This window comes from Mobula hypostoma, chromosome 9 (genome assembly GCF_963921235.1).
Source record: "Mobula hypostoma chromosome 9, sMobHyp1.1, whole genome shotgun sequence".
NCBI classification, from domain to species: Eukaryota; Metazoa; Chordata; class Chondrichthyes; order Myliobatiformes; family Myliobatidae; genus Mobula; species Mobula hypostoma.
The window spans coordinates 28,199,936-28,488,293 of record NC_086105.1 but is presented as its reverse complement, the minus strand read 5'-3'; the positions used below and the strand labels follow the sequence as shown (position 1 = coordinate 28,488,293).

Here is a 288,358-nt window from a genome sequence, read left to right as displayed (position 1 = left end):
ATTTATGGAATAATTATTATTATATTGAACAGCATGGTACAAAACACTATGAATTAAACATTCAGTAATTTCCAGAAAACACATTTGTATTGTCACTTATAGTGATATTCTGAATTAAATCATTATAATTCTGAAATTATTAACGTAAAAATGGGTCTGATTAGCAGATTGATGTCACCACCAAATGGAAACTAGCTAAACCAATCTAATAGTGCATATTCTTCCTCTTTTTGAATTTAAATCCTAATCCCTTTAATTGAATGTTTAATATCTGAGATTTCAATCCATCCAAAGGCAGACACAAATATCAAAACTATGTTGAAGAGCCTTTTGATAAGAGGACACCTTATCTTTGAAATTTATAGAACGTAACTTTCAAGTGTTATTGTCTTGGGGATAGAGGAATCTACATCATCATTGCCATGACTGATTGAGAGTCGGTTAATGATTTTTGTTACGCGGTAATATAGGAGACACTGACGTATTAATACTGCACGCATTTATTTATTCTAAAGGCTGATTTATACTTGTGCGTCAAATGTACGCCGTAGGTACCACGTACCCTATGCCATACCCTACGCCGTAGGGTGATGTGCACCTCCCCAAAAATGTAACTCACACGTCGCGGCGACGCAGACCACAACAACTGTGATTGATCCGCTTGGTAGCATCGCATTTCCGGTTGCTTTTCTCCACCAGGTCTGTACACTGATGCGAAATCAATGGTTGGAGACGATGAACCAAATCGTCAAATCTACCTGCCGACATCTGAAAATATTTGAAATGCATTTCCTCGTCCATGTCTCTCACAAAGAAACTCAACACAGTGGCATAGAAACCCCATCGCCAACTAGTGTTTTGGCGGTGAATTGCAGAGCGACGCAGACACAACTACGCCTGCTCACTATGGCGTAGGGCTACGCAAAAGTATAAATCAAGCCTATGGCGTAGGCTACAGTGTAGCCCCTACGCACAAGTATAAATCAGCCTTAACTTGAGTGACAACGTATACTAAGGTCTATAATCAAGAACGAAATGGCTGAGCCTTTAGAGAGTTTGTTGTAGTCAGACTGAGTTGAACAAGGTTTTATGAAAAGTAAATCATTTTTGACAGATTTGCTAGAGTTCTTTGAGGATGTACTGAGCAGAATTGACAGAGGGAATTTTCATGCAGTGTTTGACAAGGTGCCACATGAAATGCTGATGTACAAGATAAGAGCTGATTGCATGAAGAGAAGTGTGTTAGCATGGATTGAAGATTGTCGTGAATAGAAGACAGAGTTTCAGAATAAATGGGTCTCTTACAGCTGGAAGGAATTAACTAGTGGAGCGCGCTGAAGGTTAGTTCTTGGCCAACAATTATTTCCAATTTATATTCATAACTAGGAGGAGGGGGACAGGGTGTAAAGTATCCAAGTTTGATTAAAACATGAAAATAAGTAGAAAGGCATGTTGTGAAAAGTATATTAGGACTCTGCAACTGAATATAATTGACTGAGTGGGTGAAAATTTGGCAAATGGAGTTTAATGTGGGAAGTGTGATGTAATGCACCTGCAAAATGAATTGAAAGGGTGACAGTTATCTAAATGGAGAAATAATGCAAATAAGTGATGTACAGAGGGATCTAGTGTTCTTGTGTGTGAAGTGCAAGAAGTTAGTAGGCAGGTGTTGTCAGTGGCTAAGAAGACAAGTTACCTACTAAACTTGATTGCAAGAGGGTTGGAGGGAAGTATTTCTACAATTTTTAGGATACTGCTAAGGCCACACCTGGAGAAGAGGGCATATTTATCCTACCAAGGTACAACACTTCATATTTGGTCATGTTGATCTCCATCTGCCATTTCACTGCCCATATCTGCAAATGATCTACTCTATATTCCACAGTATTCTTTGCCAGTTATCTACCCTATCCACGAGTCCACCAATCTTTGTATCATTTGCAAACTTACTAACCCACCCACCCACATTTTCATCCAGTACATCACAAACAGCAGAGGTCCCGATATGGATCCCTGTGGAATAGCACTAATCACAGACTTCCAGTTGGAATAAATCCCTTCAACCATTGCTCTCTGTCTTCTATGGGCAAGCCAGTTCTGAATCCAAGCAGCCAATTCACCATTTATCCCATGCATCTTAATCTTACAGATGAGCCTCCCATGAGGGTCCTTGTGAACCCTACTAAAGTCCATGTAGACAACATCCACTGCTCTACCTTCATAATCACCCACATTACCTTGTCAAAAAATCTCAATCAAATTAGTACGACATGACTTGCCCCGCACAAAGCTATGCTGGCTATCCCTAATTAGGCCATGGTTTTCCAAATGCTCATAAATCCATTCCCTAAGAATTCTATCCAATAACTCCCCTACCACTGACATAAGATTCACCAGTCTATAGTTTCCAGGATTATCCCTGGCTCCCTTTTTGAACAATGGAAGAACATCAGCTAATTGCCAGTCCTCCAGGACCTCGACTGTGGTCAGAGAGGACACAAAGATCGTGGTCAAGGCCCCAGAAATCTCTTCACTTGCCTCCCTCAATATCCCGGTGAATATCCAATCAGGCCCTGGGGACTTATCCACTTCTATGCTCTTTAAGAGACCCAATACTACCTCCTCCTTTACTTCCAAATATCCTAGCATATTAACCTAGCATTTGATGTGGATAGGGTGGTGAAGAAAGCTTTTGGTATGCTGGCCTTTATAAATCAGAGCATTGAGTATAGGAGTTGGGATGTAACGTTGAAATTGTATAAGGCATTGGTAAGGCCAGATTTGGAGTACTGTGTACAGTTCTGGTCACTGAGTTATAGGAAGGATGTCAATAAAATTGAGAGAGTACAGAGGAGACTTACTAAAATGTTGCCTGGGTTTCATCTCCTAAGTTACAGAGAAAGGTTGAACAAGTTGGGTCTTTATTCTTTGGAGCGTAGAATGTTGAGGGGGGACTTGATAGAGGTATTTAAAATTATGAGGGGGATAGATAGAATTGACGTGGATAAGCTTTTTCCATTGAGAGTGGGGGGGATTCAAACAAGAGAACATGAGTTGAGAGTTAAAGGGCAAAAGTTTAGGGGTAACATGAGGGGGAACTTCTTTACTCAGAGAGTGGTGGCTGTGTGGAACGAGCTTCCAGCAGAAGTGGTTGAGGCAGGTTCGATGTTGTCATTTAAAGTTAAATTGGACAGCTATATGGACAGGAAAGGAATGGAGGGTTATGGGCTGAGTGCAGGTCGGTGGGACTAGGTGAGAGTAAGAGTTCAGCACGGACTAGAAGGGCCAAGATGGCCTGTTTCTGTGCTGTAATTGTTATATGGTTATTAATGCTCTCAGCACTGATCTCCCTATTCTCCAAATCCTTATCCTTGGTAAATCTCATTTAGGACCTCACCCACATCTTCTGCATTCCGGCAAATGTTCACCCCACCCCCCACCCTGCTTTACCCTCAAGTGGTCCTACCCTATCCCTAGTTATCCTGTTGTTCCTAATGTATGTATAGAATGCCTTGGGATTCTCTTCAATCCTTCTTGCCATGGATTTTCCATGGCCCCTCCTGGCTTTCCTAATTCCCTACTTGAGATGTTGCGGCCAACTCGGACTGATTGGGGTCTTTCCGTCAAGAAGTCCAAGATCCAGTTACAGAGACGGGTGTTGAGTCTTCAGTGAGGACAGGTTACCCACCAGCCTCTGGGGGATGATCATATTAAACGCCGACTTGAAGCCGATGAACAACATCCCAGCGTCAGAGGCACTGTTTTCTAGGTGGGACAGAACGGAGTGGAGGGACAAGACTACGGCATCATCATCGCACCGGTTTGAACGGTGGGTGAACTGTAAAGGGGCCGATGTAGCTGGAAGGTGAGATTTCATACAATCCATTACCACTCACTCAAAGCACTTCATGATTGCTGAGGTCAGTGCCACTGGGCGGTAATTGTTCAGGCCAGTTACTGTTGCTCTCCTGGGCACCAGAATGTTGGTGGCTGCCTTGAAGCCTGCAGGGGCAGTGGACTGTTGCAAAGATGTCCATCAAGACCTCTGTTAGTTGGGCGGCACATTCCCTCAGCACTCGGCCGGGTAGTTGTCTGGTTCCTTCATGTGGCTGTATCAACCTTCATTTCATCATGCTTTCAGTGACACGCCCAGAGAAGATGATGCTGCTTTACAGGCCATCTGCAGGCTAGGATATTTCCCGTACTATCAAAAGCCCTCAGAAATGTGGATAAATTCAAAAGTAAGTAAAATTATTAAGTGGATTCTCACATAGGGGTGTCCAAGGGATTTATTTCATTGCTCAGTTTCAGTGCACAGTTTTGTTAAGGTTGTGGGAATTAGTGATCTGTCTCTAGCGGGTGGCCAAGGCTGGTTGCAAGCAGCCTGCTTGCCGCAATAGGTCACCTCAAAAGCCCCCAGCTCATTTCTCAGCTCTCTGATTCGAGTGCATCTTTTCCTGCTGCAAAGCTGGGAATTATGGCCCTTAAGCAACAGTCTATGTCCAACAGCTTTTCTCCTGCCTCAGCTATTTACAAATTACCTGACAATGTAAATGGGCAATTTGCCAAGGCAATATGAATATACCTTAGAGGTCTTAATATCGCAATTGATTAAACTACAGAAATCTTCCTATGGTTGTGAACACATCATTGGTTATGAATATGAGGTGTTACCATCCCCTAGTGACAAAAATCATGATACTACAGAGAGGTGTAGCACTTTATTCTAGAGACGTGACACCCGCCTGGCCCACCCATAATACCAGCCGACAGCGTCCATTATTAAGGACCTCCAGCACCCAGGGTGTGCCCTTTTCTCACTGTTACCATCAGGGACGAGGTACAGAAGCCTGAAGGCACACACTCAGCGATTCAGGAACAGCTTCTTCCCCTCTGCCATCCGATTCCTAAATGGACATTGAATCTGTGAACACTACGTCACTTTTTAATATATATTATTTTTGTTTTTGCATGATTTTTAATCTATTCAATATACATATACAGTAATTGATTTACTTATTTATTTATTATTTTTCTTCTATATTATGTATTGCATTGAACTGCTGCTGCTGCTAAGTTAACAAATTTCACGAAACATGCTGGTGATTCTGATTCTGACCCACATATCTTTGGAATGTGGGAGGAAACTGGAGCACCTGGAGGGAATCCATGTGGTCATTAAAGATTAGATTAGATTACAAGGACGCACAGTCCTCTTTCATTGTCATTTAGTAATGCATGCATTAAGAAATGATACAATGTTCCTCCAGAATGATATCACAGAAACACAAGACAAACCAAGACTGAAAAACTGACAAAAACCACATAATTATAACGTACAGTTACAACAGTGCAAAGCAATACCGTAATTTGATAAAGAACAAACCATGAGCACGGTAAAAAAAAGTCTCAAATTCTCTCGAAAGTCCCATCGTCTCACGCAGACGGAGAAGGAAGAAAAACTCTCCCTGCCATGAGTTTCCAGCGCCACAAACTTGCCGATGCAGCACCCTGGAAGCACCCAACCACAGCCGACTCTTGAGTCCGTCTTGAGGATTATACTCCTTACAGACAGCAGCGGGAACTATAAATGTAACTATAGGCAGGAGATACCATAGCATCAGGCCAAGAACTGTTAGGGGGGGTAAAAGCTTCTTCGCCCACACTGTAGCACTACTGAACACCATCTTGGTCTCACCATGCATGAACCGCCAGTAGCGTTATACTGTTTATTTTTGTTGTAATACATCTTATTATTAGTTAGTTTACTAGTGGTAATACTACTTTATGTGTTATGTGTGTGAGGTATATGTAGTGTGTTGTGCACCTTGGTCCAGGAAACGTTGTTTCATTTGGCAGTGTACATGAAAATGAGCAGAACTTGAACTTGAAGAACCTGTGTGGTTCAATAAGGCCACTTGCCTTTCATAGCAATTAGGAATGGCCAGTACGGTTGGCTTGGCAGGTGACTTGCCCATCATGCAAACTGAAGAAATATTATACACACAAGAAATTTTGCAGATACTGACAATCTTGAGCATATATACTCAAAACGCTGGAGGAACTCAACGGGTCAGGCAGCATCTGTGGAGGAGAATAAACACTCACAATTTTGGGCTGAAGTCCTTCTTCAGGACTGGAAAGGAAGGGGGCTGAAGCCAGAGTAAGAAGTTGGGGGGAGAGGAAGAAGTACAAGCTGGCAGGTGATAGGTATGACCAGGTGAAGGGGAAAGTGGGTGGGTGGCAGAGGAGGGAAATGAAGGAAGAAGCTGGGAAGGGATAGGTGTAAGAGGTAAAGGGCTGAAGAAGAAGGAACCTAATAGCAGAGGGCAGTGGACCATGGAAAAGCAACTTCTCTCTTCCTTTCCCATCCTGATGAAGGGATTCAACCCAAAATGTCAGCTGTGTAGTCCCCTCCATTGATGCTGCCAGACTTGCCGAGTTCCTCAAGCATTCTGCGTGTGTTGCTCAAGAAAAGACATATCCCTGAGCAGGTCCTCGCCAGGTTATGGCAGGGTCCCATTCCTGTGAACTGTTCATATGCTTGGGCTGCACATAAGTCATAAATTCATGAATTGGGGAGGATCAGCACTGGTGCATGAGTGCAATGTTTTCCCTTCAGGATGAAATGTTGTCTTTGGTTCTTTCTCCCCAAGGAAGAATGGGGTCGAACTGTCCTGAGCAATTCAGTTGGTCTGGACTGAGAACATTAGGGCTGAATGGCAGGGATTTACACTCCATGATTGAACTTAGCCATAAAAGCAGCAGGAAAGAAGTCTTGAAGAAGTTGTATTTATATTCTTGCTACAAATACATATTCTCTATATTCAGCTCTCATTGCATGTCCATCAATGCATAACCTATCAATTAACAAAGCGACATTCACCATATTACATTACACTGAACTGCTGACAACATCATACATCTGGGAACTAACATTTCTCTTAACCACTGAAGGATAAAAATTGAATTAGTCAATGGATATGAAAAATATTTTTAAAAACATCAAATTCTGGAAATGCATATCAGATGGATTAGGATCTGAGGAGAGAAAATACATGAATTTTAATATTTGAGCCATCTGAGTTGTAACAGGAAGTATAAACATTTATTATGCCATATATTTCTTAGTTTTTATAATTAGAGGTGGCATATAAAGTTTAAAGAAGTCACACTGCCATCTGGTGGAAAATTTAAAATCAACCATTTGTATAAATCTGAAATTTTTCACACTCAGGATCTTTCCCTTCAGGAAGAAGTGTTATAGTACAGATGACCAGAATAAAGATATTCTAAAATGCACAGGAATCATCATCATCATCATCATCATCATTATGTGCTGCATCATATGACATCATCATTATGTGTCGTGTCATATGAAGTGGGCGATCGTGGTTTTTGCTCATGATTATTCTTGGCAAATTTTTCTACAGAAGTGGTTTGCCATCACCTTCTGGGCAGTGTCTTTACAAGACAGGTGACACCCCCTCCCCCAGCCATTATTCAGAGATTGTCAGCCTGGCATCAGTGGTCACGTAGCCAGGACTTGTGATGTGCACCAGCTGTTCCCATGGCTTCACATGACCCTGATCGGAGTGCCTAAGCAGGTGCCACACCTTGTCCAAGGATGACCTGTGAGCTAGCACCTCCTTTAGTAGAGGCGTATCTTCACCCTGCCACTCGTGCACATGAATAGAGTATTCAAATATCAGAGTGAGTACCCTTATGTTTGATTTAAGCCAGAATCAAGTGCAGACTCAAATGAGAAGTTAACTAAAGTGGCAAATGGCATGGTGGTAGACATTGTCTACTTTGATTTTAGCACAGCAATTAATGCAGGCTGGTCCATGTGACATGATAACAGACTTAGACTATAAGACTACAGGACATAGGACCAAAATTATGCCATTCAGCCCATCGAGTCTGCTCCGCCATTCCATCACGGCTGATCCAGATCCCACTCAACCCCATACACATGCCTTCTCGCCATGTCCTTTGATGCCCTGACTGGTCAGGAAATGATCAACTTCCGTCTTAAATATACCCATGGACTTGGCCTCCACCACAGTCTGTGGCAGAGCATTCCACAGATTAACTACTCTCTGTCTAAAAAAAAATTCCTCCATACTTCTGTTCTAAAAGGTCGCTACTCAATTTTGAGGTTGTACACTCTAGTTCCGGATACCCCCATCATAGGAAACATCCTCTCCACATCCACCCTATCGAGTTCTTTCAACTTTCGGTAGGTTTCAATAAGATCACCATACATTCTTCTAAATTGCAGTCAGTACAGGCCCAAAGCTGCCAAACACTCCTCATATGTTAACCCCTTCATTCCCTAATGACTTGGACAGGATTAGTAAATTTGTAGATGACATGAAAGTTGTCGATGTTACGTCTCGTGAGGATGATTGTCATAGGCTGCAGCAGTATGTAGATGAGGTGGAATGTTGGGCTGAGCATTTTCGACTGGAGTTTAAGTGCATGCCAACACCTTTTTGGAAGTCAAATAGGAGTAGGTTATATACCACAAATGGTATGGTATTCAGGAATGTTGATGAACAAGAGGGACATGTGATTCAAGTTCATCATTCTCTGAAAGAGATAACACAGGTGGTGAAGATGGTATATGTGCCTTCACAGACTGGGGGATTGAACTTAAAAGTTGAGATACACACATCAAAGTTGCTGGTGAACGCAGCAGGCCAGGCAGCATCTCTAGGAAGAGGTACAGTCAACATTTCAGGCCGAGACCCTTCGTCAGGACATGTAGTTGAGATGTTAAGATGCAACTTTACAAACTAGACTTAGGATATTGAGTACAGTTATGGCTGCCACATTATAGGAAGGATACAGAGCAATACACACAAAGTGCTGGAGGAACTCAGCAGGTCAGGCAGCATCTGTGGAAATGAATCTATGGAAGGATATGATTGTGTTAGGGAAAGTGCAGCAGAGTTTCACCAGGGCATGACCTAGATTAGAGAACCTTAGCTGAAGTAAAGATTGGATTAGCTGGTTTTGCTTTCCCTGCACTGAATGAGGCTAACAGATGATCTGATAGAATTGTATAAAATAATAAGAGCCACAGATAAGGTGTAGAGTCAGATTTTTTTTCCATGGTAGGGGCATCACATAAAAGAGGGACTATTTAACTGGAAAGAAGTTGTTTTAATGGGGTTTTGAGAGGAAAGTTTTTTTACACAGAGAGTGGCTGATGTCTGTTTGATATGGGTTGAAGAATCTACTTTTGTGCTGTATAATTCTATGACTCCATGATCATCAGATAAAGGTCAACGTAAATTTATTATTGAATTACATAAATGTCACCATGTAAAACCCTGAGATTCATTATCTTGTGGACAAACTCAATAAATCCAATAACCAGAACGGAATCAATGAAAGACCACACCAACAGGGCGGACAACCAGTGTGCAAAAGACAACAAATGGTACAAATATAAAAAGAAAGAAAAAATTGATAGATAGATACATAAAGTTTCAAAGGTTCAAAGTTCATTCGATCATTAAAGTATATATGCAGAATACAACTCTGAGATCTGTCTTCTCCAGATAGCCATAGAATACAGAAATCCATGGAAGTAGTTGACAGAAAGACATCGATCCCTACCACACAAAAGGAAAAAGAAACAAAAACTCACAGACCCCAAACACCCACAACCCCTCCCTTGCACAAAGACTAACAGATCACCCAAATGCCCAGCCTGCCAATCCACAACGAGAAAGAATGAGTGAGAACAAAAAAAGAAACGTAGAACTGAAAGAGGACAATATCCACTACAGTTAGTTTGAGCCACAGTCCAATCCATAAATCTCAGAATTTTGATAACATCTCCAAGAGCATTGGGACCCAACGGCAGCAACTCAAACCAGCAGCCCCTTCAACGGCAGTGATTTGAACCAGTGGCTCCTCCAAGGGCAGTGATTTGAACTAGCGGCCTCTCTGAGGGCAGTGACTCAAACCAGTGGCCTCTCTAAGAACCGCTCGCTCTCCTCCACATTTACCTCAATGTTTCAATGTACTTCAATGCTTTAATCAGTGAGAAATGTAGTCAATTATGGCCCATCATCTCGTCTCTGAGCTTCTGCTCGTGGTAGCTCATGCTCGCATTTCTCTCCTGGAGTTTTCTCGGGGAGAGCAGAACGTTAGCTCACTCAATCGAACTACAGACTAAATCACAGGCTCCAACAGTTTCAAAAACAAAATTAAGATAAAAGGAATAAGTAGAAGACATAGAAAAGCCGAAATGATTGAACATCTGGAAGATGCTGCCCGAGCAATCATTGTTTGCTGTCGCTATCTTGACCAGAAGATACATAGATAAGAAAGCAATAAATATCGAGAACATGAGATGAAGAGTCCTTGACAGTGGGTCCATAGGTTGTGGGAACAGTTCAGTGATGTGGAAAATGAAGCTGAGTAAGGTTAGCCCCTCTGATTCAGGAGCCTGATGGTTGAGAGGTACCTGGTGGTCTGGGTCCTGAGGGCAGCAGTGAGAAGACAGCAAGTCCTGGGTGGTGGGGGTCTCTGATGATGGATGCTCTTTTCCTGCAGCAGTATTTCAAGAAGATGTACTCAATGGTGGGGAGGGCTTTACCCATGACAGACCAGACCATATCTACTACTTCTTGTAGGGTTTTCTCTACCAGTCTGTGATGCATACAGTTAATATACTCCCCACTACACATCTATAGAAGCTTGTCAAAGTTTTCCATGATATACCAAATATTTGCCAAGTTCCAGGAAAATAGAGGCATTGCTGTGCTTTCTTCATAATTGCACTTACTTGCTGGGCCCAGGACAGATCCTCTGAAATGATAACACAGAGGAATTTAAAGTTGCTGACCCTCCCCACCTCTGTTCCCCAGTGAGGACTGGCTCATGGACGTCCAGTCTCCTCTTCCTGATGACATTGAGTTCGAGGTTGTTGTCGTGGCACCACTCAGCCAGATTTTCAATCTCCCTCCTACATGCTGATTCGTCACCACCTTCGATTCAGTCAATGACAGAGGTGTCGTCAGTGAACCTGGATATGGCATTGGAGCTGTGATTAGACACACAATCATAAGTGTAAAGCAAGTAGAGCGGGGGCTAAGCACACAGCCTTGTGGTGAACCTGTGCTGATGGAGATTGTGGAGGAGATGTTGTTGCCAATCCGAACTGACTGGAGTCTTCAAGTGAGGAAATTAAGGATTCAATTGCACAAGGAGGAATTTAGGCCAAGGTCTTGAAGCTTATGGATTAGTTTTAGTGGGATGATAGTATTAAATATTGAGCTGTAGTTGACAAAGAGCATCCTGATGTATGCATCTCTGCTGTCCAGATGTTCTAGGGTTGAGTGAAGAGCCATTGAGATGGTATCGGCTGTGAACCTGTTGTGCCAGTAGGCAAATTAGTGGATCAAGTCGCTGCTCAGGCAGAAGTTGATATATTTCATTGCCAACCTTTCAAAACACTTCATCGCTGCAGATGTTAAGTGCTACTGGTGATATTCATCGAGGCAGGTTACCATGTTCTTCTTCGGCACCAGTATGACTGAAACCTGCTTAAAGTGGGTAGGTACCTCAGACTGCCAAAGTAAGAGGTTAAAGGTCTCAATGAATACTTCAGCCCGTTGATCAGCAGAGTTCTTTAGTACTCGGAAAGGAACGTCATCTGGGTTAGTTGCATTCCTGCTGAAGAAAGCTCTCATGTTGGCCTCAGAGACTGAAATCACGGGATTATCGGGGGCTATGGCAGATTGTTATGATTCTTCCATGTATTGATGGTCAAAGCAAGCAAAGAAGGCATTAAGCTCATCTTGAAACGAAGCTCTGTCATCACCTAAATCACTTAATTTTACTTTGCAAGAGGTGACGGTATTCAAGCCCTGTCACAGCTGTCGAGCATCCTTCATTGATTCAATTTCAATCCAGAATTGCCGCTTCCGCTGTGAGATGCCTTTCTGGAGTTCATACCTGGACCTCTTGTGACTTTCTTGGTCACCAGACTTGAATGCCTCTGACCTGGCCCTCACCAGATTGTGGATCTCATGGTTCATCCAGGGCTTCTAGCTGGGGAAAACTCTGAATGATTTTGTGGGGATACACATGTCCACAACTGTGTTAATTAAGACCTTGAGAGCCATGGTGTATTCATTCAGATCCACAGATGAGTCCTTGATGACTGAGATAATGTAACCCACCTGAATCAGCTTCAACAAACACATCTAGTACTTTAACCAGTTTGACTAATTTGTTTGATTGTGGTTGAGCACTGCCTGAGCAATCAGTTCCATGGCAGGCCCCAATCCAATTGTTTACTGGTGTACCAAAGTTTTTGCCCTATCATTCCCAGGTGGTGATTTGCTTTACATAGTTTATGCTGCTTCTTCCTCTGATAACTCGTCCCATATATCTCTCAACTGGGCTTTGAGTTCCCAAGGTTGAGTGGAAAAGCAAAGTAATCGGGGCTCATCCAGCTGATTGTCCTCCAAATGTCTCCTGCCTATAGCTAATGGATATCATCGTAGGGTTGACATTGACTATAACAGCGCCACTATCTTGTCATCCGTTGAACTTTATTTCCGCATAAATTGCCTTCAGGAGAGTAGGAATAAAATGGAGAGAATGATAAAAGTCAACTGTGTTGAACTAAATTCAAGCAACACACATCAAAGTTGCTGGTGAACGCAGCAGGCCAGGCAGCATCTCTAGGAAGAGGTGCAGTCGACGTTTCAGGCCGAGACCCTTCGTCAGGACAAGGACAAGCTCCTCTCCCTTTTCTCTCCTCTCTTTTCCTACTCCTCTTCCCTCCCCCATACACCAAAAGGAAAAGCATTGCATGATTTAAAAGACCAAACTAAAAGGAACTTTTAATTTGTTCAATAAATATAACCGGTACAATCCCATACTGGCAATACAGTTTATACATTCACTTTAGTAGGAATTTATTGAATCTTTTGCTTCTTTCACTTCCTGTGAAGGCTGCCCCACTCTAAGTAAGAAAGCACAAGACAGATAATTTGTGACAGATGAGGCAAGTTACCAATCTAGTCAAACAAAAGGATATTCTTTTCATTGATGAATGAAGTTATTAAATTTCAATGACACTATAGGGGTACTGCACATTAGAAATGAGGATAGCTTGAGCGAACGATGAACCCAGGGATCAGATTTTGATTTAAAAGCTGTCATGGCTCGCAAAGCACTGCTCATTGCTTCCTGCCCTCCAACAATTTCTCTTCCTTTCTTACCACATCATTTCTAATATCATCTGCCGCATCATTTTTGTATTGCCAAATCAAAATCTTTTTGATACTTCTAAAAATCCCACGCACAATATTTCTTTCTTTATTTCACAGAAACTTACTGTGGCACTATAAATGTATGCTTCACTGAGATAGCTTATTTTGTCCTGTTCAGTAAAGGCCAGTGGGACATAACAATAGAAGTAATGCTAGTTGCTCTCTAACTTCCTCACCTACGCCCTTCTTGAACAGTGTACTTACATTACCATCCCTCCTGTCCACTGACATAATTTTCCTTTCCACAAAAGGCTGGAGCATCTAGTACTTTTTCCCAAGTTTCCTGCAGGACCCACTCACTCTCACTGTTACTATGGTTATTAAAAGCTTTGGTGGACTGACGATATTTTTACTCATTTTCTTTCACTCTTGCATTTCTAATGTCCTAATACTTTCCACTGTTGTAATTCCCCTAAGGGAAACCACAAATTTTAATAAGATGAAGTGAAAACAGAAGCAAAAGAAGCGGAAGTAGTCCATTCAGCCCTGAGCCCTTTCTCTTCCATTATTTAGATCAGAGGTTCCCAATCTTTTTTATGCCGTGGACCAATACCACTAAGCAAGGGGTCCTTGGACCCTCAGTAGGGAACACCTGATTTAGATTGTAGCTGATCTTTTAGTTCAGTGCCACTTTCTTGAGGGAAACCCACAAACTTTGATCCCCTTAATACTGAAATTTATAGAAACATGGAAACACAGAAAACCTACAGCACAATACAGGCCCTTCAGCCCACAAAGCTGTGCTGAACATGTCTCTACCTCAGAAATTACTAGGCTTACCCATAGCCCTCTATTTTTCTAAGCTCCATGTACCTATCCAAAAGTCTCTTAAAAGACCCTATCGTATCCGCCTCCACCACTGTTGCCGGCAGCCCATTCCACGCATTCACCACTCTCTGAGTAAAGAACTTACCCCTGACATCTTCTCTGCACCTACTCCCCAGCACCTTAAACCTGTGTCCTCTTGTGGCAACCATTTCAGCCCTGGGAAAAATTATATTAATTTCTGTCAATAATATACTCAGAACATCCACAGATCTCTTTGGTAGTGAAGTCCAAGGAGATGTCAGAGGTAAGTTTTTCACACAGAGAGTGGTGAATGCGTGGAATGGGCTGCCGGCAACGGTGGTGGAGGCAGATACGAAACATAGAGGACAATGGGTAACCCTGGGTAATTTCTAAAGTAAGTACATGTTCGGCACAGCATTGTAGAGTGCTCTATTGTGCTGTAGGTTTTTTATGTTTCTATGTTTCTATGATTCTTCTTCTGATGTTTCTATGATTCTTCTTCTCATGTTTCTTTGATTCACTACCCTCTGGAGGAAAGTATTTCTTCTCACCTCAGTCTTGAATAATCAATCACTTACTTTGATACTGTGACCCCCGGCTATAGACACCCCAGCGAGAGAAGTCTCAACCCTACATCTAAATCGAGAAGCCTTGTGGGTTCACCCTGGTGGTAGCAGAGTCTGGGAGAGTTGATGGGATATGAAGATGAATATTGAACGTGGGAAGTCTGTGCTTCTGTTCCAGGCAGAAACCACACCGCGAATCGTTCAGCAACACCCCAACCACCCTGATCAGAATACCACATGGCACTTACGTTTAGTAATCAAGGAAGAGAGAAACTGCTTACTGTCAGTAGCAGTTCCGCATTTCCCATTACAATGCCCCAGTTAGACCTCCCACTCCCTCTCTCTAATTACCCGTTGGACTACCACCTCTAAAGGAGCCATGTTTACCCTTTAGCTGCTTCACTCGGAGTTATTCTGCATTGAGCAAGCATTCCCTGTTCCCTGTGGATCTCTTCTCTTCACCACTCACCATCCACCCCCCCCCACCCACTCATACCCAGCGCACTTCCTATCTTCCACTCCAATTCTCTAATTGGGAGGGAATCTCTTCCTGGTCGCCGAAGGGCTTCAGTTCCTCCAGCTCTGTGACTTTGATCTAGACTGAATGCAGCTGGAGACACTTCCTGCTCGTGTGAGAGCTGTGCATGTTCAAACTGCGCTGAACTCCCACATCCCAAAATATGGACCACAGCCCTCTGTACTTCATCTGATACGCGTAATATCAGCTCTAAGTGTGCGCATTAATAAATAAAACACAAAGCTGTCTACCTAAGGGCCTAATTGACAGAAAAGCTGCAGTTTATGCACAAATAAATTCAAAGAAAGCTCAGTTCAAATTCCATATAATGAAGCCATTTATGCTGTGATTCTTGGAGGGTGAATGAAACCGGATAATTTTTAAAAAAAGAACTCCTGAACTTAGCTCTTATGTTTAAAAGATTATTAGTGAAAGGAAGAGAATCTCTAATAGACTGGAACAATGACCACAGCAAGATTAGATGAAACTAGGCTTTAAGAATATTCTATTAATCTACAAACAGATAAGGTAATTGTGCATGGTTCGTTCATTCCAAGGCAGCCATTAGTTAAGAGGCAACACTATGATCTGTGTATACATATTTTCAGATAGATTAGGTCATTGAAAAGAAATGTTTACATTGTTGAGCATAATTAAGATTTCATTTATGTCTGATGCTTGGCTAATTTAAAAATTATCACCTTTAATAAGGTAGGAGAATGGGTCTGAGAGGGATAATAAATCAGCCACGATGGAATGGTGGAGCAGACTCAATGAGCCAAGTAGCCTAATTCTGCTCCTACATCTTATGGCCTAAGCTTTCTAAATGGCTTTGAAGGCCAGCAAAACAAAAGAGACATGCTGATCAACACTTATGTGAACCTTCAGAATCATCGGGCTTTTGCGTAAGCTAAGGGGGAAAAGCAGGTGAGTAACCCAGACCAAGAACTGGTTTGACAGAGGCCAGGATCAGTGGTGCTAAATAGCGAGTCATGGTGTGTGAGGTGTTGGTAATTAAAATATCTGGGCTTCCTCTGAGGGCCTAAAGAGGGCAACATGCAGTAGACAGATGCAACATTTCCTGCGTTTGTCACGGAAAGACAGAGATTCATAATATCATCCATTACGCCGTAGGACGCAGGAGTAGAATTGGGCCTTTTGGCCCATTGAATCTGCTTCACCATTCCATCATCCTCAACACGGGTGCTCCCCAGGGCTGTGTGCTGAGTCCATTACTGTACACTCTGCTCACACATGACAGCACGGCCAAACACCCGAGCAAACACAGCGTCAAGTTCGTCGATGGCACGATGGTGGTGGGGCCCATCAGCACAACAATGAGATAGCCTACAAAGAGGAGATGGCAGAGCTCAAAGGCAGGCAAATAGCTTCTCCCTTAATAGCAACAAGACAAAGGAGATGATTATCGACTTCAGATGAACTCACACCACTCACACCCCGCTTTACACCAGCAGCACCACAGTGGAAACTGTGAGCGGTTTTGAACTCCTGGGAGTGCACATCTCACACAACATCTCATGGTCTCAGAACACACCCTGCACTGCCAAGGAAGCTCACCAATGCCTCTGCTTTCTGAGGAGGCTGAAGAGAGCTGGACTTTGCACGTCCCTATTGAGATCATTCTGCAGGTGCTCAGTAGGGAGTATCACTGCTTGGTACAGAAACTGCACTGCAGTGGACAGGAACGTTGTCAAAACTGCCCAGCACACGAGTGACACCAACCCACCTGCCATCAAGAACATAAATACAGACAGGTGCTGGAAAAGGGCCAGTAACAGCATGAAAGGTCCCACCCAACCACCCCCATCAGGAAGATGGTGATGTAGTATCCACACCAGGACCAGCAGACTCAAAAACAGTTACTTCCTCCAGTCAATAAGGCTGATCAACACCTCCACCCACGAACCCACCCTTCCACACCTCCAATCACCACTACTTTATCATTTCCTGTCAGTCACCGTATGCACAGACACTCCTGTGCCTGGTGTCACTTTATGGGCATACAATCAATCTATCTACATTAGCTATCATATGTATTTATATTTACTGTAATTTTTATTATTACTGTTGAGTTCTTTGTTTTTTGTGTGTTTTTTGGTGCTGGATCGGGTCCAGAGTAACAATTATTTCATTCTCCTTTACACTGGTGTGCAGGAAATGACATTAATCTTGAATCTTTATTTTCCCCCTCAACTCTATCTTCCAAACTTTTACTAATTATGTACCAGTCAACTTCTGCATTAAATATACTCGATGACTTGGCCTCAACAGCCATCTGTGCTGTGGCAAAGGATTCCACAGATGCACCATGCTCTGGCTAAAGAAATTCCTCCCCCCCCCCCGCCCCCGCTTTCTGTTTTATAGAGACATCCTGTTTTGAAGCTCCGGTCTTGGCCCCTACCCCTCATCTGCATCCCACACCTGCTCCAGACATCCCCGCTGGAACGGGCCAGATGATTCTTTTGCCCAATCCCATCCCTCTTTTTAAAAATAACACACACAAAAAGTTTGAGGAACTTAGCAGGCCAGGCAGCATCAAAGAAAAAGAGTTGCCGTTTCAGACCAAGACCCTTCATCAGGACTCTGGAGTACTGCTGAAGGATCTCAGGCCGAAACATAGATGCTGCCTGGCCTGCTGAGTTCCTCCAGTATGTTGTGTCTGTCACTTGGATTTCCAGCATTGGCAGATTTTCTCTTGTTTCTGATTACACTTTTAAAAATATTCATTCCTAGGCTCTGGACACTGCTGAAAAATTGAGAATTTGTTTCTCTCATCCATTTTGCCCATGTGACAGTAGTTGAAGGTTACCTTCTTTCACAAAGATGGTACGCCCACAGCTCTATGAAGGCAAAGGGGGCTACAGATGCTGGAAGGACTGCACAGGTCAAGCAAGAGATACTCATTGCCTGTAGAGGCAAAAGATCTTCATTGACAATTTGGGTTAAGATCTTTTATTAGAATTGAGAGGGAAGACACCAATATAAGAGGAGGTGAGTGCAGTTCTGGTCTTCTTACTTAAGGAAGAAGATATTGGCTTTGGAGGGACTGCAAAGTCAACAGGTTGATGTCAGAGATGAGAGGGTTAGACTATGAGAAGAGATTGAGTTGCCTGGGACTGTACTCACTGGAATTTGGAAGAATGAGAGGAGATCTTATAGAAAAATACAAAATTATGAAAGGGATAGATAAGATAGAGGCAGGAAAGTTGTTTCCACTGATAGGTGAGATTAGAACTAGGGAACATAGCCTCTAGATTCAGGGGAGTAGATTTAGGACGGAGATGAGGAGGAGCTGCTTTTCCTAGAGGGTGGTGAATCTGTGGAATTGTCTGCCCCGATGAAGCAGTGGAGGCTACCTCAGTAAATATATTTATGACAAGGTTGGATAGATTTTTGCATAGATGGGGAATAAAATGTTATGGGGAAAAGGCAGGTAGGTGGAGATGAATCCATCGCCAGATCCTTATGAAGGGTGGAACAGGCTCGACGGGCCAGATGGCCTACTCCTGCTCCTATTTCTTATGTTCTCATGAAGTGGCAGGTGAATCAATATTACCAATAAGGTGTTGGTGGTGCTTAAGTCCCTGAGGCCTGCCCGAATATATCATAGCATGGTGTAGGAAGCAAGGGAAGAAATTGATGCAGCTCTGGCAGAGATTTCTGTAACATCCTTATCTATTAGATGAGGTGGTCATAGTCATAGTCATAGTCATACTTTATTGATCCCGAGGGATCCCGAGGTACCAGAGCACAATGTGTTGTGCCTATTTTTAAGAAGGGCAATAGGTGAACATGCAATGAGTGGTGAGTGAGATGCTGGAGAAGATTCTGAAAGAGAATTTAGAAAGGCAAGGACTGATTAGAATACTCAGTGTGGCTTTGTGTGTGGGAAATCATATTTCACAAATTTGAGCTTTTTGAAAAGATGACCGAGAATTGGCCAGAACAGGGCAGCAGATGTTGTATACATGAACTTTAGAAAACTTCTGACATTCATCATAGTAGACAAATCCTTCTATCCCAGCAATCATCATGGGAAATGTGAGACCCAGAGGAAATATTGGAAGTGCAGTATTATATGCTTAACTGAGACCTGGCTACATGCGCATTTTCTGGACCTTTGTTCTACTATACACAACTTCAAGACCGTACAAGTGTACAGAGACGTTACACTGAGTGGTAAGAAGATGGAGGAGGGATTGCAGTGTTTGTGAATGAAAGGTGGTATAATCCCAGACACGTCACCGTAAAGGAACGTTTTTGTAGCCCGGACATCGAGCTCTTAGCTATTAGGATATGACCATGTTATTTGTCTCGGGAACTCTCAACTGCCATTTTAGTTGCTGTTTACATTCAACCATCGACTGACACGAACGTAGCATGAGATGCTATTCTTTTGACCCTTGCTAGGATACAAACTCAATATCCCAATGCTGTGGTAGCAGCTACCGGGGATTTTAATCATGTTTTCTTCAAGGCAACAATACCAACTTTTTTATCAATATGGCAGCTGCCCTACTCGGGGCAATAGAACACTAGACCTTCTGTATGCGAATGTAAAGGACACATACAGCGCTGCTGTCCTACACAAGACACCAAAACTCTGCACCTTCTATATGCGAATGTAAGGGACACATACAGAGCCGCTGCTCTTCCCCCACTTGGCAGATCTGATCACAGCCTGGTCCTGCTGACACCCAGGTGCGTGCTTCTTCTCCAGTGGCAGCCTGTGTCAACAAGGATTGTAAGGGGATGGACTCAGGATGTTAATGAGGCACTATAGGAATGCCTTAGAGGAAGGACTGGGATGTGATATGTGAGCCACACAGGGAGGACATTAACAAAATGACTGACTGTATCACAGACTATATCAAATTCTGTAAAAACACCATCTCACCAGCCAGGACTGTACGCTGCTTCCCCAACAACAAGCCCTGGATCACCAGTGACCTGAAAGAACTTTTGAATATGAAGAAGAAAGTCTTCAGGTCTGGAGATAGGCAAGTACTGAGGCGAGTACAGAGTGAACTGAGGGGAAAGCTGAGGGAGTGCAAAGACTCCTACAAAAGGAAGCTGGAGCACAAGCTCCAGCAGAATAGCATAAGGGATGTGTGGTCGGGCATGAAGCAAATCACTGGCTTCAAGGTTAAGGAAAGAAAGATCGAGGGCTGCCTGGATAGGGCCAACGAATTCAACGGGTTCAGCACGGACCTCCTGCTGTCCCCTCCCCCACTTGCCCAAACCGCACACCATCCCTGTCATTGAAGCCTTCTCCCTCCACCCCTCCCTCCTCTCTGGTAAGTCCTTGTGTTCTAAACACCCTCCCCCCCAACCTTGGGTTATCCTGCCTCCATGGGGATGACCACCCTCCCTCACCTGACAGTGACTGCTGGTCACGTTAGGAGACAACTGGAGAAACTACATGAAAGCAGGGCTGCTGGCCCGGACAGTATCAGCCTCAGGGTACTGAAGACCTGTACGAGCCAGCTGTCTGGTATTTTACAGCACCTTTATAATCTGAGCCTGAGTCAGGAAAAGATACCGGTGCTATGGAAGACATTCTGTTTGGTTCCTGTACCCAAGAAGGGGACTCCATCTGAACTTAATGACTACAGACCAGTTGCTCTCACGTTTCATGTGATGAAGGTGCTGGAGAGGCTGGTCCTAACTTACCTTGGACCATAGGTGAGGTCTTCAGTTTGCCTACCAGCCTCATGTGGGAGTGGATGATGCCATCATCTACCTGTTGCAGGCAGCTCACTCCCACCGGGATGATGCTGGTAGCGTTGTGAGATTCACAATATCGATTTCTCAAGTGCCTTCTATACAATCCAGCCACTTCTTCTGAGCGAGAAGCTGCAAAGGATGGGCGTAGACAAATCCACTATTTCCTGGATTACTGACTACCTGACAGATAGACCCCAGTCTGTGCGGTTGGGTAGTTCTCTGTCTGAGATGGTGGTGAGTGACACTGGAGCCCCGCAAGGGACTGTCCTCTCGCTGTTTCTGTTCACACTGTACACCTCAGACTGTCAGTACAGATCTGGGTCTTGTCACTTGCACAAGTTCTCTGATGACTTTGCGGTGGTTGGGTGTATCAGAGGTGGGCAGGAGTCAGAGTACAGAGGACTGGTGGACAAGTTTGTGGAGTGGTGCAGGAGGAATCACCTGCTCCTGAATGTAGCCAAAACCAGGGAGATGGTGATTGATTTTAGGAGGAAGGGGACTGTGACGAGTTCTGTATACATTCTGGGAGAAGAATTTGTGGTGGTGGAGGTGTACAAGTACCTGGGTGTTCACCTCGACAACAGACTTGACTAGAAAGCCAACACCAAGGCTGTTTACAGGAAGGGGATGAGCAGACTCTATTTTCTAATGAAGCTGAGATTCTTCAATGTGTGCAGCAGGGTGCTGCAGATCTTTTACCAGTCTGTTGTAGCGAGTGCAGTCTTCTTTGCTGATTTATGTTGGGGGAGCAGCATCGGTGCTGATAATGCAAAAAGACTAAATAAGTTCATCAAAAAGACCGGATCCATCCTTGGTTACAACCCAGACTCTTTTGAGTTAGTGGTAGAGAGGAGGTCAGTGAACAAACTGTTGTCCACACCCTCTTTATGACCTACTGAATAAGCACAAGAGCACCTTTTCGAACAAACTTATTCAGCTCCATCGTCACAAAGATCGTTACAGAAAATCTTTCTTATCAAATGTGTAACACGCTGTAAGGTTTCACTGCTAAGGTAATGGTTTCTCTGTAGCAGCAATGTTTGGGTTGTGACTAGAGATAACAGGCATGTTAGCCGATGAGCAGGATGTTGTTCTTTCTTGTGTGTCTGGGAGCGGGGAATTCGCAGTCTTTTGCCGGGGAGAGATGAGGAGAGATGAAGCGAATGGAGAGAGTTGGTAGACAGCCGGGCAGAATGGACTTGGAGCGAGGGTCCGAAGGTCAGCGATGATCGGAGGAGGTCGATGGTAGACGAATGGCTTATCAGCGAGCTCCAACTTTGCACATGAAACTGTTTCATGAGAATGGCCCTTTTCTTTTTTTTTTGTTTCTTTACTAACCATATAGTCAAATTAAGAATTATAAAGCTCAATCGTTTAATCGCATATTATGTACTGTTTGTCATTTTGTGTTACTGATTTGTAACAGGGGACACATCACACAGCATCCACCCAGACTAGATTTCTTAAGTTTGGCCTGGCTGGGGGCTATCATCCCCTAGATTAAACCACTAGCCGAACCAAGAGTGACAAATGCAATAAGCATACACAACAGTTCATCCCTGTGCAACAGGAGAACACACGTCATAGTACAATCATCCCGGCTTTATTATTTCATACATTGCACATTGGTACATTATTATTGTGTATATTATTATTCACACATTATTATTAGTTAAGTCTTAGTTAGTTTAGTTAGTTTAGTCACACTGCTAAGTGTGTTTTTAAATGTTGCTGCAGGAAGGAAAGAATTCCCCACTCAGGATCAATAAAGTTCTTCTTCTTTATTATTATTATTATTATTATTATCATCATTATCATCATCATTATTAATCAGGAAAGTGAGATTACATGGGATCCAGTGTGAGCAAGTCAAACGGTGACAAAGTTGGCTCAGTAGAAGGGGTCAGAATGTATTAGTGGAAGGTTGTTTTTCCAGATTGGAGACTGTTGATCAGTCTGTGCCACAGGGATTGGTACCAGTCCCTGTTTTATTTATCATATCTTTTAGAAATTTGGCTGAGAATGTAGGAGACATCGTTCAAAAATTTGTGATTGACACCAAGAATTAGAGCAGGTGGACAGTGAAGAAGTTTGCCCAAGGTTATAGCAGTTTCTATAACAACTGAGAAAATGAACAAAGGAATGGTGGATGAAAGTTAACTCACAAGTGCAGAGGAATTAATTTTGAGAAGTTGAACCAGAGCAGGACATACACAGGGAATCATGGGACCCTAGGAAGTGTTGTAGAACAGAGATACACGTACTGTACATGGTGTACTATTCCCTTCACATTAACAGTGTACAAATGACATGAATGAAGTTCTTCCATTACTTTCTCATCGTTTTCTACCTATAATTATTTTTTCTGATTTCAGCCCTGAGTTGTGGACAACTTCTTAGTGAAAACACTTCATGTTCTCATCTAAACAAGTATGCGCACTTAAAAATTTCCATATGCTTCACTGTCAGGCTTGTTGTCTCTCAGTTTGTTAATCTATCATTGTGTGATCGATAGAATTAAAATCTCATTTTAATTATATTAAAGTATATTTGTTGAATCTTTGTTGATTTTAAGCAGACGAATCCACTTCCCTCCTCTCTATTTACTAACTTATCAATGTTATTTACTCCGCTATTAAATTTCTTCGATGTCCCAGGGAGAGCAACCCTGAGCTCTTTGGCCTGTCTTGTAATTTGAAACCCGCCATCCTGGAGGAATTCTGGGAAATTCTCCCTGCACTCTTTCCAATCTTAAACTGTGACTAGATTTGGATGGAATCGCTAGTCACGTTTTATGAAGGTTAAACATATTCTCTTTGCTGTGTTTATGAAGTTTAAGATTCTTATACATTACTAGTGGCTTTCTCAGCATGTGGTGCCACTTCAGAAATTTATCCACCTAAGGGATATCTTTTCATCTGTCCTGGAGATGATTTCCAGTGCATGTGGTACTGTTTGAGTGTACAGATTATAGTGTGCCTGCAGTGAAAGCTGCATAAAGTTGACAGATTCTTTAGAGATGCCAACAGCAAAGAACCAATTGTTTACAGCATATTTTATAGATGCCAGCTTTTTTGAATCAGGCATGTTTAACCTGGTGTTACTTGATTCGGTGAGATCAATGAGATCAAAGAGAAGGACTGTTAGAACATCAGAAGATAAGAAAATAGGAGCAGGAGTGGGCCACCTGGCTTCTCAAGAATGCCCCACCGCTCAATATTATCATGGCTGATCTGCAAAAGTCTTCATCTCCTCTTCTGTGCACTTATTCACCTCCTCTTCAAAAACCCCAATGATCCAGCCTCCACAATACCCCAGGGTAGAAAATCCCAGAAATTCACGACACTTTTGGTCACCTCGCTAAAGAATGAGCTTTTTGAAGAGGCGACCAAGAAGACTGACGGCAGATGTTGGCCGCGTAGACTTTTGCAAGGCTTTTGACAGGTCTTTCATGGTAGGCTGGTCCAGAAGGGAGATCACATGGGATCGAGGCTGAGCTCGCCAGCTGGGTAGAAAACTGGCTTGGTGGAGGGAGTCAGAGGGAGGGAGTGAAGAGTTGTTTTTCAGGTGGGAAGCATATGACTAGCGGTGTGCCACAGCATTTGGTGCTATTTATCATATATATTAACAATTTCAATGAGAATATAGGTGGCATGATTATTAAGTAGGCAGAGGGGGTGACATACCTCTCTGGTAAAAAATGAAATTAGATCGTCAGAAAGAGGTGACATTGGGTCGAAAGGTATTGAATCGTTGTGGGTAGAGCTGAGGAACTGCAAGGATAAAAAGACCCTGATGGCAGTTATATACAGACTCCCAAACAGTGGTAAGGATGTGGTCTACAAATTTCAATGGGAGATGGAAAATGTATGCCAAAAGAGCAATGTTACAGTAGTCATGCAGGATTTCAATATGCAGGTAGACTGGGAAAATTAGGTTAGTCCTGGATCCCAGGAGTGGGAGTTTCTAGAATGCCTACAAGATGGCTTTTTAGAGCAGCTCATGGTTGAGCCCACTAAGGGACCAGCTATTCTGGATTGGGTGTTGCTCAATGAACCAGAATTGATTAGAGAGCTTAAGGGGAAAAAATGCTTAGAGGAAAATAATCATAGTATGATCAAATTCATAGGTTAATTTTGGGAAGGTGAAGCACGAGTCCAACGTATCAGTACTACAGTGGAGTAAAGGGACTTACAGAGGTATGAGAGAGGAGTTGGCCAGAATTGATTGGAAAAGAACACTGGCAAGGATGACGCAGAGTAGCAATGTTGAAATTTCTGGAAGCAATTTGAAAGGCACAAATATATGCATCCCAAAAAGAAGAAGTATTATAAAGGCAATATGACACAACCATATCTAACAAGAGAAATCAAAGCCAAATAGAGCAAAATTAGTGGGAAGTTAGAGGATTGGGAAGCTTTTAAGTACCAACAGAAGGCAACTAAAAAAGTCATTATGAGGGAAAAGATTGAATATGAAAGTAAGCTAGCCAATCATATTAAAGCAAATACTAGAAGTTTTCTTGGATACATAAAGCATAAAAGAGAGGCAAGAGTGGATATCGGACCACTGGCAGATAATGCTGGAGAGGTAGTAACAGGGGATATGGAAATAATGGGTGAACTGAGTAAGTATTTGGCAACAGTCTTCACTGTGGAAGACACTAGCAATATGGTGGAAGTTCCAGAGTATCAGGCGTCAGAAGTGTGTGAAGCTGCCATTACTAGGGAGAAAGTTCTTGGGAATCTGAAAGGTCTGAAGGTAGATAAATCACCTGGACCAAATGGTCTACACCCCAGGATCCTGAAAGAGGTAGCTGAAGAGATTGTGGAGGCATTAGTAATGCTCTTTCAAGAATCACTAGATTCTGGAATGGTTCTGGAAAATTGCAAATGTCACTCCATTCTTCAAGAAGGGAGAAAAGCAGAAGAAAGGAAATTATAGGCCAGTTAGTCGGACCTCAGTGGTTGGGAAGACTTTTGAATCGATTGCTAAGGATGTGGTTTTGGGGTGCTCAGAGGCACATGATAAAAATAGGCCATAGTCAGCATAGCTTCTTCAAGGGAAAATCTTGCCTGACAAATCTGTTGGAATTCTTTGAAGAAATAGCAATCAGTATAGACAAAGGAGAATCAGTTGATGTTGTGTCCCTAATTTTTCAGAAAGCCGTTGCACAATGTGCTATGCATGAGACTGCTTAACAAGTTAAGAACCCATGATATTACAGGAAAGATACTAGCATGGATAAAGCAGTGGCTGATTGGCAGTAGGTAGAAAATGGTTGATTGCCAGTGACTAGTGGTGTTCCACAGTGGTGTGTGTTGGGACCACTTCTTTTTTATGTTATATGTCAATGATTTGGATGATGGAAATGATACAAAGATAGGTGGAATGGCAGTTAGTTCTGATGAAGTAGAGAGCCTACAGAAAGACTTAGATAGATTAGGAGAATGGATAAAGAAGTGGCAGATGGAATACAGTGTTAGGAAGTATATGGTCATGCACTTTGGTAGAAGGAATAAAAAGGTAGACTATTTTCTAAATGAAGAGAAAATTCAACAATCTGAGGTGCAAGGGGAATTGGGAGACCTTGTGAAGGATTTCTTAAAGGTTAATTTGCAAGTTGTGTCTGTGGTGAGGAAGGCAAATGCAATGTTAGCATTCATTTCAAGAGGACCGGAATATAAAAGCAAGGATGTAATGTTGAGGCTTTATAAAGCACTGGAGAGGCCCCACTTGGAGTATTGTGAGCAGTTTTGGGCCCCTTATCTAAGAAAGGATGTTCTGACACTGGAGAGGGTTCAAAGGAAATTCATAAAAATGATTCCAGGATTGAATGGCTTGTCATAAGAATAGCATTTGATGGCTCTGGGGTTGTATTCACTAGAAATTGAGAAGAATGAGGGGTGACCCAATTGAAACCTATTGAATAGTGAAAGGCCTTGATACAGCGGATATGGAGAGGATGTTTCCTATGGTGGGAGAATTTAGCACCAGAGGACACAGCCACAGAATAGAGGGGCATCCTTTTAGAATGGAGGTGAGGAGCAATTTCTTCAGACAAAGAGTGATGAATCTGTAGTATTCATTGCCAGTGGCAGCTGTCTTTATGAATATTTAAGGCAGACGTTGATAGATTCATGATTGGTCAAGGCATGAAGGGATACAGGGAGAAGGCAGGAGATTGGGGCTGAGAGGAAAATTGAATCAGCCATGATGAAATGGCAGAGCAGACTCGATGGGCCAAATGCCTAACTCTGCTCCTGTATCTTATGGTCTAAGTGTGAAGTGGTGCACTCTGGGAATTTAAACCAGGTCACAGTAATCAGCAGGACCCTGCTGAGTGTTGTAGAATAGAGACAGCCTGGGGTCTGGGACACAATTAGATTGTTCTCTGAAAGTAGTAACACAGATAGACAAAGTGGCGAAGAAGGTGTGTGACATACACAAAATGCTGGAGGAGCTCAGCAGGCCAGGCAGCATTTATGGAAGAAAGTACAGTGGACGTTTCGGGCCGAAACCCTTCGGCAGGACTGAAGGTGTGTGGCATGCTTGCCTTCACTGGATGGCTCATTCTGTACAAGAGTTTGGACATCATGTTACAGCTGTACAAAACACTGGTGAAACTGCAACTAGAATAATGCATGCAATTATACTAGCCTCCGTAGTATCCAGGACATCTTCAAGCAGCGATGCCTCAGAAAGGCGGCGTCCATCTTTAGGGGCCCCCATCACCCAGGACATGCCCTCTTCACGTTGCTACCATCAGGAAGGAGGTACAGAAGCCTGAAGGCACACACTCAAAGATTCAGCAATAGCTTCTTGCTTTCTGCAATCCAATTCCTGAATGGACATTGAACTCGTGAACAATACCTCAGTACTGTAATTCACAGTTTTTTTTTCTGATGTTATGTATTGCATTGTAGTGCTGCTGCAAAATTAACAGATTTCATGACATATGCCGGTTATCTCATTCTGATTCTGAGCTCTGGTCACCATACTATAGGAAGGATGCGATTAAACTAGAGAGAACATAGAACCGTACAGCACAGGAACAGGCACTTGGGCCCACGATAGCTGTGAAAGCATGATGCTAATTCAACCTCATCCCATCTGCTTGTACAAGGTCTGCAGTCCTCCATTGTTCCTGCTTAAATGCCTCTTAAACATTGTATTTGCTTCCAGCTCTTTTTCTGGCAGCACATATCAGCCCTCCACAACTCTCTGTGTAAAAGAAAGCTTGTTATGTAAATCTCCTTTAAACGTTCTCCCTTTCACCTTAAATCTCTGCCCTTTCGTATTTGGCTATGAATATCTACCCTACCTATGGCATTCATAATTTCATATCACTCCTAACATGTTGTTCCCTCAGCTCTCAGGAGTCCTAAGGAAACAATGCAAGTTAGTCAGAGAACTGAGCAGTTGTCCCTCAAGCAGCACACATCAAATCTCTTACTAATTCTTCCCTCAGTTAGACCTGACGAAGGGTCTCAGCCTGAAACGTCTTCCTAGAGCTGCTGCCTGGCCTGCTGCGTTCCCCAGCAACTTTGATGTGTGTTGCTTGAATTTCCAGCATCTGCAGAATTCCCGTTGTTTGCGTTTTTAAAAGTTGTACCCCTCTCTAATTCTCTCTAATCCTGGTGAACCTCTTCTGCCCATTCTCCAAAACCTCCACATCCTTCCTGTAATGCAGTGATCAGAACTGCACATAATACATCGAAAATGTCGTAGCCAAAGTTTTTTATATGACTTCTCGGCTTTCACAGTTAGTACCCTAACTGATGAAGTCAGTTACATTGTATTGCTTCCTTAGCACACTTTATACTTTTGATTATGATTATGATTATGATTATGAGGACACGCAGTCCCCTTTTATTGTCATTTAGTAATGCATGCATTAAGAAATGATAAAAATATTTTTCCAGAACGATATCACGAAAACACATGACATATCGACTTAAAAACTAACAAAAACCACATAATTATAACATATAGTTACAACAGTGCAAAACAATACCGTAATTTTATAAGAACAGACCATGGCACAGTAAAAGTCTCAAAGTCTCTCGAAAGTCCCATCATCTCACGCAGACGGTAAACCCCCAGCACCGCCAACTTGCCGATGCAGCATCCCAGAAGCATCCGACCACAGCCCGACTCCGAGTCCGTCCGAAAAACTCCAAGCCTCCGACCACCTATTTGACACCGAGCACCATCTCTGCCGAGTGTTTCGACCCCAGCCCCAGCAACAGGCGATACGCAAAGCCGAGGATTTGGGGCCTTCGTCTCCTGAGATTCTTGATCACACAGTAGCAGTGGCAGTGAAGCAGGCATTTCAGAAGTTAAAGATGTTGCCACCTTTTGGGGGGGCTATGGGCCGGCACCCCAAATTCCCTCTGTACCTCAATGTTCTCTATGCCGTCCTATTTACTGCATACTGAATTGCTGCATTTGACCTCCCAAAGTGCCATACCTCACACTTGTCTGGATTAATCTCAGTGCCTTTTCTTTGCACACATTTCCAACTGCTCTGTATCCTATGGAATCAGCCCAACTACAAACCTGTCTAAATTATTTCTACATATCACACGCCGCAGAGGTCCCAGCACTGATACTTGTAGAACACCACTGGGACAGACCATCGTTTGGATTAACACCTATCCACCACAACCCTTTATCTTCTATTGTTTCAGTTTTACATCTAAACCACCAATCTCCATTGATCATACATGCTTTAAGCTTCTCAACCAGCCTACCTTGAGCGATCATGTCAAATGCTTTACTAAAGACAAGGTATCCACTGTCCTAACCTCATTAATCATCTTCATCACCTCCTCAAGTTTGTAAGACATGGCCTCCCATGCTGACTTTCCCTAATAAGTCTATGTTTTTCCTGTGGCTAAGAACCTTCCCCAATAATTTCCCTGCTATTGATTTTAAAGCACACAGGGTACAGAAAAGGTTCACAATGAAGTTGACAGGGCTGGAGGGCATGAGCTCTGAAAAAAGACTGGTTATGTTGGGCTTGTTTTCCCTGAAGTGACGAAGGCTGAGGAATGGACTTATAGAGGTCTATGAAGTCATGAGGGGAATGGACAAGGTGAGAAGGGAAAGATCTAAATGGACCTGAGAGGCTAGTTTAGCTGGTGGGTATATGAAAGGAACTGCAGAGAAGTGGTAGAGACAGGTAAAATAAAAACCTCTAAAAGACGTTTCAACAGATACACAGATAAGGAAAGGTTTAGGGCAGGGTTTGCCAACCTATTTCATGCCATGGACCAATACCATTAAGCAAAGGATCAGTTGACCGAAGGTTGAGAACCCCTGATTTAGAGGGATATGGGCCAAATGCAGGTAAATGGGACTAACTCAAGGGCTTATCTTTGACCTGTATAACTCTATGGTTCTATGATTGAGCAAGAGGGTAGTGAATCTCTGAAAATCTGAAGACAGAACACCTCAGGTTTAAATGGCTGATACTTGTAGCCATGTATCTCGTTCAAGATTCTCCCACTAATGGAAACATCTTGACATTTATTCTGCTCCACAACCTAAGGATTTTATACACCTTAATAAGATCACCCCTCATTCTCTTAAAATCCAAAGGATATAGACATAATTTCTGGAGCCCAGGAAACCTATTTTTTTGGCTGCTTCCCATGCCAGTACTGTATATCCTTTCTTAAGTAAGGAGAGAAGAATTGTGCACATTACTCCAGGTGTGGCCTTAACAACATCCCACCCAATTGCAATAATATGCCCTGTTTCTAAACTCCAACTATCCTGCAGTAAAGGCCAGTCAGCTCCCTGCCTTCCTAACCACTTGCTGCACTGTCTGCTAACTTGGTGTGACTTGAGCATTCACATCCAACTGTACATTGCACATCTGCAATCGTTCTCCATTTAGGTAATCATCTGCCTGGCATGACATAAAAGCAGCTCTCTCTCTTTCAGCACAATTCGCAAATTTGTTTAGAGCTATAGAACATAATTAATTAACTGTGAACATTAAGGGTTTTAACGACAAACCCTTGTGTATTCCATTCAATATGTTAAGGATGTTCAAAATAGCTCATCACCCTTTTACCACTGCCCCTTATTCTTCGGCTAATTTTATTTACCTTTTCTGTGTTTAGCCTAAATGAACAACATCTTAAGCTTAATTAACAGTAAAACCCACGATCAGGTTATTCAACCGTGAAAGGCATCTCAGAGACATATAAATTATACAACCTTGAGATTCGTCCCCTTACAGGCAGCCACAAAACAAGAAACCCAGTAGAATCCATTGAAGAAGAGACTAACAGACACACAATGTGTGGAGAGAGAGAAAAAACAGAAACAATAAAAGCAAGGAACAACATTGTATTATCACTGGACATCCACACAAGCACACCTTTCAACAAGATCACCGATCCACGGAAGCTGATTTGTGTCTTCATAGTACAAGTGCTCTGAAGTCAATTCCAATGCTCCCTTGCCTCCTGAGATCTCTCAGGTCATGACTAATAGGCACATTTTTTACTGCTTTGGTAACGTGCCAGGAGAAATATGGCAGACGCAATGTGTAGGTTGTTGCAATAAATCATGTTTATATCAATGAAAGTGACATTCTGTCACATTTTTTCACGTGCGTTGTTTATCCAACAAATATGACCTTTAGTTCAATGATGCTGTAATTATCCTGTGGATATCCATGCAAATTGAGCAATTGATTTGAGTCTTGACCGCATTAATCATAACTAACTTGAAGCAGCAGTTCATTCATTATTTTTTATATTTGTTTATTCTCTCGATGCTCCTAAAAAGGGAAAGATGGTTTTGTATTTATAAGAACAATAAGAAAGTGCCTCACTTTGCAAAAATTCCCAGAACATGACCACTCTTAACTTGAGTTTGTGCTTACATCTGACTGATTAAGAATGATATGTCTTTTCAGAGTTGCAAAATGTGGAAAGTACTCAGATTCCCTGGGCTATCCAGTTGGCATTTAACCTCATGGCAGCTGGAACAGCTCCCCATCTGGCATCCTACAAGGTCGGCGTCAATCATCATTGCCAGATAATCTAGACAAGTGCTGCAAATGTGGCCATTTAAGGTCCGCTAATTGGAGCTGAGCCTTATTTTAGTCAGTAAAGCACAGCAGGCTGTGATTTGAAGTTCTGGTTTAGTTTCACCTTTCCACCACTTTTATAATACTGGTCGTGCTGCCATCGCTCGACGACAACTAGATCATTTCCATAACGTAGCGAGAATCTAATCAACTTGCGTTTACTGTATGCTGGGCTTTCAAATAAGAAAGAGAGTCCAAGTATGCTTTATGTGAGGGAGGAGCTGCTCAAATGAGAGGGTGCCATCAGCGGGTAAGTTTTGTCGAAAGTAATTGAGAGGAGAAGCAATCATATTCAGGGAGGGGATTCCAATTACCAATGAAAGAGTAAGGAAAAGAACAGAATGGTGGTGGTTTACAAAAGCTTGGACCCCAAGGTGCAAGGGGTTATGGGTAATTTCAACTCTAAGGATTACATAGGAAGCGTGGTTGTATCTTGAAGTCTTTAATAAACAAGAACAGAAGTTTCTATATGCATGTTTCAACGAAGACAAACAGTCCCCCTTATCATCCCCTTTGCTGCTGCTCTTCATCTTGAAGCTCTGCTTTGATGGAGAAGTTTTCAGAGCCAGCCTTAGGAGTTCAGCTGTGGTGCTGGGACCAGTTCTTGCAGAAGTTTCTATTCATACATCAGTCTTTGTTGTTGATGGTCCTCTCTGTGGCAGGATCATTTTTTAGGTTCATAGGCATGGTTTTGGAGACAGTGTGGGGAGTTACGGGTCAGGTAAGGGTTTAGAGACAAGGATGAGGCAGAATAAAGAGCCTGTGTTTGGACGGCAGGTTGCAGGTTAGCTACAACTTCCGAGGTCAAAGGTTAGCTACCCTGGAGATTAGATCAATGGGCGCAGAAAGGACCAGCGATCTCCAGGTTGGCAAATCCCAAGTTGGGGTCTGGACAGGCAGGAGTCATGAAGGCAGGTCAGCAGGTCAGCAGATCAGAGGTCTGTGAGAGTCTAGAAACCGAGACCGAAAAACACTCTACAGTTAAATGTCAATGATTGCTGAAGTCAGGGGGGTTGAGGCCTGAAAGACAAACTCATGATTGGCAAGTCCTGGGGTTGAGGCTTGTAGATCAGACGCTTGATCAGCAAGTCCTGGGTATGATTTTCAGAGGTCAACAAAGGCTAAAGCTGAGGATCTAAGTACAGAGGACAGTGAATCAGGAGGTAGAAATCACAAAAGGTCAAAGAGTGAAGTTGGCGAGTCCTAAGGTAGAGGCCTGAAGGTTGAGTCTGCAAGTCCAGGCCAGATACTGGAGAATGGAGGCCTGGTATCTGTGAGTCTCAGAGTCCAGGGCCAAGCACTGGAAGCCTAGCGGTGGCCATCTTGGGATTGGAGACGTGTGTGTGAGTAAGAGTTGGGCTTGTTTTGCTGTTGTCTTTCTTGTTATTGTTGTTACTGTTGCTGCTGCTTACAGTGTTCTGCTGAACCTCGTGGGCATGCTGCATTAGCGCTAGAATATGCAGCCGCGCTTGTGGACCCGGTACATGCTCCTGTGTGTAGGCTGTCAACGCAAGTACGTTTTGAACTTACACCTGAATCAGAATCACACCTGCATGTAATCCTGTTCTTATATTCACCTCTGGGTGTTGCCTATAGGGGCCTTTAGATGGTAATCAGGAGGAAGAAGCATTGCTGGGCTTTCCCCTTCTAACCCAGGGATAAGGAAAACAACTGCATATCGTTTGTTAATTTAGCACAAACGGAGATTGAAATACTGGTTCTCTCAATCAATCTTGAGTAAGGCAATTGAAAAAGAGGCAAAATCGAGTCCTTCATATTGAATAAAGCTGAAGGAATATTATAATATTTATAGTATCATAAAAAGAAACAAAATAACTAGGCATGTGATCCTAAATCAAAGTTGCTGGTGAACACAGCAGGCCAGGCAGCATCTGTAGGAAGAGGTGCAGTCGACGTTTCAGGCCAAGACCCTTCGTCAGGACTAACGAAAGGTCTCGGCCTGAAACGTCGACTGCACCTCTTCCTACAGATGCTGCCTGGCCTGCTGCGTTCACAAGCAACGTTGATGTGTGTTGCTTGAATTTCCAGCATCTGCAGAATTCCTGTTGTTTATGTGATCCTAAATATTTGTTTTTAAAGTGTTCGGAAGTCACTAATAACTCTGATTAAAGGACCTTAATTTTAAAAAATGTCAGGCACTGCAAATGACCATGAAGTTTGTACTGTTCTCCTGTAAATGTAATTGACAGTGCAACTAACAGTCATTTGCAGATTCCACTGAGCGCCCAGATCACTCATTTGGAAGGGTGTCATTAAAAGAATCAGAAGAATCTCACACCTCATGTATAACCGATTCAAACTGGGTCCAGAGTTTCATTTACAACCTTGGAAGAGTTCTGATTCTCTGCTGTGTTTCATTTATTGACCACTGGGTAGCAGAATGTTGCCACAGTCTGTAACTCAGCGCAGATAGCCTCTACCATAAACATCCAGTGGCTGGAACTGAGAGGGAAAAACAAAGGGGTGGCAGATTAATGCCTTTATATTCTAGAACTCCCAACAGTCTGCAGGATTTTCAGGAGCAAATTTGTAGAGAGAGAGAGTAGGGAGTTGCGAGAAAAGTAAGGTTGTGATAAGTGGTCATTTTAACTTCCTGCATATTGACTGGGACTCCCAGATTGTGAAAGAATTGGATAAGATAATTGTTAAATGTGGTCATTAAAGTGAGGTGATGGAAATGTGTGAGGGGAAGACTGATCGAGGTTTATAAGATTAAGTGAGGCACAGATAGACAGCCAGTATTTTGGGTTTTTTTACCAAGGGTTGAAATGACTAATATAAAAGGTCATGCATTTAAGGTGAGGGAGTAAATTCAAGGCAGCGTACAGGCCAAGCTTTTACACAGAGGATTGCCAGGTGCTTCGATTGTACTACCTCGGGTGGTGGTGGAGGCACACATGCTGGAGGTGTTCGAGAGTCTCCTAGGTGGGCACAGCACATAAATTTGCAGGAACTGGAAAGATATGAACATTGCATAGGTAGAAGAGATTAGTTTAGTTGGCCCTTTGATTGCTAACGTATTTAGTTCAGCACAATATTGTAAGTCAAAGTGCCTTCTCCTTTGCAGAATGGTTCTGTGTTCTAACTTCTTTCAGAGTAACTTTCCAAAAGTGCTTCGGTAAGTGTAAAAGAAGGAACCTCAAAGCTACCACGTCACAGGCCTGGTTGTAAGCTATCTGAATCAGTGCACTAAGCAGGCAAGGTGCGAAAGGGCCTCATAGAACGATAGGGTTCAGTGGGTTGGGTTTGATGTAAAAGCCTTCTGTCGGTGGTGCCAAGACCGAGTTACTTGTCTCGCTTAAACATTGAAATTACACTAAAATAGGTCATATACTGTAAATTATAACTTTAATTTTAATTGCAGTAATTTTTACCTTACCCGCTGCTGGCCCCCAAGGCCTGAGTCGACGTAGTAGTAGCAGTAATTTTGCTTGTTGCTTTTAAAAATATTTAAATATTGCATTCAAACATGCACATTTTTAGCATGTGATTGCATGGACAGTGATGTCTACAACTTAAGTGAGACATGATGGCGTCCTCTGCTACCCTGCCAATCCAATTCACATGCACAGACAAAGAGGAAATATTTTCATTTCAAGTAGCATTTGTGTTTTCCTAGTCACCTACTGCTGACTCCGCAGATCACAATTGCTTCCAACTCTGCACATATTTCAATCGGTGCATTACCATCTCCATCATGTACAAACAGCATTCTTTCAATTCTTTGCCGATCTCCTGTACCACAGGAGATGTGTGCAATTATGTTATCCAACACCAGGCTGCTTTTCACTTCTTACTGCTTTGTTCTGGCCTCCCAAAACCAGACAATATTCTTTCCTCCTCTCCTCACAGTGCCTCGCCACTCCAAAGTGACTCAACTGGTTGTTTCATTATTACTCAGACGCTGATTGTCCTGAGTCAATTGCAACCAACGCCAAGACAGTTACTTCCCGCTACTCACACAATCCAACAGATGACGTACAGTGTATTACAACAGTAACTCCACTTTAGAAGTATTTGATTGAGAAGACTGCCATCATGCTCTATATAAATGTAGTGTCTTTCTTTCCATCCGCAGCTAGTAATGTAGAGCAGTATTTTTCGTTGGCTTGTCCCTCCTTAACGGAGGAATGTTGATCCCTACCTTTGAGCTTTAGCAGCTGCTCCTTCTGGTTCTGTTACCTTGCAATTAACCTAGGGTCAGAGCTTGGATCCTCCTGGTGACTGTGGCTCAGTTTTGCACCATGTGGGGAATCTATTCACTAAGCCAATAATGGAACACTGTTTAAAACTCACGGAGCACTCAGAAGCATAAACAGAGCACATGAAGAGATCAAAAAAGATCATAAACTACTTAAATGTTTAAATAACCCCGGCAACAGCTAGTCTGCATAAATTGGCATCGCATTTAAATTTCACCTGCAGTACAGCGTGTAACTAGAGCATGGTTTGCACCAGCGCTATAAAATCGAGAGTAATGCGTCTCTACACAATTCCTGAACTGGATCTTCCTTCCCAGGTAAATGACAAATCCTGTTCATTAAATACGAGACTAAAAATGTCAGAAGTCATTCATTACCCATTTCAACATGCTGCCACAACCTGGAAGATTACATTATTGAGGCAATTCAAAAGTGTTATCTTAATTCTGTTGTCAATATATCAGAGGGGTCCCTTTGTTAAAATTATTGTATTAAACAGGATTGTCCCATAACACAAACTTTGTGTGTTGACAATCATGCAATAGCACAGGGGAATAAATTCCAGTTTAAGATGGTGCTACCAAAGACGTGTGACAGCTTACTGGTGGTTTGAAAGCAAAGAAATTTGATTAAAACATTACCAATAACATCTTTTTAATGTGAATTGTGGTAAACTGTGACCATAAACAATAAAGAGGCGAAGTGAGTTCAAGAGATGTGCTGGGCCTGTGAGCTGCAAAATTGACGCACTTAGAGTTGTCGCTGTGCTGGTTGGAGTCAATGTTTCGGAGAGGAGGTGTCGAGGCAGAGGTGTTCTGATGCTCGTCCATCGAACCTGAGTGCAAGGGTAGATCACTGTAAGTGCCGAGTCGATTTGGAGAGGTTGAGAACGGCTTCTTTAGCAGCGAAAGCTAGGCCCAAAACGAATCACTGGGCAGTGTGTTCTAGGCCCAGAGTGATTCACCACAGCAGAGCCTGGGTCCTAACGCAAAGCACAATCCATTGTTTGAACAATTTAAAAGCCCACACAGATAGACTGGGGGCTCCTCTCTCCGACGCACTGAGGCTGTGAGACTGCCCCCGGCTACCTTCCTTCATGTCTGCAAACTTTGCAGCAACTTGGCCCGCTAATATGATGAATTAAATACCAAGGTTTTGGGGCTACTCCAGCCTGCTCTGGTGATTTGGATCTAAAGACTCAATTTAGTTCAGAAATCTGTTGTGTTTGCATGATTTGTAATTTTTTTCTTTCTCTGGCAACTGGGGGTTGGTATTTATTTTTTTAATTGGGTTCTTTCAGGTTTCTTGTTTTGCGGCTGCCTGTAAGCAGACAAATCTCAAGATTGTATAATTTATACATTCTTTGATAATAAATATATTTTGAATCTTTGAATAAACTACCCTTGGTCTCTTCACTTCCAAAGCTTCCTCAAGTACAAATACCCACTAGGATATCTGTGCTCCTCTATTTCTGGCCTCTTAAAGATCTGCTTATACTATTTGCCCTTATATCTCCATTGATTACTTCAGTCAAATTTTAATTTGAATCTTGATAATGCTCTATTTCAGGGGTTCCCAACTTTTTTTACACCATGAACCCCAAACCATTAACCAAGTGGTCCATGGACAACGAGTTGGGAACTCCTGCTCTGGTGGGGTGCCTTGGCATGCTAAAAGCATTTGGTGGTGGTAGTTTTAATCTTTTGGAACATTTAAAGTCTATTGCAGTGGTGCTTTGTTGTTAAAGGCAAGGAATAGCTGAGCCTTTCAAATCTGGCTAGCGTATGTTTAATCTATGGAAATCCTTGAACTACCTGAAACCTGCTGAACCAGACCTGAGCCGAGGACTTGCAAATATGATTAGCGTCTGTTGACTCCTGCTGGAAAATGGCCAGTTCAGATAAGAACTGAGGCACTTGACAGGCAAAAAGAGTGCTGCCTCAGGAGCAAAGGTCAAAGGTCAAAGATGTGTTTTAACTATGTGGGAATAAGTATGTTAATTGTAGGGAATTCAAGTCAAGTCAAGTCACTTTTTATTTGGATCGAAAGTCACTTTTGGATCAGGGCTACAGAGCGTTGTGGGAGCTGGAAGGCAGGTTTTTTTAAAACTTCTTCGAGTGCAAGAAGGACGAGACTGCGCAGGCGCGTGACGTCAAAAGGACCACGCGAAGAGTTTAAAAAGGAGACCACCCTATACAGTGGGCAGCTGTCGGAGCGGGCAGCGGAGTGAGTGGGAGCAGAGTGTAGGGCTTTGGCTTCAACGGGCTTCGGCAGTAAACGGGAAGAGGCGAGAGCAAAGCACCAACTCTTTTTTTCTCCTCCCCACCCCTTTCGCGGATCGGCCTGGACAGACAGGAACAGCAGGTCTCTCACAGCTAATGGTACAAGCTAACGGTTTAAAAAGTTCGTTTGTTTGGCGAGGTAAGTGGGTGAGTAGACTTATTTTTCCTGTTTCATTCCTGTAGAATTAGATAGCATGCCTGCAGGGTTAGTGCTTTGTTCAGGGTGTCAGATGTAGGAATCCTGGGAGACCTCCAGCCTCCCTGATGGCCACATCTGCGCCAGGTGCACCGAGATGCAGCTCCTCAGAGACCGTGTTAGGGATCTGGAGCTGCAGCTTGATGACCTGCTTATCAGGGAAAGTGAAGAGGTGATAGGAGCTACAGGGAGGTAGTCATCCCTAGGCTACAGGGGTCAGAAAACTGGGTCACTGTCAAGAGAGGGAAGGGAAATGCCTGGATAGTGGAGAGCACACTTGCGGCTGTCCCCCTCAGCAACAAATATCTTGTTCTGGATGCTGTTGAGGGGGATGACCTGATAGGGGATGCCCACGGTGACTGGGTCTCTGGCACTGAGCCTGGCGCTGTTGTGCAGGAGAGAAGGAGGAGAAGAGAAATGCGGTAGTCATAGGGGATTCCATAGTCAGGGGAACAGACAGGAGATTCTGTGAGCCTGACAGAGATACCCGCATGGTGTGTTGCCTCCCAGGTGCCAGGGTACGGGATGTCTCGGATCGGGTCCTGAATATTCTAAAGGGGGAGGGTGAGCAGCCAGCTGTCTTGGTACATGTTGGTACCAACGGCATAGATAGGACAAAGGAGGAGGTCCTGAAGACAGATTTCCAGGAGTTAGGAAGGAAGCTGAGAAGCAGGACCTCCTGGGTAGTAATCCGGGATTGCTACCTGTACCACATGCTAGCGAGGGCAAGAATAGTAGGATCAGGCAGATGAATGCATGGCTGAGAGACTGGTGTAGGGGGCAGGGCTTCAGATTCTTGGATAATTGGGATCTCTTCTGGGGGAAGTATGACCTGTTCAAAAAGGACAGGTTACACCTGAACCCAAAGGGGACCAATATCCAGGCGGGAAAGTTTAATAGAGCTGTTAGGGAGGGTTTAAACTAATTTGGCAGGGGGATGGGAACTGGAATGATAGAGCGGAGGAAGGGGAAAACAGAAATAACTCTAAGATAGTGAGCAGTAAAGATGTCAGGAAAGACAGGCAGGTGATGGGGCAAATTTGTAGCCATTGGGATGAGTTGCAGCGAAATCAAAGCAAAAAGTATCAAATACTGGTCTTAAGGTGTTGTACTTAAATGCACGCAGCATAAGGAATAAGGTGGATGATCTTGTTGTACAGCTACAGATTGGCAGGTATGATATTGCGGACATCACTGAGACATGGCTAAAGGATGCATATCTCTGGGAGCTGAATGTCCAAGGATACACGGTGTATCGGAAGGATAGGAAGGTAGGCAGAGGGGGAGGCGTGGCTTTATTGGTAAGAAATGTTATTAAATCATTAGAAAGAGGTGATATAGGATCGGAAGGTGCAGAATCTTTATGGGTTGAGCTAAGGAATAGCAGGGGAAAAGGACCCTGATGGCAGTTATTTATAGGCCTCCAAACAGCTGCAGGAATGTGGACTACAAATTACAACTGGAAATAGAAAAGGCTTATCAGAAGGGCAGTGTTATGATAATTGTGGGGGATTTTAACATGCGAGTAGATTGGGAAAATCAGGTCAGCACTGGATCTCAAGAGAGAGAATTTGTAGAATGTCTGCGAGATGGCTTTTTACAACAGCTTGTTGTTGAGCCCACTAGGGGATCGGCTGTACTGGATTGGGTATTGTGTAATGAACCGGAGGTGATTAGAGATATTGAGGTGAAAGAACCCTTAGGAGGCAGTGATCATAACATGATTGAGTCCACTGTGAAATTAGAAAAAGAGAAGCCGAAATCTGATGTGTCGGTATTTCAGTGGAGTAAAGGAAATTACAGTGGCATGAGAGAGGAACTGGCCAAAGTTGACTGGAAAGAGACACTGGCGGGAAAGACAGCAGAGCAGCAGTGGCTGGAGTTTATGTGAGAAATGAGGAATGTGCAAGACAGGTATATTCCAAAAAAGAAGAAATTTTCGAGTGGAAAAAGGATGCAACCGTGGTTGACAAGAGAAGTCAAAGCCAAAGTTAAAGCAAAGGAGAGGGCATATAAGGAAGCAAAAATTAGTGGAAAGACAGAGGATTGGGAATTTTTTAAAAGCTTACAAAAGGAAACCAAGAAGGTCATTAAGAGAGAAAAGATTAACTATGAAAGGAAGCTAGCAAATAATATCAAAGAGGATACTAGAAGCTTTTTCAAGTATATAAAGAGTAAAAGACAGGTGAGAGTAGATATAGGACCGATAGAAAATGATGCTGGAGAAATTGTAATGGGAGATAAGGAGATGGCAGAGGAACTGAACGAGTATTTTGCGTCAGTCTTCACTGAGGAAGACATCAGCAGTATACTGGACACTCAAGGGTGGCAGGGAAGAGAAGTGTGCACAGTCACAATTACGACAGAGAAAGTACTCAGGAAGCTGAATAGGCTAAAGGTAGATAAATCTCCTGGACCAGACGGAATGCACCCTCGTGTTCTGAAGGAAGTAGCTGTGGAGATTGCGGAGGCATTAGCGATGATCTTTCAAAAGTCGATAGATTCTGGCATGGTTCCGGAAGACTGGAAGATTACAAATGTCACTCCGCTATTTAAGAAGGGGGCAAGGAAGCAAAAAGGAAATTATAGACCTGTTAGCTTGACATCGGTGGTTGGGAAGTTGTTGGAGTCGATTGTCAAGGATGAGGTTACAGATTACCTGGAGGTATATGACAAGATAGGCAGAACTCAGCATGGATTCCTTAAAGGAAAATCCTGCCTGACAAACCTATTACAATTTTTTGAGGAAATTACCAGTAGGCTAGACAAGGGAGATGCAGTGGATGTTGTATATCTGGATTTTCAGAAGGCCTTTGACAAGGTGCCACACATGAGGCTACTTAACAAGATAAGAGCCCATGGAATTACAGGAAAGTTACATACGTGGATAGAGCGTTGGCTCATTAGCAGGAAACAGAGAGTGGGAATAAAGGGATCCTATTCTGGTTGGCTGTCAGTTACCAGTGGTGTTCCACAGGGATCAGTGTTGGGGCCTCTTCTTTTTACATTGTACATCAACAATTTGGATTATGGAATAGATGGTTTTGTGGCTAAGTTTGCTGACGATACGAAGATAGGTGGAGGGGCCGGTAGTGCTGAGGAAACGGAGAGTCTGCAGAGAGACTTGGATAGATTGGAAGAATGGGCAAAGAAGTGGCAAATGAAATACAATGTTGGAAAGTGTATGGTTATGCACTTTGGCAGAAAAAATAAACGGGCAGACTATTATTTAAATGGGGAAAGAATTCAAAGTTCGGAGATGCTACGGGACTTGGGAGTCCTCATACAGGATACCCTTAAAGTTAACCTCCAGGTTGAGTCAGTAGTGAAGAAGGCGAATGCAATGTTGGCATTCATTTCTAGAGGAATAGAGTATAGGAGCAGGGATGTGATGTTGAGGCTCTATAAGGTGCTGGTGAGACCTCATTTGGAGTACTGTGGGCAGTTTTGGTCTCCTTATTTAAGAAAGGATGTGATGACGTTGGAGAGGGTACAGAGAAGATTCACTAGAATGATTCCGGGAATGAGAGGGTTAACATATGAGGAACGTTTGTCCGCTCTTGGACTGTATTCCTTGGAGTTTAGAAGAACGGGGGAGACCTCATAGAAACATTTTGGATGTTAAAAGGCATGGACAGAGTGGATGTGGCAAAGTTGCTTCCCATGATGGGGGAGTCTAGTACAAGAGGGCATGACTTAAGGATTGAAGGGCGCCCATTCAGAACAGAAATGCGAAGAAATTTTTTTAGTCAGAAGGTGGTGAATCTATGGAACTTGTTGCCACGGGCAGCAGTGGAGGCCAAGTCATTGGGTGTATTTAAGGCAGAGATTGATAGGTATCTGAGTAGCCAGGGCATCAAAGGTTATGGTGAGAAGGCGGGGGAGTGGGACTAAATAGGAGAATGGATCAGCTCATGATAAAATGGCAGAGCAGACTCAATGGGCCGAATGGCCTACTTCTGCTCCTTTGTCTTATGGTCTTATGGTCTTATTGTCATTTCGACCATAACTGCTGGTACAGTACACAGTAAAAACGAGACAACATTTTTCAGGACAATGGTGTGGCATGAACAATACAAAAACGACACTGAACTACCTAAAACAACACAAAACTACACTAGACTACAGACCTACCCAGGACTGCATAAAATGCACAAAACAGAGCAGGCATTATAATAAATAATAAACAAGACAATAGGCACAGTAGAGGGGAGTAGGTTGGTGTCAGTCCAGGCTCTGGGTATTGAGGAGTCTGATGACTTAGGGGAAGAAACTGTTACATAGTCTGGAAAGTAGAGACGCTGCTGGGCTTTCTTTGCTATGGAGCTGGTGTTGAAGGGCCAGGTGAGATTCTCCACCAGGTGAACACCAAGAAATTTGGTGAATTCCATATTCAGGAGAGCAATCTGCTGTTTCTGTAACCAGGAATGTGGGTTCCACATGATATGTTGCCCACAGTCAGTCACAATTCTCCCCAATTCTGGTACTGGAATAGGAATACCAAGAGGAACACAGATAAATGTGCAAGGTGTAAGGGCTGAACCAGATATTATTGTACATGTAGGTAGCAACAACACAGAGGGGGAGGAGGGGCTGTCAGAGTATGGAGAGACTTGCAGGATTTAGGGAGAAGGTTAAAAAGGAAGTTAGCTCTGGGCTATCTCCTAGTCACACACTAGCTACAGTAGGAAGGGGGAGGCACAAGAGATTCTGCAGATACCTGAGAAAACTTCACAAAATCCTGGAGCAGCTCAGCACTCCAGGCAGCATCTATGGAGGGTAATTAACAGATGACATTTGGGGCCGAGACCCTTTTTCAGGTCTGGAAAGTACTGTAAGGGGGGAGAGCCAGAATAAGAAGATGAGGGGAGGAGGATGAGTACAGGTAGCCATTTTCCAGCTATCTGAGACCAGGTGAGGGGGAACGTGGGCGGGTGGGGAGAGGTGATGATGTCAGAAACTGGGAGGAGATAGGTGGGAGAGATGTGTTGGCACGTGGCCAAATGGTTAAGGCATTGGACGAGTGATCTGAAGGTCACGAGTTTGAGGTAGCATGTTGTGTCCTTGAGCAAGGCACTTAAGCACACATTGCTCCTGCACGTTTATAGCCCAGCGGCAGTTAGTGCAGTATGGACAAGACAAGAGAGATAAAGGGCTAAGTAAGAAGGAATCTGATAGCATGCCTACAGAAAAAGAACCACAGGGTTGTATGTTTGTATGTGGTGACATGTATGTACTCTGACAATAAATTTTACTTTGAACTTTGAACTTTGGGAGAGGACAGTGATCCATGGAATAAAAGGAAGGAGGTGAGAAGTGATGGATGGATCATGAGGATGAGGGAGAAGAAGAGGAGGGGTGAAAGGGCCAGCTGAATGGGGGGGGTGGGGGAGAAAAGACTACGAAAAGGGAGAAGCAGAAGGGAGAAATTGAAAATAATTTTAAAAGAGAAAGTTAGGAAGGAAAAGATAGGCAGGGTAAAATGTAGTTAGAGGCATGGAGCATGACAGTTCGCTTCAGAATCTGAAAGCATTGGTCTGGTTTAAGATGGTGTTAATGAAGCACAGGAACAACTCTGACAGCAAACTAAACTATAATCTACTTTATTGATCACACTTGTTCTCAGATATGATCACTGCAATCAATAGTCTATAACTTCCCTTTCGGAGCTGAACATTTGAACTGCCTGTATGACCTGGCATTTTTGCAGGTGTGAGCTAAAGTGTCGAAGGTGCAGGATGGTCGCAGCGTGGCAGGGAAGGGCTGAATCAGGATGGCAGGGCCCAGGGTGCAGGGTGCAGGATGGTTGCAGCGTGGCAAGGAAGGGGTGAATCAGGATGGCAGGGCTCAGGGTGTAGTGCCCAGGGTGCAGGGTGGCAGGGAAAGGATGAATCAGGACGGCAGGGCCCAGGGTGCAGGGTGCAGGGTGGTCGCAGCGTGGCACGGAAGGGGTGAATCAGGACAGCAGGGCCCAGGGTGCAGGGTGGCAGGGAAGGGGTGAATCAGGACGGCAGGACTAGTCCTGAGAGCGGGGAATGAGCCAGTGTTTGGCCGTTGCTGGAGCGGATGTGGAGCCGATTCGATGCGGCAGAACCGAGGCAAGGTGAGCAGAGGCCAGGCAGAGTCAAGGCCCCAGGGCCCAGACCTGAGAGCAAGGAATGACCTGTTGTTTTGCCGATCAAGGCCGGTTATATTTGAAGGGTGGGTGCAGGTTGAATCGAGGCAGCAGGACATATCGAAGCAGCAGGACCCTTGTCCGACAGCGAAGTCTGGCCGAGCTAAGCGCCGGGCCAGATTGAAAAGATCAGGATATCGAGGCCAAAGGATTGGGACAGGATGGTGTCCAGCTCACTGCTCCACAAGTTTTACTCATCTCTGTGTTGAACGGAGGTTGTGGCCTGCAACTCACGAATTGGTTCAGCTGCAGTGATGACTGGATTTGGGGCTGTGCACTCACTTTCGTGAACTTCATTCGAAGGTTATTAGCTTACTTTTATTGCTTGCACGGTTTATTTTCTGCGCCTCGGATCTTTGATGGCCTTCTGTTTTTAATGGGCTCTATTGTATTTCTTTGTTTTGTGACTGCCTGTAAGGAGACAAATCTCAAGGTTGTATATAGAACACATACAGTTGAAGTCAGAAGTTTACAAGCACCTTAGCCAAATACATTTAAACTCAGTTTTTCACAATTCCTGATATCTAATCGTAGAAAACATGCCCTTTCTTATGTCAGTTAGGATCACTACTTTATTTTAAGAATGGGAAATGTCAGAATAATAGTAGAGAGAATGATTTATTTTAGCTTTTATTTCTTTCATCGCTTTCCCAGTGGGTCAGAAGTCTACATACACTTTGTTAGTATTTGGTAGCATTGTCTTTAAATTGTTTAACTTGGGTCAAACGTTTTGGGTTGCTTCTCACAGTAAGTTGCTGGAATTTTGTTCCATTCCTCCAGACAGAGGCACTTAACCATACATTGCTCTAGTCTGTGCGAGGAGTGGGGCCCCACACAGACTTCCAATCTGCGCCTTGTAAGGCATGAAAATGTCCGACGCAGGCCTCTCATGGTCTGAGTCGACGTTCCCTCCCTCGCCTCCCTCCAGACAGAACTGGTGTAACTGAGTCTGGTTTGTAGGCCTCCTTGCTCACACACGCTTTTTCAGTTCTGCCCAAAAATCTTCATTCGGATTGAGGTCAGGGCTTTGTGATGGTCACTCCAATACCTTGGAGGTACGCTTGGGGTCATTGTCCATTTGGAAGACCCATTTGCGACTGAGCTTTAACTTCCTGGCTGATGTCTTGAGATGTTGCTTCAATATATCCACATAATTTTCCTTCCTCATGATGCCGTCTATTTTGTGAAGTGCACCAGTCCCTCCTGCAGCAAAGCACCCCCACAACATGATGCTGCCACCCCCATGCGTCACGGTTGGGATGGTGTTCTTCGGCTTGCAAGCCTCACCCTTTTTCCTCCAAACATAACGATGGTCATTATGGCCAAACAGTTCAACTTTTGTTTCATCAGACCAGAGGACATTTCTCCAAAAAGTAAGATCTTTGTCCCCATGTGCACTTGCAAACTGTAGTCTGGCTTTTTTATGGCAGTTTTGGAGCAGTGGCTTCTTCCTTGCTGAGCACCCTTTCAGGTTATGTCGATATAGGACTTGTTTTACTGTGGATATAGATACTTGTCTACCTGTTTCCTCCAGCATCTTCACAAGGTCCTTTGCTGTTGTTCTGGGATTGATTTGCACTTTTCGCGCCAAAGTACATTTCATCTCTAGGAGAAAGAATGCATCTCCTTCCTGAGCAGTATGACGGCTGCGTGGTCCCATGGTGTTTATACTTGCGTAATGTTGTTTGTACAGGTGAACGTGGTACCTTCAGGCGTTTGGAAATTGCTCCCAAGGATGAACCAGACTTGACATCATTTTCTGACCTCAATCCGATAGAAAATTTGCAGAACTGAAAAAGCATGTGCAAGCAAGGAGGCCTACAAACCTGATTCAGTTACACTAGTTCTGTCTGGAGGAATGGAACAAAATTCCAGCAACTTACTGTGAGAAGCTTGTGGAAGGCTACCCAAAATGTTTGACCCAAGTTAAACAATTTAAAGGTAACGCTACCAAATACTAACGAAGTGTATGTAAACTTCTGACTCACTGGGAAAGTGATGAAAGAAATAAAAGCTGAAATAAATCATTCTCTCTACTATTATTCTGACATTTCACATTCTTAAAATAAAGTAGTGATCCTAACTGACCTAAGACAGGGAATGTTTTCTAGGATTAAATGTCAGGAATTGTGAAAAACTGAGTTTAAATGTATTTGGCTAAGGTGTATGTAAACTTCTGACTTCAACTGTAGTTTGATAATAAATGTACTTTGAACTTTGAGGGTACTTTAAAATGAATGGATAAATGGCACTTCAACAGAACTGGGACCAAAGTCCTCTTAAGGAGATGAACTAATGTAGCTATAATCAGAATTAGAATCAGGTGTGTTGTCACCGACATATGACATGAAATGAGTTGCTGTGCAGCAGTAGTTCAGTGCAAAGAGAAACCTACAAACCATAAAGTAAATAAATAATGCAAACAAAAGTGCCTTTTATCCATTCATTTTAAAGTACCCTCAAAGTTCAAAGTACGTTTATTATCAGAGTATGTATACTATACACAACCTTGAGATTTGTCTCCTTACAGGCAGCCACAAAACAAAGGAGCTATTCATGGACCATTCTGCTATCTGACAGCATAGGAGAAAAGGCTGTTCCTAAATCATTGAGTGTGGGTCTTCAGCCTCCTGTACCTCCTCTCTGGTGGTAGTAACAAGAAGTGGGCATGTCCCAGATGGTGAGGGCCCTTATGATGGATGCTGCCTTCAGGCAGTGCCTCTTGAAGATGTCCTCAATGGGGACATCTAATCTAAATTGACGGGTTTGAGCACTGGCTTATAATAAGGGGAAAAGGAATGAGAGCACAAATGACTGGAACTGTTGGAGAGTACAGTAGATGGTAGTTTTGGCTGGGAACAAACTAAAAGGAACAACAAGATGGACAAAGTCAGATTTAGAAAGCTCGTGTGTTGAATAAGGTGGTGAACTGCAAGTTCAAGGAGCCCGTTAATAATACAGTATAGTAGCAATAATTGAATTTGACTTTAAAAAAAGGGCATTTAATAATTTGGGATGCAAGGTGTTGGGGCGCCACTGTAGCATAGAGGTTAGCACTGGCATACGTATGGCCAGATTTGGGAACAGCTTCTTTCCAAACGTGATAAGACTGCTGAACGGATCCTGACCCGGATCTGGACCGTACCCTCCAAATATCCAGACCTGCATCTCGGTTTTTTTGCACTACCTTACTTTCCATTTTGCTATTTTCTATTTATGATTTATAATTTAAATCTTTAATATTTACTATCGATTTATAATCCAGGGAGTGGGAAGCGCAGAATCAAATATCGCTGTGATGATTTTACATTCTAGTATCAATTGTTTGGCGACAATAAAGTTTAATGTATAAAGTATGTCGTGAAATATGTTGCTTTGTGGCACCAGTACGTTGCAATCCCCCAAGAGGACCACAACCTTGTTGCAGGATTTGAAGGCTTGTGTGCTCAATGACCCGGAGAGCTATACTGGCTGGAGTCAGGGCCTTGGGCTTTAGCTCTTGGTAGGGTCAACCATGCCAAATAGGTCAAAGGGTAAAGGCCAGGCTAAGAATGGTCCACCGGTCCTCCAGGTTCAGGGGTTCAGCTCTGACTGGTCAAACAAAATTGTTACAGAAACAGCAATGAAGAATCCTTCTATTTCTGAGTGCGACTGCATGGACAAACAGAGATGGAAGACCTTCGTTGCTGCCCTAAACACCAGCAGCATAATGGACAGTAAGTGAGAATGTTGCAATACATAATAAAAAACTACTAATTACAATAAGAAAATATATGATTTATTTAATTATATATATAAAATTAAGTACTGCAAGAAGAGTGCAAAAAAGAAACAAAACACTGAGGTACTGTCCATGGCTTCATTGTCCATTCAGAAATTGCATGGCAGTGCAGACGAATCTGTTCCTAAGATGTGACATGTTCAGGCTCCTGTAACATCTCCGTGATGGCAGCAATGAGAAGAAGGCATGTCCTGGGAGATGGGGGTCCTTAATGATGGATGCCACCTTTATGTGACATCACTTTTTGAAGATGTCTTCAATGATGAGGAGGTTAGTGCTCGTGATGGAAAGTTCACAACTTTCTGCAGCTTTTTCTGATGCCGTGCAGTGGCCCCTCCACACCAGATGGGGATGCAACCAGTTAGAATGTGGTCCAGGGTACATCTGTAGAAATTTGTGAGTGTTTTTGGTAATATACTAAGACTCCTCAAACTTCTGACTGAGAAATATAGCTGCTGTGGTGCTTCCTTTGTAATTGCTCAGGGCAGCGGAGTTAGGAGTTCAATTCCAGTGTCCTTTGTAAGATGTTTGCGCGTCCTTCCCATGATCTCACGGGTTTCCCTGGATCCAAAGATGTACCGGTTGGTAGGCTAACTGGTCATTGTAGATTATCCTGTGATTATAGGCATCCGTTAGTCTTGTGAGACCATGGGTTTGCGCCTTGGAAGGTTTCCAGGGCGCAAGCCTGGGCAAGGTTGTATGGAAGACGGGCAGTTGCCCATGCTGCAAGTCTCCCCTCTCCACGCCACCGATGTTGTCCCAAGGGAAGGGCACTAGGGCTGATACAGCTTGGCACCGGTGTCGTCGCAGAGCAATATGTGTTTAAGTGCCTTGCTCAAGGACACAACACGCTGCCTCAGCTGAGGCGCAAACTAGTGACCTTCAGATCACTAGACCGACGCCTTAACCACTTGGCCACGCACCAACACTATCCTGTGATTAGGCTAGGGATAAATAGGCGGGTTGCTGGGTGGTACAGCCTGTTGAGCTAGAAGGGCCTGTTCCACACTATATCTCTAAATAAAATAAATACTTGGAAACAAAAAGTAGGGAAAAAATATCTGGTTAGCAATTATGTTGAGAACTAGGCTGTGAGCAGATGAAAAGGGGCATCAGTCTAGCAAAGAGGGAATCTGAGATTAGCCTGACAGGTAAAGCAGAGGTCAATAGGTTCTTGATTAGTGAGGGCATCAAAAGATATGGGGAGAAGGCAGGAGAATAGGGTTAAGATGGAAAATAAATAAACGACAATCGAATGGTGGAGCAGATGCGATGGGCCAAATGGCCTAACTCTTATGGTCCATAAACCTGGTCTTCCACCGGTTCTCAATAGAAGGGAGACGGTGAAGATAATGAATGGAATAGAATTTGATGAGGGGCTGGTACCAGAAAGCCTGGCTATGTTACAGTCTCCTGGTCCTAGTCCAGACAGCATGCATCCAAAGCTGCTGAGCGAAATGGGGAAATGGTGTAATGCGGTGGAAATTGCAATGGCACAAAGAGCTGAGCCTCTGAGCATAGAGGCCTGGCTGGGACTGATGTGACCCCTGGTTCTGTCTGTGGGCAGTCTGCATGTTCACCCCATGGCCACGTGGGTTTCCTATGGTTTTCTTCCATATCCCAAAGGCATGCTGATCAGTAGATTAATTGGCCACTAGTGATGAAAAGGTATTGCTTGATAGTCCAACAGTGACTCGATGGGCCAAATGGCCTACTTGTATGACAGAGGAAATATGAAAGTAATGGGCTGAATTGAGCTACAATTTAGGTGGACTGCAGTTTGTTCACTCTCCAGTGTTCAGTATGTCTTTGACTTTTGTGTTTCTACAGTTGGAAATATGCTGAAGATCAAACACGGGCATTTCCGATCTCCAGCTCAGATACTGCTCCATCTGTAGCTGGATGAATGCCTGGATGCATTTAATTAATTTGCATATGTTTTATGAATAGAACATAGAAGAGTACAGCAAAAGAATAGGCCTTTTGGCCTACAATGTTGTGCTGAACCAACTGAATTAGTAATCCAATGGCTAACTGAACTAATCTCTTCTGCCTACACAATGTCCATATCTTCCATTTTCCTCACATTCATGTGGCTGTCTAAATGTCCCTTAAAAGCCCCGAATGCATCTACCTCTGCCACCACCCCAGGTAGCACATTCCAGGCACCTACCGTTCTCTGTGTAAAATACTTGCACCTCACATCTCCTTTAAAATGATTTCTTCTCACCTTTAGTGCATGGCCTATCTAGTATTAGATATTTCAACCCTAGGAAAACGATACTGTCTGTCTCCTCTACCTGTGCCTCTCATCATCTTATACAACTCTGTCAAATCTCCCTTCAGCCTCTGCTGCTCCAGCAAAAACAACCTAGGTTTGTCCAAGCTCTCGTTATAGTACATGCCCTCTAATCCAGACAGTATCCTGGTAAACGTCTTGACATACTTCCTATAATGGGACGACAAAAACTGTACGCAATACTCCTGACACAACCTAACTACAGTTTTATAAAGCTGCAACATAACTTCCTGACCTTTGAACTCAATAAAGGCAAGCATATGCCTTCTTAACCACCCTATCAACCTGTGTAGCCACTTTCAAAGGGCTATGAACTTGGACCCCAAGACCCCTCTGCTCACCAACAGTGTTAAGGATCTTGCCCTGAACACTATCTCTTTATATTTGACCTACCTGGGTGCAACACTTCACACTCCATCTGCCATTTATCTACCCATATTTGCAACTGATCTATATCCTGCTGTATTCTTTGCCAGTCCTCTATGCCATCCACAACACCACCAATCTTTGTATCACCTGCAAATTTACTAACCCCACCCATTTTTAACCAAGTCATTTATATACATCACAAACAGCAGAGATCCCAGTACATCACTAATCACAGATCTCCAGCTAGAATAAGTCCCTTCAACCACCAACCTCTGCCTTCTGTGTCTAAGCCAAATGGCCAACTCACCATGGAATCCATGCATCTTAATCTTCTGGATGAGCCTCCCATGAGGGATCTTGTCAAACACCTTACTAAAATCCATGTAGACAACATCCACAGCTGTATTTTCATCAATCACCTTCATTTCCACGTCAAAAAACTCAATCAAGTTAGTAAGACATGACTTGCCCTGCACAAAGCCATGCTGGCTCTGCTTAATTAGGCTATGGTTTTCTAAATGCTCTTAAATCCTATTGCTAAATATTCTGTCCAATAACTTCCCCACCATGGACAAGGGGCTCACCGGTCTATAGATTTCAGGATTATCCCTGGTTCCTTCTTGAACAATGGAACAACATTAGCTACTCACCGGTTTGATGACATCTATTATTTCCTAAATTAAATTACATTTAGAAGTAAAATTTGGGATGTATGGGTGTCCTGGGAGGGGTAGCACCTCGGGTGTAGGGGCTTGTCGTGTCCTTTTCGAAGCAGCTCTCTCACCTTTGGACCCCACTGGGCATTCAGCTCTCACCTGTGGCTCCAAATAGCTGTTTGCCTGAGACCGTGGCCACACCCTGGTACACCACTTCAAAAGGCGGGCTAAATCAGGTGAGGGTTGCCAGCAGACAGGCGTACTCCAGTGAGATAAGTACATGCCTATCCAGGTATGCAAAGTGGGCTCCGGCAGAGTGAGTGGATGATATCTACAGTGCAATCCAACGGCCAGGAAGGTGGGACTGCAACTCCCCACAGAAGCGGGGGGCTTGATAAGGCACAGAAGATGTCATGGTCATTCACTGCAACCAAGGAAGATCCTAGTTTGTGACATCTGTTCATATTACTGGACCTGGACTTCTCAGGTCTAGAGAATGGGTCTGCCCCAGTGCAACGGCCTTTCCACTTTAAAAGCAGGGGTGCAGCAGTAGCCGGAGTGCACCCGAAACATCTTTAAGAAAATGCCGAAATAAACAAGCTAATTAATCAGGTGCCGCCCAGAAGCCAGTCTTCATTAGAGGAACTGAGTTGGAGAAGGTCAATAACTTTAAATTCTTCAGCATTAAGGATCAACGTTTCTGTCTCTGAAAAGTGTCAGAGGATCTGTCCTGGGACCAGCACGTAACTGTCATTACAAAGAAAGCACGGCAGCACCTATACTTTATTAGAAGTTTGTGTAGATTCGACATGTCACCTTGATTCTGACAGCCCTGTCTTTTCAGCCTGTCTGGGCTGGCGTTGAAAATTGACCAAACAATGGAACAGCTAAAGGCTCCAGCGCCCTGGAAAGAGGAGTGAACATCACGTAGAGCGAGTGAAATCAGCAATCGCCCCTGATCTGGGCCGATATTTACGTGCTGGGCGGCACCTAATTAATTAGCTTGTTTATTTTGGCTTTTTTTTCTTAAAGATGTGCCGGGTGCACTCCAGCTAGCACTGCACCCCTGTTTAAAAGTGCCCCCACACAGCTTTTCTGTCACCATCGGGCATAATAGACAACCACCACCAGAAATAAAGTTTATATTTTGTTCATTACTTAAGAGCATTTAAGCACTTTTTAAATATCAAAGGTATTCCTAACAGTGAAAAATGCCATCGATAGCAGCAAGGTGTCAACAGCCATCGAGGAAATACCGGGGATGGAGCCTCAGATTCCAACCCCTCAGGCTGGGCCACCATTCATAGCTACTCAGCCTCATGGAACAGTCACAAAGGGGCCTTGAGCATGAACTCCCAGCAGTCGTGGCAATAAATAAGTGCAGCAATGGAATTAGCACAGAGGCATGAGCGAGCAGAAAATCGAAGAAATAGATTGACCACAATTGGGTCAAATCTTGCAATCCTTTCTAAATACACAGAGAAGCTAGAAAACTGGAAAGTGCAAATATGATTGCCTTGTTTAAAAAGGCAATTAAAGGCACACCTGGCGACTACATTCCCATCAATTTAACCGTGGTGGTAAGGAATTTTATAGGAACTATAATTAGGTGAAAAACTTGATATGCACTTGACAAAGTTGGATTTAATAAAAAGGAACTAATAAGCACAGATATGACAATGGAAACTCCTGATTTGCCTAACCTGATTAAAGTTTTAATGAGGTACCAGGGAAGGTGGAAGAAAATGCACTTGAGGTCACCTGTATGGATTTTCACAAACCATTTTACAGCGTTCTACCTAAAAGATGATTAGCAAAATTGAGGACCCCAGAACAAATGAAACAGTGGCAGGATAGACCAAAGAAAACTTGCTTTAGAAGCAGAGTTTATTTGGAATCTATATAAAACTTATGGAGCATGATAACATCAAGATGCACCACCCAGCAACCCCCTATTTATCCCTAGCCTAATCACGGGACAAGTTACATTGACCAATTAACCTACAAACCAGTACATCCTTAGACTGTGGGAGGAATCTGGAGCACCTGGAAAAAACACACGTGGTCAATCAGCCTCCTTACAGATGACATTGGGAATTGAACTCTGAACTCTGACACCCTGAGCTGCAATAGCATTGCACTAACCACTACATTAGGGCTGGTGTTGAAATAAGGAGAAGGATTGGGATTACTAAATGTTTGTTTGAGCATTTGAACACGATACTAAAGAATGACACAATTTCTATGGGTATGAAACTCAAAGTGTTGCAGCACTACGTTCATTCAAAACGTTCAAGGTATGTTTATTATCAAAGCATGTATCCATATACAACTCCGAAATTTGTCTTCTCCAGATAGCCACGAAACAAAGAAAGAACGTGAAAGCATTTCAAAGAGAAACATCAAACCCCACCCCGTACAAAAAAAGAACAGCATCCCCACTCACCTGGCACAAAACAGAACAGGAACATCGGTCCCCAAAAAACAACCCCTCCCCCACACAAAAATCTAACAGAACATGGAAAAGGAACAGGTAATAAAGAAAACACAGAATATAAAAACCAATATCTGAAAAAGTCCACAGTCCATAAATACAATTGTCCAATCCATGTCCATAAACTCAGAACCACGACACCTGCCTACGATATCACCGACATTCATCGAAAGAGGAGGACACCACGTGAGACAGCGAGCCACACTAACAAATGGAAACGAATGTCGGACAACATCAAAGCCAAATGAGGGATGACTCGAAGTTGCAGAAATGTGGTTTTTGGGAAGAACGATGAAAATATCATGGAATGACAGAGTGGCAGTGTTGCAAAAAGCCAGAATAAGAAGAGATCTGATATCATCAATCAAGAAACGGTGGCTGGAATTTCTGGGACATGTACTGAGGCACGAGAAGCCGGAGCATCTTGCAGTGAAGGGAAAAAGTAATAGAAGAAAAAGTTGCGGTTGACAGCTCGTGACATTGATGAGTTACATCAAGGGATGGACAGGCAAAAGTTTTGAAGAGTTTATTAGAACTTCTCAGATTAAACACAGATGGAAGAGCATGATTGCCCACGTTGTACGACACAGCACGTAATGATGATGGTATAACATTACAGAGCATCCACTTCTGCTCAGTTCATTCTAGGAAGGATGCAAAGTTCCTGTTAAGGATGCAGAAGGGTTCACTAGAATAGTTATAGAAATGAACAATTTCAGCAACAAGGCTAGAATGGAGAAGCTAAGGTTCTTTCCCCCCCAGAGCAACGGAGGCTGAAAGCAAACTTGATGGAGATGGATGAGGTCATGATAGGTTAACTTGGGGTAAACAGTAAATGACTGAAATTCAAAATACTCTGCTTCAGAGTTGTGTGTGTAGTGGGCCAGAGTCTGAATTGTTCCTGGCCCTTGGTGCTGTACAGAGGACAAACAACCGCTTCCAAATTGGCAGATGCTGACCATTATCCTTGGCAATCTAAGTGACAAGGATGAAAATACACTTACAGTAAATGATGAGCATTTATCAGGAGGAAGGTAACTTTGCTCACTAATAGTAAACCTAAATTTCACCCTAACCTTAAAAGTAAGCAACAATTTCTTACGGTTTTGCATCAAGAAAACCAAGACTTTTTTTCATTGATACTTTATAAGCATTAATGTTTGAATGATGGTAAATAATGACAGCAATTTACTTACAAACTGCATCTTGACCTGTGTGTAATTGCATCATTATTAGCACCAATCTGCAGTTGCTATATAAATTTCTGTGAAACTTATGATTGGTAATAAAATATGCACATACTCTATATTAAACCCTGTCTGAAGTAAAAGCCTATTATAAATATCTGCAACTCCTTTTATTAAAATAGAAGGTAATACAAAAAGTGCTTTCAAAATTATCTACGTCACAGTTTTCCTGTCACAAAACAAATTAGCTCATCTGTTATGCGTAGGTATATTTGAATATGGTTTTAAAAACTTGTTAATGATTGGTATTTTATCAAAAAAGTGCAATCTAAACCCTATATTTGATTTTGTAAATTAATAGCTAGGCATTACAGTTATATAACATTGTATTTGTTTCTGACAGTTATAATTTATTTTTTCCTATTCAAATCTCCAAGGTAATAACCATAAGATATAGGAGCATAATTAGGCAATTTAGCCTATCGAGTCTGCTCCACCATTCCATCATGGCTGATTTATTATCCCTCTCAACCCCATTTTCCTGCCTTCTCCCTGTACCCTTTGATGCCCTGTCTAATCAAGAAGATATCAACAACCACTTTAAATATACACAGTCACTCGACTTCCACAGCTGTCTGTGGCAATGATTCACCACCCTCTGGCTGAAGAAATTCCTTCTCCTCTCCATTCTAAATGGACACCTCTCTATTCCAAGGCTGTGCCCTCTCATCTGAGACTCCCCCACTCTAGGAAACATCCTCTCCACATCCTCTCTGTCTAGGCGTTTCAATACTCGATAGTTTTCAATGAGATTTTCTCTCATTATTCTAAACTCCAGCAAGTACAGGCCCAGAGCCATCAGACACTCCTCATAAGTTAACCCTTTCATTCTCACAATCTCCTCTGAATCCTCTCCAATGCCAGTACTCCTTTTAGATAAGGGGTGTAAAACTGCTCACAATACTCCATGTGCGATCTGACTAATGCCTTATAAAGACTCAGCATCAAAGTTCAAAGTAATTTTATTATCAAGGTACAGTACAGATATATCACCATATACTACCCTGAGATTCTTTTTCTTGTGGGCATACTCAATAAATCCATAATAAAATATTAACCATAATAGAAGCAATGGAAGACCGTAACAACTTGGGGGTTCAACAAATGTGACAACAAACTGTGTGAATACAAAAAGAAATGAATAATAATGATAATAAGTAAATAAGTAATAAATATCAAGAACATGAGATGCAGAGTCCTTGAAAGTGAGTCCATAGGTTGTGGGAACATTTCGATAATGGGGCTAGTGAAGTTGAGTGAAGTTAATTCCTCTAGTTCAAGAGCCTGTTGGCTGAGGGGTAATAACTGTTCCTGAACCTGGTGGTGTGAGTCCTGAGGCCCTTGTACCTTCGTCCTGATGGCAGCAGTGAGAAGAGAGCATTTTCTGGGTGGTGGAGGTCTTTGATGATGGATGCAGCTTTCCTGTGACATTGTTTCATGTAGATGTGCTCAATGGTTGGGAGGGCTTTACCTGTGATGGTTTTTGTTATCACAAGTTTTTTTTCAATCTTTAAGATAATGTCTTTTTTGAGACATTGTAAGTGTTGTTACTTCAATGTACTCGTGTTATTTCTTTTGTATAATATAACAATAAAAAGATTTGAAAAGAAAGAAAATCATCAATTCCTTCATCTAAATCACTGACATACTATATGAAAATAAGCGGTCCCAATACCAACCCCTACGGATCATCATTAGTTACCAGTAGACAAGCAAAAAAGGCCTCCTTTATTCCCACTCTTTGCCTTCCTGCCAGTTAGCCAATCTTCTATGCGTCTGTCCTGTAATATCATGGGCTCTTATCTTGCCTCATGTCAAAGGCCTTCTGAAAATCCAAGTAAACAACATCCACTGACTCTCCTTTGTCTATACCGCTTGTTAATTCCTCAGAGAATCCCAACATTTTTCTGGCAAGATTTCCCCTTAAGGAAACTATGCTGACTTTGACCTATTTTATCTTGTGCCTCCAAGTATCCCAAAATCTCTTCCGTAATAATTAACTGCAACATCTTCCCAACAACAGAGGTCAGGCTAACTGGCCTATAATTTCCTTTCATCTGCCTCCCTCCCTTCTTAAAGAATGGAATTACATTTGCACTTTTCCAGTCCTCCAGACCCACGCATTATGATCACTGCCTCCTAAGGGTTCCTTGACTTTAAGTTCCCTAATCAAATCTGGTTCATGATACTACATCCAATCCAAAAGCCATCTTGTAGGCATCGTACAAATTTCCTCATTTGGAATTCAGCACCAACCTGATTTGCCCAATCTAACTGCATGTTGAAATCCCCATGACTATTGTAACATTAACCTTTTTATATGCCTTTTCTGTCTCTGATTGTAATTTGTTCTCCACACCCTAGATACTACTCAAAGACCTATATATACGCTTGCAGTTTCTAACCATCCACACAAGGATTCTACACCTTCCGATCCTCTGTCACCACTTTCTGAAGATTTGATTTCATTTTTTACCAACACAGCCACACCATCTCCTCTGCCTATCTGCCATGCTTTCAATATAAGGTGTATCCTTGGATATTAAGCTCCCAACTATGATCTTCTTTCAACCACATCTCAGTGATGCCCACAACAACATACCTGCCAATATCTAAATGCGCTGACAGATCATCTACGTTATTCGATATACTGTGGGCATTCAAATATAATAGCTTCAATCCAGTATTCATCACCCTTTTCGATTTCCCCCCCATGTCAACCCAACCCATTGACTACAAATTTGCCCCATCAACTGCCTGTCTTTCCTCACAATTTCAATACAAACTGCACTTGTAAACCAACGTAGGATTCTCAACCCTACCACTCTAGTTTTCAGCCCTCTGTCAAATTAGTTTAAACCCTCCCCAAAAACTTGAGCAAACCTGCCCAGAAGGATATTGGTCCCCCTTAGTTCAGCTGTAAACCATCCTTCTTTGTACATGTCATACCTCCCCTATAAGTGATTTCAATGATCCAAAAATCTTAAACCCTGCCCTTTACACCAACATCTCAGCCACACATTCAGCTGCCAGATCTTACCCTCAGTATCACACAGCACAGTCAGCAATCCAGAGATTACTGCCCTTGTGGTTCTGCTTTTCAGCTTTCTACCTAACTCCCTATATTCTGTCTTTGGGACCTTGTCACTTTTCCTAGTTATGTCGTTGGTACCAATATGTACTACGACTCCCAGCTGTTCACCCTCCCCTTTTAGACTGCTGTGGACCTGATCCGAGACATTCCTGACATTGACAACTAGGAGGCAAAATATCATCCAGCTTTCTTTGTCATGCCCAAAGAATCTCCTATCTGCTCCTCCAACTATTGAATCCCTAATCTTCTGCACTGCTCTTCACCCCACTTCCTTTCTGAACCACAGATCCAGACCTGGTCACTGTGGCTTTGTCCTGGTGGGTTGCCTACCCTCACAACTGTATCCAAAGTGGAATTCCTGTTATTGAGAGGAACAGCCACAGGGGTACTCTGCACCAGCTGCATATTTCGTTTCACTCTCCTGATAGTCACCCAGCTACCTGCCTCCTGCAACTTAGGGGCGTCTACCTCCCTGTAGTTCCTATCTCATCACCTCCTCATTCTGCTGAATGGGGCAAAGATCATTCAGATGCTGCTCCAGTTCCTTAACAAGGTCTCTGAGGAGCAGCAGCTCAACGCACTCTGTGCAGATGTAGATGTAGATGAGATTGGAGGTCTCCCAGAGTTCCCATATCTCATGCAAAGTACATACCACTGATCCTGGATCCATTCTCAACACACCAACTGTGTACTAGTAGACAAAGAAAGAGAAATAGCACTTACAAGAAATTTACTTAAACCATCATCTGTTCTTACCAAAGCGTGACCACTCTAACCAAGGCCCACTCACACAATGGCTGCTCTGCTTACACCTCACTCCCAGTGAGACTTGTTTTTAAATGACACCCACTCTCTCACTTGCTGCTTCAAAGTATAATTACAGGTCAGGATTATAAGCAATTAGGTTAAATGTATGATACAAATGCAGATTGTTGTTGTTATTGGGATGTACATTTTAATCTAAATCATTCAAAAAGATTGGGGTATTCCTTCCTTCACTGCAATATGCATTTCTTTTTAATGGTTGTGGGATTTTTTCCTCCACTGCATATTCTACGCCACATCTTGGATATGCTGAATAAGGGATTTCCTCCGTAACCCCCGTTTTGACTTTGTACAATAGAGCAAAGAGGACAATAATCTCTGAAGTGAATGAAGGGAAAAATCAAGAGAGATTTTTGTGAAGTGTCACAAAAACTCAAGACCTTCCCCTGTATATCGACTAAAACAGAACTCAAAGCTGCTGGCCGCTCCCTACCCAGATATTTTTATCAGATGCTCAGCTGGTTCTCAAGTTATTCATCTTCATATCAATTCCCCAGAGAACATATTTCTGGCCAGTGACATGCAGGACAATAGTGCTGATACATAGCCCCTACAGAGGCTGTAGGATGATAAAAACAAGTTAAGAGCTAAACAAATGAAAATTCAGGACATAGTAAAAGAGATACAGGGTATATTGGGATGCCAGAGATACGAACAGTAGAAAGGACGTGAAAAGAGATTTAGGAGGAGAAAAATTTAAGAGGTAAGGTATTTTTTTTCTCAGAGATACAGATTTAGTGGCATAGAGTGAGATTGGAGGAGAGACAGGGTAGGGATAGATGTAGTTTACGAAGGTAGAGAGAGCACTAGTAGAACAAAGAGAGTGAAAGGTCAGAATAAAGAGTGTGGAGGCCAAAGGGACAAATTAGGGACTAGCTGGAGGCTCAGACGGGTAAAACAGATATCATGGAACGGAAGAAAATATTCAGTGGAAAACAGCAATTGCTCAAATTAAATTTGGAGGAAAATGTAACAAATTAATTGTCTTGCATGTGCAGTACTGGTTGTGTGGAATGATGACACTAGGAGAAGCAGACAGCTGGCTGTATGGGATCGAGTAATGCCCATCTACTGGAATGCGTCACAGCACAGTCAATTTTAGAAGTACGGCCTGCAGCTGCAAGGGTAATTCACATGTCACTACAGTATGGGTAGAAAAGAATCCAGCAAACCACTCAGCATTTAGTAAACTCTTCTAACATTTGAAAGTGCTGTCAAAGGGCATCTCATGTTTCAAAATGTAAAAGGATTCAATGCATTAATGGCTGCCCAATAGTTTAGTACTTGCAAGTGCCTACGGTTTCAAAGTATTAGACAATAGACAATAGGTGCAGGAGTAGGCCATTCGGCCCTTCAAGCCAGCACTACTGTGATCATGGCTGATCATCCACAATCAGTATCCAGTTCCTGCCTTATTTCTTGATTCTATTAGAAGATAAATTATGTACAGTATATTGTCAATGTGCTGCTTTTTCTAAATAAAGAAACAAAAAGTACTGGGAATACTCAGTATGTTAAACCGCATCTGCGGAGAGAGAAAAAGAGTTAATCATTGGAACAATGATCTTCAATCAGAACTTCATCAAATGTTGTCTGGATTGGGGAACATGCCTTTATGAGAGTAGGTCTCCTTAGAGCGACAGCAGATGAGAGGTGACCTGATAGAGGTGTATAGATGATGAGAGGCAATGATCGTGTTTGTAGCCAGAGGTTTTTTCCTAGGGCTGAAATGACTAACACGAGGGGGCATAGTTTTAAGGTGCTCGGAAGCAGGTACAAGGGGGATGTCAGAGGTAAGCTTTTCACACAGAAAAGCTTGAAAGTGAGTTTATTCTTACACTCTTAAGTTGCAGCCCAGTTGTCCATAAGCCCATAAAATATATGTTGAGAATTAGGCTCTTCAGCTCATCAAGCCTGCTCTGCCAATCAATCGGAGCTGTTTATTTTCTCAACCCCATTCTCCTGCTTTCTTCCCATAACCCTTATGAATCAAGAACTATCTGTAACATCAAAACATTACACTAACTCGAGCCAAGAGTTGCGAGTTTTAAGGTTGTTCTTTACTTTAAGCAAGGTGTGCACTCACATGGTAGCTTCCTGACGTATGCATTTCACGCATTTTTACATATAACCATAATGAATTATCTAAACAACAAAGAATACTTAATCAAATAATATATTTTTGAGATTACTCAAATATTACTGAAGTATTGAATACACAACACTATCAACCTCTGCCTTGGACTCCTCAGCCCTCCTAGGCAACAAATTCATCGCCCACTTGTCTTTATGCCAACGTAGCCAGTGTAGCGCTCTGGATGGAGCTCTACTCTCATTATTCAACACCTACATATCTTATCTACTTCTTCCTTTCCTCATACGACCTACTCGGACATTTATTTAACGGTTCCCTCTACCTTCATTTATTTTCTTTCAGAGTTATTGTAGTATTCAATGTAAGGTCCCCTGTAGTGTTCTGATTAAATTTTTATTTTACCAACTTCCTTTGGTGAATAATAAAAAAAATGGTTCCTCACAGTTTTTAGTGCAATTTAAATATATAATCAAGAAAGATTACTTTAAAATACTATTGTGCATAAACTGGACATAAGCTAACAACTATCTGCAAGAGTAAAACACACAAAATGCTGGAGGTACTCAGCAGGTCAAACATAGAAACATAGAAAATAGGTGCAGGAGTCGGCCATTCAGCCCTTCGAGCCTGCACCGCCATTCAGTATGATCATGGCTGATCATCCAACTCAGAACCCTGTACCAGCCTTCCCTCTATACCCCCTGATCCCTGTAGCCACAAGGGCCATATCTAACTCCCTCTTAAATATAGCCAAGGAACTGGCCTCAACTGTTTCCTGTGGCAGAGAATTCCACAGATTCACCACTCTCTGTGTGAAGAAGTTTTTCCTAATCTCGGTCCTAAAAGGCTTCCCCTTTATCCTCAAACTGTGACCCCTCGTTCTGGACTTCTCCGACATCGGGAACAATCTTCATGCATCCAGCCTGTCCAATTCCTTTAGGATTTTATACGTTTCAATCAGATCCCCCCTCAATCTTCTAAATTCCAACGAGTATAAGCCTAGTTCATCCAGTCTTTCATCATATGAAAGTCCTGCCATCCCAGGAATCAATCTGGTGAACCTTCTTTGTACTCTCTCTATAGCAAGGATGTCTTTCCTCAGATTAGGGGACCAAAACTGCACACAATACTCCAGGTGTGGTCTCACCAAGGCCTTGTACAACTGCAGTAGTACCTCCCTGCTCCTGTACTCGAATCCTCTTGCTATAAATGCCAGCATACCATTCGCCTTTTTCACCGCCTGCTGTACCTGCATGCCCACTTTCAATGACCGGTGTATAATGACACCCAGGTCTCGTTGCACCTCCCCTTTTCCTAATCGGCCACCATTCAGATAATAATCTGAATAAGCATCTATGGAAATGAACAAACTGTCGATATTTTGGCCCAAGACCCTTCAACAGGACTGGAAAGGAAGTGAGGAGAAGCCAGAATAAATTGGTGGCGAGGAAGAAGTACAGACTAGAAGGTGATAGGTGAATCCAGGTGGGTGGGAGGATGAAGTAAGAAGTAGGGAGGTGATAGGTGGGACAGGTTAAGGGGCTGGAGAAGAAGGAATCTGTTAGGAGAGGAGAGTGGACCATGGGAGAAAGGGAAAAGGAGGAACACTAGAGAAAGAGATGATCGACTGATGAGGAGAAGAGTTAAGGAGGTCAGGGTGGAACCTGAGAAGAGGGAAGGGGAGGGGAAAAATTACCAGAAGGAGAAATTGTTGTTCATGCCATCAGGTAGGAGGCTACTTAGACAGAATATGAGGTGTTGGTCCTCCACCTTGAGAGTGGCCTCATTGGGACAGAAGAGGAGGCCATGGACTGACATTTTAAAATGGTAATGGGGATAGGAATTAAAATGGTTGGTCACTGGGAAATTCTGCATTTTGACAATGGAGCGGAGGTACTTGACAAAGCAGTCCCCCAGTTTACGTCGGGTCTCAGCAATGTGGAGGAGATGGCATCGGGAGTACTGGATATGATAGGTGACCCCAGCAACTTTCCAGGTGAAGTGTTGCCTCACCTGGTAGGATTGTTTGGGGCTCTGAATGGAGGTGAGAGAGGAGGAGAATGGGCAGAAGCAGCATTTCTGTTGCTTGCAGGGATATGTGCCAGAAGGGAGATTGATGGGAAGGAATGAATTAACAAGGGAATCATTGGAGGGACCAATCCCGGTGAAAAGCAGATAGAGGCAGTCAGCTTTATTATTCCTTCTTATGTCAATATAGGGCATTTTCCCAACCAGATATTTCACTCAATCTTTGACTCCCAGGCCATTGACAGGTTGAGCGACTCGGAGGCACAAGTTGGAGGCAGGAGCCCAGGATCTGCACAGAACAGCCACCATTGTTGTCTTGTTGCAGATCTGTACGATAAATTGAAACTTGCCTCAAAGTGACCCTCCAGAAATTCTTCCTGCTGAGGGAATCCGTCCTGGTGAAGTAAATCAAGCCCTGCTCACAACCAGCTCTGCCCTCAACATGTCCCTTATTTTGGAGGTACGGTACTGTCAGTCCTGCAAAACCCTGTACAGGTAGCTGGCAAACATCAGCCTTCATATTTCAGGCCTGAGTACAAAATTATTTTTCATCAGCAGCTTAAATCAGATATATCCTTACAGGATTCTCAGGCATCACAATCAGATGATAATTCAACCATGTGTAAAGTACTTTGGATACCTTAAAGATGTGAAAGATGCTACATAAATGGAATATAGCACAGCAGTTAGTACAACGGTATTACAGGACCGGCAATCACCGATCGGAATTCAATTCCTGCTGCTGATTGAGAGGAGTTTGTTCATTCCCTTGGTGATTGTGTAGATTTCCTCCACAAGCTCCAGTTTTCTCCCACATTCCAAAGGCACCATCAGAGTCAGTGAGCTGTAGATGTACTATTTTGGCACCAGAAGCATGGCAACACTTGCAGGCTGCCCAGCACAATACTTGCTGATTTAATTTGGCGCAAACAACACCATTCACTGTATGTTTCGATGTTGAATATACATGTGACAAATAACATTAACTGGATCAGTAAATTTGCAGATGACACCAAGATTGGGGGTGTAGTGGACAGTGAGGAAGGTTATCATGGCTTGCAGAGGGATCTGCATCAGCTGGAAAAATGGGCTGAAAAATGGCAGATGGAATTTAATGCAGACAAGTGTTAGGTTTTGCACTTTGGTAGGACCAACCAGTGTAGGTCTTACACAGTGAGTGGTAGGGCACTGAGGAATGTGGTAGAATAAAGGGATCTGGGAATAATTTGTTGAAAGTGGTGTCACAGGTACAGTGGTGATAGAAAATTTGTGCACCCTGTAGAATTTTCTTTATTTCTCCATAAATATGACTTAAAATGCCATCAGATCTTCACATAAATCCTAAAACTAGATTAAGAGAACACAACTAAATAAATAACACAAAAACATTATACTTGTGCATTTATTTATTGAGGAAAATGATCCAATATTACATGTGTTTGTTGGAAAAAGTATGTGAACCTCTAGGGTAATGCCTTCTACAAAAGCTATTTGGAGTCAGATGTTCCAATCAATGAGATGAGATTGGAGGTGTGCGCTGTAGAGGTGCCCTGCCCTATAAAAACACATACAAGGTCAGGTCACTGACAGAGCCTGCTCTTCTCGAGAAAGATCTGTTTATGTGTACCATGTCTCAATCAAAACTTCTTTTGGAGGACCTTAGAAGGAGAATTGTAGAGATGCAAGAAACTGGAAAAGGCTACAAGAGCATTTTTAAAGACCTGAGTGTTCATCAGTCCACAGTGAGAGAAATTGTCTACAAATGGAGGAAACTCAGTACTGTTGCTACTCTCCCTAGGAGTGGGCATCCTGCAAAGATCACACCAAGAGCACAATGTGTAATGGCTGAAGGAGGAAGAAAAGAACCCAAGGATAACAGCAAAAGACCTGAAAATATCTCTACGACTTGCAAAAGTCTCTGTTCATGCGTCCACTATAAGAAAGCCACTAAACAAGAATGGTGTTCATGGAAGGACACCACAGAGAAAACCACTGCTCTCCAAAAATAACATTGCTGCACATTTCAAGTTCGCAAAAGACCACCTGGTTGTTCTTCAATGTTTCTTGGACAATGCTCTGTGTGACAGATGAGACAAAAGTTGAACTTTTTGGCAGAATGCACATTGCTATGTTTGGAGGGAAAAGGGCACTGCACACAAACACGAAAACCTCATCCCAGCTGTGAAGCATGGTGGAAGGAGCATCATGGTTTGGGGCTGCTTTGCTGCCTCAGGGCCTGAACGGCTTGCAGACATTCAGGGAACAATGAATTCAAAATTGTATCAAGCCATTTTACAGGAGAATGTCAAGGTAGCAGTCCACCACCCGAAACTTAATAGAAGTTCGATAATGCAACAAGACAATGATCCAAAAGACAAGAGTAGATCAACAGCAGAATGGTTTAAAAAGAAGAAAGTTTGTGTTTTGGAATGGCTGAGTCAAAGTCCTGACCCTAATCCTATAGAAGTGTTGTGGAAGGAGCTGAAGCAAGCCGTTCATGGAAGGAAACCGAACAATGTCCCAGAGTTTTGTAAGGAGGAGTGGCCGAACATTCCTCCAAGCCAATGTGCAGGACTGTTCAACAGTTTCCAGAAATGTTTGGTTGAAGTTATTGCTGTACCAGGGGGTCACACCAGTTACTGAAAGCAAAGGTTCATATACTTCTTCTAACAAATACATGTAATATTGGATCATTTTTCTCAATAAATAAATTAACAAGTATAATTTTTGTGTTATTTATTTAATTGGGTTCTCTTTATCTGGTTTTAGGACTTATGTGAAGACCTGATCACCTATTAGGTCATATTTATGCAGAAAGAAAGCTTTTGGCATATTGGCCTTCATAAATCAATGTATTAAGTACAGGAAATGGGATGTTATGTTGAAGTTGTATAAGACATTGGTGAGGCCTAATTTGGAGTATTGTGTGTAGTTTTGGTCATCCGCCTAGACGAAATTTTAAATAAGGTAGAAAGGGTACAGAGAAAACTTGCAAGGATGTGGCTGGGTCTGGAGCACCTGAGTTATTAGGAGAAATTGAATAAGTTAGAACGTAGAAGATTGAGAGGTGATTTGATAGAGATGTACAAAATTATGAGAGGTATAGATAGGGTCAATGCAAGCAGGCTTTTTCCACTGAGATTGTGTAGGACTACAACCAGAAGTCATGGGCTAAGGGTGAATGAAAGGTGTAAAGTTTAAGGGGAACATGAGGGGAGACTTCTTCACTCAGAGGGTCATTAGTGTGGACTGAGTTGCCAGTGCAAGTGGTGCATGCGAGCTCGATTTCGTTTGCACATCTCTATGACTCTAAATAAAACTAATCTCTGATTTCTTTGTTCTTCAAGGGTGCAGGATGACAAAATCCTTTCTTTGATCTGTTCTTGAATCTTGTAGACTTGCAAGTGAAAACCTTTCAGTTAGTCCGTGCAAGCCTGAAGATGCACGTTAGAAGGTAACTTGATGTAGACAGCCTTTTACACTTCAGTGAAAGTTGCCTGAAGAACTATGTGAGGTGATGCTGTCTATTAGCAGAACTCCCATGTACTGAAATGAATCACCATTTAAGACAGATTCCCCTTGTAACTCTCAATCATTACATTTAAAATCACCTCTTCAACACTGCAGAGCTATAACACTACACTTGGTGACAAGTGCACCCCATTGTCCAAAGTGATGAGCTGAACACAATAGTACCCCAGTAAATCTGTCAACACTACATAGTTATTCAAAGAGAATTACTCTTCCCCGAGAAATGCCAGAAACTGACATTCCGAGATGATCCCTTACTATGCATACATAACACATCATTGATGAAGGCTTTGACTCAGATGTCTTCATCAGTGAAGCATTGGCTAGCATTGCAAGAGACATTGTCCAAGTGTCAGTTCTGGGCACTTCTGAAAGTGTTGCAGCCCCTTCCTTTCGTGGATCACAGTGATATTGACAACCCCATGAAATTATCTAATGAAAAAACTAAGCTGAATCTTGTTTAAGCAGTATGTTGCTGTTAACTGATCTTTGATCATTGTGAACTGCAGCTTAACCAAGCTGAAACAGAAAGGTCCACCCTCTTTTAACAAAGTGTTTTAAAGTCTGTGAGGTGCATTGACAGTGCCATTCATTAATTTTTTTTGTTGTTGATGTTACTCTGTTTGTACTGGGGCTGTGTGCGCTCTTTATTAACCTCCACCTCAGCACAGTTCCCCAAGAGCAGCTATGTCACTGCTGTCTGAATCACGTGACCCTTTTTAACGGGTGACAGATTTGTGTTAATGGAAGATGCCCTGGGCCCCTCTCTCTCTCCCTTTTAACAAGAGGACATTGAATCCTAGGAATATGCAAATACTGGCTTCGGAGAACACAAGAGAAGCTGTGCATTTGCAATGCAAATACCGATGTGAGATGTCTGTTTTTATCATTGCTCACAGTTCTTCCACTGCATTTATCCAATTGCATAGAAGAGTAAAATACAATGCAGACTCATCTGGAAAGCAGGGACTGTTAATGCCATGTAATTACAAGCAGCCAGGAGTAGTCCCAAAGAGCAACTCAAGATGCCGATCTTAATGAAAAACTAATAGTGCAGGCCTAGGGTGGTTAAACAAGCACACAACTCAATAATGTAGTTGCGTATTAGAAATAAAGGCAAGTTTTCTTTATTGAACAAAATACTTTCAACAATGTTTCTTAAACACCTTTATATATTTAGAAATTAATGGAAACATACATTATTTCAACAGCTAAATGGGAAAGAATAAATGTGCTGTCATGTAGGGGATTATTCTGCTTATGTCTGAAAAAATGTTGCGAGAGGTAGGCAAAAAGGGAATTTTGTTGTTGATTTAGATCTAGCATTATTGTGCACTCAAATCTTTTTCATAAAATTGAACTGCAACATGGCTCTGTTTTAGCATGTGTAGCCTCACCACTTTATGGACCTCAGGGCTAGAAACAGATGCTTTATATCCATAATTGCTCTTCTTTTTTTAAGGATTTTAGTTCCACTAAGTTGATTTGAGGTTTACAGCATGTATAATTAATGTCTGCTTTGCAGCAGAGAGTGACCTTATTTTTCTTTAAAAGCTGATCTCTCTCTCAGCTCCCCCTTTCTGGGTCATGTCTCTCCTCCCTAGGTTCGACAGGATGCATCTGCAAACTGTAGGCCCAGATGGCAGAGTGCGGCTTGATACCCCTAAAGGCACCCCACTTGCTGAGGAGAGGGTTGTACCTCCTTCCCTGGAGTCCAGTGTTAATTCTGTGCTGGGACTGCTTGCATACAAAGTGGCAAGGCTATGGCAGAAATTTTTGGTGATAATTCCTCTAAGCCATCAACATGCTTTTCTCGTACTACAGCCTATCTCCTGCTCTGTTTATAAACAGTAATCATTGAACCAATAGATTTAATTATTATTTTATTGCGTAGAGTAATTTGAAAGAATTGACTGTCACGTTTGCCAGCTGAATACAAATAGGGGGCAGTAGCAATTAATGAGAGGGAGCACAGAACTGAGATTACTGACATCACTGTAGTGCAGAAACATATACGGTGGTCTCCGGTCAATTGGGCCGTCCATTAATCAGGGCAGCTGCCTTATTTGGGACAACTCTTAAAGAACTAAAACCAATCAGGAAATAGCTGGGAGTCCCTTCATTTATTTGGGACAATATGCTGCTTAATTGTCACAGGAGACTGTTGCTGAACAGTTTCTAACCTGCGTCAGTTGGGTGCACTCACGTGGTCATTAGACACTATACTGTGCTTAGAGTGAACAGTTTTTTTAAATAACATCTGTTGTGTGTGTATTTGTTTTCAAAAATCAGTGATTTTTGTCACTGATAGTTGGCGAGAAATAAGCAGTAAGACAATTCAGAACTGTTTTGCTCACTGTGGTTTCAAACATTTGGGGTTGGTGATGCCAGAAACTGCTGTAAGTAAAAATGAAATGATTTCACTACTTCAACAAGATAGGAACTATGAAGAATTTGGAGGTATCGACAATCATCTTGAATGTTACAATGAAAATGAAGATTTAGGGGATGAAATTGTCAAAAGTATTGTATGAAGGCAGTCCGTTATCTGCACAAGGTGTCTGTGCTTATTTTATTCATTTACAGTCAATCAAAAGAACACAGCAGTGTACACTGGATGAATTCCTCCATCAATAACTATTAAAAACACAGAGTTTTATAGCATTCCAGTAGTATTGGTAGTGTTCTAATTTGTTCTGTATTTCTTTTAAATACATAATTTGTTACTCAGTTAAATGGTAGTTTGTCTTTTTTATAGCTCTTTAACTAGTTCCATGAAATTGGCTAATAGGAGCAACCACTTAATTGGGCCAAAATGTATCAATCCCGATGTGTCCCAATTAACCAGAATTCAATGTGTCACTTACCTCATACACAGAGGAAGCAAAATAATTTCATTTGAATATCAATGTAGCTGCTGATCTGCATTCAGTGAACTACCAGTGGGGCACCACAAATTGTAATCTGAGTAGAGTTCACCCAAACACCACAAGTATACAGGGTTAACAATCAGGTGCAGGAACTCTGAATGAATTGCTTCCTCCAAGTGCTCAGTGAACCTAACAGCACTATCCTCATCATATTGACTACTTCAATTGTATGAGTTGTCCCAGAATTTTCTTTATTGCTTTTCTAACTTGCTAATAATTCATTCAGAAAAGTTGATCAGTGCTTGTGGGAGTGGTCATTGTTGGAGTGGGGCAGTGTTAGAGTGATCAGGTGTTGGCTTAACAGGCTTGGACATGCACAGACACAGGCTCTAAATAAGTATCCAGTAAGATTTTTTTTTCTGCTCATACATAGCTAGTGTGGTGAGAATGGGTCCAGAATTAGTGGTATGTTCTTTGTGTGAGATGTGAGAACTTTGGGAGATCTCAAGTCTCCCTGAGAACCACATCTGCACGAAGTGCACTGAGACTATGTTAAGCAACTGGAGTTACAGCTAATGACCTTTGGCTCATATGGAAGAATGAGGAGCTGATAGGAGCTACAGGGAGGTATTCACCGTAAATTGCAAGAGGCATGTATCTGGGTGACTGTTTGAAGAGGGAATTGGCAGTCAGTGCAGAGAATCCCTGTGGCCAAAAATAAGTACACTGCTTTGGATACTGTTGGCGGTGGGGGGGGGGGGGTCAGAGAAGCTGCAGTGAGCAAATCACTGGCACTGAGTCTGGATCTGTGGCTCAGAAGAGAAGGGGGAAAAGAAGCGAGCTGTTGTGAGAGGGAACAGAAAGGAGGGCCTGTGGATGAGAACAAGATCTCCAGATGGTTTGTTGCCTCAGGAATACCTCAGATCAAGTCTACAGCATACTTAAATGGGAGCGTGAACAGCCAGAGGCCGTGGTCCACATTGGTACCAATGACATGGGTAGGAGCAGTGGCAATGTCCTGCAAAGTGAGTTCAGGGAGTTAGGTGCTTGTAAGGCCAGAAATAGGAAGATCATACAGTTTAATTCATGGCTAAGGAGATGGTGCAAGAGGAACAGCTTCAGACTTTTGGATCATTGGGCTCTCTTCCAGGGAAAGTGGCAACTGTGCGGAAGGGACGGTTTGCACCTGAACTAGAAGGGAATTAATATCCTAGCGGGAAAGTTTGCTCGTACTTCAGAAGGATAGAGTTGCAGAAAGATAGGGACCAGAGCAGCAGGACAGATAGTGGGGTGTTTGGCGGGGAAAGAGGTTCTCAAGCCTACATACAATATCAGGAATTGAAAGGTTGGCATGGTGGGACTAATATTCTGAGCAGTGTATATTTCAATGCAAGAAATACTGTAGGAAAGGCAGGTGAGGTTAGAGCATGGATCAGTGCATGAATTTTGACATTATAGCCATTAGTGAAACTCGATTGCAGGAGGGGCAGGACTGGCAGCTCAGTACCCTGTGGTTCCATTGTTTTAGACGTGATAGAGCGGGGGGGCGGGGATTAAAGAGGGAGGGGTGGCATTACTCAATCAGGACAAGGAGGCTTTATAGGTAGAACAGAGGAATACGAGAGGTATGATTACATTAATGATATTATATTATAGACCACCCAACAGTCTGTGGGATTTAGAGGAGCAAATTTGTGGAGATCACATACAAGAAACACACGATTGTAATAGTAGGTGATTTTAACTTTCCATATATTCACTGGTACTTCCATATTGTAAAAGAGCTGGATAGGAAAGAGTTTGTCAAATGTGTTCAGGAAAGTTTCCTTAATCAGTACATAGAAGACCCAACCAGAGAGAGTGAGATACTAGATCTCCTATTAGGGAATGAGACAGGGCAGGTGACAGAAGCTTGTGTAGGAGAACGTTGTGAATCAAGTGATCATAATGGTATTAGTTTCAAGGTAATTATGCTTGAGATTCTAAGTTAGAGAAAGGCCAATTTGGATGGTATCAGAAAGGACCTGGTAAGTGTGGATTGAAGTAGATTGTTTTCTGGCAAAAGTGTACTTGATAAATGGGAGACCTTCGAAATTGAAATTTTGAGAATACTAGATTTGTATGTTCCTGTCAGAATAAAAGGCAAGGATAACAGGTTTAGGGAACCTTGTTTTCAAGAAAAGGAGGTGCATAGCAGGTATATGGAGACCTGAACAAATGACGTAATTAAGGAGTATAAGAAATGCTAGAGAACACTGAAGAATGAAGTAAGGAGGGCTAAAAGAAAACAGGAGGCTGCTCTAGCAGACGAGGTGAAAGAGAATCCCAAGAGATATATTGAGCACAAAAATAGCAAGGGACAAAATTGGTCCTCTGGATGCTCAGAATGGTCATCTATGCATGAAGCCTCAAGAGATGGGGGAGATCTTAAATGTGTTCTGTGCATCTGTATTTACTCAGGAGACGGACAACCGAGTCCATAGATGTGTGGAAATACAGCAGTGAGATCATAGACCCTGTGCATATTACAGAGGAGGAGGTGTTTGCTCTCTTGAGGCAAATTAGGATCGATGAATCTCCAAGGCCTGACAAGGTGTTCCCTCAGATTCCATGGGAGGCAAGTGCAGAAATTGTAGGGGGACTGGCAGAGATATTTAAAACATCCTTAGCCACAGGTGAGGTGCCAGCAGATTGGGGGATAGCTAATTTTGTTCTGTTGTTTAAGAAAGGCTCTAAGAATAAGTCAGGAAATCTTAGGCAGGTGAGCCTGACACCAGTAGAGGGAAAATTATTGCAAAGTATTCAAAGAAACTCAATATGTAAGTATTTGGATAGACAGGGACTGATTAGGACAGTCAACAGCTTGTCATATGAAGAGCATTTGATGGCTCTAGGCCTGTAATCATTAGAATTCAGAAGAATGAGGGGTGACCTCAATGAAGCCTATCAAATGGTGAAAGGCCTTAATAGACTGGATGTGGAGAGGATGCTTCCTATGGTGGGAGAGTCTAAGACCAGAGCACACAGCCTCAGAATAGAGGGGTGTCCTTTTAGAATGAAGATGAGGAGGAATTTCTTAAGCCAGTGAATGGTGAATCTGAGGAATTCTTTGCTACAGGGAGCTGTGGAGGCCAAGTCTTTATGTATATTTAAGGCAGAGGTTGATAGATTCTTGATTGGTTTGGGCATGAAGGGATACAAGAGAAGACAGAAGATTGAGGCTCAGAGGAAAATTGGATCAGCCATGGTGAAATGGCAGAGCTCTCTCGATGGGCCAAATGGTCAACATGGCTTTGAGCATGGAAGTTATGTCTAATGTTATAAAGTATTTCGAGGAAGTTAACAGGAAAGTGGATGAAGGCAAGGCAGTGAATACGACTTTAGCAAGGTCTTTGACAAAGTCCTACATGATAAGTTGGTCAAGAAGGTTCAGTCGCTTAGCATTCAAGATAAGGTAGTAAACAGGATTAGACATTGGCTTCGTGGAAGAGTGGTAGTAGATGGTTGCCTCTCTGACTAGAGGCCTGTGTCTAGTGGTGTGCCACAGGGATTAATGCTGGGTCTGTTACTGTTTTCCATCTATATCAATGATCTGGATGATAATGTGGTGAAGTGGATCAGCAAATTTGTGGCTAACACCAGACTGGGGGTGTAGTGGACAGAGAGGAAGACTATCAAATCTTGCAGTGGGATCTAGACCAGCTGGAAAAGCGATAGATAGAATTTAATACAGAGAAATGTGAGGTGTTGCACTTTGGGAGGACCAACCAGAGTTGGCTTTACACAGTGTATGGTAGATTACTGAGGATTGTGGTGGAACAAAGGAATTGGGAATAGAGGTTGATAATTCATCAAAAGTGGTGTCATAAGTAGATAGGGTCACAAAGAAAGCATATGGCAGATTGGTCTTCAAAAATCAAAGTATTGAGTACAGGAGTTGGGATATTATGTTGAAATTGTATAAGACATTATGTGGCCTAACTTAGAGTAATGTGTGCAGTGTTGGTCACCTGCCTACAGAAGAGATGTAAATAAGATTGAAAGAGTGCAAAGAAATTTTACATGGATGTTGCTGGGATTTGAGGACCTGAGGTACAGGGAAAGGTTGAATGGGTTAGGACTTTATTCCCTAGAACATAGAAGATTAAGCGGTGATTTGATAGAGGTATTGAAATTTATGAGGGGTTTAGATATGGTAAAGGCAAACAGGGTTTTTCCAATGAGGTAGGGTGTGATTATAACTTGGAGGTCTTGGTTTAATGGTGAAATGTGAAATATTAAAAGGGAACATGAGGGAAAACCTCTTCACTGATAGGGTGGTGAGAGTGTGGAATGAACTGCTAGCACAGATAGTGGATGTGGTGTCGATTTCAACATTTGGGCGAAATTTGGACAGGTATGGTCCAGATGCAGTTCAATGAGTTTAGGCAGATTAGGCAGTTTAGCACAACCCAGATGTGTTGAAGGGCATGTCTCTATATTCTGCAAGTGCTAACTTTCTGAGGCAAATCTTTTAGAGCTAGGAATATTATGCAATTAAACAGAAAATTCTGGAAAAAATCAGTAAGTCGGTGGAAAGTGTTGCCTTCAATTCTGACAAAGGGCCTTTGACCTGATATTAATTCTGTTTCTCTTTTCCAGATGCTATCTGACCTGCTGAATACTTCCAACATGCTGTTTTATTTTAAAGATACGTATATCAGATTTCAAGCCTCTGAGGGTTTTTGATTTTAATTTGGATCATTGTACACATAATAAAGGTACATAGAGATTCATAGTTTCATTGCCAAGTGGAAACATATGGTGTATTTCAGTCAATCATTATACCCAAGATAAAAGTGTCAAATTGATTTTGGATCAGGTCAATAAATATAGGTTTTTTCTAATATGGAAGCATTGTTAACCTGCTTGTTTAGGAATTGGTGGAAAACAGTTTTCATATTTTGAAGCTTTGCCCATCAGCTCAGATTTGGAAAGTTGCAGGGAATGCACAGAGAGGTGAACATTGCTCAAAAATGGCATCACAATGATTTTTTGTGTATTGCCTTAAATGGAAAAGTTTGATGTAATATAACCTCATTTGTGGGGCCATTTTATAAGGGGGATTACAGTATTGCAAATCTTTTCTTTCAGCTGGGAAGTCAAAACTGAAAGGGGTTATTTTCCAATTCTCTCTGTCTTGCCTTTGAAGTCAGTCGAGGTTCATGCTTTCATTGATTGATGGATGTCAATCATCCAATTCCAGAAATCTCTCCGGGAAGTGTCCATAGCCAATGGCCAATCATCTTCAGCCAATCCGTAAGATGTTCCTTCTGTCGTTGCAGAAGTGAGGATGTACAGTGTTCTCAAGACATGGAGGCCATGCCCACATACGTCAGGCCAAGGCAACATACCAGTCATTGACCATCTCCAGCAATAAAGAGGCTGCCCGTATATCCTTGCTATTCCAGCAGCATTAATGTCATCAAACCTCCCACCATCAACATCCTGGGGAGTTGCTGGCCATCATTGCCCAGAAACTCTATGGAGTGACCACATAACAAATTGTGACTACAAGAGCAAGTCGGAGATCGGATGTCCTGGACCAGGCAACTCAACATCTGTCACCTACAGGCTTCCCACCATTTATAAAGGTGTGGAAAGGAGTGTGATGGAATACTCTTCACATTAAGGAAAGTTGTGTGAAAGAATGCTCTTCACATGCCTGGATAATCTTAGCTCTAACATCCAAAAATTTCAACACCATTCAGAAAAAAAGTAGCTTACTGAAATGGTACCCCCATTCATCACCTTAACATATCACTGTGCAAGATGGCTGCAATGCATACCATTCACAAAACAAACTGCAGTTACTTGTCTAGTCCACTCAACAGGAACTCCCAAACCACCCAGAGCTGCGGAACAGGCAATGGAAGCACCACTGCCTGCAGGTTCCTTCCAAACTGCACACCATCTTGCCTTGAATGTAACTCATTGTTGTTTGATTTAACTTCTTCAACTTTCTGTTCCAGAGCACCTTTAACTCTACTTTTGAGAGCAATTGAAGAGACGTGAAAAAAAACTTTTGTCAGTCGCACCTACCTCTCAAAGAATGAGCAAATAGAAATAAAAGTACTGTTATACTTCATTCATTGTTCTGTATATATGCCTAGAGATCATGAATCCTATTTCAGATATACATGATTACAAAAAACATCTTATAATCACCGGAGTTAACATGGAAAATCTCAGTTATACTGCTTTATTGAATCAAATAGACGATCATGCATCAGTGTGATAAATAGTTCCCAGAACGTAAATTAATATAAAATTAGCTGCCCCCACCAATAATTACTTCAAGAACTTGGCCCAGGAGGAGCAGACACGAGTCTTTCCGATCGGGAGCCGGGATTGGATCAGTCATCGTCTGGCATCTTGTCCACAGCCCATGGGTGGCCCTGAGTTGGCATCGCCTGGTGGAGTCCTTGAGGCACGCAAGCCTCCATACGATGTCAACGTGTTGATCCAGGTCATGGCAGTTCAGTCTTGCGAGACCATGGATCTGCGCCTGGATAGTCTTCACTCTCCAGAGTGCAGGCCTGGGCAGGGTTGTATGGAAGACCGGCAGTTGCCCATGCTGTAAGTCTCCCCTCTCCATGCCACCAATGTTGTCCAAGGAAAGGGCATTAGGACCCATACAGCTTGGCACCAGAGTCGTCGCAGAGTAACGTGTGATTAAGTGCCTTGCTCAAGTGGGCACGTTGCCTCGGCTGGGGCTAGAACTCACGACCTTCAGGTCGCTAGCCCAATGCTTTAAGCACTTGGCCACATGCCCACACAGATAATAAGTGAGGCTTTGGAGCACAGGACATTCGTGTTTAGTTATATTTCACTGAACTTCAAGCAATAAATTCACCTGCACATTACCTACTGACTGAAGATAGAGGTCTTAAAGATTAGCTTTATTTCTCACGTGTACATTAAAACATACAGTGAAATGTGATGTTTGCATCAAATCAAATCAGCAAGGATTGCGCTGGTCAGCCCCAAGTGTCACCAATGTTTCTGGCACCAAAATAGCATCTAACTCACTAACTCTAACCCACAAGTCTTTGGAACATGGGAGGAAACCAGAGCACTCAGAGAAAATTCATACGGTCACAGGGAGAGCACACCAACTCATTACAGACAGTGGCAGGTGCTGTAAAGCAATGCCCTAACCACTACACTACCATGTCACCAGAGAACTAACATGGAAATTCTCAGTTGTACTGCTTTATTGAATCAAATAGACTATCATGCATCAGTATTCTTAAAATTTAATTCTTGACTTTGGAAAGAATGGATTGAGTCAGCACGTGTGATATATGGATCTGTTCTTCCCCAAACATTCTAAAATGATACGCCCTTTCTAAATGAAATCATTGCTTAAGATCTCTTTCCTCATTTGTCTTGTTACAGGACAGTTCATCAGCAATCCTACATTCAATGTAGAAAAGCAGCAACTGGGGAAAGAGTTTGAGCAATGGAAAGTTATGCAAGGAAACTGGGCCCCTTTAACCCACCAATTTTGTGCTGGCCATCAGACACCTATTTATAATCGTACACCAATCCCATTTTTATTCTCCACACATTCTCATCAATTCCTCCAAGATTCCACCACTCACCGACAAATGAGGGGCAGTTTACAGTGGTCTGCCAACCTAAGGTAGAGAGCAGCGATGGGGAAGTAACTATTGAGGAAGGGTGAAGTGGAGAATTGATTGATGGTCTAGGGTGGAGTTCGGGAAGGGGCAAGGAGGAGTGAGATTTAGTAGCTGGAGTGCCACACCCCTTTTCCCTCCAGGTTCATGTTCACATAGATGCACTTCTAGTTCATACAGACTACATGCTTTCTGCCTGCCATACTTGAGACTGAGCTGGCTGCTTAGCACTTGATAAATGAGTGCTGAATTGTAAAGCCTTCTGGCTTTCAACCATACTATACACGCAGCAAAGGAAAATCTCACAATTTGACATCACAACAATGCTGCATCAGTCAAGCAGAAATGGAAAAAAGAAAGTTATTTAAGACCAGCTGCATGGATCAATCAAAGCTTTATTCGGGAAAAGGTAAAGGAAGAGAAAGGTTCAGGAACGGCATCTCATGCATTTCTGTTCCACACATCTATAGTACCATCAGCACAAAATCAGTTCATCAATGCACAATTAAATGTTTTTCCAGTTTTAAACTAACGTACCATATGTTGATCAATACTGCAGTTGGACACAATGTTCATGTGCCAGACTTACATAATCATTTCACCATGTGCTCATGTTAATAAGCACGCAATAACATTTCACCTTGTCAACAGTCCTATTACCATATCGATGAATACTCAAAAAAAAAATCTGTCCATTTGAGCAATGTTTCATTACTTCTATTACAGAGCTCCTTTTTCAGTAGTCATTTAATCATGCTCCTTACATTCAGCTGAATGAATAACTCCCCACCCTGCTGGGATGAATAGATACCCATGCAGATGGCAGAGATTCTGCATGAATACAAATGATGAGGAAGCTGAACCTATGCTGTCATGTACATGGCCTTCTACAAATATTTATGGAGTAAATGAAAGGATATGGACTTTTTGACAACTATATTACATTTAACATGTCATAGCCAGTTAATGTTTAGCCCATATTTAATATCAGATACATTTACAGGGCACAATAGCAGCTTAATGAAAATTAATGATAAACTTTGCATACAATTATTTGTTCACTAACACGACTTTCCTGAAGCACAAACAGTAGTCGATGCGCAAAAAGCCTTTTGTGAACATTATTGGAGGAAGTGCACAAGTTTGTGTGTTGGTAAACAGAGCAAATTTTTTATTGCCTGAAATTCATTTTTTTAAATTACATAATCTTTATAGTAATGTTCCAGACACTAAAATGTAAATAAAATCCAAACAATGTTTCTCTTTGCACAAACTATACTAGTAAAATTGGTCTAATGTTATTAAACTCAAAGTTGAATGGCAGTACAAGGCAGAGCCAGATTGGATTTTCTACTTACCATTAAAACCATGATTTTGCATTCTGTAGCTGCACCACAACAGTACCAACAAACACACCAAACCTCTTCACTTTCTACTTTTATCCCTATTGTACCACCACAGCCCATGCTCGTACAACTTAGAACCAAAAGTTTGTTTTATTTATTTTAGTTTAATCCATTTTTCCCACATCAAAAAGAGATACTCTGTTGCTGAGAATGGGGTTGCCAACAGTACTGGCTCTGAGTTGCAATAATTAAATTTGAGCTTATAGTTTATACATTTTTTAATGTCATGAGAAATGCTTTGGAGAATGGAAGGATAGACTATAGAGTGTGAGAGGAAGGGAGAAAGGAAGTGATAGGCTGTGGCAAGCAACACTTGAAAATTATTTTTCTCCACCAAACAGAAAGCACCGCTGTATCAGAAAAACTTTATGAAGATCCTAAAACAATAAGTTAATGAGTAAAAGAATCTCTACCAATAATGAATAAGATTTTCAGACAGAAGCAAGCTCATGTCATGTCATAAGTTGTATGGGAGTGCTAGAAAAGTGGAGTGTACGTGGTAAAGAATTTGGTTGTGATGGCACCGTAAACTACGTCAACATTCTCTGGGCTGACAATACTTCAAAATATACTTTATTTAAATTATGCTCACTGAAATCTGCAGCATGTTATTTCCCCTCTGAGCAATGTACTTTTAAATCAACTTAATGCGCTACAAATTTGGCGATCGTCTGAAAGTCTCAGTGGGCCAGGCCGGTATGACACCTTTAAGCAGACAAAGGCACATCGCCAGGGCCGGAAGTGATGTGCGGGGGTGGGGGGGAGGGACGCTCCAAGCTAGGCTGAAAAGCAGAGGGGTGAGGCCCCCTCAACCCAGCATCTTGTTAGTAAATGTGCAGTCACTAAAGAACAAAATTGAGGACCTGAGGGCAAGATTGCTGTATCAGAGGGAAATGAGGGACTGTCTCCCAGCATATCAGATACAGTGGTCAAACCAGAAGGCTTCTTGGTTTACCAAACGGACCGAAGTGTTGATTCGGGAAAGGCAAAAAGTGGATGTGGCAGTTTTGTTGAATTTATGTTCCCCAACCTTGAACACCTAACGGTCAAATGCCATCCGTTCTATTCACCTAGGGAGTCCTCCTCCATAATCCTGGCCGCAGTTTACATACCACCAGCAGCTGACTATGATCAAACACTTGAGATGCTGCAGGATGCCATCTCCAATCAAGAAACAGCTCATCCCAAAGCATTTCAAATCATAGTCGGAGATTTCAACCAGGCTTGTTTGAAGAAAGTGCTGCCCAACTACCATCAGCACATAACCTGTAGCACCAAAGGTCATAACACACTATACCACTGTTAAACTAAGATGGGCGGCATGGTAGTGTAGTGGCTAGCACAACGCTTTACAGTACCAGCAACCCGGTTTCTATTCACGCAGCTGCCTTTAAGGAGTTTGTACGTCCCATGTGGATTTCCTCCAGGTGCTCCAGTTTCCTCCCACAGTCCAAAGACGTCCTGGTTGGTAGTTTAATTACTCATTTTAAATTGATTAGGCTAGGGTTAAATCGGGGGTTGCAGGATGGTGCAGTTTGAAGGGCCACAAGGGCCTATTCCACACAGTAAAAGAAAAATAAAGCCACAGTCTCCCTGGCAGCAAAATATTTTGCTAAAACCAGAGTTCCTCTCACAGCTCATTCCCGTTGAACATGTTAAGGACTTCATCCAAAAACTCATCCCACTTTTTCAGCCAGAGTTCAATGCTTTCGACCTTCATCTCGACAGACATAGCACTATACCTGGAAAAATAAAACAACAAATACCCTCACAGGTCGTCAAAATAAATCTTAATAAATTAAAAGCATAGTCATATGTGACAATACACAGAAGTTTCTATTCAACATCATAGAGAAGAGGGAAGATCAAAGGCTGAGACCACTAACACGTCAGTTTGCTAAACTAGAAATATTTTCCTGTCCATTGCCAGTATCCTTTTTATCCTCTCTTTTTAGCTCTACATTCAAATTTCCTTTTTCAATGTTGAAATAGCTTGAAACACACATGATAAAACTATTTTAAAACACTCCCAGCATCCCATTTATATAATTAAATAAACACTCAAATAAAACGCTGGCGCGGAAGTAGCCAAACTGTGGCCAGCTTGTGGCGAAGGACCACAAAAATCCAGCAGGTTGTATTTAAGTGTGAATGTTCTATAATGTGGCAATGAAGGTGTTACCACAACATAGTTGCCTCTGTCTTTCCCAGTTAGAGGTCATTTGACTGGGGGAAGCTGTTGGAGTAAACTGAAGGAATACCATCCCAAAAATCCATCTTTAGTCAGCAGCGTGACTTCACTGGAAACTCATTCTGGAAATTAAGTAGAGCATGTAACTACTATTATTTGGCCTTATCATTAGGCAACTGCTTTTTACTTTCTTCGGGTCAGAAGAACAATATGCTGTGTGTGGAACCTGAGAATTTGAAAGCGCTAATGAAATTGGACTTTCATCATGAACCCCCAAAAAAGCTCACAGTAACTCTAAACCACTGCCGATATGTTGCTTTGACATTTCTTTCCAAAACACTATACAAGGTAGCAGAAATTTAAAAAGGAAGATTACAGATGTTGGAAGTCCGAAAGAAAGGCAGAATGCTGGAGGCACTCAGCAGGCTGAGCAACGTTTATAACATAGAAGATAGAATGACGTTGTGCCAAACTAATTAAAGTAATAATCAAATGTTCAACTAACCTAATCCCTTCTACCTAAACGATCCTTCTATTTCATGCACATTCATGTGCCTATCAAGAGCCTCTTGAACACCTTAATCATATTTGCCTATCATCATTCTAGGCAGCATAAAAATGAAATTGGCTATCCACACCATATCTCTCATAATTTCATAAATCTCTATCAAATTCTCCCTCTCATTTGCCGCTACTCCAGACAAAGCAACCCAACTAATAGCTCATGACCTCTGACCCAGACAGCATCCTGATGAACCTCTTCTGCACCCTCTCCACAGCCTCGACATACTTCCTATAATGGGACTACCAGGACAATACGCAGCACTCCAAATGCAGCCCAACTAGAGCTTTGTAAAGCTGCAATGTAACTTCCTAAGTCTTAAGCCGAATTCCTTGACTAACAAAGGCAAGCATCGTGTGCCTTCCTTATCACCCTGTCAACTGCGTAGGCACCTTAAGGAAGCTATAATCTTGGACTCCAAAATCCCTCATCAGCATTGTTAAGGGTCTTGCCACTAGCAGTGCACTGTCTCTTTACATTTGATCTCCCGAAGTGCAACACTTCATTTATGGCAGGGTTAAACTCCATCGGCCATTTCTCTGCCCATATCTGTGACTGATCGATATCTTCTTCTAAGCTATCCACAACACCACTAATCTTCGTATCACCTGCAGACTTGATAACCCAGCCATCTACATTTTCATCCAGATTATTTATACATATCTCAGACAGCAGAGGTACCAATAGGGATCTCTGTGGAATATCACTAGTCACAGACCTCCAGCCAGAATAAGCACCATTGACCACTACACTGTGTCTTCTATAGGTAAGCCAATTATTAATCAAAATTGCCAGTTCACTGTGGATCGCATACATCTTCATCTTTTGGATGAGCCTCCCTAGAGGGACCTTGTCAAATGCCTTAATAAATAAAATCCATGTGGACAACATCTACAGCTCTACCTTCATCAATCACCTTCGTCACCACCCTGAAAAACTCAATCAAATTAAAAAACATGACTTGCCTCACACATACATACATTAAATGACCTTAAATAATTTCAATTTCCTTCTTCACTAGCTCTCCCAACATTCAAGTGTCCTTAGCTTGTCATCTATTACTCTTATTGTGGGGGAAAGAAACATAATCAACATTTCAGGTCATGGAGCGCTCATCAGAATTAGATAATTAAATATGTTTTCAGTTACAGGAAGGGGGAGGGGTGGGAATGAAGGGGAATTTCTCTGATAGAGTACCAACCACAGTTGCCAAGATATTAATTACTTTATAAACTGGCATATTGAGATGGATGAAAGAAAGAAATTGAAACTAAACATCCAGCTACATCAACGGAAAGATCAGAATGAGATTTGTGTGGACAACTAAATCGCCAGGCAACGGGAAGCAGTCTTCTGAGCACTTCTGATGTGTTCTCCTCTGCACTGATGAAAGCAGTCTCAGGTTGGACAATCTCTTTGCAGAACACCTTCATGTGTGATCCTCAGGTTCCAGTTGCCTGGCACTGTCACATTGCTTTTCTATCCCACTCCTAATATGGGCTCTCTGTACTCAAACTCCAAGGATGCCCAACTCAAGCTTGAAGAACAACACCTTATTTCCCATTGGAGTATACTGAAGGCCTCAGGACTAGATAAACAATTTAAACACTTTAGATACCCTTTCATCTCCCCATCCACCACCCTTACCCTTCACAGAATGTGGCCACACATTTTTGTTTTAGTAACCCTAACCCTAATGCTTTTATTTTGACAACTGGATTGCACCCTGTCACAGTTCCTCTCTGCAATGTAACACACTTGCTTTCTTTATTTTCCAGTTCTGATGACCTGAAGTTTCTTGCCCCCATTCTTCCTGCTGAGTACTTTCAGCATTCTCTGACACAAGGTAGAACTGCATAAAGGTAGCCCTTCAAATTAGGACATCATGATATGGAACCGATTTTTTTCTTTGCCAGCCGCGGAGTTAAAGTGTGTTTTTGGTTCATTGGTAAAGTTGAGGGGAAGCACACCCTAAAACGTGACCACATAATCTAACCTGATACTTCAGCACAGTCTGAGGGTGCTGCTCCATTGTCAACTGAAGTTACAGCTTTCTCAATGCATGTATTTTATAATGAGCCGGAGAACATCCCACACCAACACCTGGCCAATATTTAACCTTAAAAAGAGACTAACTGTCTGTGGGCTATTGCTGCTCCCATATCTGTTACTACATTTCCTTACATAATAGTAGTGTCCATCAGGGGTTCCCAACTTGGGGGTCCAAAGACACCTTGCTTAACCCTGATACCTTCATTGATTGTAGGTACCTTTGGCAGCAACAGACTGGGGTCAAGATCTAAAGCAAGGCCAGATGAAAAGGAAATAGTACAATCTACTTCTGATATCTGTGCAAAGCTTTCTCTTATAAACAGAAATTAAAGGTATTCACTTGATGGAGTTCAGAGCCAACTGCTTCAGTGTAGTCAGCTCAGCTTTCAAACCTCCTATTCCCATGAAGGCCTCATAGAAGTCGTACGATAAACCACGGGCTCCAAAGGCAGCTGGATCGTCAGAACTGATGACCAGAGGATGACCTTCTGCCATCAGGTTTGCAGCGGGATGATTTCGCAGATCAGTGATCAGCATTAGCACCTACAACAAACGAACCGGGAGAACAATGTACAAGCATTACAGTAAACTAAACACTCATGCAGGCTGTGGGTGGTTGTGATTACTTTTGGATTATTCAATTGGCTACAAGCATTTTGCCTTGGGAGGAAGAATCACCCACATCTATCAGGTGATACCATAATACAGACATATACAATCAGTTAAGTAACGAAATTTAAAGAAATCTAACATGGAGTTTTACGAAGAAGAATTTGAAGTCAAATGCTGAATAATTCCCTGCAACAGACGTCTCTACACTGATTCTACTCTTAATTAGGAGATAGCAGATAGCAGTAATGTATATACAGATGGCCAGTGCTCCATAATTTGATTTATCAGTCTGGTGATGTTTTCACTGTGGATACCAAGAAGCAGATAAAGGTTTCTTCACATCTCTGTTTCACTGCTAGCATTTTCTGGAACTAGCCCTGCCACTGCTGTGATTGCCTACTCACCATTGATAGGGAAGTGAAACTGGGCTTCCTGCTGCCTCTACTCCAGTATCACTTCAGCCTTTGATAACTGACTAGAACTTGATTTAGTTGCATTTACACATACCTTTCAACTCAGCAAAATGCAGTTAAAGGATAGCATTTCTAGGGCTTTTTTTTAAAACCACATTAACTCTCTCCAATTCTGATGTACATTCAATATCAAAATATTTACCCCATCACTATTTGCTCAGTATTTGCTGATGTGTTTTGTTATGAACTGAGATTTCTGTCCCTGATCAGTGCACACAATCTCCCTGGGGGAATGATGGAGTAGCGTAAGCGAGTTAAAATTTTTGAACAAATATGTCAACCACAAGTTTCAAAAAAGCCAAAGTCATTAAGTTGTTGCACTTTGTTAAATGTTTAACACTATATCTCTTTCTTAGTCTATAACCTTTCTGTTTTAGCTGTTCACTTTATGTGCAACTGTTCTCGCTTGTTGAATGTAAATTGGATGTGTCATTATTTCTGCCTCCCTTTCTTACTTCCTTTATTCCTCTGGCATGTTATTATTCACACTGGGTTTAAAATGCTTTGTCTACGCTCAGTTTGTTTGTTCAGTTTCAGAATGCACTCCCAATTCTTTCTTCCTCATTCAGTTAGCAGCATGCTTCCGAATGTGTTTGGAAGTTACAAGCCACTGTATCACCACCTTGTATTGACAATTTACCACATCAAAATCAAGCATTCATACCGCGTCGAGAAACTTGTCCTGGAAAAGCAGCAAGTTTCAGTGTTTATTTGTGCGATAATTCTATCATACAAATGTCATTTGTTCAGGAAAAATTGGTGACGTATTGTATTTGTTGTTGCAAAGCTGATTAAATTGTCAGTTTTGCTTTTTCATTTCAGGCTTGAAATTCCTCTAAATTATCAGATCTCTCACTGTTGCTGAAACTTTTTAACATGAGTGGGAAAAGCCTGCATGCATTTACCCTACCTCTATAAGATCTCCCCTCACTCTCCTGCACTCTATGGAATAAAGTCCTAACTTATTCAACCTGTCTCTATGTCCCGCAACATCCGTGTAAATTTTCTCTGCACTCTTTCAAGCTTATTGACCTCTTTCCTGTAGTTAGGTGACCGGAACTGCACACAATACTCTAAATTAGGCCTCACCAACATCTTACACAAATTCAGCATATCACCCCAACTACTGTACTCAATACTTTGATTTATGAAGGCCAATATGCCAAAAGCTATCTTTACCAACCTATCTAGCTGTGATGCCACTTTCATGGAATTATGGATCTGTATTCTTAAATCCCTTTGTTTTACTGCACCTTTCAATGCAACTTTTACCCTGGTTTTGTCCTCCCAAGTTGCAAACTGTACACTTATCTGCATTAAATTCCCATTTTTCAGCCCATTTTTCTAGCTGCTCCAAATCACTTTGCAAGTTTTGATAGCCTTCCTCACTGCCCATTATACTCCCTATCTTGGTGTCATCTGCAAACTTGCTGATCCAATTAGGGCCATCTCTATTATCCTTTTGCTCTTAACAGAGCTATAGAAGCCCTTGGAATTCTGTTTCACCTTATCTAGTAGAGCAACTTCATGTTTTCTTTTAAACTGGAATGAGACAGGATGGCCAGCTCAAAGAACAAGGTGGTGCTTACACATTTTCCTGGAAGGATAGATTGAAGTTTTGGTGGGCAATGGTGAAATAAATCAACATTAACCACCTCAAGGATCCCACAAAGTAAGTTCCTCTCAAACAACATCTGAAGTGGCCGCCAGGAAAGGAAGCTGCAGTGTCCACAGTGGTTTGATTAGCCGCCAATCCAGTGAGGACTCTTGGCTTTCCTACTAGATATTACCAGGAATGATGGTGAGAATGAACAGGAGTTCACTGTAAACATGAGAGCTGTTGAATCAGAGACTCCGTCATGCCTCAAAGGGCCTACAGGCACCTGCAGCTGAAATCCAACAGAAACCCTGTGACTTTGGGGACAGACAAGGAGTAAAGAACACACAGGAGATCCAGCTGCTCAATAATAACTATGAAGTGCACAGAAATGACAGTGCTAGCAACATAACCTATGGCCTAATAACTCACTGGCCCAGCCTAATGGAAGTCAAGGTCGAAGAAGAGCTCATCAGAACAAAAGAAGTAGGAAGCATCCAACTGTGAGGAGCATTTCTCAGAACTTATTAACTAAGGCTCAGTGTTTGACTCCATCCCAAAGGACCAATCCAGCCCAGACTTACTAGAATGCTATCCAACGACGGTATCTTCTCCCAGAGCACTGAGGCTCGAATTATACTGGACCAACCCCACTGGGCAGGGCACATCATTTGAACATCCCACAACAAACTCCAAGATCAGATAATGCTTTCAGAGCACCATCGTTACAAGAGATTACCAGAAAGAATATGCTTCAAGAATATTCTCAAAGCTGTCTTTAAAAAGTGCAGAATTCTCAGCAATTCGTGGTGCAATTCCACTTGAAACAGAGGTGCACCCAGGCTGCATGGGCAGCTTGAAGTCCCTTCATTGAAAGCGCCAGGAAGACCGGCAGAAGTGATGCAAGGAATTGCCACTCCTGTCCCACCCATGACAGAGTCAGCAGATCTCACAGCGGACCATCAGCTACAGAAATTCACAAAACTGGAGTTGAAGCAACTCATCCTCAATCCTGAGAGATGGCCGAAGCAACAGTAGATGCCTTTAATCTCTATAATAATCCTTCACCAATTCCTCCCCCGATTCCTCACTCCTCCACAGGGTCTGGAATTAAAGCAAAAAGGCAAAGAAAGCCAAAAGCAGTGATCTAAGAACAAGCACAGAGGACAATACCAGGTGTCAGTAACTATTCAAAAGACAGCAACGAAAATGATACATTAATAATTATGCATTTCAAAAGTGGAACCATGGAGGAGAAATTCAACTTTGGTTCATGCATTGAATACTTGACTCCAATAGAATAAATACCATAAAGGCACATAACTGGTAGCCAATACCACACTGCCTCTTTAACAATAACAATCAAAGACAAATTTCTACCACTGGAGCTTTGCTTTAGAATCAGCACAGATATTAGAGGCTTTCCTCTAAGGCAGGGTTTCCCAAACTGGGACCCACGGACCCCTCAGTTAATGGCAGGGGTCTATGGTATAAAGAAGTTTGGGAACCCCTGCTCTAAGGTGAAAGGTGTTATTACATTAAATCAGTTTGATGCATGCAACTTGGATACCTGGTTTGAAATTGGGCAGACTTCTAAGGGTACATTAAATTTTCTGGAAATCCACTTTGCCATTGGATGTTTGTTTATGCTGTAGCCATGGCCTATTCGGCTTGTGTTCAGTAATAAGGCATCCAGGATGTTTTCATCTACACTTGTACCCTCCCAGTCTGTGGGGGCAACCAACAAAAATCCAAGACTTTATCACACAAAAAGTGAAATGCTTGTTCACATGGATATGCAGAGATCACAGGACAACAAATCATCATTCTTCTCCACAAAGTCATGGGCTTTACTGTTAAGATCAATCATTATTCAAATCTATCTTAAGTGGATGAAATTCTTTATGTTGGAGTCCAGTCAGAGAACTCACAGAAGAGGCATCCTTATTATCATGAAGTCATACAATGATTGGCATATTTCACTCCTTTTATCAGCCAATCACAAAATAGTCTTCTCACTGAGATACCAAATATGAGAATACGGAACCTATCGCCATTGGACAGGTAGTTGTTGACGGGGTTGATGGTGGGTAGTCTGAGATGATCTGGGATTGGGCAATGTGGCCTGCCTTACGTTGCTGACTGAGAGCAACTGGGACCTCACTACTGTGGATGTAGGCCTAGGTGAGGATGCTGACTTTGGTTCATTGATCCTTCAAGTGAATTTGCAAAACTTTGCATTGGTGGCATTTTTCTAGAACTTTCAACATTGAAAGCTTACAAGGGAGTAACAGGCCAAAAGAGAACAAACTAACTACAAACTAAAATTCAATTTTAAAGGGGTGCTCAGCACAAAATAGGGTAAAATATTATTTTATTGTTTGTTCAGAGTTGGGCCCATTGTGAACATTAAGGCATTTTTCTTTTAATACCTCATTATGAAAGCATTCCTTCCTGTATATCTTACCAGTTTCTCCAGCATGAAAGAAGAAAGGCAGCTTAACTCCTGTTTCCTTTGGAATTAAAAGCTCGTTCTTGAAATACCACAGTGGGTGCCCGGCATCTTCTTGGCCAACCTGTAACAGGTTAAGGAAATGTTTTTTTTTCCCCCATGTAACAATATGGAAGGTGTCTTTAGTATACTGATAGGTTTTATCTCCAGTGGGACAGTGCAATGGTGACTTTGGCCAATACTATGATGGACAGGTGCATCCACCACTCATAAACAGGTAAGAACAGGGTCTTTATTCCTAATGCTAGATCGTTCACTACACCACTGATCTACTATGACAGCCATGTATTTCAGGATTCAGCCAGCCCTGTCAGGCATGTTGCTACCAGGTCACTCTTGGTTATAGTCACAACCAGAATACAGTCTGTGTCGTTGCTTCCTATGGTATCGGCTCCTAGCATTCTTTAATACAGGGAAGCCCAAGCTTAACCTGATGCCATGAGACATAGTAGGGTTTTTGGAGTCAATGTTGAAAACTCCCAAAGCTACTCCCTGCCCCGTGTACATCAACATAGAAACATAGAAAATAGGTGCAGGAGTAGGCCATTCGGCCCTTCAAGCCTGCACCCCCATTCAGTATGATCATGGTTGATCATCCAACTCAGAACCCTGTACCTGCCTTCTCTCCATTCCCCCTGATCCCTTTAGCCACAAGGGCCATATCTAACTCCCTCTTAAATATAGCCAATGAACTGGCCTCAATTGTTTCCTGCAGCAGAGAATTCCACAGATTCACCAATCTCTGTGTGAAGAAGTTTTTCCTCATCTCGGTCCTAAAAGGCTTCCCCTTTATCCTTAAACTGTGACCCCTCATTCTGGACTTCCCCAACACTGGGAACAATCTTCCTGCATCTAGCCTGTCCAATCCCTTTAGGATTTTATACGTTTCAATCAGATCCCCCTCAATCTTCTAAATTCCAACGAGTATAAGTCTAGTTCATCCAATCTTTCATCATATGAAAGTCCTGCCATCCCAGGAATCAATCTGGTGAACCTTCTTTGTACTCCCTCTATGGCAAGGATGTCTTTCCTCAGATTAGGGGACCAAAACTGCACACAATACTCCAGGTGTGGTCTCACCAAGGCCTTGTACAACTGCAGTAGTACCTCCCTGCTCCTGTACTCGAATCCTCTTGCTATGAATGCCAGCATACCATTCGCCTTTTTCACCGCCTGCTGTACCTACAGACTCCCACTTCTGGAAGTCTTGTCATGCCACTGGAACAAGATGTACCCAAAGACTGAGACAATGGAATTTGAAGCATCGTCTACTAGTTAAGATCAAGTGAGCGTAACTGTGTCCTGCATTCGCTTGGTTAGTTCGTGGAACAGATCTGCCAATTTAGACAATGACCCCAGATGTCCTCCGCAGAAGAAGACTCTGCAAGGTCTATTGGGCTAGGGATAACTCCAGATCACCGGGCCCCATCTCCAGAAAACTTGAAACCACTACACAGCTGCAGCACCCTAATCATCTCCATAATGAATGAAAGGTCTTGGATCTGAAACATTAATTCTGTTTCTCTTTCTGCAGATAATGTGTGACCTGCTAAATGTTTTCTGCACTTTGTATTTATTTTATCTTTTTTTAAAATTTCCTTTTATACAAAAAACACAAGCGGTATGTTGCACCAATTAACAAAATTGCTAATAAACATGTGCTGCCAACTTTCATGTAAGTAAATTGGCAATCCAAAGTACTCAAATCAGAAATTAATAAGATTTGTTAATATCTGGCCTTATTTTATGATATGGCTGATTAAAAATTCATAAAGTTAAAGATTCATTATAATGTATGTGTAGGGGAATATGATGCAGGAGAATGCAAGGGATTTTATTATGCATCATTAACTTTGATTTGCAACATTAATTTGCATATCTCGACATCTGGAAGAAATGACAAGGATCATCGACATAACTAAGGTATTGGCCAGGAGCAGAGGGTGGGGGTAGCTTTACAATAATTAATGAAGGGAACTAAAAGATTCCTTAATCAATTAGGATTGCAAGTTATTAAGTCACAATTTATAAAAACAAATAAAACCTACATGCCATTTTTAATTTATTGACCATTGTCGTAATTGTTACCAGACTTTAGATGATGTAGAGTGAACAGACTTTTTCCCCATTTTCTTTTAATTTTTATGTCTTTATACCTTCTGTGGGTTCGAGGTAGGTTAAGCATCTTTCACTGCTGACATCAAAACATTCATAGTCACAATTATACTGCAATACTGGATATAATGCTATTTTACTTTGACTCGACATTACCTCTCCCTGCCCTACAATAATACCTAGTTATTTCACTATCTCCTGAAAGACAAGTTAATGTCTGACCAGTTATATGGCACGGATCCTTGTTACAGACCTGCTTCCTAAAAAAACCCACTCCTATTTTCTCCTCTTTCCTCCTGAAATATTTGTGATGAAAACAATAGTGATCATAGATGACATCTCACCTCCTGTGGCAATTTGCATTTACGGTGCTGCTCCAATTTTATATAAAAAAGATACAAGGATTGGCAGGACATAGGTTCCACACCAGTAACTACCCTAAAATGATCAGGTCCCTGAACTGGTGTGGATAACTTCAATCACCCACTCTGAACTGATTCTATGGGACATACAAGCTCACATTCAAGGACTCTACAACTCATGATCTCAGTCTTTTTTTTTAAAAAAGACACAATTTGCCTTCTTTTGCGCATTGATTGTTTGCCTGTCTTGGTCTGTTTTATGTATAGTTTATCCCAAATTGTACTGTAACTTTTCCTGTAAATGCCTGCAAGAAAATAAATCTCCACGTAGTATAAGATAATGTATGAGTACTTTGATAATAAATTTACCTTGAGCTTTACAAGGTGGGTTTTAAAATAAAAAGCAGAAATTAATGAACAAGTGAGCAGGAGGCAGAAGCAGTTCAGAATTTTATGGTTTTACTTCAGATTTTCAAGATGAGTACCAAGAAGGATCTCCACAGAGGTTGCAGTGGAGGTGTTGGGATGAAGAAAGTCGCAATAAAGAAAATAGCCGTTTGTTGGAACCGGAGGACTGGAGAACTTTAAAGATACACATGAGTATGAATGGATAATTTTTAAAATAAGTTCAATTTCTTTTTTTATAAATATTGTAACATTTTTATGATGTCAACTACCTATCAAATTTTATCTTAGGTGATGAAAGTTAACAAATCAATGTCAGAATTGTGAGTGTAACACCCTGGGAAGTAGAAGCAATATTTGGGTTATAGATGCATCGGAAGGTGAGCTGGGTCTTTTGTTCAGCATGAGAGGAAGAGAGAAGATACAGGGGAGAACTGGTCGTAGGATACGACCCAGTGGGGAGATCGTGATTCAATGGAGCCAGGCAGCGAGATTGACTGAGGATCAGTGAATTGAGCTCCAACTGGTGCGCATTTGACTTTTTAATTATAATGGGCCTTTCTGTTTTTTTCTTTCTTTTTTTTTTACTAACCCTTTAGTTAAGATTCATAAATATAATTCCTTTAATCGTATGCAGTGTGCTTGGCACTGAGTTGTAACAGGGTTGCAAATTACACAGCATCTTCACAAACCGGGGTTTGGGGTGGGAGACCCGTCTCGATCTCACGGGTTTGGCAGGACCAGAGTGGGTCTTCCCGAGACTGATGCAGCCAAGGAAACCAGCGGAGTTTCATGAGCTAATCCTAATAAAGCACATTCACAGGTATTAATCTTCAAGAAAAAAAAAGTAGACAATTAAAAAAAGATACAAAATTAAAAACCACTTTAAGAAGTTATCACAACATCTTCCACTCTTTTTGGACAGATTTGTTCCTTTGACCAACACCTTAAGTCTTCATCACTGGCTATTCCTCTGGCCAAATCACCACTACCTTAACGTATTTACTACTAATCTGTCTGGGATAATGATAAGGATGTACAGAACTAAGCAGTATTCAATAGGTAACTAGTCTCTAAACTTTGCCCATTAATTTTGTTGTACTTTGGCACAACACTTTTTAACTGAAAAATTTATGTTGTATCAAATTCCTATAAGTGAATGGAGAAAATATAGTCCTTTGAAAATGAAGGACTTAGATCAAAATAGTGAACGTAAAAAAATGTACGTACCATGTCGAACCCTGCTATCATCTCAGGGAACTTCTGTTGAAACATCATGGCCTCATTTATTGTTGTTTTCATGAAAGAATTGTTATGTTTTCTAAAATGAAATGGCACATGAAAAGTTACTGACAGATGCAAAGAGGACATAAATAGCTTGTCATGATAAAAATGTGACAGATCAATTATCAGATTTAGGGCCAGTACAGGAATCAGTTTCCGGAGTCGTTATCCTTCAGCACAATACTACCAGTACTGTACATAACTCTCTGCCTTCCCCAACTCACTCCAGTTGAATCATCTACTCTCAAGATTTCCATTTCATTTCTTATGATTTCCACTCAGTCTTTCAGCAGTCTGTTATCCTTACTGCATTATATCACCCCATGCCAAATGCTGATCTACGTTGAAAGTTGCTGATACTCAAAGTGCTGGTTTGTACATGGTAACAGTGAGCACTCGAGCCTAGAAATTGCTACACCACCTTTTAGTATCATTACAGCAGCACCGTGTCATCCTCACATTTTGTTTGTGAAAGTCCAATAAGATCGGGATCCTCACAAAATGACAGAACCATGGTATCAAGCAGCACAAAGGCCCTTGGATCCACTTGCCCATTGTGAAAAGAACTACCAGTGAGATGAAGAAAATGTTAGAATTAAACATTGCGAACGTGACTATTGAAAGAAAAAAAAAACTAGAGGTGAACATTGCTAACATTGTGAGACACAGAATGCTGTATTTGTTGTATAAAAGCAGCTTGAAGATGAATCAACCAAAGCATCTCCCAAACACAACAAAATTAGATGATGCCAGTGTACAAATGCATCACTAAATTATTGTTCCTTAAGCTTCTTGTCTTCATTCAGCTATTATCTTCCTTTAAACGCTGAGGGCAGTTTTAATATGGCAACACAGTATAATGTGTGTAGTGGCTGACTGCAGAAATAAGTTCTCCATCAACTCAAGAAGTCAGGGAAAAACTGACTGCCCTTTTTAATGCTACTTAATTGAATCATAACATCTGAGAATCCCTATTAAAAAGTACAAGTGAAAGCAGGAGTAGGCCAAGTAGATTCTTCAGCCTATTCCAATGCCATAGTTGATCATTTACAACTTCACTTTTCTGCCGAATTCTCAAATTCATCATATTATAATAAAATGCTGGAAACAGCAGGTCAAGCAGCATTCATGCAAAGAAAAACACAGAGTTCATGTTTTACTTCCGAAACCTATCATCAGAACTGAGAAAGAGATATGAAAAAAATTAGTTTAACAGGAAAGGTGAGGAGAGGGTAGATAGGTAGAACCGAGGGAATGTTTCTGATAGGGTGAGACCAAATGAATGAATGTGGCAGTTGAAAATGAATTATGTTCTTTGTCTGTGATAAGTGTTCGTAATAGCATGGCTGCAGCTCATCCCCAGCAGGTCAGCAATACTTGTGACGAGAGGAACACACTGCCAAAACCAGAGATGTGTGACATGCAGAAATGACCAGTTCTGAAACAGCAAAAAAGAAAGAGCGAGTTACCTAAAGCCAGAGGTTTGAATAGCAAATCCAGAAGAGAGGTAATTTTTCAATTATCTTAGATTCCAAAGAATCACAAGCATCTCTTCATCTCAGTCCCAAATTTTTGTTCCCTTGAGGCATTGCTTCCTATTTCCAAGACGTTATACTGCACCCTTTTATATATATATATCCCATTCCCTCACTTTCTCTGTTTGGAATGTTAGTGATGTAGCATCATCAACACAAAAGTCATTCAAAGAATGACAAAGGAAGTTTAAGGAAACCTCTTCACATAGTGTTCTGCCGAAACTCTTGAAACATCAAAACTCATGTCACATGAAAACTCGGAAATGTATTTGAAGTGAACAATAATTGAAGGCTCAAAGGAGAAAAGGATATTATAGTTAGTCTGAATTGCTCTCTCAAAGATCCAGCATAAACATGATAGGCCAAAGGGCTCCATTGACACCTCGTGGTAAAATGTACATTTGGGAAATATGAGAGCCAAGAGGGATGACAAAAACAAAAAATAGCCTCAGAGAATTTTAACTATGTTTCACTTGATCCCATGAGAACGCACAGAGAATTTTGCTGCATAAATGATCGGAACATAGCATGTCAAGGCAGCATTTCAGTCATGCTTTTGGTGTCTAATGCAAACACAGCATCATAAATTAAGAGCAAAATATTGCTGATGCTGGAGATCCAAAATTAAAAACAGATATGCCAGAAACACTCAACAGGACAACAGCAACAGTCAAGCATTAACTATGCATCTTAATTAATGTTCAGATTAATGGCCTTCCATTATGTTCCAACAAACGCTGAAGCTCAAACAACCGCAGATGCTAGAAATATGAAATAAAAACAGAATATGATGAAAACCTTCAACAGATCAGGCAGAATTTTGGAAAGAAAAACAATTAACATTTCAGGTTCTAGGCCATTCATTGGAAAATTTTAGATCTGGTCATAAATTGTTTCTGTTTTGACCGATGCTGTTTTATTTGCTGAGTGTTTCCAGCATTTTTACACACTTCTGACTATGGAAAGTAATTGCAAAATAAACCAGTGGGTTGTGTTTAGAGAAGTATTGCTTAGATGTTTAAGTCTAAACACAGTGCGTCCCAGTTAATTGGGACACACTGGGACCAGTACATTTTTGATTCATTAAGCAGTTACCCCAATTAGTCGAAGTTTCATGGAAACAATTAAAAAGGTATAAGAAAGACAAACTGCCATTTAACTGGGTAACAAATTATTTATTTAAATGAAATACAGAACAAATTAGAACACTATCAATACTACTACCATACTATAAAACTGCGTATTAGTTCCTAATTGACAACAACGGATGAATTCATCTCATATACACTGTTGTGTTCATTTTATTGACTGCAAATGAACAAAATCAGAGCAGACGCCTAGTGCAGATAGTGGACTGCCTTCATGCAATACTTTCGACAATTGTATCCTCCAAATCTTCATTTTCATTGTAATATTCAAGATGATTGTCGATACCTTCAAATTCTTTATAGTTCCTAAATGCTGAAGTAGTGAAATCATTTAGTTTTCACTCCCAACTGTTTCTGGCATCCCCAAGCCTCAGAGCTTGAAAGCATAAAGAGGAAAATAGTTCTGAAGTATCTTACTGCCTACGTCTTGCCAACCAGCAATGACAGAATCACTGCTTTTTGAACAGAAACACATGCAACTGATGCTATTTAAAAGCTGTTTGCTTTAAGCATGGTGCAGTGTCTAATGGCCACACTAGTGCACACGACTGCCACTAGCTAGAAACTGTTTGGTAACAGTCTCCTGTCCCAATTAAGCAGCATACTGTCCCAAATAAACAAAAGGAATTCTGGCTACTTTCTTGATTGTTTTATGTTCGTTAAGAATTATCCCAAATAAGTGGCTGCTCCGATTAACCGGTAGTCCAGTTAACTATAATCCATCGGACATGATGTCCAAAATAGTGACAAGGTACAGTACTATGCAAACATATAAAACATTCTGTAAAGCAAAGATGCTTTTAAAAATAATGAACTGAAAAGTTTATAAATTTCAAATAAATTACTATACGAGCAGTAAAAAACTTCATCAAATCAATATTTATTGTGACCACCCTTTGCCTTTAGAACTTCATCAATTCTCTTAGGTACACTGTTGAGCAATTTTATAACAAAATCGGCTGGTAGGTTGTCCCAAGCATCTTGGAGAACTTCTATAGCAGGGGTTCCCAACCTGGGGTCCATGGACCTCTCGGTTAATGGTAGGGATCCATGGCATAAAAAAGGTTGGAAACCCCAGTTCTGCAGACTTTGGTTGTCTCACTTGCCTCTGTCTCTCCATGTAATCCCAGACAGCCTCGAAGAAGCTGAGATCAGGGCTCTGTGGAGGCCATGCCATCTGTTGTAGAACTTCTTGTTCTTCTTTTCACTGAAGGTAGTTCTTTATGACCTTGGCCGTGCGTCTGGGGTCATCGTCCTGCTGCAGAATGAAGCTGCGACTGATCAGACACCTCCCTGATGGCATTGCCTGATGAAGGAGAATCTACTTGAACGTCTCAGCATTGAAGATTCCATTAATTCTGAACAGATCACCATTTGTAGAAATGCAGCTCCAAACCTGTGGGGAAACTCCACTGTGCTTCACTGTTGGCTGCAGACACTCATCCATGTAGCACTCTCCAGTTCTTCAACGGACAAGCCGCTTCCTGTTTGAGCCAAAAATTTCAAAATTTGACTCGTCAGTCCAGAGCACTTGCTGCCATTGTTCAGCATCCTAGCCCTTATGCTTTTGTGCGTAGGTGAGTCTCTTGGCTTTGGTTCCACTTCAAAGGAATGACTTTTTGGCAGCAACTCTTCCACGGACACCACTTCTGACAAGATTCTCCAGGCTGTACAGGGGTGTACAGGGTTCCAGTGGTTTCTGTGAGTTCAGAGATAATAGCAGTGCTGCACTTCTTCCGATTTAGGAGGGAAATCAGTTTGATTTATCTCTCATCTGCTTCACCCGGTTTCTGTCACCAACCACTACATTTCTGGTCCTCAACCTTGCCCGGTACTTTGTGCTTCTTCAGAAGAGCTTGGACAGCACATCTTGAAACTCCTGTCGGCTGTGAAATTTCTGTTTTGGAGAGACCTTGCTGATGCAGGATGTCCACCCTGCGTCTTGCTGCTGCGTTCACTCTTGCCATGGTGTAAGAATTGATGATTTGAAGGTTAAACTATCACACCCTCACCTTTCAGTTTGGCTGTCCTTCACCCAGTTTGATTCCTTGTACACACGTTTCTGTTTCAGTTAATCAGTTTAGCTCATTCAACTCATTCTGTCATTGAACATTAGCACCTGTTTGTTAACTTAGTTTAATCATGCACTGGGCCATATACCTACAAAGTCATCAAGTTTATTTTATTTCAAAAGTGGTCTATTACTTAATCTGTTACTTTCTTTAATGAAATACAAACATTTCTCTGTAATTTTTTTTGGAAAATTAATGTTTGGAAATCTAAAATTTGCTCTTTACTACTGACACTAATGGAGAAGACAAAAAATAAACATCTGAAACAAAATTTTTATTAAAAATCTGGGCTACATAAGACTTTTGCACAGTACTGAATGTGTTGTTCACAGATAAACTCTCAACCTCCTTACCATTTCATAAAAGTTGGGATTGTTAAATCTTAGCTGTTGCATTACAACGGTGCATTTAACACATTTAATCGCAACTCTAGCTGTGACAATTTGTCAGTCTGTTGGTAATCACACTGTTAAACAGAAATTATCTTTATATCACACCATTCAATGTACTCCAAAATGTTATGATAACATGAGATTTTCACAATTAGTTCAGCTGCAAAAGCAAATTACCTTAACAACGAACAGTATCATAGCAGCACAACCTGCAAGTTTAATCTTGCATAACTGTGATCTTCAACAAATTTCCTAGATTTGAACTGGATGCATGAATCTAGAAAGGACTTCCCCTTTTTAAGCTGTGAAAGTTGGGTGAGATATCCCATATTGCACCTCATGTATAGAAACAGTTGAAGATACAACTGTCTTGTCAAATACTACAAACCCTATTTTGAAGCACATAGCACACCATATGTTACACTGACCATCCTGTCTAAAATTTATCAAGTCTCTTGTAATAAACACAGTATTTCCATGATCACGTAACATTCCATAGAGTCCTGGGAAAATGTTACAGGTTCCATTTGTGGCAATGTCACCTTGTGAGCTCAAGCTACAAGCTGTGAATTTTATGAATATATTGATACTCTAGCAAAGGACAAATAATACAACTACATTCTAGGAATGAATTGTATAAACATACTTCCCTTCTAACTGTCCAGAATTACAAATATCAATTGCTCAATCTATACACGACTTGGTCATCTAATGCATGTCACTGTGGGACCTCAGCAATTGCACAGTAGATAATACGATTTGTTTAAAACAACTGATTGGCCTGGGCTGAGTTAAATAAGCCCAGTCAGCAAGACCAAGCAATACTGTTCCTTTGTTCTGCTGACCCTAGTTTGAATTATTTCCAGAGCTGCGTGTTCCAGTGCCTCCTTCACAATTATTTGGGGCAGGCTTCAGCGGTGAACCAATGGTACACATCAGAATTGACATTCAAAGCAACGCTATTTTGAAACATCAAATAGAAATACTGATTCACTATATCCTACCGAGGTGTTGAAAATATGACTTTGGCTCCCATGAAGTCAGGATAATCATGTTGGAATTGTCTGGTAACCTCCTGGTAAGCCCTAATGGACCACTCCTTGTCGTGCAAGGTGCCATTGAGTTCATACACCTAAAATATACAGAAAGTGACCGTTAATATTTTGTTGTTTACAATCAAATGACCTTGCAATGCGCCTGTTTGAACAAAGACAGGATGTAACATTGATACTCCCACTTTATTTTCATGGTTGTGCCACCCCACCATTACCGATCTTACAATTCATTGCTTTAGAAAATTCACATGGATGTGTACTGGTTGAAGGTTACCAGAATGGATCTAAGTCATAATCATTTCCTAAGGAAGGCAACCAATCAGTTTCAAAATCATTCCACAGCACTTTGGAAGATTAAGCAAGCTACTGGAGAAAGACAGGTGAGAGCAAAATAATCACTTTTCTGACTCGGCCGTCGATGAGCGAGCTGCCGACAGCCTTCTGCCTGGAAGTCCTCCAAATCCATACTGTCCACACCAAAGGCGACAGAAGCCCAAAATGTTTAATGGGTTCATGTGGTCAGGGTCAGTGAAGGCAAAACTACCACTTCAAACAGCAAATCCCCTCACATTGCACAATAAACTCTGAGTGAATGATAAAAATCTCTGATTTATCCGATTCACACCTCTCTACACCATGATACTACCCATAACACTTCCTGATACACAACTTGCCATGTGCCTCAATGACCAAGCTACAGTCCTAAATATGACACTGCCCAGCTTCCATGCATATGACTTTGCCACATTTCTCTTTCACTCACCACATTATTTACATGGGGTATCTAATCATTAAACAATGTTATATGGTGAATTACAGACTACTTATTGAAATGTTCATCAGCTGAGCCCTAAGTAAGTAAAGTCTGTCAAAATAAACTCTATTAGTTCAGTGCAAAAAGTTAACCATTTATGATCCATAACAAGAATCCAACATCTTTCCTCAACCAAGACAACTGGTAAACTACAGAAGTAGGGTTAATATGAAATCCCACTACTTGCAAAAATGTCCAGAGTTTTATAATTGCAAATTCCACACACAGCATATTCCAGATACCCAGGAACCCTGTTCTTGAAAAACTTGGTAAATTGTACTTTTTGCACATTTGAATCTTATTTTTTTCTGTACACACATTAAATCATTGGACAGCAAAGTGGCAAAGCTGGTAGATGAAACAGGGATGCTGTCTGTGCAAGGTGTGCACGCTTTCCCTGTGACCGTGTGGGTTTCCTCTGGGTGCTCCGATTTAGATTATGAGAACACTCAGTCCTCTTTTATTGTCATTTAGAAATGCATACATGCATTAAGAAATGATACAATGTTTCTCTGGAGTGATATCACAGAAAACAAGACAAACCAAAGACTAACACTGACAGAACCACATAATTATAACATATACTTACAGCAGTGCAAAGCAATACCATAACGTGATGAAAAACAAACCATGGGCGCGGTAAAAAATAGTCTCAAAATCCCCGAGTCGATCAACTCCTGAGTCCCCAAAAGCAGATGGCAAAAGGGAGAAACTCCCTGCCATAAACCTCCAGGCACCGTCAACTTGTCGATGCCTTGGAAGCAGCCAACCACAGCCGACACCGAGTCCGTCCGAAAACTTCGAGCCTCTGATCAGCCTCTCCGATACAGCCTCCCGAGCGCTATCCTCTGCCGAGCGCCTTCGACCTAGCCCTGGCCGCTGAAACAAGCAAAGCCGAGGATTCGGGGCCTTCAGCTCCGGAGATTCCGGTTACCACACAGTAGCAGCGGCAGCGAAGCGGGCATTTCAGAAGTTTTCCAGATGTTCCTCCGTACTGTCACGTCCGTCTCCATCAAATCAGAATTGTGCACGGTCCCCTACTTAACAGATTACAGATATCATTCACCGGAGAGGCCACGCATGCTGCCGTACCGCCGCCATCTTCTCCTCCTCCTACATTCGAAAGATGTATGGGTTGGTTGGTTAAAACTGTAATTTGCCTCCACTGTGTAGATGGTGTATCTGCAAAATCCTCTTATCCACTGGCTGACAACCAAACCAATCCTAGGTTAACAGTCCCATATCAAGCCTCGAATTACAATCAATTGGCACTAACAGTCATCCACACGATCCACATGCCTGACATCACTCTTAAGGTCTGTCGTGGCATAGGAATGTCAGGGTGGACAAGGGAAAAGATTCAAGGATGCTTTCAAAGCCTTCTGGAGAAAATGTAATATTTCTCCACTCATAATGAAAAATCATTCCAGGATGGTCCTGATAAGCTCAAAATTCTTTGTTTGGAGGATAGGGAAGCCCAGTGTAAGCAATAGATGGAGCACACCAATGCTATAACACCCACCCTTTTCATCCCGCATTGCCTGCTCCACATCCAGCTCAGTTCAAAAATCCCTTATTTGGTTCAACTCTAGTTCCGTGTTGCCGATCGTCCTCAACCTGAAGAGACTGTGTGAGAAGCGCAGTGTTTTCAGCCCAACGAGGCAGATCTCTGAGTAGTCTGGAAGAATCCAGCAGCATGAAAGCTACCAGCTGGTAGCAGCAGTAACCTTCACTTCCACAGGATGAGCTGTCAATCCCACATACTGTCCCCAGGCCATCCTGTACATATGGTGCAACTCTGCGGCTGCCTGCACTCTGAACAGCAGATGGTGAAGATAAGTTATCTTGAACCTCCCTGCGTTCAAGAGGAGGGGGGAGGCAGGGGGTTGTAATGGATATGGACAATAAAAACCTCAGAAGCCTGTGGCTCCTCAAAAACTCTTCAGCTAAAACATGCTGCATACTTAGAACACCCCCAGAGAATTCCCATCCTCTACATTTCTGCCATTTAATGAGTAAAAACAAAGGGATTAGTAGTAGCATTTTGTCTGTTCTTCCAAAGCGCCCAATAGGAAAAAACACAACAAAACCACCAAGCAAAACCTAAATGAAGCAAAGAAAACTAAATTAAAATATTAGAAGTACATTAACCTAATCTGTACTAAACAGTTTGGTTCAGTTACCCGTCCACGGGCATCGTACATGCTGTCAGTGAAGATTTTCCCAAAGTTAAAGTAATTCTACAAAGACATTAATATTTCAGTTTTTAAATGAACCCATAGATTGAACAATTTTTATTTCCTTGACATGCAATAACTGGAACAAAAAAAAACATCAGGCAATAAATCTGACACTTCTATCATTCATGAAATCTGGATAACTCACTTGATACACTCAGCATGTCTGAATTACAACATCTTAATTAGCCCCTACACCCGAAGATGAAATACCCAAGAGAAGCTATTAGAACTGAAACTAATTTGTATGATTTCTTGTGAGTTCCTGTCATTGTGTGGCAGATCAATGATCCAGTACAAAAGCTATATACGCAGCATGTTTCAATAGGCTGTAGTTACTCTCAACATGCCAGCAAAGTGGCCCTCTGCCTGTAGTCTTTAAAGCAAAATGTATTTATAACAATTATCTTTTCTCTCCCTCACTAAACATTGTAATGTGAACCACTGTGACAAGAATCAGGTCCAAGTAACCAGAATCAGAATCAGGTTTAATATCACCAGCATATGTCGTGAAATTTGTTAACTTTGCAGCAGCTGTACAATGCCACACACAATAACAGAGAGAAATAAAATTTTGAATTACAGTAAAAATAAACAAATATATATATTAAATTAAATAAGTAGTGCAAAAATAGAAATAGAAAAGTGGTGAGATAGTGCTCACGGGTTCAATGTCCATTCAGAAATCGGATGGCAGAGGGGAAGAAGCTGTTCCTGAATCACTGAGTGTGTGCCTTCAGGCTTCTGTACCTCCTTCCTGGTGGTAGCAATGAGATGGGGGCATGTCCTGGTTGGCGGGCATTCTTAATGATGGACGCTGCCTTTTTGAGGCATCGCTCCTTGAAGATGGCTTGGATACTACAGAGGCTAGAGTCCATGATGGAAATAACTAATTTTACAAATCTCTGCAGCTTACTTCCATCCGGTACAGTAGAGCCCCCCCCCCCCCCCAATAACAGATTGGTATGAAATTACTATAATTGGTATGAAAAACCCGTCCTGCTGAAGGGTTTCGGCCCAAAACATTGACTGTACTCTTTTCTATAGATGCTGTCTGGCCTGCTGAGTTCCTCCAGCATTTTGTGTGTGTTGCTTGGATTTCCAGCTTCTGCAGATTTTCTCTTGCTTGAAATTACTAATGCTTTTTTTTAATGAAATGATTCTTCATGTTATGAAATGAAGAAATAAATAAAGGAATGAATGAACATGCAGCTGTGATAAGGGAGGTAAACAAAACTACTGGTTTAAAAAAATATGGATTCAAAGTAAGACAGAATCTTGGAGCGAGTCTGAGATGAATGAATGTTGTTGGCAGAAATGGTTGGATTAAGCGATAGATTGATCCACAGAACACGAGGTCATACCTAAAGGTGTGGAATCATTGCCAGGTCAGACAAGTGGGTTAAGACCAATCGACAAGGATTTGAAAAACGGAAGTAAGATTCACGGCAATGAGGGGCAGCAAATTAGCTGTGATAATGGCTGATACCTATTAGGCATCAAAGCCAAGCACATTCAGAAGCTGAACTTGTACTGTTTGTGAAGGGTGATTGATAGATGCTTGGACTGAATGAATACATTCTCCAAATGACTGGAATTGGGATAAAAGTTTGGTAATAACAGAGTTATGATAATGTTCATAACTGAGGCTGAAGGGTAAACCATCATCACTGAGACTCAACATCCCTCTCTGTATCTGGATCTTGGCCATCTTGACAGAAACACACAGTCAGTCAGCGTTGGAGGCAGCATCGTAAGCTCCACTGCGCTGAGCGTTGGCGCACCCCCCCTCCCCCCGCCATGGCTGCGTGCTCAGCCCGCTGCTGTTCATGCTGTTGGCTCATGACTGCACTCCCAGATCCAGCTCAAACCACGTTACCACGTTCGCTCTCATCAGCAGCCACGAGTCGGCATACAGAGAGGAAGTGGAGAGGCTTGTCAAATGGTGCAAAACCAACAACCTGAGTCTCAACGTGGACAAGATAAAAGAGATGATTGTGGTATTCAGGAAGGCACAGGTCGACCTCTCTCTGTTGCACATCAATGGTTCTGCCATGGAAAAAGAGCACGAAGTTCTTGCTTCTGCACATAATGGACCAACTACACCTCCTCATTAGTCAAGGCACAGCAGTGCCTACACTTTCTGAGAAGATTGAGGTGAGCAAGGCTCCCTGCCCCCCATTTTAACAACCTCCTACAGCAGCACCATTGAGTGCACTGCCTGACGACATCGTTGTGTGGCAGAACGCTGAAAGGCATTGGACAAGACCCTACAGAGGATGGCAAAAATAGCTGAGAGGATCGCTGGGGTCTTCCTCCAACCACACCCCCCATCTGTGACATTAACCGGGAATGTAGTGCATGAAGAGCCCAAGGCATTGTTGAGGATCCCTACGACCCATCCCACAATCTCTCTGACCCACTACCATGATGAAGGAGATACAAGAACATCAGGACTTGGACTGCCAGGCTGGGTAACAGCTTCTTCCCTCAGGCTGCAAGATTAATGAATACCCTGCCACCACCAAGGTCTCATCACCAGGACAGCGAGCTATTTACTGTTCTCTGTTTCCCTGAGCTGCGTACTACATACATTCAACTATATTACTAACTTATTTGTGATTTTTGTTTTATGTCCTGATGAAGTGCCTTGGCCCAGAACGTTGACTGTTTATTCCCATCCATAGATGCTACCTGACCTGCTGAGCTCCTCCAGCATATTGTGTGTATTGTTTTTGTTTTATGTGCTGTGTGTGATATATGTTTTGTGGGGGCACTGTGGTCTAGAGGAACATTGTTTTGCTTGATTCTACATACGTACAGTCAGATGACAAAAAAACTTGGAACTTTAAAGGGACATTACTGAAGATATACCAGTGAATGGTCCTGGTGATGGTTAGGAAGTGCAACTTGTAGCACAACTCCAGGTCACACAGAAAAGTTTCTCACCGATAGAGTGGGTGGCTGGGAAGATGGATGAAGTCATGGATAATTGAATGGAGTTAACTGGGGTGGACTGACAGGACTGAAAATAAATTGCAACTCAAGATTCATGTGAAACAAAGCCACAGCTTCATCTGGGTGAATGATCCTCCAACAACAGCGCAGAGACAGCAATGCCAGTTGATACCTTTGAACTAGTGGGAAACTGGAGCTAGTTTATAATTATTCATATGGAATGTGTACCCATGCTTTCATAAACATATTTCTTTGAGGTAGAAAGTAGATACTGGACAGGGAGAGTGCTGGAGTTATTGGGAGATTTATCTTAGCAGGAACAACATTGCTGAAATCAGAGGGACTATATCAGAACAGGAAGGAGTGGAGTCAAAGGGTGTTCTGTAGAACAAATGGATTAGGAAGGATACGATGGTAGATGATTTTTCAGTTCTGTGGAAGAAAGGAAGGACCAAGAAGACTGAAGAGGTTAGAGAATCCTATCCAAGAGAGATGGTAAACTAAGAGCAGATTAGGAGGAAGATACTTGAACTGGAGGTCAGTAATGATGCCAGCTCCAGATTATTGAGGAAATGTCTCCTTCAATTACATGACGGAAAGACACAGGTATCACTCAGCACTCTCCTTTGACATGAAACGATTCTTTTTAATCTCCATTAACTTCAACTCTTATTTTAAAACACAGAAGTAGGTTACCTCGAAGACCGAAATCTAGATCCTCAGTGAAGAGACCTTTGCATCTGGGAGCACAAGAGAAACCCTGTTCCAACATTATACATTTATATCATTATGCTGCAGGTTTCCTGAACATACAATAATAGGCTTAAGATTATTTTCATTTTAACCTCTTTTCAAAGTCTAGACAAACTTTAGTTGAGATAAACTGGTAAAGGCAAAGACCATACTTTTGAGATTGACATTCATCAGAACATTAAAAAATCTAAGCAAGCTTTACTTTGCTGTCTTTCCTGATGCTTTATGTTTCATTTTCTGGCTGGAAACTTCTTAGAAAGCACTGAAGATGACTACAAAGACATCTTTATATTGTGTCTGGAGCTAAGGGAATATTTTTCAGTGCCAGTTTCTTTTAGATATCTTTCTGCCTGCCCTAAACGCCAGCACCATAGCAGGCAGTAACTAACTAACTTCCCTTTAGATGACATAAGACCAAAGACCCAGCTGCTTTCTACATCATATTTGTATAATGATGCAGAGGGGGATCAAAAAGACGAGGGAAAAGAACCGGGTCGAGACAACAGAGACTTATGGAGCAGAGGAGTTATAAGCCGTGTCGCCCCTCTCTCATTATGGGCAATGTGAGATCGCTGGGTAATAAAATGGACGAGTTGACGGCACTAGCCAGGAGTCAGAGAACATTTCGGGAGTGCAATGTTATGTGTTTTACTGAAATGTTGCTGCACAAGGACATACCCGACAAAAACATTTCTGTAAAGGGCTTCCTGACCGTTCCGGCCAACCGGAAGTGCACTGACAGTGGTAAGCGTAAAGGAGGGGGGCTTGCTGTGCTGGTTAACAACAGATGGTGCAATCCTGGTCATATTACAATCAAGGAACGTATTTGTAGCCTGGATATTGAACTTTTTGCTGTTGGACTCCGGCCATATTATTTTCCAAGGGAAATTTCACATGCATTGTGGTTGTTGTGTACATCTCTCCCTCTGCCAACCCGACATCGGCGTGTAACATCATTTACACTGGTGGGCACAGGAGTAGATTCAGTCAGAGACTCATTCCACCAGGATGCAGCAATGAGCGTCATGGGAAGTCATTCCTGCCTGTGGCCATCAAACTTTGCGGCTCCTCCCTTGGAGGGTCAGACACCATGGGCCAATGGGCTGGTCCTGGACTTATTTCCATCTGGCATGGTTTACATATTATTATTTGATTGTTTGTGGTTTTGTATTGCTATGTTTGTACTCTGTTCTCGGTTTGTGCAACTGTAACGAAACCTAATTCCCCTCAGGATCAATAAAGTATGTCTGTCTATCTATCTATCTATCTAGCTATATGAATACTTAATTCCAGGACGAAGGAGATGTCTTCCTTTTTTAAAGAAAGGGGCTTTCCTTCCCACCATCAACTCTGCTCTCAAACGCATCTCTCCCATTTCATGCACATCTGTTCTCACTCCATCCTCCCACCACCCCACTAGGAATAGGGTTCCCCTTGTCCTCACTTACCACCCCACCAGTCTCCGGGTCCAACATATCATTCTCCGTAAGTTCCGCCACCTCCAACGGGATCCCACCACCAAGCACATCTTTCCCTTCCCCCGCCCCCTGCTTTCCCCAGGGATCGCTCCCTACACGACTCCCTTGTCCATTCATCCCCCCCATCCCTTCCCACCAATCTCCCTCCTGGCACTTACCCTTGTAAGCAGAACAAGTGCTACACATGCCCTTACACTTCCTCCCTTACCACCATTCAGGGCCCCAGACAGTCCTTCCAGGTGAGGCGACACTTCACCTGTGAGTCGGCTGGGGTGATATACTGCGTCCGGTGCTCTCAATGTGGCCTTCTATATATTGGCGAGACCCGATGCAGACTGGGAGACCGCTTCGCTGAACACCTACGCTCTGTCCACCACAGAAAGCAGGATCTCCCAGTGGCCACACATTTTAATTCTATGTCCCATTCCCATTCTGATATGTCCATCCATGGCCTCCTCTACTGTCAAGATGAAGCCACACTCAGATTGGAGGAACAACACCTTATAATCCGTCTGGGTAGCCTCCAACCTGATGGCATGAACATTGATTTCTCTAACTTGCGTTAATGCCCCTCCTCCCCTTCTTACTCCTTCCCTTATCTATTTATTTATTTATTTATTTATCTCCCTTCCCCCCCCCGTCTCTTTTTTCTCCCTCTGTCCCTCTCACTATATCTTCCTCTGATGCTCCGCCCCTTTCTTTCTCCCTAGGCCTCCCGTCCCAAGATTCCTCTCCCTTCTCCAGCCTTGTATCCCTTTTACCAATCAACTTTCCAGCTCTTAGCTCCATCCCTCCCCCTCCTGTCTTCTCCTATCATTTCAGATCTCCCCCTTCCCCTCCCACTTTCAAATCTCTTACTATCTCTTCTTTCAGTTAGTCCTGACGAAGGGTCTCGGCCCGAAACGTCGACTGTACCTCTTCCTATAGATGCTGCCTGGCCTGCTGCGTTCACCAGCATTATATATGTGTTGCTCGAATTTCCAGCATCTGCAGATTTCCTCGTGTTTGCCTACTTAAATCAACAGTAGTTGTAGAACTTGGACCACTTTACTTAAATGTCCATAGTTATAAGTAATTTGAGAAGACTTAAACAGTAATTTAGTATTAGAATGAAAATTTGCTTCATTATCTACAAATGCAAATAAAAAACTGCACTACAATGAATTCTTCCTTTCGTTTCTTTTTTCTGTTTACTTTACTTTCTAATTTCTCTCTCCTTCTCAAGGTGATGTCAATCCCTTGCTTGGATATAGTCCTGTGGGTGTTGAGAAACATCATCCATAATACGCCTTGAGACAGAGTTCTGCCAACCTATCTGAATGAATAAAAAAATCATAAGGAAGTCTCTTATGTCACAGATGCTACTTCTGGAACTAAAGCAGTATCTTGCTGACTTTCCCTCATAAACACAGCTGCAATTCTCTTACTGTTGCTCAAACGTGATTACTCATCGTATTATTCACCCAGGTCAGGAGATCTGATGGCTGGAGGCTGAGGGTAGGGTGCTGGGGTTGGATTGGTGAGGAAGCTGAATGGTTGAGGGGAGAGAGGTCTGGTTGCCGAGCAAATTTGTCATGAATGGAAAAGGAAGGAGTTGGTAACAACTGGTGGTTGTGAGAAGCATGATGTGGGAATGATCATGACCCTGAGGGTATGGGGTGGGGGGAAGGGAATTCTGAGCATTGGGAATAGAAGGTCCAGTTGGAGTGGGGGTGGTAGCCAAAAGTCAAGCATGGGACTTGGTTTACAGGAGTTCCAAATCCAGCAATGCACATCAATTAAACATGGCTAAGCAATGACCACTGCTAATCACCTGCAGACAACTTGATCTAAGACCCCCCCCCAATATTTCAAAATGAGCAACGTTGTCAACCTGCTTGTGACAGATACAGAAAGAACATCAGACAAGTTTGACCCAGTCAAATTTCCGGCTAACAAGAGATGACACAGATATGCATACTGTTGCATCTTTCTGCAGATGAAAATCCAATTTGCAATTGTGTAAGTGAATAAAGCAGCACTGAAGGTGATTGAATTTCTTGGCCAATGACTTGAACAATGCATTTGAAATGTAAGGGGTAACACTAAAGAAATTTGTAATTTGGATGATAAAATATTCATTAATGCAAGTAGACCATTAAATGATTTTTTTTTTTGGAACCACTATTGTGAAGTATCTAGGGACTGGCTTCCTGGAGAGTCTATTTACCTCAGCCAAGGTTACAGTGACTAGGCATGGATTCTAAGGGTTATATAAAACAATAACAGTCTATTGCAGAATGTAAAGCATTAGCCATCACTTAATCAACTGAATCCCACAGTAACTGATATCCAGTACTCTCTATCAAACTAATTGTATGTGTACTGAATTTAAGACTGAGGCAAAATATTTTCTCTCAGAGGGTCATATGTGTTAGGATGCCATAACCTCCACCAAAGTTAAATCTTGCAACATAGGGACAGCAGAGCTTCGCTTCCAGATGAGCTGAATGCCTTCTACGCTCACTTTGATCACTAGGAGAGGGAGAAACCATCGTGCACCCACATGTCTCCTGATGATCCTTCCATCTCAGTACCTAAAGTTCACGTGCAGGCTGCCTTCAAGAGAGTGACTCCAAGGAAAGCAACCGGTCCGGATGGAGTACCTGGCCGAGCACTGAAGACCTGTGCTGACCAACTGGCAGGTGTATTTACGGACATCTTCAACCTCGCGCTCCGGCGGTGTGTGGTACCCACCTGCTTCAATCGTACCTGTGCCCTCGACTTCCTCAGGTGTCTGCGGAGATTCAGCACGCCATCAAAAACCTTGGCAAGGTGCGTGGTGGAAGGCGTGCTGGCAGGCTGCATTGTGGCCTGGTGTGGGAACACCAATGCCTTTGTGTTGAAAACCCTACAGAAGGTAGTGGATTCAGCCCAGTACCTCACAAGTAAAACCCTCCCAAGCATTGAGCAGATCTACATGGAACAGTACCGTAGGAAAGCAGCATCCGTTATCAAAGATGCTCAGCACCCAGCCCATGCACTTTTCTTGCTGCTGCCATCAGGTAGAAGATACAACAGCCTTAGGACTCACACTCCAGGTTCAAGAACAGTTGCTATCCCTCAACCATCAGGCTCTTAGACAAACACAGATAACCACACTCATCCAAGGACTCCTTTGTCTTGTTATTTCATAGATGATTTTATTTATTGCTATTTATTTATATCTGCTTTTGCAGTTTGCTGTTCATTGATCCTGTTTACTCTTCTACATAGATTTGCCGAGTATGCCCACAGAAAAAGAATCTCAGAGTTGTATGTGGTGACATAGATGTACTCTGATAACAAGTCTTACTTTGAACTTTGAACTCCTTTCTTCAAAGGCTGATGGAAGCAGAGACTTTGAGTATTTTTAAGACATAGCAACAGGGAGAAATATGGCAACGCAAAGTTCAGTTCATGTTAAAATCGGATCAGTTACGACCTTATTAAATGGGAGGGCAGGTCACATCACCTACTTTAACCTTAATGCATATGTATGCCTGCCCACTTCTCAATGCCATGGTTCCATCGAAGAGGCTGTTAAATAAGTAGGGGGTATGATTTAAGCAGTGGCAGGTGCAAGAAGGGGAGAAAATGATTGGAATGGAAAAGGGCCAGTTTTGTCTCTTCACTTCCATCTTTTCACCGGTTCAGTGTTTTCCCTTTCCCTCTTTCCTTTCACCCTGTTTCATTTCTTAAAACATGGACGCGAATATAAATGCTTTGTGTAGGTCATTACACCATTCGTGTTTAACTGAGCATGGGCAACTGTGCCTTACCTCCCCCCTCCTAGATACATCCTTGCACAGAAACTGTGATGTGAAACTAAATAAGGGAAATGGGGTTTAATCACTTAAGTTCTGAACTTTTTTTTTGCTACATTTGATTTCAGATTTTTTTTATTCCTGAGTACTCTACCCCACCCCATTCTGCTTATTACTATTGGCAATTTTTTTTAATAACTGCGCCTAATTTAATCAAGTTCCCCCCGCCCCCCCCAGTTGGAGTAAAGTAAGTTGAAAACCCAAAACTGGCATTAAGGGTTGAAATCCACTTTTAAGTGACATCTCCGATTTGACCCAAGATACTGTAGAAGAAACATTGTTTCATCATGAAGCATTTGATACATACCAGCAACAGCAAAGCTCGTATCTCTATGTACAGTACATTATCATGGTAGAACTCCCTCAAAGCCTCGTAGAAGTATGTTTTAAACACGAGGGCATAGGAAATGAGACTGGAAGCAGCTTGAAATAAGTCTTTGAATCTTCTCCAAACCATGCCTTGTGATCGGTAGGCTTCTTCTGGTTTTTCTGTCACCAGTGTAAGATTTCTGATTAGACTGTAGGGAAAATAGAAGCATATTTATCAAATATGAATTTGCCTCAATGCACGTTGTTTCTATAACTTAATTGCAGTGTTCAATTTTCAAGGAGGTCACATGATTCAAAGCACTTTGGGTCATCCACACACATTCAAATTAAACCCTTGCTTTAAAAACAATGGACACGATTTCTTAGTTTAAAATTGCATCTTCAAAAATGAAACTTATAGGACTGGAATTGGTTCATTATTGTCACATGTACTAAGACAAAAAGAAAACCTTGAGCAGATCAACTCGTTACTCAGAGCACTCAGTAAAACAAGGTAAAACAATAACAATGTAGAATAAAGTGGATCAGCTATACAGAAAGTGCAGTGAAGAGCCAAGTACATCCTTATAAATCTCCTCCACTCCTCTATCAGTGCTGAAAAATCTTTCCCCAGGCCCAACTAGATTTTTATTAGGAAAACGTACTTAAATTCCAGGCCTCAGTCATTACAGGGTGTTTTATGAACTTTCAGATATCTATGACAATTCTCATCAAGGTGGTGTCAAGCTGAAATGTCAGTAAAGTTTCAGGCTCAGATTTTGCTGTTTTTTTTAGTTTGTGGATTTGGTTTTGGGGTTATTGCGAGGAATTGGTGAACAGATTAGGACAGAGATGAGGTGCCTTAGTGGTCCTGTGCAGTAAATGACGAATCACAGTGAGGAGCTGAAGTTCCAGTTAGAGTGCTCCGTGGTAAAAGGCCAGTTATCCCTGTGGGTGGATGTCAGGTCCCTTGAATGAAGGCTGGTGGCACTCCGGATCAGCTAGTTCCCCAAGTTGGCGAGTCTGTGCGGGCGGGAGGCACCAGGGCTGGTGAGTCCAGAAGTCCAAGCCCAGTGTCTGCAAGTCTGCAAGTTGGAGGCCCCATGGCACGACTGGAAGTCGGAGACGTGATGTCTGCGAGTCTGGGCCAGTGACCCAAGGTTGAATTGGGATGTCTTGAGAATGGAGGCCTGTCTCTGTGTATGAGTGGGTGGGAGGAAAGGGGCTTGTTTTACTGTCGTCGTTCTGTTTTGTTTTCTGTTGTTGTTCCTTGTATTGTTCTTCTGGACATCATAGGCATGCTATGTTGACGCTGTAAAGTGCAGCAACACTTGTGGACTGCCCTGAGCACATCTTTAGGTTGTGTTGGCGACACATTGCACTATATGTTCGATGTACGTCTGATAAATAAATGAATCTGAACCTCTGTTACACTGCTCCATCCTCTGTCACTTCTATGCAGTCTGCTCCCATTTATTAAGTATTCATTCACCTTGTTTCATTTCCCCAAATGTATTACTTCACACGTCCAAATAAATTCCATTTGCCATTTTCCTGCCAACCTATTAACTTATTGATATCATTCTCCAGTATAGGCTTTCATCTTCATTATCAATGAAATAGCCACTTGTTAACTTCTTATTTTATGTCTCCTAGATTGACAAACATTGCAAAAATGAAGGGACACTCCCTGGAGCAGAGGAGTTAAAGATACCATTGGGGCATGAAGAATTATGAAAGGTACAGACTGAGTAAACAGTAAGAATCTATTCACCTTATCAAACATGAATAAAACCAAAAGACAGATTTAATACAAGGGGCGATAAATTCAGAGGGCATGTGAGGGGGACCTTTTCACCCAGAGTGTTGTGTACCTGGAATTAGACTGCCTGAGAGAGTGGTGAAGGCAGAGTTGTGGACAGCATTAAAAATAGACTCGCCAAGCACTTGAATCATCTATAGATAGACGGGATTATTACAAGCCCTGTTGGTCCGTATGCACAAAATGGCCATGAGCATGATGAACCAAATGGCTCTGATTCTATTGTAAGTACCCTTTTACACATCAGAATTCCTGCTGACAAGTACCTTTTTCTTCCAGCCACTGAAGCACTTTCCAAAATTCTGTCCAAAGAAATAGTCATTAGTGTACCACCCAACTGTTTTTTAAGCCTATACAAACCACATCAGGTAGTTTATTTTCACTAAAACTCCTTACTGCCAAGTCAAAATGGTTCAGTCTTGAGACAGCCATGGCCTTCCCTTACAAATATACCACTGATTATATATTGCCTTTCCAATAACTTACACTCTTCCTCAATTTTGTTAGCCACCAATATTATTCCTGTAACTCAGCTGTTGATCTTTTACTCTCTTTGGGATCACAGTATAATCAGAAAGGATAAGAAAAGGATAGACAAGAGCCTAGGATATATTTCACCAGGCCTAGCAATTTTGTTTTTTAATGCTTCTTAAAAATATTTTATTATTGCTATTATCATTTGCCTTCCTTAACTTTATGCTTCATAACCTTTCTCCTTAACCTCTATATCTATCTCATCCCATCTTCTCTGAGGGCACAATGAAGAATTTTGAACCATATTCTTTCTTCTTCTTTTTCTGTAATAGATTTTCTTTCTTAATTTATACTCTTGCCTTATTTACATTCATAAAACAACTTTCATGCTCTGGCCAATATCTTTTTATGCTACCTCTCTAATCCTGCACCTTTTATATCTCTCTAGACTATCTACCACATTGAACTTTTGGCATTCGATAGAAATTTTACTTTATTTAATTAGTGATATTCTGCATACTCCTCAAAATCCAATGGGGCTGTGATTAGCAAATCTCACCTTTTTACATTTATGCACTTGTTTTGACCATTCGCCATTTATTCCTGGAATGACATCCACTGAGTGTACTTTGTCCTCATGTGACTACCTCTAGCTTACTTCTACGAACTACATCAATCATATGGCAATGTTTTAGCCATTTATGGTTAAGTGAGGGTAAAAGATTACTCTACACCAGGTCACATCATGGTCCATATGGAATGACAATGGACTAAGAAGATTTTAGCATTGGGCAGGGTGTTTAAAACACGTAACACATCAAAGGAAACCCAAGTGCATTCCAAAAGAATCTTTGGATAACAATTAGCTTTAATCTAAGAAGACTTTGAGTCATCAGGACCGGTTACACTGCTCATGTCTCATGCTGAAGCGGGCCAACTTTTGGCAAAAGTTTGAACTCCATTTGGCACAGATTCGTTTTACTGGCAGAGCCCCCGGGGCGAGCATTTCTAAAGCTTTCAAATTCATTCTATTTTCTTTGATTCAAGCTAAACCTTGATATTCTGTTCAAAGTAACTGTAGCAAAACCGATCAAGCCAATTTTGTTCATCCATAGGAAACTAGCTCCACCTAACATAATAGCAATATTAGCTCACTTCAAACGTATTACTTCCTGCTTTATGCTAAAGTACAGGCAACACTTACAGCTGTTCTCCCTTTGATTATTCCCTCAGATTCTGTGAGAGCAAGAACATTACAGTGGATTCATAAATCCTTTTGTTTTCGTTTTCATTTATATGTAATAACTAAGGGAAAACCTAAGGTGAGAGGGAAAAGGTTTAAAAGGGATCTGAGCACAGGTGGTCTGTATCTGCAACTAGCTGGCAGGTACAGTAACAACATTTAAAAGATATTTGGATAGGGACATAAATATGAAGATTGAGAGGGATATTGACCGAATATGGGCAAATGGGACAGGATGGGCGTATTGGTCAGCATGGATGAATTGGGCTACGTCAATGCCGTATGACTCTGTGACTCCAAATACAACACATAAATGATTATTACATCTTTTTCATTGCCTTTTTCTAAAGCATCAGGAGCACTCTGCTTTCTAAGAATAGCTCACAGGTCTCTATAGAAGAGGTGTTGATTGTGTTCTCTAATAGTCTGTAAGGAAATGGGATTTAAAATGGTCACGTTGATATTTAATATGGAATGTGCTCACGATCTGTAATAACCTGGAGGAGTGTTGAAACCTTCCTCCAGGGCTCACACTGAAGGTGTAGAACACAACTTACTCATTTTAAACATTAACAACATGTTCCCCTTTCCCCTTCTCCAGTGGCTCTTGCCGGAGACCCCCACCTCTTTGTTGTTTCAACTCACATCCCATTAAACCTAGACTGAGCCAGCTGACCATCTTAGCTTTTCAGAAATCCTTGGAAAGTGGGGGATATCCTGTCAATTTAATTACCGATCTTGGCTGGGCATTCACTGTCTATTTTGTTGTCTACCTTAATACTTCATTCCGATAAGCAAATAGAGAAATTTGTAATGGTTATAATCATGTCATATAAAACTACTTAAAATACTGTTACGTGAGGAAAAATAGCAAAAAAAAAAGTCAAATTTTAAAGCCAAGGCCTCATTTATTCCCAAAATGGCATCAAATCCCTAGTGGCTTTGAGTAAATTTAAGTAGTAATGAGATCTTAGGAATAGCTGGACTAAGAGATAAAAACACATAGATATTCTTGCAGCACACACAAAATATTGGAGGAACTCAGCAGGCTAGGCAGCATCTATGCAAAAGAGCAAACAGAAAGGTCATTTGCATAGATGCTACCTGGCCTGCTGAGTTCCTTCAGCATTTTGTGTGTGTGTGTTGCTCCGCTTTCCAGCATCTGCAGATTTTCCTGTGTTCAAACATATTCTTGCCCGGTGTACAATATTTTATTTATTTTTATAACATATACCCTTGTTTCCCCATCACAAAGCTGCACATAGCAAAATTTCAATCAAAACCAACTGAATTTAGTTCACAACAGGAATTCTGCAGATGCTCCCAGTGGTCACACATTTTAATTCCACATCCCATTCCCATTCTGATATGTCTGTCCACGGCCTCCTCTACTGTAAAGATGAAGCCACACTCAAGTTGTTGGAACAACACCTTATATTCCGTCTGGGTAGCCTCCAACCTGATGGCATGAACATCGACTTCTCTAACTTCCGCTAAGGCTCCACCTCCCCCTCGTACCCCATCTGTTACTTATTTTTATGCACACATTCTTTCTCTCACTCTCCTTTTTCTCCCTCTGTCCCTCTGAATATACCTCTTGCCCATCCTCTGGGTCCCCCCCCCCTTGTCTTTCTCCCCGGACCTCCTGTCCCATGATCCTCTCGTATCCCCTTTTGCCTATCACCTGTCCAGCTCTTGGCTCCATCCCTCCCCCTCCTATCTTCTCCTATCATTTTGGATCTCCCCCTACCCCTCCAACTTTCAAATCTCTTACTCACTCTTCCTTCAGTTAGTCCTGACGAAGGGTCTCAGCCTGAAACGTCGACTGTACCTCTTCCTAGAGGTGCTGCCTGGCCTGCTGCGTTCACCAGCAATTTTGATGTGTGTTGCTTGAATTTAGTTCAATACAGTTGATTTTTATCATTCCCTCCATTTTATTCCTACTCCCCTGAAGGCAATTTATGCGGAAATAAAGTTCAACAGATGACAAGATAGTGGCGCTGTTATAGTCAATGTCAACCCTACGATGATATCCACTAGCTATAGGCAGGAGACATTTGGAAGACAATCAGCTGGATGAGCCCCGATTACTTTGCTTTTCCACTCAACCTTGGGAATTCAAAGCCCAGTTGAGAGATATATGGGACGAGTTATCAGAGGAAGATGTAAAAATGTTTACAGTTTCAATATTTAAAAGACATTTGAACAGATAGAAAATGCTGAGGGGAAGATATGAATAAATGCAGGGAAATGGGAAACTCAGAGCGGCAACTTGGTCAGCACGGACAAGTTGGGCTGTTTCCACACTCCACCCAGCCTCACCTTCTTTTCATCCAGCAAGGCATCTGAGCAGAAATCATGAACTGACCCCAATTCCTCTGATCTGTGAGGTCTGGGGACATAGCACATCATACACTGAGCAGTTAAAAGCTTCAGGTTATAAATTTATAATATGTAGAAACTTACAAAAATTCCATTTGAGTGCTTTTCATTGTGACTTCATTAATCAGAGCAACTACTTTTTTTGCATCCGCAATAGAGAAATAAACTCTGTATGAGATTATGAAATTTTAATCTAAGTGCATTTTGTCCCATAAATAATGTTAATAATTCATGATTAATTATTATAACTATAATCAAATTCATTTTGTTCTGACTGTGATATTTTGCGGACTAAAATAGAGAAGCTGAAATTTTACCACCATTCAACCGCTGGCCATGAATATAGTCTCAGTACTTTTTTTAAAACAAAAAGCATGAATTTACTGATAATCTAACCCTCTAATCCTAGTTTAAACTACTATTTATAGAAAAGGTTGCATCGATTTAAAAACGGTCAACTTTCAGTTCATATAATCATGATTGACATTGTAAGAAAGCAAGCATGATATTCTTCAATTCTTACAACATGCTTCAGTATCCACTCACAGTCCAAAGACAAACCACGTAGTGGGTTAACTGGTCATTGTAAATTGCCCTGTGATTAGATAGGGTTAAATTGGTGGGCTGATGGATGGCACAGGGCTGGAATTAAGGGTTATGGGGAAATGGCAGGAGGTGGACCTGAGTTTCTTAGTCAGACATCCAAGGTACTTTTGAACGGTGGAGTAGGCTCACCAGGCCAGATGGACTGTATCGCTAAATAAATAAATATATTAAGCTGATGTGTTCGTTTATAGGGTAAAATCTTTCCATATGATTTAAAGAGTGGGCAATTCTCTTGATGGCTATCCCACATTTGTGTCCAACGAATGCTGCCAAAAACATGTAGATTAGTCAGTTCTTCACTTCAGCAGGATAGAGTTAAGCGTTTTGCTGCACAGAAACAAGTCCTTTGGCCCACCACATCTATGCAGGCCATCATGCTTATCTATACTAACCTTACTTCAGAGGATAAGAACATTAAACATAGGAACAGGAGTAGGTCATCTGGTCTTTTAATCCATTTCTTGCCGATTAAAAGAACCAAGGAAGATTGAAAACATCGAGGTGAGTGCAGAAGGCGAGCAGGTGGTCAGTGCATTTACCAGCCTCTTGCCCACTGTTGCCGGAGGAAGGCGTCCGCATGTGACAGTCTCTCTCTCTCCCCCTCGCTGCTCCCGAAGGAAGGTCCCTGTGTTCAAATGGTCTCTCTCTCTCTCTCTCTCCCTCCCTCCCTCCCTCCCTCCCTCCTGTCAGAGGATGGTACAGGAGTTCTGGGTCTTGGGCAACGTTTAATTGACAGTTTGTGAAGTGGACTCTGTAGTTCATGTTATCCAGGTTTCTGGTCGCTCCTTTTTTTTTTGCTATCCTGCATGATTTTGAATCAGGGTGGCCTGCAAGTGATGAGCTGAACTGAATATGCCTGGACTCTTTCGATTTTGTGCTTTATATACTGTGTTTTTTTTCTGTTGCCGTTTTGCTCATGGGTGGGGGAGGATTTGATATTTATTCTTTGAACGGGTTACATGGTTCTCTTTGTTTCGCGGCTGTCTGTGAGGAAGATGAATCTCAGGTTGTATACTGCATACATATAAATGTACTTTGAATCTTTGAAATCCATTGCCGCCATTTCTTCCATATTCCTCTTCAGCTTGCTCATTCAGGTGCCTCTTAAATATCGTTACTGCTCCAAACTCCTCTGACAGCTCATTCCAAAGGCCATCTACTCTTTATGTGAGAACATTTACCCCATAGACGCCTTTTAAACTTCCTCCCTCTCACCTTAAACCAATGCCCTCTCGCAACAGTTATGGGACACAGATGCTGGCTATCAGCCCCATCTCTGCCTCCCAAAATTTTATATCCCTCTGTCATGTCATTGCTCAGCCTCATTTGCTCCACAGAAAGCAAACACAGTCTATCCAATCTCTCTTTACAACTCAAGCACTCCAGTCCAGGTAAGATCCTCATGATCCCTCTCGAATCAACACCCTCCCTATTCACGTGTGGCAACTAAACATGACATCCTTCCTCTTGCGCTAAAAACCGTAGAACAACAATTTCAAAATTAAATGAAACACTGTGAACACAGTACAGGTATGTATGTAAATCTTTTGTTTACTTATCTGTCATATTTGAAATAATAAAACAGCTCTTTATCAGGATGAAAGAAATAACTAATTTGTGTTCGTATATGATGCTTTTTGTTTCTTCTAGACTTCTTGAAGCATACCACAGTGAAGGAATTATTTTTTTAAAAAGCAGTAGCAAATAGCAGGTAGGCAAAATCTGGCTACCAATCTGTGCAAACAGATAATCAGAGTTCCATTTCGACATGACGGTCCATGGCCTCCTCTTGCGCCAAGATGAGGCCACCCTCAAGGTGGAGGAGCAACATCTTATATTCCGCCTGGGTAGCCTCTGACCTGGTGGCATGAGCATCGATTTCTCCTTCCGGTAAATAAAATTTTTCCTCCAGCTCCTCTCTTCTTCTTTTCCCCACACTAGCCTCTTATTTCTTCGCTGGATACCCTCCCTCCTTCCTTTTCCTCAATAGTCCACTCTCCTCTCCTGTCAGATTCCTTCTTCTCCAACCCTTGACCTTTCCCACCCACCAGGCTTCACCTATCACCTTCCAGCTATCCCTCTTCCTCCACCTTTTTATTCTGGCATCTTCCCCCTTCCTTCCCAGGCCTACAGAAAGGTCTCAGCCTGAAATGTCAACTGTTTACTCTTTTCCATTGATGCTGCCTGACCTGCTGAGCTCCTCCAGCATTTTGGGTGTGTTGCTTTGGATTTCCAGCATCTGCAGACTATCTCATGCTTAAGATAATCAGAGCTGTTGTAGTTGATTAAACATTGAGTGGGAAAACTGGTTGAATTCCACCATTCTTTCTGAAATGTCTATCTGATTAGCCAGACAATAAGTCAGTAGTTCTCATGTGGAAAGGGACTATGATGGGGAAAGGGGAAAGTGTTGTACTAGCAAAAGTACAAAACCTTGCTCTTGGTGTACCACAGTTTTAGCATAGATTAAGGTTCAAATCCAGGACTAAACTCTCAATCTACTAACACTGAGGTTGGAATACTACCAATCAGCCAAGTGACTATTTAAGAACAGACAACAGGTAACAAAATACAAATGATATCCACATATTTGGTAAAAGAAAAAACTTTTGAAGGTGCTGAAATAGGATGCCAACTGGGGAGTTTTAATAGCTAGAAAATGCATAACATTTCTGCCTCAGCAGGTTTGGGGAAATAAGGAGGCTTGATTAGGATGAACGGAAGTATATACAATGTTGTGCAGTGGTATTAGGGGTTACAGACATGAATAAGGTTAAAGGAGCTGTAAACAATAGTTTTTTTATGCAATGCATTGGGGATAGGAAGCCATCTTAAGTGGCATTACATGCTGCAAAATGCTCAACTTTTTTTTAATCATCTTTGGGAATGGTTTTGCCTCTTTTTTTAAAGCATTCTAGGATAATATTACCAATATCTGATCTTTAGCTACACCGTTTGGCTTTCATAAGAGTGGATTCAAAGCCCGGACTTCATTTAAAGTTACGAGAAAGGCTTTCATTGTAGAGAGAATCGCAATGTTCCGAAGTGATCTGTTTTTTTGTTCCTCTGCACAGTGGGTGTCTGACGGTTTTCTTTCTTTTTGGGTTTTTTTGTTTTCCACCAGGTTCAAGAACAGTTATTACCCCTCAACCATCAGGCTCTTGAACAAAAGGGGATAACTACATTCATTCTATTTCTTGTGTTCCCACAACGGGACGTTTCACGATAAGGACCCTAGCTTGTTATTTCATTCTCTCGTTATTTATTTGCATTGGCATTTGCACACTTTGTTGTTTATTGATCCTGTTTACAGTTACTGTCCTATAGATCTGCGGAGTATGCCTGCCGGAAGAAGAATCTCAGGGTTGTATGTGGTGACATGTATGCACCCTGATAATAAATTTTACTTTGAACTTTGTGGCTGCCTGTAAGGAGATAAATCTCAAAGCTGTATGATGTATACATGCTTTGATAATAGAGGTACTTTGAACTTTTTGTCTCAATCTTCTCACAGCGGAAAACCAGAGCAAAATCAGTATACCTAGTACCAGAAACCACCTTTTTCAGAGGCAGATGCACTGCTTACTTTGGTCCACGTGGGCATGTCCCAGGTGCTATTTTTAATCCATAATGTGCAGCTAAATTCATCCAGAGCAGACAACTGGAATAAAATAGACTACAACTTTCCTACATAAAGAAAGTTAGGCCGTACATTTCTTCCTGATTGGTATTCGGAGATCAAGTTACCACAAGCACCAGCTAAGGAGAGATTTGGCCAAAGTGCATTGCCTTAAAATATTTGCTCATGGTGTCCCCACGCTGAACAGTTGAGTAAGGAGCTGAAAGAATGCCCACAATTGCTGAACAACATTCCAGTACAATTCAGCTCCTCCACGGCACTGGGGAGAATTCATAAAAATAATTTATTAAGTAAGAACTGTCAATTTAGAATTGATCAATCTGTACCTGTTATCAAACTCTGTGACATTTTTAAGTTGACGTCTGTAGTTCTCAAGCAAAACCCATTCTGAACACATGACCAGTCTCTTCTCTGGGCGGTTGAGGAAGAAATGAAATCTGACACCTCCAGCATCCGTGAAACAAATATAACAATTAGGGAGATAGGTCGCATTCTTCACCAGCCAATCCACATTCAGCAAGGCATAATCATGCAGGTGTAGTGCAGCACCTGGAAAATAAACCCAATGACATTTCACGTAAACACTTCCAAGTCTAAAATAACCATCAAAAACAGTTAAACAGCAAGTTTCTGCATCATAACAACAGGAATTCTGCAGATGCTGGAAATTCAAGCAACACACATAAAAGTTGCTGGTGAATGCAGCAGGCCAGGCAGCATCTCTAGGAAGAGGTGCAGTCGATGTTTCAGGCCGAGACCCTTCATCAGGACTAACTGAAGGAAGAGTGAGTAAGGGATTTGAAAGCTGGAGGGGGAGGGGGAGATGCAAAATGATAGGAGAAGACAGGAGGGGGAGGGATAGAGCCGAGAGCTGGACAGGTGATGGGCAAAAGGGATATGAGAGGATCATGGGACAGGAGGTCCGGGAAGAAAGACAAGGAGGGGTGGGGGGGGGGACCCAGAGGATGGGCAAGAGGTATATTCAGAGGGACAGAGGGAGAAAAAGGAGAGTGAGAGAAAGAATGTGTGCATAAAAATAAGTAACAGATGGGGTACGAGGGGGAGGTGGGGCATTAGCGGAAGTTAGAGAAGTCGATGTTCATGCCATCAGGTTGGAGGCTACCCAGACGGAATATAAGGTGTTGTTCCTCCAACCTGAGTGTGGCTTCATCTTTACAGTAGAGGAGGGCGTGGATAGACGTGTCAGAATGGGAATGGGATGTGGAATTAAAATGTGTGGCCACTGGGAGATCCTGCTTTCTCTGGCGGACAGAGCGTAGATGTTCAGCAAAGCGGTCTCCCAGTCTGCGTCGGGTCTCGCCAATATATAAAAGGCCACATCGGGAGCACCGGACGCAGTATATCACCCCAGCCGACTCACAGGTGAAGTGTTGCCTCACCTGGAAGGACTGTTTGGGGCCCTGAATGGTGATAAGGGAGGAAGTGTAAGGGCATGTGTAGCACTTGTTCCACTTACACAGACTAGTTTCTGCATCATAGTTGGTTAACACTGGTTTACCAAATCACTAACTACAGGGCTGATCCAATACTCTCAGTTTAGTTAGATGGAGATTTGATTCAAAAAAGCGCCTTAGAAACTAGGAATTAAACAGTCCAGTTTTGCTGGGCAACCTCAAAGCAGGACATGTGGAGAAATTCTCAAACTGAATCTCCTTATTTTCTGTTCCAGAAGTGATATTGTGATCTACAATTAATATATATTTTAATAAAGAAATTTCATGAAGGAATGAGTAATTGCCCATGTCATTACTGAATTATGACGATTCCTGATTAGAATTATCATATTATGACGACTCCTGATTAGAAAATAATAAAACATCTTAATGAAAATGTAGAATGTATTGATTAAGGAAGCGCGAAGCGCAGAATCAAATATCGCTGTGATGATTGTACATTCTAGTATCAATTGTTTGGCGACAATAAAGTATAAAGTATGCAAGCAAATGGGACAGCATGGGTCTGCGTAAGGCTGAAGGGCCTATATGTGTGCTGTATAACTCTATGAGTCTTTGAGCTGAGATTACAAACTGGAGCTGAATTTCTTGCGTATTCAGGAGCCACATTAGACAACCAGAAACACTTTGCTGGTATTTTTTTTCCCCATTCATTCCTTTACATTCGAAATATTCCAGTAAACTAAGGAATGAGTGAGGAATAACATGGTCCAATAAGCTTGTTGGTCCCTATAACTTTGATTGCATAATATTTAAATTAATAGATATTGAACATAGACTTTAATCATCATCTTGCATGGTCCTACATTTTAAAAAAGGCATTCAATATAATGATAAGCCACATAAACCAGCAGACGGTGGCAATTGTTGGAAGTAAATCATTCCTTTACCAGCAGACTACTTCAGGTAGTCTCATAACACTTTCATAGATAATCAATCCTGCATAAAGCCACACACATAAAATGCTAGAGGAATTCTGCAGGTCAGGCAGTATCTATGAAAATAAATAAACAGTCGACATTTCAGGCTGAGACCCTTCTTTGTTTTAAATAAGTGACTATTTAATATGCTTTTTAAAAGAATTTTTGAACACAGCATCAGTGGCTATATAGGATTCCCATTATCACTATCTTCGTCAGAATTTTCTGGAGTAGCACCAGAGGCTTTTGCAGACCTGGGCAACCTCCTCCAGTTTGTCTGTGTAACAGTTTAATTCCCTTCTTCTCGTGTCTTTTTTATTCTTTTTCAAGGTGGCCGGGGTCCTGTCCCGGTACATGAACTACAGCTGCAGCTCAAACTATGGTTGTTCGCGGACGGTGGGTTCTCGGTCTCGGAACTCGCCGAGCAGCCTGGCGTTTCAATACCTCCGGGTGCAGCCCGGTGTCGCTGATTGAAGCTTCGTGGGAGATTGAAGCATTGAGACGGCAGGCAGGTGCTGTATGCTGCTGTCGAAAGAAAACCTCTGCACTCGAGCATTCTCTTTCTCTATGGTGAGTCTGAGCCTACTGGTCCTCATGCCAGCGGAACTTGGACAATCGACGCAGCAGACTGTAACATCAAAACGACGAGCTGCTGGTCTCCCCTCTCTTTGTGGCAGGAGCGATATATCCCTCTCCATCATTAGTGGGACAGAGTCTGAGGTGTTGAAGCGTTGGGATGGACAGTAGTGTTTGATGGACTCTCGAACATGGTGTCTGGGGGCTTTCCTGGTGCTTGCATGCTGGGTGGTGGGTGGGGGGGTTGATGCTTTTGGCGCTGCTTGTGCATGGGGGGCTTTGGGGTTCTAATGTTTTCAGTCATTCATTCTTTGGGGTTTTTGAGGCTGGTCAAGGACTAGATCTGCAGCATGTTACCACCCACACTGGACCCTCTATGATTCACCTACAGACACAACCGATCGACAGATGACACAATAGCCACAGCTCGTCCCTCCACTTCTGGAGAAGAAGGATGCTTATGTGAGAATGCTGTTCTTGGTCTACAGTTCAGCATTCAACACCATAATTCCCTCCAGGCTTGACAAGAAGCTCAGAGACCTTGGCCTTCACCCTGTCTTGTTTAACTGGATCCCGGACTTCCTGTCAGATCACCGGCAGGTGGTAAGAATGGGCTCCCTCACCTCTGCCCCTCTGACCCTCAACACAGGTGCTCCTCAGGGCTGTGTCCTAACCCCCCTCCTTTACTCTCTGTAGACCCATGACTGTGTTGCCACCCACAGTTCCAATCTGCTAACAACACTACATTGACTGGCCTAATCTCAAATAATAGCGAGCCAGCCTACAGAGAAGAAGTCATCACCCTGACACAGTAGCAACAAGGAATCAACCTCTCCCTCAATGTCGCAAAAACAAAGGAGCTGGTTGTGGATTACAGGAGGAATGGAGGGAGGCTAACCCCTATTGACTTCAATGGATCTGGGGCTGAGAGGGTGAACAGCTTTAAGTTCCTCAGCATACACATCACCAAAGATCTCACGTGGTCTGTATATACCAGCTGTGCAGTGAATAAAGCACAACAGCGCCTCTTTCACTTCAGACGATTGAAGAAGTTTGGTATGGGCCCCCAAATCCTAAGAACTTTCATAGGTGTGCAACTGAGAACATCCTGACTGGGTGCATCAGTGCCTGGTATGGGAACTGTACTTCCCTCAATTGCAGGACTCTGCAGAGCGAGGTGCAGACAGCCCAGCACATCTGTCGATGTGAATTTCCCACTATTCAGGACATCTATAAAGACAGATTCCATCCGAGAAGCAGTACCGCAACATAAAAGCCAGAACCAACAGGCTCCGGAACAGCTTCTTCCACCAGGCCATTAGACTGATGAACTCATGCTGATAACAATTGTGTTTCTATGTTATACTGACTGTCCTGTTGTGCATACTATTTATTACAAATTACTATAAATTGCACATTTAGACATACACGTAACTTAAAGATTTTTACTCATGTATGTGAAGGATGTAAGTAATAAAGTCAATTAGGTTCAATTCAATTCTGCTTCATGGATGTTTGTGAAGAGTAAGGATTTCAGGTTGTACACCTATCCTCGTTATATGCGTCTTCAGACTATGCGGATTCACAGTTAAGCGAGGAACCTATTTATACCAACGTCTCGTTATATGCATCCAAAATTCACAGTTATGTGAGGAGCACCGCCTTCCCGCCAATACGAGTCATGTGCGCACGCTTCACAATCTCACTCTCGCCAGTCTCGCATTGGTTTTGGCAAGGTGTGGATGCGTGATCTTAAACTTCTGTTGGTTTTACCTACGGTGCAGTGATTTTGCGCTTGAAATATTTAACTATGCCTCCAAAGCGTCCAATTTCATGTCCTGGGCCATCAGCTGAGCGGCAGAGAACCACTTTAACACTTGAAAAAGAAGTTGGAAATTATAAATAGCGCAGCATCAGCTGAAGGTAACACAGCTCTTGGACGCTACTGCCAGGAACAGAATCTTGCCTTTAAAGTTCTTTTGTTGCTTGACAATACACCAGCCCATCCTAAACATTTGGACAGCATTCATCCTAACATAACAGTGCATTTCCTGCCGCTTAACACAACATCGCTGATTCAACCACTTGACCAGTGTGATCCACATTCAAGGCATACGTATTTTTTTAGCACGAACTATCTCTCAGATGCTGCAAGCAACAGACGATTTTGAAAATCCCGGGAGTTTACCAACAGTGAGGGAATGGTGGAAGTCGGAACACTTGGCACAAATGGCGATGGACATGGACCCAAGTTTAGAACGGAGTCAGCATTTCAGTCATTCCCTGCCGTCAACCCTTCTTCCCTACAAGCAAATTTATGCTGAAAAACAAAATGCTGCCAAACAAACAACCCTCACAATTTTATGCAAATCGCTGTAATCTCCTGCTGCCGGCAGTTCTAAGAGTTCTGTGAGTCTTCCTTCACCCCTTGCTGTGCTTGATATTATCCTGACGACCGCAACCATCCACCTTATCTGTGTAAAGCTGCCTGACACCACAACAACCACTCATCTCCCAGAGTGAACACACCTACTGCTGTTGGTGAGTACTGTACACCAGAGGATATTAACTTTCTATGATTTATTACATTGAATATTACCTTAAATTGATTAAATATAATACAAATGTTGTCTTGTAGTACTGCTTTTGTGTCGTATTGGTATAGAAATGTGAATAAGTTACAGATAAAACATACTTAGGAAGCTCTCTGGAACGCATCCCTCATTTTCTCCATTTGAATAATTATTCACATTATGCGTCAACTTTGAGGAACGTATCCCTCTCATATAGCGAGGATAAGGTATATACTGTATGCCTGTAAACTTCAAGAACTACTCACTATAGTGGCAGCAGAAAGTAATCGCAGAGGCCTCTCAATCAACACCAAGAAGACAGAAAGCGTGGTCATCTCCAGAAAGACAAACATCCCACAATGTGTGATCAAGATCGAAAATACAAACATCAAACAAGTCAACAAATTCAGATATCTTGGCAGCCTAATAACAAGTGATAGCAGGTGCGACACAGATATCAAATACAGAATAGCAATGGCGAAAGAAGCTTTCCAAAAAATGAAGACCATATTAACAGACAGAAAGATGAGCAGGTACACTGAAAACAGAATACTGCAGTGTTACATTTATTCTATCCTGACTTATGGAAGTGAATGCTGGACCATTTCCCCAGCAATGGAAAAGAGACTAGAAACAGCTGAATTATGGTTCTACAGGAGAATGTTAAAAATATCATGGACCATACACACATCAAATGAATAAGTTCTCAGAAGAGCCCAAGCAGTTCGATCACTCATACCAACAATAAGGGAAAGACAACTCAGATTCCTGGGACACATCATGCGGAAAGATGAACTAGAAAAACTCATACTCTCCAGCAGGATCAAGGGGAGCAAACCTAGAGGAAGACCTCGGCTTATGTACATCAAAAGCCTAGCCAGGTGGCTACACATCGAGGAAATGGAAGTCATCCAAAGAACGAGGGATAGATCTATATGGAAAACCATGGTCACCAACTCCCGCATCGGATATGGTACCTAGACAGACAGACATTCTGTATACATTCTCCAACATTAAATTGAACTGCAAAATTTACCTTTCAGTATTTTTTCTGACTCTTAAATGTTTTACAACATTTTCTCAACACAACAAGGTTTTGGATTTCATAACCAACAAACTTCAGATAAGACATGATATGTATAACCGCTCTTCCCTCCCCATCATCCTCAACATGGGCTCCCCCCAGGGCTGTGTGCTGAGCCCACTGCTGTACACTCTGCCTGCACATGACTGCACGGCCAAACACCCAAGTAATCACATTGTCAAGTTCACTGATGGCTCCACAGTGGAGATGGCCTACAGAGAGGAGGTGGAAGAGTTCAAGGCCTGGTTCCAGGCAAATAACCTCTTCCTCAATGTCAACAAGACAAAAAGGATGGTTATCAACTTCAACAGAACTCACACCACCCCTCCAGGCCTCTAACCACCACTACTTTATCATTTCCTGTCAGTCACCGTATGTATAGACACTCCTGTGCCTGGTGTCAATTTATGGTCAGACAATTAATCTATGTATATAAGCTATCTTATATATTTATATTTATTGTGTTTTTGTATTATTATTATTATTGTATCCTTTATCTCATTGTGTTTTCTTTGTGCTGCTTTGGATTGGGATTAACAATGATTTTGTTCTGCTTTACACTTGTGTACTGGAAATGACATTAAACAATTTTGAATCTTATTGGAAACATGCTTGAAGATTTGCATAAAATGCACCTCATTGTAAAGAATTCCTACCAGTGCATTCTGTTATTTCTTTCATCCTTTCGGGTGCTTAAAATGGGTTGAGCTAAAGTGTACGTCCCAAGAAAATGTCATACCTGAAAGGTCTCGGCCTGAAAGGTCGACTGTACTTTTTTCTCATAGATATTGCCTGGCCTGCTGAGTTCCTCCAGCATTTTCTGTCTGGTACTTGGATTTCCAGCATCTGCAAATTTTCTCTTGTTTGTGATATGCTGCGGTCTTATTTTTATATCTACAGATACAAAACTAAGGATTCCATTCACCTTTTTCTTAAAGTTTAGATATAATTCCTGCTAGTGTCAGTTTATAGAAATTAGTTCTGGCATTTCAATTAAAATGAAATTATTGGAGATAATGTCTGTTTAGTTACAAAGTACAAACTCAAGCCCTATCATATAGTTATGAATCTGATTATGAATGGCAGCAGCAGGCCTATAATATTCTGCTGTAATGACAGGGAAAGTGAGCAGAGATTCCTGTAGTTATGCAGCATCACATCCTAACTCAGTAACCAACTTGTCCACCGGGAAACAGACTGCACCCATATCACCCACTTATTATAAAGCTTTTCCAGAGACCATGAACATTAGGATCAGCTTCAGCCCTGGCTAAGATTGGCTAACCGGTAATCCGACCTGGGCTCCCCCACGTCTAGAGAGCTCAGTATCACGAGGTTCAGTTCATTCGCATCGCATATAGCCGACTGCAGCAACTGCAAGCTTATTTCTGCGGCCACGAAAGCTGCAAGAACACTGAGCACAGTAAGTGTCAGTTAGACTGGCAGTGAATGGACAATCAAGTTATTTTCCACGTATCAGTTTTTAGTCGCAAATGCATTTACTTTGACCATTTAAATGTTAATTGTTTAGCTGTTGAGTGCCTGTGTCAACCCTGACATGGAACATTTGGTTTTGAAACAATGAAGATTGATCTGGTTTCAGGATGTTATTTTACTAGTTTATATTGGATGGGCAAGCAGAGAGACACACTACTGTGAATCTAAAAGCAATTTTTATATTTCCTTATGACACAGAAGAGGGCCAATCAGCCCATCAAGACTAATGTTGGCTCTAAAGGCAATCCTGTCAATCTGTAGTGGTTAGCACAACGCTTTACAGTGCAGGCAACCTGGGTTCAATTCCCTCCACTGCCTGTAAGGAGTTTGTAAATTCTTCCTGTGACCACGTGGGTTTCTTCCAGGTGCTCTGGTTTCCTCCCACAGTCCAAAGACGTACCGGTTGGTAGGTTAATTGGTCATTGTAAATTGTCCCATGGTTAGGCTGAGGTTAAATTGGTGGGTTGCTAGGCGGCGTGGCTCGAAGGGTCAGAAAGGCCTACTCCATGCTGTATCTCAATAAACAAATAAGTTTCTTCTAATCAATTCTCTCCAACATGCCCATTAGTTCCCCTTCCCCAATTCACCTATCACGCACCTACCCTAGAGGATATTTACAGTTACCAAAAATTTACCCAACCTATGTCTGCATTTTGGTCAGGCATCATGTTCAATTATACCGAAAAGACCATATCCCATTCTTTAATACAATAGTGACACACCTAAGAACAACTGAAGTTGGAGGCCTCAGGGCTATCTGGTCTCTCAGTAACATCAAGGTCAATCTAATGCTAGCTGAATTCCATTCTCCTATCTATTCTACATAACCTTAACCCTCCTCCCGCTAATAGCCAAAAACAAGCCTTCAATATAGTCATGATTCAACCTCCAAAACTGCTTTTTTGTATATTCCATGAGATTTTTTCTTACATGGTAACATATTAGAACACGTATTAATGATTGCCTTCAGAAATCCAAATACATCTTCAGATTCCTTTTGATTTAACCCACTCATTACATCCTCAAAAGAATATGGTTAATTCTATCGCACGCGATGTCCTTTTATTAAAATATGCATGATGCTTTAAGCACCTTGCTGCTATTTCCTTGATACTGTGTCCCTGGGCTCTCCTAATGTCAGATGTTAGGCTAGATGGCCTAAGGTTTCTTGATTTCTGTCTGCCTCCTTTCCTGAATAGAAAGAGATGTTCCATTTGTGGTTTTGCAATACATCTGGAATCTTTCCAGAACCTCAGGAATTTTGAAAGATCATAATCAATGCATCTCTCTGCAGCCACTTCCATTAAGATCCTAGGATGAGGACAGGAGGAGAAGATGGCTGCGCAACGCAGTGTGCGCGGCCACTCCGGTGAAATGATATCTATTTGTTAAATACAATTGTGCCGAATAAATTGTGCCGTGCACAGTTCTGATTTGATGGAGACAGACGTGAGAAGCACAGAGAAACATCTGGAGAAACTTCTGAAATGCCCAGTTCGCTGCTGCTGCTACTGTACAATCGAGAATCTCCAGAAGGAAGGCCCCAAATCCTTGGCTTTGCCTGCTGCTGGCGGCCGGGGTTGGGGTCGAAGCGCTTGGCAGGGGTGGTGCTCGGTGCTCAGTGTCGGAGGGCTGGTCGGAGGCTCGAAGTTTTTGGACGACTCAGAGTCGGACTGTGGTCGGGTGCTTCCAGGATGCTGCATCAGCAAGTTTGCGCCGCTGGAAGCTCAGCAGGGAGAGTTTTCTTCCTTCTCCCATCTGCGTGAGACGATGGGACTTTCGAGAGACTTTGAACTTTTTTTACTGTGCCCATGGCCTGTTCTTCATCAAGTTACGGTATTGCTTGCACTGTTGTAACTATATGTTATAATTATGTGGTTTTTGTCAGTTTTTCAGTCTTGGTCTGTCTTGTGTTTCTGTGATATCACACCAGAGGAACATCGTATCATTTCTTAATGCATGCATTACTAAATGACAATAAAAGAGGTCTGTGTGTCCTCATAATCAGATCTAATCTTGTTCTGGGAACTTGAAAAGCCTTTAGTTCCTGCAGGTTTTCTGTTTTCTCCCCCCGCTATTGATAGTTTTTATTTCCTCCCTCTTTTCTGTTTTTGGATTTCCTATTATTAAGATGTCTTTAGTGCCTGTTTTGCTAATTCATCTGCAACACTCACAACACACTGGAGGAACTCAGCAGGTCGGGCAGCATCCGTGGAAACGATCAGTCAACGTTTTGGGCCAGAAACCTTCGTCAGGACTGAAGAGGGAAGGGGCAGAGGCCCTATAAAGTAGGTGGGGTGAGCATGGGAAGGAGAAGGCTGGTAGGTTCCAGGTGAAAAACCAGTAAGGGGAAAGATAAAGGGGTGGGAGAGGGGAAGTGTCGGGTTTCACCGATGTAGAGGAGGCTGCACCGGGAGCACGGATGCAATAGATGACCCCAACAGACTCACAAGTGAAGTATTGCCTCACCTAGGGGACTGTTTGGGGACCTCACCTAGAAGGACTGTTTAGGGACCTCACCTGGTAGGACTTTTTGGGGACTGTTTGCAAATTCATCTATTAGGGCTTCTACACATTACTTTCAAAACCACCACACTTCACCCTTTCACCATTGAACCCACTGCCCCATACTCTAAGGGGTAGCATTGTCATTTGGAACACAATATCCAGGTAAGCGTTCTCATGGTCTGTTCTTTATCAAATTATGGTATTGCTTTGCACTGCTATAACTATATGTTATAATTATGTGGTTTTGTCAGTGTTAGTCTTTGGTCTGTTTTCCAGCATCTGCAGAATTCCTGTTGTTTTTGTTTTCTGTGCTATCACTCCGGAGAAACATTGTATCATTTCTTAATGCATATATGCATTTCTAAACGACAGTTAAAGAGGACTGAGTGTTCTCATAATCTAATCATTGCAGTATCCAACATTTGAACTCCAGCTTAAAGTTCTTCTAGCTATGGACAATTACGAATGTAACCCCTGTGAATCATATTCACCAGCTCACATGTAATTATAACCAAAACACCTCAACTGCTCAATCCATTGCTTCAATTCATTGCTAAGATTTCCAACTGGATAATTATAATCTAGATTTTTCTACTAAAATAGCTTTAAGGTATGAATTTAGATCAAATTACAATCTGATGAGAAACCTATAAAGCTAATGTTTTAAGATTCACCAGCCAATCACTTTACTGCCTTCCTATAATGTCACACTGAGATCCTTTGTGCCCACCACCCCCAGCCCTCCATTTCTCAAGCTTGTATTTAGGTTGCTGCAACTGGTCAGTCATATCAGTTCAACACAGCATCTCTTTTCTACATTTCCCCAAATTTAACATCATCAGCGGATCAATTTGAGTGATAAGCAAACTGGAAAGGGTCTAATGTAGCTGGGAGAAAGGCTTTAATGTGTTCCATGACCAGCTCAAAGCATTTCATAATAATTGATGTTAACGCTACCAGACGATAGTCATTTCAGCAGGTTACTGTCACCCTCTTTGGCACTGGAGTGATGGTTGCCGCCTTGAAAACCGAGGGAACAATGAATTGTTCCAGAGAGACGTTGAATATATCCATCAGCTGGGCTGCGTGGTCTTTCAGAACTCGACCTGGTATAGTATCAGGCCCCACAACTTTGCGTGGGTTGAATCTGGTTAGGGTCTTCAGCCAGATAGAGTGTCTGCTCCCCTGGGGCGGGGGGGGGGTGGGAGGAGTGCCTTCCTCACCAGCACTTTGTTCTTCACATCAAACCCCAGTGAACTCACCATGAAATTTCCCTATTGGCACTATATTTCTTTTAGTCACCTATATTCGTTATTTCAATTCATAAATCAAGTCAGAATAACTGATGCCAACAATAAGTCAAACAGGTTATCAATGATGGGTAGTTCAAGGAACTTCTAGTGGGACCAGAGAAAATCACATTTTAAGGTATTAAGGATGTGGCTGAAAATTTCTTTGGCAACTACAGAACACTAAACTATGTACAGTTGATCGACAGCATACTTCAAGCATACAAAACTATGAAGTGCAACATGTCACTAAAGATTCATTTTTTGCATTCACATTTAGACTTCTTCCCTGCCAATCTTGATGCTTTCAATGACGAACATGGTGAAAGGTTTCACCAGGACATTGCAGTCATGGAGAAATGGTGTCAGGGCAACTGGAATCCACCAACACTGGACAACTGGTGGGCACTTAAGCGAGAAGTCTCAGGCACTGAATAGATATGAAAATCATTAACAAAACATTTTAGTTTAGTTGATCTATTGCAAAGCCTCAGCATTGTTATGCAATTAAACACATCATATTCAATAAAAGTTAATTTCTTGATTCTCCAAATTCCAACATGAAACCTTGTGTTCATCTTCAAGCGACCTATCATAAACAAAAAAAAGTCTGAGGAAGCAACAGTTTTGAAAAAAATTTGTTGTCCATTATTACTTATCAGCTATCTCCTCTGCTACCCCAAACTGCTCAGGACAGACTACCAGCTAGCTTGTAATTCAACTTCACTACATCTGTTTAGCTCCAGAGAAGGGAAGTCCTGCAACACACCCAATACCAACAACTACTCAACTTACTCTGCTGATGACCGAGACACACCAGGATTGTCACTTCCAAAACCAGCAAGTGGGCACCATGAACAAGGTGGGCTGTCTGATTATGTCCATTGAAATCACCTTCCAATGCCTGCTGACAATTATCCTTTTCTTTAGACTTGAAAGGTGTAAACAAGGCAAGTTCTCTGTTGCAGATCTATAATGGTACTGGTTTAAACTGAAGCTACACTCATTGGAAAGGTAAATGCAAAATCTTGAAAGTCCCTTTCATACTTGAACTAAAAAGGCACATGGTTTGCTAATGTGTAAGGGAGGCATAGAGCTGGAAGTCCCTTCGACCTACTGTCTGTGCCTAGAGCAATGCCAAAAGAAAACCAATCTTCTGGTGAAACTTCTGAAATGTCTGTTTCGCTGCTGCTGCTACTGTGTAATCCAGAATCTCCGGAGGGGAAGGCCCCGAGTCCTCGGCTTTGCTTGTTGCTCGGCGGCCAAGGCGGGGTCGAAGCGCTCGGCAGAGATGGTGCTTGGTGTCGGAGGCTCGAATTTTTCGGATGGACTCAGAGTCGGCAGTGGTCAGGTGCTTCCAGGGTGCTGCATCGGCAAGTTTGTGGCGCTGGAGGTTCATGGCAGGGAGGGTTTCTCCCTTCTACCGTCTGCGTGAGATGATGGGCTATCGGGACTTTGAGATTTTTTTTTACCATGCCCATGGTCTGCTCTTCATCAAATTACAGTATTGCTTTGCACTGTTGTAACTATACGTTAAAATTATGTGGTTTTTGTCAGTTTTAGTCTTGGTCTGTCTTGTGTGTCTGTGATATCATACTGGAGGAACATTGTATCATTTCTTAATGCATGCATTACTAAATGACAATAAACGAGGACTGAGTGTCCTCATAATCTAATAATCTAATCTAATCCCTTCTGCCCGCACACGATCTGCATCCCTCCATTCTCAGCATATTCAAGTGCCCATCTATAAGCCTTGCACTCCACTACTATATCTGGCTGACCCAATGTTTGGCAAGGGATAGGGAAGGGAAGGGACTGGACTCAACCATCAAGCTCTTGAACTAAAGGGGATAACTTCACTTGCCCCATCACTGAACTGTTCTCATAATCTATGGACTCACTTTCAAGGACCTTTCATCTCATGTTCTTGATTATTCATTTATTATTACTTCTTTTTCTTTTGTATTTGCACATTGTTGTCTTTTGCATACAGGTTGTCCACCTTGTTGGGTGCGGTCCTTCATTGATTCTATTATGGTTATTCGATTTACTGAGCGTGCCTGCAACAAAACAAATTTCAGTGTTGTATTTGGTGACAAGTATGTACTTTGATAATAAATTTACTTTGAACTTTGAACAGCACGCCATTTCCTCAGTGCCACACTGGTGTGCTTTTATTACAAATACAACTTAAAGCTTAGATTACAATCAGTAGTAGGCAAATTATTAGAAGGTATTCTAAGGGCCTGGATATATAAGTATTTGGATAGACAGGGATAGTCAACATGCGATTGTGCATGGTAGGTTCTGTCTAACCAATCTCAGGGAGTTTTTCAAGGAAGTTACCCAGAAACTTGACAGTGGATGTTGTCTACATAAACTGTAGCAAGGCCTTTGACAAGGTTCCTCATGGGAGGTTGGTGAAGAAGGTTCTGTTATTAGGCATTCGAGATGAGGTCTTAAACATGGATTAGACATTGGATTCACGGGAGAAGCTAGAGCGTGGTTGTAGATGGTTGCCTCTTTGACTGCAGGCCTGTGACCAGTGGTGTGCCATAGGGATGATAATATGATAAACTGGAAATCTGTGGATGACACAAAGTTCACAGGAGTAGTGGACAATGAGGATCTGGGAATACAGATCCATAATTCTTTAAAAATGGTGACATAGGTAGATAGGGTCTAGAGAAAACTTTTGGCACATTGACCTTCATAAATGAATGTATTGGGTAGAGGAGTTGGGTGTTATGTTGAAGTTGTATAAGATGTCTGTGAGGCCTAACTTAAGAGTATTGGTTGCAATTTTGGTCACCTACCTGCAGGAAAGAGGTTAATAAAATTGAAAGAGTGCAGAGAAAACTTATAAGGACATTGCCAGGACTTGAGGAGCTGAGTTATTGGGAAAGGTTGAACAGGTTAGGATTTTATTTCCTAGAGCATAGAAGAATGAGGGAAATTTGATAGAGGCTAACAACATTAAGAGAGGTATAGACAGGGTAAATGCAAGCAGGTTTTTTCCACTGAGGTTGGGTGAGACTAGAACTAGAGGTCATGGGTTAACGGTGAAAGGTGAAATATTTAAGGGGAACATGAGGAGGAAGTTCTTCGCTCTGAGGGTGGTGATGTATGGACCAAACTGCCAGTGAAAGTGATGGATGTGTGTTTGATTTCAACATTTAAGAGAAATTTGGACAGGATATGTATGGCGGGCTAAAGCCAGGTGCAAGTCCTCTGGATTAGGCAAATGATAGTTTGGCATGTTTCTGCACTGTTATGTTCTACAACATGACTCTACAGGGGTAAAGCAGTCTTAACGTAATGATGTAGGGCCTCAACAAGACCGTACAGTTTTCATCTCCTAATCCAGTGAAATTAAAATTGCCATAGGGGGAATGCAGGAAAGATATGATGGCAAAATATAATATTAAAGGTAAGACCATTGGCAGTGTGGAGGATCAGAGGGATCTTGAGGTCCGAGTCCAAAGGACGTTCAAAGCAACCGTGCAGGTTGACTCTGTGGTTAAGAATGCGTACGGTGTATTGGCTTTCATCAATTATGGAACTGAATTTAGGAGCCAAGAGGTAATGTTGCAGCTATATAGGACCCTGGTCAGACCCCACTTGGAGTACTGTGCTCAGTTCTGGTTGCCTCACTACAGGAAGGATGTGGAAGCCATAGAAAGGGTGCAGAGGAGATTTACAAGGATTGGGGAGCATGCCTTTTCAGAATAGGTTGAGTGAACTCGGCCTTTTCTCCTTGGAGCAATGGAGGATGAGAGGTGACCTGATAGAGGTGTATAAGATGATGAGAGGCATTGATCGTGTGGATAGTCAGAGGCTTTTTCCCAGGGCTGAGATAGTTGCCACAAGAGGACAGAGGTTTAAGGTGATGGGGAGTAGGTTACAGAGGAGATGTCAGGGGTAAGTTTTTTACTCAGAGAGTGGTGACTGTGTGAAATGGGCTGCCGGCAACGGTGGTGGAGTCGGATATGATAGGGTCTTTTAAGAGACATTTAGATAGGTACATGGAGCTTAGTAAAATAGAGGGCTATAGGTAAGCCTATTAATTTCTAAGGTAGGGACATGTTCGGCACAACTTTGTAGGCCGAAGGGCCTGTATTGTGCTGTAGGTTTTCTATGTTTCTAAAGATTCACTGGAGTTGTTCCAGAGATAGTAGTATGTTGTATGAAGAAATATCAAGTAGATTGCAACTGTATTTTGAATAATGAGAGCAAATTACCTCAGACTTAAAACTTTTCTCAAGAGTATAGTAGGCTAAATGATGTTTCCTTTGACTGAGGAAGAATGTTTTCACTCAAAGACTGGTGAACCTTTAGAATTCTCTGTTCTGAAGGGCAGTGGAGATTTGATCATTGTGTTCATTCAAAACAGGGATTGTTGGATTTATGGATATGAAAGAAAACAAGAGATATGGTGATAGTATTGGAAAAAGGAGCCAAGGTTAGAAGATCCATCAAAATCCTAATGAATGCATTCCTGTCTGATGAAGGGCCAGATAATTATTCCTGGTTCTATCACTCTGAATCAGAAAGAATTGCCGATGTTATAATGACAACACCTACTCAAAGGATCATTTGAGGACTAAATCATTTAGAAGTGCTCTACTAATACAGGCTGCTTATTTCAAGAGGTTAAAAATCTGGAAGACTACATTCCTATTTGAAAAACACTAAATGAAACCCTGTGGAGACTGTTTCACTTAAGAAACATTCTAAAATACATTTGTTTACTTTTGCATGTAAATATTGTATTTCAGTTGGCTATCAGGTATGTCAATCTCTTCAATCTGGACCATTTCTAATATTGCTAAGTCATTGATTTGGAGTTTTAGCAAGTACTGTTCTCAAGGCTCTGTCCTTGAAGATTGTTAACTCTGAAATGGCTGAAGATGCAGTTCTGGAAACCTGTCTTTTCAGAACGAAAAAACAACCAGTCAGTTTCATACTTTATACTTCATACTTTATTGTCACCAAACAATTGATACTAGAACGTACAATCATCACAGCGATATCTGATTCTGTACTTGCCGCTCCCTGGATTACAAATCGATAGTTAATATTAAAAATTTTAATTATAAATCATAAATAGAAAATAGAAAAATGGAAAGTAAGGTAGTGGAAAAAAACCGAGAGGCAGGTCCGGATATTTGGAAGGTTCAACCTAATATCCTAGTGTTAGGAATATAAATAATGAAGCACAATAATGAGGCATAATTCCATGGATATATTAGATATTCATTTAAAAGTTGTGAAGTTATCTTGTGTTTACAAACCTCATGGACAATTGGGGAACGTATATCTTTCCACTTCAAGGTATTTCACTCTCACAACACGCTGGAGGAACTCAGCAGGTCAGGCAGCATCCGTGGAAACGATCAGTCAATGTTTTGGGCCGGAACCCTTCATCAGCACTATAGAGGGCCTCTGCCCCTTCCCTCTTCAGTCCTGATGAAGGGTTCTGGCCCGAAACGTTGACTGATCGTTTCCATGGATGCTGCCCAACCTGCTGAGTTCCTCCAGTGTGTTTTGAGTGTTGCTTTGAACCCAGCATCTGCAGAGTATTTTGTGTTTAAGGTATTTCACTCAACTTTATTTCTTTTGCTTAAAATATTAAGATCAGAAGAGGGTTGACAATACTCCAAGTGCAGCCTCACTAGTATTTTATAAAGGCTCAGCATTATCTCTTTGTTTTCATATTCTATTCCTCTTGAAATAAATGCCAACATTGCATTTGCCTTCTTTACCACAGACTCAACCTGTGAATTAATTAAACTTCTGGGACTCTTGCACGACCCAAATAGTAACTCTGGCTTCAATACAATTCATCATTAAATGGCTTACAGAGAAAAATAAAAACAGGAATGCTGGCACAGAGGAGAAAGAAACAGCATGTCGGGTAACGACCCTTCAAAAGAACTTGAAAGGCTAAGAAAGCTCACAGATCAAGTACAAAAGTAATGCAAGTTAGGGAGGTGAGGAACAGAAGGTAGGAGAGATTAATGACAAATGGATGGTTTAAGACAGAAAGTAGGTGGTAATGGGACAACAAAAGTAACAGATTTGAAGAGCTCAAATAGGAAATAAAAAGAGAGCCATAGTTATGAACTTCAATTATTAAATCAATAGCATTTTGAAAGCTACAAAGTAACCGACTGAAGGGTGAGCTGCTGTCACTAGAGCTTACAAGGTGCATCACAGAAGATCAAGAACAGAGCGATGGTAGTAGAAGCACGATAGAGAATTAAAGTGATAGATGAAGGGAAGCTCTGGCTCAGGCTTGTAGACAGAACAAAGGAGCTCTTCATAAAGATCACTCAATTTCTTTGTATAAGAAACTGCAATGTGAACCAACAATGCAATTGACAAACATACCAGTACAGCATTTTCTCATCCTAAAATTTATAACCATATAACCATATAACAATTACAGTACGGAAACAGGCCATCTCGGCCCTTCTAGTCCGTGCCGAACTCTTACTCTCACCTCGTCCCACCGACCTGCACTCAGCCCATAACCCTCCGTATCTTTCCTGTCCTTATAGCTGTCCAATTTAACTTTAAACAACAACATTGAACCTGCCTCAACCAATTCTGCTGGAAGCTCGTTCCACACAGCTACCACTCTCTGAGTAAAGAAGTTCCCTCTCATGTTACCCCTAAACTTTTGCCCTTTAACTCTCAACTCAATTATATTGAGTTATAATTACATGGCCTCTGGGACAGTGGGAAGGCAAGGTCTGAAAGTGCAGGTGTTCCACCTATTGTCAAGGAATATGAAGTTATCAAGAAACTTCAATTGATTTAATAATTGAAGTTCATAACTACCGCTCTCTTTTTATTTCCTATTTTGAGTTCCTCAGATCTGTTACTTGAGTGTATAGATATTAAGAGGATGCGCTGGAGTTGTTGAAAGGCATTAAATTAGATAAGTCCTGACGAAGGGTCTCGGGCTGAAACATCGACTGTACCTCTTCCTAGAGATGCTGCTTGGCCTGCTGAATTCACCAGCAACTTTGGTGTGTGTTGCTTGAATTTCCAGCATCTGCAGAATTCCTCATGTTTGCAAATTAGATAAGTCGCCAGGATTGAACAAGATGTACTCCAAGCTACTGCGGGAAGCAAGGGAGGAGACTGCTGAGCCTCTGGCGATGATCTTTGCATCATCAATAGAGATGGGAGAAGTACCAAAGGATTGTAAGATTGCAAATGTTGTTCCCTTGTTCAAGAACGGGAGTAGAGATAACACAGAAAATTATATACCAGTGAGTCTTACTTCAGTGGCAGGCAAATTGTTGCAGAAGATCCTGGGAGGCAGGACTTATGAGCATTGGGAGAGACATAATCTGATTAGGGATAGTCAGCATGGCTTTGTCAAGGGCATGTCATGCCTTATGAGCCTAATTGAATTCTTTGAGGAAGTAACAAAACACATTGATGAAGGCAGAACAGTGGATGGATTTCAGTAAGGCATTTGATAAAGTTCCCCATGCAAGGCTCATTCAGAAAGCAATGAGGCATGGGATCCAAGGAGACCTTGCTTTGTGGATCCAGAACTGGCTTGCTCACAGAAGGCAAAGGGTGGTTGTGGATGGTTCGTATTCTACATGGAGGTTGGTGATCAGTGGTGTGCCTCAGGGATCTGTTCTGGGACCCCTCCTCTTTGTGATTTTTTTTTAAATGACCTGGATGAAGAAGTAGAAGGGTGGGTTAGTAAGTCTGCTGATAACACAAAAGTTGGGGGTGCTGTGGATAGTCTGGAGGGTTGTCAGAGGTTACAGCAGAACATCAATAGGATGCAGAACTGGGCTGAGAAGTGGCAAATGGAGTTCAACCCAGGTAAGTGTGAAGTGGTTTATTTCGGTAGGTCAAATTTGAAGGCAGAATATAATATTAATGGTAAGACTCTCGGCAGTGTCGAGGATCTGAGACATCTTGGGGTCCATGTCGATAGGACACTCAAAGCTGCTGTGCAGGTTGACAATGTTTTTAAGAAGGCATATGCTGTGTTGGCAGTCATCAGCTGTAGGATTGAGTTCAAGAGAAGTGAGGTAATGTTAAAAGTATATAAGACCTTAATTAGACCCCACTTGGAGTACTCTGTTCAGTTCTGGTAACCTCACCACAGGAAGGATATGGATACTATAGAGAGAGAGCAGAGATTTACAAGGATGTTACCGGGATTGGCGAGCATGCCTTATAAGAATAGGTTGAGTGAACTTGGCCTTTTCTCCTTGGAGCAACAGAGGATGAGAGGCGTATAAGATGATGAGAGGCATTGTTCTTGTGGGTAGCCAGAGGTTTTTTCCCAGGGCTGAAAAGGGGCATATTTTTAAGGTGCTTGAAAGTAGGTACAAGGGGGATGTCAGAGGTAAGTGTTTCACACGGAAAGTGGTGGATGCATGAAATGCACTGCCAGTGACAGTGGTAGAGGAAGGTACAATAGGGTCTTTTAAGAAACTCTTAGATAGGTACATGGAGCTTAGGATAATAGAGGGTTACAGAACATGGAAAGTCTACAGCACATTACAGGCCCTTCAGCCCACAATGTTTGTGCTGACCATGCAACCTACTCTAGAAGCTACCTAGAAATTCCCTACCACACAGCCCTCTATTTTTCTAAGGTCCATGTACCTATCTAAGAGACTCTTAAAGACCCTCCGGTATACAGTAGGGTAATTCTAAGGAGTTGCTAGAGTAGGTTACATGGTCGGCACAACATTGTGGGCTGAAGGGCCTGTAATGTGCTGTAGATTTCTATGATTCTATGAAAGGGGGAATTGTCAGGGGAGGCCAAAGTGTGCATGAGGGTGTTGCAGAGAAATCAGGAAGAGTAACTTCAGAATGCAGAAAGGGGGAGGAAGATATACACATTGGTGGTTTCATACTGGAGCATGGCAATGGCAGATGGTCCACTGAAAGTGGAAGTTGACTGGGAGGAAGAAATGCCTACTGAGGTTCTTGAGGGAGAACGATGAGAGCAAAAGTGCAGGAAACAGGATACAGTAAGGGGCTACATTAATCTCAGTGTAGAGGCATCCTTGGCTGAAGAGAAGATGCAAATCAATACGCTACAGAAAGTGGAATTGTCATGGAGGTGTGCAGTAGAAAGTATGGAAGAAGAGGAAATGTGATGGAGCTTGAGGGGTGGAGATAAAGATGGGAGGTGCTGCAGCAGAAAGCTTACTCAAACCAGCTGTAGGAGTTCGTGGATCTGAGGACAAATTGGCCAACAACCTTACCACAAGTGCACAGGGGAAAATCAATAGGATGAAACTTGTACTATGAAGGTGAAAGAGAGGTGGAAATTGGAAGAAAAATCATTAAGTGTTGGGAAAAGTCCCAGTTCTAGTTGGGAAGGGAGGTACAACGAAAGAGTAAGAGAGGGTAAGTCGAGGCATTGAGAGGGACATAAGTATAGAAGTGCAAGGTAACACCAGGCACTAACAACCTAGCTAAAAGAAAACTGAGATGCCTACTGCTGTGAAATCTGCAATTTTCACAAAATCTCCATTTAAGCAGAATGTTGTTCAATGCTTAGCCATGAGATATCCGTATAAAACAGAGTTTTTAACCCTCGGTGAAATAGTACCAGATATTTTTCGAAGAAGCTTCTTCACTCTGCATCGCTAAGCAAACCTAAATTGTGTAGCAATGTGCAAAAGTTCAGTAAAGTCATCTTATGTGGTGAAGAAGATCAGCTTGCTTGACAAACAGCATGGAAGAGTATCAAGTGGTTTTATTTACTTTCTGACTCATTGCTTTTCATCTATGCACATTTTAAAATATACATACAGTATAAACATAAAAAGGCATAGAAACTAGTCATTTTGTTTGCAAAAAAATAAAAACATGCAAGGTAAAAATAATGAAATCTAAGTGTTTGTCTATGTGCCACTACACTGCCTTCTAAATCTGTGTAATACAAAATATATTAAACTGTGCTTCAGTCACAACGGACAGGCATGGAAGCCAAATTAATTCAGTGAGAGCACTGCAAATTACTGTGTCAGCAAAAGAAATATTAATGAATTCTTCAACCTTTTCTTCATAATGGTGATGAATACATTTTCAGCCCTGAATAAATATGGAATGAAGTTATAACAGATGTAGACGGCCAGTGGTATAATGTAGCGGCATCTGCACCAGAGTTTGAGACCAGTGGTCTCAGGTTCGAATCCAGCTGGCTCCTTGTACTTTTGCCCTCCGTGCTGGGTTGAGTGTCGAGCTAGCAACTCGGCCTCATAAAAAAAAAACAGATAATTGCTAAAGAAACAGCAAAGTTGATGTCCAACATGCCACAAGGCACATCGATTTCTGTAGAAAAATTTGTCAGGAACAATCACGGTCATGAAAAGACCATAATGGCCCACACCAAACGACGTGGCACATAACCAGCGAGCGAACATAATAAAAACATCACAAAGCATTTCATAAAGCAGATTCAAAGAGAAGTTGACACAAAACTATGCAACTTGATGTTAGGGTAGTCTGGCGAAACACGGCGTAACATGTCTTAATGTAAGCAGAAAAGTTGTGGAAATAATTTCCAAATTTTGGGACCAAGACTGATGAAGGAACTTGTATAATCTTGTGAGAATAATAAAGTCAGAGAGTACTGCTTAAGTAAAATCATAACGAAGCTTAAAAATGATGATGAGATCTTAAAGGTAAGTAGCTGTTTAAATGGAATCTAATTGAAGTCAACAGATGCATAAAAAGCATAGTGGAAGTTAGAACACTGGAAGTATATATTAGAATGGCCTTGAGTACAAGTTTATCGTCAGTTGAAGGATAGTTATGGGTACAACAAGAACCAAAAATACAAGAAAATACACAGATCAGGCAGCATCTGTGAACAGTGTGTCAGCTCAACAATCCTTCATCGGAACAGTTAATGGGTATGTCCCTTTACAAAGTTAATGGGTAATGAGTCCAGAAAGTGTAGGCGTGTTTGCTTAACATCTGCTCTTGCCAAAATGTTAGAGCATATAATCAAGGAGGAAATAAACAGTCATTTAGGCTTATTGCTATAATATCACATCCTCGGTTTTTCGAAAGGAAATTCACAATCGATGAATTTGCCAGAGTTCTTCACAGAATTGACAGGGGGAACCTGCACTTGGATTTCCAGACGCCATTTGATAAGGTGTCACATAAAAGGCTGATAGACAAAAGTTGACAGTAGTGGTGAAAGTGTATTAATGTGGATTAAAGAACGGTCATATCAGAATCAGCTTTAATATCACTGGTATGTCATGAAATTTGAGGTTTTGCAGCAGCAGTATATTGCAATACCTAATAAAAAACCTATATACTATGATAAGTTTATATAAAAAGATTAAATTAAATAAATAGTGCACAAAGACAGCAAAAAAAGAGAATGAGGTAGTGCACATGGGCTCATTGTCCATTCAGAAATCTGTTGGCGGAGGGAAAAAGCTGTTGCTGAAACACTGAGTGTCTATCTTCAGGCTTCTGTACATCCCCCCCCCCCCCCCCCAATGATAGCACTGAGAAGAGAGTATGTCCTGGGTGATGGGGGCCCTTAATGTGTGCCACCTTTCTGAGGCATTGCCTTTGGAAGGTATCCTCGATGCTCTGGAGGTTGGACCCCATGATGGAACTGGCTCAGATAACAACTTTCTGCAGCTTTTTCCGATCCTGTGCAGTGGGCACCGCCTCCCCCTCCATACCAGATGGTGATGCAACCAGTTAGAATGCTCTCCACAGTACATCTGCAGAAAATTGCAAGAGTCTTTGGTGACATACCAATTCTCCTCAAACTCCTAATGAAATATAACCACTGTTGTGCCTTATTTGTAATTGCATCAATAGGTTGAGCCCAGGATAGATCTTCAAAGATGTTGACGGTCAGGAGCTCAAAACCACTCACCCTTTCCAATGCTAATCCTTCAAAGAGGACTGGTGTGTGTGTCCTCAGTCACTTCCTTGGTCTTACTGACAATGAGTGTAAGATTGCTGTCGCGACACCACCTAACCAACTGATCAGTCCTACAGCTGTACCACTCCTTGTCACCATCTGAAATTCTGCCAACAACAGTTGAGTCATTGGCAAATTTATAGATGGCATTTGAACTGTGCCTAATCACACAGCTGTGGGGTGCAGAGCGGGGTTTCCCAAACTGGGGACCACGGATAATAGGAGTCCATAGCATAAAAAAGGCTGGAAACGAAAATAGAGAGAGTAGAGCAGTGGACTAATTATGCATCCTCAAGGTGCGCAGTGTTGATTGTCAGTGAGCAGGAGATGCTATTTCCAATCCGCACAGACCGGTGGGGAAACCAAGGATCCAGTTGTGGGGGGTGGGGGGGATATAGAGGCTCAGGTTTTGGAGCCTGTTGATTAGAACTGAGGGTATGGTGGTGTTGAACGCTGAGCTATAACCAACAAACAGCAGCCTGATGATCTCCTTGGCCCTGGTGTGATTGTCGCCCCTTTGAAGTAGGTAGGAACTTCCAACTGCAGCAGTGAGCAACTAAGTATGTCCTCGAACACCCGTGCAGGTTGGTTGGCACAGGCTTTCAGTGCCTTACCAAGTACACCATCAGGGCCTGATGCCTTCCTTGTGAGAGCTCAGGCTCTTGAAAGATGTTCTGACATCAGCCTCTGAAACGGAGATCACAGGGTCACCAGACGCTAGGTTAAAACAGAGAGATGCAAGGTGTACTTTTATTCTCCCTTTCATCTGGGAGTGAATCATCAGAGCCATTCATGATGCCAGGTTTCACTTTGTAGGAAGTAATGGCCTGCAAACCCTGCCAGAGGTGACACAAATCTGATTCTGGCTCTAACTTCAATTGGAATTCCTCTCTCGCTCTTAAAATAGCCTTCTGTACATCATTCCTGGGCTGCTGGTGTCACTCTGGATCACCGGTCCTGAATGGCACAGATCTACCCTCAGCAGACTACAGATCTCCTGGTTCATTCACGGCTTGTATCACACTGAAGACATGGGGTGAGAGTAAATAGGCTGAATGGATGTAACCTGTAGACTGCTGCAAGGATGGTTTATTAACCCTCAGTTATTTATATTCATAATGTGGAGAAGGGGGAAAATTGCAGTTCACTTAAGTTTGCTAATGATATGAAAGGCAAGTGAAAGGATATACTGTGTTGAGGATATTTACCCTCTGCCACGGGCATCAGAGGGGTTGAGTGAGTGGCAAAAATTTGCAAATTCAAGATTCAAGATCCAAAAAACTTTATTGTCATTCTGACCGTAAATCAGCTCTGCAGGGCAGAATGAGACAGCGTTTCCCAGGAGCAGTACAATCATAACATAACAAACGCAACACTAAATAATAAACATAACAATAAATAGTAAAACACAACAGCCACGTCAGTTAAAATCAAGTTATATGTGTCCAGTGCAAGTTTAAAGTGTTCCAAAGCAGAGTCAGGTAGAGCAGCTATATAGCAGTCTGACTGTCTGTGGGAGGAAGCTGTTTAGTAGAGTCAAACGTGGAAAAACACAGACACATCCTTCAAAGGTAATCAAAAGGCGGCTATTACCTAAACAGAGAGACACTGTGAATGAATAAAGATCAGAGAACCAGGGTGTTCTTGTGCATGAACACAGAAAGTTACTATACAGGTGACGCAAATAGGAAGGCAAATGGCACCTTGGCCCTTAGGAGAAGGGGGGGGGGGTTCTCCATCCTGAAGGGTCAGGGAGAGAAACTATGTTACTGCAAGTATCAAAAGAGGAGGTCGGTAAACTTTCCGAAGATCAGGGAACTAACTGAGGGTTACATCGAACGGGCACAGATGAGAAATTAACACCTCGGGCAGCTCTGCCTATGGTCAGTGGGCACTGAATGGCGGGAAAGGTTTGACGGGCTTAAGCCACCTCTTACCCCTCATTTTATTGTTTTTTATTGCAAGTCAGGGAGACAAAAGTGTGTTGGCGCGTTTCCTGAGCTGAGGCACAGACAGAGTCCAGACATACTATGCAGACGAAGATAATCTGTGTGTTTATAATTGCACAGATGCGAGCCCCATCTTTGCAGGGTCAAATGTAACACCAAGGTAGGTTACGCTTCAAACTGACCTGTCGAATGCCATTACAATACAGGCAGCCTTCCACGCTGCACTTTTGTAAGAATTATCTTTAATACAGACAGTTCTAGATAAGTGAAACACGTGGTTAGGTTTCTCTCAAATCAACCCTGGTCTCCCCAACTCTCACCGTCATCTCAAAAGCTGCAAAACAACAAAGTTAAAATAAACAAAAAGTTAAATGAATAGTCCCAAGCTGGATATTAAATGGAGTGCAGTCTACGCGCTTTAAAACAGTGATTCGGAAAACAGGGATACAGTATTGTAATTATCATAGATGTAACATTATATCCCATCCATTGCCTCCATTCAAGTTGGTCAGAGACAAATACACGAACCCGAAATATAACTAAACCCATCTTCAAGAACACGGAGTATTCTTAAAATGGACGAACACCCGCAGAAGTTATCGATCTACATTATGAAACAGCTCTAATCCGGATCGACCAGAAGCTTGATCATCATAAAGAGCGCTATGCTTCGTTCTTCCACCACAGCCCGCCCCTCCTTCACCACCACGTACGCAGAATATTTAAATGACATTCCTCTGCAACACTCTATCGTTGCAATAAACTTTCACTCACAAGAAGTAATAGATTGAATTCACCTTTCAATCAAATGCCTATAACCAGAAAGCAGTTAAGATTTATATTTTCAATCGACTACAGTAATGTTGGAAACTCGCATTACAAACAATACGTAAACTGATACATAAAGAGTTCTCTATTTATAAGCCAGACAGAGTTCCTACCTTTGGGCAGCTTCCGTAAAATGTTAAAAACTGTGCTCTGTTCTATCAGATCTTTAGCTCTGAAAAAGTGCATGGCCGGTGGGAATTTACCGGCTTTCGTTCCTTCAGTAACTTCGTTGACTTTTATTTTCATGAGAATATCATTAACTTTGATTTCTTTTGTCGTTGGTAGTAGATTACCGCCAGTAAATATGAACTGTTCCGCTTTCATCAACTTATCTCGGTCGTCTGGAGTCGGGTACATGTGGCACACAGCAAATAAACACAACGAAATGGAAAGCACTGGTGTGCTCCTGGCGTTTAATCTAGCCATTTCCCAAATAAATGACACAAGTTAGTTACAGGCACAACCTGCTAGAAAATCAAACCGATTGAACTGAGAAACGTTCCGAAATATTAATGACTTCCACTTCTGCAAGTTGCTTCCTCTCCTCTTGACAGCTGAAATAAACCACGAACCTTACTTGTCTCTCGAAACTCGCGTTGTGTGAAAAAACAAACCGCTCTTGCTTCCAAAAGTCCTTACATTTTAATTTAAACTTCTGATCATAAGGGGGGGGGTGCAACTATTTTGGGAAGAGGGTAATTAAACTGGAGGAGTTTTGTCAAGCGTTAAAATTAGAATGAGTCAAGCCTCGGTTTTGAACTACGAGACAGTAAAGACTGGCCAATTGTCCCGGTTGCGCCCATCATTGGGAACGAGCCAGTGGCGTACACTCGGACTAAGTCCAAAGCCTGCAGCGTTTCGGTTCCACTTGAACAATTGCTCGGGACGGCGGGACACCGGGAGTGCAACTTTGGGTGATCCAAAAGAAGGCTCGCCCGCTCCTGGCAACAGTTGCAATCTTATAACCCACTGAACACTTTCGGTCGCCAATGATCAAAGGATAGAAGGGAAAGATGAGTAGAAAGAAGAATGATTCAGGTCCAAGGCCACACAAAACACATCTCAGTCTCATTAAAGAACTCGTTATGGAAACACTGCGGGGCAACCAGATTTGTCGCCGTCCCCAACAATAACTGCTCGCAACCCACCCGCTCCGCCGATTGGTCCGCACCCAAGAGACCGCGTCGTCACATCCTGTGGAGGGCACGGAGCTCCCGCACTGTGCGGTGGAGGGGGGGTTGGAGCAGAGCGGTCGCTCGGAAATATCAATTATAGAAAGTGCCGGCTTGACTTCGGTCCGCGGAGAGGGCCCGGCGTTGGTGGGGGAACCGGGCGGCGATTGTGAGCCGCGGGCTGGGTGGCTTTAAGGGGGAAATGGCCAGGGCGAACGGCGGTGGGGTTTGGCGTGGCCTCCCTCCGGTGTGCTGAGGGATTGGAGTGCTCTCTTGTTGTTGCCTGGCCATCTGTTCCTTGGTGAGAATGGGGCTGCGAGATTGTTACATTATTACACACGCACGCTTGCACTGACTGAGCGAGGGCAGGCCATGGCAGGCAGTGCAACCACTCACACCCGGCACATTTGTAATTAGAAGACTGGACGGGGGGGGAGCAAAAAGAAACACAAGGAACATAAGTTCGAGGAAAACTATCTCATGTGGAAAAAAAGGATTTGATGCCATTTAAAATGTCCGAGGAATGTCCATCTTCGACCGTTTCGGTGGAAGAAATTCGTTCTTGGTGGGAAGTACCCGCCATCGCACACTTTTGCTCATTATTCAGGACCGCATTTGGGCTCCCAGACTTCGAAATTGAGGTAATCTTAATTTTCCCTTTTGAGTTCTGAAGCTCCCTTTTTCCTGTGGTTCTTAAGTTGCATTTCCAAGCTCCTGTCAATTAGAAGAAGGTAAAGTTTGTAATCACGCGAATGCAGAATGTCAATCTCGCTTCCCAGCTGCTGGCTGAATTCTATTGTGGTTCCAAAAGAGCTCGATTGTGGCCAACGATGGGTTGGCGTGGACTTTAATCGTCGTTGCTTGTCTTTTAAAAATAAAACCATGTGCCTGCTTTTAAAAGTTTAATGAAGTTTGTATCTGTTCGACGGGGAGGGGCGAGGACATAGCGTGTTTGTTTAGTAAGAAGGAACGTGTCTCCCGAGAAGGTGCTGCTGCTCTTCATGATCTGTGCTGCCACACATCCATCACAGCAGTGGCATTGTTAGGAGAAAGAAGAGCCACATGCTGCTTACAAAGTTAGCAGTTTGCCCTTTTAAGCTAAAATTCTGTTGGAAAAAGCCCTGGAAATACATAGATCCCTTAACTTTTAAATGGACATTTTAACAAAACATAATCTGAATTCGGAAAATGTGATTTTCGGAAATAGATTGATTCATTGGTGAAGCGATGAGTATTTCGTTACCTTTCGTCACTAGTGATTAAAATATAAGTGTAACGAATTAAACTTGGGGCCATCGTTTTACTTGGTACCTGATATTCAGGGTTTTAAAGAAAATAGTGTGTTCGTAAACATTATCCAATACGACTACTTAAAGAGGCTAATATCGGAAACGAATTCCGAAAATTATTCTGTACGAGGTAAAATTAAACAAGTGCATTCATGCCGTTCTTTCTGAATTCTCATCTTTTTACCCCATTGTTTTTGTTCAGTGAACCTATTGTTTAAAGCTGTTTTCATTGAAGGCAAGAGGGTTGAAAGCCTTAATTCAGAACGGAATTTTGTTTGATTGTTAATCTTGGAAGTTTTTGACCATTTTACTTGCAAATCGAAAATAAAATGTGAGTTTGTTGTACATGAGGTTGTAAGCGGAAAGCCGAACTCGAGGAACTGATGAGATGGTGTGTCCGGAGTGAATTTTGCCGTCGAATGTAGGTTTACTGTAAGGCGTGTTCTGTAGCTTTCCAAAACAAAGCTCGCACTTCTGGTTGAACGCAGTCGGGAGTAAACTGCACTCAGTCCTGTGCTACCTTGGTTTTTAACGATGTGTCAGCCAGCCACCAGCTGAGACACGCATCTTGGTTGTTCATATTAAGTTTGTTTGCAATTTTTTGAAAAGCAACAAGTTGTTCTTGTTTCCCTCCAACTTTATACATTCCCAGTGAAAATACGTTTCCGGTTGAATCCTGCACTTTTCATGTGAAAGAGAACTAAAGAAATTAATGTGTTTAAGATCCGGCCCATCCCCAAAATGGAGAGAGACCAGTTTTCATTTTATCTTTAAGGACGTCTTACCTTTTAACCTCCCGCCCTTTTCCCCTCCCCCTCCCATCGAAATCCATTCATTGGTTTGTTTGTTTTCTCCTCTCCCGTGCTTTCCCCAAATAAGGCACCCATCTCTTCCCTGGAACTTCTCAAGTTGTAGCTGTTGGACTAGTAAAATAGTGTTTATGCTCGTTCCTCGCGGTTTCTCGCTGGTCGGTTTTCAACCATGTTGCTGTCCTTGGTAGCAAATGTTTTTTTTGAATATACAGTATTAGCCATTATGTATTTGTCAGCTTGCAGTTCGGAGAATCTTTTCTAGATGTTAATGCGCATGTTTTCACTTGTGTTTACTGTTTCAACTCAACTGCTTAATCGATACTTTTTTAAAGCGCTGATTATTTGGAAACAAATCTCAGCCTGCCTTTTTTCCATAATGCATATGCAGTACTTTTTAATGTGTAAATAATACAGTGCATTTGCCGCATAAAAGCTTCCTTTAATACAATTTAAAATGCGTCCACGCTTCAATGTTGCTACGAAATTGTATCACTTATGAGACTGGGTACATGTGTTGTATTGATTTGATGCAGCTTTGGTCCATTTGAAATCTTAAATGTTCAGCTAGCCATTGGCATTGAATAATTAAGATGCTGTTTCTGAAAGATTATTTAACTAGAGATTTATTTTATTACAGACGTTGTATTTTTCATAAGAGTTGAAAAATGTGATATCAAACGTAAAGAGCTGTACCGATCAGAACAATTTTAAGTTTGCTTACTGTTTTGTGCTGATGTAATTGTAACTGAAATCAATTGGTGCATCATAGCAAATGTTTATAGATTTGTATAGTTTGTGAACGTCTGGTAGAAATGATCCCTGTCTGGTGTGAAGAATGGGCATTTTAACAGTATTTTTCAAGGTGCTTGGAAATGCACGTTAACAGGACTCAATATCTTCAAGAAAATAGGTGGAAAAGCAGCTGATGATACTTTTTAGCCTGAAGTAATTTCTTTAATGTCTCAGAAGGTAATAGTAATTATTTAACAGTAGTTATCAACATAGGTACAGGCCTCTTGCCCCATGGATGTTTGTGCCAGTCAAAGTTCAAGCTTCAAAGTAAGTTTATTATCTAAGTGGATATGTCACCATATACCATCCTGAGATGTATTTTCTTGTGGGCATTCACAGTAAATGCAAAAAAAAAGCACAATGGAGTCGATGAAAAACTGCTCACAGTAATGACACACAAACAATGTGCGAAAGACGACATATTGTACAAATACAAAGAAAAACAAAATAATAAAAAATAAATAATATTAACAACATCAGTTGTAGAGTCCATAGGTTGTGGAATCAAGTTCAGTGTTGGGGGAAGTGCAGTTATCCACTCCGGTTCAAGAGCCTGATTGTTTCAGGGGGTAATAACTGTTTCTGAACCTGGTGGTGTGAGTCCTGAGGCTCCTGTACCACCTTCCTGCTGGCGGCAGCAAGAAGAGAGCATGATCCGTGTGGTGGAGGTCCTCAATGATGGATGCTGCTTGCCTACGACAGCACTTGCAGATGGGCTCAATGGTGTGGAGGGCTTTTCCTCTGATGGACTGGGCTGTATATGCTACTTTTTGTAGGACTTTCTGTTCAAGGGCATTAGTGTTTTCACACCAGGCTGTGATGCAATCAGTCAGTATATCTATAGAAGTTTGTCAAAGTTTAAATTACATGCCGAATCTTCGTACACTTCCAAGAGCAGAGGCACCACAGTGCTTTCTTTGTAATGGCACTTGTGTGCTGGGCCCAGGACAGATTTTCTGAAATAATAACAACAACAAATTTAAAGTTGCTGATTCTCTCCACCTCTGATCCCCTGATGAGGACTTGCTCATGGACTTCCAGTTTCCTCCTCCTAATCAGCTCTTTGATTTTGCGGATGTTGAGTGAGAGGTTGTTATGACACCGTTCAGCCAGATTTTCAATCTCCCTGCTATATGCTGACTCACGTTTGATATGGCCCGCAACAGTGGTGTCATCAGCAAACTTGAATAAGGCTTTGGAGCTGTGCTTAGCCCACTGTCACAGTTATAAAGCGAGTAGGACAGGGGGCTAAGAGATTGTGGAGGAGATGTTGTTGCCAAACTGAACTGATTGGGGTCTGCAAGTGAGGAAATTGAGGATCCAATTACACAAGGAGGTATTGAGGCCTAGGTCTTGGAGCTTAATGATTATTTTTGAAAGGATGATAGTATTAAAAGCCAAGCTGTTGGCAATGAAGAGCATCCTGATGTATGCATCTTCACTGTCCGGGCTTGAGTGAAGACCGAATGAACTGGCATCTGCTGTGGATTAGGATGACAAATTAAACTAAACTATATGCATGCACTGCTCCCTAAATATTCATGTTTAATTATCACAGTGATATCTGCATCCACCGTCACGCCTGAAAGCATATACTGGACTGCAGTACTCCATCTGGGAGTGAATGACAAATATCTTTCCACACAAATTTCCTTAAACTCTTCCCCCCTCACCGTCAGCCTTCATCCTCGATTCTTTGATGTTTCCACCCTCTCATAACTTTATAAACATCTGTCAAGTCTGCACTCAACCTTAAGTGCACCAGAGAAGACAATCCACAATCCAAAGTTTGTACAATCCCTCCCTTACAGCTATTACATTGTAACCTTTGGACCAACCCTGGTGACCCTCTTCTGCGCTCTCTAAAACTTCTGCCTGCTCCTTGTAATGTGGCAAGCAGAACACCATGCAATATTCCAAACAAAAGATTTGTACAGCTACAACGCGACTTCCTGATTTCCCCTCTCATTCCTGTATTATGACTACTTTACCACTTTATCCATCTTTGTTGCCGTGTTCATGGAGCTATGGACTAGGTCCCCAAGATTCCCCTGTATGTCAGTGTTCCATTGCCATTTGTTAAATACTTTCCCCTTCTATATTTGACCTCCCGAAGTGCCACATCTCACACTCTACCTATATCTGCAACTGACCTATATCCTGCTGCTTCACTGTCCACAACTCCTGACAGTTTTTGAAAGAGGATATATTTGTCTTAAAGCAAACATCACTCCTGTAAAAGTGTGTGTTTAACCTATACAAAAAAAAGATAACTGTAAACCTTTGAGAATACTAATTTCACTTAAGAATTATTTTCCTGCACATGATGTTGCAGTGGTTAGTGTTTGCTTATGGAAGGTTCACAATGATTGTTATTTTATCAGTATTCTAGCCATTAATTTGGTGACTGATTCAGCATAATGGTTAGCTCTACTCTTAGCCTCATCTTTAACAGCTGAAAACTGAGAACCATTTCATGTTTTTAGTCTGGTGATTTCCCCCCCCCCCCAAAAAAATCAAAGTGTATCCAGGTTGATTTTTGTTTCTATTTTGTAAATTAGAAATAATCTTTCTAAACGTGCATAGAGCAGGACTACATCTTACAGTCCCTTCGCCCCATAATGTTATGCCAAACTTTCAATCTACTCTTAAGATTAGACTATCTCTTCATTCATCTCTATGCCTATCTAAAGGAAAATAGACATAATAAAGGATACAATTGCAATAATTTGTCCTTTTTATTTCAGGGATTCAGGTTAAACGGTGAATTTGAAATTACAGACTTCCTTTAATCTCAACGTGCAGAGTTAACATTGCAAAATAGATGCTTTAATTGTTAATTGCTTAAGGTAAATTCTACAGTAGATAAATTTTACTATCTTTGTCAATGATTATAATATGATCAATAAAATTAGTTTGAAATTAACACCATGTGTTGTGCAAATCTCCTTCCTACCGTGTTTCTCTATTATAGGGTTATTTTGTTAGTAACCTTCCGAGTGTTTAGGGGATCAGTAGAGTGCGTGACATCTTCTGCTGGATGGGAACAAGATATTTCTACATGCTTTCTCTCCTCCTTAACCCTGCCCCCCACCCCCCCCCCGTTATAACACATTTGAGGGTTGAACTAGGGAGTGCTGAGTAAACTTGCTTGCTCACTCACTCAGCTGGTTCAGCAATGCCAGCTGGATGCAGCTCTTCCGGTACCTGCTCATTGTTGTTTCTGTGATCTTTCGGTACCTGCTCATTGTTGTTTCTGTGATCCTCTCCCACACACCTATTATTTATTGGATCATTTCCAGCAGACCAAAAACAGCTCAGGTTACAGCTTTTCAGAACAGTACCCTGTTTTAACTTGGAGACTGGCTGCAGTGGCGCAGTAGCGTAATGGTTAGCACAAAGTTTTATAGCGCCTGCGACCTCCAGTCCAGTTCAATTCCTGCCGCTGTCTGTAAGGAGTTTGTACGTTCTCCACGTGACCGTATTTTCTCATAAGTGGGCTTCAGTTACCTCCCATGTTCCGAGGACACACAGTTGGGGTTGGTGAGTTGTGGGTATGCTATGTTGACACCAGCAGCATGGTGACAATTGCCGGCTGCCCCCAGCACATCCTTGGGCTGTGTACGCAATTCACAGTATGTTTCAAGGTACCCGTGTGGCAAATAAAGCTAATCTCTATTGGTATAATTTACCAAGTCACCTCTTTCACTCACTTAACTGCCACGTTAATTAAAGAACAATAGTCAAAGGTGATTGAGATGTAATAGAATAAAATCAATATGGAGCTAAATATGAGGGGAGAAGAGGAAAAAAAACAGAATTACTAAAACGAGAAAATCTGTAGAAGCTGGAAATCCAAGCAACACACAGAAACTACTGGAGGAACTCAGCAGGCCAGGCAGCATCTATGGATAAGAGTAACCAGTTGGCATTTTGGGCAAGACCCTTCATCAGGACCAGGAAAAAGATGAGAAGTTGGAGCAAGAAGCTGGGGAGAGAGGATGACGAAGTACAAGGTGGCAGGTGATAGGAGAAACTGGGAGAGGGGCAGAGGTGAAGTAAAGAGCTGGGAAGCTAATGGGTGAAAGGTAAAGAATTATTAAGAGCTAAGCTAGGCAGTTATGCCTTGGAAGAGAGGGAAATCTTTCTTGGGGCAAGGCCACCAGTCATGGTGAATAGAGCAAAGAACACATGTTAGTCAGAGTTGACTCTTGAGTCATATACACAGGTTCAGTGGAGAACTTTACTTGCAGCCATATTGCAGGCACACAGAAAACAAATTACATATTACTATATATTTTTTCCAAGACAGTACACAATTAGAATTTTTAAAAAGTCAGTGGTCTTAGTGGTTTTAAACAGTAGTCATTAGGGTTGTGCCATTTGGTTCAGGTGGCTGGAAAAAGATGACATGGCCCAGATGGTGGGGACCTTTAACAATCGTTGCCTTGAAGATCATACCAATGGTGAATCAGAATTGGGTTTAATATCACTGGCGAGTGTTATGAAATTTGTTGTTTTGTGGCAGCAGTACATTGCAATATATAATAAAACAAACTCTAAATCAGAATAAGAAATATTTAACTTGTGTGTGTCTATGTGTATAAATCGTGAGGTAGTATACATGGACCCGGCTGGTGGCATAGTGGCACCAGTGTCAGACTTCAGGATGAAAGGTCCCAAATTCGAATCCAGCTCCAGCCGGCTCCCCTGCACGCTTTCCATCCGTGCTGGGTTATGAGCTGGTGATCTCTTAGGAAACTCACCTGGCAGAAGGCAATGGCAAACCACTGCTATAACTTGCCTCGTACGCGGTTCCCCACCAAGAGAGGCGTGGAGGGAAATCGTCTGCTAACCAGAGAAACTCTGGATGCGATGTACCTTAGTATACATGGGTCCATTATCCATCCATAAATTGCCCCTCACCCCCCCCCCGTACATTGGGCCGAGTCTGCTACTCGCTACAGCTTCGTGCATTCATATTGCCACACCAGACCGCGATGCAACCTGCCAGGATGCACGAGTGTTGGAATCAGGGACCGGCTGGGAGTTGCGAGACTGCCAGAATCTGCAGCCACATACAGACTGTAGATTGAGCAGCATCTTGGAGAGAAGAGAGAAGAATTGTTGGTGTTTCCAGGTTATGACCCTGCATCAGGAGTGAGTGGAGAGGGAGAATGGAATGGGGAAGGCTGATGTGCAGATAGAGCCAGGCAGGATGGGGCGGGGTGGAGCTGGGAGATGGGGGAAGGTAGCGTATTGGAGGAGACAGATGGAATTGGGGAGGGAAATGGCTGCTAGAGAGTTGTAAAGAGGAATACAAAGACTACTGGTGCTATGATCTGATAAATAAGGAAGGTGATAATGGTAAACATTTTGGGGAGGCGGGGGGAGCAGATGCAACCAGAATCAAATGTGGGAGGAGGGTCTGGTGGGAGAAATGAGTGGGTGGAAGGAACCAGGAGGGGACAGGGGCAAGTTTTGACTGCAGGGAAAATTGGGAGGGGTATGAGGAATGGGAGGACAGGAAATGGATTAGGTGTGAGGGAGTGTGAACACAGGAGGTAAGGTTTACCTGTAACTGAAAATGTCAGTTTTGTATGATGACCCAGGTGGAATATCAGGTGCTGCTCTTCTAGTTCAGGAGTTCCCCAACCTCTATTATGCCATGGACCCCTACCATTAACTGAGGGGTTTGTGGTCCCTGGTTGGAATCCCCTTTTCTAATTTATTTTTGGCTCCTGTCTGGCCACGGAAGAAACTGAGGACAGACGGAGTTGAGGAGAGGGATTGGAATTAGCTCATAACCAGCAGTTATGGGTGGCCGCAGCTGACAGCACCAGGTACTTGGCAAAGTGGTTACCAAATCTGTGCTAAGACTCCCTCATGTAAGCAAGGTCAAATTGACAGCACCAAATACATTTTGGTTGGAGGAGGTGCCTGTGAATCTCTGCCTCAGCTGGAAGTGTTGTGGAGGTCCCTGAATAGCGGAGAAGAAGGAGGTGTAATTACAAGTGTTTGTCCTCGTGATTGCAGTGCACTGGGGGAGGTGGGTGGGGAGTGGTACAGGGAGCACGCAAGCAGTTGGTCCTGCACATGGTGTGCAGAAGACGTGGTGGGATCTAGTTGCACACAACTGTTGGAAATGACAAAGGGTGGTGTGTAGATACAGTCTAGGCCAGGGGTGGCCAACGTTTTTGCCTCTGTGGGCCAGATCACATATTAATGAGTGGACGGTGGGCCAGATAAATGCCATGAAAAACTTGAAATATGGGAATTATCCATTTAAATACATCTAGTTATGTTTTGCCTCAAATTAATGAATAGCGCATGCTGGAAAATAATTTGTGCTTAAGGTTGCCTACCCCTGGTCTAGGCAAACTGTTCTGTTTCGAGGGAGATGAGGTGAGAACAAAAGTGTGAGGAGACTGTACAACAGAGGGCTCCATCAACCAAAATGGGAGGAAAGTCCCATTGCATGCAAAAGGGTGTTTCACATATCCTGGAGCAGAATGCCTAATCTTGAAGAGACGTGGAGGAGGGGCAACTGGGAGAAAGGAATGGTGTCCTTAGAAAAATGGGAGGTGTGTGTTCTCAACTGCTATGAGAGTCAGTGGATATAGTAAATATCAGTAGATGGTGTGTATGTCGGGAGATCCAGAGAAGTGTTGGAAGTGGCTTGAGCAAAGTTGACAGTGAGGATGATAAAATTAGCAAGTTCTACACAGGTGCAGGAAGTAGCACCAATGCACATGTGGGACTATTGTGGTCATCTATTGTATCAGGTGCTCCCAGTGTGGCCTCTTGTATATTGGTGAGACAGTGCAGATTGGGAGACTGCTTCGGTGAACACCTACACTCCATCCACCAGGAAAAGCAGGATCTCCCAGTGGCTATCAATTTTAATTCCACTTCTCATTCCCATTCTGACATGTCCATCCATGGCCTCCTGTACTGGCGTGATGAGTCACCCTCAGGTTGGAGGAGCAACATCTTATATTCTCTCTGGGGAGCCTCCAATCTGATGACATGAACGCCAATTTCTCAAACTTCAGTAATGCCCACTTTCCCTCTATTCCCCATCCCCTTTTCTCTTTCTCACCTTATCTCCTTGCCTTCCCATCACCTCCCTGTGATGCTCCTCCCCCTTTTTCTTTCTTCAATGGCCTTCTGTCCTCTTCTATCAGACTGTCCCTTTTCCAGCCCTGTATCTCTTTCACCAACCCTTCACCAGCCCTTAACTTCACCACTCCCCCCTCCTAGTTTCACCTATCACCTTGTCTTTCTTCCTCCCCACCCTTCCAACAAGGATTCCTCATCTTTTTTCTCCAGTCCTGCTGAAGGGCCTCAGCCCAGAATGTCGACTATACTCTTTTCCATTGATGCTGCCTGACCTGGTGAGTTCCTCCAGCACTTAGTGTGTGTTGCTTGGATTGCCAGCATATGCACATTTTCTCTCTTGTTTGCCAATACAGTTGTTGATGCAATAGTCAACGAGTTGGAGAATGGTAGCAGAGCAGGTTTGCAGCAAGAACGTTTCCATGTAACTGTTGAAAGGACGGGCATAGCTAGGGTGTGGCTGGAGAAATTTTGTATATTTCTAATGCTGGAAAAAGCTATGCCATGAAGAAAGTTAACCCCAAAATTGGAAAACTTATTGAAGCATGAGGTCACCAGCCGTGTTGGGCAGATTGTTGGAAGACCCATTTATAGCAATTTTCAATACTATATGCACTACTATATCTAGTTAAGCAATCATAAGAAATGTATCATAATGTACAATTTCTACTTAAAATCTCAGCATGACCAAAAGTATTTCATGTAACAGTGTGCTTGCTGTTCAGTTCAGCAGTTATTTGCACATGGGTACTTTTACAGTTGAAGAGGATTCACTTTTTGAAGAGAGAAATGGTAGGAACGTTACCCCAGTTAACCTATATTGTTTGCAAAACACTTATGTTTTTTTTAAAAAGCTGCAAAGTTATCAGTGAAAAAACTCTGATGCAGAGGACTCGTAATTTAATTACAATCAAGTTTCTGCAAATATCCTTTGAACCTTGTTGCTGTAATAGCTTTTAGGGTTTTGGTGCATCACTGTAGCTTTGAAGGGGAAATTATGTTAATCAAATTCCATTCTGTTCAATCTCAGTGATCTGAATTGAATTTGATGAATCATTTAATTGAGGCATTGTGCATTCCAGTAGAACTACTGAACCTTGGTTTTATTTTAATCAATTTAGTCAGTTTGCTGTGCTTGCTGTTAGTTTACTTTCATTTCCATTGTTTCCCTCTGGGATTCAGCTATGTTTTAGAAAAGGTACCAGAGTAAACAGCAGAACATCCTCATGTGGTGAGAAAATGGGTATTCTCTAGAGTGCACAACATAATATGTTTAATGCTGGATAGCTAAGGATGGATTACGTTGGAGCAATTTGGCAAAGGCATTAGCTTCATGTGTTTTTTTTTAACACAGTTTTTAGGCAATGTGTACACGACTGGATGTTCAGTTTTGCAGCCAGGGCACTGTGATTAACTGTGTTTGGTTGCCCGAGGTGTTCTGTTGACTTGCCAGGTTTGTAGCTGATTAGTCATGACTCGTCAGTAGCTGGGTAGTCGCTGGAAGTGTGCTCTAATGCTGACAATGTGTAACATGCTAGCCCCTGTGCTCCTTTTATTGGGTAGGTAACAGTTGAGCTGTTGTCATAGAGTCGTAGAGCGCTACAGCACACAAACAGTCCCTTCAGCCCATCTTGTCCATGATGAACCATTAATCTGCCTAGTCCCACCGACCTGCACCCAGAACCTCCATACCCCTCCCATCTACGTACCTATCCAGATTTCTCTCAAGTATTGACATTGAACCACATCCACCACTGGCAGCTCGTTCCACACTCTCACCGTCCTCTAAGTGAAGAAATTTCTCCCTCATGTTCCCCTTAAATATTTCCTTTCACCCTTAATCCAGGACCTCTAGTTCTAGTCTCACCCAACCTCAGTGGAAAAAGCCTGCCTGGATTTGCTCATCTATACCCCTCATAATTTTGTATTCCTCTATCAGATCTCCTCTCACCAGTGTCTTATACAATTTCAACATAATCTCACAACTGCTGTACTCAATGCTTTGATTTATGAAGGCCAATGTGCCAAAAGCTTTCTTTATGACCCTACGTGTTGGCATTTTCAAGGAATTATGGATCGATATTCCCAGATCTTCACTGTCCACTACACCTGCAATCTTGCCGTCCTCTAATTTGCTGATCCAGTTTACCACATTATCATTCTAGATTATTGATATAAATGACAAACAACAATGGACCCAGCAACAAACCATGCTGCACACAGCTTCCTGTCAGAGAGGTAACCATCTGCCACCACTCTCTGGCTTCTCCCATTCAGCCGATGTCTAATCCAGTTTACCACCTTATCTTCAATGCTGAGCAACTGAATGTTCTTGACCAACCTCATGTGGGATCTTGTCACTTGCCTTCATCATCTTTCCTGGTAATTTCCTCAAAAAGCTCTCTAAGGTTGGTTAGACAGGACCTACCACACACAAAGCCATGTTGACTATCTGTAATCTGTCCCTGTTATATCCAGTCTCCTAGAATACTTCCCAATAACTTTCCAATGACTGATGACAGGCTCACCAGCCTATAATATAGTGGCTAATTCTTAAAGCGGTTCTTAAATAACGAACAATATTAGCTATCCTCCAATCCTCTGGCACCTCACCTGTGGCTAAGGCTATTTTAAATATCTCTCCTTGGAAACCTGCAAAATTTCTGCATTAGCCTCCCACAGGGTCCAATGGAACACCCTATCAGCCACTGGGGATTTATCCACCCTAATTTGCATCAAATTAGGATCATGACATTATGATCGCTAGTTGCAAAGTGTTCCCCTACACCAACTTCTGTCACCTGCCCTGTCTCATTCCCTAATGAGGAGATCCAGTATCACACTCTCTCTAGTTGAGACCTCTATGTACTAATGAAGCAACCCTATTACAGTATGGGAGTCCCGGTCAATGTGTGGAAAGTGAAAATCACCTACTATCACAAGACACTTGTGTTTCTTACAACAGTCTGTGATCTCTCTACAAATTGTTCTTCTAAATCCTGAGCACTGTTGGATGGTCTATAATATAATCCCATTGATATGTTCATATCTTTCTTATTCCTCTGCGTTCTACCCATGAAGCCTCACTGGACGACTTCTCCAGTGTCTCCTTTCGGAGCACTGCTGTGACATTTTCCCTGACTAGTAATGCCACTCCCTCACCCTTTAATCCCTACTACTCTATCATGTCTAAAATAACAGAATCCCAAAACATTGAGCTGCCAGACCTGCCCCTCCTACAACCAGATCTCATCAATGACTCCAATGACATAATTCCATGCGCTGATCCATACCCTCTCATCAGCCTGTCCTTACATTGAGATATTGGCAGCTCGGAATATTATTTATTTATTTTATTGGGGTACAGTGGGGAACAGGCCTTCTGGCCCTTTGAACCATGCTGCCCAGCAATCTCCCGATTTAATCCTTACCCAATCACGGGACAATTTACAATGACCAATTAACCAACCAACCGATGCATCTTTGGACTGTGTTGGGGGGTGCACGAGGGGGGGGTGCGGGAAGGAAACTGGTGCGTCTGGAGAAAACCCACATGGTCATGGGGAGAATGTGCAACTCCTTTCAGGCAGTGGCGGGCACTGAACCCGGGTCGCTTGTGCTATAAAGCGTTGCATTACCGTGCGGCCTCACATGCTGAAGCTTTTGATCCCTGGCCTAGTATGCAGGCTTAACTATATTTTTTCTCCATAACTGCAAACTACTTTGGCGCTCCAGTTTCCCACCCCTGCAACTCTTGTTTAAACCTCCCAACTGTGCAGCACTAGCAAACCTTCCCACTAGATTATTAGCCCCCCTCCAGTTCAGCTGCAGACCATCCCTTCTTTGTAGGTCCCACCTTCCCTGGAAGAGAGCCCAATGACCCTTCACCATCTCCTTAGCTACGTGTTAAACTGTATGATCTTGCTGTTTCTGGCCTCACCAGTACGTGGCATAGGTAGTTATCCTGAGATCACAGCCCTGGAGGTTGTGTCCTTTAACTTGGCTCCTAACTCCCTGAGCTCACTTTGCAGGACCTTGTCACCCCTCCTATCCCTATCGTTAGTGCCAAGATAGACCACAGCCTATGGCTGCTCAATCTGAGATGTCCCTGACCTTGATATCCAGGAGGCAATATAACATCTGGGAATCTCATCCACAGAACTTCCTTACCACCTCCTGTTCTCCTAACCAACAAATTCACTATCAGCACAGTTCCCCTACTTCACTTCTAAGTCACAGAGCCAGGTCTCAAAGCCAGAGACTTAACCACTGTGGCTTTCCTCTGCTAGGTCATTCACCCTGCCCCCAACGGTACCCAAAGTGGTATACCTGTTGTTGAGGGAAATGGCCACAGGAGTACTCTGCACTGGCTACCTATCCCCTTTCTCTGTCCTGACAGTCACCCAGTTACCTGTATCCTGCACTTTGGTTGTAACTACGTCCCTGTATTGCCTGTCTATCAACCAACTCCTCGGCCTCCCAAATGATCCAGAGTTCAGCCAGTTCCAGCTCCCAACTCCATAACACGGTCTGTTAGAAGCTGCTGCTCTGGAAGCACTTCCTGCAGGTGAAGTCATCAGGGCCGCTGGAGGTCTCCCTGTCTTGCCACGTCCTGCAAAAGGAGTATTCCACTGTCCTGGCATGCCCACTGCTCTAAATATGCAAAAAATAAGAAAGAGAGAATAAATAATGGGGGAAAAATCCTCCTACGGCCTAGCTCCTCCTTACCGAAGCCTTGATGAGCTAAAGCCTCGACTCCCCGCTCTAACACTGTTCCACTCCACAATGGACCTTGCCTAATTATGCCCCGAACAATGTCTCGGGTTGTGTCTTGGCAGTTTATAGTAACCAAATCTCCATTTCTCTGGCATGTGAAGTTTGCTGATGACACAAAGGTTGGAGGTGTTGTGGATAGTGTGGAGGGCTGTCAGAGGTTACTGTGGGACATTGATAGGATGCAAAACTGGGCTGAGAAGTGGCAGATGGAGTTCAACACAGGTAAGTATGGTTTATTTTGATAGGTCAAGTATGATGGCAGAATATAGTATTAATGGTAAGACTTTTGGCAGTGTGGAGGATCAGAGGGATCTTGGGGTCCGAGTCCATAGGACACTCAAAGCTGCTATTCGGGTTGACTCTGTGGTTAAGAAGGCATACGGTGCATTGGCCTTCATCAATTGTGGGAAGGAGTTTAAGAGCCGAGATGTAATGTTGGAGCTATATAGGACCCTGATCAGGCCCCATTTGGAGTACTGTGCTCTATTCTGATCACCTCACTACAGGAAGGATGTGGAAGCCATAGAAAGCGTGCAGAGGAGATTTACAAGGATGTTGCCTGGATTGGGGAGCATGCTTTACGAGAATAGGTTGAGTGAACTCAGCCTTTTCTCCTTGTAGCGACGGAGGATGAGAGGTGTATAAGGTGATGAGAGGCATTGATCGTGTGGATAGTCAGAGGCTTTTTCCCAGGGCTGAAATGGTTGCCACAAAAGGACTCAGGTTTAAGGTGCTGGGGAGTAGGTACAGAGGAGATGTCAGGGGTAAGTTTTTTCCGCAGAAAGTGGTGAGTGTGTGGAATCGGCTGCCGGCAATGGTGGTGGAGACGGATACGGTAAGGTCTTTCAAGAGACCTTTGGATAGGTACATGAAGCTTAGAAAAATAGAGGGCTATAGGTAAGCCTGGTAATTTCTGTGGGCTGAAGGGCCTGTATTGTGCTGTAGGTTTTGGATGTTTCTAGGTTTCTAAACTCAACCAATGTGCATGAATGATCTTTTGTTTCAAATCTCTTATTCATTATCAATATGAGGAAATCTGGAAATATTAAGTTGTGTATATTTTTATGAAATATATCTATGTCTTGTTAGTTACTAGAGGATAAATTTGCAATCGATTTCTCTTCCAGCCTCTAAATTTACAGTATCAGCATTTCTGGTGTCACGAAACTTAAAATGACTTGATTTGCTGTGGATCAATTGTGTAGACAAAGGATAACGTGATATTTCAATGTGTTCTTGATCAATACATTATGTCACCCCAATCCACTCGAAGGGTTATGAAAAGTATCTGAGCTTTGCTTTGTAGATTGAAGTATTTCAAGTGCATTATTGCTGTTTCTTGTAATCTGGTAGTTTCCGTAACAAAGTCCAAAGTTATTTCCAGCATCCTCTTGTTAAAGAACAAAAAACGCAAGAAGGTCGACATCTTGCCTGCGGATTTGCCTATGTGTTAGTAATTATGGTGCTTTCGTTATAAAGGTGCATCCCACAAAATGAGTTTAAGACTGGCTTGTATAATTCTTGTAGACTAGTTACACCTTTTAACATGCCTGGTTAATTGTTGCATTGATGGATGAGTGAATTTAGGTAGTGAAAACTTTAAGCTAAGTCTTCCCAGTCAGACATTTTGAAAGATTAGCTTCCCCACTCGTACTCTACTTGTTCTTGCTTTGGCCTCGTCGTTGTGCCCTCATGACAAAACCTAGCTTCTCTGGAATAATTACTAAGGTGACATGAAGCGTGAGAACCAAACTGATCATTCAGAAACCTGGATGAAAACCACTTGAATGTTGAAAGGTAGAGTTTAACCTTACCAGTGTTCTGGTGCAGGAGCACTTTAATTTAACATGGCTGGCTTATGCAACTTCTCAGTAAGATGAGGCTGCTGTAAAAGTCAAGTTTAACTGAATCTGGAAGCTTGTTAACTTAGTGATGACTGTAGGATAACTATGATCAACATAAGGCTCGTTCTTTATTTTCTCTAGCAGAAGTATACCGTATAGTATTCACCTTTTAATAAGTGAAGCTTGTGCAACTGAAACTTTTGCAAAGTTTACAGGAAACTGTTGGTTCATTGTTGGTTGCTTATAATGGTATTTTAATCAGTTAAACAACAGCAGTAATTCTTCACTGTATGTTGGTAATGATGAGCACTATTGTATTGGAAAAGCCTTGGTAATGGGCCATTCCCCTCCACAGATGCTGTGTGGCTAACTGAGTTCCTCCAGCATCTTGTTTCTTGCTTCAGATTCCAGCATCTGTAGTCTCTTGTATATCCTTGTGTACTTACTGCTAAATTTGCTCATGTCTTAATGTTTCATTAATGCGACTTTTAGTTGTGTTTTATATGTTGAAGTTGCTAAAACTAGCCCAAATTTTGCTTACTGTATTTTCAAACAAGGATAGGATGGAGGAATGGGGTTTGTTTTGTTGTTCTGTTGTTTGTTGTACTGTTTTGTTCTGCTGAGCGTTGTGGCCATGCTATTTCAGCCTGCAGAATGTGTGGCAGCGCTTGCGGACCGCAGCACATCCTTGTGTGTGTTGGTTGTTATCACAAACAGGGTATTTCACTGTATGTTTTGTAAATCTGCATCTGAGTATGTTCAAGGAGTTTGTTGAAGGAGGCTATGTCTGGAGAGGAAAGGCTTATCCTGTGAACAGATGTGGCAGAGATGAAGGAACTGAGAAAAAAGAATGGTCGTTTTTTAAAGGAAACAGGGTGGGAAGAGGTATAGTCAAGATAGCTGTGGGAGTCGGTAGGTCCATAAAAGATATAGGAAGAGAGTTTGTCTCCAGAGATGGAGGCAGAGAGATTTAAAAACGGGGAGGAAAGTGTCAGAAGGGGACCAAGTGAATTTAAGGGCAGGATGGAAGGAGGAGGTAAAGTTGATGAAATTGTCGAGTTCAGCGTGGGTGGATCAGTGTCATCAATGTAGTGCAGGAGGAGTTGGGGAGCACTACCAGGGAAGGCTTGGTACATGGACTGTGCTTGGGATTCTTCCCCCTTCCTTTCCAGCCCTGTTGAAGGGTCCCGGCATGAAATGCTGTTTATTCATTTCCACAGATGCTCCCTGACCTGCTCAGTTCCTCCAGCAATTTGTGTGTGTTGCTCTTTTTGTCTCCATTTGGTTTCCAGATCTTGCTGAACATCATACATTCACATTTTGTTACATTTTATTACATTAACTCACTGCGCTAACATTCTGTCAAATTTAAAGAATCATTCCATTTCAGAATGTCTCGGTTTCTTGCAGAAAGACTGGCAGGATACTGTACACGTGAATTAGAAACATAAAACGTTTTGTACTCTGCTTGAATCAAGATGTTGTCTTACACCAACTGCTGATGCTCTCATATGATGAAGGATAGCATTTACAATCCAAGATCATTGTTGACCAGCGAGATTTCATTTCTCTTTTTGAAATACCAAGTAATATTTCATCCTCACTTACATGTATTGTGTTGCTGCTATTGCACAAGTACTTTAGCTCAGAATTGATGGATTCTCCTTCACTGTAATAGCAAGTGCTCCTTCTCATCTTTTCTTTAAGTGAGCTCTCCTTTGACTTGACCAGGTATGAAGACTTCCCTCAGATCTATCCACAGACATTCATTTCCATTAATATTACCAGACATAAATGTACATTTTCTGTTCTCTGTCACACTTTTTGCACTATTTTTGTCCTTGTACTATACTCTGCTATAAAACAAATTTTACATCGCATCAGTGATGATGAATGTGACTCTGATTTGGAGGGTTCACTCTGTTTTTTTATATTTCAAAATATACTTTATTCAAAAATAAATATATACAATAAACCATTCAATAACTTTTCTTCCTTTACATACGTTTCCATTATACACAGTACATATCCGTATTTATAGCCACCCACCTGGCACTCCAGTAGTTCAGCTTACCATATCATTGTTGAGGGGTATGCTCCCTGCTCACCGACCCCTCCCACTCCCACGGGTGGAGAAACCTATACCGTGGTCCTTCCCCACTGGGCCCTTGCGGTGGCTGCACCAAGTTTCAGTGCGTCCCTCAACACGTACTCCTGCAGCCGAGAATGTGCCAGTCGGCAGCATTCTCCCACGGACATCTCCATGTGCTGGAAGATCATCAAGTTTCGGGCCGACCAAAGAGCGTCTTTCACCGAGTTGATGATCTGCCAGCAGCACCGGACGTTGGTCTCCGTGTGTGTCCCCGGGAACAGCCCGTAGATCAGAGAGTCCTCTGTTACGCAGCTGCTGGGGATAAACCATGACACTAGCCCGTCCATCCTCCTCCACACCCTCTTTGCAAACTGGCAGTGTGCAAAGAGGTGGGTCACAGACTCCTCCTCACTGCAGTCCTCCCGTGGGCAGTGGGGTGCGGAGACGACGTTCCGGGCGTACAGGAGGGCTCTGACTGGGAGGGCCCCTCTCACCGCCAGCCAGGCGAGGTCTTGGTGCCTGTTGGTTAGATCTGGCGATGAGGCATTTTGCCAGATGAACTGGACAGTCTGCTCAGGGAACCACCCCACTGTGTCCATCACGTCCTTCTCCTGCAGTGCCTGCAGGACACTACGTGCCGACCACTGCCTGATGGCCCTGTGGTCAAAGGCGTTCTCCTGGAAGAACTTTGCTACGTAGGACAGGTATGCCGGCAACGACCAGCTGACTGGGGCGTTGCGCGGGAGTGGGGCCAGACCCATCCTTCATAGCCAGGGCGACAGGTAGAACCTGGGCACATAGTGGTACTTGGTGCCCACATACCTGGGTTCTACACACAACCTGATGCAGCCACATACGAAGCTGGCCATCAGGGTGAGGGCGACATTGGGGGCGTTCTTACCCTCGTTGTCCAGGGACTTGTGCATGGCGGTCCGTCTCACCCGCTCCATCTTGGATCCCCAGACGAATCTGAAGACAGCCTGGGTGATTTCCGAGCTGTAAGAGCGGGGGACGGGCCAGACCTGCGCCAAGTACAGCAGCCCTGAGAGCACCTCACACCTGATGACCAGGTTCTTGCCCGTTATCGACAGGGAGCGCCCTCCCCACAGTCCCAGTTTCTGTTTCACCTTGGCAGTCCGCTCCTGCCAGTTCTTGTTGCACGCCTCCGCCCCTCCGAACCAGATCCCCAACACCTTCACGTGGTCAGACCTGATGGTGAAGGGGACACTGGATCGGTTGGGCCAGTTGCCGAAGAGCATGGCTTCGCTCTTCGTGCGGTTGACCCTGGCCCCCGACGCTAGCTCGAACTGTTCGCAGGTGCCAATCAACCTGCGAACTGACCTCGGATCAGAGCAGAAGACGGTGACGTCGTCCATGTACAGGGAGGTTTTCACTTGGGTCCCTCCACTGCCTGGAAGCGTCACCCCTCTTATGCCCTCATCCCTCCTGATGGCTTCCGCAAAGGGTTCTATGCAGCAGACAAACAAGACAGGGGAGAGGGGACAGCCCTGCCTGACTCCAGACCTGATGGGGAAGCTGTCTGTTTCCCACCCGTTAACCTGGACTGCACTATGGATGTCTGTGTAGAGCAGTCTGATCCAATTCCGGATTCCCTCCCCAAATACCATTTTGGAGAGCACGTCCGCCATGTACGTGTGCGATATCCTGTCGAAGGCTTTCTCCTGGTCCAAGCTGACCAGGCAGGCGTCCACCCTCCTGTCCCGCACGTAGGCGATGGTGTCCCTCAGCAGCGCGAGGCTGTCTGAGATCTTCCTGCCTGGTACAGCACAGGTTTGGTCTGTGACATTAATGAAGGCATACAGTACTAGCTAAAGAGCTGAAGATTGCACTGCACTGTTGCTGCAAAGAAAAACAAACTTCATGACACATGTGAGTGATGATAACCTTATTCTGATAATGGTCTCTAATGTGGACTGAGAGTGGGAAGGGGAAATCATGGGTGGGACAAGCGGGAAGGGAGAGGAGAGGGAGTGGGAAGCACCAATGATAATAAACCAATTGTTTGGAATCAAAGGACTTTCTCTGGTGTGTTTGCATCTGTACCACCCCGCCCCAATCTCTGGCACTCCTTCTCAACCACATGTCCTACACCCCTCCAGCAATGCTCCATCCTCAACATGCTTTGCTCCTGCCAGATTTACAAACTCACTCTCTCCTCCTCGTTGACACATACAGTACTGTGCAAAAGTCTTAGTCGTCTTAGCTATATACATGTGTATTTCTAATTAAACTATCCTTTTCCAGTGGTCCCTTCTGTTTCAAGCAGGGGCTTCTAATCTTCCATTTTAATCCCATCTCTGACATCACATTAAGACTTCTAGCTTAACTAAACAAACCAAAGGAGTGTAGTTGCAGCATTTTCATGTTTGATTCAAACAGTTGCTGGTTTCTTTCCCAGCAACAGGACATTTCCTAAAGAGCTGCCGCTGGGAACGGAGCTCAAAAAATGTGCCAATTTGCAGATACCGTGTCCAAACCTCAGGCCAATTCCATTCATGTACAAGAGAGGAAGAAAAACTAATCAAGAAAAACACAGAATAAACATTTGAAACCCAGCAATAAAATCAATAGGTGGATCAAAAGGGCAAGGAAGCCCAGACACGCCATAAATAAGCACATAACTCACTTGCTCAGGTTCCCCCATGGCATTAGCCTAGGACTACACCCACATTCAGTTGAAGTATAATCTCAGAACAGGCAGAAGGGAAAAATTAATTAAAATGTCAAATTGGTGTTTATCTGAAAATATTCCAGACTTTCCCCTACTCATCTGATCCAATTTTTAATTGTGATGACAATGTACTTCTGTAAAACTAGTCTATTTTGCAAAATTTGAAACCTTATGTATGCATTAAACACTATTTACCAAAAAAACCATCATTTATAACAGGCTACTTAAATATTTTTTACTGTACATTTCCTAAATAGTGATTAACTACATGATGTAATTTTCTTGCATGAATTCCACATTTAAAGATCTGTTTGATTCAGGAAGTAGGTGACTAAATTATTACGGTAATAGATACAAAGTCTAACTGGGTAACATGAAGGTAGTTCTGTCTCCTGTGCTCTGAAGGAATCGCGTGTAATCAGGTAAATATTAGCTTCGAGACATTTTTCATGCAGTGGCATAATAGCTAATAAAAGAGGTTTTGATCCATCAACAATGATTTGTGTGACATTTTACGCAGGTGAACAATTTGACCTGGAGTAGTAGGAATGGCCAGCATTCCAAGGAATGATCTGCACACTACTGAATTGCAGATGCACGAAACGGTGCAAACATCAAGGGAATTCGGAGGACTTTATGGCTTCCTGTGCTGATTACAATGCTATTTGCTTTTTTTAAAAGCCTGTTGCTTCTTCAAAGGCTGCGAGAAAGAAGCAGTTTCAATGTCAGGCCCAGGTGTCAAAAGCTAACTTGGTATTCACTGCCATAACAGGTTCATTCACATGTCCATTGAACGAGAACTAGGCTGCCACCATTAACTCAAGGACTATTAACCTGACCAGACACCTTTTGGCTATATAATTGAAGCGGAGGATCAGTAGGGAAGGGGCTCATCTCATTGTTACAGAAATTACATCCTGAGCTTTCATCCTTTGTTTGAAATGGTAAAACAGGCACAAACAAAAACTGAATCAAAAGTGCTTAACTCATTTCCTGCCGACAATGGTGAAACAAAGTCTGGATTCCTGCCAGAAAATAATCTACACTGATACAGTTAAAATCAGCAACTGATCAATTCCATGCATTAATCATAAAACTCCACCTATATCACTCTCCCTCATTTCCATTCAACTTGTAAAGAAATTTCAATATGAACCAAACGAACGAAAACCAAACACGTGCAGCAGACCATAAAGGCAAAGAACAAATTAAGCAGCTCCTTTCACAACCTCAGCACAATTACCAGGCATCAGTGTTAATTGCGCTTGATAGGCAAACTCAAATTAGTTAAAAAAAAATCTCATGCCAGTAACACATAAAATGATTAAAAGGTGCTTCCAGCATTTCCTGTTTTTGTTGCAGATTTCCAGCATCTGCAGTTTCCAACGATTATAAAGTAGCTTACAATTTCTAGAGACCCGTGATCATGTGGTTCCAGATGTCCACGTTTTGGCTTTAGATTTCACATCCAAGTAGCAGCAGCACGTAGAGTTGCAGCCACTTCTGTTGTACATGGTTCACGTTAGCTTTCCTACTGTCCTGCAGTTGAAAACACTGTGTGCTTTGCTAATTCTCTGCCATGACAAGTTGGTCTCCAATCCAAGGGCCAACCTACAATTCCATTTTGTTGTTAATGTTACCCTGCTGTTACAAGACACTTAAACAGACTCTACAAGATGAACGCTTGTCCTCCCAATCATGGTCATTCCATTATTTTGTCTGCCTGCACTACACTTTCTCTGTAAGTGTAACACTATGTTATGACATGATCTGTCTGGCTGGCATGTAAACAAGACTGTACATGTAGCAATAATAAGTACTGGATGTTTAATACATTTCCTTGTTTTGATGGCAATTGCCTGAAATTATCCACACTGAATCTACAAAATTTGTAAAACTGTTGATGGGTTACAAGGCCCATGAGAATGATGTTAAGTCTAGCAATGAATCCATTATATTTAACAGCCATGTTAACAGAAGTAGAACTGCAGGCATACTGTCAATGGCACTTCCTCATGAATAAAACTGCTCCATCCAGTTGTTGAAATAATAGTTTGCTTCCTCTGCTCAGACCCTGAAACAACTTAACACTTGTTTGTAGAATTACTTTTGTGAAACACAGAAGTGGCTGTTTCTTGACTTTAAAACAAAATTAACTAATTGTTTAAGAATCTCAACACACATCTGCAAAAGCAACTGCTACAAGAACAGCAGCAAACCCTTCATTGTATTTTCTTGTGGATCCTTTGTTAGGCTATGTTGACACTGAAATGTGTAGTGACACTTGTGGGCTGCCCCAGCACATCCACGGATGTGCTAGCTGTTAATACAAACAACATATTTCACTGATTGTCATGTGTACACAAAAACAAATACAAATACGCCTGAATCCCAGTCAAAAGTCAATTTTTTTTCCATACATTATCAAGCTTGGAAATCATTCCCCTTGTCTAGTCGCTACATTTGTCTACATAACAAACAGCACGCACATTCCGGTTAATACACGACCATTGTGATTCCAGTACCAGCATTCTGACTGAGTCAGACAGTTATGGCTTTGCGTCCCACTTGTGGGATTCCAGTCTAAACTGCTGTGGTCTCATCTTTCAGATGAGGTGTTAAATCGTGCCTTTGTTCTCTCAGGCGAATGCAAAGATGTCAAAGCACTTGTTTAAAAAAACAATTGGGCTATCATGGCTAAAATTTAATGTCAGGTGAGAGACACCTTGATCTACTTGAAGTATACAGCAGTGGCTGTAAAGCTTTCATCATTCTCCTACATCTGTTCATAACCAAAAAAAACAACAGATTGTAGCAGCCAACATATCTTCCAAAAAAAAACTTAAGACAGAGAGTTTTTTAGTACAGAGGGAGTTTTTCAGATAGTTTTTCAAATGTATCTTTCTGTTCTTTCCAAATGTTGTTGAAAGGCTGACTGTGTCCCACCGACCTGCACTCAGCCCATAACCCTCCGTATCTTTCCTGTCCATATAGCTATCCAACTTAACTTTAAACAACAACATTGAACTTGCCTCAACCAATTCTGCTGGAAGCTCGTTCCACACAGCTACCACTCTCTGAGTAAAGAAGTTCCCTCTCATGTTACCCCTAAACTTTTGCCCTTTAACTCTCAACTCAATTAGATTGCGTTATAATTACATGGCCTCTGGGACAGTGGGAAGGCAAGGTCTGAAAGAGCAGGTGTTCCACCTACTGTCAAGGAATATGAAGTTATCAAGAAACTTCAGTTGAGTTAATAATTGAAGTTCATAACTACGGCTCTCTTTTTATTTCCTATTTTGAGTTCCTCAGATCTGTTACTTGAGTGTATAGATATTAAGAGGATGTGCTGGAGTTGTTGAAAGGCATTAAGTTAGATAAGTCCTGACGAAGGGTCTCGGCCTGAAACGTCGACTGTACCTCTTCCTAGAGATGCTGCCTGGCCTGCTGCGTTCACCAGCAACTTTTATGTGTGTTGCTTGAATTTCCAGCATCTGCAGAATTCCTGTTGTTTCTGGAGAGATAGTACTGGGGGACCAAAAAAAATGGATTACGAACTTAACTATTTTGCATCAATTTTCACTGTGGAAAACATTTAGCAGTATGCCAGAATTTCGAGAGTATCAGAGGGGAGGAGTGAGTGTTATTACTCGGGAGAAGGTGCTTGGGAAGATGAAAGGTCTGAAGGTGGGTAAGTCACTTGGACCGGATTGACTGCACCCCAGGGTTCTGATAGAGGTGGCTGAAGAGACTGTGGAGGTATATATAAATACAAGAAAATCTGCAGATGCTGGAAATCAAAAGCAACACACACACACAAAATGCTGAAAGAACCCAGCAGTCCAGGCAGCATCTCTGGAAAAGAGTAAATAGTCGACGTTTTGGGCTGAGTTCTTTCAAGAATCACTAGATTCTGGAATGGTTCTGGAGGACTGAAAAATTGTAAATATCACTCTACACAAAGGAGGAAAGGAGGCAGAAGAAAATAAATTATAGGACAGTTAAGCCTGACCTCAGTGGTTGGGAAGATGCTGGAGCCCATTATTTAAGGATGAGACTTCAGGGTACATGGACGCACAAAATAAAGTAGGCCAAACTTGGCATGGTTTCCTTAAGGGAAAATCTTTCCTGACATTCTGCTGGAACTTTTTGAGGAAATAACAGGTGGGATAGACGAGGGAGAGGCAGTAGATGTTGTTTACTTGGATTTTCTTCAGAAGGTCTTTGACAAGGTGCTGCACATGAAGCTGCTTAACAAGTTAAGAGCCTGTGGTATTACAGGAAAAATGCTAGAATGAATAGAAAATTGGCCGGCTGGCAGGAGGCAAAGAATCAGAATAAATTCCGGTTGACTGCTGGTGACTAGCAGGGTTCTGCAGTGGTCGGTGTTGGGATCACTTCTTTTCATGTTGTATGTCAGTGTATTAGATGAGGGAATTGATGGCTTTGTGTCCAATTCTGTGGACAATATGAAAATAGGTAGAGGGGCAGATAGTGTTGAGGAAGCAAGGAGTCTCAAAGAAGAATTTGGACGGATTGGGAGAATGGGTAAAGTAATGGCAGATGGAATTTAGTGTAGCGAAGTGTATGGTCATGCACTTTGGTAGAAGGATTAAAGGTGTAGACTATTTTCTAACTAGGGAGAAAATTCAAAAATCAGAGGTGTAAAGGTACTTGGGAGTCTTCATGCAGAATTCCCTAAAGGTTAACTTGCAGGTTAAGTCAGTGGTAAGAAAGACAAATATAATGTTAGCATTTATACTTTGTACTTTATTGTCACCAAACAATTGATTTATTTGTAAAGGACAAGAATATAAAAGCAAGGATGTAATGTTGAGGCTTTATAAGGTGTGCTAGCATTAGTGAGGATCCAGAGGATGATCATGAGAATAATTCCAGGAATGACAGGGTTCGAATTGAGTGTTTGGCTCTGGGCCTGTACTCGCTGTCTTTAGAAGAATGGGGAGTGGAGGTAGTCTCAGTGAAATCTATTGAAAGGATATTCACTAGATACAGTGGATTTGAAGAACATGTTTCCTATATTGAGGGAGTCTAGCACTGGAGGGTACAGCTTCAGAAAAGAAGGATGTTCACCTAGATCAGGGAAACGAAATTTCTTTAGCCAGAGGGTAGCAAATCTGTGGAATTCATTGCCACAGACGGCTATGAAGGCCAAGTCATTGGGTATATTCAAAGCAGGATATATTAGCAGGGGTATGACTGGTTACTTAGTGGAGGCAGGAGAATGGGGTTGAGAGGGATAATAAATCAGTCATGATGAAATGGCGCTGCAGACTCCATGGCTGAGGGACCTAATTCTGCTCCTATGTCTTGTGGTCTAAATCGCTACATTCCAAGGAATACAAACAAAAATTGTTTATCCTCTGTTGATAGGACTAATCATTTATTTCAGCAATTATCCTGGTAAATCCTCTTTTACGCTGCCTTGAATGTGACCGTATCCTGTTTTTTGGGTAAGGGGACAAATAATCTGCCCGGTATTCCAGGTCTGGCTTCATTAGTCCAATTGTAACAAAATCTCCCTATTCTTAATTTCAACTCCTTTACAATAAAGCCATAATGCCATTTGGCTCCTTAACTACTTGTTGGAACCAGTCAAACATCTCGATCCCTCTGAACCTATTTCAAGTCTTTTCTCCATTGAGATAAGCCACCTTTTGATTCCTCTTACCAAAGTTCATGACCAGACATTTCCTTACATTAAAATCCATTTGCTGGATTTTCACCCCATCACTCACTTTCTCGATGTGCTATTGCAGAATTGCTACTTCCTCATCACAATGTGCCTAATGTGTTTCAAGAGGTGATCCCTGGAGTAATCCACTAGTTATATCCCTCCAGCCTGAATAGGACTCAATGCCTACATCTCTTTCCATGTAACAACTACTTTTAATCCATGATAATACACGTCCTCAAGTACTTTCAGCTGTTAATTTAATTAAGAAAAATTATGTGTATTGTGGTAAATTCAGCGACTATTTGATTTGTTCCTTCAAGTATCAAAAATTTCAAATCCAAGTTCCACAATGGTGAGGGAACCATACGAGTTCAGAGAGTCTCTGAGGAAGTAGAACAGTTGTGATTTAGGAAGAGTTTTCCATGACTTGTGAAAGTTCTAGGGAAGAGCAAAATTGAGAGAGCACGGGTTATTTAGAGTTTGGAGATGGGGCAATTTATTTGGGTGAATCAAAGCCATGTAAGGATTGGAAGATTTAGAAATCAGTGCTGAAGCTAACATCAACTTTTTCCATTAATAATAAGTAATCTTCATGGAGATTGCTCTGAGTTTCCCATTGACATAATGGGCTGACTCACCCTTGTGTGGTAGGGAAATAATTATATGAAGTTTGAAAGCCATTGCCAGGGTAACTGAATAGTATATAAGCATTGCATCTGTAAGTATTATCTATAGATATATCTGAACGTTTAAGAAATGATCATGTAGTGTTTCTTCTTTTGAAGAGGATAGTATAAATGCCTGTAATCATGTTTTGTTGTCTAGAAAAAAAGCAAGGTACTATACAAACTAATAAGATCAACTCAAATGGGTAGTTTTAAAAACAAATGCCAAAGCAATTTCTATCCTATTGTGGTTATAATGTGTAAAACACTGATAAATTATTGACATAATTTTACAAAAATCTGTAGTAAATTGTCACTGAATTGTTCAGTGATGTTTTGATGCTTACTTTGTGATTTTGAACCATTTTTTAATGGACCCTTAATCGTCCGCAGAACAATCAAAGTGTGGGAGAGCAAGACCGTGTTCTAAGATGATCAGGGCAATAATTGTTAAAGCTGATGGTTGTACAGTTTTTAAATATTTTAATAGTTTGAGCATTTTTCACAGAACAGCAAAGGGATCCAGGAAGAAATTGGAAAAATGAATACATTTTGCATTGGTAGTTCAGTTTATACACTCAGTGGTCACTTTATCAGGTACCCATCCACTTTCAGTGTTTGATATGTTCTGCGTTTGGAGATGCTGTTGTAAGGCATGGTTATTTGAGTTACTGTCACCTTCTTGTCATCTTGAACCAGTCTAGCCTTTCTCCTCTTTTGACCTCTGTCATTAGCAAGGCATTTTTGACCATACCGCTCACTGGATTTTTTTTTTGTTTTACACACCGTTCTTTGCAAACTCTTATCAACTGTTGCAAGTGAAAATCCCTGGAGATCAGCAACTTCTGAGATACTCAAACCACCCTGCCTGGCACCAACAATCATTCCATAGTCAAAGTCACTTAGATCACATTTCTTCCCCATTCTGGTTTTTGGTCTGAACAACAACTGAACCTCTTGACAGTGTCTGCATGCTTTTATGCACTAAGTTGCTGTCACGATTGGCTGAGCAGATATTTGTGTTAATGAGCAGATGTATAAAATGGCCACTGAGTTTAAAAGGCAAGTATCAGTTATGTAGGACATCAGCGAGGAGCCATCTGGAATCCTATTAAAAGTCTGTGATTAATTGTTCAGTTTCATTAATAGTGGACCTGGAGCTAGAAAATAAATTTGCTGTGTATTCCAGTTGGAATGCTTTGTGCACACAGTGCTCAGTGAGGAATACACCAGCAAGTAATTGGATATATTTATTGCATTGTGCATGGAGAAAATCTGGAAAGCTGCTTAGAAACTGTATTTAAAGGAGGAACAAGCACCGTGGAGTAGTTTTCTTGGTGAGAGGCAGAGTAGAGGTCAGTTATTACTATCTTGTTGCACTTTGGTCTGTCTCTTCGTCAGATATTCCATGTAAATCACACTCAAGCTTCCTATTAATTTTGTAATTTGCTGTGAATTACTGTGTGCAGAACCGGCATTTGACATTAACATCAAGGAAACTCGAGTGAAACAAATCCCATAGAGCAAGATGGAGCCTTCAATGACTTTACCCTCAATTGAGAAATATTCAAATGTTCATGTTCCAATGTGACTTTTAAACATACAAAGTGCCTTGTTTTTACTTTTCTGATATGCGATTAATGCAGTCTCATTTTATACAGAGTGTGATTATGTGCGGTGCAGCCTCGTTCCGCCAGGTCTTTCGATATTTAATTTTTTAAACTCACAACCAGAATCAGGTTTAATATCACCAGCATATGCCTTGAAATTTGTTAACTTTGTGGCAGCAGTACAATGCAATAGATAACTATAGAAAAAAAACTAAATTACAATAATTATGTATATTAAATAGCTAAGTTAAAACAAGTAGTGCAAAAACAGAAATACAAAAAGTAGTGAGGTAGTGTTCATGGGTTCAATGTCCATTGAGAAATTGGATGCCAGAGGGGAAGAAGCTGTTGAATTGCTTCAGGCTTCTGTATCCCTTCCTGACAGTAACAATGAGAAGGGGGTATGCACTGGGTGATGGGGGTCCTTAATAATGAACGTTGCCTTCCTGAGATACTGCTCTTTGAAGATGTCTTGGATACTACGGGGGCTGATACCCGTGATGGAGCTGACTAATTTTACAACATTTAGTGTTAGTTTTATGGCTCCTGCACATTTCAGCTATCACCAGTTGATATCCGAATGGGCCGGACTTGCAATCAATTTGATATTCTGAGTGAGAATACCATTTATTAGATTTCAGCCCTCAGTATCTCCCTCTGCAATTGAATCCTTGACTTCTTAACCAGAAGACCACACTCTGTATAGATTGTTGATAATATCTCCTATTCTCTGATGATCTCTCTCTATACACATGTGGCTAGGCATAGCTCAAATACCTTAAGCCTTAAACCTATGCTCTTTAGTTTTAATTCCTCAAATCTGGAAGAATTGATTCATTGTACCCGTGCTTGTCATGATCACATCAGGGGTCAGCAACATCTCAGATCATGTCCACGGCATTCTTAAGGAGGAGAGTGAGCAGCCAGAGGTTGTAGAACAGGCAATTGATTTGCAGCATATCAAAGTTAGGAAAGGGGATACTCTGGAACTTCTGGAAAACATTCGGATAGATAAGACACCAGGACCAGATGGGAAATACCCCAAGCTACAATGGAAGTGAAGGAAGAGATGACGACGGCACCTTTTGGTGATGATCTTGTATCCTCACCAGCCACAGAGGTAATACCAGAAGACTGGAGGGTGGCAAATGTTATTCAATTATTCAAGAAAGGTAATAGAGATAATCCTGGGAATTGTAGAGCATTGAGGCTTATATCAGTGATAGGCACAATATTGGGGAAGATTCTTATTGGCAGGATTTACGAGTATTGGGAGAAGCATAGTCTGATTAGGTATAGTCAGCATGGCTTTGTGAGAGGCGAGTCTTACCTCTTAAGACTGTAAGATATAGGAGCAAAATTAGGCCATCCGGCCCATCGAGTTTTCTCTGTCATTTCATCATAGCTGCTCGATTTTCCTGCTCAGCCCCAATCTCCTGTCCTCTTCCCATATCCTTTCATGCCCTGACTAATCAAGAATCTGTCAACCTCTGCATAAAATACACCCAGTGATTTGGCCTGTGGTAATGATTTCCACAGATTCATCACTCTCTGGCTACAGAAATTCCTCCTTATAAAAGGATACCCCTCTTGACTGGTCTTAGACTCCCCACCATAGGAAACATCCTCTCCACATCCACTATTGAGGCCTTTCAACATTCGATAGGTTTCAATGAGGTCATCCCCTCATTATTCTGAATTCCAGTGAGTGGAGACCCAAAGCCACCGAATGCTGTTCGTGTGACAAGCTTTTCAATCCCAGAATCCTTTTTGTGAATCTCCTTTGAACCCTGTCCAATGTCAGCACATCTTTTCTTAGCCAGGGGCCCAAATCTATTCATAATACTCCAAGTGAGGCCTCAACATTGCTTATAAAGCCTCAACATTATATCCTTGCTTTTGTATTCCAGTCCCCTTGAAATGAATGCTAACATCACATTTGCCTTCCTCACCACAGACTCAACCTGCAAATTAACCTTTAAGGAATCCTGCACGGGGACTCGCAAGTCCCTTTGCACCTCGTGAGCCTAATTGATATTTTTTTTGAGGCAGTAACAGAACAAATTGATCAGGGCACAATAATGGATATAGTGTATATAGATTTTAGTGTGGCATTCAACAAGGTTTGCCATGGCAGGCTCATTCAGCAACACTGTTCCCTCTAAGCTGTGTGAGCGCGCGGCCACACAGTAACTACAATGCTCCTGCGCACATAGCCTTTGTTGCCATGCAGCTGGAATTTTCTTTTATGTGGCATTTTATTAAAGTGCCATTCAGTTTTCAGGCAGTTTTAAAAAAAAAATCGTGCTTGGAGTAATGGTTGGTCCACACAGCTCTGAAGTCTAGAGGCTTGAAATCCAGGGAAACTGGGATGCATGGATTCAGAACTGACTAGCTCACAGAAGGCAGAACGTATTAGCGAGTGAAGTCCTGGAAGTCCGTGACTGGTGACGTTCCTCAGGAATCTGTTCTCGGCTCCTGCTCCTTGTGATTTTTTTAAAAAATATATATAAATAACTTGGATGAGGAGGTGGAAGAATGTGTTAGCTTGCAGATGACACAGAAGTTGTGAATCGTATATAAGTTTGTCATAGGTTACAACAGGACATTGATAGGATGCAGGGCTGGGCTGAGATGTGGGAGATTCAGTTCAATCCAGAAAGTTTGGAAAGTGAAATGTCAGGGTTCTTAGCAGTATGGAGAAACAGAGGGATCTTGTGGTACATTTCCATAGATCAATCAATGTTGCTGCACATGCTGATAGGGTGATTATGAAGTGCGTGATGTGTTAGCCTTCATTAGTCGAGGATTAAGTTCAAGAGTGCAAGGTAATTTTGCAGCTCTACAAAACTCTGATTAGGTGGCACTTGGAATAATGTGTTCAGTTCTGGTCACATTATACGAGCAATGTGGAAGCTTTAGAGGAGTTGTACCAGGATGTTGTCTGGATTAGAGAGCATTTCTTATTAGGGAATTTTCAGCAAGCTAGGACTTCTCTCTTTGGAGCAAAGAAGGATGAGGTGACAAAAGGGCTGTATAAGATAATAAGAGGCATGGATGAAGTAGACAGCCATCACCTTTTTTTGCAAGGTGACAATGCTAATATGAAAGGTCATAGTTTTAAGGTGATTGGAAGGAAGTATAGAGGTAGATTCTTTTACATGGAGAGTGGTGAGTGCTTGGAACGCACTGCCAGGCTGGTTGTGGAGACAGGTACGTTAGGGACAGTTAAATGGCTCTTACACAGACATGTGGATGAAAGGAAAATAGAGGGCTATGTGGGAGGGTAGGGCTAGCTTGATCTTGGAGTAGGTTAAAAGGTCAGCACAACATCACGGGCTGAAGGATCTGTACTCTACTGTTCTGTGTTCTATGATTTTATACACCTTATAAGATCATGCCTCATTATCCAACCTGCTCGAGCTCTCTCCATAACTCAGCCCAGCAACGTTCTCAGAAATCTCTGCACTCTTTCCAGCTTATTTATTGTTGCCAGTATACTGCACTCCGTAATGATTATGAGCTTCGGCTTAGAAAATTTAAAGGATTTATTTGATTCAAAAATTAAATAGCTGGGGGGGGGAGTCACATGATGACGTGGGATTGAGACGTATAAATCCAGCTCTCCCGTAAAAAATGTTTAAACAGAGTAAAGTTAATAAATACTTTCCGAAAACTACTTATAAACTTCGTAAGATTACTCTTCGATATGCCTCGTAAACCGCAACAGAAGAAGTCTTGTTGTGAAGTCGCCGCGAGATGGGAAGGAAAAAGGGCCTATTGCAGCGATGGAGCCTCAGATTCAGGTTGGATCTCCTTCGGAGGAGACGCATTTTATCTCTGGCGTAGAAGAACAGGGAGCAATGGCGGCGGTAGTGGTCTCTCGGAAGAAGATGCGGGAATTGCGCATGCGCAAATCGACACAACTTAAACTACAGGAACCGACGGCCACTGCAACTGAAAGTGACTCAGAGTTAGAATTGGATACCGCAGAGAATACAGATGAAGAAGAGGAGGAAAAACTAGAAGAGACTGGAAGTAAAGGAGACGACGGAGGCATAAGAGAGGCTTTATTGCAATTAACGGCTGAACTAAAAAAACCTTAAGAACAGAGTTTAGAGACGTGAAGATGTGCTATGATAAAGCTATGAAAAGACAGGATAAAATGGATAAGAAACTTCAGAAGATGGAAAGAACAATGGAGCATATTAACGATAGAGTGGAAAAAACAGAAAATAATGTGCTTGTCTGGAACACGGAAAGAAATTGACTCTCGGAGAAAGTGGACGTGTTGGAAAATTTTAGTAGACGTAATAATATTAAAATTGTTGGTCTTAAAGAAGGTATAGAGGGAGATAATCCAATAGAATTTTTTCAAAGATGGATCCCGAAAACCTTGAAAATGAAAGAGGAAGACCGATCAATTGAAATTGAGCGGGTACATAGAGCTCTAAGACCAAAACCACAAGATGACCAATATCCACAATCAATTTTAATAAAATTCTTAAGATTTCAAGACAGAGAAAAGATTCTACAGACGGCTGCCCAAGCTGCCAAGAAGAGAAAAGGGCCACTGATGATAGAGGGGAAGAAAATTTTTTTCTACCCTGACATAAGTTATGAACTTTTGAAGAGAAGGAAGAAATTTAATCCAGTGGAAAAAAGCCCTATGGGATCACGGTTATCAATTTATATTGCGTTATCCTGCAACCTTGAAGATTTTTTTGCCTGGTGGAGAAAAAAGATTTTTTGACGATTACCAGAAAGCAGAGGAGTTTGTGCAAGATTCTTTGAATATTCACCAGATACAAGAACAAACCCAGGGGAGCGAGATGGATCGAAGATGAAGACTGGATCAAGGATTAGGCCTGTTAGATTTTTAGACGGATGAATATTAAGTATATTATATGAGGGAGGGGAAGAAAGGTTAAAATTTGAGGAATATTAGCTGGGAATAATGACATTAATTTTTTTAATATATATACAATTTTTTGTTACGGGGGAGCTGGAAGAAACACTGATCAATTGCTACGTTATTCATGTGTGCAAGCGTGGCAATAGCCACGACCCGCACAATGGAGAGGGGCAATGTTGTGTATCTTTTCATTCACAACAATAGTGGGGAGGTATTTTGTTTTTTTTTGTATCTTATCTTTTTTTTTCTTTTTGCCTGGATGATTGGGAGCAACATGGTGAAGTTCAAAGAGATTCCCCAGGGAACTATGAGAGTTGAGAAGCTGAGTAATGTTTTAGATTTTAAGAGATAAATATGAAACATTTTTGAATATTTGGAGCCCTTATTTACAGCTCTGATGATGAAGATCTTGGTTCCTTGGGGAAAGTAACAAATATATATTAAATTTATTTTTAATCCCATGGAGCATGTGCAAACCTTCCAATATTCAGGCGGTTCTTTTTTTTCCCTTTTCTCTTTAGGTAGGAGTATATATCGGGGGTGGAGGGTCAAGGGGAGGGGGGGGTAGATATTATTTTCTCATGTATTCATTTTGAAAACTCAATAAAAATTATATATTAAAAAAAATTAAATGGCTATTAATGCTGGAAATCTGGAGTAAACAGAAAATGCTGCAGGTAGCTCAAGGACAGAGAAATGGTCAACATTTTCATGTTGACATCCTTGTATAAATCATACCTCAAACATCAAATCTGTTTTTCTCTTTATAGGTGCTGCTGACTTCACATTTTTCAGCATTTTCTGATACTGTTTTGACCTGGATTTAGTAATATCCCATGGATTTTTGGTTTCCTTGTGCTAGAAGGAATCTTGTGTATCCAACATGTATGTGTATCTAAAGTTCAAAGTATGTATACAATATACAACCTTGAAATTCGTCTCCTTACAGGCTGCTACTAAACAAAGAAACCCAAAAGAACCTATAAAAAAGACTGTCAAACACCCAGTGTGCAGAGAGGGGGAAAAAAAACAAATCGTGCAAACAATGAAAGTAAGCAAATAGCATTTAGAAGGAAAGTCCTCAGACATGAAGCCCAGAGCAGCCCACAGCCTCTGCTCCAGTTCAGGCAGAGATGAGAAAACGCTATACTTTATCAATATAGTAGTGCTCTGCTGTAGTTTAAAGTACAAATCCCTCTCATTTAAAGTACAAATCCCTATTTTATGAACTATTGTGCTTTGAGAAGCATCTTGTAGGGAATGTAATTCTGTAGCTGGAAAGAATACTAGAGGGTCACATTTGGTCGAGTATACTTCTACTCTGGCAATTCAACATGGGAGCTCTGAGGTGCATTTGTATTTTGATGTTCGTTTTTTGGGTGATGTATATGACGTGGGCACAAGTGGCTCTAACATCTACAGTAGAACAGCAAGGAGGTTACTGGGATCAGCTTGATTCCAGATAATGCTGCCTTTTTTCAAGTACATTATCCTGATTGGTAGCTTCCTTTTTTAAAATATCTTGTTATCTTATTTTTTAATTATTTGCACAATTTGTCTTTTTCACATTGGTTTGTTTGTCAGTCTTTTCTGTTTACGTTCGTCTTTCATAAATTCTACTATTATTTCCTGTAAATGCCTGCAAAACAGATTTCAAGGTAGTATATGGTAACATGTACTTTGATAATAAACTTACTTTGAAGTCTGCATTAATTGCCATTTTGCAGAATGTGAGCATCACTGGCAGCATGAATATTTATACTTTATACATTTACTTTATACTTTATTGTCGCCAAACAATTGATACTAGAACGTACAATCATCATATTGCTTGTTCTTAATGGCCCTTAAGGTAGCTGTGGTGAACCCTGGTAGCCTATGGTTTTGTGAGTGAGGTGTATATTCATTAACCATTTTCTTCATCAGTTTTCGCAAATGCCTCAGTTGGTAACGCACAGCGAGCTCTATGTTGAACAAAGCCACTTCCCCTGAGGGGCTCCAATTCCATTTCAGTAAAACAGTAGTACAGAGCAGTGAGGATGATATAACTGATTTTGGTAACCTCGGAGTAGAAAGGAGGGAAATTGGGTAAGGATTCTTGCTCCTGATTGCTGTCTCATGATTTCTTTCCAGAAAATGTACTGGATGTTAGTTTCTACTGTGGTTGCTTTCCATATAGTAATCAAAAAGTTTACTGGCATGCAGTTTCTAGATCACAGTTCACCTGTGAAGTGAGGCTGTGGGTGGGATGTTGAACAAAGGTCCATCTGCAAAGGAAAGAGAGATGGTTGAGAGGGTTAATTGAGAAGACGTGGGGACCTTCTTCACCGAGGGTGGTAAGTACCACAGCCTGAGGGAGTAGTTGAAGCTAGGTCATTGAAAGGACTTTAGAAGTGCCCACCTGAAAGCAACACACACAAGATGCTGGAGGAACTCAGCAAGTTAGGCAGCACCTATAGAAATGAATAAACAGTTGAAGTTTCGGGCTGAGGCCCTTCTTCAGGCCTGGAAATGAGGAAGACAGCAAGATGGAAAGATTGGGAGGGAGGGTGGAGGATAGATGAAGGCAGGTGAGTAGGAAGGGTAAAGAGGGGAAAGGAAGGAATCTGATGGGGGGAGGTCAAAGGTAAGTGAAAAGAGGTAAAGAGGCAGGAGGGGGAGGGAATTGTTTTTCTCTGGAAGAAGAAATCAATGTTCATGTCATCAGGTGGAGGCTACCCAGGTGGACTATAAGGAGTTGCTCCTCTGCCCTGAGGTTGGCCTCAACATGGTGCAACAGGAGACCATGGACTGGCATGCCTGGTTGGGAATAGGAATCGGATTACAATGTTCGGCCACCGGGAAAAAACTGGCGGATGAAGCAGTCCCCCACTTTACAACGGGTCTTACCAGTGTAGAGTCGGCCGCATCAGGAGCACCAGACGCAATAGGTGGACCCCAGCAGATTCACAGGTGAGATGTTGCCTCAGGGGAAGGACTGTTTGGGGCCCTGAATGGAGGTGAGGTGAGGGAGGAGGTGAACGGGCAGGCGTAGCACTTTGGACACTTGCAGGGATAAGTACTGGGAGGGGCGAAGGGACAAGGGAATCAGAGAGGGAACAATCCCTACATAGAGTAAACACAAAATACTCTGCAGATGCTGGGGTCAAAGCAACACTCACAACACGCTGGAGGAACTCAGCAGGTCGGGCAGCATCAGTGGAAACGATCAGTCAACGTTTCGGGCCGGAACCCTTCGTCAGGACTGAAGAGGGAAGGGGCAGAGGCCCTATAAAGAAGGTGGGGGGAGGGTGGAAAGGAGAAGGCTTGTAGGTTCCAGGTTTCACCTGGAACCTACCAGTCCTACCTGCCTATCACCTCCCTCATGGTTCCACCTCCTTCTACTACCCATTGTATTTTCCCCTATTCCTTCTTCACCTTTCCTGCCTATCACCTCCCTGCCTCCCCTCCCCACCCCTTTATCTTTCCCCTTACTGGTTTTTCACCTGGAACCTACCAGCCTTCGCCTTCCCACCCTCCCCCCACCTTCTCTATAGGGCCTCTGCCCCTTCCCTCTACAGTCCTGACGAAGGGTTCCGGCCCAAAACATTGACTGATAGTTTCCACGGATGCTGCCCGACCTGCTGAGTCCCTACATAGAGTGCTGGTGGGGGGAGGAATAAAGATGTGGTGGTGGGGGGGAATGAACATGTGTTTGGTGGTGGGATCCCTATGGGGATGGCAGACGTTGCAGAGAATGATGTGTTGGATGTGGAGGCTCATATGGTGGTAGGTGAGGGCAAATCAGTGTGATAGTTAGTACTGAAGAGTGCTCTGGTCGGCATGGGTGTGTTGCAGTGAAGTCTGTTCCCATATGATGCCATGCATCGTTTTGTGATTCAGGTTCTTTGACAAGAGACTTGTTAGTTTAACTGGGCAGGTTACTGGTTTTAAATCACTGTAATGGTTTGTCAGCTGAGAAGCTGCTATTGCAACGAAAGACTGGAATTGTACAGGAGAAAATCATCCCTTTTTCTTTGTTGTTAAAATGGTACAATTACAGTTGTCTTCCTGTTCTAGTTAACTTTAGCCAGTAACACCAGTTAGTTCACCTGCAACAAATGCATTTTAATTTAAATTTGCATGTACAGTATCACTAGAGATCAAATCTATTTTTTGTCAGCTGTTCCAATTGGCTTTTGCCAAATGTAAAATCTAAGAGATCAGCATTGCTAGTTAAAAAAATTTTAGGAGTTAAGCAATAAGATGTCGGAGAATTCCTATGTCGAAATCAAACTTGAAACTAACCTTGAGGCTCTTGAATGCAAAGCAAGCAAAGGAGATGAAGTCTGATTTTATTAAACATCTGGTCAGTAATGACATCTCCCTGGAGCCTCGTTCATTCATTTAATTAGCATCATTGTCTTTTACCTCATTTGGTATCTTTTCTATTGCGGGGGAAAAATTGAAATCTGGTATTAATCATAATACAGATTCTTACAAAAGCTGGCTGAAATTTTTAGATTTCTGATTTTTTTTCTCCCCTTTTGAAAAGTGTTAGAAACCTAGTATCTGAAATGAGATGCTTCCAAGTATAGCCTGAAAGTTTGTTTTTGGGAGGTAGATTGTAGCCTATTTATTTGACTTCCAAGTAATATAGAGTAACATATACCATTTTTTAAAAAACATCTGCTTAGTGTTATCTAAAATGTGAAATGCATTAATGAAGAGACAAATACAGCATAAAATAAAAATATATATTTTTCGTTCCAGAAAGTTTCAATTTTGTGCATTATGTACACCATTTGTAACTTTTAAGGCATTCTTCAAAAAGAATTTTGCAAGGATGATGCTTATAACTTATTGGAAAGTAGATGCTTTTAATCTTCGGATTAGGATACTGTCCAGGAATGCTGAATGCTTCAGAGTTGACCATGGGATAGTAGGCAGTTGAAAGAGAATTCATCAAAAGTTCAAAGAAGATAGATTACTGTTTGAGTTTATTTGCATGCTCTGTTCCTCTGGCTCGAGTTCTCACAGTGTAAGATGCTGAGAGGAGATGGTGCCTGTCAAGGTCTCAGTTTGAGTTAGGACTGGAGCCTGGGTGTGTTCTTCGCACTACAATGACTGGAACCAATCTCGAAATTGCTCACCACAGCAACACCGAGTCATTCAATTGGCGTCAAGGAGTCACTAACGTCTGTAAGTTGTTGCAGGGAATGGAGGAAGAAAGTAATATTGTCAAGTTCTTATTCTGCAGATATTAATATAATCATTGTAAAGTAAAATATACGTGCAAGGACAATAGACAAGGAAGCTTCAAGAAATCTTTGGATATTATAAGTTTGAGAGCAAATAGTGAAAAATAATTGAGCCATATTATCAGCTACAAGAAAACATTTGATAGTACCAGAAGTATAAATGAAAGATTAAATAAATTTTGCTTTTAGGAGGCTGTAAGCTTATAACATGTAATAATTTTATGAAGAATTCTGTGAAGAATTAACTGAGCCTGGAATAATGGCAGCAGAGCAACAGTAGCAAAATATAATGCAAAAGGATTTTGAATATTACTAAAACACAAAATGTTTTTTGGCAAAAATGAGTGCAACCCATGTCTGAGAAAATACAATGGATTCTGGCTAAAGGGGTCATCAGTTAATCAGGGCAGGCGCTTATTTAGGATGGCTCTTAAAGAACAAAAGCTCGTCAAGAAAATTGCCGGATTTCTCTTAATTTATTTGGGACATTATGCCACTTAGGCTACATCCACACTACACTGGATAATTTTGAAAACGAAGCTTTTTTTCTTTGTTTTGATCCTCCGTCCACATTGAAAAGGCATTTTCATCCCCCGAAAACAGAGCTTTTCTAAAACACTCTCCAGCGTGTGTAAATTTGAAAACGGTTGTTGCACGTTATGTGGACGGGGTAAACGGAGATATTTAAAAACGCTGTCATGACAACACCACAACAACAATACTTTTTCTGCTTCTGCTTGGTACTGTGCAAGCACTGCCGGACGGCTGTTGTAATGCGCAGTCGGTGTGAACGGCGTGAGAGTTAAATTGTAAAGTGAGCTTTTTTGACTAGATCTCCTAAATTGACTTGATTGAGTCTATCTTTAAAACTATTAATGTCAGAAATACTGCGCAGGTCTGGTGGCAGAAGATTCCACTCTCTTGTTGATCTTGGGTTGAGGACGGCTTCATGTGTGTGTTGTTTACTTTATTGTCTACGTTAACAGCTTCTTTGGAGTTAAACATCTCCACATTCCCCACTGCTTTGCTGACTTTGTAGTCGTTTGTAACTCACAGAAACAGCTCAACTTCATTGTCTAAACGAAGAAGTCCAGTCTGCTTTTTCCAGTGGAGGTTTTCTTTGTATTCCTCGAAGACATTGTTGAAAACTTTCTTTCGCTGTTGTTGGTACTGTAGTTTTTGCCCAATGGAAATAGCACAACCCCACCGTGGAAACATAAATATTATACCGTTTCCTCTTCGCTTGTTTTCTGTAGATGTGTCTGCACATGCCCAGTAGGAGTAGATTCGCCCAAATATCCATTTTAATGTGGACAGAGATATTTTGAAAAACGCCTAGTGTGGACACCTGTCATTTTTACTCAAAACCAACATTTTCAAAATTATCTGGTCTAGTGTGGACGTAGCCTTAATTGGGACAGGGGACTGTTGCTGAACAGTTTCTAACTAGCGTCAGTTGCGCATGTTTGTGTTCAAAAAACAGTGAGTTTTGTCACTGATAGTTGGTGAGAAGTAAGCATTTAAGAAATTTCAGAACTATTTTGCTCACTGGTTTCGAACATCCAGGCTTGGAGATGCCAGAAACAGCCGTGAGTGAAAATGAAACGATTTCACCACTTCAATAAGTTAGAACTACGAAGGTCAACAATCATCTTGAACAATGAAAATGAAGATGTGGAGGATGCAATCATTGAAAGCATTTTACGAAAGCTGTCCATTATCTGTATTGGGCGTCTGTGCTAATATTGTTCATTTACAGCCGATCAGGAATTAATGCTATGTTAGTCATATTGGTAGTCTTCCAATTTCTTCTGGATTTCATTTAAATACACTATTTCTTACTCAGTTTGTCTTTTTTTATGTATCTTTTTAACTGTTTCCATGGAAATTTGGCTGATTGGGGCAGCAGCTTAACTGGGGAAAAGTGTAAAGATCCCGATGTGTCTCGATTAATTGGAATCTACTGTATATCACTCAAATTCCATTATTCAGAATGTGTTTAAATTATGAATTAATCACTTAATATTAAACATGGCCCATTTATGACGTATTTATAATGTTTATCTCTACGTACAGTACAAAATCTTGTGACATCCATTTGCAGCTTTTCCTTAATTGAAGCACAGGAGTTTGCATCTCCATTCCACAGTTTCATGTCTGTATTGTGATAATGGTTCTTGAATCTGGGAGGAAATACAGACAAAGCCCGATTGTGAACCAACTGCTTGAGTGAATTGAATCAATTCGCAACATTGAAATCCACAGTGATCTGCAAACATTTTATTATTTACATTGTTTGACTCCAGAAGGAAAATGCACAGCACATGATTTACTGTTGTTTGCGATATTAGAATAAAATGGCATTTCTTAAACTTAACCAGGTGTGGCTTATTCTATAACAAATAGGAGCAGAGGCACAAAAGCAGAAGCCTCCAATTGCTACTCTCCAATTCCTCAAAATATTTAATGCCGGTTATAATATTATCACCACTACAGATGAGCTAATTCAGTAAAAATGCAATTGAGCAGGTTAACAGGGAACAATTGACCACTGGGCCATTTTTAGATGAATTTAATGGAGTTGTTAAAACAAAATGGGGGTTTTAATTAAAGTCTACTTGAGGCAATTTCATTGTGCCCAAAGTTTGGAAATTTTTCTCAAATAATTGGCTTTAATGTGTGGGGAAAAAGAAAAAAATCCAAAGGATTTGCGTTTATGTAGAACTTAAACACAGCGGTGAGAGTGAGTAAAATACAATGCAACCAGTGGAATATCTTGCAAGTGTAACGACTACTGACAGCAGCCAGCTTGCCAAAATGCCCCCACTAAAAAGGTGGATGAATCACCTGTCAGTCTCTATTCTGTTCTTGGTAGTTGAAGGACAACTTTGGTTAGCGTGTATGAGAGAGTTTCTGTATTTTTTTAATACTGTCTTGGAATCTTTTGTGTCTGTAATGATGAAGTATGCCACTCAATAAAAATGTCCCAAAATGGCACTGCTATTTTTTCTCAAGAATTATTTTCCCATTTTTAATTTTTCCTATTTTCTGCTGTTGCATTTCCTCCTAGCAAACATAAACTGAGTCATTAGTTTTTTTAGGCTGAATACTACATATCAGTAGAACGAGCTGGTGAGATGTCAACTCTTCAACATAATTATTCAGTTGCAATATTACGGTCACTTCTTACTGCTACACAGGAATCGATGATCCTCTCATTTATGGTGAGCAAGATGGTTTGCCATTGAAGATATATGTACTGCAATTATCTATGCTTTTAGACTGTGATATATGATAGAGCTTGAATCTAGTCCATAATGACTTTATCAAAAAACAAAATTCTTCATGTCTGAGGCGTATATGAGAGCTAGGATTCCTGCAGGCTGGTAGATCATATGCCAGGTTTGAGATTTTGATCTTTGAGTATTATCTTTCCCTGTTGGCCAGTAGCATTGGTGTCTTCCTTCACTGTGCTGTGGATCTTAACAGGAAGTAGCCCACATTATCCAGGATCTCACTGTGAAGCTTTATGTCGGAAGACATTGTTGTACAGCAGGGGCAAGATGGTAAAGAATCTCAAGTCTAGCAGATATTGAGTGTGTTCTCCTTTTTTTGCTTCAGTATGAAATGGGGACTTCTGTTTGAGCCTCTGAATGCATGTATACACAGGCATCATCTTTGTACTGCAGCATGACTGCTGAAGTTGGTTCTGAAGTGTAAGCATGATAGATTGAAGAGTTCTCCATTAGTCCTGTGCATTAGCGGTAGTCCAGTCAAAAACAGTGAAGCTGACTTGCAACCTTGTGCTGAGAACGAAAGATTCTGTCTGCGTTGACACCAGCCTGAACTAGATTGACTCTGTTATGGATCGGCTATCTGGATTTCACCCATTATGAAGTACTGTAAAAGCTCCTGGAGGTAGCCGAATTTGAGGAGAGCACTCCATAGTCTCTCTGTGTTGACAGGGTTAATGATTGTAGCAGGATTGAAAAAGGTCATCTGTGAGGGTTGGTATCGCTATGTACATTTCTCATAGCTATTGGGCCCTGATTATCTCTACTACCTCTCAATGAATGAAATTCAAACTGCAAGTCAGGAAACAGCTGTCTGGCCACGGGAAGGAAGACCTCGGTGAAAACTTGCTCCTTGAAGATGGTCACAATGATGGTATCTCTGAGGTCTCCTAGCTTGTCCTTCTCTGCCCAGAAGATAACAATGAGATTGTAGATTTGTGGATGAACCTCCTCAGCATAGAGTGACCCTGAACATACGCTGAGCATGCACAATCTCCTACACTAGAGAATTTTAAACATTAACTTTAATTTTAAAGTAATTTTAAACGCTAATTTATATACAGATGAAAAACTACATTACAGCTGAATAACGAGTTCTTCATCTCAAGACCAAGGAACCTTAGTTCTAAGCTTCCCATTCAGTGAGATCTTGCCCTTTTAAGTTTTTAATATTTCAGTAAGATTATCTTATTATCCTGAGCCCTGGTAAAGCAGATTTTATTCTATTTTATCTTCGTATGATATTTTGTTTTCGGTCTGGTGAAATGGCGACACGAACTGCAGTCTTAGTGTGTCTTTCATGAACCTTTTTCCAGGGAAGTGAGAACTCGTTTGATGACTTTCAGACTTCCATCTAATTTGATTGTAGTAATGTTTAACATTTGTCTTGTTGGTTACTTTATCCAAATTTATTTGCCTTAATTCCACAGTGCTGGTTTTTATTTATATTAACTATGTAAATAATACATTGATGTTATAGCTACTGTGTATAGGTACTGATAATCTTAACAATATTTTGACATTCGAGTCAGTGTTTTGAGGGATCGGTAGAATGTTTGTCAGACCATCAGCATTTTTGTATTTTGTCATCTATTTAAGAAAATCAGTACTTTATGCATATATTCGGTCAATGTTTTTCTTTGGGTTACAAAGTGCAATCTGGTGCACCCATCTCAGTCAAACCACCGTTTCACAGAGAGAGGTACTTCCTCAGTAGATGAGGAATGTTCAAACCTAGAGCGCACCCGCTTCATGAATACAATGATGGCATTCACGAGCAAGATATCTGCCCAGCTGGTGTGCAGTTTAGACAGTCATCCTTCCTAGTCGGTCAGGATCAACCGCGGCAGAAGCTAGATTCCTTCGGTGTGATTCACAGTACTGAAGATGCTGTCCCAGTCTCTTGCTGACAGTTTTAAAATTCCATTTTAAAAAGGCCGGTGTAACCTATAGAAACCTTCATTGTCTTTCATAACTTTTCATTTCTAAACATGTATCCTACCTGGAAGGCACAAGTAAAGAAAACAAGGTTGACCGGCCGTTTTTAATAAGGTATAAAAACAAATACTGATTAAATGACAGCTTTAGATCTATTGGTGTATCCTAAATGGATGCCTACTATAATTTGTTGTTACCTTAATAAGTCAAACTGGATCCAGCTGACTTTTTTTGACTTCAAAGTTTTCTGATTGGTGTTTAACTAAATGAGCCTGACAGCAGGGATGGGTGAGGAAGCCAATATGGTATTCCACAGAATATTTAGAAAACAATTATAATTGAGTTTCCTTTTAGGGCTTTGCTATTGTAGGAGGTACAAATAGTGTCATCTATTGTTAGATCTAGCTTCAACAAAAATATTTAACAATCAAAATTATAGATTCTTGAGAAGATATTTTGATATGTCCTGCAGTGGCTTAATCCTGATAGATTATGAGCACAATATAATAAATGTCTCCCGTTAAAGCCATCAGCCTACTTGGGATAGGACAGTCAGTCTCCCAATGGCATAACAGATTTGTTAAAAATTGTTACAAACAATTGCATCTTAATAAATTTAACCTTTTTGGTCCCATTGTGATTAGTTGTGAATAGAATTTTGCCCTTGCCACATGCACAAGTTATTGTATCTGCATTTTAATTGGAAATGAAGTCCATTTTGGAATTATTTTGTGTTGTGCAATAAAGGAATAATGTTTGATCAGAGGCTCTAGATCACGGCTTTAAGGACATTTAATGAAACTAAATTGGAGATGTGATCATTCAGCTCATTTTTAAGTGTACCATTAAATCTTACTTGAAGCCCAGGGGACTCTTTAACCATTTTTATTAATGGTTGTAGAGAGTTGTACATTTGAAGTTTTCAGATGACCTTAAAGTAAGGGCAACAATTAATGTGATAGAAAGTTAAAGATATTAGTTTAAGTGAATTGGCAAAAATATGATTGATTAAGTTCCTTGTGGGGAAGTGTGAGGCCATCCATTTTGCTTTGACGAAGAATATTTTCTTTATTCTTCATACTGTATGAAAAAAGACAAGCATTTTTATGCACAAATCAAATGATTACAGAAACGCTAATGGAGTGTAGAACATAATAAGAGAGGAACATTCAGAAAATAGCAAGTTTCCTCTGTTGGAAAGGGACTCGAACTCTAAAGTTAATTTTTAGCACCAAAATTTGGAAAACAAATGTATAACCGTACTCATTCTATTTCTGGTGTTCCCACCATCAGTAAGGATTCTTTAAATGTTATTTCATGCTTTTGTTATTTATTGCTATTTATTTATATTTGCATTTGCACAGTTTGATGTTCATTGATCATGTTTACAGTTACTTATCTATAGATTTGCAGAGTATACCTGCAGGGAAAGGAATCTCAGAGTTGTATCTCAGGTGTGCTGTACTATTCTATGTTCTATGTATGTGGTGACATGTATGTGCCCTGATAATAAATTTTACTTTGAACTTTGAACTATACCATGTAGGGCAAACTTGATTTGTATTCCCTTAAGAAATTAGGGTAAATCTCATGAAGGTGTTCAGAATGATTAAGGGATTCAGTTGGGTAGGTGCACAGAAATTATTTACATCAGTGAGAATTCCAAAAAGGAGTAAAATTAGATTTGACCATTTCGGAGAGAAATGAGGAAACACTTATCAACACATTAGGCAATGCAATTCTGAAAGTCTGTCCCACAAGTGCTGCGATTGAAAGGTAAATTGAAATGACTGAGATGGATATTTTTATTAGTCAGGGATATATAGGCAAGTAGAGCAAAGACAGGTTAATATGAGCAAAGTGCGAATGCTGACAGAGACAGTGATGAAATCTGAGAGGTGCAGAATACTGATGTCTTACAGCACCAAATCAGATATCAAAACATAAACGGGTAAATAGATTAGATCTGTCCATGCCCAGGCATGGACTAGACATGATTAAACTGAAAGGATTGCAGTGGTCTACAGCTCCTCTTATCAGCAACATTTTTTTCCTTCTTCGAATAACCCGCATCAGGCCAGGCTTGGTGAAGATCTCTTACTATAGTTGAAGATAAAGTTGGTAAATTTGAGTCGTGATTTTCATCACAACAGCCAAATCCTTTAATTCCTTGTAAAGTGTAATAGAAAATCAGTACATATAGTTCCTTATTTTTTAATTAAGAAATACAGCCCTTCTGGCCCAGTGAGCCACACCAGCACCTGTTTAACTCTAGCTTAATCACAGGGCAGTTTACAATGACCAATTAACCTACTAAAGGGTGTGTCTTTGGAACGTGGAAGGAAACCAAAGGACACACACGGTGACGCGGAGAAAGGACAAACTCCTTACAGGACACAGAGGAACTGAACTCTTAACTCCTGAATGCCTGGAGTTGTAATTGTGTCACACTAATCCTATTTCTTGCAACAGCAGTTGTTGTTGTTGTTGTTCCTTTTTGCGCCTTTTGCTGAATCGGCAGCATTTGGCTGTTGTTTTACTCAGCTCAGCACGGATAGAAAGCATGCAAGGAGCCAGCCGGTTTTGAACTCGGGGCCATTCGTGTCGAAGTCTGGTGGGTGCTGATACCACTTCACCTGCTGGCCAGCCAGTTTTACAACAGCAAGGAATGGTGTAACTCTTTCACAATCAATATAGCAATTGTATATGCACTACTGTATTTACTGTATTTATTTCTCATTGACCTCTTGCATACAGTATATTGTGCAAAAATAGATTAATTGTGAAATCTTACCCATTGGCCTTTTACCGTGACCCCATCTTGCTTGTGTGTACCTACCCTGAGAACTTGAAGGGCAGTGTTTGGTCATAAAACTAGAAAAATATGGGTTGGACAAGGTTATTTGTCCCTTCTATCCTCCTCTGGCATTCAGTATGACCATGGGTGATGAGCATACGTTCCTACATGCATCACCACCAAGTATATTTAGAGACTTGGCCTCCATGATGAAGAAGTATCTCATCTCAGTTCCAAATGTATCCTGAGACCACCCTGCAGCCAATATGTTGAACTCTATCAGAATTTCGTACATTTTAATGTTAGATCTTTTTCATTATTCTTAACTGCAGGCATACTTGATTCAATCTGTCCTTGTACGACAATCCTGTTTGACCAGCAATCAGTCTGGTAAAACTTTGCTATTCTTCCTATACCAAGTATATCCTTGCATAAGGAGACTAAAACTGCACATATTAAGAGTGATCTTAGCAAGTCTGTAATTACAGCAAAGCATCCCTGCTCTTAAATCACGTTGTAGTGGTATCTGCATGAATGCTTAACTTACAAGGGCACCAAGATCTCTTTGTATGTAAACATTTCCAAATGTATTATGATTTAAATAATTCTGCAGCCTCCCTAATTTTTTTTCCAAACAGAAGATAATTTCACAATTATCCACATACCCTGCACCTGCAAACGTTTGTGCTCTTACTCAACTTTGATAAATGTCTTGAAGCCTTGTTGTATTCTTGTCTCATCTATCAATCATTTAATAGAAAATGGCAGTTTTGTCACTGGCAAATTTGATTTTATAGTTCTTGCTCTCACTGGAATAGCTGGCACTCTAACCCCTGTCCCAACTCACCACTGTGAAAATCACTGTGCAAGTTGGTTGTAGACTTCCCAGCAGAAACAAGGTGCTGTTCCTCCGGTCTGAGGCAAACAATCCAGGCCAACTGCAAACTAGAGGAACAACATCTTGTTTTTGCGCCTAGGTAGTCTACAACCAAGCTGCATAAACATTGAATTTTCTAGTCTTAAATAAGGAGACCCATTTCTGTCCACCAATGCTCTCCAATTCCTGGCATATTACTGGTGTCTTCCACAGTGAAGACTGATGCAAAGGACTTATTGAGTTCATCCGCTATTTCTTTGTCTCTCACCCCCCCCCCCATTTACTACCTCTCCAGTGTCTTTTGCCTTTCTTTTACTGTTCATACATCTGAAAGAGGTTGGTATCCTATTTGATATTATTGGTTAGCTTACCATTGCATCTCATCTTTCCTCTCCTTATTGCTTTTTTTGTTGCCTTCTGTTAGTTTTTAAAACCTTCCCAATCTTCTAGCTTTCTAATGTTTTTTGAGATATCATATGCCCTCTCTTTTGCTTTTGTGCTTTGAATTACCTTGCCAGCCACAGTTGCCTCATCCTCCCTTTAGAATACCTCATATTTGGAATGAATCTATCCTGCGCCTTCCGAATTGTTCCCAAAAACTCCAGCCTTTGCTGCTCGGCTGTCATCCCCGCTAGTATCCCCTTCCATTCAATATTGGCCAGCTCCTCTCTCATGTCTCTGTAATGCTCTTTACTCCACTGTGATACTGATACATCTGACTATCTTTTCCCTCTCAAACTGCAGGGTGAATTCTATCATTATGATCAGTAGCTCCTAAAGGTTCCTTTACCCTAAGCTCCCTAATCAAATCAGGTTCATTACACAACACCCGATTCAGAATTGACTTTATTCTAGTGGTCTCAATCACAAGATGCTCTAAAAATCATCTTGTGGGAATTCTATATGTTCTTTCTCTTGGGATCCAGCACCAAACTGATTTTCCCAATCCCCCATGACCGTTGTAACATTGCCCATTTTACATACCTTTTCGATCTCCCATTGCAATTTGTACCCCACATCCTGGCTATTGATCCTAGGCCTATATATAACTCCCAATCATATTTTTTAATCCTTGCAGTTTCTTATCTTTACCCACAAGGATATTACATCTTCTGATTGTATGTCCCTTCTTTCTAAAGATTTGATTTCATTTTTTTTACCAACAGGGCCGAGCCACCCCACCCTTTCTGCCCACCTGCCTATCTTTCTGATACAATATGTATGTATCCTTGTCTGATACAATATGTATGTATCCTTGTCTTTCTGATACAATGTATATGTATCCTTGGATGCTAAGCTCCCTACTATGATTCCCTTTCAACCCATGACTCAGTGATGACCACAATGTCATACCTCCCAATTTCTAAACTATACTACAAATCATGTACCTTATTCCATATACTGCATGCAATCAAAGATAACACCTTCAGTCCTGCATTTGTCATGCTTTTTGTGAACAGGGCTTACCCAGGCAATTTTCCACAATGTCAGGTATATGTGAGTTATGTAACTGTACTGGAAACCATAGTTAGAGGAACAGCCAACTTTAAAGAGTAGGTCTACACTATTACAGCAAAGGTATTGTTTGGCCCTATAACTTTTGCTGTGTTATCACTGTGTCTCAGTATCACATGGACTGAATGAAATTGGTTGGTAATTGGCCTCTGTGCTGTAGGAATCCTAGCAGGAAGCCAAGATGGATCACTAATTTGATACTTGAGTGTCAACTTGGTTATGAATGCTTCAGCCTTTAATTTAGGCCTCTTGTTGCTCGGCTCTGCCATGTTGATGATGGAGGTGATCTAGTAGCTTCTCCCTCCCTTAGTTGTTCAAGTGTCTACCCCTTGATTTACGGCCAGAAGGCCCAATTTTGCTCCATCAGTCAAATTTGGATGGAAGCAATTTTAGAAGGAGCATGGAATCATGCAGCTGTATGGTGATTCCCAGGAATATACTATGTTGTTGGGACAAATGTGAGGAAAATTAACAGTTGAATGCTGTGGAGAGTAATATGATGGAAAAGTAAAATGCTGCTGATGGAAACCTGGGAGAAAATAATAAAGAAAACAGCTAAGAACTCACCAAAAAAAAGAGGAATCAGGATTTAGATCAGAACCCAAAGGTAGGGTAGGTAAATGCAGATATGTGCTTCCAAATTAGATATTCACTCTTCGTTGTGTATACCTTTGCAAAGCAACACAGAGAAAATGGTGTTGAGGCTGAGATTAAGCCAGCAAAATTCTCTCCTAGCTCTGGTTTATCGACACTTTAAGCCTCTGGATTCTGTAAGGAAAGCGGTTGTTGTAAAGTTGTATTTTAAAATTCTGAATCGCCTCAACCACCCCCCCACCCCACATGCTCTTCAGTTCTCCAATATTGATTATTGTCATCAGCAGAGCTACATGTATGTGCAGGTGTGGTTAAAAAAAAACTACTTGTAGCAGCGTCAAGCATTCATAAGAGGGAGAAAATAAATTAAACATAGTATACACAATCTTAAGAAGGAACAGAATTAGAACAAAAAAGTCCTGACGAAGGGTCTCGGCCTGAAACGTCGACTGCACCTCTTCCTAGAGATGCAGCCTGGCCTGCTGCGTTCACCAGCACTTTGATGTGTGTTGCTTGAATTTCCAGCATCTGCAGAATTCCTGTTGTTTGCGAACAAAATAAGTCTTTTAGTGCAAAGTGATCATAGGTTGAAATGGTGATTCATGTTCTGTTGGGTTCAAGAACTGAATGGTTGAATGATCTTGAATGGGACTGTAGGCTTTTGAACCTCCTGCCTGATGATAGCTGTGAGAAGATGACATAGCCTGGCTGGTAGGGATCTTCGGATGTTGACTCTTTGAAGCAGCACCTCATGGGGATACGACCACTGGTGGGTGGGGGGCGGGGCGGGTGGTGTGCTCATGATGTGTTGCACAGAGTCCACTATTCTGTACGACTGCTTACTTTCCTGTGCATTAGCATTGCAAAGCCAGACCACAATGCACCAGTGAGAGTGATTTCAACAGTACGTCTGTAGCAGTTTATTGGTGTTCTGTGATAATCCAAACCTCTTTAACAAGAAAAAATTAAGGACACAGGCGTGCTTTCCTGAGGATTGCATCTATGTGCTAGTCCCCGGATGGGTCATTTGATATGTTAATATCCAGGAATTTAAATCTGCTGATTCTCTCCACCACTTACTTCTTCCCCACCCCTCGACCCTCACCAGTTGTAGACTGGTACATGTTTATCCTCCTCCTCCTTCCCAAGGTCAACAATCAGCTCTGTTTGCCCTCACTGAAATCCAACAAGAGGTCCTTGCAGTAGCACCCAACGAGGTGTCCTACCTCGGTCTGGTAAAGTGACTGGAGATCACCACCTGTGATTGTCCAACAGGCGTGTCATCTGTGAATTCAGAGATGGCATCGAAGCTGTGCTTAGCCACACAGTCATGTGTGTATAGAGGGCAGAGCAGGGGCTGAGCACACAGCCTTGGGGTGTTCCTGTATTGAAGATCAGTGAGCAAGAGATCTTGTTATCAATCTTTATGATAGTTATATCACCAAGACAAGAACTCAAAACTGGAAGATGAGAGCCTCAAAACATTTATTGCTGTTTTCCTGTCATTTGGCCCTTTGTAAACTAAGTGCTCTGGTGACACCTACAAGGACTATCCTAAAGCTGAAGAGTCAAGATAAGTTGTTGCTGCTTCTTTAATGGACCCTTGGAATTGAGGATGACTTTCAAAACTGGAATGGAAGTGGTTTCCAAGGTGACTATCAAAGTCAGTATTGGGACCAAAGACACTTCCGTGGATGAGGAAGGGGTCACTAACGAAATGGGCTGCTGTGTAGTTGGTGACATTAGCTGATACTTCATAGAGTCATAGAATACTACAGCGCAGAAGCTGGCCCTTCAGCCCATCTAGTCCATGCCAAACCGTTATGTTGCCTAGTTCGATTGACCTGCACCTGGACTATCCATATTCTAGTCCAAATTTCTCTTAAGTGTTGAAATTAAACCTACGACAACCATCAGCTCATTCCACACTCTGAAAAGGTGCCCCTTAAATATTGCACCTTCCATCTTTAACCTATGACCTCTGGTTCTAATTTCACTCAACCTCAGTGGAAATGAGTTAGTTTGGAAATATGGCATTGAAGGCAAAACTACAGTCAATAAATGAAGCAAGCCATGGGTGTATAGGTATCTTTGTTATCCAGATGTTTCAGACATGGGTGTTGGGCCGAATTATTGCAGGAGGTTGCGGCATTATGTTTTATATCATTGATGATATTTTGCAGTTGCTTGAGAGCCGAGCTTGTTTGTTTACATCTGTTGCTCTTTCATAGAAACATAGAAAATAGGTGCAGGAATAGGCCATTCGGCCCTTCGAGCCTGCACCGCCATTTATTATGATCATGGCTGATCATCCAACTCAGAACCCCGCCCCAGCCTTCCCTCCATACCCCCTGACCCCCGTAGCCACAAGGGCCATATCTAACTCCCTCTTAAACATAGCCAATGAACTGGCCTCAACAGTTTGCTGTGGCAGAGAATTCCACAGATTCACCACTCTCTGTGTGAAGAAGTTTTTCCTAATCTCGGTCCTAAAAGGCTTCCCCTCTATCTGTGACCCCTCGTTCTGGACTTCCCCAACATCGGGAACAATCTTCCTGCATCTAGCCTGTCCAATCCCTTTAGGATCTTATACGTTTCAATCAGATCCCCCCTCAATCTTCTAAATTCCAACGAGTACAAGCCCAGTTCATCCAGTCTTTCTTCATATGAAAGTCCTGCCATCCCAGGAATCAATCTGGTGAACCTTCTTTGTACTCCCTCTATGGCAAAGATGTCTTTCCTCAGATTAGGGGACCAAAACTGCACACAATACTCCAGGTGTGGTCTCACCAAGGCCTTGTACAACTGCAGGAGTACCTCCCTGCTCCTGTACTCGAATCCTCTCGCTATAAATGCCAGCATACCATTCGCCTTTTTCACCGCCTGCTGTACCTGCATGCCCACTTTCAATGACTGGTGTATAATGACACCCAGGTCTCGTTGCACCTCCCCTTTTCCTAATCGGCCACCATTCAGATAATAATCTGTTTTCCTATTTTTGCCACCAAAGTGGATAACTTCACATTTATCCACATTAAATTGCATCTGCCATGAGTTTGCCCACTCACCCAACCTATCCAAGTCACCCTGCATCCTCTTAGCATCCTCCTCACTGCTAACACTGCCACCCAGCTTCGTGTCATCCGCAAACTTGGAGATGCTGCATTTAATTCCCTCATCCAAGTCATTAATATATATTGTAAACAACTGGGGTCCCAGCACTGAGCCTTGCGGTACCCCACTAGTCACCGACTGCCATTCTGAAAAGGTCCCGTTTATTCCCACTCTTTGCTTCCTGTCTGCTAACCAATTCTCCACCCACACCAATACCTTACCCCCAATACCGTTTGCTTTAAGTTTCCACACTAATCTCCTGTGTGGGACCTTGTCAAAAGCCTTTTGAAAATCCAAATATACCACATCCACTGGTTCTCCCCTATCCACTCTACTAGTTACATCCTCAAAAACTTCTATGAGATTCGTCAGACATGACTTTCCTTTCACAAATCCATGCTGACTTTGTCCGATCATTCCACTGCTTTCCAAATGTGCTGTTATCACATCCTTGATAACTGACTCCAGCAGTTTCCCCACCACCGACGTTAGGCTAACCGGTCTATAATTCCCCGGTTTCTCTCTCCCCCCTTTTTTAAAAAGTGGGGTTACATTAGCCACTCTCCAATCCTCAGGAACTAGTCCAGAATCTAATGAGTTTTGAAAAATTATCACTAATGCATCCACTATTTCTTGGGCTACTTCCTTAAGCACTCTAGGATGCAGACCATCTGGCCCTGGGGATTTATCTGCCTTCAATCCCTTCAATTTACCTAACACCACTTCCCTACTAACATGTATTTCACTCAGTTCCTCCATCTCACTGGACCCTCTGTCCCTTACTATTTCTGGAAGATTATTTATGTCCTCCTTAGTGAAGACAGAACCAAAGTAATTATTCAATTGGTCTGCCATGTCCTTGCTCCCCATGATCAATTCACCTGTTTCTGTCTGCAGGGGACCTACATTTGTCTTTACCAGTCTTTTCCTTTTCACATATCTATAAAAGCTTTTACAGTCCGTTTTTATGTTCCCCGCCAGTTTTCTCTCATAATCTTTTATCCCCTTCCTAATTAAGCCCTTTGTCCTCCTCTGCTGAACTCTGAATTTCTCCCAGTCCTCAGGTGAGCCACTTTCTCTGGCTAATTTGTATGCTTCTTCTTTGGAATTGATACTATCCCTAATTTCTCTTGTCAGCCACGGGTGCACTACCTTCCTTGATTTATTCTTTTGCCAAACTGGGATGAACAATTGTTGTAGTTCATCCATGCAACCTTTCCATGGATGTTGCATGAGTGACTGAGTGTTTCCAGTGATTTTTATTCCTAAAAATGACCCTGTAGTATCCAAGTTCAATTGTCATTCAACCATGCATGAATACCCATGAGTACAGTCAAATGAAGTGGTGTTACTCCACCCCAAGGTACAAATCTCTTACAGCATACAGCAGTCATTCACAGCACAAGGCACACATAACACATAACACATATAAGACAGCAGTACAATATAGTCTCTCTCGCACGCGCACGCGCACACACACACACACACACACACACACACTACACACACACACTCCACACACACACACACACACACACACACACACACACACACACACACACACACACACACACACACACACACACACACACACACACACACACACACACCACACACACACCACACACACACCACACACGTCTAAGTCCCTGAGTTACGAATATTGCAGCAGTCTGCAGTACTGACTCCAGTGATGACGCTGTGCCACAGCTTCCTCAATATCCACGCCCACCACCCACCATTCGCCAATAAAGCAGTGAATTCAACTTGCAGCATTCCGCCATTCCCCGTTAAGAATGTCCAATAGGGCCTTCCGATCACAAGAAAAGCAGCTAGGACAATCGCTTGCTATCAGATTGCACACTGCCTTCACATACTGCCTTTGTGTACAGGAGTGAGATGTGCCAACGAGTGGAGTGGTGCTGCAGCAACAAACTTGGCACTCAATGCCAGTAAAACGGAAGAGCTGATTGTGGACTTCAGGAACAGTAAGATGAAGGAACACATTCTAAACCTCATAGAGGGATCCGAAGTGGAGAGAGTGAGCAGTTTGAAGTTCCTGGGTGTCAAGATCTCTGAGGATCTAACCTGGTTCCAACATATCAATGCAGTTATAAAGAAGGCAAAACAGCGGCTATACTAAATTAGGAGTCTGAAGAGATTTGGCATGTCAACAAACACACTCAGAAACTTCTCTAGATGTACCGTGGAGAGCATTCTGACAGGCTGCATTGCTGTCTAGTATGAGAGGGGCTACTGCACAGGACCAAAAGAAGCTGCAGAGGGTCATAAATTTAGTCAGCTCCATCTTGGGTACTAGCCTACAAAGTACCCAGGACATCATCAGAGAGCGGTGTCTCAGAAAGGTAGCATCCATTATTAAGGACCTCCAGCACACAGGGCATACCCTTTTCTCACTGTTACCATCAGGTAGGAGGTACAGAAGCCTGAAAGCACACACTCAACGATTCAGGAACAGCTTCTTCCTCTCTGCCATCCAATTCCTAAATGGACATTGAACCCTTGGACACTACCTCACTTTTTTTTTAATATACAGTGTTTCTGTTTTTGCACATTGTAAATCTATTCAATATACGTAATTGATTTACTTGTTTATTTATTATTATGTTTTATTTATTTTTTCTGTCTCTGCTAGATTGTGTATTGCATTGAACTGCTGCTGCTAAGTTAACAAATTTCAAGTCACGTGCCGCTGACAACAAACCTGATTCTGATTCAGAATCCACACCGAGGCTAGTTCCTCCAGTTTCTCCGCCAACGACCGACAGGGGTGGACCTGCAGTACTTAATGACCAACGAGGAACTTGTGATCAAAACAAATATATTTAAGATGGTCAATAACACCTTTGGTTGGCCCTGTAGCATCTGCTGTGTCCGAGGGCACTGCCATCTTACTGGAAATTACAAAAAATCAATACCTCAACTGTAATTTCAGCCAGCAGTCCACCTTGTCCCGAGCATGGCTTTCTGTTCCTGTGAAACGCTTTGCCACCATATATTGTACAAAGTGCAGCACAGGAATGTCAGTATGATTTGTGACTCAGATACTTAGAAGAGAGCTTAAATTAGAAGTGATGTAGGTTCAGAACTGAATCAGAAGTAGGTTCCAGAAAGACATTTGGAATGCTAAAAAATTTGTCATTGTATTGGTTGTCAAATTTCTGCCGTAGCAAAGAACTGAAATCATGGGATTGTCTCCTGAAAATGTTTTATTCCTCTAAATACTGCATTCCAAGTTGTGAACTCTCAGAAATAAATGTTACTTTGATGACAGGGAGAGGTGTTTTAATATTTTGTTAGAGCAGGTCGTCTTACCTAGGGTCCACGGATTCCGTGGATAGATTCCAAGGAGTCTGTGAACTTGGATGGGGAAAAATGTTACATCTTTATTTTAACTAACCTCTAATTGAAATTTAGCATTTCCTTCAATTATGAATGTAGGCAAAGCCACAGTAGTATTAGCAGAACCTGTGACTTTGTCACCAGTAGAAATCACAGATATTTCCATATCATATTACAATTGTTACACATACAATTGCTATAGAAAAGTGTTCCTCCCCTCCCCCCCCCCACCGCCCAGGAAGTTTTCGTGTTTTATTGTTTTACAATATTGAATCACAGTGGATCTGATTCCATGACCTATGGCCTCACTTTCAAAAAACCTATTGAGAGTTCAGGTTCTCAGTATGTATTTATTATTATTATTACTACAGTGGGTTCCGGTTAATTGGGCCATCAGTTAGTTGGGGCAGTCACTTATTTGGGACAACTCTTAAAAAAAAAACCAAAAACTAATCGAGAAAACTGCCAGGATTCCCTTGGCTTATTTGGGACACTATGCTGCTTAATTGTGTAAGGAAACTGTTGCAAGACAAGTTCTAATTCGCGTCCTTCGCTCACACTTGCGTGGCCATTACACACTACACCGCGCTTAGAGCAAGCAGTTTTCAAGTAGTATCAATTGTGTGTGTTTGTGTTCAAAGAGCAGTGATTTATGTCTCTGGTAGTTGGCGAGAAGTAAGCAGACAATTCAGAACTGTTTTGCTCACTGCAGTTACAACCATTCAGGTTTGGAGATGCCAGAAACAGCTGGAAGTGACAATGAAACAATTTCACTACTTCAAGTTAGAAACTAAGAAGAAATTGAAGGTATTGACAAACATCTTGAAAGTTACAATGAAAATGAAGATTTGGAGGGTGCAATCATTGTATGAAGGCAGTACATGATTTATACTAGTTGTCTGTGCTGATTTGGTTCTTGTGTACACTGGATGAATTCCTCTGTCAATAACTATTAGGAACTAATACACAATTTCATAGTACTGTTGGTACTGCTCTAATTTGTTCTGTATTTCACTTAAATATAGTCTCTCAGCAGATGAGGCAACATCTGCAGGAAGAGAAACAATCGGTGTTTCAGGTTGTAAAGACTTTTTTCCTGCAGATACTGCGTGGCCTGCTGATTTTTTTTTGGTTGTTGCCAAATTTCTGAGTTTGTTTCAGATTTCAAGCATCTTCAGTTTTTTTAAAACTTAAAATAAGAACAAAACTTTTTTTTGTAGCCTTGTCACATATAATCGTGGATGGATTTGGAAAAATAAGTGACCATTGATGATAACAACTGTCTCAGTAACGCTTCATTGAAGCAAAATGTTGTTTCACAGAATAATTACCAAACAAAATTTGGAGGCAAGCCAAGTGTCAAACAGGAAATAAGGCTGGTGGCAAGGTGGAAGTTTCGAGTTGGGAATTCAAAAATGTATGGCCTTTTCACTGAAGGTGCATCAGCCAGTATAGAAATGGTTAATTTTGAAGATTGTCAAGAGGCCAGAATTAGGCAAGAAATTTTGAGGTGTGGGTACTTGTGACGACAGATGCTGTATTCTGCAGCAGTACACAAAGTGCTAGAGGAACTCATTGGAGGGAAGTGGATAATCGGCATTTCATGTTCAGATCCTTCTAAAATAAAAGGGGAAATGCCCAGTATAAAAAGGTGGAGAGATGAGGTTGAAGTATTGGTGACAGGGAGTGGGAGGGAAGAAGTGGGCATTTTGAAAAGAATAATATGGTATTTTAAATGAAGTTATTTTAATGGTGACCATGAAACTGCAGGGTAGTTATTAAAAATGCTGTAGTTCATTAGTCTGGTCTGTGCAGCTCCACACCCACCATAACGTCCTGAAGTGGTCTACCAAGCCACTCCATACAAGGGTACTTAAGGATATAAATAATTGCAGACCTTGTGCCCAAACTCTGGGTGGGGGTGGGGGGGAGGCGGGAGTTTATTTTTTTTAAAAAGCAGACCTGCATGACTATGCATCGTTAAGTGGTACAAGTGTAGTAACTTTTGAACTAGTAGCCAATTAGAAAGACAATAAGGAGATGGGCCTTTGCATTTGATTGAATGCAAACATTTTAATGTACTTGTTTTAGAAGTGGTTCAGCCTTGTTTAAGTGGGTGAGCTCCTTGAATACATGGAGGGTCTAGAGCTATCACTGTAATAGGATATGATTATTTCATGCAACTGGGAGGAATGTCTCTATTTAACAGCAATGTGCAAAAGAGGCTCAAAAACAAAGGCTGGATCTATAGAGCGGTGGAACAAGTTAGCATTTCAGAAGTCGAAGAACGTCAGAACTGAAGGAAATTGTAAACGAGAATTAAAAAGGGTCAAAACAAGAATAAAGTGAATGACCGTAAAGTACGTGCAAAGAAGGAGCCAGTTAAATAGCAGAGTGATTTCAACAGGGGCCAATAGGAAGAGGAATCACATAAATGGAGGACAATTGAGATTCTGTGAAAAACTGAGCAGTTGGAGTTGGGGTGGAATGTGTTTAAATAACAACCAATTATACCTGAGCAGCCCTCAAAGGAAGTTGGCAAAAAAAAACAGCAGGCACGGCTCAGAACTGGTGTTTGACAATTCACTACAAGTGGTAACCTGTTCTGGGTAGTCCTTTTCTAAACAGCACACACACAGAATGCTGGAGGAACTCTGCAGGCCAGGCAGTATCTATGGGAAAGAGTACAGTCAATGTTTCGGGCCGAGTCCCTTCGGAGTATCAGCCACTTATTCCAGAACTGACTGCTGAAAAGAAAGTAGGAGCAATCGCCTGAAGTTAAATGGATGCAGAGGGATAATAATGCAAAATGCAACATTAGTCATACTACTAGCTGTTGGCTCAGTGGCCTGTAAACTGTACTAATTGTATCATTAGAAAAGAAGGAAGTATGGAGAGAGACCAACCCTCCTTCCCTCAAATCCCTGTGGTAAATTAAGAGAAATTATCAGAATTTCTCAATTTAAATTCAGTTTTCTTGAATTTAAAAACGATTTAATTTTCATTGTTGTGGAAGTTATGGGTATTGGCCTTCAATAAGGTGATTAACAAAGGCACACCGGAGGTAAGATAAAGAATTGCTTACCTCAGTGTAGTTCAGAATAACAAGCTTTCCCTAATAAATAAAGATCAAAAGCTAGGAATCAGAATCAGATTTAATATCGGCATATGTCGTGAAATTTGTCGTCTTTGTGTCTTCTTTCCAACTGTGATAAGACTGCTGAACGGATCCTGACCCGGATCTGGGCCGTACCCTCCAAATATCCAGACCTATATCTTGGTTTTTTTGCACTACCTTACTTTCCATTTTTCTATGTTCTATTTATGATTTATAATTTAAATGTTTAATGTTTACTATCGATTTGTAATCCAGGGAGTGTGAAGCGCAGAATCAAATATGGCTATGATGATTGTACGTTCTAGTATCAATTGTTTGGCAACAATAAAGTATAAAGTAAAGTGTCAGCAGTACAATGCAATGCATAATCATAGAGGTAAAAACTGAATTACAGTAAGTATATAAATATTAAATAGTTGAATTAAATAAGCAGTACTAAAATACACAATAAAATAATGAGATAGTGTTCATGGGTTCAATGCTCATTCAGAAATCAGATGGCGGAGGGTAAGAATCTGTTCCTGAATCGCTGAGTGTGTTCCTTCAGGCTTCTGTATCTCTTCCCTGATACTAAGAATGAGAACAGGGCATGTCCTGGGTGATGGGAGTCTTTAATGATGGAGAAATGGTGTAAACACACACACTAAAATAACAAGTATATCAGTTGCAACTGGTTCAGATTACACAAGTTACTATAATTACCAGTTACATGGTTAAATTATAAAATATGCTGATATGGTGGGTTGTAAACCTGGAAGTGGATGCATAAGGAGACCTTTGTATCTTGGAAAATGTTGTATTTGAGATCAATAAAGATTTGAATGTGACTTTAAAATTTGAAGAATAACAACAGATGATAAGCAAACAACAGGAATTCTGCAGATGCTGGAAATTCAAGCAACGTACATCAAAGTTGCTGGTGAACGCAGCAGGCCAGGCAGCATCATGCGTGAACATTGACTTCTTTAACTTCCGCTAATGCCCCACCTCCCCCTCGTACCCCATCCGTTATTTATTTTTATACACACATGCTTTCTCTCACTCTCCTTTTTCTCCCTCTATCCCTCTGAATATACCCCTTGCCCATCCTCTGGATTCTCCCCCTCCCCCCCCCCCCCGGTCTTTCTCCCTGGACCTCCCGTCCCATGATCCTCTCATATCCCTTTTGCTAATCACCTGTCCAGCTCTTGGCTCCATCCCTCCCCCTCCTGTCTTCTCCTATCATTTTGGATCTCCCCCTCCCCCTCCCACTTTCAAATCTCTTACTAACTCTTCCTTCAGTTAGTCCTGATGAAGGGTCTCGGCCTGAAACGTCGACTGTACCTCTTCCTAGAGATGCTGCCTGGCCTGCTGCATTCACCAGCAACTTTGATGTGTGTTGCGTGAAAATAGCTACTTTCTAATCGGCAGCAACTAAGATTTCAAAGGCAGAGTCTTGTGGCAGATTCTCTGATTCGAAGAGTGACCAATCCGCAAGAGGGTATCATTAGAATTCAGAAGAATGAGGGGTGACCTAATTGAAACTTATCAAAAGGCGAAAGGCTTTGATAGAGTGGATGTGTAGAGGGTGTTTCCTATGGTGGAAGAGTCTAACACCAGAGGGCAAAGCCTCAGAATAAAGGGGGCATCCTTTTAGAACGGAGATGAGGTGAAATTTCTTTAGCTAGGGAGTGAATCTGTGGCCTTTGTTGCCACAGGCAGCTGTGGAGGCCAGGTCTTTATGTATATTTAATGAAGGGGTTGATAGATTTTTGATTGGTCAGGGCATGAAGTGATATCGGGGGGGGGTTGAGGAGGGTAGAGGCAGGAGATTGGGGTTGAGAGGAAAAATGGATCAGCCATGATGAAATGATACGGCAGACTCAATGGGCCAAATGGCCCAATTGTGCTGTTGCTGGAAATCCAAGCAACACACACAAAACGCTAGAGGGTCTTGGGCCGAACGTTGACTGTTATTTTTTCCAGCATTTTCTGTGTGCTGCTCTATATCTTATGGTTTTATGGAAATAGAGGCACTTCTTGTGTTGTGGGCCCAGGAGAGGTCCTGTGAAATGATAATACTGAGGAATTTAAAGAAGCTACATTTTGGGTTGCTCGGATTAAGGACATTTTGACATCAGAATGTGATGAAGTCTGCAGTAAATGGCCACTTCTTGTAAGAAATATTAAACAGGCTGTGAAGTGCTTTTGAATGGCCCAGGATTGTGAAAATCAGAAAGAAAGACTTGCATTTGTATAGTGTCTTTCACAATCTCACGATGCCCCAGGGTATTTAAAACACATTAAATACTTGTAATCTCATGGCATTTAATGGGCTCCCAGGCCTAGAAAGGTGATAATGGCCAGATATTTTCTTTGGGTGATACCATTTGAAGGATGCTTTGAAAACAACGGCCCTGCGTTGCTTCCAAATTGGATCTCTCCTGGCTACCCAAGTGAGAAGGGTGAAGTGCTGGACAAAATGCTGGGGGACTTTCTGGTGTCTGCAGAATTAAGGCTGATTATACTTATGCGTACTAGTTTACACTGAGGTCTATGCAACTGGGCTACGCCATTGTGAGCATTTATACTTGTGTTGGTGTGTCTGCATCGCTCTGCGATTCACCACCAAAACGCCAGTGTTGAAACTCAACAGGGAAGTCAGAATTAGGTACCTTCAAGTACGACATCATGTTAACCAGAGTTGTAGATATACAGACTTATCAACAGTAGAATTAGAATTTTTCAAGATTCTGAATTCGGCTTACAGTTCAATACCAAGTAAATCAATTTCTCGATTATATGATGCCCTCTCTCATGCCAAAAATGAAAACACATTGTATTTTCAAGAGAAGTGGGAGAAGGAAGCGGGGTTGGTACTTTCAGAGGAGGCTTGGGGGGAAATATGCAGCTTCCAGTGGTCTTCAACTAACTCTGATTTGGAGAGAACATTGTTGAAAAAATATTATAAGATACTTCAAGACCCCATACCAAGGAAAATATAAAGACACAAACGTGGCGTGTTGGAGAAGGTGTGACTCCAAGGAGGCAAATCATTTCCATATTTTTTGGGATTGCCCTAAATTAAGTTTATATTGGGAAGGTATTCACAGAACATGAGTTGAGGTACTTAAGACTCAGATACCTCTGAACTTTGAGACTCTCTACTTAGGGCATGTATTGTTTTTGGAACAGAAGAAAGATATAAAGCTGCTGCAGGCCCTTTTAGCGGCAAGTAAGAAATCAATCACCAGAAAGTGGTTAAATCCAACATCACCTACACTAGAAGACCTACTCTCTGAGAATTCAAAAGGAAAATTTTTATCAGATTTGGAATAAATGGATTGAATTTATAACCGCAGAGCGAGCAGACTTTGGTGACTCTCCTAACGGCTCATACTGTTTGTCTCACCAACATAGTAATAGTGTTAACGTAAGCACCTTTGGCTTGAATGTTTACTGTCCTTTTTTTGGGAAAATGTAGAATTAACTCAAGTCAAGAAAAGATCTGGGGAAATTTTGCACCAGAAAGAAATGGACCAGAAGAGATGCATGGAAATTAGTATTTAACCACTATTATTAATATTTTTATAACGACTATTATAATTATTTAGTTTAATAGAGTGGAATTACAATTGCACTTAAACATCTATTTGAGTGCGGAATCATTTTCTATATTATCTCAATGTGCACTTGTGAATGTACAAATTAATTTAGATTTACTCACATAAAAAATGGAAAAGGTTATATATGTAAAAAAGTTTGTGTATTACTTGTGAATACCTTATCCAAATAAAAATAAAATTTTTTAAAAAAAGAAACTCAACATGAAGAAACTCAAACTTTAAATGGCAACTGAAACTGAAGGAGGGTGAATTTTCTGTGCTTGTCCGGCCACTGAGAGACATGGATGAGGAAATGCATTTCAAATATTCTCGGATGTCGGGAGGTAGATTTGACGATTTGGTTCATCGTCTCCAACCATTTATTTTGCATCAGTGTACTCAGAGACTGGCAATCACCATTCAAGTTTTAGCTTCAGGTGGAAGTCAACAGGTTGTAGCAGCTAGCTACAAACTGGCGTCAAGCACAGGGTTCTCCATAATTTCGGAGGTCTGTAAAGCTTTGTGGAAAGCATTGCAGCCAGAGTTCCTTCCCTGCCCTTCAGTAGCCCAATGGGAAGCTATTGCAGCGTAGGAGGAAATGCGATGCTACCAAGCGAACCAATCACAGTTGTGGTCTGCGACGCGTAGTTACATTTTGGGAGAGGTGCGCGTTAGGCTACAGCGTAGATACAGCGTAGGGTTCGCGGCTGCGCTGTACCTACGGCGTACATTTGACGCACAAGTATAGATCGGCCTTTATTTGTGTTTAATTGAAGAGACCATAAGACCGAGGAGCAGAATTAGGCCATTCGACCCATGGAATGTGCTCGGCCATTCCATCATGACTGATTTATTAATCCTCTCAACCTCATTCTCCCGCCTTCTCCCTCGGGATTATTCTTGTTAACCTTCTCTGGACTTTATCCTATGCCAGCACACCCTTTGTTGGATAAGCGGCCCAAAGCTGCTTACAATACTAACCAACGCCTTGTAAAGACTCAGCATTGCATCTTTGCTGTTATATTCTAGTCCTCTCAAAATGAATGCTAACATTGCATTTGCCTTCTTTACTGTCAATTCAACCTGTAATTAACCTTTAGGGAATCCTGCATGAGAACTACTGGGCCCATCTGCTCCTCTGATTTTTGAATTTTCTGTCCATTTAGAAAATAGTGAGCAAAGCAGTTACAAATTGTCTTACTGCTTATTTCTCACCGTCAGTGACAAAAATCACTGCGTTTTGAACATAAGCACATTCAACTGATGCTGTTAAAACTGCACACACAAAATGCTGGAGGAACTCAGCAGGCCAAGTAGCATCTATGGGGCGGGGGGGGGGGGAAAGTAGATTCAATGTTTCAGGCTGAGTCTTGCTGAAGGGTCTCACCCTGAAACGCTGACTGTGCTCTTTTCCATAGATGCTGCCTGGCCTGCTGAGTTCTTCAGCATTTTGTGTGTTGCTTGGATTTCCAGCATCTGCAGATTTTCTCTTGTTGCTGACGTTATTTAAAATCTGTTTGCTCTAAACACGGTGCAGTGCTTAACAGCCACACAAGTCTTGACACCAGTTGGAAACTTCAGCTTCAGTCCCAATTAAGCATGTACGTTGGAAATGCATTGTTTGCATCAAATCAAATCAGTGAGGATTGTGCTGGGTAGCCTGCAAGTATTGCTGCACTTCCAGATTAAAGATTAGCTTTATTTGTACCATACACTAAAATATCAAAACATATAGTGGAATGATGTTTGTGTCATCATTTGCAAGTGTTGCCGTGCTTCAGGCACCAGCATAGCGTGTCCACAATTTACGAGCCCTTTTCGCACTGTGGGAGGAAACTGGAGCACCCAGATATCATGGAGAGAACATAGAAACTCCCTAACAGACAACGGAAGGAGATGAACACCTGGTCTTTGAATCGCTAGTGCTGTAAAGCATTACGATAACTGCTATGCAACATGCCAAGTTTTGCAGAATTAGAAACATAGAAAGCATGCAACACAATACAGGCCATTTGGCCCACAAAGCTGTGCCAAACATGTCCCTACCTTACAACTACCTAGGCTTTACCCATAGCCCTCTATTTTTTTAAGCTCCATGTAGCCATCCAGGAGTCTCTTAAAAGACCCTATCGTTTCCGCCGCCGCCACCAGCAGCCCATTCCACGCACTCACCACTCTCTTACCCCTGACATCTCCTCTGTACCTACTTCCAAGCACCTTAAAACTATGCCCTCTTGTGCTAGCCAATTCAGCCTTGGGGAAAAGCCTCTGACTATCCACACGATCAATGCCTCTCATTAATTTGTTCACCTCTATCATGTCATCTCTCATCCTCCGTCGCTCCAAGGAGAAAAGGCTAAGTTCACTCAACCTATTTTCATAAGGCATGCTCTCCAATCCAGGCAACATCTTTGTAAATATCTTCTGCACCCTTTCTATGGTTTCCACGTCCTTCCTATAGTGAGGTGACCAGAACTGAGCACAGTACTCCAAGTGGGCTCTGACCAGGGTCCTATATAGCTACAACATTACCTCTCGGCTCTTAAACTCAATCCCACAATTGATGAAGGCCAATACACTGTATTCCTTCTTAACCACAGAGTCAACCTGCATAGCAGCTTTGAGTGTCCTATGGACTTGGACCCCGAGATCCCTCTGATCCTCCACACTGCCAAGAGTCTTAACATTAATACTATATTCTGCCAACATATTTATGTGAGGTGCTACATTTTGGTAGGACAAATCAAAATAAGACATACATGGTAAATGGTAGGGCATTGATGAATGCAGTAGAACAGAGGGATCTAGGAATAATGGTGCATAGTTCCCTGAAAGTGGAATCTCGTGGATAGGGTGGTGAAGAAAGCTTTTGGTATGCTGGCCTTTATAAATCAGAGCATTGAGTATGGGAGTTGGGATGTAGTGTTGAAATTTTATAAGGCATTGGTGAGGCTAAATTGGGAGTATTGTGTACAGTTTTGGTCACCGAATTATAGGAAAGATGTCAACAAACTAGGGAGAGTACAGAGAAGATTTACTAGAATGTTACCTGGGTTTCATCACCTAAGTTACAGAGAAAGGTTGAACAAGTTGGGTCTTTATTCTTTGGAGCGTAGAAGGTTGAGGGGGGACTTGACAGAGGTATTTAAAATTATGAGGGGGATAGATAGAGTTGACGTGGATAGGCTTTTTCCATTGAGAGTGGGGGAGATTCAAACAAGAGGACATGAGTTGAGAGTTAGAGGGCAAAAGTTTAGGGGAAACATGAGGGGAAACTTCTTTACTCAGAGAGTGGTAGCTGTGTGAAACGAGCTTCAAGCAGAAGTGGTTGAGGCAGGTTCGATGTCGTCGTTTAAAGTAAAATTGGATAGATAAATGGACAGGAAAGGAATGGAGGGTTATGGGCTGAGTGCAGGTCGGTGTGACTAGGTGAAAGTAAGAGTTCGGGTGGACTAGAAGGGCCGAGGTGGCCTGTTGCCGTGCTGTAATTGTAATATGGTTATATTTGACCTACCAAAATGAACCACCTCACACACTTACCTGGGTTGAACTCCATCTGCCACTTCTCAGCCCAGTTTTGCATCCTATCTATGTCCCGTTGTAACCTCTGACAGCCTTCCACACTATCCACAACACACCCAACCTTTGTGTCATCAAAGGTTTGATTTTTGACATGTAATTGGTTCTTTATTTTTTTCAGTAATCCAGTCTGTGGAATTTTTAACAACTCAGTTGTTCCAAGATCTTTCGTCTCTTTGTTTTGTCACGCTCTCTTTGGCAATGGGAATTCTATTCATCATAAAGATTGTTATATGCATACATTGTTGACATTATCTATTTTATTTGGCAAAGTGACACTGTCTCAGTATTTGTCTGATTGTTTAATTGATTTGTACAATTGACACAATGTTATTTTTATCCTCCCACTTTTACTAGGAGCTTGAAGAGGCCCTCCTGATAAATGACATTGACTTTCTTGATGACTTGATTACTTGTTTACTTCAAGGCTGCTATCAACGAAGAGATATCACGTATGTACAAACAATTCTTTCCTCTTGGAGAGGATAGCTTCAGACTTGAGAGTTTAGCTGTTATTGATGCTTGTTCATTATCAAAGGAACTGATTGGGAAGGAGTGGAGGGGCATTGAAATGCAGTTCGCTGGATATGGTTAAGGAATGAATTGTGTGATGCTGAAATTATCTATGTTTTAAGAACATTTTGAAAAATTCCACCCTTTTCTCGTTTAAAACTCCAACCAATAATCATGACTAATTAATAAATGCTAGAAATGTTCCAGATGCTGGAAATACAGAGCAACACACATAATATGCTGGAGGAACAGGTCAGGTAGCACCAACGGAAAGGAATAAACATCTCCCCAGATGTTCATCCAGCATTTTGTGTGTTGGTCTTGGGTAATTAAACTAGGTTTGCAAATTTGAAATAAATTTGGTGCTTTCTTTCCTGGATATAGTTGGTCTGTTTGCTGTATCTTTCACAAAAAACTTGCTCGCTTCTTTGTTTTTGTCATGCTCATTTTGATAATGGAAGCTTTAATCAAGCAAATTGTACTGTACAGAATGTGATTCTGTATTTCACAGTGAAATTCAGACCTGTATATGAATGGTTTCTATGATTCCGTGTAAAGTTTAAGGGTACTGCAGCAATTTAGGATACTGACTTAAATTTTTTAACTTTTGCTCAATCAGAACTGATTTTATAATCTCACTTATATCTTTGTTGTCTTATTCAAAAGTAATAAAAACAAAAATTATCATTACTATGGCAAATCTGAACACTCGTTAATGTGAATATTATGAGAAAGCTTTTAAAGTTAGCACCATCCATGGACTCAAACACAGCTGCAAGTCAACACGAGGTGCACAAACTGTTCTGCAGAGAGGATTAGATTTACAATACCTTTTACTTTATGTGTTCAAGCAGCTGGTAGTGTAATGGCATCAGCACTGGACTTCGAGTGGGATGACCTGAGTTCGAATCTGGCCAGGCCCCAATCTGGGCAAAAGCAGTATCTGGCCATCTACTTCCGTACTTTGCCGTGAAAACCCTATGGCCAACTACACCATCCATGGGGATGACAACTGGACGGCACTCAACAACGATAACTAACAGTTTTAGGCACGTTGAAGTGCCCACCGCTCTTTCATTCACTGTGCCACTGTCACTCCATTTGTACATCAACAGTCCTGTACTCAGCCACACCTGGTCTACTATGCACACAAAATGCTGGTGAAACCCACATGCACTGTTTTACTCCTCTTGAGAAAGGGTATATTAGCACTGGAGCACCAAAACGAAATTATGACACTAGTTCCTGGGACGAAGAGATTGTCCTATCACAAGTCACTAAAGAAATTAGGTTTGGAGTTGAACGTTGAGTCTATTCCCATGTGCATGTATGCACAGGTGCTACGAAGCACTAACTCGCAGTCACGCAGCATTCAGCAAGACCAAGGAGCTAATTATTTTGGGAGGAGAAAACTGAAGGTCCGTGAGCTACTCCTCCTTTAGGAGATCGGTGGAGAGAGGCCGCAACTTTAAATTCCTCTGTATTATTATTTCAGAGGATCTGTCCTGGGCCCAGCAAGTTAGTGCCATTACGAAGGAACCACAGCAATGCCTCTGTTTTCCTGGAACTTGGCAAAGATTTGGCATGTCATCTAAAACTTTGACAAGCTTCTATAGATGTGTGGTGGAGAGTATATTGACAGGTGGCATCGCGGCCTGGTATGGAAACACCAATGCCCTTGAATGGAAAAGCCTACAAAAAGTAGTGGATATAGCCCAGTCCATCACGGGTGAAACCCTCCCCAGCATTGAGAACATCTACACGTGTGCTGTCGCATCCATCATCCATCATCAGAGACCGACTATCTAGGCCATGCTCTCTTCCCGTTGCTGCCATCAGGCAGAAGATACAGGAGCCACAGGACGTACGTAGACCACCAGGTTCAAGATCAGTTCTTGCTCCTCAATCATCAAGCTCTTGAACCAGAGGGAATAACTTCACTCACCCCGTCACTGAACTGTTGCTAAAATTTATAGACTCACCTTTGAGGACTCTCAATCTCATGATCTCAATAATTATTGATAATTTATTATTATTATTTATTTTTATTTTGAATTTACATAGTTTATTGTCTTTTGCACATTGTTTGTTCACCCATCCTGTTGGGTGCCATCTTTCATTGTTTTTGTGGGTTTCTTGTATTTACTATGAATGCCCATAAGAAAATGAATCCAGGGTTGTATATGATTCAATGTTCATTTATTATCAAAGTATGTGTAAATTATACAACCTTGAGATTTGCTTGCCCACGGGTAGCCACAAAAAAAAGAAACCCGAAAGAACCCAGTTATGGTGGGGGGGGGAGAATAAAAATAAAAGCCCAACACTCGATGCCCAAGAGAGAAAAAATAAATAAAAATTATGCAAACAATTGAAGCGAACAACAGTATTCGGAACCAAAATTGAGTCCTCAGATCCGCACTCCAGAGCAGCCGGGAAGAGCCCAAAGCCTCACTTATCAGTTCAAAGTATTAGCAGGAGTGGTTCGCAGCAACTGGAGCAGTGCCTGTAACCTCAGCGCCATGGAGATGACCATCGCAGAGAACGAGCTAAATCGGCTCTCGTCCCAGCTGACCCCCTTTCTTAACAGTCTGTCTGGTGAGATACATGCACATTGATAATAAATTTAATTTGAACTTTGAAACACATCAACCATACACATGAAGGTAAACAAAACATAGTTCCTCCTAAGGTGCCAAGGTGCAGAACACCGTACAGTCACACACAGCATATAATGTTACGATAGCACGTACAGTCAGAAAATAATATTAGTACAAGTCCCTGTGTGGTATGCCCTGAAAACTGATGGTGTATGGGACGTTGTCCTGGAGCCACATTTCAGCAAGAACAAGTATGCAACATGCTGGGTCAGCCGCAGTCGAAGGCATTCCTCGTTTTCCTCGGAGTGATTACTGGAGAGCAACAACAATGGGGCAGCCCCACCCCAGAATGGATTCCAGCACTCCCGCTACGCCTCTATTCTATAATTGCGTATTTATATATACAACTTTTTACAAGAAGATTGAAGGATGATCTTAATGAAATACGTGGTCCTTGGGGGATATGACAGGAATTGTAACAATGATTTGAATAGAGAGGAACTTTCAAAAGAGGGTGCATAGCTATAAGATTAGGTACCAAAACATCATCTGTACTCTTCCACAGATGCTGGCAGGCCTGCTTAGTTCTTCCAGCATTTTGTGTGTGTTGCTCGGATTTCCAGCATCTGCAGATTTTCTCTTGTTTGATACCAGTTGGGCATCATTTGGAGCTGAGCTGCAAAGGAATTTTTTTTTAACAGAGAAGTTGGTGAATCTCTGGAATCCTGTGAATTGCAAAGGTTAGATCATTTACAGGAGAGGTAGAAACATGTTTAAACAATCAGACAATTGGGGGGTTTAGGGAAATGGAGCAGAAGGGGAGTTGAGGCCTGAATCGGCCTTGATATTCCAAACATGAGAAAATCTGCAGATGCTGGAAATCCAAAGCAACACACACACACAAAATGCTGGAGGAACTCAGCAGGTCAGTCCTTGGCCTGAAACATCAACTGTTTACTCTTTTCCATAGATGCTGCCTGGCCTGCTGAGCTCCTCCAGCGCTTTGTGTGTGCAGACTAGCTAATATTGAATGACGAGAAAGGGTTGGGGGGGGGAGGTTAGATGCCTTCTCCAACTTCCATATTCTTCAACTCGTTTATGGTGCACCCACCCCTCAAGGCAGTTGAAGAAGGCAGCACCCCACCACCTCCTTGAGGGCATTTAGGGATGGACAATTGCATGTTAGCTCAGCTTGTAAAACCCACGTCCCCGAAATGAGTAAAGAAATGATATTCTGTGGGCTGGATGATAAGATCACTGTGCACAGTGCTAGTATGCATTCTGATAAAACAGATGAGTAAAATTTTCAGATTCTGTCTTCGTATTGTTCTTGAAATACCTGGAAGCTAAATTGGAGCACTCTTTGAGCAACTTGCAGAACTGAATTTAAATAATATTGGGTTCCCAGAGTAAGAGTCCTTATACTGTGTATTCTGTGTAATTTTGTCCTTCTGTTGTTGAATGGTCTTAATTAACTCTTGGAATTAAAGTGTTGATGTTAATTACTTGTGGTGGCCAGACTGATTCCTTTCTCTGAGCTTGCTCTGGTCATAACCCGATACTGCGTAAGGAAACATGCCACAATTTTGCTGAGGATAATAATTGAGTTAAAAGCTGTTTCTTTCCGTGAATTGTTTAGTTCTCCAACTCTAGTTCTAAAAGGGAGAGCTTTGTTGTTCATGGTATCTGCTGGAGAATTTGTTACAGCAGTGTTGTGTCTATGCTGGCAGCAGCACATTCACATGAGCAGGTTGCAGATTTAACTTGTCAAGTAGAAGTAATATATATATGTGTGTGTGTGTGTGTGTGTGTGTGTGTGTGTGTGTGTGTGCGCGCGCGCACGACTGCACTTCCTGCTGGTTAATTATAAATGCTCCTTAATTATAAATGTGCTGAGAGCAAGTCTGGTACTGTCTGTACTCCTGAAACATTCAAGTCGGCTCTGCCTTATTCTTGCAACACACATAAAAGTTGCTGGTGAACGCAACAGGCCAGGCAGCATCTGTAGGAAGAGGTGCAGTCGACGTTTCAGGCCGAGACCCTTCGTCAGGACTAACTGAAGGAAGAGTGAGTAAGGGATTTGAAAGCTGGAGGGGGAGGGGGAGATGCAAAATGATGGGAGAAGACAGGAGGGGGAGGGATGGAGCCGAGAGCTGGACAGGTGATAGGCAGAAGGGGATACGAGAGGATCATGGGACAGGAGGTCCGGGAAGAAAGACGGGGGGGGGTGACCCAGAGGATGGGCAAGAGGTATATTCAGAGGGACAGAGGGAGGAAAAGGAGAGTGAGAGAAAGAATGTGTGCATAAAAAAGAGTAACAGATGGGGTACGAGGGGGAGGTGGGGCCTAGCGGAAGTTAGAGAAGTCAATGTTCATGCCATCAGGTTGGAGGCTACCCAGACGGAATATAAGGTGTTGTTCCTCCAACCTGAGTGTGGCTTCATCTTTACAGTAGAGGAGGCCGTGGATAGACATGTCAGAATGGGAATGGGATGTGGAATTAAAATGTGTGGCCACTGGGAGATCCTGCTTTCTCTGGCGGACAGAGCGTAGATGTTCAGCAAAGCGGTCTCCCAGTCTGCGTCGGGTCTCACCAATATATAAAAGGCCACATCGGGAGCACCGGACCGACCTATGTTCGTGACACTTCTCACGCTCTTAAACTTTTCGATGATTTTAAGTTCCCTGGCCCCCACCGCTTTATTTTCACCATGGATGTCCAGTCCCTATATACTTCCATCCCCCATCAGGAAGGTCTCAAAGCTCTACGCTTCTTTTTGGATTCCAGACCTAATCAGTTCCCCTCTACCACCACTCTGCTCCGTCTAGCAGAATTAGTCCTTACTCTTAATAATTTCTCCTTTTGCTCCTCCCATTTCCTCCAAACTAAAGGTGTAGCTATGGGCACCCGTATGGGTCCTAGCTATGCCTGCCTTTTTGTTGGGTTTGTGGAACAATCTATGTTCCGTGCCTATTCTGGTATCTGTCCCCCACTTTTCCTTCGCTACATCGACAACTGCATTGGCGCTGCTTTCTGCACGCATGCAGAACTCGTTGACTTTATTAACTTTGCCTCCAACTTTCACCCTGCCCTCAAGTTTACCTGGTCCATTTCCGACACCTCCCTCCCCTTTCTAGATCTTTCTGTCTCTGTCTCTGGAGACAGCTTATCCACTGATGTCTACTATAAGCCTACTGACTCTCACAGCTATCTGGACTATTCCTCTTCTCACCCTGTCTCTTGCAAAAACGCCATCCCCTTCTCGCAATTCCTCCGTCTCCGCCGCATCTGCTCTCAGGATGAGGCTTTTCATTCTAGGACGAGGGAGATGTCTTCATTTTTTAAAGAAAGGGGCTTCCCTTCCTCCACTATCAACTCTGCTCTTAAACGCATCTCCCCCATTTCACGTACATCTGCTCTCACTCCATCCTCCCACCACCCCACTAGGAATAGGGTTCCCCTGGTCCTCACTTACCACCCCACCAGCCTCCGGGTCCAACATATTATTCTCCGTAACTTCCGCCACCTCCAACGGGATCCCACCACTAAGCATATCTTTCCCTCCCCCCCTTTCTCTGCATTCCGCAGGGATCGCTCCCTACACAACTCCCTTGTCCATTCGTCCCCCCCATCCCTCCCCACTGATCTCCCTCCTGGCACTTATCCGTGTAAGCGGAACAAGTGCTACACATGCCCTTACACTTCCTCCCTTACCACCATTCTGGGCCCCAAACAGTCCTTCCAGGTGAGGCATCACTTCACCTGTGAGTCGACTGGGGTGATATACTGCGTCCGGTGCTCCCGATGTGGCCTTTTATATATTGGTGAGACCCGACGCAGACTGGGAGACCGCTTTGCTGAACATCTACGCTCTGTCCGCCAGAGAAAGCAGGATCTCCCAGTGGCCACACATTTTAATTCCACATCCCATTCCCATTCTGACATGTCTATCCACGGCCTCCTCTACTGTAAAGATGAAGCCACACTCAGGTTGGAGGAACAACACCTTATATTCCGTCTGGGTAGCCTCCAACCTGATGGCATGAACATTGACTTCTCTAACTTCCGCTAGGCCCCACCTCCCCCTCGTACCCCATCTGTTACTCATTTTTATGCACACATTCTTTCTCTCACTCTCCTTTTTCTCCCTCTGTCCCTCTGAATATACCTCTTGCCCATCCTCTGGGTCCCCCCCCCCCGTCTTTCTTCCCGGACCTCCTGTCCCATGATCCTCTCGTATCCCCTTCTGCCTATCACCTGTCCAGCTCTTGGCTCTATCCCTCCCCATCCTGTCTTCTCCTATCATTTTGGATCTCCCCCTCCCCCTCCAACTTTCAAATCCCTTACTCACTCTTCCTGACGAAGGGTCTCGGCCTGAAACGTCGACTGCACCTCTTCCTACAGATGCTGCCTGGCCTGCTGCGTTCACCAGCAACTTTTATGTGTGTTGCTTGAATTTCCAGCATCTGCAGAATTCCTGTTGTCTGCCTTATTCTTACAGGGTTTCTAAGAACTTCAGTGTTTTGTTTCTATTGTTTAGTTTGGGACCATGTTGAAGTTGACATCTGATGTGAGGCTAAGCTGATCGAAGGTGTGCTTGAATAAGAGGCAGGACTGTATGTACTGCATTGCTGTGGGACAGACATTGCTTTCCATCTATGCAGATTTGATGGCGTAACTGCATTTGGTGCCTATTATGCAGGTGTGAAATTGGGGATGGTACTGTGGCGACCCACTTTCTGGCACCCACAAACCGGCTCACGAAACAGCGCGCGCAGGCAGAGGGCCGGCAGCAAAAAGGGCGCCAGGCCATCTTCACCAGCAGGGGGAAAATCCCGCGCGGAAAGGGTCTGGGAATATGCATTCCCCACAGTAGTTCCGCCCAGGGAGGGCGGGAACGGGAAGGCTTTAAAGCGGGCCGCGAAGTTTGAATAAATCTCTTTCATCGCAACTCTAACTCACCGACTCCGTGTGGTTATTCTAGCGCTGTGTGTAGCACATCGCTACAGTACAATGCTTATAACAACTAGATCTTTAACCATGTACCAAATACTAATAGGTTTGACTTTCAGTCCCTTATCTGCTTTTTCATTTACAATTGCCTTTTTATCCTCACCTCCGCCATGGATTGGGTTCCTCATTCGCCCTATACATTCTCAGAGTTTGATCCCCGGATTATTTTACATGCTCAGCACAGGGAAGAGGAAATGTAGTGTAAGGTTCTGAATCCAACGTGGTGTTCAGTGTCTGTCAAGGGGAAGAGAGGGTGGAAAAAGCAAAGTAATGTGCAAGTCCGTCTGGTAACTGGAAGCCAGGCAGAGTTTTCATAAAACTTGCGCTGTCTGTGAGGAGCTTGCACGTTCTCCCCGTGACCGTGTGGGTTTTCTCTAGTTTCCTCCCACAGTCCAAACACGTTTCAGTTGGTAGGTTAATTGGTCATTATATCGTCCCGTGATTAGAGTAGGGTTAAATCGGGGGTTGCTGGGCAGTGTGGCTCAAAGGGCTAGACGGGCATATTCTGCACTGTACACAGACCAAGTTCATTCCTCACTAAGGGCACTGGAAGGGTCAGTGAATCATTTTCATTCATGGAACTAAGTTACCAGATGAGTGGGCATTTTATGTCTATAAAGCCTATTATGCCTTCAGATATGGAAGACAGAAGTCTGCAGAAATTGATAAATTCATAGTTCATCATGGTAAACCCAAATAGAACAGCGGACTGCAGTGACACACACAAAATGCTGGAGGAACTCAGCAGCTCGGGCAGCATCTATGGAAATGAACAGAGAGTCAATGTTTTGGGCTGAGACCCTTCAAGACTATCTGCTCTGATTCTGTTGTGCCGAGCAATCAGGGGATGCTAATTAGGCTAATTTACATTTCTCACTTCCTCTAGAACAGGTTATTGATTCATTCTCAAGTCATTGTTCTCATCTCTCAAGTCATAGATCTCAACTCTCTCAATTTACACTCCATTGTTCCCTATCCCTTGTTTGTTATTCCTATAGGTTTGAGACAAATCTGCTTGGTGTCTCCAGAAATACTTGTTATTTGTCTCACATCTCTGGGGACCTGTGATTTAGGAGTCATGCATCTGCGTTTTTCCTGCTTGCCTATCTCAATCAAATACATCGGCTGCGATAGATGTCGATGCATCGGTTTTAACTATGCTATCGGCATATAGATGCTAAAGATGCAGACAGAATCTTAAGGCCAGCAAAGGTATAAGAACAGTTTTTATCTAGCCTGTGTTAAACTTGAAGCGAAAGTGCCTGGAGCTGTCAAGACTGAGGTGGAGTTAAAATTTATGCATCTACAACACCTGCCTCCACAGCTAAAAGCAATGCAAGACAAAATCATTGGGATGGGGGACAGTGAGGGGTTGAGGTGTCGGGGAAGATTGAGTCTTTTGACTGAAAGAAGAAAAGTTATTTGGTATCTCTAATCTGAAGTAAGTCAATGAAGAAAAACTCTGCATAAAATAAGTATAATTATGATCAAGTAGAGAGCAAGATCTGAGGGATAAACTGAACAAAGGAAGTAACCAGTGACTAAAGTAACAGTTAAAATTGTGACATGCCTGGGTTAATCCGAAGAGCGCAATATTATCAGGGCACAGAAAAGGTGATAGTTTGCCACAGTAGGTCTGAGGCAGATGCAACCTCATAGGTTCTTCATGTGGCCTTAGATCATCTGGATAATACAGATGGCTATGTGAGGATGCTGTTTGTTGACTATAGCTCAATGTTAAACTCCATCATCTGGCAGATCACAATTTGTGCGCATTGCTAATAACACCACCTCCTCGCTGACAATCACAAGGATGAGTACTTAGTCCACTGCTCTACTCTCTCTATACCCATGACTGTGTGGCTCTGCATAGCTCAAATACCATCTATAAATTTGCTACTGATACAACCATTGTTGGCTGAATGTCAGATGTGGATGAGAAGGCGTACATGAGCAAGATATACCAGCTGCAGTGGAGGCCAAGTCCATGGGTATACTTAAAGTGGAAGTTGATAGATTCCTGATTGGTCAAGGCATCAAGGGATATGGTGAAAGGACTGGTGTATTGGATTGAATGGGATCCATGATGAAATTGCCTGAATGGCCTAATTATGTTCCTATGTCCTATGGTCTATATACACACACAATGTAATTCAATTATTTATTTTTTTCTATATTTATCATGTATTTCATTGTACTGCTGCTACTAAATTTAACAAATTGCTCAACATTTAGACAGGTATATGGAGGAATCTAAGGTGGGGGCTTATATGGGAGGCAGGGTTGAGGGTCGGCCAACATTGTGGGCCGAAGGGCCTGTACTGTGCTGTATTATTCTATGTCCAATGTTCTACTTGTGGGTGATACTAAACCTGATTCTGATTCTGACATGTAAAGTGAGTAGTAATTGAAGAACAGATGACATTTAAAGAAGTAAAACAAAATTGAAGACTCAACATTGATCTCATGTTGGGCTTAAAAGAATGATGATGGACACAGTTGATTTACACTGGTAATTTGAGAAAAATTGAAGAGTTTGGGAGATTGTGAAGGGCAGGATTTACTTGTGGGTGGACAACGTAATCACTGAGGAAAGCAATGAAGAACGGCAACAATACTAAATATGTAATTATGTCTGTGAGGTGAGGGTTATCTTTAATTTGGGGGACATAAATGGGAGGAGGGGTGTAAGTGGAGAGGACATCTGATATAAAAGTTGAGAGTAAAGTAACCAGGAGGACAAATTAAGAGTTTCATGGAAGCCTGGCATTATATTGAACCCACTGGTATGTAAAAAGATAACAAATTTTAGATATTGCTCTTAAGGGAAGCAGTTAAAAATAGCAATTCGAAGCCTATGCAAAAGGATATTAAGGAAAGTTCTTTGGGCAAAGTGAAAGAGTGAAATAAGGCAAAAAGTATCTTAATCACTAGCAAATCAAATCTACAAGAATGAGACTGCATACTTGTAATAATTTTCAGTCTGTGTAAAGATTATCTGGCAGTGATTAGTTTTAAGTGGCTCCACAGAATTAAAATGACAGCATATTTACTTTTAGATTTAGTTTGTCTGCTGATCAAATGCAGCAAACTCCCAGCCTTTGGCTGTGAGCAATTCCTTGGGACTGCAGATGATTGGCAACCACTCTGGTTCTGAGGTGACTACTGAGGGACTCTGCCAGGAATTCTGACAGGTGATGAGCTTTTCCTAGGTTTATTATGAGTGGCCTTGTTCTGCAAATTCTCTCCATTTGTTATAGGATGACAAGGAATTCCAAGAATTAGTAAATTGTTACATTTTTATCCAGGCCATTTAAAAAAAACATTCTCAGTAACTTTGTTGTTTGGGGTGGGGCGGGTAATGATTCTCATACAGGAGTTTGCCGTTGACAGGTAAAAGATGCAGCCCATTTGATCCGTGCTGTGGCTGCAGGAGGTGGGATGAGAGAAGGCTAGCATCAGTTTGCTCACCCTCCCAGTGGATTTGGAGGATTGCAAAGGTAGCAGTCCAAAAACATACATGAGGGAATGGATCACTGTTGCCCAGTAGGCCATGAGGTTTTGATCTTTAAGCACAGACACTCATGTCATTAGATGGCTCAGGGTGAGCTTCAGTTGCATAGCATGCAACGAAATATATAAAGATAAAAGCTGTTATGGCTGTAACTATTTGCTTTCACTTGCTGCATTTGCACATAAATATTGATGAACACTATTGGACTAACCATGATTTTGCAGCAAAATCTTACTTCATGCGCTCTTCATCAATAAACTATTGAGTTCTCTTTTTTTTAAAAAATGCACACTGCTTTAAAATAATATTTTTGCCTCAATGAATCTTTTGGATGCTAATCACTTTGAAAGGTGCAGAGTAGTATGATCAGGCTCTATAAATGCTTCTTGTGAAGTTCAACTAGAGTTCTGTGTGTTCTCAGAAGTTTGGAAAGACGTATGGAACTGCACAGGTGGAGCAGAAAGATCCCAAAGTTCAGGACTAGGGGTGGGAGACAATGTCTGGAAGGTGATGTGCCCCTTCTGCTAATCATAAGCAGCTTCCTTGCCCCAGATTGAAAGGGTTAATATATGAGGAGCATATAACGAATCTGGGCCTATATTTGCTGGAGTTTAGAAGAATGAACAGGAGAAATATGATTGAAACCTATCGAATATTGAAAGGGCTAGATAGAGTAGACATCGAGCGGATATTTTTTACAGAGAGGTGGACTAGGACCTGAGGGCACAGCCTCAGGACAGAAGGACACCCCTTTAGAACGGAGATGAGGAAGAATTTCTTTAGCCAGAGTCTGTGTTGGGCATCTGGAAACTCAATTTTATTATCAGAGTACATAGACGAGGGGTGATTGATAAGTTCGTGGCCTGGGGTAGAAGGAGTCAGTTTTAGAAAACCTAGCACATTTATTTTTCAACATAGTCCCCTCCTACATTTACACACTTAGTCCAGCGGTCGTGGAGCAACCAACCATCTCCAAGATTTCAACCATCTGAGGTGAAAGAGGTGCAGTTAAGCTTTTTTTCACCACACAGCTGGTATATACAGACCATGTGAGATCCTCAGTAGTGTGTATGCTGAGGAACTTAAAGCTGTTCACCCTCTTAACCCCAGATCCATTGATGTCAATAAGGGTTAACTTGTCTCCATTCCTCCTGTAGACCACAACCAGCTCCTTTGTTTTTGCTACATTGAGGGAGAAGTTGATTTCTTGACACCACTGTGTCAGGATGATAACTTCCTCTCTGTAGGATTGCAGGATTGATCCGAGAGAGCTGTTCTGCAGTTGCTGGGGATGATCCAAGACCAGGATTCTTGTTTTCTTCCCCACAACCCTTTATCAAATTCATATTCTGCAAAGATGTGAGCGACCATCTCTTCATGCCCTCTGCCACCATGCCCCTCGCCTACTGCTGCTATGCCAAGAGCAGCATGTGTTAGGAATGATAATTCGATGGTACAGGAAGGAACGTCTCGTCAAGCTGACAATGACATTGATAAGGTGTCGCCAAAAATGTAGCATTGTATCTGAAGCCAGTGAAGCAAAGTCCTGGTGCTTGCTGGCTATTCTTCCAGATGATTTCGACACTTTTGCTCAGCGAACCACTTTACAGCCCCAGTGCCGCAGGGCGTGCCATGCTGAACGCTGCCTGATGTACTTGTGGTCAAAGGCATTTGCTTGGAAGAGTTTTTCCACAAAGGACAGGTGGTATGATAACATCCAGCTGATTGGAACGTTGCTCAGCAGTGGGGCCAGACCGGTTCTCCCCAGCACCAGGGGTAGGTAGAACCCCGGCACATAGTGATACTTGGTGCTCTGATACTTTGTTTCCATTTGCAGCCTGGTGTAACCACACACAAAGTTGGTCATCGGAGCGAGGACAAAGTTGGGTGCACTTTTGCCCCTGTTATCTAGGGACGTGCACTGTGACCCAGTGGACTCATTCTATCTTGGATCCCAGATGAACTGGAAGTTGGCCTAGGTGATTACCAAGGCAAGAGGAGCAGGATACAGGCCACACCTCCACCAAGTACAGCAACCTCAAGGGCATATGGTACCTGATGACAAAATCTTCTCTAGTTATTGAAAAGGAGGCTTGTCTCAACAATGCCAATTCTTGTTTGACCTTTCCCATCTGCTCCAGCAATTTCTTGCTACGTGCCTCCACTCATCCAGACTAGATCGCTATATCCTTCAGCCAGTCAGACCTAATGATGAAGGGTCCAGTGAATTGGACTGTGGAAATCCATCTCAAATTTCCCTGGATGGGGGAAAAATTATCTTTGGCTTGCATGTGCTTCATGTGGTGAATTTAACCAGGAAATCCAAATCAGATCCTGTCAGTCCCCATACAACACACACAACACGCTGGAGGAACTCAGCAGGTCGTGCAGCATCCATGGAAACGAACAGTCAATGTTTCGGGCCGAGACCCTTCGTCAGGGCTGAAGAGGGAGGGGGCAGGGGCCCTATAAAGAAGGTGGGGGGGGGAGGGTGGGAAGAAGGCTGGTAGGTGAAAAACCAGTAAGGGGAAAGATCAAGGGGTGAGGGAGGGGATAGGCAGGAAAGGTGAAGAAGGAATAGGGGAAAGCACAATGGGTAGTAGAAGGAGGTGGAACCATGAGGGAGGTGATAGGCAGCTGGAGCAGGGGGCAGAGTGAAACTGGGATGGGGGAAGGGAGGGGGAGGGAATTACCGGAAGTTGGAGAATTCTATGTTCATGCCAAGGGGCTGGAGACTACCAGATGGTATATGAGGTGTTGCTCCTCCAACCTGAGTTTGGCCTCATCATGGCAGTAGAGGAGGCCATGTATGGACATATCTGAATGGGAATGTGAAGCACAGTTGAAGTGGGTGGCAACCAGGAGATCCTGTCTGTTGTGGCGGACGGAGTGGAGGGGCTCGACGAAGCGGTCCCCCAGTCTGCATTGGGTTTCACCAATGTAGAGGAGGCCGCACCGGGAGCACGGGATGCAATAGATGACCCCAACAGACTCACAAGTGAAGTGTTGCCTCACCTGGAAGGACTGTTTGGGGCCCTGAATGGTGGTAAGAGAGGAGGTGTAGGGACAGGTGAAGTATTTACGCTTGCAGGGATAAGTGCCGGGAGGGACATGTGGACCAGGGAGTCGCGGAGAGACTGATCCCTGTGGAAAGCGGAGAGGGGTGGAGAGGGAAAGATGTGCTTAGTGCTGGAGTCCTGTTGAAAGTGTCGGAAGTTGTGGAGGATAATGTGCTGGATCCAGAGGCTGGTGGGGTGGTAGGTGAAGACAAGGGGAACTCTGTCCCTGTTGTGGTGACAGGAGGTTGGGGTGAGGACCGAAATGGAGGAGATGCGGAAGAGGGCATCATTGATGACGGCAGAAGGGAAACCACGATCCTTAAAGAAAGAGGACATTTGAGATGTCCTGGAATGGAAAGCCTCATCCTGGGAGCAGATGCGGCGGAGATGGAGGAACTGGGAATAGGGAATGGCATTTTTGCATGTGGCGGGGTGGGAAGAGGTATAGTCGAGGTAGTTATGAGAGTCAGTGGGCTTATAGAAGATGTCAGTGGACAGTCTGTCTCCAGAGGTGGAGATCGCGAAAGGGGAGAGAAGTGTCCGAGATGGACCAAGTGAACCTGAGGGCTGGGTGGAAGTTAAGCCTGATTTATACTTCTGCGTTAACTCGATGCTGTAACCTACGCAAGTGACTTGCGCGCGTGGTGAGCATTTATACTTGTGCGTTAGTGTGTCTGCATTGCTCTGCAATTCGCGCACATCATGCATGCGCATAAACCTGCCCGTGCAAGGCTTCATGATCATGGTAGTCTTTCTTGGGGTAAACAAGAAGCGAGCGTCTTTTTTCGTAAAAGCAAAATGTATCCTCCATAATTTCGGAGGTCTGTAAAGCTTTATGGAAAACACTGCAGCCAGAGTTCCTTCCCTGCCCTTGAGTCGCCCAGTGGGAAGCTATTGCAGCGTGGGATGAAATGTGATGCTACCAAGTGGACCAATCACAGTTCTTACGGTCTGTGTTGCTGCAACATTGGGTTACATTTTGGGAGAGGTGTGCGTCGCAGCAACGCAGGCTGTGGCACAGGGATCCGTGTCGGCCTTGTGTAGGGTTTGCGGCGACACAGTACTTGTTGTGGCGTCGCGTTGATGCAGAAGTATAAATCAGGCTTTAGAAGCAAAGTTGATGAAATTGACGAGCTCAGCATGGGTGCAGGAAGCAGCGCCAATGTAGTTGTCAATGTAGCGAAGGAAAAGTTGGGGAGCAGTACCAGTATAGGTTTGGAGCATAGACTGTTCCACATAACCAGCGAAGAGGCAGGCATAGCTGGGTCCCATGCGAGTGCCCATAGCTACACCCTTGGTCTGAAGAAAGTGGGAAGAGCCAAAAGAGATGTTATTAAGTGTGAGTACCAGTTCTGCCAACCGGAGGAGGGTGGTGGTGGGGGAGAACTGGTGAGGTCTATTGACCAGAAAGTAGCGGAGGGCTTTGAGGACTTCTTGATGGGGAATGGAAGTGTATAAGGATTGGACATCCATAGTGAAAATGAAGCGGTCGGGGCCGGGGAACTGGAAGTTATTGAGGAGGTGGAGGGCATAGGATGTATCCCGGTTGTAGGTGGGGAGGGACCGAACTATGGGTGACAAAATGGAGTCCAGATGAGTAGATACAAGTTCAGTAGGGCAGAAGCAGGCAGAAACTATGGGTCTACCAGGACCCATATCAGACCCCATGCAAACTATTGTTAAGCAAGCCTGTATCATTGTCCCACCACATTTTAAAATCTTATTTTATTCTTTGTGCACAACTGATAAGCAGGTATTTGTGTTCTATTGTATTGTGGGGACTTGTAGCCTGGCTGTCTGTGTTGCTGATGTCAAGCTGAGCAAATTGAATAGAATGCCAAGGACAAGGTGTCACAAAGGACTTGTAAGCTAACAATGCATTTGAAATGAGTGAGATTCCACCCCCACCTTCTGAATACCAAACTAATGTAAATTGCCTCCAGTTGCAAGGAATGACTCTCTGTCTGACCTTAACCCTGCATGAATTGTGGGTCTTTTCTGCCATTCATAATTAGATTTGTTCAATATTTGCTTGAGCAAAGCCAGAAAGCAGTCTAATTAGTACCTTCAAATAAGAGCCATCTTCAATGAAACACATTGCAGCATCTTCATTGGATATGTGGTTGTTTTATTTTCTTATGATAAAGGAGGAGATCAGATATGTTATCATATAGAGCCCTGAGATTCATTTTCTTGCAGGCATACTCAGTAAATCCAAGAAACATATCAATAAAAAATTCCACCAACGGGGCAGACAACCTGTGTGCAAAGGACACAAACTGTACAAATACAAAAATAATTAAAATAATAAATACTCAATAACTATTGAGAACATGAGATGAAGATTCCTTGAAAGTGTTGAATGGGTTGTGGGAAAGTTCAGTGATGGGGCAATTGAAGTTGAGTGAAGTCATCCCCACTGCTTCAAGAGCCAGATGGCTGAGATGTAATAACTTTTCCTGAACCTGGTGGTGTGAGTCCCCCGGCTCTTGTACTGCCTTCCTAATGGCTGCAGCGAGAAGAGAGCATAATCTGGGTGGTGGGGGCCCCTGATGATGGATGCTCTGAGTAGTGGGCTCAGTGGGGGGAAGGCTGTACTGGGCCATATCCACTACGATTTGTAGGATTTTCCATTCAAGGGCTTTGGTTGTTTCCATATCAGGCTGTGATGCAGCCAGTCAATGTACTCTCCACCACGCATCTATAGAAGTTTTTCAAAGTATTAGATGTCATGCCGAATCTTCCCAAACTTCTAAGGGAGCAGAGGCATAGCTGTGCTTTCTCGTTCAATCGATGAGATTTGTGCTGGGAGTCTCTCATCAGTGTGTATTTTCCCCACACCTATTCAATTCAGATTTAGATTGACTTATCACATGTACAGTGAAACGCATCGTTTGCTTTAACAACCAACACACCTAAGGATGTGCTAGGGGCAGCACATAGTTGCCACACATTCCAGCACCAACATTTTAATTTAAATATATATTCTCTTACTATGAAAAGTTTATTTTGATAGATAAACTTAATCCACGGTAAAAAAATTATTTACAAGGGAAAACCAGCGTCAACATATCATAGCATGTCCACCGTGCGTGGCAGAACATCACAGGACACAGCAAACCTCTTTCCCCTCTCCCACACACACACAAACAAACACGGACGGTCCTCCGACTCCAGGTCTGGCCTCCTGGCTTCCTTCGACTATTTTCATTAGGCTTCCTCTCTGCAGCTGCTGCCATCCCTTTTCAATTCTCCTGCCACTGAGCTGACGTCGAAGCAATTTACCAGTTAACCTACCAACGCGTGGTTGAGACCACAGAGCACTAGGGGAAACCCCTACAGTTATAGGGCGAAGGCATAAACTCTGTGCAGATGGTACCCAAGGTCCGGATCAAACCCAGACCACCAGAGCAGTGAGGCAGCACTACCAACTGCTGTGCTCCTGAATAGAATCTGCACTTGCTGATAATACAAAGCTGGCTGGCAGTGTGGGTGGTGGGAGGCTGCAGAAGACAAGCTAACTGAATGGGCAAGTATGCGGCAAATGAAGTAAAACCTGGAACAATTTTCAGTAGAAACGTGGAGTTTGCTCTTTGAAATTGTAAGATAATGAGGGGTGCTGCTGTTCATAGTGACCTGGATATCCTTGTATGGGAATCACTGAACGTTGCCATCCGGATAGAACAAGCGACTGGGGAAATAGATGATGTGTTGACCTTTATTGTAAGAGCCAACGAATACAAGAATAAGGACTGGAATGATACTGGAATTATCCTGGTGAGACCGCCTGGAGCATTTCATGCCAAGTCTGCCTGCTGCCTGAACTTAAGGGAAGACATTGTATGATGAAGGGCATGCAGATTAAAAAGGTTAATCAGATCAATTTCTGCCTAATAAGGAGAGACTGCACCTATAGTCTCAGATGCAGAGATGATGTTTTGCTTGTTTGGGATGTCTAGAAACTGATACCATCTCAAGATGAGAAAACTTCTTCATTCAGATGACTGTGGATCTTTGGACTTCTCTATCCAAGAGGGCCATGGAATTCCAGGTGTGGCCGGTGTGATTACAGTCATCATCATTTTATTTACGTAGAATGTTATTCCATGGCAAGGCAAATAAATGTATTTAAGATATTTTTCAGGAGTAATCTTGTATTAGTTTAAAAAATGTTTTGTAACAAATACCCTACAAATTACAAAAAAAAACAAAACCACTAAGCTGCACAGTACTTGGTGCAAAACAAAACATCGATGAACAAGGATAAATATTCTATTCTCTCCCAACCCAGAGCCTTGTCTGCCATGAGTGCCCATCAAGATATAACTCATGTGAAAACTTAGATTCTTCATGTATAGAGCTGTGATGTGCCAGTAGGTTGGGTACACATCATGACCGTAGCGATACACAGCTGAAAAATATATCTTGTGTATATTCAAAGGTTTGATTTTTGATTATTAATGGAGTGTTTGTTTCCCAGTCCTGACAGCTGTGACATGTACCTGGAAGATATTATTAAACATCGATGGGAACTTGAAGAAGGCAGAGCAAACCCGCTGAAAAACACCAAGTTCAAAGAATTACCCATTCGTTTACGTGTGGAACTGTTACACAGACTCTGTGACTATAGATTGGATGCAGATGATGTCTTTGATCTTTTAAAGGTACAATCTTAAAAAGAGGGGGTCAAGGCTTATTTCACACTGCTCTGAAACTAACTACTTACAGAACCTGTTTTCTCTTCTTATCTCATTTTCTCCTTCTCTGACCTCATCCACTCCTGCAGAGCTCCCCACAGGCGCCTTCTAATTCTTCACTCAGGAAACCATTATCCATTCGTAGGCACTGCTTTTTCAATTGACTTAAAATTCAACATTAGCGAAACTGAAGAACTCCTGTTCCCTCTAAATTTGACACATGTCCATCAATCACTCAGGCTGCTCTTATTAAAACTGAACCCAAGACATGCCTGTTCTTCCTTCACCACCCCCCCCCAGTCCATTGCATAACACAAACCTGCCAGCACCTAGCTCTGGATTTTTCATTGTCTTGCAAAGTCATTGAAATTTACAGCACAGAAGGAAACTGTTTGACCCATCTACCCTGCGCTAGCTTTAGTCCTTAATCTTTTAAGTTTTTCCTCTCTAAAATCGATCCATTTCCTTCTGTCAAACTTATGGTTCTTATTGGTGCTACCTTCTCACATCCTGTGCACGCTGCAGTTTAAAGATAGTTAAAGCATTCCATTGTGGTGGCAACCTTAAATTTATTCTGTATTGTTAAGTGGCTCATAATACAGTCACAATGTAATTTAAACGAAGGCTCAGTTCAGAACATTTCTATTTTATGTTGTTCTCACTTTACTTTTTAAAAAAAAAAGCTCCAGTTAATAAAAGTTGATGTATTTCATATTTGGTATCATTGATTATTTATCTGCTTTTTGTTAGGTGCAACATTGTAATTGCCACCTAACTCATTACTACAGGTTTTCTGTTTTTGAACTGTGTACCAAAATATATATATAAAAAATTTATAGCCTCCTGATCAATGCCGCCTTCTTATTGTGCTCCTCAGTTCCAATGCTTGACCCACTGCTTTTAAATATCCATTGTTTTATTTCTTTTTGTGTTCATGGTCTGGTGTGGGAGATTTCTAATGGTCGCTAACTTGTATTCTGGCACTTTCATTAATTAGATGTTTCTAGTGGCACCACGAGTACTGGAAGTTTGAAATAAAATGTGGGGAATGCACAGCAAGCTGGGAAACATCTGCGAAGGGAGAAGTGTCTAGAAATTGATTTGGATTACATTGCATCAATGACCTTTTCTAAGTCGTTTCTCCAATTGGCATATTAGAACAGGCATTCCTTATATAGGCACCTTTGCGATCCTATTGGGAATTTAACCTCAGGGATGTAGCCTCGCATTGCAGACCTGAAGCCAGCAAGTCAGTTCAGCCTCTTACTGTGTCAACTCTCCACATCTTTTCTTTCAGGGTCTGGATGCTGATAATCTGCGAGTAGAACCCTTAGGAGAAGATGCCATTGGATCAACCTATTGGTATTTCTATGGTACTCGTTTATACAAGGAGGGACCATCTTTCTCATCGGACAGAAACCAGGCAGCAGAAATGTAATAATCAACTCTTAATTTATGTATATGTGTGTTTTGAGATACTGTAACAAAGAATATCAAACTGTGACTTAAATGATGCCAGCTAGAAGGATTTGTTCAGGGGAGTTGTTGCACGATGATGTAAGAAAACCAGTAATTTTATGCTTTAGGACTTGAATTCTAAATATTGTCTTGTATTTAAGATTATTAATTTTTCATTGCAGGGAAAATGGAAAACTAAATAGTTCTGATTACAAACTTGTACACACAAAGCCTAAAAAAAGAGGCCGGCCATCAAAAAGGAAGAAATTAGAAGATATTTATTTAGCAACCATGAGGTGAGAGTTATTTTCTCTTTCAATCTTGGGATAAAGCATGTTTTGCTTCCACTCTTGTAAGGTGATACAAGCCAATATGGGACCCCCCCCCCACCCAAAAGATGGCAGAGAGGGCAGATGGGTGGGGAGATGAAGTGGTGAGCTCCTTTGGCTTTTTACATAAGGGTTTCTGTGCTTGAGGTTCATGATACCCTCCTGAATGTTCCTTTACTTTGAGCAGTCATTGACCAGGAATTCTCAAGAGTTGCTGAGTTGCACTTTTTCAAGGAGGCCTCGAATCTTCTATTTGCCTTGTAATTGCTTACTGTGACAGAACTTGAAATAAGGTATCTGTATTTGGGGTCTGGTACTGGGCACACACATAAGACAGTCTGCCCAATGGGTTTCCCAAATGGTAAGTATTGGCCAGGAAAGTGGGAATAATCCCACTGCTACCGTTTTCCATTTTTCTGCCATCTTTTTATTGTCTCTTTATTTCCCTCCTGTTTTGTTTTCTCTTGTACATCCCTCAACCATTATATTGTCTTTTTTATCTCATTCGTTTTCTGCCCTGTCCCTCTTTCCCACACCACCTTTTGCATAAGGCCACTTTAATTTTACCTGCCATTTCCAAAGCTATTTGTCAGTTTGGAGGCAATGGCAAGGAGCTTGATCTTTGAAGCCTAACTTTTAAGTATAACTACCCAGATCACCATCTCTTTAAATAATAACGTTTACACATAGCTTGTGTTTGGCTTCCTTTTCAGATGATACAAAGTGCAAATCTCATAAGTCAAAATCAAATTGTCAACACTTTTGCACAAAATTGTCATTTATTTGAAAAGTCGACAGTATTTTTTACTGAAAAAGGATCCAGTGCTTTCCCGGCATATATGATGAATAATCTCTTCTCAGGCTTGAAGCCAGGTACAGGTATCGATTATAACCGACGTTTCGATGACAAACTCTGCCATCTTCTTCGGGGATGATGCCTGGGCTTGTCTTATCCTGTGATACTTCTTATTACCAGACGAGACATGCCCAGGTTTCATCACTGAAGAAGATGGCAGAGTTTGTCATCGAAACGTCGGTTATAATCGATAACCTGTACCTGGCTTGAAGCCTGAGAAGAATTAATTCATAGTATTTGTTACTGTTAGGCATTTTACCAGTATTTATTTTAAGTATTAAAAGTCCCTGACATTTTGTGTCTCTGAGACTGTTTACAAAGTGGTAAGAAACATTTTCAACCCACTCATGTGTACTTCAGGATTTTTCATTAAATGACTGCTGTTGCTCAAAAAATGTTTTCAGGAATTTATCTGCCTGTATAACTGTGCACAAGATTACAGACTTTGTCTCTCCCCTGTAAATCCCAGACCCACCATTCTGACCAAAGGCTGTCCATGTGAATATAGAGAGTTTTTAACATCGCTATCCTCCTGTTTACAATTTTGGTACAGGAGTGGAATAAATTGAAGTTTTGGAATAATGTTTTGTGGAGTATAAAATATTACAGTAAGTTAATTTGTTTGAGAATGTAAGTCAGGTTGCTGTCCAGCCATGAGTGTTTTCTGTTTACTGAATACTATTTTACAGTGAATCCATGACTGTAAACAGAGAAGTGCCTCCAGTAGAAGAATCGCAACAAGAAACCAAAAGTCACGGTAAGAAAACTTTTTTTTAAAATTACTGTTAGGTATTTTATTGTTAAGATGCAAAATACGCACAACTTATGACATACTAGTTCCTCTTTTCCATAGATATTGTCTGACCTACTGAGTTCCTCAAACATTGTGTGTGTTCCTTTGGATTTCCAGATTTTCTGATGTTTGTGGATATTATTAACATTGCTAGGGTGTTTTAGGTTTGAAATTTAAACAGGATTTTGCACTGACCCGACCACAGAACCACTGAGTGAAGAACAAATAGAGGTTCACATTACCCGAGCCTGCCTGTACCTGGATGTTCTATTGTCAGCGTTCCCAGCTCCCTTGTTCCTCACTGCAAACATCTAGAGTGGGCAGTGGAGCTTGGGTTCAGGTGATGTGTGGATTTTTCAAGTTTAAAGTATCACAGTTAATTGTTGCTCTTCATGTGTTTAAATGAACGATCCTGGAAGTGGGGGGAGCAGGAGATTTGTATGAGAGTTAGGAAGGAAAGTTCTGCACTGACATGTGGCTTTTGACCCCCGGGAAAGTAAATTGAAGTCATTTTCTCCCTTGTCAGCAGCTATCAGTATCTGAAATAATATCCGGATAGGTACAGAGTTGCACCACTGAAGGTTGAAACGGATGTTTTGAATTTGTTGGGATTTGCTCACAGCATGAATAAGCAGTTTCATTATCTCTGCCATATCATTTGAACTCCAGGTTTGACTTGTGCACAATAAAAATCCCCAGGAAGAAAGTACTAATAGTGAGTTCATCCTCATATTGTTTATGTGCCTTTGGGACCTGAGACACTTGAGCATTCCTCCACCGTGCAATTGAAATAATATCAACCAAGAAGACAGTAAATTCTTTAATAATGATTTTCCTCTGTTACAGTTTTAGGCTGAATTGCCCTTTTAGGTGATTTTTTTTTTAAGTTGAACAATGTGCTTACTAGTATCGGGAATAAGTCAGCAAAGAGTCGGAGAAGAGGGATTCACCAACAACAATGAAATGACAAGAAAATCTGTAATTCCCGTGCTTCCTTATTTATGAAGGAGGCAAGACGAGTTTGAAATTCAGAATTGTATAAAATAAAAAACAAGAGGAATACTACACAAATTATTCAGAGCATAAACCCTTGCTCTGGGTGGATTTAATCCACGCATCTTGAAGGAATTTAGTGATTAGATAGTTGGTCACTATGGAATAAATTTAATAATCTGCTAGAAAACATGGAGCTGGAAGGGGACTAACAGATAATGTAATACTAGTGTTTAATATAAGAAATTGAGCAGCTCTGGAGAACTGCAGTGTAATCACTTTAATGCCTGAGATGGGAAGAAGGATGGGAACAAAAACATTAAAAAAAAACAATGAATTTTGGATGGATTTTGTATGGATTTGGAAAGGAAGTGTCTTGCTTGGCCAATCTCTTTGAAATCTATCAAGAAGTCACCAAGAGTGTAGACGGGACTGATGCAATAGACGTAACCTGTCCAGATTTCTCAACGGTCTTTAGTACGATGTCACTTAATAGATGAATGAATATTGCCAGACCTGCAGAGTCTGAGGACTTGTGGCAGAATGGAAGCTAACTAGTTTTAAAACAGTATCGAAGGATTTGGTGAAATGAAGCTGTGTAGGGTGGTAAAGCTAAAGTTGGGGTCTTCACCATCTTCCATTCACAGTTTATATTAACAATTAGATCTCTAGAACGAAACACTGTATTTCAAAAGTAGTAACTGATGCAGCATTAAAGTATTTGATCAGTACTGATGGACTGCAAAAAATTATAAAACTATGTTAATTAATTTACAGAATGTGGTTATAATTGGCAAATTAATTTTTTTCAGAGATGAAAGAGATGACAGCTTAATGGCAAATTATTTCCCACATGAATGCAAGATGTTACAGTTTAGTGATTGGGGAAAATGAATGTCTCTGTAGATATGTGTGAAATATTGCAGTTTATTAGAAGCAATAGCAAGGCCACATATTATTGGGGAAATAGGAATCAAAATGAGGCCATTTTAAAAATAAAACAAAAGCAAAAAGGTTAATTGTCAGAAAGACAGATGAAAAGAAATGAATTTATATTCATAAGGAGGGCTGCATGCTGCTCTGAAAAGAATATTGAGGCATTGAGGTGGGTGAAAAATGAATCAGAATCAGGTTTATTATCACCAGATTGTGTTGTGAAAATTTTTAACTTAGTGGCAGCAGTTCAATGCAATACATAATGTAGAAGAAATAAATAAATTACAGTATATGTATATTGAATAGATTAAAAATCGTGCAAAAACAAAAATTATATATATTTTAAAAAGTGAGGTAGTGTCCAAGGGTTCAATGTCCATTTAGGAATCGGATGGCAGAGGGGAAGAAGCTGTTCCTGAATCGCTGAGTGCGCGCCTTCAGGCTTCTGTACCTCCTACCAGATGGTGACAGTGAGAAAAGGGCATACCCTGCGTGCTGAGGGTCCTTAATAATGGATGCTGCCTTTCTGAGACACTGCTCCTTGAAGATGTTCTGGGTACTGTGTAGGCTAGTACCCAAGATGGAGCTGACTAAATTTACAACACTCTGCAGCTTCTTTCGGTCCTGTGCAGTAGCCCCTCCATACCAGACAGTGATGCAGCCTGTCAGAATGCTTGCCATGGTACATCTATAGAAGTTTTTTAGTGTATTTGTTGCCATACCAAATCTCTTCTAACTCTTAATGAAGTATAGTTGTTGCCTTGTCTTCTTTATAGCTGCTTCGATACATTGGGACCAGGTTAGGTCCTCAGAAACTTGAAACTGCTCACTCTCTCCAATTCTGATTCCTCTACGAGGATTGGTATGTGTTCCTTTGTCTTACCTTTCTTGAAGTCCACAATCAGCTCTTCGGTCTTACAGACATTGAGTGCCAGGTTATTGCTGTGACACCACTCCACTAGTTGGTATATCTCACTCCTGTACGCCCTCTCGTCTCCATCTGAGATACTACCAACAATGGTTGTATCATCAGCAAATTTATAGATGGTATTTGAGCACATTCTTGAGTATAGAGAGAGTGGAGCAGTGGGCTAAGAAAAGATGTGAGTTTGTATGTAGCAGTTTGATAGAAACAGTTTAAAAAGAGGTGGATTAGGGAAGAGTCACACTCAATAATTTGGGAATGACTTGTTCTGCCATCTTGATTTCGGAATAGTTCATGAACACCATCTCATTCTTCCTATTTTGGCACTTTATTTTTGAAATTTTATAGAAATTTTTACATTTTTGTGCTATACTGCTGCCGTAAAACATAAATTTCATAGGTCTGTGATAATGAATCTGATTCTCACCATGTGTCTTTTAAATTGTGAAATATTTTGACAGATCAATATCAGGAAAACGCACTCTTGGGGAAGAATAGGAAGTAAGCCCATCAATGTAAAATAAAAATCAGGATTTAAAAAGCAACAGAATGGTTCAAGTGAATCTTGCTTCCACAAATTTATAGAAAGAATCGTAGTGTATTCAATTAATGCCTGGATAAGCATCTGATGGAGATTGGGTTAGAGTGTTGGAATGAGGAAAGACGAGCAGAGTCTCACGACGAATAAATGTCAAACTGCTTGGGCTATTCAAGGCTATATTATGTCATTCTGCTTCTAGGATTGGTGAATGATTTACGAAGTTTAATAAGATAATAGATCAGGTGATATTAGGCATGACAATGAACGCCCTGTCAATGAAAAGTACAATATTCTTGGGCCGGCTGGTGGCGCAACGACATCAGCGCCGGACGCGGGAGCGGAGGTTCCCCGGTTTGAAACCAGTCAGGTCCGCCCCCGGGTACGCTTTCCATCCGTGCCGGGTTGAGTGTCGAGACCACAACTCGACTTCATAAAACAAAGGGAAAATACTGCGAGAATGTCTGTGTGAGAAGTGGTGTGTCCCCACAGTCTCTCTCTCGCTCCGCGCCTTGGAAAAAGCCATGAAAAATCCATCATCACGCACGCACGGACAGGAAGACGCGCACGCACACAGGCACACGCCAAAAAAAAAAGGGAAGTACAATATTCTCAAACATCTTTGGATTTCTGAAGCTGGTATGGGTTTTTGGTGTCCCTTATAAGTTAAATTGTCCATTTGGTATTATTTTTTAGTGACTATAATGTGCAGATTATGTTGCCAATGTCACTTGAACAGGTTTTCACATTTGAGTTTTCCTTTCCAGCCCCATTGAAACCTCCAGGTAGTAGTGGCAACTGGGAACTGGTTTGTCAGACTGAGGAAGAGTGGAGAAAATTAACTGATGATCTCCAGACGAACACTTCTGTTAAGGAAAGACAGCTACATGCAACTCTCACTGAAGACTTCCTCCCTGAAATTTGCAACATGATTGCTCACAAGGTTAGTCCACTGGTGTTTGGCTTTTTGTTTTTTCTCTCATGTTTAGTATCATTGGCATATGTCCTGAAATTGGTTTTGCAACAGCAGTACATTGCAATACGTAATAAAAATGCCATCAATTTCATTAAGTTTATATCAAAAATTAAATAAATAGTGCAAAAATAGAGGAAAACTAATATAATGAGGTAGTGCTCATGGATTCAGTGTTCATTCAGAAATATGGTGGCAGAGGGAAAGGAGCAGTTCACGAAACATTGACTGTGTGTCTTCAGGTTTTGTATAACCTTGATGGCAGCAATGAGAAGAGGGCATTTCCTGGGTCATGTGGGTCCTTAACGATGGACGCTGCCTTTCTGAGGCATCGCCTTTTGAAGGTGCCCATGATGGAGCTGGCTGAGTTTACAAATTCCTGCAGATTTTTCCGATCTTGCGCAGTGGCCCCTCCATACTAGACTGTGATGCAGCTAGTTGGACTGCTCTCCACTGTAAATTTGTGAGTGACATTGGTGACATACCAAGTCTCCTGAAACTTCCAATGAAATTATGCTGCTGTCACGCCGCCTTTGTAATTGCATCAATGTGTTGGGCCCAGGATAGATCCTCAGAGATTGACGCCCAGGAACTTGACAGTGCTCACCCTTTCCGCTGCTGATCTGTCAGTAAGAACTTGTGTGTGTTCTGCCAACTTCCCCTTCCTGAAATGCACAATCAATTCCTTGCTGTTACTGAGGTTGAGTGCAAGGTTGTTGTTATGACAGCACTCACCAACTGATCTATCTCACTCCAGTACGCACCTAACCACACAGTCATGGGTATAGAGAGAGTAGAGCGGTGGTCTAGGCTTGCATCCTTCAGTTGCATTAGTATTGATTGTCAGTGAGGAGGAGATGTTATTTCTGATCCACATGAACTGTGGCCTCCAGATGAGGAAGTCAAGGGTCCTGTTGTGGAGGGAGGTACAGAGGTCCAGGTTATGGAGCTTATTTGATTAGAACTGCAGATATGATTATGTTGAATGCTTAGCTGTAATCAATAAACAGCAGCCTGATGTAGGTATTATTTAGGCGATCTAAGGCCGAGTGGAGAGATGGTGAGATTCTATCCCCTGTGGAGGATAGGCGGATAGGCAACAGGCAAGTTGTAGCAGGTCTATGTCACTGCAAACCCCCCACCACTACCACCTTGATCATGCTCTCTTCTCAATGCTGCAAACAGAAAGAAGGTACGGGAGCCTCAGGACTCACACCACCAGGTTCAGCAACAGTTATTACCCCTCGGCCATTGGGCTCTTGGTCCAAAGGGGATAACTTCACCCAACTTCACTCACCCCATCACTGAAAAGTTCTCAGTTACAAGGACTCTTCATCTCATGTTTGTGATACTTATTGTTTATTTATTTATTATTTATTTTTATATTTGCAGTTTGTTGTCCTTTGCACAGTGGTGGATACCCAATTTGGTGTGATCTTTCATTAATTCTATTATGGTTATTATTCTATTTTGGATTTTTTTTCAGTATGTCCACTGGAAAATGAATTTCTGGGTTGTATATCGTCACATATGTGTCCTTTGATAATAAATTTACTATGAACTTTGACACAAGTTTTCATTTGACAGATTGAAACTGGTCTTTGTAGTTAGAGGTGTGTAAATACAATTGTGAAAGGCGTTGGAAGTTTTAAACACTTATCATCAGAACGTTTCTAACACTTTCTTTTTCTGCAGTGCATTCACAGCCTGTATCCTGTGGTGAAACTTTGGTGCTTAAACACAACTATTAAGGGTGACCTCTTACTCTTTGGTGATTAGCTATATCCTGTTTTGTGACAATAGGTCAGCTCTCAAGATTACACACAAAGTATTTAAACAAATGTAATATAAATCAAACTTCCAGAAGAAAGCAATTACTGCTCATTACCTGGCATGAGATGGCTAGCAAAAGAAGAGCTAAGAGATACATTAATTTCACTGATCTCAGTTTGGGCCTCAGCACAATTTATTTGGTCCCATGAAAATTTTATTCAGTTCTGTCTGGGTTATTTGGTTACATAATCTTTATCCCCTCTGATTTGTGGTACCTGTTTAATGTAGCTTGCTCTCTGATCCTTCAGCTTCCAAGCTTGCTCTGGGTAAACTCTCAGTGGCATTGTCAGCAACTGAGGCGGAAGCTCAGAATCAGCAATCAGTGTTTTAAGGCAGAAAGTGAGAGTGGAAGAGGGAACCATGGAAAGAGACAGATGTGGTTAATGTTTCGTTGAATCTAAATCTGTTTCATAGCATATGTAACAGGCACATTAAGTGTGCAGTAAAGCATATTGAACAAAAGCTTTAGAGTCACAGAAAAGTACAGAACAGAAACAGGCCCTTCAGCCCATCTAGTCCATGCCAAACCATTTAAACAGCCTGGGCCCATTGACCAAGTTCAAGTAATAGTTTTTTAAAAAATTGTTTTGGTCCCTGTTTCATTTTTAGATTTTCCACAAGGTTTTCAAAATTTTGGAGCTGGGTCCATGGCCAGATCAGCCATGATCTTATTGAATGGTGGAGCAGGCTCGACGGGCCAGATGGCCTACTCCTGCTCCTATTTTTTATGTAAAATGTTTCAACAATACTGAATTAGTGCAAAACCAGTTTTTTACAAGTTACTTTTACTCAGTAAAATATCACCCTGGTCCGGGCAAGATTTCCTGCCATATTCAAGAATGTCATATTTACATTAATTTCTAAATTAATTCAATTCATTTGCCAATTCAGTCGTTTTGAAAAAGAATCCAATTTCAAGGTAATGCCTTCTGTTGAGAAGTTGAGCATCTTTTGTTATGGGCTAACCTTGGGCTAAAGGTAAATGGCTGTGCCTCAACAAGACTATCACTTAGACTTGAAACACCGTTGCTTTGATTAAATTGGTCATTACTTTGCCTTTACTGTGTCATCACACTCGCTCTCACACTCATGCCTTTTTTGCCAACCAGAATAAGGATGATACTGAAAGGTCATTGAGGATTACCCAATACAGTCGGATCTAAAACAGTTAGAAACCCATTATGGATAACTGAGTAGTTGAAAAGTCCAGGGTTCGGGTAACAGTCATGCAAGTAGCTTTGTTTTGTGTGTTTTTTCTTTACTCCCAGATTTGTGTTGTATTTAATTATTCCTGTTAATGCAGATGTCAGCCAGAAGCACATCTCGTCTTTCTGCTCTTAGAACTTGTTTATATTTGAACTTGCTGTATTAACATTTATTGCCATTAAAAAGGTAGTTTGTTAGGTAAAATGATTTTTAATGAGAAACTAAATTGAATAACAATGTAGAAAGTACACTTGTCATCAAAATGGTTAGCTGGGTTTACAACTGCATTTACACACGTTTTATACTTGGTACAGATTGGTTTTGATTTTTATTACCTTTCAGAAGTTATTATGGAGCAAAGCATCGAAAATTCCCACAAGAGTTGTTACATGAAATCGGAACTCTTGTAGGCAAAATTTGTTGTAGAGAATTCGGGTTATTCTGCAGAAAGAAAAGTTTGGGGATGCAGTTATGTTACTTAAGAAATTATGACAGAACAAGATTTATGGAAGTCAATGAATTAGAACAGATAGAATCTTACTCCTACAATTAACAAAATGTTGTCATTTGGGGCATATTGATAAATTCAGTAACAATTTTCTTGGAGTAGCCCACATTGATGTACAAGACTGTCGTGCCCACTTTACAGTGTCCTGGGCAGCTCTGGTCTTCTCAATTTATTAAGTTGCTTGATTACATTGGAAAGGTATTTGCTGAACTCATGATTTGGTTTCTTCTTTTGCCCGACTTTGGGTGGGTTGTGCATGGCTTGAGGACAAGAGGGGCATTGATGACCCTGGTCGTCTTCTGTCTCCAATATTTTTGTTTATTTATTATGAGGTCAAGTGGGGTACATTTTTTTGTAATAATTAAATCAGGAAGTAATCGTGAAGTGATTCTAATGTATGGTTTTAAAAATCAGAAGGTGGAAGGAAACGGCCAGAAAATAAAAAGCATTATAAGACAAAGGAGGAGAAGTCGGCCATTTGGCCCATGGAGTCTGCTCTGCCATTTTATCATGAGTTGATCCATTCTCCCATTTAGTCCCACTTTATATCCAAAATGCTAGAGGAACTCAGCAAGTCAGGCAGCATCAATGGAAATGAATAAATAGTTAATGTTTTGGGCTGACCCCCTTCTTTAGGACTGAACTGGAAGGGGGAAGATGGCAGAATAAAACGGTGGGGGGGGAGACTAGCTCTAAGGTGATAGATAGACTATGATATATGGGTGGGAAAGGCAAGGGCTGGAGAAGAAGGAATCTGATGGGAAAGGAGAGTGGACCATAGGAAAACGGGAAGGAGCAGGGGACCAGGGAGAAGTGATAGGCAGGTGAGAAGAGGTAGAGGGCCAGAATGAGAAAGAGGGGTGAGGAAGGGAAAATTTTCCAGAAGGGGAAATCAATGTTCATGCCATCAGTTTGGAGGCTACCCAGACAGAATATAAGGTGTTGCTCTTCCACCCTGAGAGGAGCCTCATCTTGGCACAAGAGGAGCCGATTGGCTGACGTGTCGGAATGGGATTTCAAGTATCTGGATGTTCCGCTTTTGGTGGATGGAGCAGGGGTGCTCCACAAAGTGGTCCCCCAGTTTATGACGGGTCTCACCAATGTAGAGGCCCCACATTTGGAGCACCGGACACAATAGACAACCCCAGCAGATTCGCGGGTGAAGTTTGTGGCCTGGAATAGAGGTGAGGGAGGAGGTGAATGGGCAGGTGTAGCACTGGGATAAGTTCCAGGAGGGAGATTATTGGGGAGGGACAAACAGTCAAGGGAATCGCGGAGGGAGCAATCCCTGTGGAAAGGAGGGGGGGAATGGTGGAAGGTAAAGATATGTGTAGTCATAGAGAAAATCTTTCTTTTCTTTTTCAATCTTTTTATTAGTTTCAAGAACAAACACGTTATAAAAAAGTACATAATAATTGGGATTGTGTTAATTGTTAATAATTATTAAAGTTTACAGTCAAGTAGCACATAGATAGGGAAAATCGGTATTGGTTCATTTTGCTCTTGTCCTTTTTGGAGAATATTTAGACAACACAGAGAAGGTTGCATCAAAGCTGCAGGTATCTGAGTTCAATCCTGACCTCGGGTACTGACTGTGCAAGTTTCCCCTATAACTACAGTGGCTTCCTCCAGGTGCTCCGGTTTGCTCCCTTGATCCAAAGGTGCTAGCAGGTTAATTAGCTACTTTGTTTTCCTGAGTGGAACTGAGTGATAGAGACCTTGTGTGTGTGTGGGGACAGAGGGGTGAGGTGGTATTAATGAGAATGTGGAAGAGAATAGGTTATGAGAAAGCAAGTTGGGGATAATGGGATTGATGTAAGATGCAGCAGGCCAGGCAGCATCTCTAGGAAGAGGTACAGTCGACGTTTCGGGCTGAGACCCTTCGTCAGGTGTATTGCTTGAATTTCCAGCATCTGCAGAATTCCTCGTGTTGATGTAAGATGGTATGTTTAGAATCTCTACGTGTATCAATAGATTTTGTAAGTTATTGAAATAAGGTAACATTGGCCAATCAAAGACTCATAGTCACCCTACTGTTAGCTCTATTATTTTTAAAAATCTAGTCTTTAGTTAATTTGATTTGCCTCAGATGACATCAAGAAACAGCAAGTTCACTGAATGCAGCAAAGGTTTATTGTCCCTGGCTGTTTAATAAAGACACCTGCCCCAAAGCTAGATCTGCCTTGTAGCCCCACTATGATACTATTATTCATTCAACTTTTGGCCAGATTTTAATACTTGTTCATCAGAAGCATTTGGTTTTGAACCTTGTCACAACCTTGATTTCTCCATGGACATAGCTGAATTCTAAAATGAACCTTGCACCAAAGAGTAATTAAGTTGAGTATGGCCACAGAGAGGCGCAAGGTTGACCCGGTGAGAATCAGGGTGTGGGGGTGAGGAACAGCTCTCCAGTGGATTAAGTCATACATCGTGAATGGGAAGACGTTTCGTGGTCATGTGAGAAAACACCCCAGCCCCAGGACATCATTGCAAGCAGGAATTGTGGTAACTTCCGAACGCCAACTCTCCTATCGGTGACCGTCTCTCCTTAATTAGGTTGGAACTGGGACCATTCCACGGTGCTCAGTTTCATATAAAATTTCACTGATAATGAAGCTTTCCCAGCACCTACTAGGCAACCTCCTCCCCACCCCCCCAACCCCCAGGCTAATGACATCATGTAAGATGTAAAGTTGGTACTGTTCTATCCAGCAAAGATCATCTGCTTTATAAGACAACATGATTACCAGCCTGTTCGACTGTGTCCAACCTTAAATCCTTAGATTTGCATTGACTAGAATTCCAATGGAGTTATCTGCATAGTTTAAATCAGACTAGTAGATCTTCACCTACAAGGCAGGAGTCAGGAGATAGAGAGAATATTATACAGCTGCAACTGGTTTTTTTGCAGCTCCATAATTGAAGGACCAGTGAATCGGAATTACTGTCATCTCCTCGTATCCTGTCCTCCAATGCTGTGTCACCACAATTTACAATAATTTGCAGAAAACACTAGAGCAGAGTTTCCCAACCTGGGGTCCACAGACCCCTCGGTTAATGGTCGGAGTCCATGGCATTTTATAGAAAGCTGAGTCACCAAGGCAGATTTGGCAGCATTTCCAAAACATGTGGGCTCTATCTGAAAAGATAGAGAGGAGGGTGTCAGGAAAGATCCTTTCTGTTGGAGATCACAGGTTTTTAGATTATGACTTAGTTCAAATTTCAAAACCTCCCTTCTCTTTGTACCATTCTGGAATATTGGAACAATTCTCTAAGCAACTGGACATGGTTGACGAATGTCAGATTTAACAGTGATAACAAAACTATATCCCAAAATGAACTCAGTAACAAGGATTTTACCAGGGGGTCTCTCCTGAACCAAAACACAGTCAACAAACAGTGCTTTATCAATGAACGTTCTTCATTATATACTGAGTGTGTTCACTATTCCTTCCAGAACAACTCAAATTGTCAAGTATGCGAGGCCAGGACAGACTTGGGCTGCTAAGTGGCTAGTACGTTTACACCATATAACTGTTAGATGGTGACGATTAGGGGCTTGCTTGTTTAAAAACCAACTCAAACACAATTTAACAGCACTACCGTTGACAAGTAGCCCGATATATTTGGGGTGCACTGTTGGTATTAACCCGAAGTTCAGAAAGCTCGGAGACCTCGGCCTACACCCCACCTTCTGCAGCTGGATCCTGGACTTCCTAGCGGATCGCCAACAGGTGGTAAGGATGGGTTCCCTCACCTCTGCCCCTATGACCCTCAACACAGGTACCCCCCAGGGTTGTGTCCTGAATCCCCACCTCTACTTCCTTTACACTCACGACTGTGCTGCCACACACTGCTCCGATCGGCTGATCAAATTTGCAGATGGCACAACATTGATAGGCCTTATTTCTAGCAGTGATGAGACAGCCTACAGAGGAGAGATTAGCAGTCTGACGCAGTGGTGTCAAGATAACAACCTGTCTCTCAATGTCCAAAAAACAAAGGAGCTGATCGTGGATTACAGGAGGAACAGAGACAGTCTCGCCCTGATCAACATCAATAGGACTGCAGTTGAGAGGGTAGTAGTTTCAAGTTCCTCGGTATCCACATCACTGAAAATCTCACCTGGATTATACACATCAGCTGTGAGGCCAGAAAAGCAACGTCTCTTCCACCTCAGGCGACTGAAGAGGTTTGGCATGAGCCCCCAAATCCTCGAGACCTTCTACAGGGGCACCATTGAGAGCACCCTGCCTGGTATGGGAACTGCACCAACTATGATCACTGGGCACTGCAGAGAGTGGTACGGACAGCCCAGCGCATCTGTGGACGTGAACTTCCCTCCACCGAGGACACTTACAGCAGCAAGTGCATAAAGAAGGCCTGGAAGGTCGGCGGGAGCACCAGTCATCCCAATCATAAACTGTTTCAGCTTCTTCTGTCTGCAGCATGAAAGCCATGATCAACAGGCTACGGGGCAGCTTCTTTCTACAAGTTAGACTTGTAAATTCCTTTATTCCCTCACATTGTGGGATGGATGTAAGGTTTAAATAAATTCAGATCCAGGTTTAATTGAACCAGGCACTCCAATATGCAACTACAGGGTCAGTGTTCAATAGTAAGTCTCTCATTTCCTGGTAAAAGCCCAGCCATCATTTACCAAAATTAAAGTACAGCATCAGCAACGCTTTCTGAACGATAATCATGAAATGCTGAAGGAACTCAGCAGATCAGGCAGCAACTATGGAAATGAATAAACAGTGGACTTTTTGGGCCTAGGCCCTTCGTTAAGACTGGAAAAGATGAGAGAAGAAGCCAGAATTTAAAAAAGGTGGGAGGAAAGGAAGGTGATGGGTGAAGCCAGATGGGTGGGGGAGGGGGGGTGAAGTAGGAACCTGGGATGGTGACAGGTGAAAAAGGTGGAAGAAGGAGGAATCTGATAGGAGAGTAGAGTGGAGCACCAGGGGAGGTGATCGGCTGGTGAGGAGAAGAGTGGAAACAGAAAAGGGAAGAGAGAGGGAGAAAACAAATAGCAGAAACAGAAAAAAATGTTCATGCCATCAGGTTGGAGGCTACCTGGACGGATTATGAGATGTGGCTCCTCCACCCCGAGAGTGGCTGTATCATGGCAGAGGAGGCGGCCATAAACCAACATATGAGAATGGGGGTAGGGGTCAAAATGGTAGGCCACCGGAAAATTCCATTTTTTTGCAGATGGAACAGAGGTGCTCAACAAAGCAACCCCCCCCCCCCCCAATTTATATTGGTTCTCACCAACATAGAGGCCGCATTGGGAGCAACGGATACAGTACTGAACACCAATAGATTTCTGGGTGAAGTGCTCCCTCACTTGGAATGACGGTTTGGGGAGGTGAGGGAGGAGTTGAGTAGGCAGGTGTAGCATTTCTGTTGCTTGCAGGGAGATTGGTGGGAAGGGACACGACCATCTTTCAGGTCACAAACCGTCCTGACTTGGAAATATATCACCAATCATTCGTGATTTCTGAGCAATTTGTCATTTGTCTTCAACAGTATCCAATGGTAAGTATTGTCTATCAGGAAGCAAGCATCCTCATGTAACCCACACTTCATTCAACTGGTTTAGCCAAAAGAAAGACGTGACCACTGTTCAATCAAATTAATGCCTCTGTCAGTTTAAATTGAGTTTGGGTGGAATGATATCTACATATCAGAATCACTAACCTTATCAGCAGCTGCTCCAGTTCTCCACTTCATCCCATGCCAAAACCATTGCCCAGTTAAACGTAAAATATCTATCATTATTTTGCTCCTCACTATTGTTTAAATAAGTTATGATTCCCCCCCCCCCCCCACTGTAGCACCCACCATTGTTAAAGTAGCAATGAATTCTGTGTGGATCAGATGAGCGATTGTCAAAATTTCTAACTTTATCTGTTCAGAAACATTGATATCATAGGCCAGTTTCCAAAAAGGCCAGTCACAGACTTGTTCTTCATTAATTTTAGAAATGTAATTACCCTCCTGGATCCTACCTGAATGACACATTCTTTTCCCTCTCTGTTATTCAGGCAGGATGTAGGAGGGTGATCATATTTCTAAAACGGTGTTGATAACTGCTGTAGACAGCCTCGCTGTAGAGCACAGTCTCTTTGATAATCTAACATCAACAAATGTGCATTTTTCCAACACAATCCACTGGATCTCAATCAAAGGCAGGAATCATGATTTCCAATTCCCTGTGCATGACATTGGAAGGTTAAAACTGCCTCTATCACCACAAAGGCGGGAGCTGTAATTACTAGTATGAAGATGGACTGGAATTTAAGCCTCTGAAAAACTGCTTAAAATGTTGATTATTGTTCAAAAAGAAATTAATGGTACCAATTTATTTAACGTCTTCTGCGAAAGGTAACAATTATTTTCTGGGACTTAGTTATACATTCGTTGGCCACTTCTGATATTCGCATTCAGGATGCAACTGTGTCAAAAGCTATTGACAGGAGGTTGAGGGAATATCACAGCCATGCCCAATTCTGCCCTATCCTGACATCGAAACATGGAATTCTGTCAGGGGACATAGGACAGCAATGAGTAGCAGGTCAGAGTTCACTTTCATAACCCGGGAGAGATGAGATCAATTCTACCTCCCTTTCTACGTTTGCTCAGATGTCCTACTGCAGTATTTTTGACCTACCACTTACTGGATGCATTTACGGAATCAGGAAATGCAGTTCTTCTTGCTATTTGAATTAAATAGTGATAAGAAGGTACCTACATATAGAAGAAGTGCTAATCTTAGCAAGAATTGCTTGGGTTCTCTACTTCACCTCACACCAAAACTATGGCCCAGTAAAACATCATATTTATGACTATCTTGCCACTCGTTATAGCTTAGATAGATTAAGTCATTGTCCTGTAGCACCCATGCCTTTCAAAACTGCTCTGAGCTTTCATGGGATGTTGATTTATTTCTTTAAAACCAAGAGGCTAACTGTTTCTTTTTGAATGTTTGGAGGGGGGAGGGTTGAACGTTGGGAAGGTGGCTTCGTATAAAAACAGAACGGTGAGAAGCGTTGACACAGCGGGGCAAACGGAAATCAAAAGTTGTAATGATTAGTTTACAGTGACTGACAAGTATTAGAATATGGTCTGTGATTAATCTATCTCGTCTGTATCCTGAAGGGGGGTTACCGCACAGTGCCAAGCATGGTCATTAACAGGCCGTCTGTAATAGCTGTGTGTTAGACCTCTGACCTCTCGTGCTTTCATTTCCAGGAGAAACAGCTGCAGAAGAAGCTGTCTGAAATGGCTCCCAGGAGAATTTCTGACCGCCTGACCCTGAAACGGTTGCAGCAGGAAGAAGAGGTAGAACAGATCAAGTTTCAAAATATCAGTTTGGAGCTAAACTTGGACTTTCTATTAACCCTCATAAACCTGTCTGGGTTTGAAATTCCTCTTCAGTAGCTGGTTTTGGACTCTTGATGGATTGCCCTTCAGTGAATAGAGCACTGTCGTCAAAAACTATAACGTGTGTTTATTATGAGAAGTGGTTTTGCAGGCACTCTGAATTACTGCTTTTTTTAAAAAAAACTTACTGGGTTGGAAATGTTGTCTTTGCAGCCAGAAATAGACAAATATCGTCACCTTCTGATACTAAGTACAGTGTGTCAAGTGGTGTAAAACGGTAGGGGAGTTTCAAGTGGAAATTAACTGTATCTGAAAGAATTTTCAATTCTGTTCACAGAGTTCAAAATTAAAATAGTTTTTCTTCCCTGAATATCAGTGAAGAATTGTGCAGCAGCTTGACAAACATCCAGCAAAACAAGATGTGGGACTGTAGCTGAGGCTTCTTAAGGCATTGGTCAGACTGCACTTGGAATGTGGTGAACATTTTTGGGCCCCTTTATCGAAGAAAGGAAATGCCGGATCTGGAAAATTACCTCAGAAATGAAAGGGTTAATGTATGAGGAGTGTTTGATGGCTGGAGGTGAGGAGGAATTTCTTTAGCCAGAGGGTGGAAATCTATGGAATTCATTGCCAGGTATGGCTATGGATGTCAAGGCATTGAGTACATTCTCTCTCGGTCTCTCTCACTCTCACACCATCTCACTCTCTCACTCTCTCACCATCTCACTCTCTCACCATCTCACTCTCTCTCACTCTCACTCTCGCTCACTCTCTCTCTCTCACTCACTCTCACTCTCTCGCTCTCTCTCACTCTCTCACCATCTCTCTCACTCTCTCACTCTCACTCTCTCACTCTCACGCTCTCTCTCATTCTCACTCTCTCTCACCATCTCTCTCACTCTCTCACTCTCTCTCTCACTCTCTCTCACTCTCTCTCACTCTCACACTCTCTCTCTTTCTCACTCTCTCTCACTCTCACTCTCTCACTCTCTCTCTCTCTCTCTCACTCTCTCTCTCTCACTCTCTCTCTCTCTCTCACTCTCTCTCTCTCTCTCTCTCACTCTCTCTCACTCTCTCTCTCTCTCTCACTCTCTCTCTCTCTCTCTCACTTTCTCTCACTCTCTCTCACTCTCTCTCTCTCACTGGCACTGTCAGAAATTGACACACCATTTGAATAGTGTTGTTTTACTTACACTGCTCTTTCTTGCATAATTTTTCCAGAAACATCAGTTCATGTGTTGATTTGAGCACCTACAAAGACGATGCCAGGCTCGAGTTCACTGATCTTAATCAGGGCGATGCTAGGTTCTGCTTTTGTCTGTCTGTCACCAAGTTGAGAGCTCCTGCTGCTTCTCACTAGATGGATCTTACTAATGGGATTTGAGGATGGAAGTATCTGCCTCTACCATGACACTCTCAATAGTCAAAGTCTGTCAAAGCCCAGACTTGAATACGACAAACAAGCAGTGACTAACATTTATAATGGGCACAGTGGGGCAAAGAAATTGGATGATGGATGACTGGTGTGAGTGCAGAAAGGAGAGGAGAGAGAGAAGGGGAGAACGTTACCTAAAATTGAAAAAAGTCAATGTTCATGCTGTCAAGTTGTAGAGTACCGCACAGAATATGAGGTTCTGTTTTTCGAGTTTCCATTTTAGCCTCACTCTGGAGTAGAGGATGCTGAGGACAGAGATTTCAATGTGGAAATGGGGAGGATAATTAAAATAGCTGTCGACTGGAAGCTTCATACAGCCATGGTGGATGGAGGTGCCCAGCAAAGCAGTTGCTTTCTTTGCGTCTGGGCTCACCAGTACAGAGGAGGCCACATCCAGAGAATAAACAGAGCTGGAGAAGGTTCTTACTGACCGTTCTAAACAGTGGGGAGCAATAGTACATCTGATTTGTATTGAAGCAACTCATCTGTTATTGAATTCACTAAACTTCCTTGTTACCAAAATCTCTACTTCTAAGAAGCTCTGTCTATAGAGATGGTCTATAACATATTCTCTATGCAATAAAGACAAAAGGACATGAAGAAATACAGTGATTAACCTTTCTCAATGCCTATGGGTAGAACTTCAACTTATTCATAATTATATTAGTGGAGTCAGACAAAACAGCACAAAATATTGGAGAATTTTAAAGCTAAGTTTTTTGCTAGATTCTTTGTGTTTGTGTTGTATACTAAATCAAGATTTGGTCCTGTTTCCAGTATCATCATGGGCATGACCATGGGTTGAAACTGAAGCTCAGCTGCTAGTTATAGGTTTTTATAAATGGTATTAATTAGACCATAAGACATAGGAGCAGAATTAGGCCATTTGGCCCATCGAGTCTACTCTGCCATTTAATCATGGCTGATCCTTTCTTTTTCTCTCCTCCTCAACCCCAGTTCCCAGCTTTCTCCCCCTAACCTTTGATGCCATGTCCAATCAATCTCTGCCTTAAATACAGCCAATGACCTGGCCTCCACAGCTCCACGTGGCAACAAATTCCACAAATTCACCACCCTCTGGCTAAAGAAATTTTCCGCATCTGTTTTGAATGGATGCCCCTCTATCCTGAGGCTGTGCCCTCTTGTCCTAGATTATCCCACCAAGGGAAACATCCTTTCCAAATGTACTCTGTCTTGGCCTTTCAACGTTTGAAAGGTTTCAGTGAGATCACCCCTCATCCTTCTAAATTCCAATGAGTACAGACACAGAGCTATCAAACGTTCCTCGTATGACAACCCTTTCAGTCCTGGAATCATCCTTGTGAACGTTCTCTGGACCTTCTCCAATGCCAGCACATCTCTTCTGAGATGAGCCCAAAACTGTAGTCAGTACTCAAGGTGAGGCCTCACCAGTGTCTTATAAAGCCTCAACATCACATCCCTGCTCTTGTATCCTAGACCTCTTGAAATGAATGCTAAATTGTACTTGGGTGGGCAGGGTCTTTTTTTGATTAAATAATACTTATTTTGGTCAGAAATGCCAAAATGTAGGAAGTAGAATCAGGAGTTGGCCTGCTGTTCCATTCAGTAGAATTTGCACCATTCCCATTTTGTTAAAGGCATTTTTCTGGGCTTGGCCTTTGCTGGCAGGAATCAACCACCTGGGATAGATGTGGAGTCACATAGTCATAGTCATAGTCATACTTTATTGATCCTGAGGGAAATTGATTTTCGTTACAGTTGCCCTGAGCAAGAATAGAGAATAAATATATCAATATAAAACCATAAATAATTAAATAGTAATATGTAAATTATGCCAGGAAATAAGTCCAGGACCAGCCCATTGGCTCAGGGTGTCTGACCCTCCAACGGAGGGGTTGTAAAGTTTGATGGCCACAGGCAGGAATGACTTCCTATGACGCTCAGTGTTGCATCTCGGTGGAATGAGTCTCTGACTGAATGTACTCCTGTGCCCAACCAGTATATTATGTAGTGGATGGGAGACATTGTCCAAGATGGCATGCAACTTGGACAGCATCCTCTTTTCAGACACCACTGTGAGAGAGTCCAGTTCCATCCCCACAATATCACTGGCCTTACGAATGAGTTTGTTGATCCTGTTGGTGTCTGCTACCCTCAGCCTGCTGCCCCAGCACACAACAGCAAACATGATAGCACTGGCCACCACAGACTCGTACAACATCCTCAGCATCGTCGGACAGATGTTAAAGCACCTCAGTCTCCTCAGGAAATAGAGATGGCTCTGACCCTTCTTGCAGACAGCCTCAGTGTTCTTTGACCAGTCCAGTTTATTGTCAGTTCGTATCCCCAGGTATTTATAATCCTCCACCATGTCCACACTGACCCCCTGGATGGAAATAGGGGTCACCAGCGCCTTAGCCCTCCTCAGGTCCACCACCAGCTCCTTAGTCTTTTTCACATTAAGCTGCAGATAATTCTGCTCACACCATGTGACAAAGTTTCCTACCATAGCCCTGTACTCAGCCTCATCTGGGAAAGAAGACAACATTTCCTCCCTTGAAGGTCATTAACAAACCTAATGGGCTTTTTCAACAATCCAGTAGTTTGTCCAGTCATTCTTAGTAAAACTGTTCCAGATTATTGCCTATTTATTTATTATTATTGTTTCTTCTTTTTATATTTGCACAGTTTGTTATCATTCAGCACTCTGGTTGAGTGTTCTAGCTGGGTGGTCTTTCGTTGATTCTGTTATAGTTAGATTCGTTGAGTAGGCCCACAAGAAAATGAATTTACTTAAAAGGACAGTTGTAAGTTGCATCATATTTCACTGAAAACTCAGTCATTCTTTGCTGAGTTCATGTTTCCTGTTCATGTCCAGAGCAAAAATAACCACCATCTAATATTTTTGTCTGTGCAAAATTTCACATTGAAGGACTGAAGTAAAAATTATAAAGAAGCTCTACTGCCACCTTTAATATCTTAGATAAAACGATATATGTTGCAGGAGAAAATATCTGCTATTGCAAAGGTAGAGGAACAGAAGCGCAAAGAGGAGGAAGCAGAACGTCAGCTACTGTTGGCTGTGCAGAAGAAAGAACAAGAGCAACTCATGGAAGAAGAAAGGAGGAGGGAGTTTGAAGAGCGAGTCAAAGCTGTGGAAGGTATAAATTTATGTTTTTCCATTTCATTCACAAGCCAAGCTTTAATATAGGAGGAATGCAGCAATCATGTTGAATAACTGGTTTGTGTTCTTTCCCACAAGGATGATAGCCCAGTAAAGCCATGATAATATTTTGCTCACTGTGAAGAAAAATATGTGGCAGGCTGGTTTGTATCTGCTTGAAGAGGTATGAGCTGGATATCAGTCTAGAATTTGCAACTGGAGTTGTGGTTTCTCATTGCTATGTGTTGACCTTATTCAAAATCAGGGGTGCCAGCTCTAAGCCACAACCTCACTTCAATGCTAGAGATCAGTAATTGAAGCGTGATAGTGGATGTGAACGTCATAACCAAGTCAAAACCAAGTCTTCCATAGCAGACTGACTTGAAATAAAATACTTTCAGAAAACACATTTTACTTTATAGATTCTAATAAATGGGTTACAACTTTCATGTATTTGAAGGATTGTAAGATTCCCCAGTTTTACTTGCTTTTGACCAAAAAAATGTCTACTGCTTAAGGCAATCTTGGATGTTCTTCATTTTTTTTTAGGTTTTCTAAGTACTTCTGTCTTACCTCTAGGTCGTGCCAAAAGGAGGAAGATGAGGGAGGAGCGAGCCTGGTTGCTTTCTCAGGGAAAAGAGTTGCCTCCTGAACTCAAGAACTTAGAACCATTGTTACCTATGAAGAAAGATAAGAAGGCAAAGGATTTGTACGTATTATTCCTGGGAATAGGAGGCCATTGAAGATAATAAAAGCAACATTCACTACAGAAAAGAAAATAGAAAAAGTACCTAAAACTAAAATTTGCTTGTGGTTTAATAGAAACAAACTGCAAGATCTCATCTAGATTGTATTCATGAGTTTGATAATTAAATAAGAGGGAAAATTGCATTGTATTTCAGATTGAATTAAAGATAGTTGTTTTTACACCTAAGGGTGAAAGACATGCAATAGCCATGCATTTTCTTCATCAGGGATAATTCAGCCTAGGTGAAGCCAATTATTTTTTTTATGGCTGTAGTTCAAAACAATAACACGAGGAAGTCTGCAGATGCTGGAAATTCAAGCAACACACACACAAAAAGTGCTGGTGAACGCAACAGGCCAGGCAGCATCTCTAGGTCGACGTCAGGACTAACTGAAAGAAGAGATAGTAAGAGATTTGAAAGTGGGGGGGGGGATCTGAAATGATAGGGGAAGACAGGAGGGGGAGGGATGGAGCTAGGAGCTGGAAAGTTGATTGGCAAAACGGATACAAGGCTGGAGAAGGGAGAGGATCATGGGACGGGAGGCCTAGTGAGAAAGAAAGGGGGAGGGGAGCCCACCATAGTGAGAGGGACAGGGAGAAAAAAGAGAGAGGAAAAAAGGGGGGGGGGATAATAATAAATAAATAAGGGATGTTTGTTTTTAACATCAACATATTAACTCTCCTACTCAGCACAAATAAAGCATGTCAAAATACTACAAATGTTGAAAAGGGCATCAGAAGTGAAGGATATATTTGTGTGCTTCCAACATAACCTTTACTCCAAGGTTGTATACAGTGGAAAACTGTGCACACAATCCATGATACTTTGCGGCACAGAAATGGGTCCTTTTGATCCATGCTGGAGTTTCAGCATCAGGAGTTCCCTCTTGGCCTGCTTCAGTATTCTGCTGATACATCCCTTCCATTCCTTTCTCCCTCCAATGCCTTTCCTTGAAAAGTTCTCCTTCAGTGTATCATGCCATTTCCCTGAATTACCCCTTGCAAGTTCTGCATTCTAACCGCACTTTAATTGTAACTAATGGCAAATTATTAATGTCTCCCAGCAGAAAGAACAAGAGCAGCATGTTACATGTAGCTTCCTTTCCAAGTAACAGACAGTCCTGACCTGGAAATGTAATCTCTGGTTTCTTTTATTATTGATGGAATTAATCCTGGAATTACCTACTCAAGCGTATTGTGTATACCTTCACCAAAATTATTGCAGCATTTAAAGTCATGGCTCACACCATCTCAAGCAATAAATGAAAGCCGGTGTTGCTAACTTTGACAGTGTGCCAAGAACATGAAAGATGAATTAAAGTGGAGTCACTCTTGAGTGGCAATTTACTAAATTTGTCCTTTCTTTGATTTCAATAAAACATGCCTGTTTTTATGGTTTTCTGTTATAGGTTTGAGCTGGATGAAGATTATATTGCCATGTATAAAGGTAAATGTTTTCTTTAGGCAGGTTGGAGTTGTTTCAAAAATATGAATTAGAATTGCTTAACGTGTTATTGCCTATCGCCTTTGTCCTTTGTTCAGTTCTAGATGCAGTTAAAGCACACAAAGATTCTTGGCCCTTCCTTGAACCTGTAGATGAATCTTATGCTCCAAACTACTACGAGATAATTGAAGTAAGAGCTCAGCTGTCATATTCTATTCAAATTTTTGCTTTCTTGTATTAATTGTTAAGGGATGCTGTTAGCAAAAATCACTAAAATTTACTTCACCGGTTGTTTTTAGCACTAGTATTCAATTATTAGTGCCTTAACTTGTAAGCTCTATTATGAGTTACAGAATAAGTAAGGCATAAGCAAACTCTTATAAGGATAATAAGGCCCAATAAACCTTCAAATGAGGTTGCAGAGAGAAGAATAGATCATTTATATTCACTCAATTTGAATTAATGTCAATTACTATTTGCACATGTTTGTTCACCGGTTAATAAATCTGAATTGAAGCAATTTATTCTTTTGTACTATAAAATGTACAGACTGAATTGTGATGTGGAAAATTCAACCTCTTGGTTCAGCTGTTTCCAAGTATAGATGATAAGCAGTTACCCTAGTATACAGAGAGCTGTTGATACATTTTGCATAACTCTTGAAGATGTTAGGCTTAAGAGTACAGAAAAATTGCAGCAGCGGAAACAACATAGGTGTGCATGGTCTGTGTTTAAGAGAATAAGGAGATGTATGGAGGGGTTGGTGGTGTGTGAGGAGCCTCATTATTCCAACTACCACCTTTTTATTCACTCTGTACACCCCTCTGCCCTACATTTACACACCCCCACCCTCTCAAGTTACGTTAGCGCAATGCTTCTAAAGCTCAGTACGTCGGAGTTCAGCGTTCACTTCCAGCGCCATTTGTACATTCTCCCTGTGACCATGTGGAATTTCTCTGGGTGCTCCGGTTTCTTCCCCCCAAAGACATACCAGTTAGTAGGTCAATTGGTCATTGGAAATTGTCCTGGAGTAGACTAGGGTTAAATAATTGACCTGCTGGCCAGTGTGGCTCTTGGGCTGGAAGGGCTGTTTTCTGTAGTATTTTTAAAATAAAACAAAGAAATTTTTAAAAAGTTGGGAATGACAGAGAGCCTGACATTTGGAGGGAGGTGAGTGGGGATTTCTCGCTGAGGCAACATGGCAGGCTGAATCTGATTCAAACTATGTTCCACCCCACAGTTTGAGAAGTCTTTCTGAAATCTGCATACTCTTGTTCACCCACACCCCACTCCCTGCTCTTTATTATTGAAACCTTCTAAGAAAATTCTCAGGAAAAATTGCCTAGTACACTGGGTTTCACTGAAATAAGTGGTATGATGTATCAGGAAAATCCCCAAAGGTGAACTGTTTGTTTTCCATTGATTTCTTCTTGGTATATTTGATAAACAGCTTTTCTTAATCACCCCTATAAAATGTATTTTTAATATCTTCAGACACCAATGGATCTCTCCACCATTGAAAGGAAGCTCAATGAAAAACAATATAATGTAAAAGAAGAATTTGTTGCTGATATGAAGGTTATGTTTGAAGATTGTCTGGAGTATAATGGTGAAGGAAATGGTAAGGCAAGAATATATTTTTATCAGCATTGTGAACTATTGCTTTAGACAGATAGATACTTTATTGATCCCAAAAGAAATTATAGTGTCAGAGTAGCATTAAAATGCTCAGATATAATTATTAGAAAAGTAGAAAAAATAAAAAATAAATTACCACAAATGGTCTAACAGGAGGGGAGTTGTCTCTTACCCGACCATAGGTTGACTCTTTATAGAGCCCAATGGGCAGGGGTAAGAATGACCTCATATAGTGCTCTTTGGAGCAGCACAGTTGTCTTAAGGCCAATTTATACTTGTGTGTCAAATTGACACCGTAGGTATGGCGTAGCCGCGTACCCTAAGCCATAGCCTGACACGCACCTCCCCAAAAATGTAACTACACGTCGCAGCGACGCAGACCGCACAACTGTGATTGGTCCACTTGGTAGTATCACGTTTCCTCCTACGCTGCAATAGCTTCCCATTGGACGACTGAAGGGCAGGGAAGGAACTTTGGCTGCAATGCTTTCCATAAAGCTTTACAGACCTCCAAAATTATGGAGGACCAGTTTGTAGCTAGCTGCTACAGCCTGTTGACTTCCACCTGAAGTTAAAACTCAAATGGTGATTACCAGTCCCTGAGTATACTGTGTGTACACTGATGCAAAATAAGTGGTTGGAGATGATGAACCAAATCGTCAAATCTACCTGCCGACAGCCGAAAATATTTGAAATGCATTTCCTCATCCATGTCTCTCAATGGCCGGACAAGCACAGAAAATTCACCCTCCTTCAGTTTCAGTCACCATTGTTTGAGGTTTGAGTTTCTTCATGTTAAGTTTCAACACGAAGAAACTTGACACAGTGGCATAGAAACCCCACTGCCAACTAGCGTTTTGGTGGTGAATTGCAGAGCGACACAGACAGACCAACGCACAAGTATAAATGCTCACAACGGCGTAGCCCACTTGCGTAAAGCTAGTACGCACAAGTATAAATCAGCCTGTAGTCTATTACTAAAAGTGCTCCTCTCAGCCAAGGTGGCATGAAGAGAGTGAGAAACATTGTCCAGAATTTCCAGGATTTTCCATCGGGTCCTTTGTTCTACCACAGCCTCCAGTGTGTCCAGTTTGACTCCTATAACAGAGCCAGCTTTTCTAATCAGTTTATTGAGACTGGTAGTATCACCCGTGTTGATGCCAGTGCCCCAGCACAGCACTGCACAGAAGATTGTACTGGAGACAACAGACTGGTAGAACATTTGAAAGGACTCCTCAGGAAGTAGAGGCAACCCTGGCCTGCCTTGTACACAGCCTCTGTGTTGGTGCTCCACTCAAGTCTGTCATCCAGGTGCACCCTCAGGTTCTTGTAGGTCCTCACAACGTCAACATCCTCACCATCAATAGTAACAGGAGCAGAAGACTTGGTCTTCCTAAAGTCCATCACCTTTGTCTTACTGATGTTGAACTGCAGATGATTCAGCTTGCATCATTTGACAAAGTCCTCCACCAGGGCCCTGTATTCATCCTCCCATCCTCCCTTTATACACCCAACGATTGCTGAGTTATCAGAGAATTTCTGCAGATGCCATGACTCAAAAGTGAAACTTTAGATACTACTCATAGTGTTGTATCTAAAGTCTGGGGTAAACAGGAAGAGAGCCAGTACAGATCCCAGTGGGGCCCCAGTGCAGCCATGTCTGACACACAGCTCTGAAGCTGCACAAACTGTGGTCTGCCAGTCAGGTAGAGAAGCTCATGTAAATTAATAATGAAATCCTCCTAGTGACAAGCTTATTACTCAGGATTAAATAAACCGTGATGTTTACCACTTGAGGATATAAGGTGGTGAGGCATTTAGCACTATGCAGCATAATGAGGATTTTTAAAAATCCATTCTACTTCCATCCGTTGATAATAAGCTTCTGTTTTTCTATGCCTGAGAAGATGAGGAGTAAGAAATTCTTTGTGGCGCAATGTCATTGTGCATTATGTGAAAGACTTTGACCTTTGTATATGGATTTTATACTACCAACAATTTGTTCAGTGTCACATGTATTTGGGGCTCCGGCCATTCGCACCATTACAAGCCTTAACAAGTCTCCCACTCGTGTTTCAGACCCACCTGGACCCCATCTACACACTTGGCACCATCTGGTGCTCCACTGCTCAGTGCTGGTCGATTCTCTTCCTTTCCTGTTAATGCTCAGTGACGACAGAAATGATGGAGAGAGACCTTGGTTCAGGATTCAGCAGGATGGCATGCAGCTCCTACACAAGAGAATTGGGCAGATGAGATCCTCGCCCAAAACGGGCTTGGTTCCTCAGAAAGTAAAGCTTCTCAGGCCTTTCACAGCACAAATATTTCCAGGCCAAGAGCTGTCCAGAGTCAGAGCTAATGACTGATAAAATGGGAAGTAAAGTTATACAAGTTATAAAATGAACTGGTCAGGAAAGAAGCAAGTAACTTGAAGGAAAGCACAGAAAGATTTTACTGAAAGACTAGCATGAGAACAGTAAAGGATGGAAGGGTTTTAGATTGAATTAATGGATGGACTACCAGCTTGAACATAACAAAATGAAAGGAAAAAGAAAGAAGAGTCACATTTGTATGCCTTTAACTCCTATCTGTATATCACATGGTCTCACAGCCAGTGATTTGAACTGTGGCTCTCGCATTAGGTAAATGCAGCTCTTAATCTGCGCACATCAATATGTCAAAGAGGTCCTTGTTATATTTGGCCCACATAGACATGACTTCAGACGTAAACAGATCGTGTCTGATGAAGTTCAAAGGATACCCTGAAAGTTGCACAAAACAATTAACCGTGCGGGGGTTCATACTTTATGTTCTCGATGTCATTCGGCAAAAGTTATAAATCATCATCATCACTGTGATCATAAAATATATCCTGATCCAAGGGTATATGAATAGAACTAAAATCCTTTTGTCATAACTGTAAAAGATTACAATGCTTACAATAATCAAGGAAAATAAGTAACCAAAACACACGTCTTCCTGTTATAATCGGCTGAAGAACGTGCCACATCCTTTATTACTTTCACTGCTGCCCTGAGACAACTAATTTGGATTAACTGATTTGTACTGGTTGCATCTGGCCTAGTAACAACACTTCCAGTGTGACTTTGTTCAGCATTGTGTGTGTATGTGTGTGAATTGGGTTGCATGTGAATCTGAACTCAAATCTTCTTGCTCCAATAGAATACACAAAGATGGCTGAAGCTTTGGACCGGTGCTTCAACAAATCGATGCTGAAACACTTCCCTGCAGAAGATGCTGACAGCGATGAAGAGTTTAATCTACGTTGGGATGACAAGGAGAAGAAAGACCGTAGGCGAAGCAAATCCAACCGCTTTGGAAAAGAAGCCACTGAGACCTCGAGTAAAACTACTGATGAATCAGTGAAAAGGCAGCAGCAGCAGACCAACGGTGAAGTACACGGTGCTGGAGCAGAAGTAAGCAGGGACCAAATGCAGTATGTGCCTCCGTTACAGACACTGGAACTAGTAAATGGACAGAGTTTCCCAGTTACACCATCTTACAAAGGAATGCCATGTGCTGAATCACCAAGCCAAATGTATCACCTTCAAGGCCAACAAGTAAGGCATTATACTTTTTTTTTCTTGTTTAAACCTACTTCTTTGACCAAACTGTCTTAGCACCTCTCCAAAATGTGCTCTACAGCCTGGACTCGAGCATCCACTGGGGCATTTTACTACACTTTACAGATGCTTCAGAAATGGACGTTGCTTTTGTGGCAGTATTTGAACAAGAGCAAAGAGAATCCCTTGTCCTGATATTTAACATCAACCAAGATGAAGCAAATTCTAGTGCTGATGGGAGGGTCTCAGGCTGAAACATCGACTGCTGGTTTCCCTCCTTAGATGCTGCCTGACTCGCTCAGTTCCTCCATCTAATTCTGCTGTAATTCAGCTCATTCTTGTTTTGTGTACTTCGGCAGCTGCAGGTGCCTTCCGAGCAGGAGCTTGCCTGCAGAATGTTAGACACACACTCTTGAACCCATGACAGGTGCCAAACACAAATTCCTCACATTCCTCCCTCCCTATCTTGCTACCAGGAAGTAGCCAACTGAAATAATTGTTTTTCATTTAGAGACCACCAGTGCCATGTGTGTTCGGAGCTCGGCCAACTGCAGAACCTCAGTATCGATATTGTTCCCCACGGGAACCAAGGGTGACAGATCAAGTTCGGCAGCAATTACATCATCAATTTATAATGCAGGTAAATTTTTAAAGACCTTTGAAGTTGCCAAGTAGTATAGTGATGTCAGCAGCTTGTTCCTTAACACCTAATTAAGTTGAGTTTGTGGCCTTTTAGAAATTTCTAGTTTGCAAATCATGACATGGTTAAACTTTTGCATTCAGAGCAGCTGTCAAGCAATATTCCAAAGTTGATTGTTTTGGGAAAATTAACGCAAGCAAACTTAGAATGTATTTTTTTTTCAATGAAATCACCTTAAAATCTCTCTAAACTGATTGTTCAATAGGTGTGTAGGATCTTGCATCTTTGAATTTTTCTGGATATTGGCAATCTGAGATATAAACAACAGAGGAAAAAATTAGCAGGTCAGGTTAATTCTGTGGAGTGTTACATTTCGGGTCAAAATCTGGAGAGGAGATGCACAATAGTCATGTTCCTTGACCAAAATGTGGGAAGTTGAATTTCATAATGCTGAATCATAGTTCTAGCAGTGACGGATACAGGTCTTAAAAGGAAGTGTCTACTTAAATGTAACTTTGTCACAGTATCAGAATATGCAACGTTATATGGTACAGTACTGTTGATAAAATTGTATTTCATCTCAGAATATTTAGTAATCATTTAAATGCGTTACAAATTGACTGGGTAGCCTGCAGTTTTCTAAGTCACTTGTGATTAAAGCATTCCAAAATTGCACTTTTAATTCAAACTTTGTTAATATTTACAAAGTAGTCAGGAACAAACTTGGAAAAATACCAATATTTTCTGCAATACTGTGATCAAAATCTTTCGTTTCTACTTTACAGCCAGCCTATTATTCATAAAATGGTTTAAATATAGTAATGCTAATGCCATAAAACTACTTGAATGAAATGCATCTCCATAAATATTTGAAATTGTCTGTAAACCTCTCTTGTTCTTTTAAACATCTTCCTATTATGATGGTTTTTCACCTGGGAGCCTTGCCTCTCTGGAGCAGCCTGGGGTTTGAGCTGATAGTCGTCCTGGAAACGCATGGCACCACAGACCACAACATGCTGTTGCCTCTGTGTGCAGTGGGGAATCTTTCAAAGCAGATTTGAATGATTCTCTGTTGACTTTGTTCACAGTAATTTGGGGTAAAGCTCCTGTGACAGAATGGGTTAACAGTTACATGTCACTGAGACAGTCGCAGTCCCTTACAATCTGCGAACGATGCATGTTTTTTAAAAAAAAAATGTATTGGAAAGGCAGATGTCAAGTTTGGAGGTACAGAAGTAACAATTTCTTCTAATTACAGCATCAGGTGAATATGAACGAACATCAAGGAGCCCAGATGATGGGGCCTAAGAATAAACAAAACTACGTTGGGCCTGTGCACGGACCATCACTAGGCCCCAGACCACCGTCAGTGCCACCTGGAACCATGAGTGCTCCTCCTCAAGAAGGAAGTATGTACCCAAGCCAACCATTTCAGCCAGGGTACACAGCACACCGTCTTGAAGGGCCCGTTCCTCGTCCAACTTCTGACTTTGCGCCAAGGCACGTGTACAATCCTTATGGCCATCTGAATGGACCACGCCATGGACCTCGTCCAGTCTGGAATAACAATAATGGTGGTTCTGTTGAAAGGCCATTGGGACCTGCCGGCAAAAATCAACTGGTTGGTCCGAGCCAATGTTCACAGTCGCAGCATCACCCATTTTCCCAAATGGTGGAGCCCAATTTGATGAGACCATCAGTGCCACTCAATCACTGGCCCGATCAGCCAGGTCGTCTACCTCATAATGGGCCTCCAGGCTATCCCAGACTTCCGAATTCACCTCAGACACCTAATACGCAGAGAATGCCTTCTCCTTACCTGAGATCTCCACATCAAGGGCTCCATGTAGATTCAATGCTGTCTAGTCCAGAGATGATTGCAATGCAGCAGCTGTCTGCCTCTGTCTGTCCACCTGAGCATCCTTCACCCTACCTTTCTAACCCGTGCGCGCCAGGCCTGCCGCAGCAGCCTGCTGGAGCCCAGCAGCACATTTCCAGCATTCAGCATCACAAGCAAGTGTTGGAGAACAGCTCTGAAACGTTTGGAACCCTGCAGGATGCTGAAATGCCCAAAAATGTCACCGAAGCGCAAGGTAACTGTGTTCTGTATTTCCAAAGCCGGTCCAGATTATCAACCCTAGATTTTGTTAAAAAAAACAAACAAAAATGTATCTCTTAAGCATTTGAACTTTACATTCCCATTCAATCTCCTTCCTGCAAAAAAGTTAGTTATTTGCTTATTTTGAATAGTATTCCCAAAGTAAAGTGTTTTTGACATGCAAAGTGACCGCCATTTTGTCTTTTTTTTCTCTCTATCTCTCCGCAATCACAAACTCGTACCTGAGAGATGTGGGCAATGACCAATGTCATTTCTTTTATCTTTCACAGAATTGGTGCCCATCACAAAAACATCAGCTACAGCAAAGCAGAAACACCAATACTCAGAGGTGGGAATCTCGCCCCTGGTCATTGAGCAAAGTGCGCCACGGATAGCCGAAAGCACCAACCAGCCAATTGCAGCCAATGTTACTGAGCCAGGCACGAGTGAGAGCCCAAGAAACGGATTGGGATCTGTCAAACGGGAGGAGGAAGAAACACAAACTATTCAATTAAAAGATGTTAGCAGCTCCAATGTCAAAATGGGGAAAGAGCAGAAGAAACCAATTTCGGATTCAAAAAAGGGGACCATTAAGGGCAGGACAAAGAATAATAAGAAAATCGGCAACAGAGCAGGCAGAGGGAAAAAAATAAAAAATCCAAGTGAAACTGAGGACAGGGCCCAGAATGATAGTTTAGTTGATCAAAATGTCTCCAGCTCCAGACATCACTCTGACTCTTCAGATCGAGGGGCTACCACGAATTTATTGAAGACTAATGATGATTCTGTGAAAAACACCAACACTTTAACACAAGGCAAGCAGGGAAAAAATAACGGAACTAATGCTGGGATGCTGGGAATGATGGCACACGCGCAGTATGGACACAACCCAGACTATACAGTAGTAGGTCAGTATGGTGTGGGTCATGGTTGTAGACCCTTTGGAAGAGGCATGGGTGCACCCCAGCCATTTGCAAACCGGCAAACTTTCCCTAACCCAAACTTTTCACAGCAGTTGCCACCAGGAATTTACCCTGCATATCAGCACCAAGTCCAGTGTTATCCATATCATACTTCCCAACAGCAAATCCAGTCTCCCTACCACCAGTATCAACCTTCCCATTATTATCCTTATCCTCACCCTCAAGGACAAGGTTACCCTACAGAAGATTGGCCCCAGACCCTGTCACCCACGGGCCATCATCTCCAGCAACCCAGCCATTTGTCAGTGCATAATGGGAAAACAGCAGGACCTGCTGTCCCTTTGCAGGGATCGGAGGGATCACCTGACACAGTTACTATGCAGGAAGGAATGAATGGAAGCTCTAAAGAAAACAAAAATGCAATTCAAGGGACCAGCGACTTATCACACTCAGTAAAAGATGAGAAGGCAGATAAAGAACAGGAAAGGGCCGAAAGTCCAAAGGAAATCCTGGATTTAGACAGCCATAATGCCGCTGCTAAGAGACAGAGCACACAGCCTGTAAGTGGACTGATATACAGGAGGCCAGGACTACATCCAGCAATCCAGGGTCCCCATGGCATGCTTTCACATTCAGCTGTCTATCCAGCGCAGTCTCCAGGTCTCTTTAACACGAACCCTCATGCAACTCAGCGACTTCCTCACACCATGCTGGGGCCTACACGTCATCATATTCCTCCTCCTCAGATAAACGGCCAGCCACAGACACAAATGCCTTTATACAGTCGGCCTGATGAAAGAATGGGTCAGTTTCATAATCTGATGATGCAGCAACAGGGAATTAAGCCTCAAGAAGATCCTTACAGTATAAGAGGGTAAGAAAAAATGACTTGGATGTTCTTTGTGTTTTTATAGATATGGGAATCCGTTATTACAACTCAAATAAATTTTATAAGATCTGATAATTTGGCATGCAATGCATCATTTTTTAAAAATTGGCTTAAAAGTAACCAAACATAAAGATCACAAACAGGAGAAAATCTGCAGATGCTGGAAATCTGAGCAACACACAAAGTGCTGGAGGAACTCAGTAGGCCAGGCAGCATCTATGGAAAAGAGTACAGTCGACGTTTGGGCCGAAACCCTTTGGCAGGAAATCAATTGCATAATTCTTTGGTCCATAGATCTCATAAAAGTGAGATTTCAGAGATATGATGCTGTTATCGGGAGTTTTGATACCGAAATCTGACCCAAAACATCGACTATCCCTCCACCTCCAGAAACGATGCCTGACCCCCTGATTTCCTCCTGCAGTTTTCTTTTGGCATGGGATACAAGATGTCTTTTTTTCCCCCCAAAATGTTTATTAGAGCAGATATTTTCAAAGCAAATGCTGAGATGCAGGGCTCTCTAGTTTACCCTGGCCTGCCCGGTGAGTGTGGGCCATTGCTGCTGCACTGTCTGCTGACACATTACCCTGATCACCCCCACTCTCACCCTCACCCCCTGACCCACCAGCTGCTTTCCCTTCTTTTTTGTTCCTCAACATTCTACGCCCCATAAGCTTGTCAGTATCAAGATATTTCTGGACTGGGGAGAGCTATGCAGGCAAACGGAAGCCAAGAGAACAGTTTCCAATGTATCCAATAAGAGGTGATGAGAGAGGCAGGAGGAACCAGCTGTTGTGTTGACATATTGAGTCAACAGCTGGATAGGTGTTCCTCCTCGGTGACCTGCACTCTTCGTCCCTGCCAGTATACACCACACCTGAGTCCGGCGTCTCAGCTCACTTGTCTCGTGCTGCCCAAACCACACAGACAGTTCTGGAGGATTGGCCTGCTGAGCTCCTCCAGCACTGTGTGTGTGTGTGTTGCATTGGACAATTCTGGAGATTGGCTCACTGCACTCTAAGCCATACAGCAATGAGACCCATGTTGTACAAGCAGCAATGGAGGAATGAGCCCTCAGTCATGTTGCAGGCACAGCAGCGTCAGTAATACATACAATGATAGAACTATCTCTTTTAGCATTGAGTCCTCGTGTTCTCATTCCTGCGAATGTGTTCTGACTGCTGGCATATTACGACTTCCATTTTTTATTTGTTCTAAAAAAAAAATTCAAAGATTAGCTTTGAACATGTGTTGGTCTTGGTTTTACTCACTTGATGAGTTCTAACTGTTGTCTCTGCAGTGCTCTGCTCCAGTTCTTGTCATGGGATTGTAAAAGCAACAAAGTGAATGAAGCAATATGGATACTCTGTCACTGAGTGACGTTTTGTGGAGTAAGAATTCAAAATGGTCTATTAAGAACTGCAGTGAAAAGTTTTTTTTAAAAGGAAAAACAACAACCACGGACTGCCAATAGTCTGAAATTAGACAGATTAGCAATCAATTAGGCTTGGGGAAACGTTACATGCAGAAAAAGTACTAGAATGTTTTAATTACCATATTTAAGTGATTCTATCGTAACTGGTTCATGTTGAGGGCTGCTGAGGGCTGAAACCTATTTATACTAAAACTCCTGTTGTTGGATATATGCGGGGTCAGGCAGCATCCACAGAGAGAGAAGTTGTTACTTCCAATCAGTGACTTTATTAGAACGGGAAAGGAACATGCGAAAAATTTTAAACTGCGTTTAAAAGACAGGGGGGAGGAAAGAAGCATAGGGAAAAAGGTAGGCAGAGAGGGTAAATGACTAAAGGAATGATAAGTGCAAGGTAAATTTTAGTGATGGCAGGACTGATTTTTTTAAAAAAGCAAGAGATGGGTTTTGATGATAGTTATCGTTCTTTTTGTACTTAACCCATTAGTTAAGTACAAAAAGAACGATAACTATCGTCAAAACTCCATTAAGTTGGGAAGACGGCATTGCAGCCAGAAGAAAGGCGAAGTGCTGCTTCTCATCTGCAAACGTGTTGCACTAAGATGTCACTAGATCTGCAGGTTGGCTCTGCAGCAAAGGGAAGTCAGTAGTGTGAGCAAGAGTATAGCTTGTACTGTATACCTATTGTTATTTCACCGTGCAGTGTATGAAGTCCTGGGCAGCGGGGAGAAACGGGAGGTAAAAGACCAGATGTACTTTCTGCAGTTCTGAAAGGTAGGGAAGGTTATAGTGGAATGTGCCCAAGGAAATATCCCCATTGACATTATGGAAGTGAAGGAGAGGGCAAGATGTATTTTATCGTATCCCTCATATTACCTATGATTAATACTTCATTGTGTTTCTGTGAGGATAGCTATTTCATCTTCAACTTTTTCTAATTTTGGTGAAAATTTAAACATTTCTCTCTGCAGATTCTGCCTGATCTGATTTATTTCCTGCATTTTCTGTTTGTAATATCTGTCCTCGGAGTCCACTTTATTTCCTATTAATGGTCCAGTTTGAGGATTTGTAGCTGAATGTAAGTGTTCTGGTGGTTGTTCTCCTCACTGCAGTTTGATCCTTGTCAGTCTATACAGAACGTGGTTTTGCAGAGAGTGTTTCTTGGTAGCTGAGCGGGGAAGGAAAGGGAAGGAGCCCTGCCTGGAATCAACAAGTTGGGCATGAATATAACTTAGTCAAAAGACCACTTCTCTGCTAGATGATTCGGCATTTATGGCGCATTACTGTGGTCCAGTGAAACTGAAGTTAATGAGGTCTGAGCAGTCAGTAAAGCAGAATCGTGCTATAGCAAGAGTATCGTTTTGTGAGGAGAACTTGGTTCTTGGCTGTTGGCCAGCAGACACATTGCCAAGTTGGCTTGCAAGAACAATACAGAGAATGAATGGTGTGCGTAAGTGATAACGGACTGCAAATTTTCAAAATTAATTTAGAAAAAATGACGCGTGTAGGTATGCAATCCTCACACATGTAGACCATGAAGAGCTCTCTCCATAGTGTACGACAATATAAACTGTCTCATTTGGAACAACAGCTGGCTAGTGTATTGCCTGTAACATTTCTGAGCCTGTATGGGGGACGTAAGCCATTAAACTATGCCTGTGAATCTACTCATAAGCTAGAAAACTCTGCTGGAGATGATTTGTAGATATTGGATGAGGAGGTTTGGTCTAAATTCCTTCCTCTTTCTCCTCTCATGCCCCATGTGTTGTAGCATATTGACATTTGTTCACGCTTTTGCTTAAAGAGTGGACTGGTGAGGTACAAGTAGGCTACCAGCTATCTGTAACACCTACTCTACAGGGGATGAAGTACTGCTTATAAATCACAGCCATAAAATTCACAGGGTCTATAAATTCCACTCTGTAATTAAAGGGTTCAAAGCTGACATTGTCAACTGCCTCAGTCTTGTGGTTCCTTCGGCACAAGGAAAGGGACCATCTCAAGATTGCTGAAAGTTGACTGATATGTCATAGGGTCATAGCAGGGAATTTCCTGTTCTATAAATTTTGTCCTTTACTGATGGGGAGGAGAAGGTGAAATGAAATATAGCTGCCTTGCTTCACCCTCCTAAATACTCTGCTGACTTCAAGGAGCTCGGCCGGAGCATTCACAGATCGAAACAAAAGGCACTGCAGAAGATCGGAGTTTTGCTGCGGCCAAGCAACTCTGAAAAATGCTCTGTTCAACCACGGTATCAAACAATTCCATACAATTCAGCCGTCTTTTCATTTCCAATACAATTGCACCTACTTTTCCCCAAAGCATTCCCATGTTTCTCATGTTATACACACTCTTTGCACAGTGTGCGAGGGCAGGAAATGTTTGGCACATATTCCACTTTGTACCCACTGACCCCTACCTGTGACACAGTGTAATGTGCCAGTTTGGGAACTGAGTATAACAAGCAGCTTCTGTTGTAAGTGTGACACAGACCATTCAATGAAATCGCATTCTCAAAGCCCGTTCTCTTATTAAATAGTGCACAATCTGGTGAAGGCAAGCACCAGCTCGGAGAATTTAACAGAAGTTTTCACGGAAAAATATTCTTCTCCTGTCAGAAAGGTGAAAGAAATCAAAAGGTGGGAAGGGAACTGGAGGACAGAGTCAACTGAAGAAAGGACATTAGTAAATGTTAAACAGGATGGAAATGAAGAACACCGCAGTGCTGTAGATTTGTGATGAGAAAGGATTATAGTTAACTAGAGGGGTAAGCAAAAGCATGTAAAGCTGCAAATCACAGGAACGTAGTCGCTCTGCATTACAATTTATCATAACTTTTTGCCTGAGCTTTCATCAAAAAATGAGAGTTTAAAGTAATATAAACTTTGTACTGCTTTTATATTTTCCACATAAATTCCATGAAAGCAAATTGTATTCTATATCAATTTTTGTGAATTCTCTGAAGGTAAATGTCTGTTATATAATGTGGGGGGAGGGTGGGGGTTTATCTGTAATTTAAATAGAAAACAGCCACAATCTGCTGGTAACTGAACAGGACTATTGTTAATTCTGTGTTAATGATTCTTCGTACTTAAATTGGTGCTTTTGGGAGCATGAGGGAAAATTAGATATTCACCCAAAGGAGGAAAAGCAAATATTCAAGAAAATAGGAAAACAGAAGGCCCTTGTATGAGATCGTAAGATGTAGGAACAGAATAACCCATTTGGCCCATAGAGTCTGCTACGCCTTTTCCTTTTCAGCCCCAATCTCCTGCCTTCTCCCTGTATCCCTTCATGCCCTGGCTAATCAATAATCTATTAACTCTGCTTTAAATATACCTAATGAACTGGCCTGCACAGCTCTGTTTGGCCCACAGTGTTGTGCTGTCCCTTTAACCTACTCTAAGATCAATCTAACCCTTCCCTCTCACATAGCCCTCCATTTGCCTTTCATCCATGTGCCTATCTAAGAGTCTCTTAAATGTCCCTAATGTAAATACTTCTGTCCTCACCCTTGGCAGTGCGTTCCATACACCTACCACTCTCTGTGCGAGAAAAAGCCTACCTCTGACATTCCCTTATACTTCCCCCCACAAGGCTTAAGTTAATGTTCCCTTGTGTAATCCATTTCTGCCCTAGTGGAAAGTTCTCGGTGAATGCCAGAGTATCAGAGAGAGCAATTGCCCTGCTCCAGCTCCAGCTCCTGGTTCTGTGTCCTAAACTCCTAAGAACAAGGCAGTGAATGCTGGTGCCTACATGCCATGACTGAATAAAGAACTTTCGCCATTCTCTTAATAGTTGCAGACATGCCAGCTGACTCTTTCTGTTCATTCAAATCAATTCCTGATGGTAGTTTCATTCATTCTGTTCTGTTCAGAAAGCAGTGTTGAAACGACACTGCATTTTCACTTCTGAAGCCTGTTGCCCATGTTTACCAGCCATTGAACCCTTTCAGTGTGCATGGGTAAACTGGGCCCTGGCCTCTTAATTAACAAGACTTTTAGGAAATTACAAACAAGAAAGTCTGCAGATGCTGCAAGTCAAAGTAATACACGCTAAATGCTGGAGGAACTCAGCAGGCCAGGCAGCATCTATTGGAAAGAGTAAACCGTCGACGTTTCGTGCCGAGACCCTTTATCGGGACTCACCGTGACTTTACAAAGTCATGCCACCATTAGTTAATTGCTTTGGGGACAGTGCAGTTTCATCAAGGAAACTTGATTCTGTTCATTAAGAGCCTGAATGGGAAACACTGTGACCCAGTAGTTGTACAAGTTTCTCAGTAATAATATTTTTATTTTTCTGACTGGAAATATCTACCTGTAGTACAGCTCCAAATTCAGTCCTTGGTACACAATTATTTACTCGGTATACTGAAGTCCAGGAGGAGGATCCATGAACTCCGCAACCGTGGGTAGATGCATTGAGTGAGTAAGCAAGAAACTTGGTAAATGAACTTTAATGTAGGAAAATGGGAGAATGCACTTTAGTAAGAAGAACAGCTTGAAGGTAGACTGTTATCTAAATGGTGAGTGTACAGATGGGAGGAGTGCAGGCAGTTGTAGGTAATTTTCTGCATGCTACATCTGCCTGCTAAATTTCTTTCAAGTAATGACAAAAGCAAATGTTTATGTGGTTACAATCAGGGCCAGTGTAGACTCAAGGAACAACATTCCTGTTCCATCAGGACACGTTGAAGTCTGCAGGGCGTAATATCAAATTCACTAACTTCAGATGATTTGCTCTTTTTGTTTCTATTTGAATGAGAACTGGCTATTTTTGCCTCCCGTTCTTCTTTTCCTTTTCTGTTTAACTATGTACCTGACTACACAGTATAATATCAATAAAGAAGGTTCCAGGCCCCCCTCATTTGCCGTTGCCCAGCCGATGGAGTGCCTGTACATACAAACGAGCATCTGGCAGACCGGCATGGGTGGGACGGATTGGCCTGCTGCTAAGGAGCTACAGGCATCTTTCTGTCAGGTGGGAATGGGGCAATTCCATGTGCCTTTTTCTCCCCATCCAACTCCACTACTAACCCACCCCCATGCCCAAGCTGAAGCATTCGGGGTCTGGGTCTGGCTGAGTAGAGCTGACTTTGAGGTTGATACCTTTTTAAAAGATGAGGGATTTGAGGACATAAAAGGGGAATCAGTCACAATGGTATTGAACTAAATTGAGGGGCCGGTGTGGGAACATCACTGAATCTGCTGCTTGCTTCCAATAGAATGCCTGGGCAGGAGCATGCGTATCAGAAATCAGTGTCAGGAACAGAAATGGGAAAGGAAGTTGAACAGAAAATGCCTATTTCATTTGCTGATCAGGTGAGTAATCGAATCATTCCTGTACAATGTTTGTAATTGTTATTAATTTTACTCTGCATCAACAATGGAAAGATATTTTCATCAAAAGGTGAAGTACAAGGGCGATTGAGTATCGGAACAAAAGTTGGTTAGATCGCTGTTGTACCTTGTTTCATCTTTTGCTCAGTTGCTGGCTGTCGGCCGTTGTACTTGCTTTACTCAAAACACTGCTGAATTTGGGGATTTTAATCCCTTGCAGCATCAGTCAATTTAGCCTTTCAAAGGCTGGGCTGGGAATGTAGCTGAGGGGTTTACTCTGGAATCACAGAGAGCCTTGCCACCTGAACAACTCCATCCTGCCTATACGGATTTTGTTAACCTGCTAAGTGACAACATGGTCCCTGTCCTTAAACTGTGACCTTGTCTTCCTGCACCTCTGGGAAATTTTGTGTTGGGTCCTTGTGTCACTCCTCTCTTCTGATTTTAAAAAAAATCCTTGATTCTTACCATTCATCAATGTATTATGCCAAGTTCTCTAAGTAAGATTCTCAGCCTTCCTCCATACCAAACAATACCTCAATCTTGGTACCTTCAACCCTCACCTCTCCGTCAACCTAGATTCTATTTGCAATTTATCACCTAGCAGCCAGTAACTTCTGGAAGTGTCTACCTAAAATATTCTCTCTCTCTGTCTAAACTTCAAATGCTCTTTATCTCCAGCAAAACTTCACCTGGCTAATGCCCTTCTCTGGCCCATTTCTTGGTTAGAGTCTCAGTCATGGTGGACAGAAAGAGGCCCTTCAGCCTCCCATGTCCATGTTGGCCCTTTTACCCACATTAGAACACTGTTATTTTATGCCTTGTCTATTTAAACCTCTGAAGTGCCTATTATACTTAGCATTTGCATCTGATTCCATGGCTGTTCTAGGTAACAATCATTCTCTGTGTATTTAAAAAGAAATTAACCCTCAAATCTCCTTTAAAACTCCTTTCCTCTCATCTTAAACATATACTGTCTTGGGGGGGAAAGAAAGGGACAGATTCTAGGGCAGGTACATTCAAGGAGGTAATTCCAAATCTTACATCGTAATACCCTGTGAGACTGGCTCCAAGTTAATTTTGTGTGCTTGTATTACAATTAAACATGGACCTGAAATAATTGTTGCTGATTGTAAACATCCCTAATTTGCCAGTATTGTCGTTCCGATCTTGATATTTCTATTCCAGCAATAACTTTGTAAAACTTCAAATAAATGTCTACATTTGTTTAGAGTCGTGTCACTACCACAGTTCCTTTTAAAATTACTCATCTTCTAGGAATACTTTTTGAAACGCAACATGGTAGAGGCAGACAATTTTTTTTTAATTCTATAGTATAAGGAATGAAAAACTTGCACTTAAAGTTACTTCCAGCACCTCAAATAGTCCAAGGATTTTCCAACCAATGTAGTACATATTGAAAGGCATGAGGCTGCTGTTATAATAGGGACCATTCTGTTCACGGGGAAGAAATATACTAACAAAACAAAAACATTTTTTCTTTAACAAGACCCTATTTTAGCAGTGATGGCTTTTACCTGAGGAAGGGTTAGTGCTGTTGCCAAAATGGAAAAATATGCATAGTTAGGTTAGCTCTAAAATGGAGATGCTATTTCAAAGTTAGGATTAAATTACATTGAAGGCTGTTTGTTTTTGTTCTATATGAACTGTACAGATGTGTGTGTGTACAGATAATTGTATACTTTGTACTTTGCATAGTTTATTTCTGGCAAAATTGCCAATTAACTTTTTTGTATTTTTATCACTACTTTTAAAATTATTTCGTACTAATTTAACTATTTAATGTGTGTGTATATATATTATAAAAGAAATAACTTGTAACTCATGTTTTTTCTCTGTTATGTATTGCATTGTACTGCAGCCGCACAGACAACAAATTTCACAACATATGCCGGTGATATTAAACCTGATTCTGATACTGTTTGTTTGTGCATAGTACTAAATAGCCTTTATTTACTTGTGTTTGTATTGGATTAACACTGATGCCCTTTCCTATCCCACCAGAAATGAACAAGATGGATGATCACAAATGGAGCCAAGATCTAAGAGGACATTGTTGTGACAGCATTTCAGTGTTCTAGTTCGATGGGTAGATGCAATTTTTCATTTTTTAATAGGTATTATGAGAAACTCAGGTGTAAAAAAAAGAATTGTACTTTAAATTGTAGCATTTCTATCTGTGTAGCGATTTGGTTAAAACTGGTTTACAAGAATAAATGATGCCTTTTTCTCTAGTCTGTTGAATGTATTCATAAACAGGTAGCAGCCAGGTGAGCAATATCTTCTGGATGAGGCACTGCATTGAGATACCCAAGCATCCTTTTAACAAATTGAGACTAATTTTGGAAGTTTTCTGTGGCAGTTAACCCTGTTACCATACATTCAGCCACAGTATTTTGTGATGCAGTAGTTTAGTTGCAGGGAAGCCAGCTTTCATTTCAGTTCTGTATATTTTTCCCTGCTTTATTCTATAATGTTACAGTTGACACACTAAATTGTTGACATGAGAACCATTCTGCACTGATGCACAGAATGTTTGTTGTTCTACATTTCTTTGTTTAAAGTTGTCTTTGCTGTTTTTGTAACATTTTGATGTGTTCTCTGCTGCTGAAATTGTAATATTTAATCTCCAGTCTCAGGTTTGTTTGCAGTGACTATACCAGATGTGATAAATCTTAGTAGGAGACCCGAGACAACACAAAAATAAACTTTATTTTATTTAAAATATTTGATACAGGTTCACCAGCAAAACTCTTTAGTTCCTGTATGTATAAATCAACTGGGATTAAAGATGTGGTTTAGGCTATAGGTCATTTACTGCTGTTGGATGCAATCAGCAGCTCAAAGGTAATTACAGCCTTGAAAACACATCTATCACAGGTTATGTGTGTAAAATTTTGTTTTTAATAAACCTTGTTGATATGGGTATTAGTCAGTTAATTCAGATTTTTCTCCCATTATTCCATTTGTTTGGCTCTCACATGTCAGATTTGTCAATTGCAAAGAAAAGGTGATTGGTTATATTATTTATTACTACTGTCTTTTCAACTGCCCTCCTGTGCGCTCCTTAATCAGTACAACTAGCGACCCACTGAACCTCGGTAAAATGCCATTTGTATGTAGTCATTAGAGATTACCTACAAGGCAACTGGTTGTGAGCTAGTTTCCACAAAGTGGGATGTGACGTGCATAAAAAAGGACTTGCACAGTCAGGAAATGCAAGTGTATCATCAGTACATTGATTATGCCATCCCCCCCGTCTTGAAGAGTATGCAATATGTCATCGTAGAGGGGAAGAATTTGAATATTCTGGGCTGGAACATAGCAAAGTCAGCCTATGAAACTCTTGGAGGGCAGATTCGGACCAGGTTATCAGACTTCTCTTGGCATCCATGATGCTCGTGCTCGGTTTTGAAAATTGCCATTTTTTTCAGGTACCAAGAATCACCACCAGTAGATAAGTACAAAATAATGGAATTTATTTTTAATTTTGGTAATCTTCTATTTTTTTTTGTGATGTCCCAAAGTGCTTTGCAGCCAATGATGTTTTTTTTAAAATGTAGTCACTGTTGTTTTGTAGGCAAACATGGCAGTGAATTTGCACACGGCAAGGCCTACACCCAGCAACAAGGTAAATGACCTGTTGTAGTGATGATGGTTGAGGGAGAAATGTTGGCCAGGGCACCAAAAGATCCTGTTCCCCTTTAAGGACAGAGGATCACTTGCATTTGGTGTCTGTTTATTGAAAAGCTGGGACCTCCAACACTGCAGCACTACTCAGTGCTTCAGTAAGTAGCATCAGTCCAGATCACTTCCTCTGGTCTTATGGTGGGGCTTGAACCCACAATCTTCTAACTTCATTACAAAGCAACCACTGAGCCAAGTTGACACTAATATAGGCACCTTCTGGAGACCAGCATAGAAATTGATAACTATGAACGTGCATTGGACCCTGTTTCTAGATTTGTCTCTCTTTGTGGTTAGTCAAGTTGCTTCCAGAAACCGTGGAAAATCTATGCAGCAATAACCACATCAGTTTCTTTTACCCGAAGTCTAACATTATATAAATGTTTATTTTTCTTGTCTGGAGGCAGCTATGATAACACCCAGTTGAAACACTCCCAACAATTGTTGATCTTTGATCAGACAATTTTTTTTAGCCATTTTTAATTGTACAAGAGACAAAGACATACCTCAGACTGTCAGTCCTGCAGTCTTCCATCAAGCCTGCACTAGCTACAGCCAGTATTTTACTCTTGTCCAAGGCACTAGATGCTGGGAAACATGAAACCTATTTATTTGTACTTTATATTTTGTATATGTTGAAATTTTTTAATGAAATGCAATGTCAAGTCACTTTGGTTACAGTTGTGACACATACCTCAGTTCTTCTGTACTAGGGCCCTTATTATGTAAGAAAACATTTTTATTGTTGCTTGACAGACATAGATTATTTTCCATATGAATTTGCTATTTTCTATATTGTACATACTTAGAATAAATGTTTGAAAACCTTGGTGTAGTGGAGTCTTATCTCTGTTTCAGACAGCAGAACGTTTATTTGAATCAGTTTGGTCATGTCGGTATGCTGAATAAAAGTAGTTTTAAGAGATTCTTCAAACCTGGATGCTACATTATTAAGTTGCATTATATTTCCTCCGAACAATTAAAAGACCATTCGGTGTACACTTACTGAATTCTGTATCCTCCCTACCACCCCAATTCTGCTACCTCATGCACTGTTTCAAGTTCTGTACTTCCCTCAGCTCCCTGCCAGTTTTTGGGTGCACAGTATGTCACTGCACGATGAACATTGACTCAAAATGCGACATTGTCTGCCTTAGATTTCTCAGTCTATGTGAGGGTGTGTTTTGAGAAGAATTGAGTTTCTTAGCCAATAAAGTACAGAGTGAATACTGCCAAAAAGGCAAAATCAAAGCAATTAGTCCAGACCCGAACCAGGAATATAATGTTGCACAATGATGACAGGGTGCAGTCCCAGTGATTGCGCAATCACAGCTTCCACCGTGAAGGAAACTGTTGGACAGAGTGTAATGTGCTCCAAAGGAGGGAGAGGGGAAAATTACAGGACCAAGATACAAGGTCAACTGATGGAGGAACAAGTCACATTGATAATTAAAGTCCACAGAGTGATACAGAATGTTTAAGGGAAGAGAAAAAAGAAGTTTTTAAAAATAGGCCATAGCTTATTTAATAAATCTACTTGTCTGTCTTTTGCCAACAATTCTGTTTTCCTATTTATTTCATGGGAAGGATGACCAATGATCGATTAATTCATCCACCAGCCTTATGTTTTGAGAATTTCTTTGTTACGGGCACTTTAGTCTCAGACTACAATGCACATTGACCCTTTGTTATCGTACAAGGTTTGTTTGATGGTGAACTGATCTCACCCGAGCAAGGCTGAGCAGTTTCGATGAAAGGTCATCAATCTAAAATGTTTGTTGTATTTCTCACCACAGCTTCTGCCTGGCCTGCTACACTACTTATAGCACTTTGTTTCTCGCTGGGATGAGTTTTGTATCACTGGGAGGAAGGGAACATCTGTTTGGGAATAACTTTGCACACTGTCTCTTACCCCAAGTTGAATTGTTATGGAAAATGTGGATTAGAAAATATTTGCTCTGGCCTTAATTCTTTACGTTTCCTCAATAGTCCACTTGTACATAAAGGTACATCATTTGGGAAGCATGAACGCTGGACGTGTGTCTCTGGATCTGCACCCTAGAAATGAGGAAATCTGATGAATATTACATTTGTAAAGAATATATTCATGATGCAAATTGAAATATCGCTCATTCTATTAAGCTAGAGGTGCAATGTGCCAAATCCAGGCTGGGTGATCCTGAAAAGCACTGCACAAGTGAGAGGTGTTCTCTTCATTCTACTGAGCAGACCATAAGACATGGGAGCAAAGTTAGGCCATTCACCCATCATGGCTGATGTGTTATCTCATTCAACCCCATCCTCCTGCCTTCTCCCTGTAACCTCTGATGCCCTGACTAATCGAGAACGTATCAACTTCCACTTTAAATGTACCCAGTGACCAGGAGCGTATCTACAGAAAACAGTGCCTATGACAAGCACTGAAATTGCGCCCCTGTCCAAACATCTGACACCCGTCTTTTAGGTAACTTTATCATAATACCAGAGCTCAAAAATACAAGTCAAGCTCGTTAATCTTTTAATTAACCAATTATGGCACCACATGAAAATTATAACTGCACCTTCCTTGCTTTCACTGATGCAAATTGGTCTATGATGTGATCAAAGTCAGTTTTTTCAGTTTCTTCTCTTTCTACACTCAGCAGAGCAAGATCACAGAGTCTGCCTTGACCCGTGGAGGCTCTCAAATACGAAAGTATTAGTTTTAACTTGCTGAATGATCTCTCACAGCTGGCGATGGAAACTGCGATGGTTAGCATTATCTGAATAGCAATGCGAAGATCGGGGAAGACACTCTCATCTCCATACTGAACAATAAATTCAAGAAGCTCTTCAGGTCTTTATATTTTCATGTTGACCCACTTTGATAGCAACATTCTGCAATCCAAAATTTCTTAATATAGCTGCTGTCCATCAACATCAGAGCTGTACAATTCGCCCAAATTTTCACACTTCTTCTTTAGGTTTTTACTGTTGGTGCATATACACAGTCCTTTGACATCGAGAGGGAACCCAAACTTGGCGTAAGTGTCCTGCAAACAAGCGAACCTTTCATCCATTTATCTGTGAAGATGGTCAAGTGTTCCCTTCATGACTCTCTCCATTTCCTCCTTAGATGTTAAACCAGCGTCTCTCGAGTTCTCATCAGTCATTCGTTTCTTTCGTCTCTGACGTCTTTCAACTTCAATATTCCATTCTTGACAGAGACCGACTCTTTCTTCGAGTGACTCACTGACCAACACTTCTCTTTCATCATAAAAATGATCTCGGAGCGCTTTCAAATCCAGGGCAGCATATTGGAAGTTCATGCTAGGATCCTGCAGTCTCTTTTGAATACTGTCAATGTGAATGAGTACTTTGTTCCAAAATCCTAGCAAAATCAGAAAATCGTAATTCAACATGTGGTTGTACAGCTGCCTTGCATCACTTCTTGATTCACTGGTCTCATTTTCATTGTCTATCATGTCCTGGAGAACTTGAAGTATCTCCTTAAGGTACTTGTTGAAGGGCTTCACTGCTTCTGGCCTTGCACTCCACCTGGTTTTGGACTCCGACTTAACAACCACAGACACGGCACTTTTGAGTTTTTCCCAGAGCCGTGTTGAACAAGAGAAAAATGCGTAGAGAGCTTCGATGGTTCCAAAAAACATGACCATCATTGTATCCTGCTTGGCTGCATGTACACCCAACAAGTTGAGTGAGTGATTGTTGCAATTCACAAATAGTCAGATTATTTTTCTCACTTATTCTTTCATGAACACCACTTCTGTGTCCAGCCATCACAGCAGCATTGTCATAGCACTGTGACTGACAATCTTGTAGCTCCATTTCATCCTCCTCTAGCTGTTTCAAGATGTCTTCAACCAAGCTCTCAGCATCCATCTGGCTTATCTGGATAAAACCAAGGAAGGACTCTCTAACATGGACTGTTTTCCTCTCAAAATCAACTTCCACATATCTCACTACTTCTGACATCTACTCATGGTGTGCCTGATCAGGAGTCGAGTCGAACATGAGACCATTAAACTTGGCTTTACGAATGCTTCTCAGTAAACTCTGGTGAACAGTGGATCATCACGTGGATGAATTCGTTCTGGACACCCAATGAAAGATAAGATGTGGATCCAGGATGACTTTGCAAATGACAGGGTCAAGGATGGCCAGTAGTTTCAGTAAGCTAAGCAAATTTCCCACATTGGAGTCATCGTCTAGCTGAAGTGACTCCCTGTGTCCTCACAAAGCCAGGTTCTGAGGAAGGAATTTTATGCAGTGAAGGATTCTCATCAAGATATCGTGCCACTCCTGCTTTTCCTTCTCAATCTGTGACTGAAATACCGTGTCAATAATTCCTGTTTCCAGCTAAATTTCTTTCCACAGTGTGAAGCATTCCTGATGATTCTTGGCATTTTCATGAACACTAATCCTTTCAGGGGCTTTCCACTGGTTGAATCCACTTTCCTGCTCCAATGAGGATTGATGGTCTGACTGGGAATAGAGAAGACAACAGATACAAAATGCAGACTTTTTAGAAGGGGAATAGACCAGCCATGAGCGAGTCAATTCCTCACAACGACCATTTCTCAATTTCCTCTTGAACCAAGTTTTGCTCATTGAGCGGTTATTTGTTGGTAGGAACTCAGCAGGTCGGGCAGCATCCGTGGAAACGATGAGTCGACGTTTCCACAGATGCTGCCCGACCTGCTGAGCTCCTCCAGCGTGTTGTGAGTGTTGCTTTGACCCCAGCATCTGCGGAGTATTTTGTGTTTATTTGTTGGTAGAAAAGGCCCCTCACTGTTCTGGAAATACTTCGAACCCAGCTTTATTATTTCTGTTCTCAACGTGTCAGGCAGAATTGCTTTTCCAGTATCCTTGTCGAACTTCAGAAGTCCAATGTCATGCTGTTCAATCACTGCTGGTATGACAGTTCGAGGCTCTTTGACACCATCCAGTTCACTGGGTTCAATCTCGTCAATAAACTCAACATCACCGCCACCACCATCATCGTCTTCCCCTCCTGTCATGTCCATGTTCCCTGTGGCAGCCTCACTCTTAATCTCGTCATACTCCTGACTTGACCTCCTCTTTGGTTTGTGATGTATTTGTACTTGATCCACCTTCAGATTCTAACAAACTTGTAGCAGGTGCAGGCGATTCCGTGGAACGTGTCGAACTACTTGTTCTGGGCTTTTCAAAGAAGGGCATGAAGAACTTGCTCGACTTCTTGGCTTCCTCCGCCTCCAACTTTCGTCTCTTCCATCCTTCAGCTCCACTTTCCTTCTTTGTGAAGAAACGTTTCATGGTCTTCTTACACAATGCTGTGAAATAAGGCCATCCTAGTGCTTCTCACCCACGATAATCAAAAACAGATCATACATCTGAGGAAAATTCTTTTTTCACTATCCAAGGATGGCTTGTCTACCTTTGATAGTAACTGCTCGGTGGTGCCCAGGGCATGTGCCATACCTTAGATACGCCACTGAGGCAAAGAGTTTCACAGATTTACCACCCTCTGGCTAAACAAATTCCTTCTTATCTCTGTTCTAAACTTTCATCCTTCTGAAGCTGTGTGTTCTTGTCCTAGACTCCCCTACTACAGGACATCCACTCTATTTAGGTTTATCAATAGTTTCAGTAAGATCCCCCGTGTTTCTAAACCCCAGTGAGTACAGCTCAGAGCCATCAAATACTAATTCTTGTGAACCTCCTCTGGACACTCTCCAATGCCAGCACATCTTTTCTCAGATAAGGGGCCCAAAACTGCTCACAATACTCCATGTGCAGTCTAACCAATCCCTTGTAAAGACTGAGCATTACATCCTTGC

General features: G+C 42.1%; 2 protein-coding genes and 1 long non-coding RNA gene across 3 annotated transcripts; 1 reads left to right on the top strand and 2 right to left on the bottom strand.

The window, feature by feature from the left end:
- Positions 1-78,216: 78,216 nt before the first annotated feature.
- On the bottom strand, positions 78,217-150,034 carry ada2a (adenosine deaminase 2a). The gene is made up of 9 exons (XM_063059646.1): positions 148,999-150,034; positions 122,548-122,770; positions 112,053-112,263; positions 99,610-99,737; positions 93,405-93,495; positions 89,248-89,356; positions 88,351-88,508; positions 84,439-84,641; positions 78,217-81,035 (listed from the first exon to the last, which is right to left on the bottom strand). The coding sequence occupies exons 1-9, from the start codon at positions 149,309-149,311 to the stop codon at positions 80,924-80,926; spliced, it is 1,548 nt and encodes a 515-aa protein (XP_062915716.1). The 5' UTR covers positions 149,312-150,034; the 3' UTR covers positions 78,217-80,923.
- A 230-nt stretch (positions 150,035-150,264) lies between these two features.
- Positions 150,265-283,353, top strand: LOC134352346 (chromatin remodeling regulator CECR2). The gene is made up of 19 exons (XM_063059645.1): positions 150,265-150,698; positions 217,731-217,825; positions 236,554-236,737; positions 238,068-238,204; positions 238,411-238,524; positions 240,103-240,170; positions 244,366-244,541; positions 255,379-255,468; positions 259,932-260,088; positions 260,670-260,799; positions 262,248-262,285; positions 262,381-262,472; positions 263,777-263,903; positions 267,104-267,501; positions 268,016-268,144; positions 269,403-270,237; positions 270,533-272,039; positions 278,714-278,810; positions 280,854-283,353. The coding sequence occupies exons 1-19, from the start codon at positions 150,558-150,560 to the stop codon at positions 280,857-280,859; spliced, it is 4,521 nt and encodes a 1,506-aa protein (XP_062915715.1). The 5' UTR covers positions 150,265-150,557; the 3' UTR covers positions 280,860-283,353.
- Positions 189,270-206,745, bottom strand: LOC134352345 (uncharacterized). The gene is made up of 3 exons (XR_010019382.1): positions 206,669-206,745; positions 191,676-191,784; positions 189,270-189,540 (listed from the first exon to the last, which is right to left on the bottom strand). It is a non-coding gene; the product is annotated as an uncharacterized LOC134352345 (long non-coding RNA).
- Positions 283,354-288,358: the final 5,005 nt, after the last annotated feature.

Excerpts from the sequence above, each read along its gene's own strand:
- ada2a (XM_063059646.1), bottom strand. The coding sequence starts at position 149,311 with ATGGCTAGATTAAACGCCAGGAGCACACCAGTGCTTTCCATTTCGTTG. Across the intron at positions 93,496-99,609 it reads GTCATATTTTCAACACCTCG|AAAACATAACAATTCTTTCA; the intron begins GTAGGATATAGT and ends ATTTCATTTTAG. Across the intron at positions 84,642-88,350 it reads TCTGCCCAATTTCAAACCAG|GTGCTAATGCTGATCACTGA; the intron begins GTATCCAAGTTG and ends CGTTTGTTGTAG.
- LOC134352346 (XM_063059645.1), top strand. The coding sequence starts at position 150,558 with ATGCCATTTAAAATGTCCGAGGAATGTCCATCTTCGACCGTTTCGGTG. Across the intron at positions 244,542-255,378 it reads GCAACATGATTGCTCACAAG|GAGAAACAGCTGCAGAAGAA; the intron begins GTTAGTCCACTG and ends TTTCATTTCCAG. Across the intron at positions 270,238-270,532 it reads AAATGTCACCGAAGCGCAAG|AATTGGTGCCCATCACAAAA; the intron begins GTAACTGTGTTC and ends TATCTTTCACAG.